This window comes from Ornithorhynchus anatinus, chromosome 10, assembly GCF_004115215.2.
Source record: "Ornithorhynchus anatinus isolate Pmale09 chromosome 10, mOrnAna1.pri.v4, whole genome shotgun sequence".
Taxonomy (NCBI): Eukaryota; Metazoa; Chordata; class Mammalia; order Monotremata; family Ornithorhynchidae; genus Ornithorhynchus; species Ornithorhynchus anatinus.
In genome coordinates, this window is record NC_041737.1 from 31,774,038 (window position 1) to 32,019,764 (window position 245,727).

Here is a 245,727-nt window from a genome sequence, read left to right on the forward strand (position 1 = left end):
GCCCTCCAGACTCCTCCAGGCACCCCCAGGCTCTCCTAGGCCCCTCGCTGGCTTCCCCAACCTCCCGTAGGCCCCTCACTGACTCCCCCAGCCTTCCCCAGGCCTCTCACTGGCTTCCTCAAGATCTCCAGGCTCTCCAAGGCTCCACAGCCTGGCTTCAGCCCTGGTCCGCAAGAGAGGCCCCTACCACTGCTTCTTAGCCCCGGTGGGCCCTTCAGGGTGCATCTCAAGGAATGCTCTTCAGGATCCCAAGCTCTGGTTGGAAGTCACAGCGCTAAGAGGAATACGGAATCCTGCCCAGGCTGGCAGAAGCCCCCAGGCCCCGGGGCCCCAGCAGAGGTCCCAGCCCTCTGACCCCCTGGCCCATTCAGCCTCATTTGGACTGGCTGAATCTCTCCGGACATCTGTATGAGAATTGTGTCTTTTGTCTTGTCTCCCTTCTGAAACTATCAGACCCTGCTAGACTGAGAGTTCCAGCCATGAGGGATTGTGTCTACCTACTCTTAGATTGTGAGCCCCAGCCCCGAGGAGCAGGGACTGGGTCCGATTCCCACCCATGTATTCTCTTCCAGTGTTCAGTAAAGTGTTCTACACACAGTAAGCACTTAATCAGTATGATCACCGCTATTCTCTAAACTGTAAGCTTCTTGTCGGGTGGGAACGTATCTGCCAACTCTGTCTTACTCTGTCTTAGTAGAATGCACCACACACAATAAATACTCAAAAAATATGACTGAGTGAATAAATACGATTGATTGCTTGAAGGTCTGTTCCTTTAATAATGGTACTTGTTAAGTGCTTACTATGTGCCAAGGTTCTGTACTAAGCTCTGGGGTAAATACAAGATCATCAGCTTGGACAAAATCCCTGTCCACGTGGGGCTCCCAGTCTAAGTAGAAGGGAGAACTGGTATTTTTCATATGGGGAAACTGAGGCTCAGAGAAGTTAAATGACTTGCCCAGGGTCACATAGTAGTCAAGTGACAGAACCAGGAGTAGAACCCTGTTCCTCTGACTCCCAGGTCCATGCTCTTTTCACCACGCACTGCTTCTCTGCTCTTGGAGCCTAGTGCAGTGGTCTGCCCTTTGGGGGAGCTCAGTGGCTACCGAACTCAGGGTGGACTGGGACTTTCACGTCTAGGGGTGGACCCTTGGCCAGACAGAACAGTCTGTGTGGTGTTCTGTAATGAGAGCAGAGAGAAGGCCGGTCCCAGACAAACTGACCAGGAAGGAGCAGGAAAGACCTTGCTGAGGATCAATTCCATAAACACCTGGCAGTGTACTGAACACCCTGGGCTTGGACGATTGACCAGAGGAGCTCCCCAGAGGAGGTTCTGGATCACAGGTCTCAAACAGTTTTCCCCAAGCCCGGGAAGGAGGAGAGATGGACAAGCCTCTAGGAAAGCCCCAGGCTTGGGTCTCTCAGCAGTTCCCCAAAAGACCCTATTGTCCCCCACCTAGCTGCTACTGGTGGTCTCTCCTCCACCCCCCCCACCCCAACAAGAGTGTGGGAGTCAAGAGAAAGTTGCTAATAAAATGTAAGTTCCTTGAGGGCAGGGACTAATGGCTTCTAGTTTTATTAAATGGTCTCAAATGCCAGGTACAGCACTCTGAAGATGTTGGAGCTTAGGATGGCACCCTACGTGCAGAAGACATTCAATACAGTGTCAATACAACACACAATACAATATACACATGCAGTACATTCAATACAGTGTCAATACGGTCATTCGATACATTACATCCAAGACATTCAAGACATCCCAATGTAGTGCTCTGCACGCAGCAGACGCCCAATCAATCAGTCGGTCAGTGATATTGTATTAAGTGCTTGCTATGTACAGAACACTGTACTAAGCGCTTGGGAGAGTACACTTCAACAGAGTTGGCAGACGTGTTCCCTCCCATGATGAGCTCAGAGTCTTGACACCCAGTACAGTGCTCTGCCCACAGGAGACACCCAGTACAGTGTTCCGCCCACACCAGGGACTCGATAGAGCGGCCACTCAGTCCCATGCTCTGGGCAAGGAAGGGGTTCAGTCAATACTGTTGAATTGAATGGGGGAGGAATCGGGGCTTTCCAGGCGGAAGAGCCCCCTGCCCCTTGATGCCAGCCTTAAACAACCACACACATAGTCCGCGAGTCAAAACCTGAGCCTATCTGAACACACGCTCCTCCTCTAAGGAAAACGGGTCTGGACGAGGCAGGCCAACCCACAGCCAAGGTACAGGGAGAAATAGTACCTCTTCTCTCTACCTTCCACCCTGTGGTGGTTGAGTGTGCGTCTCTTCAACGCCCTCTTCCTTTTGTTTAGAAGTTGCTTTTTCAGATTAACTGTAACCCCTTGAAAAGGGAAGTGGTAAGAAATATGCGGCTGATAATATGCGACAGTAGATTCCGTCTGTTACGGCACAGACTGGACCACTGTAGCAATCGCTCAACGAGACGCCTTATCAGAAGGAGAAGAAAACGCTGTTCTATATTTGGTTCCGGTTTACACGCCGGTCACCGAATTTCCTCTCCTCGACACAAGTGCTGAGTAACGCCCCATTCATACCTCGGAGTGAAGACAACTGACAGATGCCTGACATCTCACGTTAAATTGTAAGGTCCCTAAGGGCAACGACTGGGTTTTTTCGTTTTACTAGTCCGCAGCAGATGTCTGAGGCCGTGCTTTGTAAGCAGCAGGTGTCCAGTACAGTGGTCTGCACACAGCAGTCACTCAAGACTGTGCTGTGCACACCTCAGGTGTCCGGTACAGATACCCCAGACAGTGCTCTGCACACAGCGGACTCCCAAGATGGTGCTCTGCACGCAGCAGGGGCTCAACACAGGGCCCTGCACACACCAGACACCCAAGACTGTGCTCTGCACACAGCGGCGGGCCTTGTACAGTGCTCTGCACACAGCGGATGGCCAGGACCATGCTCTGCGTGCAGTAGGTGCTCAATAAATAGTGATGTTGATGATTCCTACATCTGAGGGATTTCTGGGCACAATCCACATTTAGAGAGGTCAGATGTCTTTAGAGGACCATCTGTTAAGAATATAGGAGGAGGGAGGTTAGACACAGCAGCAGGGAATCCAGGCTCTGCCTGTGGGAGCCTCAAAAGTCCTCGGAGTCGTTCATTCAATTGTATCCTAAGGGTACGATAACGGCAACCCAGCCAGGGAGGGTAACATCAGGCAGAGAAGAGATTGCCTTGGGTCCAGTACATTCTGGGTTTCTTCCCCGCCCCCGCTTCAGTGGTTGCCTTCTCTAGTATCCCATGGGGCTTGAGGGTACCAGAATTAAACGGTCACAATGAAGGTGCACCAAAGAGCAAGGAAGTGGCCAGGGCTGTTGACTTCTAACCTTAATGATAAAACACTTATTATGTGCCAAGCCTAGATACAAGGTAATCCAGCCCCACATACCACTTACAGTCTGAGTAGGAGGGAGAACAGGGATTTTACAGATGAGGTAACTGAGGCACACAGAATAATAATAGTAATAGTAACTTTATTTGTTAAAGCGCTTACTATATGTGCCAGACACAGAATTAAGCTCTGGGGTGGATATAAGAAAATTGGGTTGGGCACAGTCTCTGTTCCGCATGGTGTTCACAGTCTTAATCCCCATTTTACAGCTGAGGTAACTGAGGCCCAGAGAATTGAAGTGGTATGCCCAAGGTCACACAGCAGACAAGAGGCAGAGCTGGGACTGGGACCTAGGTCCTCCTGACTCCCAGGCCCATGTTCTGCTTTGACGGGACTTCCAAACTCACACAGCTGATAAGTGGTGGAGCCAAGATTAGAACCCAGGTCCTCTGACTCCCAGCCGGTGCTCTTTCCACTAGACCATCCTGAATCCCTCACCTCTCTGACCCGTTTACCAAGCTCCAGAGGGTGACAAGACCTCGGAATATTCTGTGGTAGGCTTTGAGGCCAATTCCTCAAATTCCTTTGACACCGTGTTCTCTGGCTCCCGGCAGTGCATCAGTACATCTTGGAGCCGTTGTTCCCCACGCTGGGAGAGTCGGCCCTGGATACTCCACAGCACTGGCATGGCCGAGGCCGTGCCTTCCCCGCCCAAGGGGCAGAAGAGCAGGAGGGAGACCGCTACTGGGCTCAGCCGAAGACAAGCAAGGAAGGAGAGGTACGATGAGGACAGAGGGGTTCAGCTCAGCCCAGCAAAGCTGCCCTTGGAGGCTGTGTCAGTGGATGCTGAGAACCCATTCTGTGTGAGTTCTGTGCCAGGCAGAAGGCCATGCCGTGTGACCCGGGACAGGGGACATGTGGGAAGGGGGTCGGGGAGGGAGATGGGATTAGAGCAGAGGGGACGAGGCTGATTTCAGAAACGGTAATCTCAAATTAGGTCTTGAAGGAAGGGATGTAACTCTGATAGAGGGCTACTGCTTCGTGCTGCATCCGGCTGAGAGCGTCTCCATTTGCCTTCTTGGATCGCAGGCCCCCGAAGGTGGACATGGACGCGGACACGGCTCCCTAGAAGGGCTGTCCCAGAAGCTGCTTCTTTGTCCAGTCAGGGGGCCGGCCGCTCTGACACCCTCCATGGAATCTCCCCAGGCAGCCAGATGGGAAGAGGGAGCTGCTTCAAACTCTCTCTGATCTACATGACCCCCATTTCTGGGGAGTCACTAGGGGGAAGGCTGAGGGCGGTGGGGTGTGGGTGTTCCCAAGATTGGGCCTGACTCAGGAGTGGGTGGGGAGGCCAAGGTCCCCGAGCCTGACTCGGGGGCCAGAGGCTTGGGATCTGACCTGAGGATGTGATGGAAGCCAGGGGTTTGAGACCTGCCTTGGGAGTGGGGGTGGCCAGTGGCTGGTGGCCGGACTCGAGGGTACGTGGGGAGGCCAGAGCCTGTGGCCAAACTCAAAAATATGAGAGAAGGCCAGGGGATCAGAGCCTGACTTGGGATGTGAGGGAGGACAGGGGCCCAAGGCCTGACCCACGGGTGTGCGGGGAGCCTAGGGGCTCAGGGCCATGTGGGCACAGTGTTTTGGGTCTTCAAGGGAGGGCACCATGAGTGGAGCAGAGCAGCAGACTGAGAAAAGTCCAGCCGGCTTTGCGCGCAACGGGACAGACGGGTTCCAGGTCCAGAGCTGGACCGAGCCCAGAGTGGACAGGGAGGCCTGCCTGGGCTGGAAGGGGTCCGTCTAGGGGACGGGAGGCCGGAGCAGGAGCTTCCACCTTCGCGCCCTGTTAGGTGTGAAATTAGAACCCAGGCACCCTGACTCTCGGAGCCCGAACCAGCTTCCTCCACCCTCCTCCCAGTTCAATCCCCTGCCGGGTCCTGTCCTTCTCGGGCCAGGCCACTCCTTCTCCATCCCCTTTCCTCCCCAGCCTTGTCGGCAGCTCGGGGAATGGAACCGTAACCTCCTTGTGGGCAGGGAATGTTTCTAGCAACTCTGTTATATTGTACTTTCCCAACCGCTTAGTACAGTGCTCTGCACATAGTAGGCAATCCAGAGATACCATTGATTGACTGATTGCTTCTGTTAACATTGGAAAACTTAGGTTAGGATGGACCAGGGTGGGGGATCCCTGAGCACTGTGCTAACTGTTTGGGCAAGTGCCATATACGTTTAGGAGACACAATCTCTGCCCTCAGGGAACCGACAAGCCAGATGGGGAGGAAGATTCAAGATCATTTGCTGATTCCAGGGAGAAGTGCATAAATTGAGAAACAGAGTGGTCTAATGGATAGAGCCTGGGCCTGGGACTCAGAAGGAACTGGGTTCTAATCCTGACTCTGCCACTTGCCTGCTGTGTGACCATGGGAAGGCACTTAACTTCTCTGTGCCTCAGTTACCTCATCTATAAAATGTGGGACATGGTCTGTATCCAACTTGATTACCTGGTATCTACCCAGCTCTATAGAACAGTGCCTGGCACATAGTAAGTGCTTAACAGGTACCATTAAAAAAAATAGTATCCTACTTGGACTGTGAATCCCACCTGGGAAAGAATCTGTGTCTACGCTGATTAACTCATATCTACTCCCAGCGCTTAGAACAGTTCTTATCACATAGAAAGTGCATATCAAATACCATAATGATAATAGTAGTAACATCAAAATGTACAAAAGTGCACAGTGACAAGGTGGGCTCGGGAAAAATGGAGCAAGCTACATGGGGAAAAGAGAGTGGATTGGTAAAGGGGAGTGTACTGATGGAGTGCCTTCAACCCAATGGTCAGGTGCTGCTGTTTCAATCAATCATATTTATTGAGTGCTTACTTTGTGCCGAGCAATCAATCAATCATGTACTTATGTAGCACCTATTACACACAGAGCACTTGGGAAAATACAATGGAGTAAGTGGATACGATTCCTCAAGGAGATTTCAATCTAGTGGGGGAGACGGACATTAACAGAAATGGCAGGTAGGGGAAGCGACTGAGTCCTAGCTACGTATTTAAGGGCAGTGAGGGTGGGGTGAATATCTAAGTGCTTTGGGGGTATAAATCTAAGTGCATAGGCGATGTAGTAGGGAGGGAAAATAGGGTGGAAAGGAGAGAGATTAATCATGGTAGGTTTCCTGGAGGAGATGTGATTTCATTAGGGTAATGAAGATGGGGAAAGCGATGGTCTGTCGGATATGAAGGGGAGGGAGTGCAAGGAAGGATTTGGGCAAGAGGTCACTGGTGAGAGAGGCAATATTGAGGTAATAATAATTGTGGTATTTGTTAAGTGCTTAGTGTGTGCCAGGCACTGTATTAAGCACTGGGGAAGATTCAAGGTAATCAGGTTAGACACAGTCCCTGTCCCATATGGTGCTGAAAGTCTTAATCCCCATTTTATAGATGAGGTAACTCAGGCACAGAGAAGTTAACTGACTTGCCAAAGTCACACAGCAGATGAGTGTGGAGTCGGGATTAGAACCCAGTTCCTTGTAACTCCTAAGCCCACGCTCTCTCGGTGAGTAGGTCGGCATTAGAAGACTGAACCGTGCGGGTTGGCTTGTAGTGGGAGAGGAGGGAGGCTAGGTAGAGGGGAGGGGAGAAAAATCAATCAATCAGCCGTATTTATTGAGCACTTACTATATGCAGAGCACTGTACTAAGCGTTTGGGAGAGTACAGTACCAGAGAATTAGCGGTCACGTTCCCTGACCAAAACGAGCTTATAGTCTAGAGGGGGAGAATGACATTAATATAAATAAATGATTTATAATATATAATTTAAAAAGATATCTACATAAGTGCTGTGGGGGTGGGGGTGGGATGTATATCAAGTGTCCAAAGGTCACAGATAGAAGTGCATAGACAACATAGAAGGGAGAGTGAGCTGGAGAAAAAAAGCCTTAATTGTGGAAGGACTCTTGGAGATGTGACTTTAATAATGCTTTGAAGGTTGGGAGAATGGTGGTCTGGCGTTGAGGGAGTTCCAGGCTAAGGCAAGGACACGGGAAAGGGGCCGGCAGTGAGACAGATGAGAATGGGGCACAGCTGGCCCTGGAGGAGCAGAGTGTGCGGCCTCGGCTGTAGTAGGTTAGTGAGGTGAGGTAGGATGGAATGAGCTGATTGAGCACTTTAAAGCTAATGGTAAGGAAATTCTGTTCGATGCAGAGGTGGATGGGCAAACACTGGAGGTTCTTGAGGAGTGGGGAGATGTGGACTGAACGTTTTTGTTGATAAATGATCCGTGCAGCAGAGTGAAGTATGGATTGGAGTGGGGAAAGACAAGAGGCCGGGAGGTCAGCGAGGAGGCAGAGTCAATCGTATTTATTGAGCGCTTACTGTGTGCAGAATACTGAAGTAAGTACATGGAAAATACAATACAGCGATCAAGAGAGACAGTGCAGAGAGAGAGAGAGAGATGGAGATAGTCAAGACAGGATAGGATAAGTGCTTGAATCATCATGGTAGCTGTTTAGACGGAGAGGAGAGGCCGGATTTCAGCAAAGTCGTGAAGGTCAAACCGACGGGATTTAGTGATGGTTTGAATAGGTGAGTGGAATGAGAGAGATGAGTCAAGGACAAGGACAAGATTACTGGCTTGTGAGGAAAGGGGGATAGTGGTGTTGTCTACTGTGTCAAATAAGCAACCACTGAAGGGAGGAGAGACTTCTACAGAACGTTTTAGAATGGAATCAGAGGGGCAGACCGACATATAGATTGGAGAGGGGTGGGAATGAAGACTGGAGGGACACCTGCAAGGTGTCGAGATGAATGCCTGGGCCGTTGTTCAAGTCGTTGACCTTACCCCTGATCTTTCTCCCCTGCAATGATGGGCAAAGGCCACAGGGTGGGCAGGGGACCCGGCAGCCCAGTCCTCAGCCCAGAGAATGGCCGGAGTATCAGGCTTGGCACACAACAGGACCTGGGAGGGGCAATAGAGTCTATTTACTTCAAGAATGGGCACATGCCTTTTCTTAATGCCCTGCCCCATGACCCTCTCCCACCCCCCCAGAATAGCTTCATTGGACTGAAACCCTAGGTACCCGTGCATTTGGCAAGCAAATTACACACACACACCACACACACACACACAAATACGCACAGACAAGGAGTCAATAGCACACCGACAGTGAAATGCACACCATGTACCCATTGAGAATTAAACAGACTCATAAACACGCCCAGAGACAATGAAATAGACACACACAAATCCAAATATCTAGAAAGATAGTAAATTTCCATGGCTTTTGGAATCTCTAAATGAATCCCCAAAATAGCATACACTCATATGGACAGTCGAAGGAATAACTGGAACTGTATTCACACATACACACACACACGCACACATTCTTAACCGCTCCTGTCCTGAGAGAGAATTACATCTACCGTACACATGCTTTTTATATCCTGCGCGAGCTGTGTTTTATTTTTATATATATATACACACTCGGGGCAGAGAGGGACTGCGCCAGAAATAGAGAGAAGTAAATAGACATTCCCCCAGGGGTGCGAAGCCCTTAGAACTTCAATCCCATTCACTGCACATGGGAGCTCGTATGTGTTTTGTACCCGTGTGTGTCTGCATTCAAGCTGCTGTGTGTTTGCAGGTGCACAAAAGTGAGCTGAGGTGTGTTTCCATGAGTCTGCTCACATAGCAGCTTCGCTCAGTGGAAAGAGCCCGGGCTTGGGAGTCAGAGGTCGTGGGTTCTAATCCCACCTCGGCCATTTGTCAGCTGTGTGACTTTGGGCAAGTCACTCGTTCTCTGTGCCTCAGTTTCCTCATCTGTAAAATGGGGATGGAGACTGTGAGCCCCACGTGGGACGACCTGATCACCTTGTATCCCCCCCAGCGCTTAGAACAGCGCTTTGCACATAGTCAACGCTTAACAAATGCCATCGTTATAGGTGCCCGGGAGCTTAGGTGCAAAGTGATAACTGTCTTCTGGCCGGGGGTGTCTGCCTTGGGCCACTGTGTGTGGGCATATGTGGGGAGGGGGGAAGGAGGGTCGGCAGCCTCACTCTAGGCTTCAAGGCTCTCCATCACCTCGCCCCTTCCTACCTCTCCTCCCTTCTCTCTTTCCACCGCCCACCCCGCACGCTCCGCTCCTCCGCCGCCCACCTCCTCACCGTCCCTCGGTCTCGCCTATCCCGCCGTCGACCCCCGGGCCACGTCCTCCCGCGGTCCCGGAACGCCCTCCCTCCTCACCTCCGCCAAACTGATTCTCTTCCCCTCTTCAAAACCCTACTTAAAACTCACCTCCTCCAAGAGGCCTTCCCAGACTGAGCCCCCCTTCTTCCTCTACTCCCTCTACCGCCCCCCCCTTCCACCTCTCCGCAGCTTAACCCTCTTTTCCCCTCATCTCCCTCTGCTCCTCCCCCTCTCCCTTCCCATCCCCTCGGCACTGTACTCGTCCGCTCAACTGTATATATTTACATTACCCAATTTGTTTTGTTAATGAAATGCACATCGCCTCGATTCTATTTAGTCGCCATCGGTTTTTACGAGATGTTCTTCCCCTTGACTCTATTTATCGCCATCGTTCTTGTCTGTCCGTCTCCCCCGCAAAGGGCAGGGACTGTCTCTATCTGTTGCCGACTTGTTCGTTCCAAGGGCTTAGTACAGTGCTCTGCACATAGTAAGCGCTCAATAAATACTACTGAATTGAATTTGCCCCCGAAGGAAACCCCGCCAAGTCAGCTCCTGCCCCGTGGGGGATTTCTGAGGTTGCATTCCCGAGTTGGAGGGGTTGAAAGCTTCCAGTGGCGAGGTGTGTGGGCAGCCGCTAGGCGGCGCTCTGCCCCCAGCCTTGCCTCCGACCCCGTTGCCACCTGCCTGCCAATCTGCCAGCCTGCCAACCTGCCAACATGCCAACCCGCCGCCCCTCCTCCCCCTCCTAGTCCACAGAGGCGCCTCTCCCGGCCTGGGGCCTCCCCAGTCCGACCCGGGCATCGTGGCATCCTCCAGGGCCACTCCAGGAGGCCCTGGCATCGTGGCATCCCCAGAGGCCTCCCCAGCCCCAGTCGTGGCATCCTCCGGGGAACGGCGGCGTAGGGCAGCCGGGAGCACCCACACTTCCGACTGGTCCACGGCTCGTGGGGTGAAGGGATGGTACCCGTATCCCGGACCTTGAGGCTTGGGTGCAGGGTATTTCCTCTCTCCCGCCAACCTCTCCCTGCTCGCAGCTGGCCCTCCGGGTCTGCTTTCTTGGGCCCCGGCAAATATTTCGAGCAGTGGAAGCTGAGGGAATGAGCGCGGCAGGGAAATCGCATTGCGGGCGAGGGTGGAGAGGAAATCACCTCCACGTATGCCCCGTCGCCCAGGCAGGAACGCGGGCTGGGTCTAGCTTGAGGCTTCCTCCTGAGAGGAAGAGGAATAATAATAATAAATGTGGTATTTGTTAAGTGCTTACTATGTGTCAAGCACTGAAGTAAGCCCTGGGGTAGGTACAAGGTAATCAGGTCCCCTATAGGCCTCACAATCTTTGTGGGAGGGAGAACAGGGATTCAGTCCCCATTTTTGCAGATGAGGGAACTGAGGCACAGAGAACTTAAGCGACTTGCCCCTGGTCACACAGCAGGTGCATGGCTGAGCCGGGATTAGAACCCGGGTCCTCTGACTCGCAGGCCCATGCTCTTGGTGGCCTGGGAGTCAGAAGAACCTGGGATTCTAATCCCAGCTCTACTTGTCAGTCATCCGGCCTTGGGCAAGTCAGTTCATTTCTTCGTGCTTCAGTTACCCCAGCTATAAAATGGGGATTAAGATTGCGAGTCCCATGTGGGGCAGAGACTGTGAGCAATGCGATTCGCTTGTATCCACCCCAGCGCTTAGAACAGTGCCTGGCACAGAGTAAGAGCTTAACAAATGCCACAGTCATCATCATCATTATAATTATTACTAATAGATCCCACTACTTCCCTGCAGAGGAGCGAAGTAAACCCTCCTGTTGCTCTCAGTCAGTTGAGCCATTTCCTTTCTTCTCTTAGCCCCATCCATGCCTTTCCCTCCTCCTCCCGCCTCCTGGCACTCAACCGCTCGCCGAAGTTGGGGGAGCACGAGCCTCTAGGGCACGAAGCCTGGAGCAGTTGCCTCAATCATCTTCCTGTCTTTCTCATCACTGTGGACACCACCACCATCCTCCCAGGCTCACAGCCCGTAACCTTGACATTATCTTCGATAGCTCTGTCATTCCACCCACAAATTCAATTGTCACCAGATCTTGTCAGTTCTGCCTTCACAACACCGCTAAAATGTGCCCTTCCTCTCCATCCAAACTGTTACTATGCTGAACCAAGCACTTATCCTCTCCCATCTTGACTACATAAGCCTTCTTGCTGATCTCCCTGCCTCCTGTCTCTCCCCACTCCAATCCGTAATTCCTGCCCAGATCATTTTTCAAAAAAATTTCAGTCTACTTCTCCACAGTCCTCAAGAACCTCAGTGGTTGCCCATCCACCTCTGCATCAAACAGCAACTCCTGACCATTGGCTTCAAGACACTCAATCAGTTCTTCCCCTCCTTCCTTACCCCACTGATTCCTTACTACAGCCCAGGCCACACACTCTGCTCCTCTAATGCCAACCTGGTCTCTGTATCTCAGTCTCACCTATCATATCACCAGCATCTTGCCCATGTCTTCTCTCTGGCCTGGACCTCCCTTTCCCTTCATATCCAACAGACTTCCACTCTCCCCAACTTCAAAACCTTCATAATAATAATAATGGTATTTGTTAAGTGCTTACTATGTGCCAAACACTCTTCTAAGCGCTGGAGTAAATATGAGGTAATCAGGTCGGACTCAGCCCCTATCCCGCATGGGACTCACAGTCTCCATTCCCATTTTACAGATGAGCTAACTGAGGCACTGAAAAGTGAAGTGACTTGGCCAAGGTCACACAGCAGACAATGGCAGAGCCGGGATTAGAGCTCAGATCCTTCTGACTCCCACGCCGGGGCTCTTTCCATTTGACCATGCCGTCTTTCCACATTAACTCCTCCAAGAGGCCTTTCCCCACTAAACCCTCATTTTCCCTATGCTCCCTCTCCCTTCTGCAGTACTTATGTGCTTGGAGCTGTACTTTTCAAGCACTCAATATTCACCCCACCCTCAGCCCCAAAGCACTTAAGTGCAAATCCTTAATTTATTTTATGTCTGTCTATCCCTCTCTACTGTGAGCTTCCTGTGGGCAGGGATTATGTCTGCTAACTCTTGGTTTTATACTCTCCCAAGTGCTTAATCAAGTGCTCTGACCATGGTAAGCACTCAGTAAGTACCATCGATTCATCGATCGGTCTTGCAAGGTGACCTGTTTCAGGGCCTCAGTTTTACCATCTGTATAATGAGGATAATGATCCCTGTCTCTTCCCACTTCAGAGAAATACCATGAGAATGAAATGGGATGTCTGGTTGGAAAGCACTTTGGCGTAAATCGAGCAGAACCTGTCACAGCATCTACCCTGGGTGGTCACCCGCAGTGTGCACCCATGCACATCATACGTAACAGCATGTTCCTGGGTCCATGGATGTTCTGCATGAAACTCTGTACATGTGGGGACATATGTGTGTGACATGAGGGGGACAACCCGGACAGCTGAGCAGTTGTTAGAATGGCCATAACTACGATATTTTAGCACCCAAAGGGGCTTTCACCCTTATACCGAGGCTTCATTGGCTATGAAAGAGAAGTCAGGGCTCAAGGGATTGTGTCATTTTACATTTATGATTACAAGTTTCCAGCGGTACCATGGCCAACATCACCAGCAATAACGACACTTCAACGATCATACTCATAACAAATTTATTTGAAGGAGTGGCCATCCTGAGTAGCCCGCTCTTTACAAATCTACAGTACGGCAGTGATGTTAAATAACCTTCCCAAGGTCACCCACCAAGTCATTAGCACAGTCAAGATTACAACCCAAGTGTCCAGACTCCCCATCCTGTGCTGTCTTTTTTGTTGTCGGGGTTGCAGTTGTTGTGTTTGTTGTTGTTGCTTGTTTGTTTGTTTCTTCGGGTATTTGTTAAGCACTTACTATGTACCAGGCACTGTACTAAGCGCTGGGGTAGATACAAGATAAGTTGGACACAATCCCTGTCCCACATGGGGTTTAAAGTCTTAACAAAAGAGGTAATTGAGGCACAGAGAAGTGAAGTGACTTGCCCAAGGTCACAAAGCAGACAGGCTGGGGCACTGAGGTTAGGGCGCAGGTCCTCTGGTGCCCAGGCCCAGGCTTGTTCCACGAGGCCACATTGCTTCTTGTCCCTTAAAGCCTCCCCCACCACACACACACACACACAACATGCACACACACACAGAGATTTATGGTGGGTTCATCAAGTGCCAGTCTAGAAGTGGGCAAAGGAGGTGGCAAATCCCCTGTGCCAGCTCCACGATCCCCCCCCACCAGGCACCGCGGTCGGGTGGCCGTCGGGGGCGGGGGGCAGTCAGGGGGCCGGGGGTACGGGGAAGGCGACCAGGGGTGAGCTTGCCTGCAGGCTCCCCGCCCAGGCACCTTCCCGGCCCACACGGGCGGGCGCATCACCAGCCCCGGCGGCAGGGGAGGTCGAAAGGAGGATATTGATTACCAAGAGACTGCGACGGCCTCGCGCTGACTAATTCTGAGAGCTCTGAACGATCCAGGAAACCTAGAAGTGGGACGGCAAGAGACGAACAAGAAGCAGAACAGTCAGATCGGGTCGGAAGCGTGGGGCGGAAGGAAGCGTCCCCGTTCATGAAAACAATAATAGCAATAATAACAAAAATACTGCAGCTTCCGGCAACCCTTCGCCACCGACGCCCCCAGGATCGCCGCCCGCGAGAGAGGGTTTCTCTCCCCATTTTGCACCCGGGCAAGCCAAGGGCAAGCTGAAGGCGACCGGGGCTGGGCCTCCATCTCGGGGCACTGAGAGGAGTTGGGGAGTCTTGAGGGGTGGACGGGGCCCAGATCCAAGGGCCCCAAGACCAGAGGCCTCAGGCCCAGCCTGTGTGGGAAGCAAGCCCGGCCCTGGGCCCCAGTTGAGCTGGTTCCCGCTCCTGCGGCGGCTCGAGAGCGGTTCTGAGCCTACCCACGAGAGGGCGCCGTGGGCTAGGAATCCTTCAGTGGGCTAGTGGGCTAGTTCATTCATTCAATATTATTTATTGAGCGCTTACTATATGCAGAGCACTGTACTAAGCGCTTGGGATGAACAAGTCGGCAACAGATAGAGACAGTCCCTGCCGTTTGACGGGCTTACAGTCTAATCGGGGGAGACGGACAGACAAGAACGATGGCACTAAACAGCGTCGAGGGGAAGAACATCTCATAAAAACCGATGGCAACTAAATAGAATCGAGGCGATGTACAATTCATTAACAAAATAAATAGGGTAACGAAAATATAGACAGTTGAGCGGACGGGTACGGTGCTGTGGGGATGGGAAGGGAGAGGTGGAGGAGCAGAGGGAAAAGGGGAAAATGAGGCTTTAGCTGCGGAGAGGTAAAGGGGGGATGGCAGAGGGAGTAGGGGGGAAGAGGAGCTCAGTCTGGGAAGGCCTCTTGGAGGAGGTGATTTTTAAGTAAGGTTTTGAAGAGGGAAAGAGAATCAGTTTGGCGGAGGTGAGGAGGAAGGGCGTTCCGGGACCGCGGGAGGACGTGACCCGGGGGTCGACGGCGGGATGGGCGAGACCGAGGGACGGCGAGGAGGTGGGCGGCAGAGGAGCGGAGCGTGCGGGGTGGGCGGTAGAAAGAGAGAAGGGAGGAGAGGTAGGAAGGGGCAAGGTGATGGAGAGCCTTGAAGCCAAGAGTGAGGAGTTTTTGTTTGGAGCGGAGGTCGATAGGCAACCACTGGAGTTGTTTAAGAAGGGGAGTGACATGCCCGGATCGTTTCTGCGGGAAGATGAGCCGGGCAGCGGAGTGAAGAATAGACCGGAGCGGGGCGAGAGAGGAGGAAGGGAGGTCAGAGAGAAGGCTGACGCGGTAGTCTAGCCGGGATATAACGAGAGCCCGTAATAGTAAGGTAGCCGTTTGGGTGGAGAGGAGAGGGCGGATCTTGGCGATATTGTAGAGGTGAAACGGGCAGGTCTCGGTAACGGATAGGATGTGTGGGGTGAACGAGAGGGACGAGTCAAGGATGACACCGAGATTGCGGGCCTGCGGGACGGGAAGGACGGTCGTGCCATCCACGGTGATGGAGAAGTCTGGGAGTGGACCGGGCTTGGGAGGGAAGATGAGGAGCTCAGTCTCGCTCATGTTGAGTTTTAGGTGGCGGGCCGACATCCAGGTGGAGACGTCCCGGAGGCGGGAGGAGATGCGAGCCTGAAGGGAGGGGGAGAGGACAGGGGCGGAGATGTAGATCTGCGTGTCATCTGCGTAGAGATGGTAGTCAAAGCCGTGAGAGCGGATGAGTTCACCGAGGGAGTGAGTGTAAATGGAGAACGGAAGAGGGCCGAGAACTGACCCTTGAGGAACTCCAACAGTTAAAGGATGGGAGGGGGAGGAGGCTCCGGCGTAGGAGACCGAGAATGATCGGCCAGAGAGGTGAGAGGAGAACCGGGAGAGGACAGAGTCCGTGAAGCCGAGGTGAGATAAGGTATGGAGGAGGAGGGGATGGTCGACAGTGTCAAAGGCAGCAGAGAGGTCAAGGAGGATCAGAATGGAGTAGGAGCCATTGGATTTGGCAAGAAGGAGGTCACGGGTGACCTTAGAGAGAGCAGTCTCGGTAGAGTGGAGGGGACGGAAGCCAGATTGGAGGGGGTCTAGGAGAGAATGGGAGTTAAGGAATTCTAGGCATCGATTGTAGACGACTCGTTCTAGGATTTTGGAAAGGAAGGGTAGTAGGGAGATAGGACGATAACTGGAGGGGGAAGTGGGGTCAAGAGCGGGTTTTTTTAGGATGGGGGAGACGTGGGCGTGTTTGAAGGCAGAGGGGAAGGAGCCCTTGGAGATTGAGTGGTTAAAATAGAAGTTAAGGAAGGGAGGAGGGCAGGGGCAATGGTTTTAAGAAGGTGAGAGGGAATGGGGTCCGAGGCGCAGGTGGAGGGGGTGGCACTTGCGAGGAGGGAGGAGATCTCCTCTGAGGATACTGCAGGGAAGGATGGGAAAGTAGGGGAGGGGGTTGTTGGGGGGGAGGGGAGAGGCGGAGGGGTGACTTTGGGGAGCTCAGACCTGATCGTGTTGATTTTCGTGAGGAAATAGGTGGCCAGATCATTAGGGGTGAGAGATGGGGGAGGGGGAGGAACAGGGGGCCTAAGGAGAGAGTTAAAGGTCCGGAACAATCGGCGGGGGTGACGGGCATGGGTGTCGATGAGGGAGGAGAAGAAGCTTTGCCTGGCGGAGGAGAGGGCAGAGTTAAGGCAGGAAAGGATAAATTTGAAGTGTGTGAGGTCGGCTTGGTGCTTGGACTTTCGCCAGCAGCGCTCAGCAGCTCGAGCATAGGAGCGTAGGAGGCGGACGGAGGAGGTGATCCGGGGCTGTGGGTTAGTGGCGCGAGAGCGGCGGAGGGAAAGGGGGGCGAGAGAGTCGAGATGAGTAGAGAGGGTGGAGTTGAGAGCGGAGACCTGATCGTCGAGAGTGGGAAGAGAGGACAGGGCGGCAAGGTGAGGCGAGATGCTATTGGAAAGACGGATGGGATCGAGAGAGCGGAGGTCTCTGTGGGGCAGTAGCGAAGATTTGCAGGGGGAGGGAGTGTGAGAGATGAGGCAGGTGAGAAGGTTATGGTCCGAGAGAGGGATTTCAGAGTCGGTGAGGGAGGAGATAGTGCAGCGGTAGGAGATGACGAGATCGAGGGTGTGACCGAGTCGGTGAGTGGGCGCGGTATGGTGGAGGAGGAGGTCGGCAGAGTCGAGGAGGGATAGCGGGCGGGCGGCAGAGGAGTCGTCGGGTACGTCCGTATGGATGTTGAAGTCTCCGAGGATCAGAGTGGGCAGAGAGAAGGAGAGGAGGAAGGTGAGAAAGGGGTCAAGGTGGTTGAAGAAGTCGGAGGTGGGACCGGGAGGGCGGTAGACGACGGCGACAAGTAACTGGACTGGGTGGTAGAGGCGAATGATATGGGCTTCGAAGGAGGGGAAGGAGAGGGAGGGGGGAGGAGGGATAGTGCGGAAGCGGCATCGGGGCGAGAGGAGGAAGCCGACGCCTCCTCCCTTACCGGTGAGTCTGGGGGAGTGGGAGAAGGAGAGGCCTCCGCCGGAGAGAGCGGCGGCGGAGACCGTGTCTTCGGGAGAGAGCCACGTTTCCGAAAGGGCGAGGAGGAGGAGAGAGCGGGAGAGGAAAAGGTCATGGATGAAAGGTAGCTTGCCTGTAATAGAGCGGGGGTTCCAGAGGCCACACTTGAAAGTAGCTGTGGGTGCAAGGGGAGGAGGGGGGGAAGGGCGGGGGGAGGGGAGGGTTTGGATGGGAAGGAGGTGGCGGGGCCCTGGACGAGGAGAGGGGGATGAGGGGTGGCGGTGGGACAAGAGGACTGGGATGGGGCATGGGTGGGGAAGAGAGAAGGGGGGAGGGGGTGAAGAGGGGGTTTGGTGGGGGGAAGAGTAGGGGGAGGGGGAAGAGGGGTAGCGCTGGTAAAGTGGGGTTCTAGGGCGGGAGAGGGGAGGGGGGGAGGAGACAGAGGAGAGAGCGGGAAAGAGCTGAGCGAGAGAGGGGAAGGGGAAGGGGAAGGGGAGGATAGGAAGGGGCGGGAGGGGGGAGGGGGAGAGGAGGGACATGGCGAGGCCAGAGAGGTGGGTGGCAGCACTGACAACAATAAACAGTAATAAATGAAATCGGTAATATAGCAACATGATACAATATGATACAATACAGTGGTGCTAATATAGCAACATGATACAGTATGATACAATATAGTCGTGTTAATAAAAGGGGTGATGACCAGGTCGGGGGTAGACTCGATTAAGGGGCGACCTGATCAAATTCAAAATCTGACGACAATAAACAATAAAAAGCGAGATCGCAAATATAGCAACATGCTACAGTAAGGCACACTACAATAGTGTTAATAAGCAGGCGATGACCAGGGTCGGGGGACGAGCCGACCCTACCCAATCAGACTCAAAGTCGAGCGGCCAGCGGCCGAGAGAGTCCCAGAGCTCATGACCAGATAACCCTGTGGCGGCGGGGGGGCCCTGAGGTTGTCCAGGGTGGGTGGCGGCCGTAGGCGGCGGCTAAGGTAAGGTAACATGGTGAGAACAAGGACGTCGTCGCCCGGGGCGGGGGCGGGAGGGATGAATCACCTCAAGAGGGAAGAGGGAGTGAGGCCTTCCCAAAATGGCCGCCTCAGGCAGAGTGGGGGAGCGGTTGGGGAGCACAATGTCCCCGGGCCCGAGCAGGGGGACACAATGTCCCCCGAGGACACAATGTCCTTGGGGCCGAGAAGGGGAGCACAATGTCCCCAGGATCGAGAAGGGGAGCGCAATGTTCCCGGGCCCGAGCGGCGGGGGGGGGGCGGGTGGACTGGAAGCTGGTGGCTGGGGGTCTGTGGGGGCGAAGATCCGTAGCGTCGGAGTTCCCGAGCGGGGGTGCGGAGATCCAGGTTGTGAAAGGCTGAGGCGGGCGTGGGTCCGGACGGTCCGAGGCTCAGCTCCCCGGTGGAGGCGGAGGAAGCGCAGATGAGTCAGCGAGCGGTAGGCGAAGGGGGGCTTGTCGGGGATCGGGGCAGGGGCCGGGTGGGCCGAGGTTGCGCCTCAGGGGAGCAGAGATCCCGGGCCCACGAGGTAATGGCTCCAAGGGTCCGGGCGATGACAAGGCTCAGCTTCCCGGGAGAGGGGGGTGGTCTCGGCGTGGATGAGTCGGCGGTCGGCGGCCAAAAAGCCGCTAAAGTCGGCGGTCGGTGGCCAAAAGGCTGCTAAAGAGCTAGGCTGGAAACGGGGGGCAGGCAGCCCAAGGAACCACCGCCTGGGAGGAGAGCTCCAGCGTCCATGTGGTGGTCGATTCAGCCCCAGGGGAGCAGAGATCCCGGGCCCATGCGGTAATGGCTCCAAGGCTCCGGGCGATGACAAGGCTCAGCTTCCCGGGAGAGGGGGGTGGTCTCGGCGTGGATGAGTCGGCGGTCGGCGGCCAAAAAGCCGCTAAAGTCGGCGGTCGGTGGCCAAAAGGCTGCTAAAGAGCTAGGCTGGAAACGGGGGGGGCAGGCAGCCCAAGGAACCACCGCCTGGGAGGAGAGCTCCCGAGTCCATGTGGTGGTCGATTCAGCCCCAGGGGAGCAGAGATCCCGGGCTAGTGAGAGGGCGCCTAGTCGGTCACGCTGGGGCAGGGGCCACGTGGCCCCAAACTTGCCATTTCTAGGCCCCAAACTTGCCCTTCTCCGGAAGTCACTTTCGCCTGGGCATGCTGACGTCTGGGGGCATTGTGTGGGGGACCCCCAGGGAGCCAACCCCTGAAGGTGGTCTGGGCGTGAACCAACCCCAAAGGGGCCTGCCAACGACCCAGTCTGAATCTCAGGGTGGGATTACGCACCCAAAAGCAGCCCCTGCGGACCCCCTCCCCCCCCCACAGACTCCCAGGCCCAGGTTAATAATGTTGGTATTTGTTAAGCGCTTACTATGTGCAGAGCACTGTTCTAAGCGCTGGGGTAGACACAGGGGAATCAGGTCGTCCCACGTGGGGCTCACAGTCTTAATCCCCATTTTACAGATGAGGGAACTGAGGCACAGAGAAGTTAAGTGACTCGCCCACAGTCACACAGCCGACAAGTGGCAGAGCTGGGATTCGAACTCATGAGCCCTGACTCCAAAGCCCGTGCTCTTTCCACTGAGCCACGCTGCTTCCCATGGGTACGAAGACGGAGGGACTTAGAAACGGCATCCATCAGAGCAGTGAGCCCGTCCGAACAAGTTAGGACTTTGTTTCCCTGGCCGTTCCGCCGCGATCAGGCTGGCTCAAGAAGGGCCCTGGCCAGGACCATCACCTCTCCGTTGGTACTTAGTAATCATAATAATAATTATGGTATTTGTTAAGCACTTACTATGTGCCAGGCACTGTACTAAGTGCTGGGGTGGATACAAGCAAACAGGGTTGAACACAGTCCCTTTTCCACTTGGGGCTCACAGCCTTAATCTTTTTCTAGATGAGATAACTGAGGCCCAGGAAAGTGAAGTGACCTGCCCAAGACCACCCAGCAGGCAAGTGGCAGAGCTCGGATTAGAACCCATGACCTTCTGACTCCCAGACCCGTCCTCTATCCACTACGGCATGCTGCTTCCCAATGACAGTCATGGTGTTCAATGGTTTATTACATGCCTAGCACTGTGCTAAGTACGGGGGTGAGTTCGGTGCAATCAGGTAAGACCCAATCTGCCCCAGAGTCTTAGAGGAAAGAGTACGGGTGTCTTATTCCCATTTTTACAGATGAGGTCCAGAGAAGTTAAGTGACCTGTCTGAGCCCAAAGTAACGGGCAAGTGGCAGTCAGGATTAGAGCCCAAGCCCATGCTCTTTCCACTAGGTGAGGCGGACTTCATTTTATCTTCCTGAAAAGAGCGTTTGCGGGGAGGGTTTCAGGAAAATTGGATGACTGGGAGGAAGTTGTAAGGGGTGAGGGAGGAGGCGGGGGAGGCAAGAAGACAGGAGGATGTGAGGTGGAAGAGGGGAAGAAAGGAGGTTGTGAGGAGATAGGAGGGGGGGAGGAGGAGGAAAGATGGGAGGAGGGAGAGCAAGAGGGTGTGAGGAGGCTGGTTGGGAAGGAGGAGGGATTGTATGGAGGGAGGAAGGAAGGTATGTAAAGGATGGAGAGGGAGGAGAAGGGAGGGTGGGAGGAAGGAGGGAGGATGGGAAGGAGGTGGAGGGAGGAGGGGTGGAAGGAAGGAATGGAAAAGGGAGGGGGTGAAGAAGGCAGGAGGAGAGTAGGAGGGGCAGAAAGAAGGAACCACTCTGGCAGTGCTTCCCAGTTTCCCAGAAATGGTGAATTGGGAAGAAATGGGGAGCAGAGGGAAGAGGAAGCAGGGCAGGCACACTCAAGCAAAGAAACCTCCTGACAAAGAGCCAGGGCCTACAGGACCGTGCTGGTGCCGGGACCGGGCTGGTGCTCGGCCCCCTGCCCTGCCCTCCTCCACACATGCACCCAGGCTTGCACCCTCCCCCGCCCCCGCCCCGCCACTCACACCGTCCCTGCAGTGCCAGTCTACCACAGTGAGGAAAGTCCCGCCTTGCCTCCTCCTTTCCCTAAACCCCCCACCCCCTTCCCTATGCCTCTCTCTGTCCCAAACCCCTTCTTCTTCCCGTTTTCTTCTTTCTTTCTCTTTCCAGCCCCATCTCCCTCTCAGTCCTTCCCCCACTCCAGCGGGGTCTCCCTCCCTCTCCCTTCCTCTTGGGCCCAGCTGCTGCTCAGAGACACTGCTTCCTGGCTCCAGGCAGTCGCGTGGAGAGGGGAGTGGGGCTGATCCATGAGGAGAGGAGCCCAGACTAGCCCAGGGAAGAGATTTAAACAAAATGGGGATTAAGGCTGGGGCATGGGGAAGGGGAGTCGTGGAGTTGGACTCATTCATTCATTCAATAGTATTTATTGAGCGCTTACTATGTGCAGAGCACTGTACTAAGCGCTTGGAATGGACAAATGGGTAACAGATAGAGACAGTCCCCGCCCTTTGACGGGCGCACAGTCTAATCGGGGGAGACGGGCAGACAAGAGCAATAGCAATAAATAGAATCAAGGGGATGAACATCTCATTAAAACAATAGCAATAAATAGAATCGAGGCGATGTACATTTCATTAACAAAATAAACAAGGTAATGAAAATATATACAGTTGAGCGGACGAGCACGGTGCAGAGGGGAGGGGAAGGGAGAGGGGGAGGAGCAGAGGGAAATGGGGGGAAAAGAGGGTTTAGCTGCGGAGAGGTGAAGGGGGGGTAGAGGGAGCAGAGGGAAAGGGGGAGCTCAGTCGGGGAAGGCCTCTTGGAGGAGGTGAGCTTTAAGTAGGGTTTTGAAGAGGGGAAGAGATTTAGTTTGGCGGAGGTGAGGAGGGAGGGCATTCCAGGGCCGCGGGAGGGTGTGGCCCGGGGGTCGACGGCGGGATAGGTGAGAACCGGGGACGGTGAGGAGGTGGGCGGCAGAGGAATGGAGCGTGCGGGGTGGGCAGTGGAAAGAAATAGGAGAGGTAGGAGGGGGCAAGGTGATGGAGAGCCTCGAAGCCTAGAGTGAGAAGTTTTTGCTTCGTGCGGAGGTCGATAGGCAACCACTGGAGGTTGTTAAGAAGGGGAGTGACAGGCCCAGAGCGTTTCTGCAGGAAGATGAGCCGGGCGGCGGAGTGAAGAATAGACTGGAGCGGGAGAGACAGGGGGAAGGGAGATCAGAGAGCAGGCTGACACAGTAATCTAGCCGGGATATTATGAGGGAATGCTCTTAGCTCATCGTGGGCAGGGAATGTTTTTATTTATTTTTATGTTGTACTCTCCCAAATGCTAATACAGTGCTTAGCACACAATAAGCACTCAGTAAATATGATTAAATGAATGAATGAATGATTCCTCACTACTGTTCCCCCCAACCCCCCACTCCCAGCTGGCCCACAGCCCCTTCCATCCCTTCTTCCCCTTCCTCCCCCATGTCCATTCAACTCCCCACTCCCTTGCAGGACCCGAAGTATTTTTCTGTTCCACTCTCCACTGTCCTCCTGGAACACCCCCTGGGAAGGCTGGAGAAGCAGCGTGGCTCAGTGGAAAGAGCATGGGCTTTGGAGTCAGGGCTCATGAGTTCGAATCCCAGCTCTGCCACTTGTCGGCCGTGTGACCGTGGGCAATTCACTTAACTTCTCTATGCCTCAGTTCCCTCATCTGTAAAATGGGGATTAAGACTGTGAGCCCCACGTGGGACAACCTGATTCCCCTATGTCTACCCCAGCGCTTAGAACAGTGCTCGGCACATAGTAAGCGCTTAACAAATACCAACATTATTATTATTAAGGCTCCGCATCTTCTCCGGCCTCTCAGGCTGCCCCCTTCCAGGACTGCTGCTGCTGCTCTGCTGGGGAGATGTCACTCTCTGCTACACCCTCCTCCCAGGGCAGCCATATTTAGCCAGCTACCTTTGCTTAGAGTGCTCTGCTCTCCTACACTCTCCCTGTTAATAATAATAATAATAATGGTACTTGTTGAGCTCTTAGTATGTGCCTAGCTCTATTCTAAGTGCTGTGATAGATACAAGTTAATCGAGTTGGACACAGACCCTGTTCCACATGGGTCTCACACTCTGATCTCCATTTTACAGGTGAGATAACTGAGGCCCAGAGAAGTTAAGTGACTTGCCCAAAGTCACACAGCAGATTTATGGTGGAACAGGATTAGAACCCGGGTCCTTCTGACTCCTTGGTCCATGCTCTATCCACTAAGCCATGCTGCTTCTTGCGCCCAGTCAGTACTTAGCAGGGGCCACCGCCCGGCCCCTCCGGGCTTGCAGCAGCCAAGCTACGGAGCAGCCCTCTGGCCCCTGGAGACACCCTGGGATTGCAGAGGACATTCTGTGACCTGGCTATCAATCAACTGATTGATCGATCAATCGCATTTATTACTTGCTTGCTGTGTGCAGAGCGCTGTACTGAGCGCTTGGGAGAGTAAATGATAACAGGGTTGGCAGACACTTTCCCTGCCCACAATGAGTTTACAAATTAGAGGGAATGTGGCCCAGATGATTTGTGACCCAGTGGTGGTCCACACTGGCAAGGCAGCACCCAGAAAAAGCCTGGCTATCTCAGGTATCTATCTTCATTAGTCTGCTGAGGATTTTGGGGGTATCCGGAGCCGGGCACGCTGCCCGGGGGCCTGCCCACCTGTCAGCCCTATCGGGACTGATTGGTGCCTGGATATTCTCCCTCAGAGCTTCGGGCCTCCACCTGCAGGGGCCTGAAATGGTAACGCAGTTCTGCTGGGCTGCAACAGCACTAGGGAGGAAGGTGAGGTATCCCCCTCACAGAGACTGCAGGACAGGTTGCAGGGGTGCCCTGAACCGCAGGAAGCAGAGAATGCTTCATGGACCCGTGGAAGCACTCGAAGCAACACAACACAGCCACCGACTGTTGGGAGCAAGAGGCACAAAGGCTCAACTCGGCAGGTACGCTCGCTTGTAATAACAACAAAATCATCCTTACTTCACTCTGTTGCCCAGATCATTTTTCTAAAAAAGGTTCTCCCCACTCTTCAAGAACCTCCAGGGGTTGCCCATTCTCCTCCTCATCAAACAGAAACTCCTCACCTTCAGCTTTAAAGCATTCATTCACCTTGCCCCCTTCTACCTTACCTCACTGATTTGCTACTAAAACGCAACCAACACACCTCACTCTTCTAACGCCAGCCTCTCACTGTACCTCAGTCTCTCCTATTTCATCACCAACTCCTTGCCCAAATCCTCCTTCTGGCCTGGAACACTCTCCCCCTTCACATACAACAGGCCATCATTCTCCCCACCTTCAAAACCCTCCTAAAAATCACATCACCTCCAAAAGACCTTCCCTGACTAAGCCCTCTTTTCCCACTACTCCCTCTCTCTACTGCAGATATGCACTTAGGTACATATCAGTAATTCATTTAAATGCCTTCCTACTCCTCTAGTCTTTAAACTCCTTGTGGTTAGAGAATTTTTTTTTTACCAACTCTCTTGTATTGTACTCTCCCAAGTGCTTAGAACGGTGCTCTGCAAACATTAAGCACTCAATAAACACCAATGTTTGATTTTTTTTTAATGTCATTTGTTAAGCACTTACTATGTGCCAGGCATTATACTAAGAATTGAAATAGATACAAGCCAATCAGATTGGAAACTATCCATGTCCCACATGAGGCTCACAGTCTTTAATCCCCATTTTACAGAAAGGGAGCTGTTCCCTCAGGCACAGAGAAGTTAAAAGTAACTTGCCCAAGGTCATGCAGCAGACAAGTGATGGAGTCACTTGAGCGCCTGCTCTCTGCCAAGCACTTTACTGAGCATTGAGGTATATATGGTATTATGCAGATGAGACGTAGTCCCTGTCCCAGATGGGCTCGCCGTCTAAGTCAGAGGGAGAACAAGTATTGAATCCCTTTTTTACAGATGAGGAAACCGAGGCCCGGAGAAGTGCTTTCCCCCAGATCACCCAGCAGTCAAGTGGTAGAGCCAGGATTAGAACCCCGGTCCTCTGACATATGGCCTGGATTCTTTCCATCAGACCATGCTGTTTCCCCGTACATTCATTCATTCAGTAGTATTTATTGAGCGCTTAGTACGTGCAGAGCACTGTACTAAGCGCTTGGAATGGACAAATCGGTAACAGATAGAGACAGTCCCTGCCCTTTGATGGGCTTACAGTCTAATCGGGGGAGACAGACAGACGAGAACAATGACAATAAATAGAATCGAGCTGAAGAACATCTCATTAAAACAATAGCAAATAAATAGAATCAGGGTGATGTTCATCTTATTAATAAAATAAATAGGGTAATGAAGATATATACAGTTGAGCGGATGAGTACACTGCTGAGGGGATGGGACGGGAGGTGGGGAGGAGCAGAGGGAAAGGGGGGAGAAGAGGGTTTAGCTGCGGAGAGGTGAAGGGGGCATGGAGGGAGCAGAGGGAAAAGGGGAGCTCAGTCGGGGAAGGCCTCTTGGAGGAGGTGAGCTTTAAGTAGGGATTTGAAGAGGGGAAGAGAATTAGATTGTTGGAGGTGAGGAGGGAGGGCATTCCAGGACCACGGGAGGACGTGGCCCAGGGGTCGACGGCGGGATAGGCGAGAACGGGGGAAGGTGAGGAGTTGGGCGGCGGAGGAGCAGAGCGTGCGGGGTGGGCAGTAGAAAGAGAGAAAGGAGGAGAGGTAGGAGGGAGCAAGGTGATGGAGAGCCTCGAAGCCTAGAGTGAGAAGTTTTTGTTTTGTGCGGAGGTCGATAGGCAACCACTAGAGGTTTTTAAGAAGGGGAGTGACAGGACCAGAGCGTGTCTGCAGGAAGATGAGCTGGGCAGCGGAGTGAAGAATAGACTGGAGCGGGGCGAGAGAGGAGGAAGGGAGATCAGAGAGAAGGCAGACACAGTAGTCTAGCCGGGATATTACGAGAGCCCGTAGCAGTAAGGTAGCCGTTTGGGTGGAGAGGAAAGGGCGGATCTTGGCGATATTATAAAGGTGAGACTGGCAGGTTTTGGCAACAGATCAGATGTGTGGGGTGAACGAGAGAGCCGAGTCAAAGACGACACCGAGGTTGCGGGCCTGAGAGACGGGAAGGATGGTCGTACCATCACGAGAAGCAGCGTGGCTCAGTGGAAAGAGCCCAGGCTTGGGAGTCAGAGGTCATGGGTTCTAGTCCCAGCTCTGCCGCTTGCCAGCTGTGTGACCTTGGGCAAGTCATTTAACTTCTCTGTGCCTGAGTTCCCTCATCTGTAAAATGGGGATTAAAACTGTGAGCCCCACGTGGGACAATCTGATCACCTTGTTTCCCCCAGCGCTTAGAACAGTGCTTTGCACATAGTAAGCGCTTAATAAATACCACCATTATTATTATCCACGGTGATAGGCAAGTCAGGGAGAGGACTGGGCTTGGGAGGGAAGATGAGGAGCTCAGTCTTGCTCATGTTGAGTTTTAGGTGGTGGGCCGACATCCAGGTGGAGACTGGATTGTACTACTTGAGCACTTACTGTGTGCAGAGCACTGTACTAAGCACTTGGAAAACGCAGTTCAGCAGTAGAGGCAATCCCTTCCCAACAATGGGCCCACAGTCTAGAAGGGGGAGACGACAACAAAACAAAACAAGTGAACAGGCATCAATAGCATCAATAAAAACAAATAGAATTATAGATATATGCACATCATTAATAAAATAAATAGAATAATATGTATATATGTACACCACAGTTATTATTATTCCCTGCCCACAGTGAGCTCACAGTCTAGTCTCCACGTCACTGAATTTTCAGAACAAGGCGAAACCAGACTCTGGCTCTGCCCTTCACTGAGAAGGCTCCGGCCCAGGCCCACGGCTCCAGCCGAGAGGTCCTCACCACTGCTCCCAGCATGGGCTCTGTGCTGCTCCCCATCACTCCTATCCGGGCTCTGGCTCTGCCCCTCACGGAGAATGTTCCAGCACCCCAAGTGACCTCCAGACTTCCATCGCCCCTGTGACCTCAGACTTTCATCCCTTCAGTGACCTCCAGGCATCCAGTCCCCCAGTGACCCCTAGGCATCCAACCTTCCCAGAGGACCCCAGGCATCCACCCCCTCCCTCCCAGTGACCACTAGGCATCCAGCCCTCCAGTGACCCTCAGGCATTCAGCCTTCCAATGACCTTCTAGGAGTCCAGCCCCCTAGGGCCCTGCTCAGGAATCCAGCCCCACTGGGGCTTTCCCTAGAGGAGTAGGGTCCCCTCAGGGATGAGCCCTGGAGGTCCCAACAGCCCCCCACAGGCAACAAGGGGCGATTCAGGGCTCCAGGGTGGGAGGAGTTGGCCCGTTCCCGCTGGTCGGGCTTGTCGCGTCAACCAGAGGACCACGTGTGAGGTCTGTGCAGGGGTCTGCAGCTGACACGTGGGTTTTAGCGCTCACACACCGAACCACAGGAAGCGACGCCCTCAGAAGCCACATTTCTAACTGCACCTGGTGGCTGACAAGGAGGTAGTAGGCCTCAGGGAGGAGGTGGCAGGTGCGGGCGGGGAGGTGGCAGATAGGAGTGGGGAGATGGCAGAGCCGAAGGGGGAAAGCGGCAGGGCTGGAGGGCGGTAGCGGAGCCGAAGGGAGAGGTGGTGAGGCGGAGGGGAGGTGGTGGGGCTGAGTAGGAGAGGGCAGGTGGGAGTGGGAAAATAGCTGGGCTTAATGGGAGGTGCCAGGTTGGGGGCGAGGCCGATGGTCTGAAGGAGATTATTATTATTAATAATAACAATAATAAGGTATTCATTAAATGCTTTCTGGGTGCCGGGCACTGGGGTGGACACAAGAAAATCAGGTTGGACACAGTCCCTGTGCTGGACAAGGCTCACAGTCTTAATCCCCATTTTACAGATGAGGTAACTGAGACCCAGAGAAGTGAAATGACTTGCCGAAGGCAACACAGCAGACGAGTGGTGGAACTTTGATTAGAACCTTCTGACTCTCAGGCCCGTGCTCTCTGCTCATGGGGCTGTAGGAGGAGGAGGCCGGAATGAGTTGGGAGGCAGTGTGGCTCATGGGGAGGCGGCGCAGCTGAAGGGTGGTGGGGTGGGGGTGGCTGGACTGAGCGGGAGTGGCAGGGCTGAGGGCGGAGGCGGTGAGGCTAAGGGGGAGGCCACGGGGCTGAAAGGGATGGGGAGAGGCTGAAGGGGAGGTGGCAGGTGGGAGGTTGAAGCGGAGGAGCCGAAGTGGCGAGGTGGCGGGGATGAGGATGGAGGTGGAGGAGCTGGAACAGGGAGAGCTGTTGCCAGGACTCTGTCCTTTTAATCCCCATTCCTGGGAACATTGCATGCTAACCCGCTCTGACCTGGTGTTTGTATCCTATTCTCCTCGGTTTGTGTTCCCCCTCCATGGAAACCATGAGCCTCCGTGGGCTGGGGCTGGGCCGGGCAGGCTGGGCAGAGCAGAGTTTGGGCAGGACAGGTTAGGGCAGAACAACGCAGAGCAGGGCTCTATAGGACAGGGCAGGCCAACGCAAGGATGATGTAGCGTGGCCTCATGGAAAGAACACAGGCCTATGAAGGACCTGAGTTTTGATCCCAGCTCTGCTATTTGTCTGCTGTGTGAGAAGTCACTTAACTTTTCTGTGCCTCAGTTACCTCATCTGTAAAATGGGCATTGAGACTGTGATCGCCACATGGGACAGGGACTGTGTCCAACCTGATTTGCCTGTATCCATCCCAGCGATTAGTAGAGTGCCTGGCACATAGGAAGTGCTTAATAAATACCATCTTTTTATAATTATTATTATTATTAGAGTTCAGAGAAGGGCAAGGTAGGGTAGAAGAGGGCAAGGTGGGGCAAGGCAGAGTAAGGCTGGGCAAGGCAGAGTCCAGGCTAAACTAGGTAGGACAGGACAGGGCCAAGTTGGGCAGTGCAGAACTCAGAGCAGAGCTGAGCTGGACAGGGCAGGGCAGAGCCAAGCTCAGGGCAAGAGATGACAGGAAGGAGCTGGGATGGGCAGGGAGGAACTCAGGGTAGAACCGAGCTGGACTGGGTAGGCAGGGCAGGGTAGAGCTCCAGGCAGGATGGGACAGGACATGTGTCTGTTATATCGTACTCTCCCGAGTGCTTAGTTCAGTGCTCTGCACACACTGAGTGCTTGAGAAATATCACTGACTGCTTAACAAAGCTGGAATGGGCAGGGCAGAGCTCATGGAAGAACCAAGCTGGACTGGGCTGGAGAGGGCAGGTGGAGCAGGGCAGCAGAGGCTCAGGGCAGGACAGGACCGGACAGGACAGGGCCGTGCTGGGTCGGACATCACAGGGCGCGTCGGGGAGGTAGTGACTGACTCTGCTGATAGGGGCCCAGCACTCCAGCCCGTCCATGGAGCAAGAGGAACAGGGATTGGAGGAGGACCCGTTATCTGCCTATGTCCACCCACAGCCCAGCCCGTTCCTAGACCAGTGGATGGGGCTTCCAGGGACGGGGCCTTCCAGGGATGGTGCTGCCCCTGGTGCTGAGGACATGGCAGAGGGCTGTGATCGTTCGTTCAGGGTAGGTTGGGATCTGAGATTTCCCATGCCTGGGCCCCGGGGGAAAGAACAGGGGCCACAGCTTAATCCCCAGTCTGCCAGGGAAATGCAGGCTCCGCTTGTCCTCCAAGGAATCGATCCATCAATGACATTTACTGAGTGCCAATTGTTTGCCAAACACTGAATTAAGCACTTGAGAGAGGACAGTCCAGCGGAGTCGGTAATTAATGATGGTATTTGTTAAGCACTTACTATGTGCCAGGAACTGTACTAAGTGCTGGGATGGGTACCAGTAAATCAGGTTGGAAACAGTCCCTGTTCTGCGTGGAGCTCACAGTCGCGACCTCCATTTTACAGGTGAGGTGACTGACGCACAGTGAAGTGATTTGCCCAAGGTCACACAACAGACAAGTGGTGGAGCCAGCAACAGAATCCATGACCTTCTGACTCTCAGGCCTTTGCTCTATCCACTACACCATGCTGTTATAAATAAATAATTTGCAATATGTATCATTTGTAGATACCTGCTTAAACACTGTGGGGCAAATACCAAATGCCCAAAGATTACAGTTCCAAGTGAGTAGATGACACCAGAGAGAGAGGAAATGGAGGAAAAGTGGGCTTAATCAGGGAAGGCCCCTTGGAGGCGATGTGACCTTAATAAGCCTTTGAAGTTGGGAAGAGTGGTGGCCTAGTGTATGGGGGTCGTGGAAGAGCTCCAAGCTCCAGGCTAGAAGTCAGAGAGAAGGCGGAAAGAGCCCAGGGAGGGGTGGTGAAGAGTTGGGGGTGGGAAACGTGAGGATGATTTTGGGGCTGTGGTAGCTGAAGGAGAAGGGAAATCCTTCCTCCGCTGTTGTTTACTTTCACTTTGGGACAGGTGAAATCTGGGTCAGGAACCCCTGAAGGTATTCACAGTCCAAGGGCTGAAACCAGCAGGCACATGGCCAGAAATTGGGCAGAGTACTCTGGGGTTCAAAGATCCAAAATTTCCCCATTGGCTGGTGCCCTGGGAGGATGCTGTGCCCCTCCTGGCTCCAGGCCCCCGGGGAACTGCCTCGGGGAGTGGTTGTGCAGGGGAGAGGCTGGCTGAGCCTCCCCACCCCTCCGCCTGCCTCACAGCCATATAGAACTCTGCTTTCAGGGGGCAGGGGTTCCGGGAGGCCCTAGGGTGGGGGTGGGCCCTGGCCTGGAATAGTCAGAGATAGGGGACCGAGCCGGGGCAGCCTATGCTCTTTCCTCTCCTGGGTGTCTTTCCTCCAGCAGATCAGTCTCATCTGGATGATCCCGGGAAGGAGTCTCTGGCAGGAGTCAGCCCAGCCCCCAAATCACCCAAACCCGAAGGTCCATTCTCATCTGCCCCGCCGTCGACTCCTGGCCCACGTCCTACCTCTGGCCTGGAATGCCCTCCCTCCTCACACCCGCCAAACCAGCACACTTCCCCCCTTCAAAGCCCTACTGAAATCTAGCTCACCTCCTCCAAGCGGTCTTCCCAAACTGAGCCCCCACTTCCTCGGCTCCTCCTCCCCTCCCTATCACCCCGACTCCCTCCCTCGGCTCTACCCCCTTCTCTGCCCCACAGAACTTATGTACATATATACAAATTTATTATTCTATTAATTTTATTAATGATGTGCATATATCTATAATTCTATTTGTTTTTATTGATGCTATTGATGCCTGTTCACTTGTTTTGTTTTGTTGTCGCCTCCCCCTTCTAGACTGTGGGCCCACTGTTGGGAAGGGATTGCCTCTACTGCTGAACTGTATTTTCCAAGTGCTTAGTACAGTGCTCTGCACACAGTAAGCGCTCAAGTAGTACAATTGAATGAATGAATGAGTGAATGACCGGAAACCCAAGCGTTGGAACCAGGAAGGGCCAGCAGAGAGAGCAGCTCCAGGGGCTGGGCAGCAGGGAAGGGGCAGCCGCGGCTGGGGGTAGGGTGGAATGGGTAGGTTTGCAGGGAAGAGGTGGTAGGGGCCGGGAAGCGGGGCCCTGATGGCAGGGGCTGGGCTGCTGGGGCTGGGCAGCAGGGGCAGAGTGGCAGCAGGGGATGTCCCTTAGGGGAAGAGGGGCATCGGCAGGGTGGTGGGTCCGGGACAGGAGGAGTGGAATGGCAGCGGGGGCTATGCGGCAGGGCAGTGAGTCAGGGATGGGGCAGCAGAGGTAGAGGGAGGGGCAGTGGGGGTGGAGCGGCAAGGGGGCCGTGCGGTGGCAGGGGCGTGGCAGCGGGGATGGAGACGCAGGGACTGGATTTCTGGGGCCAGGTAGCAGCGATGGAGCGGCAGGGCCAGGTGGCCTCTAGCAGTATCAACTGGTCCCCCAGTTAGCCCCACGCAGCTCTAAGCAGGGGGCAGAAGGTGTGGGGTTGCCTTTGGTGGGGCCAGGGCAGAAACCAACTGCTCTCTGGCCGCTCTGTCCGCTCTCCCCTTGGACCGGGAGTCAGAGGATGTGGGTTCTAATCCCTGCTCTGCTGTGTGACCTTGGGCAACTCACTTCACTTCTCTGGGCCTGTTACCTCATCTGTAAAATGAGGGTGAAGACCGCGAGCCTCTTGTGGGACAGGGACTGTGTCCAACCTGATTGCCTTGTATCTTCCCCAGTGCTTAGAACAGTGCTTGGCACACTGTACCTGCTTAACAAATACCACAATTATTATTATTACTATTATTACTTCCCATGACCATCTGTAGACTACAGAGCAGGCTGCAGCAGCTCTCATTCACCTCCTCCACACTCTGCCCACCTACCTGCCGCTGAAGTTCTGAATGGCCCCTGCACCTTTATCTTACCCCCTCCGTCCCCCACCTCCTTCTCTCCCCCACCTCCTTCTCCTCACCCTCCACCCCCACTTGGCCATTCCAGTGAAAGGCATTTTGTCCCTGCACCTTTGGCTAGAATACAAAATCCCTGCCCTCAACCAGTTTACCATCAAGCGGGGGAGACATACACAAAACATATCTGTTCCCCACCATAGACTGTAAGTTCCTTGTGGGCAGGGATCATATCTCCCAATTCTACTGTCCTGAACCTCCTTCACACAGTAAGCGCTCAATACATACCATCGATTGACTGATTGGTGGATGGGAAGGTGGAGGAGTAAGGGTGATCAAGTCTTTATGGACAGGAGGGCCCCAGGAGGCTGTGAGAATTTAACTGCAGAGGTGGCACAGGGATGGGGCACCAGAGATAGTGGGAGGGGCACTGGGGGTGGAACGGTAACAAGGCCGTGCAGCAGGGGTATTGGAAAATTGTCGGGCCAGCAGGGGCAGGACAGCAGGATGGAGAAGTGGAGCACAGGGCTGAAAGCAACTTAGAATAATAATAATAATGATGGTATTTGATAAGCGCTTACTATATGCCAAGCACTGTTCTAATTCCTGGGGTAGATACCAGATAATCAGGTGGTCCCACGTGGGGCTCACAGTCTTAATCCCCATTTTACAGATGAAGTAACTGAGACACAGAGAAGTGAAGTGACTTGCCCAAGGTCACGCAGCAGACAAGCGGCAGAGGCTGGATTAGAACCCACATCCTCTGACTCCCAAAGCCATGCTCTCACCACTAGACCATGCTGCTTCTCAAGAAGAGAAGCCGAAGAAGTCGAGGAGGATTAGGATAGATTCGAGCCCATTAGATATGGCAAGAAGGAATTCAGTGGTGACCTTGGGAGAGAGCAATGTCGGTGGAATGAAGTGGGTGGAAACCAGAATGTAGTAGGTCAAGAAGGGAGTTGAGGGGTAGAAAAGTGGACTCGGCTGATGATTACAGCCCGTTCAAGTACTGTCCAAAGCAACAGAGAGTTTAAGGAGTGTTCAAACAGACCCTGTTAGATTGGTCAAGGAGGTCATTGGTGACCCTGGAGACTGGAGGGAAATAGAGACTAGAGTAGGAATAACAATAGAAGTAATAATATTTATTAAGCACTAGCACCATGAAAAGCACTGGGAAAAAATTCAAAGTTGATAATTCATTCATTCAATCAATCGTATTTAATGAGCACTTACTATGTGCAGAGCACTGTACTAAGCACTTGGGAGAGTACAGTTGAACAATAAAACAGACACATTCCCTGCCCACAATGAGCTTACAGTCTTCAGAGAGGGAGACAGACAACAATATAAATCAGTAAATTACAGATATGTAGATATGTACATAAGTGCTGTGGGGCTGGAAGGGGGGAAGAACCAAGGGAGCAAGTCAGGGCAATGCAAAAGGGAGTGGGAGAAGAGGAAAGGGGGGCTTAGGAAAGGCCTGTTAGAAGAGATGCGCCTTCAATAAGGCTTCGAAGCAGGGGAGAGTTATTGCCGGATTTGAGGAGGGAGGGTGTTCCAGTCCAGAGGTAGGACTGGAGATTAAGATGAGATTAGATGAGATTAAGGCACAGTGAGAAGGTTAGCATTAGCCAAGTGAAGTGTGAGGACTGGGTTGAAGTAGAAGAGTAGTGAGGTAAGGTAGTGGGGAGTAAGGTGAGGAGTTTTTGTTTGATGCAGAGGTGGATGGGCAACCAGTGGAGTTTTTTAAGGAGTGGGGAAACATGTCCTGAACGTTTTTGTAGAAAAATGATCTGGGCAGCAAAGTGAAATATGGACAGGAGTGAGGAGAGACAGGAGTTAGGGAGATCAGCAAGGAGGCTGTCGCGGTAATCCAGGCGGGATCGGATGAGTGACTGTAGAGAAGCAGCGTGCCTCAGTGGAAAGAGCACGGGCTTGGGAGTCAGAGGTCATGGGTTCGAATCCCAGCTCTGCCACTTGTCGGCTGTGTGACTGTGGGCAAGTCACTTAACTTCTTTGTGCCTCAGTTACCTCATCTGTAAAATGGGGATTAAGACTATGAGCCCCACATGGGACAACCTGATTACCTTGTATCTACCCCAGCGCTTAGAACAGTGCTCTGCACATAGTAAGCACTTAACAAATACCAACATTATTATGGTAGCAGTTTGGATGGAGAGGAAAAGGTGGATTGAGATTGGGTGTCTCTGGCACCCGAGGTTCTAACAGTCTAAGAATAAGGTGGGGACAGCTGGCAACAGAAACAAAAGGAAAGATGAAATGATAGAACACAAACCAAATATTAAAGGAATGGATATAGATGAAGGCACTGTGAATGATAGTAAACTGTAGTTAGAGAGGAAGCGTCTCAGGCTTCCCAGAGTTCTAAAGTTCGTGGAGGCCGTGGGCCGTGGCTGTTAAATTTTTCCGGGCCTCGCTGACTCCGGACAGGTCAGGGGAGGACCCAGGAAGGTGAGTTGGGAAGGTGGCAGGGAGATCCCACCGGCGTTGGTTGGCGGTTTGGCGGGGTGAGACGATCCACAAGTTGGAAAGGGCTCAGGCACTGCTGCGTCCTTTCATGTGCCTCTCCTCCCTGCTCCTTCTTCATATTTCACCCAGTAACTTTCTCTTTCTAAAGTGCTCCCTCCCCCCAATCATAATGACACCCCATTGCGGGACAACACCCCACGTGAACACACCCAACACAGAAAACACACCCACAGACCAGTATCAAACACACTTTCCCCCTTTCTCTTCCCTATCAGCTAAAGGCCCTGAGCCAACCAAGGAATAATCAAGCCTTCTCCAGGAGCCGGCTAGCTGGAAACACCGTAGCCTAGCAGAAGCGGACACCTGGGATTAGCCCCTTCTTGTCCAAATCACTCAATAAATACCATAGGTGCTGGTTGGGCAGGAAGGGAACTGGAGGAGAGGAAGTTGTAGCAGCAGGCGAATATACCCCATTTGAAGGGGAATGGAAGCAGGGAGGTGGGACGATAGCCAGAGGGTGCAGGGAGATGTAGAGAAGCCTTTCTTAGACTGTGTGGGACATCTAGTCTATCATACATCTAAAAGCCCCTTGGCAGCGAGCACAGTGGCGGGACAGTAGGTGCCCACCTCTGGATTAGGGCAAGCGGACCTTGGGCTTCCCGCTTAAAGCATTCGATCTCATCCCTGCACAGAGGTCCCTGGGGGCTGTGTGAGTGGCTGCTGGGAGAGGGGGTGTTTGTGGGTACCTGGGCTTCAGGGGTCTCAGATGTAAGTCTGATCCCTTGGAGACTCAGGCAATCAGCAGCTTTCCGATCCATCCGTCAGGGACGCAAGATAGACGTCCCACATAGTCTAAAAAAGCCTTCTCTGCATCCGGTCAATTGTATTTATTGAGCATTTTACTGTGTGCCGAGCACTGTACTGAGCCCTTGGGAGACTACACTATAACAATAAACAGACACATTCCCTACCCACAATAACCTTACAGTCTCCCCCTGCACCCACTGACTATTGCCCCTTCTCCCCGCTTCCACCCCTCTGCCTCTACAAACCTACCTCTGTTGCAGAAGTAAAGCCACAAACAGGGCATTTGACTCTCCCCAACCCCCGTGGGGCAGGAAGAAGGGTTGGGAGGGTGATTTCTGACAGGCAGAGCCCCCGACCCTGCCGTCCCTGCACACAAGAGGACAATGGCTCCCACTTAGCCATCCGCTCAGCTGGGCACCACTGGAGCTGGGCCCCCCCGATGGGCCTGAAAGAGGAATGGCGTCAGCGGGGACTACGTCACTGAGTCGGGGAAGGGGGGGTTGGATGACAGCTGCCAGAGACAGAACAGCACCCCCGCACCCCACACCCCCCAGCCCCTTCCTCCTTCCCTCCCCCCATTCTCCTCTCTTCTCCTCTCAGGGGACTGGGGCAGGAAGGAGAGCACGGGACTGGGAAAAAGAACGGGAAATCCCCTAGATGCTGCCTCTTGTGACACTGTCTCTCTAATTATTAACTGGTAATTTGAACCAGGGCTTTAAAACATGCTGCGAACCTTTCGGTGCTATGGAAACCTGTTCAGCGGCCGCAGCAGAGGTACCAGGGGCAGCACAGCAGCGGACGTCGCCCCTCCTCAGCAGAGTCAAAGAGCAGAGCGCGTCGACTGCACTTTTCTGGAAGATGCTGAACGCTATTTGGTGCTGGGTTCGCGGTAAGGAGTCAGAGATGCTTTTTTGGAGATTTCCTTCTCAGAAAGCTCTGTGGAGCCCCAGGTCTGGGCTCTGACCAGGGTCAGTGTTGGGAAGGGTAGAGGGTCGGTGGGAGTGAACTGGGGCAGAGGAGAGATAAGAGCTAGAAGAGCTAACCGGACACTTCTCCAGAGGGACTCAGGGAAAAAGGGCTTGAGGCCTGGGGTAAAGGAGGCATTTCCCTCTTATTGATGCCCTGTGAGTGCCTACTGAGGAAGAGCCCTGTACCAAGTGCTTGCAAGAGCGCGTCCGAAGCAAAATTCTTGCTCCCTGCCCTTAAGGAGTTTCCCATCTAATGGAGGAGCAGTGACCACCGGCAAAAAGTTTTGAATCCATCAGCCAATCAACAGTATTTCTTGAGGGCCCAGTGTGTGCAGAACACTCAGGAGTCGCAATCCTTACCCTCGAGGAGCTAACGATCCACCAGTAATGGGAACAGGAGGAGGAGCGAGGATATTTCAGGTAGTGGGATGAATAAATGAGGTGACCAGATGACGTCATTGAATTTACGTGTATACATGTGTGCCGAGGTCCACCTCAGAGCCCCGTGGGTTTAGGTGAGGAAGCCATCTGCGGACCCGTTGGTCCGAGACAGGTTGTTCTTAACTTCACTGGTGTCTGACGCATGAACGGGACTGAATATCCGGTCGGGACCAGGGCCTACCCAAAAGTCTGGTTAACAAAGACTGCTTACCTCCCTTCGGCCGTCCACCTACATGGGCAGCAGCCAGTGGCTAGCAACAATTCAAGATGGCGATGGACTTCCTGGTCTAGGATAGTAAGCTTCTCCAAAAAGATGAGTTTTGTTCCTCCAAAACGTGGGTTACGTTTTCCCATGGATTTACAGGCAATTCTTTGGGTTCCATTTCCGAACCAGCCCCGTCGTGATGGCTAAAGGTAAGTTCAGGTAAATTTCTCTCCAGGCAAATTCAAATGGCACCGTAACTCTTTTTCCACTCTGATCCTCTTGTTCTTTCCTTCCCTCGTTTCTAGGGGCTTCCCTGCTCCCTACCATTACCCTGAACTCCGACTCTCCCCCTCCGTCTCTCCACCCTACCCCGCTTCCCATGCCCCAGTAGTTTTGATTTTATTTTATTTCTAGCCATAACTGCTGCTGCCATCGGGGAGGCCAGCTGCATCACATCGCTGCCCGCCCATCTCTCCCACCCCCTTCCCCGCCCGAGCTTAGGTTAAAACACGGGAAGGGCAAGGGCTCCCCAGACTGAGCACCTCCCCTTCCCTCTCCTTCCCCTCCCCCGCGACCCTCGGCTCTTCCCCCTTCCCCTCTCCTCAGCACTGTGCTAATTTGTATATATTATTTATTCCCCTATTTATTTTGTTAATGAGATGTACATCCCCTTGATTCTATTTATCTTGATGATGTTGTCTTGTTTTTGTTTTGTTCTGTTTTGCTTTGCTTTGCTGTCTCCCCCGTTAAGACTGTGAGCCCATCATTGGGCATGGATTGTCTCTAACTGTTGTCGAATTGTACATTCCAAGCGCTTAGTACAGTGCTCTGCACATAGTAAACGCTCAATGAATACTATTGAATGAATGAATGAAAGGGGTGGGGCGGACCGCTGCTTCACCACCCCCACCCCCACAAACTGGTCTGGCCCGTTCAGTCTCCATCTTCCCCAGTCTGGTCCACTCTGCCCCGATCTGGCCCAGTCTGGCCCGTTCAAACCCAGTATGCCCTGGTCTGGCCAGGTCTGGCCCTGCCTGGTGGTGGAGCTGAGTGGAGAAGGGGGTCTGCCAGCAAGGCCCAGCTGAGGGGAGCGAGGGCTGGTGCTTTAGCTGCCTGGCACAAAGGAGGGGGAAGCGGCTCGATCCAGCTGGGCTTCTGGGCAGCGGCAGCACGTGCCTCGTGGTGGCTCCTGGTGATGGGGGAGACAGCGTAGGCTTGTGAATTACGTCAGGCGGCACACGCTTTGCAGTGACTTGAGGAAGAACCTGCACTCTGCTGTAACTTGGGGTGGGTGGCGTGCAGTTGCGGTGGCTTGCCCCTTGCAATGAGGGCATACGCTTTGCAGTGACTTGGGGTAGGTGGCCCGTGCTTTCCAGTGGGTGGCTTGCACTTCGCAGTGGCTTGTAAATGGGCATGCCCTGTGCCGTGACTCGGGGTGGGTAGAACATGCTTTTCGGTGGCTTGCAGCAGATGGCGTACACCTTGCGGTGGGGACACGTGTTTTGCAATGACTTGCAGTGGAGGTGGTGAACTGGAGTACTGTGGAGGAGCCGCCCCCTTTACAGCTTTGGGCGGCAGTGACACACACTTTACCCTGGTTTTGGCAGCACCAGGGGTATCATGTGCTTGACAGTGGCACATGCTTCGTAGTGGCTTTGGATGGCGGGAACATGGGCTTTGGTGGGGAAAGTGAAGGCGGGCACAGCAGTGACTTGCAGTGACGAGGACAGCTTAAGAAGGTTCACTGCTTGCAGTGTGGCATACAAGGTCAAAGGTGGCTTGCAGCAGCAGCTAAGTGCACGACACTGGTAACAAAAACCCTGGAAGTGGGGGAGGGTCAGAAAAAGTAGCACTGTGCTGTTCTGGGGATCCAGGAAAACTGCTCAGCACAGGGAAGGATGGGAGAGGGGAGGGAATTGATTTACCAAGCAGCGATTGGATGTAATGATGTAATGTCCGGGGATGGAGTTTATGGATTCTGGGAAACATAAGCAATTAGTGTAACAGGTATCTCTGGGTCGCACATATACCCTCTGTACCTTCTGCCTGCCCCCGCCACACATAAATGCAGACACACAGGCACACACGCACTCGCAAAACATTAGCCAGTAACCATCTCTGCTAGAATGGTGTTCATACCTACACCCATGGGAACAGTAACCCTCTGTGCTAGGCAGGAAGAAAGGCTACAGATTTTCCCATTCTCTTTTTTTCACACTGGAGTGTTCCTACAGGGTGAGGAAGGGGTGGGTGTGTTCCCCATTGTCTGGGGAACTCCTTTTGTTTGGAGGTGGGGGAACTTTAGGGTTTTCAGTTCAAGGCTGCTGAGCTTTGTGCTGAGTGCTATCAAGGAAAGGGTCTAGGCTTCCCCCTCATCTTCTGGAGGGCTGTGTGGACAGGGAGTGTGAGTGGTTGGGGGGCGAGGGTGAGAGGGGCATGGGCATCTCTCTCAAAAAGGAACCTTGTATCTACCCCAGTGTTTAGAAGAGTGCACATAGTAAGCACTTAACAAATACCATTATTATTATTATCATCATCATCATGATTGTGGTATTTGCTAAGCACTTACCATGTGCCAGGCACTCTACTAACTGCCGGGATGGATACAAGAAAACTGGGTTGGACACAGTCCCTGTCCCACATGGGGCTCGCAGTCTTAATCCCCATTTTACAGGTGAGGTAACTGAGGCACAGACAAGTGAAGTGATTTGGCCAAGATCACACAGTAGACAAGTGGCAGAGCCGGGATTAAAACCCAGGTCTTTCTGAGTCCTAGGCCCGTACTCTATCCACTGGGCCATGCTGCTTCCCCCCAGGACACTGAGTGTAAAATAATATGCCCCACAGAGAGGGCAGGGAAACCTATGATCCATGCTATAGAATCCCAACAGGCCACAGTATCTTCCCCTTTCCCCCTTTTTCTTGTGTTCCCCCTCATTTTCAGGCTGTAACCATGCCCGGGGCATCTGGAATGTGGGAATATTATTCAGTCATTCTAAAATGCCTTTATCTAGTTCCCTTCTTGCCCGCGTAGGAAGTGTTCAGTACCCAGCAGGTGCCCAGTACAGTGTTCTACCTTCAGTAGGCATCTAATGCAATTCTTTGCCCTCAGTAATAATAATAATTGTTATTAGAGAGGTTAAGTGACTTGCTTAAGGTCACACAGCAGGCACAGTAGGGAGCCAGTATACAGTGCTCTGCACACACTAGCACTCACGACAGTACTCTGCACACTATAGACATTCAGTGAGGGTCAGAAGGTGTCCAGTCCAGTACTCTGCAACTGTAGGTGTTCAGTTCAGTGCTCTGTACACAATAAGTATTAATAAATGCTGAGTGTGATAGACCAGCTCACATGGCCATTGTTAGTTCTTCCAGGAATTTCCTACAAAAATAATGAATCATTTGTCCCTGTGCCAGTCACTGAGTTTCCCATTAACATTCCCCTGTGTACTCCTGAGTGAGTGGATGGGGGAGTGTCTGGGAGATAGTGTGGTCTCTTCTCCCCTAGGCTGGGACTGAGGAGTTTTGGTTTCTATTCTCGCTGTTTGCCAGGGGCCATCGTACCCTCACAGGGACCAAGTCTATCGATTTCATTATTAATCAGAGCCAGTACCGGACAGCATGCCTTCAGGGGTTGGGGAAAGTCACAGATGGGGAGGGGAGGGAGAGGGTGCAGGGAGCATAGGGGAGGGGAGGGAATGGTCCCTGCCTCAGGAGTCAGAGTCGCCTGCAGTCCCTTCCTTGTTGGCCAGGGACCCACACTGGAATGGGGAAGTTCAAGCCAGGAGACTAGAGGGCAGGTGGTGTGTGTGTGTGTATGTGTTGGGTGGGGGCGGGGGTTGGGAGAGGGAGTGCTCAGCCAGGGCAGGGGCCTGGACTGTCGCAGGTGTGGAGGACGGAGGGGGCAGGGAATAGATTGCTGTTGGGATGGCAGTTGGGTTGTGGGGGGAAGACTATCTGGTCGACTCATCTCGTCCGCCCTCGCCATGGTCGCTGTGGAAGCCAGTGGCCCTACCATCCGCCCGGGGCCATGAGCCATAAATCGCAGCCTCCCACTTTCCCGTCCAGCTTCCTTGGATGACTGGTGCCTCCCCTCTGTCACCTGGCACTACTTGTCAGGACACCCAGGACGCAGGTTTTGACATGAGAGACAAACAGTCACTCAGTCAATCGTATTTATCGAGCACTTACTGTGTGCAGATCACTAGACTAAGTGTTTGGGAGAGTACAGTACAACAGAAGAACAGAATATTCCCTGCCCACAGTCTAGAAGGGGAGAAAGACATCAGTGTAAGTAAAATACAAGTATAAATTCTATTTATAGAAATTAAATAATGTAAGCACAGTGGGGTTCTTCTTGGAATAATAATGATGGTTCTTGTTAAGCACTTACTATGTGCCAAGCACCAGAAGGTTAGGAGGTTTTGAATCCATTGTAGTCCCAATTTTGACTGAGAACCTGCTATGTGCTGAGCACTGAAATAGAAAGCTGACTCTGGGCAGAAGCTAAATTTGGTGCCTCCTAATTAGCCCAGAGCTCTGCACACAGTGCCAACTTCAGAAATCCTATCCTATCCTCCTCTAGACTGTAAGCTCATTGCGGGAAGGGAATGTGTCTGTCTCTTGTTGTATTGTACTCTCCCAAGCGCTTAGTACAGTGCTCTGCACACAGTAAGCGCTCAATAAATAAGATTGAATGAATGAATAAACACCAGTGATTGATTGATTCATCCATTCAATCGTATTTATTGAGCGCTTACTGTGTGCAGAGCACTGTGCTAAGCACTGGGAAAGTACAATTCAACAACAAATAGAGATAATTGCTGCCCAGGGTCACAGTCTAGAAGGGAGAAGACAGACATCAAAACAAGTGAACAGGCATCAATAGCATCAATATAAATAAATAGAATTATGGATACATATGCATCATTAATATAAGTAAATAGAATTAGAAATATGTACATTCAATAGTACTTATTGAGCGCTTTCTTTGTGCAGAGCACATAGTACATATATACACAAGGGCTCTGGGGAAGGGAGGTGGGTAGAGCAAAGGGAGTCAGTGAGAAGAGGAGGGGGAGGGAGCAGAGGAAAAGAGGGGCTTAGTCTGGGAAGGTCTCCTGGAGGAGGTGAGCCTTCGGTAGGGCTTTGGAAGAGGGAAGTGTGTTTAGCGGATTTGAGGAGGGAGGGCATTCCAGGGATCGACAGTGGGACAGGCGAGAACTAGGCACAGCAAGAAGATCAGCACCAGTGGATTGGAGTGTCTGGGCTGGGATGTAGAAAGAGAGAAGGTAGGAGGGGGGTTTTGAAGCCAATAGTGAGGAGTTTTTGCTTGATATGGAGGTTGATGAGGAGCGGGGTGACATGCCCAGAAGGTTTCTGTAGAAAGATAATCCGGCTGCAGATGGGAAATCAGAAAGCATGTTGATGCAGTAATGGAGTAATCCATTCGGGATTGTATTACCGTGGTAGCGGTTCGGATGGAGAGGAAAGGCCAGATCTCGGCAATGTTGTGAAGGGGAGACCGGCAGGTTTTGGTGACAGACTGGATATGTGGGGTAAATGAGAGAGCGGAGTCAAGGATGACACCAAGGTTGTGGACTTGCAGATCAGTGATAGAGTGCTCGCTGAGAGCTAGACTCTTGGTTAAGCACTTGGGAGATTATGACACTAGCAAGATACATATTCTCTGACCTCAAGAAGTGTGCAGTTTAATGGGTAAAACAGGCAAAACTAGTTTACAGTTAATGAAAGCCAGTAGAAGAGCAAGTATCAATCCGTCGTACTGATTGAGTACTTACGGGGTGTGGAGCACTGGACCAAGCACTTGGGAAAGTACGATATGAAAGAGTTTATAGACATGTTCCCTGCCCACGAAGAGCTTGTTATTTAGAGGGAGAGACAGACATTAAAATAAATTATGACAATGAATTGCATTTATTGAGCACTTTGTGCAGAGCACACAGTGCTAAATGCTTTGGACAGTACCTTATAACAGAGTCCGTAGTCACTTTCTCTGCCCACAGTGAGCTTAAGTCTAGAGGAGGAGACAGATATTAATACGAAAAAATAAACTAAATTACGGATATCTACATAAGTCCTATAGGGCTGAGGAAGGAGTGAATAAAAGGACCAAATCCTAGTGCAAGTGTGACACAGAAAGGAGTGAGATTGGAGGAAATGAGGGCTTAGTCAGGGAAGGCCTCTTGGAGAAGATGTGATTTTGATAAAGCCTTGAAGGGGGGGGGAGTGATTATCAGACATGAAGTCAAAGGGAGTTCCAGGCCATAGGCAGGACGTGGACAAGAAGTTGGTGGGGAGATAGATGAGATAGAAGTACAGTAAGTAGGTTGCCGTTAGAGGAGCAAAATGAGTGTTCTGATTTGCAACAGGAATTCAATGAGGTAACATACAAGCAGGCAAGGTGCTTTAAAGCCAATGGTATGGAATTTCTGTTTCATGTGGAAGCAGATGGGCAACCACTGGAGGTTCTTAAGGAGCGCGGAGATGTTGTCTGAAGGTTTTTTTTAGAAAAATGGTCTGGGCCACAGAATGAAGTATCGACTGGAGTGGGGAGAAAGAGAAGGCAGGGAGGTCAATGAGGAGGTTGATACAGTAGTAAAGGCAGGATCAATCAGTTGTATTTATTGAGCACTTACTGTGAACAGAGCTCCATACTAAACACTTGGAAGAGAACAGTATAACTGAGTTGACAGACACGTTTCCTGCCCGCAACAAGGTTAAAATCTAGACGGGGAGACAGACATTTATACAAATAAATTATGGATATCTACATAAGTGCTGAAAGGGCCGAGGGAGGTCTGAATGAAGAGTGCAAATCCAAGAGCAGGGATTATTCAGAAAGAAGTGGGAGTAGAGAAAATTAGGGCTTAGTCAGGGAAGGCTTCTTGGAGGAGATATGCTCTTTATAAGGTTCTAAAAGTAGGGAGAGTGATCATCTGATGGGCATGAAGAGGGAGGGTGTTCCAGAGATAGGACATGGGTGGTGAGAGAGATGAGCTCAAGGTAGAATGAATAGGTTGGCATTAGAGGAGTGAAGTTTGCGGGCTGGGTTGTAGTAGGAAAGCAGCAAGATAAGGTAGGAGGGGCAAGATGATTGAGTGCTTTAAAGCCGACGGTGAGGAGTGTCTGTTTAATGAGGAGGTGGATCAGCTACCACCAGAGGTTCTTGAAGAGTGGGGAAACATGAACCAATCAATCGATCATACTAAGCACTCGAGTGAGTACGGTATAACAGTACGACAGACACATTCCCTGCCTACAGTAAGCTGTTGAACATTCTTGTGGAAAACTGACCCAAGCAGGACTGTGAAGTATGGACTCTTGTGGGGAGAGACAGGAGACAGGGAGATCCGCAAGGAGGCTGATGTAGTAAAAAAATGTTGGTATTTGTTAAGGGCTTACTATGTACAAAGCACTGTTCTAAGCGCTAGGGGGAGGATACAAGGTGATCAGGTTGTCCCACGTGGGGCTCACAGTCTTCATCCCCATTTTACAGATGAGGTAACTGAGGCCCAGAGAAGTTAAGCTGACAAGCGGCAGAGCCGGGATTAGTACCCATGACCTCTGACTCCCAAGCCCGTGGCTAGGATGTGTGTGGATTCACGTGGTAGCAGTATGGATGAGAAGGCAGGGTGGATTTTAGCAGTGTCGTGAAGGCTAAACCCACAGGATTTGGTGACAGGTTGAATACGTGGATTGAATGACAGCGATGACTCAAAGATGACACCAAGTTTATGGGCTTGTGATATTGCAAAAAAGACTGAGAAAGAGGTATAGGAGATATATATCCTGAGATATAGGAGGAGAACCAGGAGAGGACAGTGTCAGTGAAGCCAAGGTAAGATACCGTTTCCAGGAGAAAGAGGTGGTCCACAGTGTCGAAAGCAGCTGAGAGGTTGAAGAGGATTAGATGGAGTAGAGGGTGTTCATTCATTCATTCATTCAATTGTATTTATTGAGCACTTACCTTGTGCAGAGCATTGTACTAAGGGCTTGGGAGAGTGCAGTACAACAATAAGCAGTCACATTTTCTGCCCACAATGAGCTTCTAGAGACGGGGAGACAGACATCAATACGTCATCATCGAATTTGGCAAGAAGCAGATCACTGGTGACCTACGAGAAGGCTGTTTTGGTTTAGTGAAGGGAGCGGAAGCTAATTGGAGGGGGTCAAGGAGAGAATTGGCGAAGAAGAAGTAGAGGCAGCCACTGTAGAAAACTCTGTCAAGGAGTTTAGAGAGGAATGGTAGGAAGGAGATGGGGGCAATAACTGCAGGAAGCTGTGAGATCTGGGGAGGATGAACCACAACAAACAAATCAGGACCAAATGACTGAACAAACTGTTAGGTGTACAGGTAAATATGTCATATATAAATGAATAAAAATGGACACTTGTCCACCATTGCTGGAGAAAGTATTGAAGTACACAAGTGCCGAAGATGGGATTGGAGTATTGAATAGAGAAGGTTTCCTGTAGGGTGCTGAACGGGATGCCTAATGTGGACAGAGCACTGTCCTGGGCCTCATGTGACTCAGGTAGAGCATGGTATTGGACCCAATGTGGCTCAGACAGAGTACTGAACTGGACGCTTTATGTGCACAGGGTACTGTTGCTGTCCTGGACTCCATGCGACTCAGAGAGCTGGACTGGAGAGACAGAGTCAGTCAGTCATATTTACTGAGCACTGTACTTTGTGCTTGGAGAGTCCTATAGAACCATATAACAGACACATTCCCTGCCCACAGTGAACTTACAGTCTGGAGGGGTCAGATGTGTGTAGGGCACTGTACAGGTCCCATGTGGCTCAGGCAGAATGCTGCACTGGATGCCTGATGTGCACAGGGCACTGTACTGGCCCCCATGTGACTCAGGCCACACTGTGGGCAGGGGACTGTCCTAGGCTCTTGGAATATGCAGTGGAACTAGAAGACATAGCTCTGGCCCTCTAGGACCTGGCAGCCTAATGCAGGAAACGGGTAGACACAAATTGAAAATAGTTAATAGGAGTAAGAGCAAGAGCACAGATCTAACTGATAAAAAAAGTAAGCAAGCCACTAAGTGAAATGACACAGAGCATAAAGTCGTGCTAAGCACGTTTGTTAGGAGAGAAGGAGCAGAAAGATAGTTAACAGCGAAGCCCCTTGTGGGAGACGGGGCCTTTTAGGAGATGTTGAAGGTCAGACAGATGGTGTGGTGGAAGGGTGGGGAGCAATGGGGCTTCAGGAATTCAACACGTGAAGGGGCCAGACTTGCTTGGTGCTGAAAGTACCAGGTCCAGTCTGAGAATTCAGGCTCTTCCTGCCTATCCCAGTAAGGCAGAATCTGAAGGCAGAGTCAGAAGGGTAGTGTCTGAGGGCAGAGTCCGAGGGCAGTCTGAAGGCAGTGTCTGAGGGCAAAGTCTGAGGGCAGTGTGTGAGGATGGTGACTGAGGATGGTGATCGAGGGCAGTGTCTGAGGCCAGTATCTGAGGACCAAGTCTCAGGATAGCGATTGAGGGCAGAATCTGAGGATAAAGATGGAGTGCGGTGACTGAGAGCAGAATATGAAGGTAGTGACTTAGGGAAGAGTCCGAGTGCAGAGGGGGACGGCAGAGTCTGAGGGCAGTGTGTAAGGGCAGAATCTGAAGACAGAGTGTGAGGGCAGAATCTGAGGGGAGAAACTGAGGGTAAAGACTGAGGGCAGAGACTGGGGACAGTGACTGAGGGTAGTAACTGACAGCAGTGACTGAAGCAGCATTGTGTAGCGAAAAAAGCATGGCCCTGGGAATCAGAAGACTTGAGTTCTAATCCCGGCTTATGACCCTGGGCCAATGACTTAATTTCTCTGTGCCTCGGTTACCTCATCTGTAAAATGGGGATTAAGACTGTATCTACCCCAGGGCTTAACACAGTGCCTGGCACACGGTCAGTACTTAGTAAATACCATTACAAAAAAAAAGGCAGAGTGTGAGAGCAGTAATTGAGGGCAGAGTCTGAGGGCAGTGACTCAGGGTAGTGACTGAGGAAGTGTCTTCTGAGTGCCATAGGCAGTGACTAAGCTTCCCACTGTAAGCCATTCCCTCTTCCATGCCTGCTTCCCTTCCCGCTTCGTGTCCCGTGCTATGCCCTGGCGAGGAATTGGGCTACCCCCGGATCTCTCCCAGGCAGGGTACCCATTGCCCTGAACACTGAAGATTCTCTCCTCTGACTTCATGTTGGAAACTCAATACAGTTTTGTAAATGGGTCCTCATGAGTCAGCACCTGAGGAAATTTCTGAAACCCTCCCTCCTCGTCAGTTGGGCAGAGTGGGAATTCCCCTGTCACCTGACCACTCCTGCCCTCCTCCACCCTACCCCTGCACCTCCCTCCTCCAGGTTCTATAAGCCTGCAGGCCTCCCATGGGGCATCTCGCTCTCACCATCGCGGCCACCCAAGTGCACGAGGCCGATGTTTCCTGCATCTCTGCCCTCTGAGCTCCAAGGACCTCTCCAAGGAAGTGTAGGAGGTTCTCCCATGACTTCCAGGAATCCTGGCAGGAAGGCAGAAGGTAGGAAGAATTCGATCTATTATTTGGCAGGCTCAGAAAATTACCGGCCAACATCTCGCCACTGGGGAACAGGGATCCGGTCCAAATTGATTTTGTTCGCTTTACCGCAGTGCTGAGGTCAGTCTTGGTCCCTTGAGAGTGCCGAATCGTAATGGTTAGTGTTTGTCACTTGCTTCAAGAGCAGTGTGCTCTGCTCCCTCTGGGTTCAGTTGTGGGCCCAGCCTGGGAGGCCGGATGGAAGGAAAGGAGGCACTGGGGAAGATGGGCATAACAAAGGGGGAGTGGAGGCCAGTTGAGTCTAGGTACAACTCTGGCACTTCCTTTAGGCCTGTAAGATAGCCCAGGCTTTATCTAAGACAGGGCCAAGGGGACAGAGGGCAGGGGGAAGGAAGGAAAGAGAAAAGTGGTGATTAGTTAAGTGTTTCATTTTGGTCCCATAATCTAACACTTGTTTCTAAATGACACTCTCATCGTCAGTTCTGTCCAAATTTCTCTCGGGTACTCATATATGGTAAAGGGACAGGATCCGATCCGATTATCCTTCCTCTATATGGGTGCTTAGGACAGTGTTAAGAGTCTGCACCTGTTCCTGGTCCCCACTCCTGGCTCCAGCCCTGACTCTTTCTGTGACTTTTAGCCGGAAAGTCTGAAAGCACCCTGAAGGACTGAAGAGAAAACAGCTACCATGGCAGCTACTGGGGATAGCAGGGAGAAGCGTGGCCTAGTGGATAGAGCATGGACCCGAGTGTCAGAAGGACCTGGGTTCTAACTCCGGCTCCACTACTTGTCTGCTGCGTGGCCTAGGGCAAGTCACTTAACTTCTCTGTGCCTCACTTCTCTCATCTGTAAAATGGGGGTTAAGACTGTGAGCCCCATGTGGCACACAGATTGTGTCCGAACTGATTACTTTTTATCCACCCCAGTGCTTAGAACAGTACCTGGTACATAGTAGGCGCTTAACAAATACCACAAAAAAAGGAAGGGAGCTGTCTGGGGGACTCGGCAGGAAGTAGCAGCAGCAGCCAGCGGAGCAGGACAGAAGAGGTGTAAGAAAGCACCTTGGTTAGTATCCCAGACTCTGAGAAGTAAGCACTCAGTAAATGTGTTGGAATAAATGAATGAATTATGGACTGGTTTCCTTCCGTGCTGGATGCAGCTGCTGCTACTTTCCGCTGTACGAGACACAGCCTGAGCAAAGGTTGGGGCCCGGGAGGGAAGCGGAGCAGGGTCAGGGAAGGAGGACAGGGAGTGGTTGAGGGGGCAGAAAGGGTGCTGGATAGGAGGGCATTTAGGAAGTGACCTTGAGGTCCAGGGGTCAGTTTGGAAAGAGGTTGACATCCTTGACATCCTCTGGCTGGATTGGGTGGGGCGGGAGGGGGGGACCCCAGGACCTCAGGGCCTGTCTTTTTCTCCTGAGAACAGCAGCAGGACGGGCAGGAGGGGACCCCAGGGCCTCAGGAACTGTCTGTCCTTCCTGAGAGAAGCAGTGGGGCAGGCAGGGGTGACCCCAGGACCTCAGGGGGTGTCTATTCTTCCTGAGAGCAACAGTGAGGCAGGCAAGCAGGGAATCCAGGGCTTCAGGGACTGTCTGTTCCTGCTAGGAGCAGCAGCAGGGCAGGCAGGTGGGGATCCCGGGGTCTCGGGAACTGTCTGTCATTCCAGAGAACAGCAGCAGGGTGGCGGAGCCTCGGAGGCTGCCTGACCTTCCTGAGAGCAGCAACTGGGCTGGCAGGGGGGACACCAGGGCCTCCGAGGCTGCCTACCACCCCGACCCGAGAGCAGCAGTGGGAAAGACAGTTGGGGACCGCAGAGCCTTGGAGCTGACTGTCCCTCCTGGGACCGGCAGTGGGGCAAGCAGGGGGAAACCCAAGCTCTGCCCACCAGTCCTGCAGCTCAAATGATAGGGCCAGAGGGAGGGATAGATGTGGCTCAGAGGGAGAGACCAAACCAGGAGAGACTGTAAGCCAGGAAGCTGGATTGGCCGGAACCTGGCTGGGAGGAGAGCACAGGGAGCACCAGACCTGCTCCCCTCCTTCCCTCCTTCCCCTCCTATCCTAACCTGGATAACCTGTCCGCTCATTCTGCCGCCCAAGCAGAAATAATCTTTGGGAGTCAGTGGACCTAGGTTCTAGTCCCAGCTCTGCCACACATCTGTTCTGTGATCCTGAGCCTACTTCTCTGGGCCTCAATTTCCCCCTCATGAAATGGGGATTCAGTACCAGCTTTTCCTCCTACTTAGCCTGTAAACCCCATGCGGGACAGGGACTGTGTCTGACCAAATTTACTTGTGCCTACCATAGCACTTAGAACAGTGTTTGACACATAATAAACACTTAACAAATAACATAAAAAATTTTTTTTTTTAATTTTTTAAGACCACAGTTGTGATTATAAGAAGTCTCCCTTTCTACAGCCCCCCCTCTGAGGTGGTCTTTCCCATCCCAGGGAGATGGAGGTTGGAGACAGGAAAGACTGAACCTCGGTGTTCCGCGGTAGCTGTAAAGGGAGGGCAGGGCCAGTGGGGGATGGGAAGGGAGGAGTGGGCTGGGCTCCAGAGGGATTTTCCTGTCTTGCCTCCCAAGTGGCGAGTCCCTTTCGGGGCTACAAACCATGTTGACCCTTCCCTGCCCCTCACCAGCCTGCTCTCAACTCTCACGGCCAAGAATTGGTTCTCAGGGTTGCCAGTGACTAAGCGCAGAGCAGTTAATTACACATTCCAAGGAGCAAGGGACTCAGGAGCACAGAGGAAACCCCAGGCAGATGGCTCTTGGCCCTTTGACGTCCTTCCTTGTTCTGGAGCCTGGGCCTCCTCCTCCCTTCTTCCTCCTCCCTTGCTAGCCTGGGCCCGAAGGCAATCCATCCATCAATCAGTGGTGTTTACTGAGCGCTCACCGTCTGCAGAGAACTAGTCTAAGCACTTGGGAGAGCATGAAAGATCAAGTAGACCGAATCCCTGCTCCCAAGGGCAGCAGATCACTATCCCCAGGAAGGGGGCTGGGGGCAGCATTCTGTCTGGGGTTTATCAGTACAAGGGGTTAGGAAAGCGCTAAGTCCCTTTAGCAGAGGGAGGAAGGCTCCAACTCCAGCACACCCGGGATCTCCCTAACTGAGCCGGAGTCGGGGTCGGGCCATGGATCAGCCTGCTCCAGTTTGGCCCCCGCTCTGCCGGCCACTCCTTGCAGCAGGACGATCTAGGATTAAATTAGTAGTAGCTCAGAGGGCGGGGTAAGAGTGTTGAGTCAGTCAAGTGCCTGTCCCTCCGGGGGCTTCCCCTCTGACAGAGACAGGGCCCCGACACCCAAAGAAGGAAGTGTCTAGGCTGAGGGTGCCCGGAGGATCTAGGGCTCTGGACATATGGGAGTGAGGGGAGGGGGCAATCACACCCTCATGCCAAGCCCCATCAAGGCTCAGGAGTTTATAATAATAATGGTACTTGTGGTGTGACCCCTCTCCTGCCCGCTCACAGAGCGGGGTTCTGTCCTCTGAGGCCCTGTTGTTGTAGGGCTCAGGGCAGCATCTGTCGTGCTGGAGGGAGGGAACAGTCCTCCAGCCAGCACCAGCAGGACCTCAGGGGGCAGAACCCCTCTCTGCCCTGGCAGGGGTGGGCAGGGGAGAGGATGCCCCCCTAAACTGCTGGCTGTACACCAGCAGCACCTCAGGGGTCACAACCCCACTCTGTGAGCAGGCAGGAGAGGGGCCACCCCACAAACTCCTGAACCCTACCCCAGCAGGATCTCAGGGGGCACAACCCCACTTTCCCCTTGCAGGAGTGGACAGCGGAAGGGCCGGCCTCAAACTCCTGCACTCTATACCAGCTAGACCTCAGGGGGTACAACTCCTCTCCGCCCTGGAGGGGTTGGGCAAGGGAGGGGCTGCCCCCCGAACTCCTGAGCCCCACAACAAAAGGGCCTCGGAGGACAGAACCCCACTCTGTGAGCGGGCAGGGGAAGGGTCACACCACACGTACCATTATTATTAAAAACTCCTGAGCCTTGATGGGGCTTGGCATGAGAGTGTGATTGCCCCCTCCCCTAACTACCATATGTCCAGAGCCCTAGATCCGCCTGCCACCTTGCCCCAGGGACCAGCTGTGGGAGGGGAGGGATGGGATAGGGCAGGCTTCATCTCCTCCTCCTCCTCCTCCCAGCAGGGAGCACTTGGCATTAACCCTGCTGCTCTACTCAACCTTTGGAAAACCAGTGGGATTTATCTAGTGTTGACCGTGTGCAGAATGCTGTGCTAAGCACTTAGGTAACTACAATACAATAGAGTTGATAAAAGGGATCTCTGTCCACAGAGAGCTTACAGTCCGGGGGTGTCGGGGGGAAGGTGAGGCAGACATTAAAATAAATTGCAAGTTGGGGGAAGCCACAGAGCATAAATGCTATAGGTTGGGGGCAAATATCGAAGTGTAGAGGGTCCGGACCCAAGTCCACACATGATGCAATTAGGGAGGGAGGACAGGGTGAAGAGATGAGGGGTTAGACAGGGAAGGCGTCCTGAAGGGGACGTGATTTTAGTAGAAGCAGCTTGGCCTGGAGAGAGCACGGGTCTGGGAGTCAGAGGACCTGGGTTCTAATCCTGATTTCCTCCACTTTTTTATGGCATTTGCTAAGCGCTTACTATGTGTCAGGCACTATACAGGCTCTGGGCTAGGTAACTTGTCCGCTGTTTGACCTTGGGTAAGTCACTTCACTTGTTGGTGGCTCCGTTTCCTCATCTGTAAAAGAAAATGCAATATCTGTTTTTCCCAGTTAGACCGTGAACCCCATGTGGAACAGAGACTGTGACCAACCTGATTAACTCGTATCTACCTCAGTGCTTAGTACAGTGCTTGACACATAGTAAGCACTGAACAAATACCGTCAATATTATTAGCAGTATTAATAGGGCTTTGAAGAGGGGAGGGGGAGTCTGTCGGATATGAAGAAAGAGGGAGTTTCAGGCAGGAGAGAGGACGTGAGCAAGGGGTCAACACTGAGACAAACAAGGTTGAGATACAGCGGTTAGGTTGGCGTTATTTATCATTAGTATTATTATTACTAGTCATTCATTCATTCGATTGCATGTACTGAGTGCTTACTCTTTGAAAAGCACTGTATTAAGCGCTTGGGAGAGTAGAAGAATTACTACTTTTACAGCATTCGTTAAGCACTATGTGTCCGGTACGTTTTAAGAGCTGGGATAGACACAAGGTAATCAGGTTGTACACGGCCCCCGTCCCACGTGGGGCTTCCAGTCTAAGTGGGAGGGAGACAGGTATTAGAGGAGTGAAGTGTGGGGGCTGGATTTCAGTGGGAGATGAGTGAGGTTAGGAAGGAGGGGCAGAGTTGATTGAATGCCTTATAGCCAAGGGACAAAGGATTCTGTTTGAGGAGATGTTGGATGGTCAAACAGTGTAGGGTTTTGAGAAGTGGGGAGATGTGTTTGCTCCTCACGCTGAACTAGGGAACCCGGGGGAACCGGCCCCACCGAAAAGCTGAAGGACCCTCAGAAATGGAGACCCAAGGAACAGTTCTGAGGGAAGCCCATGTTGGCCCACGATCCGTGTCGGAGCAAAGAACTCACGGGTCATGACAGGAATTACCGCGGGGACTTGAAACAGTTACTTCTGGAGTTTTAGCCGAAGCAGAAGTTACTGCTGCCAAGACAGGATTTATTTTAGAAGTTATGGAGGACGTTACTGTAGGTTTTGCGGCACGCATCGCGGCATGAGTTTTACCGCCGGCAATGTGGCAGTATTAGTTGCATGGGCTGCGGCAGGAGGTACCGTATGAGTTTCTGCCTGTTTTGCCACAGGCCTCATGGCAGGAGTTACCACTGGAATTAGGGCAGGGGTTACTGCAGGACTCACTCCCTGTGTCACAGGCGGAGTTACAGCTGCATGCTTCACGGCCGGAGCTACTGCAGGTGTACAGAGGGGAAGACCCGCTAAGCAAGGACTGTTGGGTTCCTTTTGCAGGCGGCAACGCCCCCCGTAGGACCGAATCCCTCTCCTTCCACCCACACGCCAAGGGCTCCCAGATCCGTCTAGACGAGCTCCACTGCACGGCCTGGAGGGCCGCCACCTTCCACGACGGCATCGTCTTCACGAACCGGCCCGTGCGCCCCAAGGAGAGTGTGGCGCTGCAGCTGCTCATGCTGGAAGAGGGCTGGCATGGGGGGCTGCGGGTGGGCTTCACGCGACTGGACCCCTCCGCTATCTGCCCCGGGAGCCTGCCCCCCTACGTCTGCCCCGACCTGGTGGAGAAACATCCCGTCTGGGCGGCCGTCCTGCCGGACTGGGGCGAGAATTCAGGAGACGTTGTCAGCTTCTGGGTGGACCGCCGGGGCCGCCTCTTCTGGACCAGCAACGGGGGCGAGCCGAGGTTGCTACTGTGGGGGGTACCGACCTCCTCCCCTCTCTGGGCTGTGGTGGACATCTACGGGAGGGCCAAGGCAGTGAGGCTACTTGGTGAGTGAGCACTGCACCCCACGCCTGGGGCCTAAGGGGGCCGAGGGAGGGGAGGGTTGAAGTCCCCGGTAGATGGAGGGGCCCCAGGAGAGGGAGTGTTGGAAAGGTGGTCACTCTTTGCTGGATCCCACTCTGGTCTGCTGGGGTGCGGGCTTCCACTCTCAGTTGCAAGCCCGGGGGGGCCTGGGGGAGGGTTGGGGTCCCGGGGAGACAGAGAGGGCTCCTGGGAGCACGGGTGCTGTGGTCACTCTTTGCTGGATCCCACTCTGGTCTACTGGTGGGTTAGAAGGGTTCTACCGGTGGGTTCTCCTCCTCTGGGAGCCTGGGGTTGGGGAAAGTTGGGGTACCAGGCAAGCAGAGGGGCCCCCTGAGGGTCTGGAGGGAGGGAACTGTTAATTGGACCCCACTCTGGTTTCAGGGATGGGGGCTCCCTCTCTGAGGTCCTGGAAAAGGGGAGAGGCAGTCATTCCAGTGGCTTCATGGGAACTCCACGCATGTCACTGTTCCACTTCAAGGCCCCTGGCTTTCCGGGCGATGCTCTCTTCAGAGGGGCGGGATGGAGGGAGGGAGGTGGGCTCTGTCCAAGGTCTGTCTGCCTTAACCTCCCCACTTCTGCCCTGTCTAGATCCGGCAGTGGCCTGGCCCAGCCCCAGTTCTAGCTCCAGCTCCAGCTCCAGCCCCAGTCCCAGCCTTAGCCTCAGCCCCTTGCCATGGAGTCCAGCTGGGAGTGGTGGTAAGTTTCTGCTCTGGGGGCTCCGATGAGGACTCAGACTCGGTGGGGGAGTGGGATGGCAGAGATGGGGGTGTTGTTGGGTTTGTAGTAGACTGGGGAAGGGGGAAGAGGCAGTGGGTTACGCATGAGGCTGGGAATCGGGACCCCAGGTCCTATCCTGGATGTCCCCCCAACTTGCTGTGTGAGTAGAAATGGGGGTTGAGTCCCAACCTTCCTGGAGAGCAGCAGGGGCCACCGGGAGGATGGGGGTGGCTAATGAGTAGAGTTGCTGCAGTGGCTAGTAGCTCCTCTCTTTCTAGTGATCCTTCACCCACCCTCGGGTGAGGCCAGAGGAATGCGTGTTTGCCCAGGGCCACTAAGATACCAGTGCAGCTTCGACCCCTTAGCTCGCCAGCTCCGTCTTTGCTCTCTCTGAGGGGCAAAAGCCCAGCCGCAAGAGAAGCCCAGGTCCAAGGGCCCGAGAGCTGCCATGTAGCAATCAGGCCGTGCTTCGAGGACCTCAGATGACAGAGCTGCTGAGAACCAAGTCTCGGATCAAACACCCCACCCACCTGCCCTGGGCCTCTGCCGCTCCCCGGGCCCTGCCCTGGTGTGGGCTCTGTCCCCGCCCCCGGAGCTGGGGGAAGAAGAGGACGAAGTGGAGGGGCTCCTGACAGCTGACAGGGAGGGGACAGCTTGCGGGATGCACAGCCATGGGGACCTGGAGGGGGAGGGGTTGCATCAGGGCCCCGTGACCCAGAAGATGGAGAAAAGCATTTTCAGGGCTGGGTCACTCCTGCCGCTTCCCCGCCTTGACCAAGGGGCGAGTCCGGGGGCTAGGGGAGAGGGCGGGAGAGATCCGTCTTCCATCCATGACCCCACCTGTCCGGCTGCCAGGGCTCTGCTCCTGCCACCCAGCCCAAAAATCAGAGGAAGAGTGCGCCATCTGCTACCAGCACACCGGGGACACCCGCCTCCTCCCTTGCGGGCACTCGCACATCTGCTCCTGCTGCGCCCTGCGGATCTTCAGAGACAGCGGCACCTGCCCCATGTGCCGTGGCCTGGTCCAGACCCTCGTCCGCACCCTGCGGGCGCCGGGGGTGACCGGCTAGCCGGGGGCTGGGAGCCGGCCAGCTCGGACCAAGTTCTCCTGGCCTCCTTTCCAACCCGGCCGGTTGCACCAGCTCCCCTGTCTGGACCACTGGAGCCGTAACGTCGCCCATGAACCCGGTGGTCAGCGCAGAGCCCAGACCGGGGAGTAAGAAGAACCTGGGTTCTTAGCCCGGCTCTGCCACCTGTCTGCTGCTGTGCGACCCTGGGTAAGTCACTTCACTTCTCTGTGCCTCAGTTACCTCATCTGTAAAATGGGGATGAAGACCGTGAGGCCCATATAGGACATAGACTGTGCCTAACCTGGTTACTTTGTAATCTACCCCAGCGCTTAGAACAGTGCCTGGTACATAGTAAGCGCTTTACACATGCAATTAAAAACAAAAAAGCAAACAAAAAAAACCTGGCTACTGCTGAGAAGACCATCAGGAGGGAAGGAGGGTGAAGGTGGCCGGGCAGGTGGGGATACGGTGCCAGCAGAAGTCAGCCCTCGGCCTGACGCTAGCCGAGCGGGAGGCCACCAAGGAGGAGGAAGACTGGCTGGCAGGGCTGGGGCAACCACCACCATCCGTTTATACTCTGAGCGGGGTGGGCCGGCACCCGCCGCATCCCACCTTCTCCTCCCTTCCACATCCCTTGGCAAGAATCTGAAAGGTGATCAGATTGTCACTTTTTACTGCTGTACTGTACTTTCCCAAGTGCTTAATACGGTGCTCTGCACACAGTAAGTGCTTAATAAATACGATTGATTAATGAATGAATGAATGAATCGGATGGGTCTCTGCCTCTCCTGACCCCGACCTCCTGGTCCTCCTATTCCTCCTTGAAGGCTGGGTTCCAGGACCCCTGGAGAGCGGAGGTGGTTCTCGTGGCTCTGCTGGGCTGCAGTCGAGGGAAGGAGGAAGAGATGGATGCGGAGCAGCAGAAGGAAAAGAGGAAGAAGGATGATGGAAGGGTGGGACATTAGGAGGAGAGGGAAGGAGTTGGGGAAGCACGAGGCAGTGAGAGGGTTGTCCCAGCCTCCCCTACCCCCACCCCCACCCCCCGTCCCATGTTTCCCAGAGCTCAGCTGCCCACTTCAGTTAAGTGCAGCGGCGGCAGGACTGGTCCCAAAGGCCGAGCCCCATCTTAGCCCCAGCTGCTTGTCCTGAGCCCCGCCTGTTGGGTCCGGCAGCCCCGAGGAGACGCACCCACAGGGACTGCCTACACTGGCCTGGCCTCCCCCACTGGGGCCTCCATGGCCTGGCCGCCCCTGTCTTGGCCATGGAGACCCAGCTACCCCGGCACAAGCCTCGCTATCTAAACACGTTAGAGTGGAGTTGGGGCGGGCCTGAGTTTGTTGGGTCAGTTTCATTTTCCTAGAAACTTGCAATCCTGGCCCCTGTTGACCTTGGAGTTAATCCCTGATGGGGAATGATTCCTTCTAACCCTTCCAGGAACCCCTGCTGCCTGGAAGAAGGGAAAGTGAAAGAACTTTCTGCTCGCTAATCTCCAGCCAGGTGTGTATTTCATCACCCCTCTGTAAGCAAATGCTCCAGTGCAAAAACCCCGTGGGCACACCTGCCTTCTGCCCGGCAAAGCAAGCTCTTTCTACCCTCTGGCTTTCCCAGCCTGAACTGTTGCTGGCCCAGCTGGAGCGTTGCTGTTCCAGCTAGAGTACTGCTAGCTTTGTTGGAGTTTTGCTTGCCCAACTGCAGTGTCGCTAACCTGATTGTTGGCTTGTGTGTCGGCTTGTTTTAACAGCAGTGGCACTGGGCCACCAAACGTTTTTCAGACTACAAAAAACGAGGTGGGAAGATAATCCCAAAACATAATTTTACCCATTAGTTTTGACCCCTCGCCCCTGACCCCTGCCTCTGGCCTGGAACGTACTCCCTCCTCAGATCCGACAATTATTCTCTCCCGGTTTCAAAGCTTTTTTGAAGGCACAGCTCCTCCAAGGGCCTTCCCAGACTAAGCCCCCCTTCCCTCTTCTCCCACTCCCTTCTTTGCCGACCTAACTTCCTTCCTTTATTCTTCCCCCCTCCCAGGCCCACAGCACTTATGTACATACCTGTAAATGTATTTATTTATATTAATGTCTGTCTCCTCTGCCCCTACAGACTGGAAACTCATTGTGGCCAGGGAATGTGTGTGTTTATTGCTGTATTGTACCCTCCCATTTGCACACAGCGAGTGCTCAATAAATACCACTGATTGAATGAATAACCTCCTTTCCCATCATTTATGTATTATATTAGAAATTATGTATATATTAATGTCTATATTCCCCTCGAGACTGTAGGCTCATTTAGACCTATCATTTTTAAGCACTTCCTCCGTGTGGACCATTGTACTAACCACTGGGATAGATACAAGATAAAGGTTATAGTGGTATTTGTTAAGCACTTACTATAAGCTCTGGCTCATAGCTATAAGACACAAGACTCTAGGACTGCAGGCTCGTTATGGGCAAGGAATGTCTCTGTTTATTATTATATTGTACTCTCCCAAGGGTTTAGTACAGTGCTGGGCACACAGTAAGCTCAGTAAATACGATTGAAAGAAAAACACACCTTCCCTGTCCCACGTGAGCCTCGCAGTCTTACTAGGAGAGAGAACAGGCATTGAAATCCTATTTGACAGATGAGGAAACTCAGGCACAGAGACTGACTTGTCAAAGGTCACACAGGAGGCAAAAGGCGGAGGCTGGATTAGAATCCAGATCTTCTGACTCCCAAGCCTGTGCTCTTTCCATGAGGCCAGGCGGCTTTTCAGTTGGACTGTCAGCTCTGACCCAGTCTCTGTCCCCCATGGGACTTCTGTTCCATCTACCTAGCCCACAGCTGCACGCAACATTCCTAATAATAGCAACAATAATAATTGTGGTATTTATTAACTGCTTACTCTGTGCCAAGCACTGTACTAAACTCTGGGGTAGAGACGGAATAATCAGGTCCCACTTGGGGCTCACAATCTAAGCAGGAGGACGAAGAGGAATTGAATCCCCATTTTGCATATGAGGGAACTGAGATAGAGGAAGTGAAATGACTTGCCCAAGGTCACACGACAGGTAATCAGCAGAGCCTGGATTAGAACCCTGATCCTAGGACTCCCCGGTCTGTGCTCTTTCCACCAGGCCATGCCACTCTTCTGAAACGTCAGTCAGTACACATGGCTTCCCTCCCTTCTTCCCTCCCTCCCAGGCTACAAAGGCTCCTCGCTGTTTCTCCCAGATATCAGGAACAACGGGCCCCGCGCTTCCAGCCTGCTTTCCCACAAGCCGGCACTTACCGACCCGCTCTCTATCCCACCACACCCCGTCTTGCGCTCTTCATTCCTCCCAGGTTATCTCCTTTCTAAGGGTCCCTTCTTTCCAACAATCCCTTCCCCACCCACCTTCTGCTCGGAACTCTCTCCCAGCTCAGATCCCCCAAACCTCATCTTCTCCCCATCTTCAAAGCCCAGTAAAAAAAAAAAAAAATCACCTAATCTCAGCTCCGCCCCTGGCCTGCTGGGTGACTTTGAGTAAGTCACTTACCCTCTCTGTGTCTCAGTTTCCTCATCTTTAAAGTGGGTATGATGATATCTGTCCTTTCCTACCTCACAGGGCAGATATTGCATTAGTGGGGGGCAGTATTAGAGTTTTTTGTATGCACAGACATCAAGTACAGTGCTCTGCACTTGCTAGACACTTTGCAGAAGACGTCTCTCCCATTTGATGCCCAGCGCTGTTGATTCTGACAATGATGAATCTAATCTGGGCCCAGCGCTGGGGAGAACCCACGGTTGCTTTTCAAGGACACCAGCCATCTTCCCTGCTGTCTGCTTCTTCATCTGGTACTTATCCTTGGGGTCCCCCAACCTCTGAGTGGCTTTCCCGGAAGCCCCTCAATCCCCTGGCCTGGGAGAACCCCGCAGCCACTGGGAGAGAAGCAGCATGGCCTAGTGGAAAGAGAGCGGGCCTGGGAGTCAGAGGACCTGGGTTCTAATCCTGCGCTGCCAATTCCTTGATGTGTGACCCTGGGCAAGTCACTTCACTTCTCTGTGTCTCCGTTTCCTCAACTATAAAATGGGTATTCAAAACCTGTTCTCCCACCTACTTAGTCAATTGTATTTATTGAGAACTTACTTTGTGCAGAACATTGAACTAAGTGCTTGGGAGAGTATGGTATAACCATATAACAGACGCATTCCCTGCCCACAGTGAGCTTACAGATTAGAGCTACAGTCTTGGACGGTGACCCTACGCGGGACAAGCACTGTGTCCAACCTGATTAACTTGCATTCATCCCAGCACTCAATACAGTGCTTGTCACATAATAAGCACTTCGTTCTGGCAGGGAATGTGTCTGTTTATTGTTATAGTGTCCTCTCCCAAGTGTTTAGTACAGTGCTCTGCACACAGTAAGCGCTCAATAGATACAATTGAATGACTGAACACTAAACAGCTATAACAATACCTATAATAATAATCATAATTAGCATCATCAGGGTGGCTGTAGGGTTGGGAGTTGGATGGCCAGACCCCAAAGTGGCCCTCTGTCCAGTCCCCTGGTCATTCATTCATTCAATCATATTTACCGAGACCTTACCGTGTGCCGAGCACTGTGAAGAGCACTTGGAAAGTACAATTCAGCAACAAAGAGAGACGATCCCTGCACACAACACGCTTACGGTCGAGAAGGGGGAAGACAGACATCAGAACAAGTAAACTGGCATTAATATAGATAGAATTATAGATATGTACATATATACACAAGTGCTGTGGGGCGGGAAGGGAGGTAGAGCAGATGAAGCGAGTCGGGGCAATGCGGGCGGGGAGGGGGAGCTGAGGAAAAGGGGGGCTCAGTCTGGGATGGCCTCCTGCAGGAGGTGAGCCTTCAGTAGGGCTTTGAAGGGGGGAAGTGTGCTAGTTTGGCAGATGTGAGGAGGGAGGGCATTCCGGGCCAGAGGTAGGATGTGGTCCGGGGATCGACGGCAGGACGGGTGAGAACGAGGCACAGTGAAGGGGTTAGTGGCGGCAGAGGAGCGGGGTGTGTGGGATGGGCTGTAGAAGGAGAGAAGAGAGGAGAAGTGGGAGGGGGCAAGGTGATGGAGAGCTTTGAAGTCAATAGTGAGGAGTTTTTGCTTGATATGGAGGTTGATAGGCAACCGCTGGAGATTTTTGAGGAGGGGTGTGACATGCCCAGAACGTTTCTGTAGAAAGATAATCCGAGCAGCAGAGTGAAGTGTAGACTGAAGTGGGGAGAGACAAGAGGTTGGGAGATTAGAAGGGATCCTGATCCAGTAATACAGGCAGGATAGGATGAGTGATTATACTAACATGGTAAGGGATAACGTGGTCCAGACAGTAGTCTAGGATCTGGTTTTCCCCCAGTGCCCCCCTGCCCAGTTAATGATTCACTTGGGCCACGGTTCAACAGTGTCGTAGCTGAGCAGCTGGAAGCTGGTGGAATTTTCCTGGGGAAGCCCCTGATTCTTACGACAGTGTCAGGCTTTCCTGGGCAGTCCAGCAGGAAGCCGCTCTTACCGCCACCACCGCCGCCATTGTGGGGGTGGGGGCGGAGGGACAAGTGACAGGGAAGGTGGAGGGAGTGGGGGGAGAGGGGGAGGGGCAGGTCACAGGGCACTGAACTGGCAGGAATCCCCCCCGGGAAACGGCCTGACTGGCACGACGACCTCTACCCTCTTCCTTCTTCCCTCCTGCCTCTCTGGCTTCAGGCCTTCTTCCTTCCCCTACTTTCCTAGTCCCCCCTCCCCTGCACCCCTACCCAAGACTTCCCTTAGGCCACCCAACCCACGCTCCGGCTGGGCCCTCATATACCCCACACAGTGAGCACAAAGGAAACGAGACTTCAGAGTTCCAGAAGCCGCTGCAAGCGCGCCCGCCAAGCCCTCGCCGCAAAAATACACAGCCAGCACCCACAAACACCAAAAACACCACTAACCCAAGGCCTTTTGTGACTTGGCCCAGTAGTGTCTCCACCCTCACCAGCCTTTCCCCCAAAGCTCAGCCTCCTCTGATCAGCAGTGCTTCCCCGTAACCCCGAGCCCAAACAGTGCTCTTCAGCATCTTTCTGCAACTCTCTACTCATCTGCGACTTCCCCGGCTGCCCAGCTGAAGGGTGCAGTTTGCATCTTGTTTAAACAGCTTGCCAAGTGAAGAGGTGCGGTTTGCAGTTTGTTAAACAATTAGATAGGATGTCCTTCGGTGTAAATCACTTCCTGTTATCAACCAGCCTGAGCCAAGACCACTCTGAATAACCAAAGACCACTCTGAATAACTACTGACACGGCTACTGGGGCCCCAGGTGAGACCATTTAACAACAGAACACAAAGGAACCGTGGTTGATAGATTAGGGCAAGAAAGCAGAAGCAGCTCAGTGTGCCGCTCAACAAGTATAGTAAAAAGACTTAGGAAAACTCCTGTCGATGCAGCTCTCTGTTATCCGAAGCGTAGGCAGAGACAGCCCAGGCTGGAGACTTTTTAACCGGCGACACCCATGCTGCTCTCGGTCCATACTCAAACTGAATACTGATCATCTCATGGAAGGAGAAATCTCATCACCCCTGGGTTGAGAATTTAACAGTGTCTGAAATCTTGTGGCTCCCGGGTTGGAAGGCTTAATGGTGTCTAGAATCTCGTCGCTCCCGTGTTGGAGGGCTTAATGGAAGCAGGATCCTTCATGATTTATGATTTCTGCATGCTAATAAATGTATGCTAATAAATGTTTTCTTACTACAATACTGAACACTGTGGTTTGTTCCGTCGGTAAAGCTGAGTCACAAACTCCCTCATCCATAATTGGCCTTGTCAGGACATAACACCAGCTCACCCGGGGCCCTCAGGAGCGCTCAGCCAGGGCCTTCGACAGAGCTCAGCTAGGGTCCACAGCAGTGCTAAGCCATGTCGCCAAATTGTGCTCAACACTGCACAGCCAGGGCTCTCAGCAGTGCTTAGCCAAGTCCCTCAGGAGTGCTCAGCCAGGGCCCTCAACAGTGCTCAGCCTGGGTCAGTCAGTCATTCATATTTATTGAGCACTTACTCTGTGTAGAGCACTGTATTAAGCACTTGGGAGAGTACGATATAACAGACACATTCCCTACCCACATTGAACATACAGTCTAGAGGGGGGAAAAAGAAATTAATATAAATAAAAATACAGATATTGCCAGGGCGATAGGAGGAGAACCAGGAGAGGACAGTATCAGTGAAGCTGAGGTTGGATAAAGTTTCCAGGAGAAGGGGGTAGCTGACAGTGTCAAAGGCAGCTGAGAGGTCAGTGAGAATTAAGATGGAGTAGAGGCCATTGGATTTGGCAAGAGTGAGATCTTCGGTGACCTTTGAGAGGGCAGTTTCTGTGGAATGAAGGGGATGGAAGCCAGATTGGAAGGGGTCGAGGAAGGAATCGGAGAGGAACTTGAGACAGCGGATGTAGACAACTCGCTCAAGGAGTTGGGAGAGGAATGGTAGGGGGGAGATGGGGAGATAATTGGAGGAAGCCGTGGGGTCAAGGAAGGGTTTTCTCAGGATGGGGTGACCTGGGCATGTTTGAAAGCAGTGGGGAAGAAGCCAATGGAGACCAAACAGTTGAGGATGGCGGTTAGGGAAGGAGCAAATGTTTTGATAAGGTGTAAAGGAATGAGATCAGGTGCGCAGGTGGAGGGAGTGGATTTTGAGAGAAGTCAGGAGATCTTCTTTAGCGATAACGATGGGAGCACTGAAGAAGGGGCAAGAGTGGGGAAGGCCAGGGGAGATTTTAGACAGCTCACGTCCAGTAGTTTGAATTTCAATAAAGTAGGAAGTCAGGTAATTAAGGGCAAGAGATTGAGGGAGCAGTGGAACGGGAGTTTGAGGAGGGAGTTAAATGTCTGGAACAACTGGCGAGGAAAATGATCATCATAAGTACTCAGCCAGGATCCTCAGTAATGCTCAGTGAGGGCCATCAGAAGTGCTTAGCCAGGATGCTCAGCAGTGCTCAGGCAGGGCTCTCGACAGGGCTCAGCCAGGATCCTGGGTAATACTCAACCGGAGCCATCAGCAGTGCTCAGTGAGGGCCCTCAGCGGGGCCCACCAGCCAGTCCCCAGACAGCAGCAGCAGTCAGCATTTCCCAGCATTTAGCCCTTGGAACGGAGGTTGGGAATCACCCAGATTCCTTCCCACATCCTGGGTTTGCAGAGTGTCCTGGGCGTCCAGCTGTGTCCGGCTGTGTCTGGCTGTGTCCAGCCATCCCCCTCCCCTGCGTGGATCCAAACCCGCCCCCCGTGACTCCAAACCCGCCGGAGTGGTGATTGCTGAGCCCACGGAGCTGGGTTACGGCCGGGGACCTGTGCTCCAAGCTTGAGGTACTGGCTAGGGGCCGGGGGATGGGAGTTGAGGGTGGGGAGACTGGGAACTGGGGCCCAGGGGCTGGGGCTGGGGGCTGGGAGCTGAGATCCAGGAGCCTGGCATCTGGAGCCAGAGGATGGGGGCCGGGGGCCAGGAGCTAGGGGCTGGGGTCCGGGGGCTGGGGTCCAGGGCCAGGAGCCAGCCCGTGAGGATCAGTGCCCCTCCTCCAGCACCTCATGCTATAAAGGCCATTCTCATCTGCTCCAGGGAGCCTTCCCAGACTAACCTCTCACCTCGTCACCCTATTTTCCTTCTCTAAACCACTGATTGATTGATTCTGCCTCACTTAGGCATTTGGGTTCCCTCTCCCGAAGCATTAGGATAGTACCCTGCCCCAGCTCCACAGCACTTAAAGCAGGATGGGCTAGTGGAAAGAGCATGGACCTGGGAGTCAGAGGACCTGGGTTCCAACCCCTGGTCTGCCACATGTCTGCTGTGTGACCTTGGGCAAGTCACTTCACTTCTCTGTGCCTCAGTTACCTATCTGTGAAATGGGGGTGAAGACTGGGAGCCCCAAGTAGGACAGGGGCGGTGTCCAACCCCATTATTCTGTATCTACCCCAGTGCTTAGAACAGTGTTTGGCACAGGGTAAGTGCTTAACAAATACCACAATTATTATTATTATTTTTATTACTTATATATCCTTTCCCCTAGCTGGGTTTGATTTTCATATGTGTCTCCCTCACTGGGATGTAAGCGCCTCTTTTTAAATGGCATTTAAGCGCTTACTATGTGCTAGTCATTGTACTAAATACTGTACACAGTGCTCTGGGGAACAGTAAGTGCTCATGCTCAATAAATATAATCGATTGATACAAGCTGATTAGTTTGGACACAGCCTATGACCCACATGGGGCTCACAGTCTTAATCCCCATTTTACAGATGAGGTGATTGAGGCACAGGGAAGTTATGTAACTCACCCTAGATTACACAGCAGATGAGTGGCAGAGCTGGGATTAGCACCCAGGTCCTTCTAACCCCCAGGCTTGTGCTCTTTCCACTAGGGCACACTCTTTCCTTGAGGGCAGTGATAGTGTCCCAGTTCTGTTGCTATGCACTCTCCCATGCGCTTAGCCCAGTGCTCTGCACCCGGTAAGCTTTGCTCAGTAAATACCGGTGATTGGTTGGCTGAGGGAGGTGAACGGTGTCTGTGGTGCAGGAAGGGAAGGGCAGCACCGGGTCTGGGATATGAGCAGGACCTGAAGCAGGCTCAAGCAGGCTGACATCCACTGTCCCCTCTCCTCAGAGATCAGACCCCTGGATCTACCCCACTGTGTCTGATTAGATATGTAACGAACCTAGGGCTTAGCATGGTGCTAGGAAGCTAGTGAGCCCTTAACAGATGCCTTGACTGTTAATATGGTTATTAGTCGGCCCTGGCATCCTGGTGTCCTCAGACTTACCACAGCCAGACAGAAGATAGAAAGCAAAGTGGAAGTGGAAAGCGTGGGGCTCTGACAGTCATCTCAAGATGTCAGCCTCCTCGTTGACCTCCTGGCCTCCTCTCTCTCTCCACTCCAGTCCATATTTCACTCTGCTGCCTTGATCATTTTTCTTCAGAAATGTACAGTCGGTGTTTCCCACTCCTCAGGGACCTCCAAGGGTTACCTATCCACCTCCACATCAAACAAAAACTCTTTACCATCGTCTTTAAAGCACTCAATCACCTTGCCTCCTCTTACCTCAGCTCGCTACTCTCCTACTACAACCCAGCCCGCACACTTCACTCCTCTAATGCCAACCTACTCACTGTACCTCAATCTCATCTATCTCATCACCGACCCCTTGCCCACCTCATGCCTCTGGCCTGGAATACCCTCCCTCTTCATGTCTAGCAATTAGTCTCCCCACCTTCAAAGACTTTTTGAAGGCACATCTCTTCCAAGAGGCCTTCCCTGATTAAGTCCTCATTTTTTCTTCTCCCACACCCTTCTGTGTCACTCTGATTTGCTCCCTTTATTCACCCCCACCTCAGCCCCACAGCACTTATGTACACATCTGCTATTTAAGCTAATGTCCGTCTCCCCTTCTAGACTGTAAGCTTGTTGTGAGCAGGGACTCTGTAATATTGTTATATTGTATTCTCCCAAGTGCTTAGCACAGTGCTCTACATACAGTAAGTGTTCAATAACTACAATCAATTGATTGATTAATGACATTCTAAGTAAGCACAGCCATGAGAACAGGTCCACATGGGCATAGGGAGAAGAGCCCCTTTTTCCATGATACTGGAAGCTCTTCTGACCAGGCCCCTGGAACTTTCCATGCTACGGTAAGTTCCTCTTGATTAGGCACCTGGAACTTTCCATGATACAGGAAGCTCCTTGGACCAGGTGTCTGGAATTTTCCATGATATAGGAAGCTCCTCTGACCAGGTGCCCCAAACTTTTTGTGTTACAGGAAGCTTCTCTGAGCAGTTGCCTAGAATTTTCCATGATACAGGAAGCTTCCCTGTCTAGGTGTTCCAAACTTTCTGTGGTACAGGTAGCTCCTCTGCCAGGCACCCAGAAATTACCATGATACAGGAAATTCCTCTCACCAGGCACCTGGAACTGTCTATGATAAAGGAAGCTTCTCTAACCAGGTACCGAGAACTTTCAGGGATACCAGGAAGCTCCTCTGACTAGGTACCCAGAAATTTCCATGATACAGGAAGCTCCTCTAACCAGGCGCCTGGAATTTGTTCATTGGAACTGTCTGGGTTGGAGCCCTGATGCCCTCCAATGGATCTTCCCCCAAGCCATGCTCCAGCTCAGATAAGTCAGTTGCTCCCTTTCCCCTCACCTCCTCCTCCTCCCACCATCTTCTCCCCCATTCTCCTTTTCCTTCTCTTCCTTTCCCTCCTCTCCCCCCATCCCCTCCTCCTCTCTCTCCCTCTCCCCAACTCCCTTCACCCTCCAGACCTGTGGGTAGGGTTATGTCTACCAACTCTGTTCTATTGTACTCCCCCAAGGGCTACACCTCAGATCGTGTGCTTTGCTCCTTCCTCTAAACTGTACCTTGGCCTTGACTGTCCTGTCTCCAGTTGATGGCTCACACTCTTCCCCATACCTGGACTCCCTGAGATGCTCCCCACTCAAATCCACTGTAACAGGTCACACCTTCAAAGCCTACCAAAACTCTGTTTCCTCGAGGAGGTACTTCCTGATTGATCATCCCCCTCCTCAGCTGGGTCAGCTATTCTTGCCTGCCACCACTGAGGCAGGTAGAAACCTTCATTCATAAATTAATACGGTTAATAAATCATATTTATTGAGCGCTTACAGTGTGCAGGGCATTGTACTAAGTGCTTGGGAGAGTACAAAATCATAGATTCCCTGCCCAAATCGAGCTTAAGGTCTAGAGGGGTAGACAGACCATATGCATAAACAAAGTACAGATATGTACATAAGTGCTGTGGGTCTGGGAGGGAGGAAGAATAAAGGAATGCAGGAGGGAATGGGAGAAAAGAAAGGAGAGCTTAGTCAGGGAAGGCCTCTTGGAGTGGTTTGAAGTGGGGGAGAGTAATTGTCGGGCCCTCCAGGCCAGAGGCAGGATGTGGTCCAGGGGTCCGCGGTGAGATAGATGAGAACATCTGACTGAAGAGCTGCATTGGGGTCCTAGGCAACAGAGAGCTAACAGTATTTCTGCCACATTTCTCCATTTGGGACTGAAAAAGACAATTCTCTGAAGAAACTGCCCCCCGCCGGATGATCCAACTCTTACTTTTACCCCTGATGCAGCCAATCAATCGACCAATAGTATGTACTTGGGGCTTACTGTGTGCAGATCACTGTTCTATGAATTTAGAAGGGTACAATAGAATTAGAAGTGTGATGCCTGACTTCAGTCAAGCAGTCAGTCAACCAGTGGTATTTATAGAGTACTTATTGCATGCAAGAACGCTGTATTAAGTGGTTGGGAGTGTACAGTACAACAGAGTGGGTAGGTGTGATCCCTTCCTACAAGGAGTTTACGGTCCATGGGGGGGACAGACATTGAAATAAAACAGATAAGAGAAATAGAAGAGTAGGAGAGTATGTACTTAAGTGCTGTGGCGCTGAGATTTGTATAAAAATGCTTAAGGGGGACACAGCCAAATGCATAATCAATGCCAAGGGATGGGCAGAGAGGGGAAATAAAGGAGCTTACAGTGTAGTTAGGGAGATAGACACCAAAATAAATTGTAGACAGGAGGAAAAAAACAGATTGTTGCAAGGAATGATGAGAAAGTGCTGAAGTGGCAGCTGGGGGATTACAGGGTTAGCGGATAAGACATTAATCAGGAAAAGCTTCTTGAAGATGTGATTTCAGAAGGGCTCTGAAAAGTGGGAGAAAAATGATGCCAGTTGTGTAGAGAGAGAGCGCGTTCCTGGCAAAGGAGAGTCAAAGGAAGTCGTCAGCAGTAGTTAAGACAACAACAGCGCTTAAAACCGTGTTTGACACAGTTAATGCTTAACAAATATTAAAAAAAACAAAAACAAGGCAGAGCAAGTAGGTAAACTTGAAAGAAGAGGGTAAACTTGAAAGAAGAGTGTAAACTGAGATAAAGTGGGAGTAAAGACTGACTAGATAGGAGGGGAAGAGCAGATTAAGTGCCTTAAAGTCAGTTAATGTAGAGAAGAAAGGTGATTTTTGAGGAATGGGGAGGCAGGTGTAGAAAAACAATTTCTAAACAAATGATTCGGGCAGCAGAGTCAAGTTTGAATCAGAGAGGGGAGAGACAGAAGAGAGATCTGTGAGGAGACTGATGCAAGCAGTCAAGCCGGGTAAGCTCATCGTGGGCAGGGAACGCGTCTACCGACTCCACTGTATTGTGCTCTCCCAAGCACTTAGTACAGTAAGCGCTCCATAAATACCATTGATTGGTTGATATTGATTTACAAGCAGTGGAACGAGAAAAAAGAAAATTGTTCAACTGATGGAAAATTTCTGGGGGTGGAGAGAACTAAACTAATTCACAAGGGCAGAAAAGGTCTGAGGGCTTTTGAGATTCAGAGGAATCTCACTGAGGAAGAGTCTCTGGAGAAGGAGACCTTTCAGGAGGGCTTCAAAGTTGGGGAGTGCAAGGATCTGGCCAATCTGGGGAGGAGATGAGTCTCAGGTTCTGGGGGGCGGTGTGAATAAGGGTTCAGTGGGGGGCTTTGGGAAGGTTTGCTGCAGTCATGTAACAGCAGCCGCCTCCCCAGCTCCAAGCCTGCGTTCTGCAAAAACAGCCCCAGCAGCGTTATGGAAAGGGTCGAGCGCATGATTGGAGAGAGGAGGGCAGGGAGTCCCCGGCCCAGGACTCGGCCCAGATGGACTCTAGTTTGCTGGTAGCACCTAAATAAATCAGATGTTTCCATTTCCGGAGCCCCAGTCTTTCCCCCTTCTTCCAGATGGGGAGCAGAGCAGCACCCCCCTCCTTTTCTGAGCGGGGATATTCTGCTACTGATAACAATGATGCTTTGAATATATGAAGCCCTTTCATTTCCCCCCACTGCTTTCTCGTCAGAAAGCTGAGAGGCACAGTGAGGTTAAATTACTTGTCTCAGGTCACCCGGCAGGGCAGTGGCAGAGCTAGAGAAGCAGTGTGGCTCAATGGATTGAGCGCGGGCCCGGAGTCAGAAGGACTTGAGTTCTAAATCTGGCTCGACCATATGTCTGCTGGGTGACCTTACGCTAGTCACTTAACTTCTCTGTGCTTCAATTCCCTCATCTGTAAAATGGGGATTAAAACTTTGAGCCCCATGTGGGACGGGGACTGTGTCCAACCTCATTAATTTAAGCACTCTAGTGCTTAGAACAGTTCTTGACACATAGCAAGTGCTTAATAAGTACCATAATTATAAAGTATTATTATTAGCTGGGACTAAAACGTGGAAGCAGCGTGACCTAGTAGATAAAGCACAGGCCTGGGAGGCAGAGGGCCTGCGTTCTAATCCAGACTCCGCCACTTGTCTGCTTTGTGACCTTGGGCAAGTCACGTCACTTCTCTGTGCCTCACTTCCCTCATCTGTAAAATGGAGATTGACTGTGATTCCCAAGAAGGATATGGACTGTGTCCAACCTGACCAGCTTGTATCCACCCCAGCGCTTAGAACAGTGCCTGGCACACAGTAAGCACTTAGCAAATACTGTAGAGAAAATCCCAGTATCTCCTTGAGGGGCGGCCCCCTCCTCAACTCCACCCTGCCTCCCTGGAACGCTGGCTGCACCCAGGGGAGAGAACACTTCTGCCTTTGCCAACTCCTGACAGCCAAATGACATCCTTGTTGGGCCCCCCCACCGAAAACCCTCCCCCCCCCCCGCGACCCAGGGCCCAGAGGAGTCCCCACCAGCGCCTAGGATCGGATTCAGCAGCGGGCAAAGCCTCAGAATGGCAGAAGGCATCACTCTGTCCTCACAGCTCGATCAGCCAGCAAAGGGCGCTGAGCGCCTACGGTCACTTGGTTGCAGGGAGGTCTCTTCCAGCTGTGGCCTCGGATTCCTGGGTCCCTTCCCCCCATGCTATTGTGTCACTACTAATGAGGGAACCTGCCCCTTTCCTGTCCCCAGAGAGCTTTCAAATTTGCCAGCAATCCAGCTTTCCTAGCTCTCAGCCCAGCGCCTGATCTTCAGAGGGCTTGTCATAAATTTTCAATCAGTGGCAGTTATCGGCACCCACTGTGTGCAGAGCACCGTACTAAGCACTCTTGAGAGGAAAACAGAGTTGGGAGATGATCCCAAGGAGCTTACAGTGTACAGATAAAAGAGAAATAATAATTACCATTATTAAGGTGGTATTTACTTACTAAGTAACTAGGGTAGGAAAGCATAGGCAGATCAGACACAATCCCTGTCCCACAAGGGGCTCACAGTCCAAGTAGGAGGAAGACCAGACACTGAATCCCCATTTTACAGATGAGGAAACTAAGGCCCAAAGAAGTGACTTGCGCAAGGTCATACAGAAGAGCTGGGATTAAAACTCAGATCCTCTGCCTCCTCGGCCTCTGCTCTCTCCATTAGGCCATGCTGCTTATCAGAAAGGAGAAGAAAATGGAGAAAGGGAAAATGGATGAGTAGTTGAGTAGGTGCTTGAATAGCGAGGCCTGGTGGAAAAAGCACAGGGCTGGGAGGCGGAGGACCTGGGTTCTAATTTCGGCTCCACCACTCACCTGCTGTGTGACCTAAGGAGAGTAACTTCACTTCTCTGGACCTCAGTTTCCTCCTTTGAAAAATGGGGATTTAATGCCTGTTCTCCCTCCCTGTTAGATTGTGAGCACTGTGTGGGACAGGAAATGTGTCCCACCTGATTAGCAGGTCGTGGGGATTCAGGGAGTTGATTCAGCTCAGTACTGGCAACCAGCCAGCTTTGAGGCCAAACTAGCTCGTAGCTTTTACCCTCAGTCCAGAGCATCCGCTGGTGTAGCTGTCTGCAAACATGCCTCTCTGTGTCTGTCTCATCTCTCTCTGTCTCGTGCTCGATTCCTCTCTTCAATGGCCGAGTACCAGCTCTCGGCTCGCCCTTTTATCTCCAGGCTGTTTCCGGCCCTGAGAGAGACGAGCGAGAGGAAACGCTGGTGTTTGAGACCTGCTCGAGAAAACCCATCTCACATCTCCTCTCCCCGCGCCCCGGCTTGTGCTCTGCCGGGGCCCTGGAGGGCTGGGACGGGCAAGAAGGACTGGTCGGGGAGGCTCCGGGGATGGGGCCCCCCTGACCCCGGCCCTGAGGCGGCCCACCCGCCCCCAAGGCCCTCGCCACACTTAGGCCCAGCTGGACTATCGACAGAGAAACGCCAATCGCTCTATACATTCTTCCCGCCAGGCTTGTCCTGGAGGCCTCCCCAGGACCCTGCAGGGATGGGGCAGTGACTGGGACTGACACTCCACGGCCCCAGGCCGGGACCGGGCCCCGGGACCACCCGGCCACCACCCCGCTGTGGGCTCGGGAGCGACCATGGCCTTCCTGCTGCGGCTGTTCCGGGCCGGGGCAGAGAAGAGGCGGGTGAAGCTCTACAGGAACGTGAGACGGGACGTGAACCCCGCCGACGCCTGGACCCTGGTCGGAGAGTTGGGGGACGGGGCTTTCGGGAAAGTGTTTAAGGTAAGAGAGACCGCTGGGAAGGACCGAGTGCCGGGGTCTCCGGCATGGAAACTGAGCCGCTCTGGACGCAGAGAGAGGGGCCCTGGACCCAGAGGGGCTCCGGAGACGGATGGGAGGGAGGGGCTGGGTGGGGACCTCCCCTGGATGCTCCCCTGAAGCCGGGATCTGGAGTGACCCAAGAGGAGAATGGATGTCCAGCCTCCCGGACCTCTCCAGACCCGCCTCCTCTGTCCCGGCCATACCGCACCTCTCCACAACCTGCAGCCCCTAAAATTCAGGCTGCAGGGAGACCCTGCTCCTGCCCTCCCCCAGAAGTCCAGGCAGCGCTCCATCTCAGTCTGGGGGGGAGTGGGGCCGCTCTGGACCCCATGTGAGCCCCGGGCCCCCTCCCCTAACGCCGGGAGGGAGGCCAGCAGTGTCCAGCCGCAGCTGCCAGTTGGCCCCCGGGTCCCCACGGAGAGGTCGGGTGCTGCGCCTGGGGACCATGGGGTGGGTGTGGACACCTAGTGGGCCGGGGTCCCTCTTTCCGGCTCAGTAGCATCCTACCCCTCCACACTCCAGAGCCCTGCTCTCCACGCCTGCGCCACTCTGCTCTGAATCTAAGACTCTCACTCCCACTGTCTCGGATTACACGGTGCTTAGCAGAGAGTAAACACTTAACAAACATCGCGGTTATGCAGGGCTGAACTGCAAAGATCCCAGTGGCACCCTTCTGGCGGCCCAGAAGGACTTAACCCTTCCATCGCCGGGACAGGCCGTGGGGGACGGGGGCGGGGGGCAGGACGCACCAGGTGCTTCCTTAGAACTGACCCATCATCCCCTAGAGACGGCAAAACCGAGCCCACCCGCTGAGGCTCTGTGGCTGCCTGGCCTGCAGGCCCCTTCCCTGCTGGGTGATCTTGGGGGGGGGTCACTTAACTTCCTTGTGCCTCAGTTTCCCCACCGGTAAAATGGGGGTTCTCCCTCCTCCCTAGTCTGTGAGCCCCCTGTGGGTCAGGGACGGGGTCCGACTCGATTGACCTGTAGCTAACCCAGCAGTCTGCACAGTGCTTGGTACCTAGTAAGCACTCAAAAAATACCACAACTATTATTATTTTTACCGTTATTATTAGGGACAAGACTGCCGGCCCCAGTGAGAGACAGGTGCCCAGAGAGGGGAAGGGGCTTTCTCAAATGGCAGGCGATTAACCGGTGGCAATAGGAGGGAGGTCGGGTTCTGAGGCGGCCCAGTCAGCAGGTTGGCAAGAGGGCACCCTCTTGCCCAGGTTGCCATTGCCAGAGCACACCGCGCAAATGGCCGAAGTCTACTTGTCGGCCGGAAGGAGAACCCTCCCACTGACTCTTGGGATGCACGAACTCAGCGATTTCCCAAGGGTCTTATTCCCTGGGGGCTTTCCAGCCATGCCCTGACCCCTGGCGACCACTTCCCCATCTCTAAATCCTCTTCCCCACGATAATAATATCCATAATGATGTTGGATATGACATTCGTTGAGTGCTTACTATGTGCTGAGCACAGTACTGAGCGCTGGGGGAGACACGGCATAATCAGGTAGGACACAATCCCTGTTCGTCAAAGGTGGAGGAAGAACGGGTACGGAATCGCCATTTTACAGATGAGGAAATCGAGGCCCAGAGATGTGAAGTAACTTGCCCGAGGTCAGGCAAGAGGCAGGTTTGGCAGAGCCAGGATTAGAACCCAGCAGGTCCTCTGACCACCCACCTCCCCTCCCAGGCCTCTCAGTGCTCTTTCCACTAGGCCATGCTGTTTCTCCGCCCCATAGTCAAGTGGGAGCGCTTTCCACTCCATCCAAACTGCTACCGTGTTGATAATAATCACCTATCCTTTCCTGCCTTGATTACCGTATCATCCTCTCCCAGCGTCCTGTACTCTATTGACCTCTTTGCTGACTTCCCTGCCTCCTGTCTTTCCCCACTCCAGTCCATATTTCACGCTGCCTCCTGGATCATTTTTCTACAAAAACGTTCAGGCCATGTTTCCCCACTCCCCAAGAAACTCCGGGGGTTGCCCATCCATCTCCACATGAAACAAAAACTCCTCACCACTGGCTTTAAAGCACCCAATCACCTTACCCCCTCCTACCTCAGCTTGCTGCTCTCCTACTACAACGCAGCTCGTGCATTTTGCTCCTCTAATGCTAACCTTCTCAATCTGACATTATCTCGTCTTTCACACCACTGACCCCTCGCCCACGTCCTGCCTCTGGCCTGGAACACCCTTCCTCCTCCCGTTCAACAGACAGTGACTCTCTCCCACTTCAAAGCCTTATTGAAGACACATCTCCTCCAGGAGGCCTTGCTTGACTAAGCCCTCTTTTTCTCTTCTCCCACTTCTGCGTTGCCTTGACTCGCTCCCTTTATTTATCCCCCCTCCCAGCCTCACAGCACTCGAGTGCAAATCTGTAATTTATTTGCACTGATGTCTGTCTATACCTCTCTAGATAGTGAGCTCTCTGTGGGCAGGGAACGTCTGTTCATTGTTACACTGTTCTCCCCCAAGCGCTTAGTACAGTTCTCTGTACACATTAAGTGCTCAATAAATATGATTGGATGAATGAAGGAGCATCTCCCAGAGAAAGACCCTCCCTGAACCAGGACCTAGAGCTATGGGAAGACTTTTCTCCATTCTGACCTTCCTGCTCCTCTCCGTCTCCTGCTGGCTTTAAAGGGAAGGGGGCAACCTTCCTCCTCCCCGCTCGCCCCCGACCCAAGACCAAAAACCCAAGCAGCCCCTGCTCTGCTTCATCTTGCCTGTGCTTTGCAATGTGGTTTCATTGAAAAATCATCTAAGCTGTAAACAGGAAGTTGAATGTGAGCATGGCATCGTCCTCGATAACGAACACTGGTCTGCCCCGTGCCCCGCTCCTGAGCTAATCCTTCTTAATCCTGAATGGAGCACTGGATGAGCACTGCTCTCCCCCCCTTCAAAGCCTTGTTGAAGGCACATCTCCTCTATGAGGCCTTCTCTCACTGAGCCCTCTTTTCCTTTTCTTCAACTCCCTTCTACGTTGCCCTGACTTGCCCCCTTTATTCATCCCCCCTCCCAGCCCCAGAACACTTATGTACATATCTGTTATTTATTTATATTAGTGTCCGTCTCCCCGTCTAGACTGTTAGCTCACCGTGGGCTTACAACAGAATGTGTCTGTTCTATTGTTATATTGTACTCCCCCAAGCGCTTAGTACAGTGCTCTGCACACGATAAAGTCCTCAACAAATGCAACTGACTGACGGTATAGTGAGTTGTGAAATTAGCAGTAGTGAGTAATAGAGCGAGCAGCAGAGTGCAGAAAAGAGAGCATCGGAGTGAAGAGTAAAGCGAGCACTAGGTTGAGCAAGAGATGGGGACGATCGACGACAGTCCTCGGAACAAATAACCGAGCGGGGAGAAGTGGGTCGGGGGCTGGGCCGGAGGGTCGGAGAACTGGTGGGAAGAGCAGCGTGGTCTAGTGGAAGGAGCACAGGCGTGGGAGTCAGAGGACTTGTATTCTAATCCTGGCTCTGCCACTTTCCTGCTGTGTGATCTCAGGGAAGTCACTTAACTTCTCTGGGCCTCAGTTCCCCCTCTACAAAGTGGGGATTCAATCCCATTCTCCTTCCTACTTAGACTAGAAGCCTCATGGGTGACCTGATTATCTTCTATCTACCCCAGGTCTTAGTACAGTGCCTGACACATAGTAAGCACTTAACAAATATCACAATCATCCTTATTATCATTATTAGCATTAACCAAGGGAGGCTTCCCGGAGGAGGGTGGAAGGAGGAAGTGGGTTGGATTGGACGAGGCAGGTGGGGGGAAAAAGAATGGGTCAGGGTCGGCTTGGGGACAGGCTGTGCAGTGGAGAGGGTGGATTGAGTGTGTGGAGTGAGAGAGTAGGGTGGACTCTCCCAGTTAAAGCTGATTGATCCCACTGATTTGCACATCTGGATCTCCTTTAGAAAGTTTATAGGCAGGAGCCACATGTCCCCACACCCTCCCCAAGGAGCTCCCGGTGCTCAGAGACTGGCAGTGCAGTGCCCAGAACAGATTTCACCGATTCATTCATTCACTCAAGCTTGAGGTGGGCAGGAAACGTGTTTACCAGCTCTGTTGTACTTTCCCAAGTGCTTAGTACAGTGCTCGGTAAATACCAAGGATTGATCGATTCATTCACCGGCTCTTACCGAGAGCCTAGTTTGGGCAGCCGCTGTCTCGAGCCACGAGAGTTCTCTGAGTCATTCGGGGTGACTCTCTACGGCTGCCCAGGACTTTGACCTCGTCCCGGGCCCGTCCCCCATGCGCAGCCCCTTTACGGAGCAGACGTAAAGGCTCTCGCTCAGAAAGTATCTGGGTGCTGGGGTCGGTCACGACTTAGAAATGGGGAGATTCTCCACTCATCAAGAGAGGGGAGCCTTCGGGAGAGGAAGCAGAGGCAGCCCGCGCTGGATGGACCCTTCCCCCTACTTATCGGTCTCCCCGTCTACCATCAGCAAACTCCTTGGCAGGATACATGTCTAATGACTCAATTACATTCTCCCAAACACTTAGTTCAGTGCTCTGCACCCAGTAAACATGCAGTAAATAATAATGTTGATATTCGTTAAGCGCTTACTATGCGCAGAGCACTGTTCTAAGCGCTGGGGTAGACACAGGGGAATCAGGTCGTCCCACGTGGGGCTCACAGTCTTAATCCCCATTTTACAGATGAGGTAACTGAGGCCCAGAGAAGTGAAGTGACTCACCCACAGTCACACAGCTGACAAGTGGCAGATGCGGGATTCGAACTCATGACCTCTGACTCCAAAGCCCGTGCTCTTTCCACTGAGCCACGCTGCTTCTGAGCCACACCGACTGATTGATTAATTCTGTTATCGCGTATTCTCAATCATCCGACTCAGGACTCTGAACCCACCAGACATCCAGTAGGCATCCAGTATAATAAATCCATCAGTGGAGTTCGCTGAGTCCTCACTGTTTGCCGAGCACCGTACTAAGCGATCGGAAATGTGCAGTAAAGTGACGTGATCCCCGCCTTCGAAGAGCGGAGCAGACCACAGGTTCGAGTGATGCGGGGTGGCCCCTGGCGCTACGAGACCTAGGATACACCCGCTCGGGGGCCGTCACCCCCGGGGAGCCTCTTCTCCCCCCCCCCCCCCGAGCGAGGGGATAGTGTGGTGCGGTGAGGGAAGGGAAGTGTGAACGTCGAGTAGCAGCGCTTCCTGTAAGCCGCCCCCTCCGGGGATACACAGAGGAGAGTCAGAAGCCACAGCGACTTCCGCTGGGCGGCGTGGGGCCCTAGGAGCCCCTCGCTGTGTGCGTGGAGCCAAACCCACGGAGCAGGACGGAGGGGTGATCTCCCTGGGGGAAGGGGTTGGGAATGGAGGAGAAGCTGTGGTGGGGGTGGGCCCTGACCCGAGCTGACCCGGCCTGTGTCAGAGGAGGAAATGTAAGGCATCTGATCAGGTGATTCTAAGCACGGGAGGAGACCAGGAGCTTTACCTGTTGACTAAATTGGCCCTCGCCCAAGGCTTCTGGAAACGGAAGCTTCTGGAAACAGTGAGCTCGAGGCTACCGCAGGGGCTCCGCACTGTGAGAGGGAATAATAATAGTAATCATTATTACCGTGGCATTGGTTAAGCAGTTTCTATGTGCCGGGCACTGTACTAAGTGCTGAGGTGGATACAAGTGGATGCGAGCCCCCCTTTTCCTCAGCTCCCCCTCCCCATCACCCTGACTTGCCCCCTCTGCTCTACCCCCCTTCCCGCCCCACAGCACTTGTGTATATAGGTACATAGCTATAATTCTATTTATATTAATACCTGTTTACTTGTTTTGATGTGTTTATATAATTCTATTTATTTCTATTGATGCTATTGATGCCTGTTAACTTGTTTTGATGTCTGTCTCCCCCGTTCTAGACTGTGAGCCCGTTGTGGGCAGGGATTGTCTCTCTCTCTGTTGTTGAATTGTGTACTTTCCAAGAGCTCTGTACCGTGCTCTGCGCACAGTAAGCACTCAGTAAGTACAATTGAATGAATGAATGACTACAAGAGTATCTTATCACCAGGTCGTGTCTGGAAGGGGAAAGCAAAATGTACTGCCAAGTTTTGCCCAGCCTTGCAGTTGCATTAACTGCAAGTGAATTGGTGGGAGAAGTTGAAACAGTGGGGTCTAATCGATTACTTTACCGTATTTATTGAGCGCTTATTGGGTGCAGAGTGTTCCAAGTGCTTGGGAGAGGACAATCGTGTAGGTAGACACAATCCTTGCCCTCAAGGAGCTTACAATCTAGTGAAAAGAGCACAGGACTGGCAGTCCTGAGATCTGGGTTCTAATCTTGACTCCACCATTTATCTGCTGTGTGGCTTTGGGTAAATCACTTGTTTTGTCTGGGCCTCAATTTCCTGTAAAATGGGGATTAAACACTGCCTCCCTGTAGCTCACGAGCCACACGTGGAACTGGGACTGTGTCTGATCAGATTATCTAGGATCTACCCCACAGCTTAACACAGTGCTTGGCACACAGTAGGCACTTGACAGATATCACAACTATTAAAAGACCCGATTCCTCTTCTCTTTACCTCAGATGTTGCACTTATTCAGTGAAGGTGTGGGTTTTTAACATATTGCAAGATGGTGGTTAAGTAGCTAAGAAGACTTCTGGCAGGAAGCAATCTGAACTCATGACTTAAACCTGGGCCTATGATTTGGGGTCACTGAAAGGAGCAACGTTTTTCTTGCCTAATTTAAAATGGTTACCCAAGCTCTACATTCGAAACCAGTGTATCCATCGACATCTCCTAGTCCCTTAAGCTATATTATACACAAACGATGTCCCCTATACACACACTCCCTTTGTTTAAATAGTGCTAAGGATCTAATGCCAAAAGCCAGGAAATTCCAAGCCAAGGCTGACGCCCTGAGTAACTCATTCCCTTAAAAAAAAAAATGCCTAGGATGGAGCAAGGTGCCCCTGGAGATGCGCCACGGAGGCAGGGAAGCACGGGCTGGACAATCACCTTGGAGACTCTCTGGGTACCTGCACCCGGGACTCGCTATGACCCTAAATTCATGGGTTCGAATCCCGACTCTGCCACTTGTCAGCTGTGTGACTGTGGGCAAGTCACTTAACTTCTCTGTGCCTCAGTTACCTCATCGGTAAAATGGGGATTAACTATGAGTCTCACGTGGGACAATCTGATTACCCTCTATCCCAGCGCTTAGAACAGTGCTCTGCACATAGTAAGCGCTTAACAAATACCAACATTATTATTATTATTATTAAATTGGCCCTGGCGGCTGAGGGAAGATGATGGGGAGAGGGCAGTAGTAATGATGATGACGGTGCTGACGCTATTCGTTTAGTGTTTACTGTGTGCCAAGCACTGTTCTAAGTGTTGGGGTAGATAGCAGCTAATCAGGTTGGACACAATCCTAGTCCTACGTGGGGCTCACACTCTTAATCCCCATTTTACAGATGAGGTAACTGAGGCCCGGAAGAGGGAAGGGACTTGTCCAAGATCACACAGCATATAAGTGGCGGAGACTGGATTAGAACCCAGGTCCCTCTGACTCCCAGACCTATGCTCTGTCCACCGGGCCACACTGCACACTCCTTCCCAGGAACACTGTCCTGTTACATGTAAAATGGAGTCTCCCAGGACCCATCACCATCACTATTACTGATTGAGCACCTATTGTGGGCTGAGCACTGTATTGGGCTTTTACCGGGTAAAGAATGCTACTGTTCTGGGCCCACTATTGTGCACAGAACACGGTCCTGAATAACCACTGGCTAGAAAGCACTGTACTAATTACCTACTTCATGTAGAATGCCATTCTCGGTGCTTATTCTGCTCAGAGCACTATTCTGTTACCCTACTGTGCACTGAGCTCTGTCCTGGACCCTTTCTCAGTATAGAGCACTGTCTTGGGTGCCTACTCTGTTTGGAGGGCTGTATTGGGTGCCCAGTGTGGTGGAGGTGGTGACCCCCTCAGGGTTTCAGAGATGGTATGGCTGTGTTAAACCCTGTGGTGACCCCTTGGGGTGGCTGTATTGACCCCTCAAGGTGGTCATGGCGTTTCCTCTGGATGGCTCTCATGGGTCCTCAGGACAGCCACGGTTGCCCCTCATCTGGCCACGGTGGACTCCTCAAGGAGTCCATGGTGAGCCTCTGAGCGGCCACAGTGTGTTCTAGGGACTTGGTGTGTGTGTGTGGTGAGACTACATCAGCTGAGGAGGGCCCGTACCTCCTCGCCTGACTTCTTAAATAGGTGGCAGGAACCCATCCTGCCCCACATCTCTACAGGGCCAGGTTAGAGGCTCTTGATGTGGTCCAGGCAGTAGAAGTTCAGGGAGCATCCATCTTCCACAAGCTAAAGGTTACCCTTCCTGTTCACTCTGGAGCGCATGGTGTTTCCCCAGTCTGCTTCAGCTCTGAGCCGAGGCTGTGGACGATCTGGCTGAGTGGCTACGGTGACCCCCGAGGGGCGTCGTGGGGCCCCTCGGAGGGCCGGAGTGACTCCTTGGTTTGGCTATAATGAGCCCTCAGGATGGCTGTAGTGACCTCTCAGGGAGGTGGTGACCCCCTCAGGGTTTCAGTGGTGGCATGGCTGTGTTAAACCCCGTGGTGACCCCTTGGGGTGGCTGTATTGACCCCTCAAAGTGGTCATGGCGGTTCCTCTGGATGGCTCTCGTGGGTCCTCAGGACAGCCATGGTTGCCCCTCATCTGGCCACGGTGGACTCTTCAGGGAGTCCATGGTGAGCCTCTGAGCGGCCACAGTGTGTGAGCCTCAGAGTGGTTAGGATGAGCTCTCAGGGAGACTGTGGTGGCCCCTTAAGTCTCCTGTGGAGGCCCCTCAAGGAGGCTGTGATGAATACGGAGGGAAGCTGTTGTGGCCCCTCAGGGAGACTGGTGTTGTCCCTCAACATGGCTGTGGTGGCCCCTCAGAGCGGCGGATCCCTCAGGGTGGTGGGTCAGAAGTGATGCCCTCTTTTCCCAATTGCTTCAGCCACCCTCCCACTCCAGAAGGGCCCTGAAGCAGATCTCATCCACCAGGCCGACCCTCCCCACAGTGGGGTCATGGCCTCGCCGGAACTGAGACACCGGGCCTCCGTGAGCCCAGCGGTGAGCGGCGAGGAGACCGGGTCCCAAAGCCCAGGGATGGGCTGAAGGGCCATCCGTTGGGCAGGGCGGGGGGAGGGCGGAGAAACTCAGGATCTGCCCTTCTGTCCCTTCCAGGCTCAGCACAAGGAGACGGGAGTCCTGGCCGCTGCCAAGGTGATCCAGACACAGAACGAGGAGGAACTAGAGGACTATGTGGTGGAGATAGATATCCTGGCCAGCTGTGAACACCCACACATCGTCCAGCTGCTGGAGGCCCTCTATTGGGAAGGGGAACTCTGGGTGAGGACCTGGGTGGCTTGGGGGGCGAGGAGCAGGAGGAGGGGGGCTGCAGGGGGCATGGGGGGGCTCGGAGGAAGAGGGAGGCTGCAGGACGCATACGGGAGCTAGGAGGAGGAGGGCGGCTGCAGGGTGTGTGTGGAGGGCTGCAGCAGCCGGAGAATGAAGAGAAGGAGGAGGTGGAGAGGGAAGAAGAGGAAGAGGAGGAGTGAGCCCCACCTGAGCATCACCTCCGGTTGCTGGAACGCCTGCACCATTGATCCATTGAGCTGAGCCTGGCCAAGCCTATTTGAATTCCCGCCGAGCGGGGCCGGGGGTTCCAGGCCCCAGGCTCCCAGCAGGACGGGGTTCCGTGCGTGTAGGGTCCTGGCCCAGTCTGGCCTCTGACATGAGGCCGAGAGAGTTCGGGGTGCCTCCTGAGCTGGGTTGGGGAGGCTTGGGGGGACAGTGGTGAGGCCAGAGGGAGAACCCTGAAGGGAAAGGTCAGGGCCCCACCGATAGTGGGGATGGGGAAATGGAGGTAGTGGGGAGGTAAAGACCCCAGGCTGTGGAGCGGGAGGTGATCCATGTAGAGATCGGGTTCTAGGTGTGTAGGATGGGTTACAGGTATTTAGGGTGGGTTATAAGTGTGTGATGTTGGTTACAAGTACGTAGAATGGGTTAGAGGAGTGTAAGGGGGCGTTACAGGTATGTAAAGGCGGGTAACAGTTATGAAGGATAGACTACGGGTGTGTAGGGCTGGTTCCAGTCATGTCAGGTGGGTTACAGATGCATACGGTGGCCTACAGTTGTGTAGAGTGGGCTAAAGGAGTTAAAGTAGTCTCCTTTCATAAACCACGGAAGGGCGGCAATCCAGTGTCAGAGCTCTGTGGGGTGAAATCCTTTGAGAAGGGACTGGTCCCTGTGAGCAGGGAATGAGGAGCAGCGCGGCCTGGGAGCACGGGCCCGGGAGTCGGAAGGTCATCGGTTCTAATCCCAGCTCTGCCACTTGTCTGCGGTGTGACTCCGGGCAAGTCACTTCACTTCTCTGAGCCTCAGTCACCTCATGGGTAAAATGGGGATGAAGAATGTGAGCCCCATGTGTCCAACCCAATTACCTTGAGAGGACATGGCCCGCGTGTGCCCCGAGGAAAGGGCTGTGCTCCTGCCCACCTCCTGGATCGTTGTACCCTGGGCCTCGGAGGGCAGCTGCCCGGCACAGACCTCTAGCCCTGGGATCCAGAGTTCCATGCACCTGCGTGTAGCTGCTTCCTCGGGCCCGAGGCTTGTCCGTCATTCCTGCCAGGCGTCTTCACCTCCTCCGTGGCAGCATACAGGGCACAGACCAGTGCCCTAGGCGCGAAGAGCCCATGTCACGCGAAGACCACCACAGTGGCTCCAGGCTGGGTCATCTGGGTTTTCATTATTAATAAGAATAATGGTAATAATATTGTGATATTTGTTAAGTGCTTACTATGTGCTAGACACTGTTCTAAGTGCTGGGATAGATACAAGGTAATCGGGTTGGTCAAAGTGCCTGTCTTGCAGAGGCCTCACAGTCTTAATCTCCATTTTACGGATGAGGGTACTGAGGAACAGAGAAGTGAGGTGACTGGCCCAAGGTCACATAGCAGACAATTTGGAGTCAGAGGTCATGAGTTCGAATGCCGGCTCTGCCACTTGTCAGCTGTGTGACTGTGGGCAGGTCACTTAACTTCTCTGGGCCTCAGTTACCTCATCTGTAAAATGGAGATTAAGACTGTGAGCCCCACGTGGGACAACCTGATTCCCCTATGTCTACCTCAGCGCTTAGAACAGTGCTCTGCACATAGTAAGCGCTTAACAAATACCAACATTATTATTATTATTATTATTATTATTATTAAGTGGTGGAGCTGGGATTAGAACACAGGTCCTTCGACTCCCAGACCCGGGTTCTATCCACTAGGCCATGCTGCTCCTGTGTCCGCCTCTTGCCCACAGTCAACCTGTCTCCCCTGCCAGATTGTGAACTCCCGGAGGGCAGGGAACAAGGGTTTAGGACAAGGCTCTGTGTATGGTAGCTTCTCGATAAATACCACTGATCGATGGGAGGATCGACTGACGAGGAATCAGAGGCCTGCTTGCCCGTGAAGCCGCAGTTCTCCTCTGACACCTCTTTCGGTTTCTAGATCCTCATCGAGTTTTGCCCCGGCGGGGCCGTGGACGCCATTATGCTAGGTAAGGAAAATGGCAGCCTCGGTGACTTGTACCCCCATCGGATGCATCCTCGTCCCTGCTCCCTGTTGGATTTTTCTTCCCCCTGGCACTTTCCTTCAGAGTTTCCTTCAGGTCTTCCCCTCCCCTCCCCCGTTACACAGATGAGCAAACCAAGGCCCAGGAAGTGCCTTTCCCTGAGCCAGTGGCGAGGCTTCAGGCAGCCTGGGCCCTCTGAGAGGCCTCGGAGCCAGACCCCCTCCTCTCGGTCCCACCCCCATCTCGCAGAGGGGTCGGACCGAGGGCCCTTGGGTAATTTCAGAGCTGGAGAAAGGGCTGACGGAGCCCCAGATCCGGGTGGTCTGCAAGCAGCTGCTCCGGGCCCTGGCCTACCTGCACTCCTCCAAGGTCATCCACCGAGACCTCAAGGCTGGGAACGTCTTGCTGTCCGCCGCCGGGGACGTCAAGCTGGGTGAGACACTCGTGGGGGGCAGGCAGGGCCAGGCAGGGGAGGGGTCACGGCTCCTGGCAGCCAGAGTGGGGGGCCGCAAGGGGTAACAGAGGGCTCGGGGGGTGGGGCGAGGGGCAGAGAAGCCTTCTTCATTCCTTTCCCTCAGCCTCAGGTTTCTTTCATGCACTTCCACCTCCTCATCCCAGTTCAGCCCTCCAAGCCCTCCCTTCCCTTCTGCTGCTACCTTCAGGAGGGCTCCTGCGGCCCCCAGGGATAATCCAACCCCTGGTCTGCCTCCCTGTTCCTTCCCTACCTTCCCACCCAGCTGCCAGACCTCTTCTCCCAGCCTTATTTTTTTCCTAATGTTATTTGTTAAGCACTTATTATATCAAGCACTGTTCTAAGTGCTGGGGTGGTGTCACACAGTCCCTATCCCTCATGGGGCTCGTAGTCTAAATGGGAGGGAGAACAGGTTTAGAATCCCCACTTGACAGATGAGGAAACTGAGGCCCAGAGAGGTTAAATGACTTACCCAAGGTCAAGCAGTTGGCAGAGGTGGCATTAGAACCCGGGTCCTCTGTCTCGCACGCCTGTACTCTTTCCACTGGACCATGCCGCTTTCAGCTGTGACCAGTCTGCCCCAAGCCGGGCCCCTTGGAGATCCCGGTTTCCTGCCCCCTCCAGGGTTGACGTTCTCCCAGTCAGGAGTATCTCATTCTCTCACTCTCTGTCTCTCTCCCTCCCCCTCTCTTCCGTCTTCCCCGTTCCCGTGTCTCAGCCGACTTTGGTGTGTCTGCCAGGAACACCCGGACCCTGCAGCGCCGAGCATCCTTCATCGGCACCCCGTACTGGTGCGTGGGGTCGGAGTCGGGCTGGGCGGGAGAGTGGCTGGCGTCTGCTCTGGGGCTGTGTCCCAGGGAACAGATAGGTGCAGGGCCAGTTGGAGGATGAGCTAAACTTAGCATGTCCAAAGCAGGACTTCTCATCTCACGCAAACTCTGTCCTCCCGCTCTTTCCCTCACTGTAGCCAACACCCCTCTCCTCCAAATCTTACAAGTCCGTAACCTTGGCGTTGCCCTCGATTCATCTCTCTCATTCCAGTCCAATCTGACACCAAATCCCATCTTTTTGTTTTTCTACCTTTACAACATTTCTAAAATCCACCCTTTCCTCTCCAGCCAAACTGCTACCATGCTGATCTAGGCACTTATCCTAATCTGCCCTGACAACCGTAACTGCCTCTTCGCTGACCTCCCGGCCTCCCAACTCTCACCACTCCGATCCAAATTTCACCCTGCTTCATGGATCATTTAGCTACAGAAATGTTCAGTCTATGTCTCCCCACTCCTCAGGAACCTCCAATGGCTGCCCATCCATCTCCACATCAGATAGAAACTCCTTACCACTGACTTTAAAGCATTCAATCAGCTCTCCCCATCCTACCTCACCACTGATCTCCTACTACTGCCCAGCCCCCTCACACTGCTCCTCTACCTCTAGCTTACTCACTGTGCCCCTAACTATTCTATCTAGCCCTCATCCTCCTCCTAGCATGCAACTCCCTCCCTTTCCATAGTCATTCATTCATTCATTCGATTGTATGTATTAAGCACTTACTGTGTGCAGAGCACTGTACTAAGCTCTTGGGAAAGAACAGTACAACGATAAGTGAAAATCCCTGCTCACAAAGAGTTCACAGTCTAGAGAGGGGGAGATAGAGATCAGTACAAATAAATAAAATTGCAGATATATACATAACTGTAGTGGGGCTGGGAGATGGGGGAAAAGCAAAAGGAGCAAGTCAGGGTGACACATAAGGGAGAAGGAGATGAGGAAAAGTGGGACATAGCCTGGGAAGGCCTTCTGAAGTTTATGTGCCTTCACTAAGTCTTTGAAGGTGGGGAGAGTAACTGGCAGATTTGAGGAAGGAGGGCATTCCAGGCCAGAAGTAGGACATGATCCAGGGGCTGGTGGCGAGACAGGTGAGATTGAGTCACGGTGAGAAGATTAGCACCAGAGGAGTGAACTATGTGGACTGGGTTGTAGAAGGACAGAAGCGAGGTGAGGCAGGAGGAGGCAAGGTGATGGAGTGCTTTAAAGCCAACGATGAGGAGTTTTAGTTTGATATGGAGATTTTTGAGGAGCGGGGTGACGTCTTGATTGTTTCTGTAGAAAGATGATCCGGGCAGTGGAGTGAAGTAAGTATGGACTGGAGTGGGGAGAGGCAGAAGGTTGGGAGGTCAGCAAGAAGGCCGACGCAGTAATTTAGGTCGGATAAGATGAGAGACTGTAGTAAGTGGTAGCGGTTGGATGGAGAGGAACGGGAAGATTTTAGTGATGTTGTGAAGGTGAGACCGACAGGACTTGGTGACGGATTGAATATGTGGGTTGACCGAGAGAGAGGAGCCAAGGCTAACGCCAAGGTTACGGGCTTGTGAGACGGGAAGGATGGAAGTGCCGTCTACAGTGAGGACAGGGGAAGGTCAGAGTTTGGGTGGGAAGATAAGGAGCTCTGTTTGGGACATGTTTGAGGTGACGGGAGGACATCCAAGTAGAGATGTCTTGAAGGTAGTAGGAGATGCGAGCCTGGAGAGAGGGAGCGAGACAGGGGAGGAGATGTAGATTTGGGTGTCATCTACGTAGTGATGGTAGTTGAAGCCATGGGAGTGAATGACTTTTCCAAAGGAATGAGTATAGATGGAGAATAGAAGGGGACCGAGAACTGAATCTTGAGGTACCCCCCCCAGTTAGGGGGTGGGAGGCAGAGGAGGAGCCTGTGAAGGGGACTGAGAATGAATGGCCAGAAAGATGAGAGGAGAACCAGGAGGGGACAGACTCAGTGAAGCCAAGGTTGGATAACGTTTCCAGGAGAAGGGGGTGGTTCACAATGTGAAAGGCAGCTGAGCAGCCGAGGTGGATTAGGATGGAGTAGAGGCTTTTGGATTTTGCAAGAAGGAGATCACTGGTGACTTTTGAGAGGGCATTTTCAGTGGAGTGAAGGGGATGGAAACTAGATTGGATGGGGTTGGGCAGAGAATTGGAGGAGAGGAATTTGAGACAGTGGGCGTAGACCACTCACTCGAGGAAGCTGGAGAGGAATGGTAGGAAGGAGATGGGGTGATAACTGGAGAGAGCTGTGGGGTCAAGAGATGGATTTTTTTAGGATGGGGGAGACATGGGCAGGTTTGAAGGGAGGGGGGAAGAAGCCATTGGAAAGCGAATGGTTGAAGATGGATGTTAGGGAGGGAAGGAAGGAGGAGGAGAGTTTTTCTAAGGTGCAAAGGAACGGGGTCCGATGCACGTGTGGAAGGGGTGGCATTTGAGAGGAGGCGGGAGATCTCCTCTGGAGACGCTGCTGGGAAGGATGGGAAAGTTGAAGAGGGGGGCGGGAGGGGAGGGAACGAGGAGGGGAAGGAGCGATTTTAGGGAGCTCACACCTGAGGGTGTTAATTTTCTTAATAAAGTGGATGGCCAGTTCACTGTGGGCAAGCGACGAGGGAGGCCGGGGGGGACAGGAGGCCTGAAGAGGGAGTTTAATGCCTGGAACAACTGGCGAGGGCAAAGAGCATGGGTGTCAATAAGGGGAGAGAAATAGTTTTGCCAGGCAGAGGAGAGGGCAGAGTGAAAGCAAGCAAGTATAAACTTGAAGTGGACAGATTCCACCTGATATTTAGATTTCTGCCAGCAGCTCTCCGCGGCTCAAGCGCAAGAGCGAAGGAGGCGGACTCTGCAGTCGATCCAGGGCTGTGGGTTAGTGGTACGAGAGTGACGAAGGGATAGGGGAGCAAGTGAGTTGAGTTCAGTAGAGAGGGTGGTGCTGAGAACATTTATTTGGTCATCAAGAGTGGGTAGATTGGGTATGGAGGCTAAGTGGGGCGTAACGAGCTGAGAGAGTTGGTTGGGGTCGAGGGATCGGAGGTCTCTGTGGGGGAATAGCAGTTTTACTGGGAGGAGGAGTGTGGGAGAGGAGGCAGATGAGAAGGCTGTGGTGAGAGAGAGGGATTTCAGAGTCGGTTAGTGTAGAGATTGTGCAGTGGTTAGAGATGATGAGATCAAAGGTGTGTCCAAGTTGGGGAGTAGGGGAGGTGGAGTGGAGCAGGAGGTCGCCGGAGTTGATGAGTGATAGAAGGTGGGAAGCAGAGGGGTCAGAGGGCATATCTATGTGGATATTGAAGTCCTCAGGGATTAAAGTGGGCTTGGAGAGAGAAGGAAGGTGAGAAAGGGATCAAAATAGTCCCTTTACACCATTTATATCGGACCACTACTCCTTCCACCTCCAAAGCGTTATTAAGGTCACATCTCCTCCAAGAAGCCTTCCCCGATTGAGCCCTCTTTCCTCGGCTCTTTCCCTTCTGCACTGCCTATGTAACTGGATCGGTGACCTCTGGACATTTGATATTTACCGTACCCCCAACCCCATGACACTTACGTACATATCTTTAAATTATATATTATGTTACTTATATTAACGCCTGTCTCCCCCTCTGGAATGCTGGCTCATAATAGGCAGAGAAAATGTCTGCTAATTCCATTGTATTCTACTCTCCCAGTGCTCTGCACATAGTAAGCGCTCAATAAATACCATTGATTGATTGAGCAACCACCTAGTACACTGCTCTACACAAAGAAGGCTCCCAGTACAGTGCCCTGCAAAGACTAGGCACTCAGTACACTGCTCTACACACTGTATGTATCCAGTACACTGCTCTGCACATAGAAAGCACTTGGGATGGTGCTCAACACCCAGTAGGCCCCCAGTACAGTGAGCTCTGCACCCAGAAATCATCCAGTACACTGCTCTGCAACCAGTAGGTGACTAGTAGAGTGCTCCGCTCACAAGAAGAACTCAAATGTGATTCTGGCGGTGGTGGTGGGTGATGATCAGAGGTTTAGGTGTCAGTTCTTTCACAAACCAGATGAGGCCATTCTTCGTAGCTGCGTAAATTTAGTCTCTCCCAGTCTTGAATCTCTTCGAACGGCTGCTGCCTCCCCCCCGACGATCCCCCTAGATAAATGAAGCCCCCTCTTCTGTCCCTCCCCAAAATACTCACAAGATTGTACATCAACCTGACCCTTGTCAAGGGGGCTGCCCAATCATTCAGTCAATCAATCATTGGTATTTACTGAGCATTTACTGTGTGCAGAGCACTGTACTGAGTGCTTGGGACTGTTGGTAGACACGGTCCCTGCTCACAAGAGCTTACAGTTGAGTGCTCCAGCCAGGAGACTCTCTGCTTCCTCGCTCTCTCATGACCCGGGGGGCTCGGTACCAGCTGTCTCGGGCTGGGGGCGGTTGGGCGGGGGGCTGCCTGGGGCCAGGGCATGACTAACTGGTCTTTGGCGTGCAGGATGGCACCAGAGGTGGTTCAGTGTGAGACTTCCAAGGAAGCACCCTACGACTCTAAGGCTGACATCTGGTCGCTGGGCATCACCCTGATCGAGATGGCGGAGATGGAGCCCCCGCACCACGAGCTCAACCCCATGAGGGTTCTCCTGAAGATCTCCAAGGCCCAGCCGCCTACCCTGCACTCCCCGACACGGTGGTGAGGCCCTCATCCGAGACCCCCGGGGTCCCATCTTCCTGCGCTCCGCAGTACTCAGCCTGCAGACAAGTGGCAGGGCCCACTGGACAGCACTCGGGCCTGGCTGTCAGGGGACCTGCATTCCCACTCTGGCTCCACCGCTTGTCTGCTGGGGTACCTTGGCCAAATCTCTTCACTTCTCAGGGCCTCAGTTTCCTCATCTGGAAAATGGGGATTCAGCAACTCTTCTTCCAACCCCCTTAGGCTGTGACTAATCTGCTTGTAGCCTATATACCCCAGTGCTTGGCACATCGTGTGCAGTTAATAAATGCCACAATTATCCTTCTCCTTATTATAAGAGTATTAAAGTCCCTGTGCCTCTATCGGTAGACTCCTGGTTGCAGCAAACCAGTGCTCTTCTGGGAGGGAGGGAGGGATGCTTGGGATTGGGCTGAGCCTCGCCCATTGCTCCGGGGCAGCTGTGTGGCCACGGGCTGGGTATCCGTATCGTTTTTGTGACCGTTATAACTATTACTATTAACAATATTAGTATCTGTTAAGTTCTTTCTATGTGCCAAGCACTGGTGTGGCTACAAAATGATCAGGTCCCACATGGAGGTCACAGTCTAAGAAGGAGAGAGCACAGGTATCGGTTCCCCATTTTGCAGATGGGGGAACTGAGGCCCGGAGAAGTGAAGTCACTTGCCCAAGGTCACACAGCAGACAGGTTGGGGAGCCGGGATTAGAACCCAGCTCCTCTGATTCTCAGAACTGCGCTCTTTCCACTAAGTCACACTGCATCTCTGATTTTGCCAGGTTCCCCAGATTGGTCCCAGGAGACCCGTCTGTCCCCATAATCTCCACGTGCAAGCAGTTATTCTTCGCTCTAGCCCCGGGGTCAGTTTACCCACTCTTTGCTCTGGCCCAGTTTCAGTCCTGGCTTGTGGTTGGTTGTCACCGGTCAGTCCTTCAGTCAATTGTATTTATTAAATCTTTCTGTTTGCGTAAGCACTGCACTAAAGCACTTGCGAGAGTAAAATATAACAATAAACAGATACATTGCCTGTCCTCAATGAGCTTACAGCCTAGAGGGGAAAATAGACATTAATATAAATAAATGATAGAGATGTATATAATTGCTGTAGGGCTGGGAGGGAGGATGAATAAAGGGAGCGAGTCAGGGCGACACAGAAGGGAGTTGACGGAGAGGAAAAGAGGGCTTAGTCAAGGAAGCCATCCTGGAGGAGATGCGTCTTCAATAAGGCTTTGAAGTGGGGGAGAGTAATTGTCCGTCAGATATGAGGAGGGGGAGTGTGCCAGGCCAGAGGCAGGATGTGGGCAAGAGGTTGGTGACAAGTTAGATGAGGCCGAGGTCCAGTGAGAAGGTTAGCATTAGAGAAGCAGAGTGTGCAGGCTAGATTGAAGTAGGAGAGTAGCGAGGTAAGGACGGAGGGGCCGAGGTGATTGACTGCTCTAAAGCCAGTGGTGAGGAGTTTCTTTCTGATGCCGAGGTGGATGGGCAACCGCTAGGATTCCTTGAGGAGTGGGGAGACAAGGCCTGAACGCTTTTATAGACAAATGATCCGGGCAGCAGAGTGAAGCACGGACTGGAGAGAGACTGGAAGGAGGAGGTGAGGTCGGCAGTATCAAGTCACATATGATCCCTCTCTGGGCCTCAGTTTCTCCATCTGTGAAATGGGGGTTAATGGCCTCAGCCGCTCGCTCCTTGCCCCTTCCTTCCCCACTCTTGTAGGGAGGGCGGGTAGGCTCTGGTGGCAGAGGGGTCTTGTCTCAATGGACTATGGGCTTTCCAAGGAAGGTGTCAGGCCTCAGGGGATTTAAATGGTGTGGAAAATATTTCCCCTTCTCAAACTTAGAATGACACGAGCTTGGCTAAGACAAGAGAACAGCACTGATGGGAAACGAATTTTTGTAACTGAAAGAATAATAATAATAATGATGTTGGTATTTAAGCGCTTACTATGTGCAGAGTACTGTTCTAAGCACTGGGGTAGATACAGAGTAATCAGGTTGTCCCACGTGAGGCTCACAGTTAATCCCCATTTGACAGATGAGGTAACTGAGGCCCAGAGAAGTTAAGTGACCTGCCCACAGTCACACAGCTGACAAGCGGCAGAGCCGCCATTCGAACCCATGACCTCTGACTCCCAAGTCCGGGCTTTTTCCACTGAGCCACGCTGAGGTCAGGGGTCAAGGGAAGTACGTCTAGAAAGCAAAGTCCTAACCCCAGGATCCCCGTGAAGGACAGGAACTGTGTCTGATCAGATTATCTGTATCTACCCCAGTGGTCCCCTCTCAGGATGGCACCTGGAGAGTTTCCAGTACTCTACCAATCTCAACTACGGGAGGGAGAGTCAAGCAGGGGCCTACCCATTCCATCTCCAGCTTGGGCAGTGGCTCGCAAGTGTAAGGCCATCTGCCACACGTCAAAACTCACCTGTCCTGGGCAACCGCGGCACGGGAGAGAGTCGAGGGAGGAAACGCAAGTTTACTGCGTGGAAGGCGGCCACTTCCATGTTTTTACCAAGAAAACTCTATGGATACACTACCAGAACAGTTGCAGAAGGAGAGTGGGGCATTCTGAGAGAGACGTGTCCACGATGTCGCTATGGGTCGGAAACGACTCGACGGCCTAAAACCAGACAAGACCCCGGTGCTTGGTATTTAGTGTTCCACAGGTACAACCATGATGATTCATGATTACTATTATTATTATTACTATCGTTATAATCATTAGTAAAAAACAATGATGATAATAATGAAGTCTGAATCTGTCTCCTTAGGGAAATCTCCCTTGGGCAGGGATCGTGTTTGCCAATTCTGTCGTATCGTACTTTCCCAAGTGCTCAGTAAAGTGCTCTGCACACAGTAAGTGCTCAATAAATTGAGAGTGACACATCTGTCACCTGAGTGTTAGCTCCTTGAGGGTGGAGAGGGGAAATGTGGGGACTGAGGAAGGGAGGGGCGAGCGAGCCCAGGAAGCCCACCAGTCAAGGAGGGAAGGGGACAACATGTTTGTAATGGGCCTTGCAGGTCTGAAGACTTTAAGGACTTCCTGCGCAGATCCTTGGCTCGGGACCCAGACAGCCGGTGGTCAGCTAGTCAGCTTCTGCAGGTGAGTGGCCAGCCCTGAGGCAGGAGGCAGAGGGTCCAGAAACCCTGGGCCTGAGCCCTCATGACTCCCACCTCCGTTGCTCCCCCCTTCAGCCCGCTGTTTCCCCGCCCCTACAGTATCTCTCACAGTTTCATCACCTCGTGTGAGTCCATCCGGGGCAAGTTCCTCTGGCCCACTCTCAGGCAGAGACCACAGCCCCAGCACAGGACAAGCAGAGGAACCTGTTCCCCGGAATGGATGTGTATGAATGTGTGTGTATGCACGTGTGCTTATGCAGATCTGTGTGTACACGAGTGAGTCTGTGTGTTCTCGTGTGTGTCTGTATCAGTGAGGGCATCTGTATATGAGCTTGAATGGGTCTCCGTGTGTGCAAGTTTGTGCTAACGTGTGTCTGTGTGTGTGCGCCTGTGTATATGAGTATGTCCGGAGCACGTTATTGATCAAGCTGACCTCAGCAGAGGACCCAGCAATTCTGTGACCCTGGAAGAGAGTTTTGTGATGATGTGACCACAAAGCCAACTATTGTGTGTGTTCAGCAGTGTCTCTCAGTCCCTTTCCCTCCTCTGTGCGTCCCTGCCTGCCTGCCTGTCCTTCTCTCCTTCTCCTTGGCCGCTTTCCCTTCCTCTCCCTGAGTGTAAGCACCACTCCTTCTGCTTAATGTACGCATCATCGCTTGTGGTTTTGGGGCCTTCCTCCTTCCTAATGGAAATCCCAATCCTGGGAAGGAAGGAAGGAAGACAGGCCCAGGCCCCACTGACATCTCTGGCCTCCTGGCTCCTGACCTTCCTGATCTTCTGACCCCTCTGATCCTCCTTCTAAGCCCCTCACCCCTCTGAGCCCTCGGACCCCCTGATCTTTCTGACCCCCAGCCCCTCTGACCCACAGTCCTCTGACTTTGTGAACCCTCCTACCTCAGGCCCCTCCGAGCCCTGAATCCTCTGTCCTTCTGACCCCTCTGTCCTCTTACCCATCTGACTCCCTGACTCCTCTGAGATCTCTGATCGCCTTTCTTACCCAGCGTCTTTCCCTCTGCCCCTCCCTTCTCAGCACCCTTTCGTGTTGGAGGTAGAAGACAACCGGCCACTGAGGGAGCTCATTGCTGAGGCCAAAGCAGAGGTGCTGGAGGAGTTTGAAGAGGAGGAGGAGCAGGAGGAAGAAGAGAAGGAGAAGGAGGCAGGCAAGGAGGAGGAGGTGCAAGTCATTCTGGTAAGCAGTTCCCGGGCCTTGTAGTCCCACTTCCTTTGATGCCGCTGAGGGCCACGGGAATCCGAGGGGTCCCAGGCCTGCGATTATTTGGAGGAGACACTGGGAGGTGCCCCCCACCTCCATCCCCTCGCAGCTAGGAACTTTAGCTTCTTGAAAAGGAACTTGAGGCTCCCTTCCCCTCCCCTTCCACCCCTGCATCCCCCTGTTCCACCCAGCCCCTGCAACATACCCATTGGGAAGACAGCTGCTGTCAGTCTACAGAAGGAGGGGAGAGCAAGAAAGCAGTTTGGTTGTTTAAACAATTTTTTTTTTGAGGATTTTATCATGGTAAACTCCTCATAAGCAAGGCCTGACTCCAAGTCAGGTTTGTTGGTATGTTCCCAAGCACCTGATACAGTGTCAGTCGGTCATCAGTGGTATTTTTTGAATGCCTTCCGTACTAAGCGCTTGGGAGGGAAGAGTAGATTAGAGTTGGTACACACAGTCCAGTCTAGAAGGGGAGAGCGATACTGAAATAAATTGCAGATGGATATGGACATAAGTGCTGTGAGGTGGGGTGAAAATCAAAATGCTGATGGGGAACAACCCCAAGTATAGAGGTGGCACAGAAAGGAAAACAAATATAGGAAGCAGTAAGGCCTAGTGGAAAGAGCACGGGTTTGGAAACTAGAAGACCTAGGTTCTAAACCTGTCTCTGCCATGTGTCTGCTGTGTGACCTCGGGCAAGTCACTTAACTTCTCTGGGCTTTAGTTACCTTAACTCAGTAAACCTTACTTCTCTGGGGATTCAATCCTACTCCCTCCTACGTAGCCTGTGAGCTCCATGTAGGATAGGGGCTGTGTCCAACCTGATTAACTTGCATCTACCTCTTAGAACAGTGCTTGGCACATAGAACATACCATAAAAAATTAAAATGAGGGCTTAGTCAGGTAAGAGCTTTTGGAATAGACGTGATTTTAATAAGGCTTTGAAGATAGGAGAGCGGTGGTCTGTCTTATACGAAGGGGAAGGGCGTTCAGGCCAGAGTCAGGATGTGGGTGAGGGGTCAGCAGTGAGATAGATGAGACGGAGGTACAGTGAGTAAGTTTAGCATTAGAGGAACGAAATGTGCCGGCTGAGTTGTAGTGGGAAATCAGAAAGGTAAGGTAGGAGCAGGGGAGCTGATTGAATGCTTTAAGGCCAGTGGTAAGGAGTTTCCCTTTCCTCTCCATCCAAACTGCGATTATGCTCATCCAAACACTTATCCTCTCCCATCTTGATTACTGCATCAGCTTCCTTGCTTATCTCTCTGCCTCCTGTCCCTCTCCACTCCAGTCCATACTTCACTCTGCTGCCTGGATCATTTTTCTAAAAAAGTTCAGACTATATTTCCCCACTCCTCAAGAACCTCCAGTGGTTGTCCATCCACCTCTGCCTCTAAAAGAAATGCCTTACCATCGGTTTTAAAGTGCTTAATCAGCTCTCTCCCTCCTACGTTACTTCACTGTTATCCTACTACGGCCCAGTACTCACACTCTGCTCCACTAGCACCAGCTTACTGTGCCCTGGTCTCCTATCTCACCTCCGGTCTCCTTTCCTACGTCCTTTCCCAAGCCTGGAACTTCCTCCCCCTCCATATACACCAGGCCACCACTCTCCCCACCTTCAAAGTATTATTGAGGTCACATCTCCTCCAAGAGGCCTTCCCCATTTAAACTCTCTCTTTCCCAACTCTCTCTCCCTTCTACATTGTCTCTGCATTTGGATCTGTGTCATTTGGGCATATGTGAGCTCCACGGCACTTGTGCACATATCCATAATTTATTTATTTTATATTAATGTCTGTCTCCCCATCTACGGTAAGCTCGCTGTGGGCAATCTATCAACTTTTTTAAATTAAAAGGGTAAAGAGAATGGAAAGTTGGATATGTGGACGAGTCAAGTGCTTTAGTAGTACAGAATGTAAGTCAATAAGTTTCGAAATGTTACAGGTAACTGTGAGGGCATAAGATCTGTTGGCATGGAAGTAGGGAGTGGAGAGAAGAAAAATGAATCAGACGAGGCCAATTAGGAGGTGGGATTTCAAAGGGCTTTGAAGATGGGGAGAGTTGTGTGATCTGGTGGATTCGAACTGGGAGGGAGTTCCAGGTAGGCAGAATGGCATGAGCAAGGGGTTAGAGGTGGGAGAGGCAAGAAGGGGGCTCAGTGTGTAGGTTAGTTGGAGAGAGGAGTGAAGAGTAAAAGTTTGGGTGCGGTGAGAGAGAGCTGTTGATTGAGTTTTCTCATCTGTAATGGGCGTAAGATACCTGCTTTCCCTAGCTCCTTAGATTTTGAACTCCGTGTAGGAGAGGGATTGTTTTATCTGACTGAGCTGTTTTCCACCCCAGGCCTGGCACTTAGTATGGGCTTAATAATTACCAGAAGCAGCGTGACATCACGGGAAAAGCACGGCCTGGGAGTCAGAGGACCTGGATTTTTGTTTTTTCGTTTTCGTTTTCGTGGTATTTATTAAGTGCTCACTATGTAATTGGGTTGGACGCAGTTCCTGTCCCACATGGGGTTTAAAGTCTTAACAAAAGAGGTAATTGAGGCACAGAGAAGTGAAGTGACTTGCCCAAGGTCACACAGCAGGCAAGTGCTAGGATTAGAACCCAGGACCTTTTGTCTCCCGGGCCTGTGCTCTATCCACTGGGCCCCACGGTTACTCACTTAGGGTCTCAGTTTCCTCATCTGTAAAACTGGGATTTAATACCTACTCTCCCTCCCAGTTAGACTGTGAGCCCCACGAGGGACAGGGTCTGTGTCCGACCTGATTTTCTTGAATATACCCCAGGGCTTGGCATACCCTGAGTGCCTAACAAATGTCCCAAATATTATTACCGTTGCCATCGTTACTCTAGTGCTCTGCACATAGTAAGCGCTTAACAAATACCAACATCATCATTATTATTATTACTATAATTTAACTCTTCCAGAAGGCATCAGTGAGTCCCTGCCTTTCTTTCCTTCTTGCCCTCTCTCTTCCAGCCCCACCAGGAGCACAAGAGGGCCCTGCCCAACATGGGCGGCCACGGCTCGGAGCCAGAGAGGACCCCTGCGTCCAGGAGGTCTTCCCTGGGGGAGCCGCTGGGGAACGGTCCTCTCAGCAAGGAGGACCGGTCTCGCCCGCCGACGTGGAAGGTTCATCCCGAGACCCAGCAAGCCACCGGAGCTGTCCTGCCCCCAGCAGACACCCAGGAGCTTCCTCGGGAAAGCCGCCCGGCAGCCCGGCCAGAGGGCCGCCCCTCCGGCCAATCCCCCGGCCCTCAGGGGGCCGCCGACGACGAGAAGCTGGCCGCTACCCTCCAAGACCCCCCTAGGCTGAGGGCCAAAAGGGCGCCTGACTACCCGAAGCAGGCCAGGCGCAAGTCGGCTCCGACGCTCGAGGGGCAGAGGGCCTGGCCGGGGTCGATGAGGCTGCCCGGCAAGAAGCCAGCGGACTTCCTGAAGCTTATAAGACGACGGTCATTCTTCGGAGGAGGGAGGCCCCAGGACCCGGTCAAGGACGACGGGCTGGGGGCCACCCGGGGCGGGCGGGGGGACCCAGAAGTCCTTCCTGGACCTCAGAAGCCTCCGCCTCTTCCAGCTGAGCATGATGGAACTCCGAGGGGGACGCTTGCAGAGACTCCCACCCCCGAGGCCAGGGGAGGGACAGAATTCACCGAGCCTCATGGGGCAATGCTTAGCCCCTCAGAGAAGCAGGCCTGGGCAGAGGCGGGGTCTCCGGGGAGGCGAGCTTCCGTGGACTTAGAGAGGGGAGGAAGTGGGGCTGACCAGAACCTGGGAGCCGAAACCCACCAGGCCACTGACCCGCATAACAGAGAGAGAGCCTCTCCAGCTCCAGTCCCCCGCCCCCGGCTGGGAGGTCCTCAGGAGGCCCAGGAGGGCCCCGTTCAGAACACGGGTACGGCCGGCTTGGGTGGGACAGAAGGGAGCCGGGACCCCGTGGGCCCCGAGGAAAGGCTGTCGTACCCGGACGGAGGGCCGCCAGCGGTGCCTGGACGGCCGGATGAGAGGCTGCCCCGCGGGCCGGCACCGAGCGAGACACGGGCAGCCCTGGGGACGTCCCGACCTCCAAATTCTGAGCAGGCGGAGGCGGGGGGTGAGAACCGGGAGAGAAGGCTAGGAGTAGCCAAAACCCAATCCCTGGATCTCACTCCTGTCTGCAGCCCTCGTGGAAAGGCCCCAGAGTCACCAGGAGAGTACCTGCTGGCTGCACTCGATCTCTGCCAGGCGATCACTGAGGTTCCGGGCCTCCGGGGCCCGGCCAGACTCTCGGGACCCAGAGCCCCCGGAGGCACGATGGTGGCCCCGAGCTGGGCTGCGGAACCTCTGGTTCGGGCCGGGGTTCAGAGAGGAAGGTCGAGTCACGGGGGATCCCCTTCTCTTGATGCCCAAGCCAGGGTCCAGATGGGACACCGTTTCACACGGTCAGAGCCATCTGAAGAGAAGGTGCAGCTGAGAGACACCGGGGCCCGGGACCCCCGAGCAGAGGATGAGCCGGAGCGCGCGAGGCCCAACCAGGCGGGCGAGCGGAAACCACCGCCCAGAGAGGAGGTGCCCTTTTCGGGAAAGGGAGACCTGGGCAGGACCACTGATTTTGAACAGGAAGGTCCGAGAGGGGCAAGGGGGGATTCCTCCCCCGGAGAGATCCCAGCCCACGGCAAGCTGGAAGGGCCCGGGGCTGCTGTAGCCGCGAAGACTCTCACGACCCCCGAGGAGGAAGCCGAACCCCGGGACCCAGAGAGTGACCAGGGTCAGGAAGCCGGTAAAGGTGAAGATGACTTTCGGAATTCTACCCTGACGTTTTCCGGGCCAGCAGCTGGCGTAGCAAGAGAGGCAGAGACTCTGGCCGGTTCAGCAAAGGCGGGACCCCAAGAGCCTCTGACAGAGAAGAAGACGGTGAGCTTCTCCCAAGAGCCTCCTGGGTCTCTCGGAACGGCAAAACCCATGAGCAACGGACAAATGCTTAGAGAAGGTGCAACTTCTGGGAGAGACGCAGGATCTTCAAACTCCCGGGAAGGTGAACCGCTGGAAAGAAAGGAAGAACTGGCCGCTGGTTCTGGAGAGCTCCCTGCTGCCCTTCACTTCCAAACTCCAAGGATGCTGGCTGCAGGCAGCCTGACTCAGGTAAGTTGGAGGAGACGGAGTGATGGGGGATCGCAGGACCACCGGGAGCCCCGACTCTTGCCCAGGGACGTATCTGGTTGCCCTTTGTATTTGAAGAAGACCTGGTATGGACCTATTTTCTTAATGGCATTTGTGAAGTGCAATCTCTGAGCCAGACACTGCACTGAGTACCGGGATAGATCAAATCTGATCGCGTTGGACACAGTCCGCGTCCCACAAGGGGCTCACAGTCTTAATCCTCATTTTACAGATGAGGTAACTGAAGCACTTTGAAGTGATGTGATTTGCCCAAGGTCATACAGCAGACTAAGGGTGGAGCCAAGATTAGAACCCAGGTCCTTCTGACTCCTAGGCCTGTGCTCTATCCACTACATATTTATCTCATTTAGCATTTACTGAGTGCAGAGCACTGTCCTAAGCATTTGGGAGAGTACAGTACAACAGAGTTGGTAGACATAACCACTGCCGACAAGGAGCTTACAGCCTAGATGGGCGGGGGGCGGCAGACATAAATCACAGATAATAATAATAACAATAATAATTACGGTATTTAGTAAGCACTTACTATGTGCCAAGCACTGTACTAACCCCTGGGGTGGATTCAAGCAAATCGGGTTGGACACGGTCCCCGTCCCACGTGGGGCTCGCGGTCTCGATCCCCATTTTACAGGTGAGATAACTGAGGCCCAGAGAAGTGAAGTGACTTGCCCGAGGTCACACAGCAGACAAGTGGCAGAGCCGGGATTAGAACCGATGACCTTCTGACTCCCAGGCCACGCCGCTTCTCGCTACGGACGGACGTCCTGCGGGGCTGAGGGTTTGGAAGACTCTGTGACTCGAAACCATTGTTTTTGGCCCCAGGACACCACCTTGCTCCGGAAAACGGTGAAGAAAACCCGCAGGTTTGTGGTGGACGGCAAGGAGGTCAGTGTGACGACCTCCAGGCCCGTGGGTGAGGCGGACCACAGCAGCGAGAAACGGCGCTCTGCTCGGTGAGAGGTTCGGGGGTCTCTGGTGGGAGGGTCAACCGCGCGGCCCCCTTGAGAGGCAGGGTCAGGGCCTGCCAGTGTCTCCTAATCAACCGATGGTATTTATTAAGCATCACTGTGTGCAGGGCACCGTACTGAACGTTTTAGAGAGTACGATACAACAGAGTTCATTCATTCAAGCAAGTTTACTGCGTGCCAAGCACTGTACTGAGCGCTTGGACGGACACATTCCTGCCCGTAAGGATCTCACAGTCTAGAGGGAGATCACGGTCTACTACAAGTTCTAGACGCAGGCTGATTGGAGTGAAAAGGGATTTAATGATCTCCCGGCATTATTATTTGGTGGTAATAATAATAAAAAGAAGCAGCGTGGCTCAGTGGAAAGAGCACGGGCTTGGGAGTCAGAGGTCATGAGTTCGAGCCCCGGCTCTGCCACTTGTCAGCTGCGTGGCTGTGGGCGAGTCACTTAACTTCTCTGTGCCTCAGTTACCTCATCTGTCAACTGTGAGCCTCACGTGGGACAACCTCATTACCCCAGCGCTTAGAACAGTGCTCGGCACATAGTGAGTGCTTAACGAATACCAACATTATCATAAAAGAACTGTGGTATTTGTCAAGCGCACACTCGGTTCTGAACACTGTACTAAGAGTTGATAGACATGTCTCCTGCCCACATTGAGCTTAGAGTCTGGAAACCAGGAGGCGTTTCCAGCAGGGATGGGGAATCCGGGGCAGACCGTGGGTTAGAAATAAACAGGGAACCTGAAAGTCTCAACAAGGCCGGGCAAGAGATTAAATGGTGCGTTCATAATTAGCATGGTGGCATTTGCTAAGCATTCACTATGGGCCAAGCACTGGGCTCACAGTCCAAATAGGAGGGAGAACAGGTATTGAATCTCCATTTCACAGAGGCAGAAACTGAGGCACAGCGAAGTTAAGCGACTTAACCCCAGGTCACAGAGCAGGCAAGTGGGGGAGCGGGTGAGAAACCAGGTCCTCTGACACCCAGGCCTATGCTCTTTCCAACAGGCCACGCTGCTTCTCATTTAACTGGTCTATCATTCGGCGGCAATTTTAGTAAGCACCTCCTGCGTGTGAAGGGCTGTAGCTGACTCTTACTGACCAGTGCGCGTTTGGGATAACGAAACTGAAGTAGAGGATACGGTGCCTGCCCTCAGAGGAACTTGCAATTTCCTGAGGAAAGCAGACAGACACAGGCAATATAAATACAATGAGAGCAGAGGGGAAACCGCAGCTACAACGGGTAACAATGAAAGTAAGCCAAAGGCAATCAATCCGTGGTATTTACCGAGCGCTTACTGTGTGCAGAACACAGTACTAAGCGCTTGGGAGAGTACAACACTCAGTAGACATGTCTCCTGCCCACGGGGAGCTTACGGCTGAGGGAAGCTGATGGAACGACACGATCAGGGAATTGGGGATCAATCAGGAAAAAACTCCTGGAGGCTACTCCAGAGCTTAGCACAGTGCTTGCAGCTGCCGGCCAAAGTGGCAGAGGATGCAGCGATAAAATAGATTCCGGGGAATAGAAGCAGGGAGAGGGGGTCAGGGAGAGAGGAAAGGCCCCCCCTCAGCCCTGCCCAAGGGCTCCCCTGAGGGAAAGTTTCCTCATCTGGAGAATGGGGGTTTGAACCACCCTTTCTCTCGGGTCAGTCAATGCCTCGGGAGCTCTCCGAGATCCTCACAGGGCTGGGAAAGCAACCCCCAACTGTGGTCGTTTTAGACGCCAGGAACTGCACGAACTCCGGCTCCTTCAGAAGGAAGAGCAGCGAGCCCAGAGCCAGCTGGACCAGAGGCACCATCAGCAGCGGGAGCAGCTGTTCCGTCACATTGAGCAGGAGATGACGGTAAGAGTCGGGGACGCGGGGGTCCTCTCTCTGCCGCTCTCGGCTTGGGCACAGCCGGGTGATAGGGCGCTGGTGGGGGAGGCGGAGGTCTGAAGCGACTCGGGCTGGGGGCTTCTCTGGTCACCTGAGTGACCCTTTCCCTTCAGCCCGCCCTCCCAGGGGCGTGGGCATGTCTTGCCGCCGGCCTTTCTGGGAGAACGTCTGGGGCATGAATAATCTGATGTTTGGAAGGTGGGTGAACTCTTCGTGGCCTCCCCTGGGTAGAGCACAGTTCATCAGTCCTCTGCTCAGGAGTATTCATCCTCTGCTCAACAGTATTCATTGAGTGCCTACTTTGTGCAGGGGACTGTACTAAGCGCTTGGGAGAGTACCGTAGATTTTGGAGATCCCTGCCCTCAGGGAGCTGACGGTCTGGCCGAGGAGTAGTCGCTCAAAGAAACTACACCCCAGAGTTTAAAGACACGGACGGGGAGACGGGGGGTGAGCACTTGGGTGATGCAGAAGGGCAGTAGGAGGGAAAGAGGTTGGGGAGAGGAGCGACGAATCAGGGAAGGCTTCCTGGAGGAGATGGGCTTTGACAAGGCCTTTGAAGATGGGCAGGGGCTGTCGGACGCGAGGGGCACTCCAGGCGGGAGCGAGGCGTGGGGAGAGACAAGGACAGGGTCCGGTAAATAAGTTGGCTAGAGGAGTGAAGACTGAGAGCTGGGGTGCAGTGGGAGAAGGGAGTGGGTGGGGGGGGGGGGGGTGAATGTTGATTGAGGTCTTGCGGACACCACTCCTTCTGTGATGGCGTAAACGATCCGTTCTGTGGAAAGAGAAGCGGCGTGTCCTAGTGGAAAGATCAGGGGCCTGGGAGTCAGAGGACCCGGATTCTAATCCCGGCTCCACCACTTGTTTGCCGGGTGACCTTGGGCAAGTCACTTCACTTCTCAGTGCCTCAGTTCTCACTATAGAATGGGGATTAAGACTGTGAACCCTATGGGGGACAGTGACTGTGCCCGACCCGATTATCTTGCATCTACCCCAGCCCTCAGAACAGTGCCTGCCAGAGTAAGTGCTTAAGAAATGCCATTAAAAAAAAAAGTATCACGAGCGCCCCTGGGCAGAGGCTGAGATGTCGGCCGTGTTCGTGCACAGGGCAAGAAGCAACACTACGATCGGGAAATAGAGGCCCTGGAGCGGCACTACCAGTTGACCTCAGAGAGGTTGGAGGCCGAGCACAACCAGCGGGTGCGGAACGAGGTCAGGCGTCTGAAATCCCAGCAGCAGAAGGACTTGGCCAGGCTGCTGCCCGCTCCGAAGGAGAACCGGAAGGTAGCGAGTGAACCCGGGGACGACCCTCGCTGGTCGGAGGTGGGGACGAAAGCGTAGAGGTGGGGGGGGCTAGGCCGGGGGCGGGAGGCTGAGGGGCCCCTGGAATGTGTCCCGGTGTCGGGGGGCGGGTGGCAACCGGTGGCTGGGATACTATTTACGGGGAATTGGGAATTAGGGTCTGATTCTCATGTTGTTGTTTTTAAATGGAATCTGTTAAGCGTTTACTACGTGCCACGCACTGTACTAAGCACTGGGGGCAGATACCAGCTAATCGGGTCGGACACAGTCCCTGTTCCACATGGGGCTCACGGTCTTAATCCCCATTTTTCAAATGAGGTAACTGAGGTACAGAGATGTGAAGTGACTTGCCCGAGGTCACACATCAGAGAAAAGGTGGGCCGGGATGAGGACCCAGGTTTTTCTGACTCCCAAGCCCATGCTCCTGCTGATTCCCAAACTCCCCATGAGCAGGGATGACCGAGGCGCAGGAAACCCACTTAAAGCTCTTGGCCAAAATGGCTTTAGGAGAGTCTCCCTAAATTCCTGCGAAAGGCTTTAGCCTAGACTGTTTCAGCTGCAGAGGCAACATTTTAGAGCCAATAAGCTGCTTGGCTCTAAGTAGTCGGAATCCAAACCCAAAGCAGGCAGGTACCTGATGAGAGGTTGAGATCCTAAGGTAGCCGACCAAGCTCCTTCTGTCCGCTCCTCCCTCCCCCTCAGGAGCTAGGGCTCATCCAACAGCAGCAGCAGGAGCAGCTGAACCAGGTCCTGCAGAAGCTGGCCCAGGAACACAAGAAGAAAATGACTTCCATTGAGTGGGAATGCACCAGCAAGTTGCACAGCCTCAAAAGAGGTAGGAACGCGGCAGCCCGAAATCGAGGGCCTTCTGGGGCGGGAAGCGAACGTAGGGCGGCCGAGCTCGGTTCCGAGCCGGACCGCCACTCTGAAAGCCCCTCCCTGACATTGAGAGCCCATGGAAAAGGGCATCTCAAAGAGAGGATGCTTTCTGTCCTCAAATCCCCCCCACCTCCCGGTCCCCTAGATTGGGTGGGGGTCTGACAAATGAGAGTGGGGAGCCAATCTTGGCAAGCAGCACGGCCTAGTGGAAAGAAGCATAGGTCCGGGAGTCAGGGGAGCTGGGTTCTAAACTGGGCTTCTCCACCTGTCTGCTGTGTGAACTTGGACAAGTCACTTCACTTCTCTTTGCCTCAGTTACCTCATCTGTAAAATGGGGAGTAAGACTGTGAGACCCACGTGGGATAGGGACTGTGACCAAACCAGTTGGTTTGCATCTACTCCCAGAGCTTAGGACAGCGCCTGGCACACAGTAAGCACTTAACAAATACCAATAAGAACAAAATCAAAAAACCTCCCATTGGTAATCAACTAGAGATGATTATTGAGCAACTACTGGTTACAGAGCACGAAGCTAAGCGCTTGGGAGAGTACAATAGAGTTAGTAGCAATATTAACTGTGGTATTTAAGTGCTTACTGTGTGCCAGGCACTGTAATGATAGATATGATACGTAGATATTTCAGGAGATACGATTCCTGCCTTCAAGGAGGTAACAGTATACTAGAGGAGACAGACAATCAAATAAATTTCAGGGTGGGGAGACTCCAGAGTATAAGTCTATCTGAATAAAAGCCCAGTGTGAGGAGGATGAATACTTAAATTCATAGAGGGTGAGGACTCCAGTACATGGGGAATGAAGAAGCGAGGGAGAATAGAGTGGGGAGATGAGGGGTTAATCAGTGAGGACTTCCCAGAGGAGCTGTGATTTAGTGAGGCTGGGAAGATGGGGATAGTAGGGGTCTGACGGTTATGTAGGGGGACGGAGTTTCAGGCAGGAGGGAGAATGTGCGCAGGGAGCCTTCAGGGAGTAGTTAATGTTAGAGTGAAGCGTGTGGGATACGTTGTGGTGGGAGAGGAGCCAGGGTAGGCTGTAAGGGAAGAGTTGATGGAGTAATTGCCTTACAGCTGGCATCTTGATGTGGAGATGACTGGGCAGCCACTGCGGAGGAGACGTGCATACAGTGCCTGGATTTATAGCCAGGAAGACAGGGCAAAAGTAACTCTTTCCATTAACGAAAGATGAGCAGTCTTTCTTCAGAGCCAAGAGTCCTCCTCTGGGGAACCTCAACCCTTCGTATGGGTCTCCTTCAGGTGAACCCCGGGGCTAGAACTTGCTGGGTAAGTTCCCACAGGGGTCATTATCCACAAGGCCTTCTCCCCATCACAGACACGTGTGTATGCAGTCGATCAGTCCATCAGTGGTGTTTATTGAGCACAGACTGTGAGCACGGGACTAGGAGCTTCAGAGAGTTCAATGCTAGCAAGCTGGGTCACACGATCCCTGCACACAAGGAGCTTACAGTCTACAGAGGGAGATAGAAATAAATTTCAGGTGGGTATGTACATAGACTGTGAGCCCGTTATTGGGCAGGGATTGTCTCTGTTGCCGAATTGTACATTCCAAGTGCTAAGTACAGTGCTCTGCACATAGTAAGCGCTCAAATACTATTGAATGAATAATCAATCGATCATTTATTGAACATTTACTGTGTGCAAAGCGCTGTATTTATTGAGTGTTTACTATATGCATTGTACTAAGTGTTTGGGAGAGTACAGTACATCAGAATTAACAGAGACAATCCCTGTCCTTACCAAGCTGACAGTCTAGAGGGGGAAGATAGACATTAATATGAATAAATAATTTATACTATATAATTTAAAGATACGAATGTAGTTCTGTTGTGTTTAGGGTGGGGCGATATCAAATGTCCAAAGGTCACAGATCGAAGAGCGCAGACTTACTAAGCATTTGGGAGATTAGAATACAGCAGTTGGTAGACACATTCCCTGCCCACAAGGAGCTGACGGTCTTCCAGACAGAGGAGACAGACATTAAAATGAATTACGGTTACGTATGTACGTAAGTGGTGTGGGGCTGAGGATGGGGTGAATAAGGGGTGCAAATCCAAGTGACACAGAAGGGAGACGGAGTCAGGGAATGAGGATTTAGTCGGGGAAGGCCTCTTGGAGAAGTACTTTTAATAAAGCTTTGAAGGTGGAGAGACTGCTGGTAGGATACGAAGGGGAGGGAATTCCAGCCTAGAAGCATGCAATGGCCGAGAGGTTGGCGGTGAGATAGATGAGATTGAGGTACAGTGAGTAGGTTGGTATTAGAGGAGTGAAGTGAGAGGGTTGGGTTGTAGTAAGAAATCAGGGAGGTAAAGGTAGAAGGGGGCAAAGTGGATGAGTACGTTAAAGCCAAAAATTCTGTTTGATGTGGATGTGAACTGGGGGTTCTTGAGAAGGGTGGAAACATGGACTGAACGGTTTTGTAGAAAAGTGATCTGGGCAGAAGAGTGAAATGGACTGGAGTGGGGAGAGACAGGAGGCAGGGGGTCAATGAGGATGCTTATGCAGTGGTCAAGATTGGATAGGATACGTGCTTGGATCAGTATAGTAGCAGTTTGGATGGAGAGAAATGGGCAGATTTTAGGGGTTATGAAGGTTGAACCAACAAGATTTTGTGATAGATCGAATATCGAAGATAATGTCTAAATTATGGACTTGTGAGATAGGGAGGACAGTAGTGCCGTCTACAGTGACAGGAAAGTCAAGGTGGGAAGATGTGGGGTTCTGTTTCGGACATGTTAAGTTTGAGCTGATTGTGAGACATTCAAGTAGAGATGTCCTGAAGGTAGGAGGAAATATGAGGCTGCAGGGAAGGAGAGAGATCAGGGCCGGAGATGTAGATTTGGGAATCATCTGCACAGAGATGGTAGTTGAAGTCGTGGGAGTGAATGAGTTCTCCAAGGGAATGGGTGTAGATGGAGAATAGAAGGGGGCCCAGAACTGAGCCTTGAGGGACCCCCACAGTTAGGGACTGGAAGGCAGAGGAGGTGCCACCGCGAGAGACTGAGAGGGAGCAACCAGAGAGATTGGAGACGTAAGTGCTGTGGGGCTAAGGGAGGGGTGGATATTAAAGTGTTTAAGGCGAGCACACACACAAACGTGCACATGCACACACGGGTGCCTGCATGCTTTCAGAGCCAGAGGATCAGGGGAGATTAAGCTCTGGGTTCCGTGCTAGGAAAGGGCCTTCCAGACGCACCTCAACCCTCTTCCCTGGGAGAGGGATGAAGAGTCTCCCCCCGGGGCCTCGAAGCCTCCTGCCCAAGCAGGGGAAGGCAGGAAGACCAAGCCTCGGCCAACCCCGGCCGAGGCCCAGCCAGAGCTCTGCCGGGGACGTTTTCCTCTGCGAGCTACTCTGGGCTGGTTGAGGCCTTCTTGGATGGTAGGAAGAAGGGCTTGGAGGAAGAGGAGGAGCACGAAGAGGAGTCGGAGGAGAAGGAGAAGATGTTCTGGCACCAGGTGGTATTTTCCCTCTAGATTGGACTGAGTGGTGGCTCTACCATTGTGAGCTCTTTGTGGGCAGGGAACATGTCTCTCCCAAGCACTTAGTACAGCGCTCAATAAATACGACTGACTGACTGGCTCTCCCAAGCCCGGGAATCGATCATCTGGAAGCTGGAGCAGTCCCACCTGCAGGACAAGTATCAGCTGTTCAAGCAGCAGGTCAAGGAGCAGTACAACTTGCAGGGACAGCAGCTGATAAAGCGCCAGGAGAAGGTGAGGTGATCTCCACCATCCGGGCCTCCCCCCCATCCCCCACCGGCCCCTCTGGAGAAGTGACCCCTGGGTGCTTCTCACTGCGGGGGCGGGAGAAAGCCGCTGGGCTTGGGAACTCCGGGCCTTTGTGCCTGGGAATTCGGGCACATCCCTCTGAGCCAGTCGTGGGGCGGGTCTAGGACGTGATCGCTTTCGATCCCTTCCAGTCGCTCTACCCCTTCAGAATGGCTTCAGGCCTTCTGGATCTGCCCCCCTCTCCCGACCCTGGCTTATGCAGAGGGGTTGTCCTCCAAATACCATCATTAAACTAGAAATGAGAGGCGGCGGGGTCTAGAGGGAAGAGCGCGGGTCCAGGAGCTAGAAGCCCTGGGTTTTGGACTCTGGGACTGCTGCTAGCTGCCGTGTGGCAAGTCACCTAAGGTCTCTGGGGCTCCGTGTCCTCATCGGCCTGCCAAGGCTGTGGTGAGGATGAAATGAGAAGATGAATGTGTGAAGTGCTTTGAGGAAATGAAAGCTCCAGGCCAGTTCCAGGTGGACTGACTGCAGTTTTTAAGGGGGAGCCATGTAGGTGTGGATGTATTCGAGGAAGCTGTAAAACCGGCTCCTGGGGAACCCCCTTCCTGCGGAGTGACCGGATCAGACTTTGCCTAACCGCCACTTTGGCCCAGACAAAGGAAACGAGCTGGAGCTGGGTCCCCTTTTCCCCTCACTTCCCTTTTCCCACAAAATCCCCGTCAGGGCTGCTAGGTCACCGGGGCCCTGTACTTATCAGGAGAAGGAGCGAATGCACAGCTTCCACCACCTCCTCCGGGACGACCTAAGGAACAGGCAGACCCAAGAAAGAAGCCAGCAGCAAAAGACTGGTCGCCTCCAAGCCAAGGAGCGCCTGACCCAGTTCAAGGAGAGCCTGAAGAGCCAGGAAATGAGCGGCTCGGAGCACAGAGAACACATAAAACAGGTAGCGACGCCCTCGATGGCCAGAGGCCCCGAAGTTTTCTCCAGGGGCTGCAGGCTAGGCATGAAGGTGGCTTTTAGCCACGCTTTCGGTCCCTGCTCCGGGGAGCACAGGGTGTGTCTGAGTTGGTAAAAGAGATGGGCACCCTCTATTGCAAACTCCGCTCCCGGCAGCCTCCTGGCACTCCTCACTGCCTCGTTCAATCGGGTACAATTACCGAAGGTGAGAGAGACACCTCCCTGACTCCCCCGAGTCAACCGCCCCTAGCCCGGCATCGGGCACCGAGCCGGCAGGGAGGCCGCCTGAGTTCCTGCTGATGCCCGCCTCTGGAGGGGCTGGGGAAGCTTCGGCCATTAGCCCCCTCCCTCAGGACGACCCTGCCCCTTCCCCTCCTAGTTTCTGCAACAAGAGGACGTGCGCCAGAAAGCCGAAGCTGAGGAGCAGGTGAAGCAGCACCAGGAGCAGTTGCAGGAGCTGCAGCGGCAGCTGGAGGTCAACGAGGATGAGATGGGGCAGATGCAGGTGAGTGCGGGACCCTGACCTACTTACGATAGTATGTTAAGCACTTTGTGCCAAGCACCGTTCTAAGCACTGGAGTAGCTACAGATTACTCAGGTTGACGCGGTCCCTGTCACGTATGGGGCAAGGAGGTCTGCAAGAAGGCTGATTGCGGCGGTTGAGCCGAGATACGTCAGGTGTTCGGACCAGCATGGTAGCGGTTTGGATGGCGAGGCCAAGGGTAGATTTTCTAGAGATTTTAAGGAGGAAAATCCAACGGGATTTGGCAACAGGATGAAAGGGAGGGAAGTGTCCAGGATAACGTCAGACTTACCAGGCTTCAGAGGTGGGAGGATGGTGGTGGTGACGACTGTGATGGGAAAATTAGGTGGAAGAGGGATTTTGGAGGGGAGGTTTTGGAAAGGTTGAGCTTGAGGTGTCAGAGGTGGCCTAGAGGCACCTCTGGACCAGGAGGAAATGCTCGAGCACAGAGAGAGAGCGGTCAGGGCTGGTGAGGTCGATTCGGGTGGTATGGTGGTAGTTGATGCCCCAGGCGTGGATGAGATCCCCAGTGGATCAGCGTAAAGAGAGAAGAGAAGGGCATCTAGAGCAGAGCCCTGAGAGACGGCCTCCGTTAGCGGGTGAGAGACAGGGGAAGAGCCGGGGAAAGAGCACAGGCCTGGGAGGGAGAGGACTCGGGTTCTAATCCCAGCTCTGCCACTTGCCTGCTGTGTGACCCCGGGCAAGTCACTTAACCTCTCTGTGTTTCAACTTCCTCACCTGTAAAATGGGGATTTAATACATATGTTCCCCCTCCCACCTAGACTGTAAGCCCATCAAAGGGTAGGGACTGTATCTGCTACCGATTTGTACATTCCAAGCGCTTAGTACGGTGCTCTGCACATAGTAAGCGCTCAATAAATACTATTGAATGAATGAATAGAAGCCAGAGAAACAGACACGCTATTCTTTCCTAGGGGCTTTGCAAGTTAATGCCTTTTTCTCTGCTCTTTAGGCTGAAAAAGTCCACCTTCTGAAAGAACAGGAAAACAAAAAACTAACAGGGCTGGACGACGAACACACCATGGAACTGAGCGAATGGCGAGAGAGACTAGTTACCCGCAAAGAGGTGAAGCTTGGGACGGTGAGGCCAGGGAGGACGGGAAGGTGGTGGCCGGGGCCGGACGGGGCGTGGTCATCGGTCTGGAGCCGGGGACCCGGCTGGAATGGCTGGACCGGCACCTCTCGGGCACAGGATGGGAAATACGGGACCGGGGTCTCAGGCCCCTAGAAGCTACTAGGGAAGATGGAGTGGAAAAGAACAGGCAGGCTGGGGAGGCGGGCGGGATGGAGTGTGGGGCCTCCTAAGGCAGGAGGGAAGCAGCGAGCCGTGCTCAAAGGGAACGAGCCTTGGGGGATGGGAAAAGGCCAAGAGATGATTGGAGAGTAGCTGCTCCCACACAGGATACCTTGGCCTTTCCTTTCTCCGCAGCTGCCTCAGGGGAGGTGCAGAAAATGCTCGGCAGAAGGCGGGTATGAACCACGGCTTCCTTTTTCCTCCTCTACAGATGCTGGAGGACAAACTGTCTAGCAGACTCCTACTTCGTGCCCCAGAGTCGCAGCGAGGCAGTGAAAGCAGCTGGAAGCTGTCCCGCTTCTTCTCCATGCTCCACTAACCTCCTGGTCAGTGTCTGTGGTGAAGATTGGACTCTCAATCCAGCCAAGGCATTTACTGAGTGCTCACTGCTGAGCACTGTACTAAGCACTTGGGAGAGTACAATACTATGGTGTTGGTAGAGATGATCCCTGCCCTCGAGGAACTTAGTCTATAGTGGGATATAGATAATACGCATCTATTAGATATATATATATATATATCTTTTAGATATAGATTAATATAGATGTAAAAAAATAAGGGAAGCAGCAGAGTAGAAGGATATGTACAGAAGTGCCAGGCGGGGCGGGGGTGGAGTAAGTACTGAGTGCATACACGATACAGAACAGTAATAATAATAATAAACGTGGTATTTGTTAAGCGCTTCCTACGTGCCGAGCACTGTTCTAAGCACTGGAGTAGATATACAGGGTAATCGGGCTGTCCCACGTGGGGCTCAGTTTGAATCCCCATTTTACAGATGAGGTAACTGAGAAGTAAAGCGGCTCGCCCAAGGTCACGCAGCAGACGAGTAGCGGAGCCGGGTTTAGAACCCGTGTCCCTTGACTCCCAAGCCCACGCTCATTCCCACTAAGCCACGCTGCTTCCCAAGGCGAGGAGATGAGAGGTTAGTCAGACAAGGCCTCTTGGAGGAGAGATGATTTTTGGAGGGCTTTGGAGATGGGGAGAGAAGTGGTCAGTCGGATACGAAGGCGGGGGAATTCCAGTCAGGAGGAGGCCGTGGGTAAGGGACTGACAGTGAGAGAGACAAGACCGAGGTTCAGGAAGGAGAAGCAGCGTAGCCTAGCGGAAAGAGCATGGGCCTGGAGGTCAGAGGACCTGGGTTCTAATTTCCGCTCCGCCATTTGCTGTATGACCCCGGGCAAGTCACTTCACCTCTTTGTGCTTCAGCTACATTATCTGTAAAATGGGGATTGAGACTGTGAACTCCAAGTTGGAACCTGTCGGCGGCGGGAAATGCATCTGTTAATTGTTACATTGTAATAATAATAATAATAATAATGTTGGTATTTGTTAAGCACTTACTATGTGCAGAGCACTGTTCTAAGCACTGGGGGAGATACAGGGTAATCAGGTTGTCCCACGTGAGACTCATAGTTAATCTCCATTTTACAGATGAGGTAACTGAGGCACAGAGAAGTTAAGCGACTTGCCCACAGTCACACAGCTGACAAGTGGCAGAGCCGGAATTCGAACTCATGACCTGCGACTCCCAAGCCCGGGCATTTTCCACTGAGCCATGTTGTACTCTCCCAAGTGCTTAGTACAGTGCTTTGCACACAGTAAGCACTCAACAAATACAATTGAATGACTGCAACTGAATGAACGTGAACTGTGTGCAAGTGGATGGTACAGCGCTTGGCACAGTAAGCGCTTAATAAATGCCATAAAAAAGGTTGGTTGGTATTAGAACAGCGAAGTGTGCAGGCTGGGGTGTAGTGGGAGAGAAACAAGGATAGAGCTGATGGAGCGCCTTAAACGCCTTTTGAGTGCCTCTCCCCAGAGTTTAGAATGGAGCTCCACACAGAGTAAGCCCTCAACAAATACCATCGATTGACGCCCCACTCCAGCGCTATTCACGAATAGTCCCGCTCCATCGAGTCCCCCAGCAGCTACTCACGTAGGAATTACCTTCAAGTTAGGAACAAAAACCCCAAGCTCCAGATGTACACCTGTGGTTTAGAGGACAGATAATTTTAAAACAAATACAATTCCTACACACCCAGTTCCGCTAAAACACATATTCACCTCACCATTCAGATAGAACGCCACGGAGACCGTTCTAAAGTCTTCCATCGTTTTAAATCCGAAACCAGAGCACGGTTGTCCTCATGTGGCCCAATCTGCCGGTGAGCGAAGAGTGAAGGAGCGAGCTGTTTTGTTTGGGGGGTGCCCACGCAGACCTGATGCCAGCCCCAGCCTCGACCTTCCTCCGCTGTTCACAACCTTGTCCGTCTCCGAGTCTTTGCAACTTCCCCTTATTTGACGGAATAAAATCGAAATGAGTGGCAAGAATTACGGTGGACATAACAGTTTATACGGAAAATAGGCAGTCACTGTGGTAGCTCTGAACCATCTACCCCGGTCCTTCATTAAATCAATTCTTACTGATTCAACAAGAGTTGAATGTGATCTCCCTTTAAAACAAGGCTCTTTGAGAATAATAATAATAATTTTGGTATTTGTAAGCGCTTACTAGGTGCCAAGCACTGTTCTAAGCGCTGGGTAGATACAAGGTAATCAGGTTGTCCCACGTGGGGCTCACAGTCTTAATCCCCATTTTCCAGATGAGGTAACGGAGGCACAGAGGAGTTAAGTGACTTACCCACAGCTGATCCGTGGATTAGAACCCATGACCTCTGACTCCCAAGCTCGTGCCCTTTCCACCGAGCCACGCTGCTTGTCACGGGCAGGCTTCGAGGGCAACATTCCACTCCATCATCATCACATTATTATTTCTTACATATAGTCCTCATTCTGTGCTGTTCCGGGGATGGCAAAGCTAGAATTATGCTTCCTTCCTTGTTCCTTCGCACATGGTACCCCTGTGAGCCGGGGACGTGGAATGCTGTCCCCCTCTGCAGGTAGCACAGTGGAAGACCAGCAAAATCCAAAGCCCAAGTGTCGGGGGAAGGATGCGTGGTTCTTTAAATCCGTCAGTGATATTTACTGAGCGCTTACAATGTGGAGAGCACCCTACTGAGGACCTGAGAGAGTACAACAGAGTCGGTAGACATGTTCCCTGCCCACGGTGAGCTTACAGTTTAGACGCAACTCACTGCTCAGTAGTGAAACAGACATCTCTCCAAAACAGGTGTTATCTTGAGCGGAAAATCAATGATATTTGAGTGCTTAATGTGTGCAGAGCACTGTACTAAGCGCTTGGGAGAGTGGCAGATACGTCCCCGGCCCACATGGCGCTTACAGTCCGACACCGGCTTTCCCCGTGGTTTCTACCAAGGATTACTTTTATCAGAGGGCCTCTTTAACAGGTGGCTAATTGGGGGGAGTTTTTTACCCACTGTCTTCATTTCACACTTTATGAAACTCCCCTCACAACAATTTTCAAGTTGCTGCTCTTCTCTCAACCCCTCTCCATTCACTTTGAGACGTTTCTACACCCACACATACACACATTCAAGAGTCTAAATTTTGGGAAACGTGGCTCCAAGTACGTTCAGCGTTTCCTGGGAGAAGTCTCGTTTTAGCAGTGGGAGGATTCCCATTTTTTCAAACGTTTAGCAGGGGAATTTCTTTAGAGGGATGCGCCCGAGAAACGTCTGAGCGACTGGTGCCAGTCAACCGTTAGTTCTACCGCCCTCCTATCTCACTATGCTCCAGGAATGTATCCCAACTGCCCGGGACGGAAGGGAAGAAGACAGCATCGCAGGCTGGCTCTTTCTGCCCTCTAAGTCTCAGCCTAAGCAGAAAGATGTGGAGGCTCATTAAACTCTCACTCCTAAATCTCCAGGCCTGGTAAGATTTCCTTCCCTTGGAAGCATAGAAAGACTACACAGAGGAAGTTCGTTTGCACGACAAATGCCATACCCTTCGCCCTCTAAGAAGTCAAGGGAAGCCAGAATCGTCATTAAGGCAACTTGGAAAGAAGTAGTTTAGTGGCTGTGTTTCTGCCTGGACCAAACAGGAGGCCTTTCAGTCCCGAATGAATTGCGTATTGTCACGTTCCCTCATTTAGAGAAAGACAGACATAGGCATTTTCAAGGGCTCATGTCCCGCGAGGCCTGAAGACAAACACCCTGCTGTCATGGTCAGTGGCTATTTCGGACGTCCAAGTGCTTACCGCTATGGCACTCCTCATATGGGCCTGACATCCACTGAAACTCAGGGACTGTCACCATCTCTGTTTCCTGCTGGAAAACGCAGCAAAACCCCTGAAGACAGAAAACCGAACCAGGGATAATTTACACGCAGCGCTTAGGCCCGGTTTGGACTGGCGACAAGCAAGAAGTTTGTGGCAGACACTTGACTCCTCTGGATCTGAATATTTCCTCTTTTAAATCACTCAGTGGCATTTTTTGAGTGCTTACTGTGTGCAGAGCCCCGTACAGAGCACTTGGGAGGGTACCATGCAACAGATTTGATAGACATAAATTATGCATTATAAAATATTTACATTAATGCATCTCCCAATCTAGACCGCAAGCTCATTATGGGCAGGGGACATGACCGCTAATTCTGTTGTATTCTCCCAAGCGCTTAGTACAGTGTTCTGCAAATAGTAAGCACTCAATAAATACCGCTAATCGATTGATAAATAGGAGCCAACGATCCTACTCTCTTCTGAAGAGTTAGGAAAATAAACTTTCTAATAAAATTAGAAATAATAGTGATTCTCTAATAAATAAGTAGGTGTGCAAATAGACTTTTGCTCCTTGAATTAAAAAGAGTATGTGACTCCTCAAGAGATTAGTAGTGAGTCGGTATCAGGAGAATCAATTCCCAGGTATGACCCTCAGCCGGGATAGCGACTATTCTCATCAAAGATCCATCTTCATTCTCCGGAAGAGGGGATCCCGCCCTCTCCCAGATATTTGATGAATTAATGGTATTTCCTGAGCACTGAATGTGTGCAGAACCCTGTACTAAGTGCTTGGGAGAGTACAAGTTCCTCTAGTGCCAGCTTATTCACTGTGCCCAGATCTCATCTGCCTCGCCGCTGACCCCTTTCCCATATCCTCTCCCTTGCCTGAAACTCCCTCCCTCTCCATATATGCCAGACCACCACTCTCTTCACCTTCAAAGTATTATTAAGGTCCCATCTCCTCCAAGCGTTCCCGATGAAACATTTTCCCTGGCTCGTTCTCCCTTCTGGGTCATCTATGCACTTCCATCTGTGACCTTTGGACATTTGCAACCCCAACCCCACTGCACTTATCTACATATCTTTAAATTATATATTATAAATTATTTATCCATATTAATGTCTGTCTCCCCCTCCACACCGTAAACTCATTGTGGGCAGGGAACATGTCTGCTAATTCTGCTACATAGTATTCTCCCAAATGCTAGTACAGTGCCCTGCATATAGTAAGCACTCAATAAATACCATTGATTGATGGATTACGCTGTACCGGAGTTAATAGACGTGTTCTCTGCCCCCAGTGAAATTCACTAGATTAGTCACATCTCAATCCAAGTTCTCCCCTCAGCCACAGGTGGGGATTGAAGAGGGCTTTCTGGCCCGATTCGTGCATTCTTCGGAAAAGACACATCGGATCTAAAACTAAAAGCGCCTTGTGGGCAGGGAACATGTCTACCAACTCTGTTACACTGCACTCTCCCAGATGCTTAGTACAGTGTTCTGCACATAGTAAGCACTCGACAAATACCGCTGACTGATTGATTGATCAAGAAGATCTGGATCTAAAATACCCAAAGTACTGAGCAATCAAAGGCAACCCAGAATGCAAATACAAATCTCACCACTGACACCAGAATTTTCTTTTCCCAGAGTCCTTTTTCCCCTACAGAATTCCCAGTTTATCCGAGGCAACCCCACACTAGCTGCTCGGTGGTGGGCGGGGGTTGTCACCCTCAGTCTACAGAAAGATCAAGCGACTGACCCGAGCTCACACAAATGGGGCTCATAGTCTAAGGAGGGGGCATAACAGCTAAAGAATCCCCATTTTGCAGTGAGGAAACTGAGGCCCAGAGGGGTTAAGTAACTCGCCCAGGGTTACCCTACAGGCAAGTGGTGGACCCAGGATTAGAATCCAGGGCCTTGGCTCTCAGGCTCGTGCTTTATCCACTAGGCCATGCTGCTTCTCACATTGTTCAAGCCTGCAGCTTGAACAAAGCGACGCGTTGGACAGCACATTCCTCAACCCCTATTTATACAAAGCTGGGTGGGACCGGCATGCATAGCAAATACCAAAATTAAAATATAAACACTGGGGCTCACTTTAATGTCCACTAACATGGGAACGAAATTTCCAATGAGCTAATTTGCAGTTTTCATATCAATGTATTCCTTCTGGCGCTCAACAGAAATTCACCTATCATGACACTAATATGACCCTCCCCCCGCCCCGGTTCAAATTCCTGAAGTTTTTTTCCTGGTAGCTTGGGAAATGAGGTTCTTTCAGCTTCTGAACAAAAAAACTCAGAGTCTAATCCAATTCTTTGGCCAGAGTACAAATGCCCGTGCACTTGAATTAATTTGGTCCTTTTCTGCAGTCAGTCCCAGGGGCAAGAGACACCAACGGGCTTTTGAATTACACCGCTGAGATAAAGCCTTTCAGAGATCGCAAATAGGAGACTAGCCCTCTTGAAGATTTCGCAGCCCGATACTTCCAATAGAGCTCACAACCTACAAACTCATGACTTGAACTCCGGCCAAGGGAGGCTTCTAAGGGCAAAGAACCTTTTCTAGAAAAATGGTCATTAATCCCACAACATTACTGTTCAGATTCAGGAAACGTTTTACCATCAGATCACATTAAATTGTTGTATTGTACTTTCCCCAGAGCTTAGTAGAGTGCTCTGGTAAGTGCCCTGACCTGTCTAAACTAGGCTTACAAGCCAAAGAGGGGGCATCAGCCGTGCGACGCTCCAGCTGCTCCAACGCTGGAACGGCGTGGCTGCTCCGCCAAAGGATGGCTGCCCATCCCTCATGGCATCCAGGGCTCCTGACGGGTGAACATGCCAGCAGCATGAGGCTCCAGCCACTCCTGAAACATCCCTGAACCACTACACAGGAAAGACCACCCACTCCCCATAGCATCCTGAGCTCCCAGCAGGTCCTGCTCCACTGGGGCCGGGCAAAGTCACGAAAGCGGCAGCAACTTTAGGAACGTTGGCCCGCAGTTCCGGGTTCTGCCGCAACCTCCCCGGGCCCAGACCTACCTTTCCCAGCACCGCAGGACTCCACGGGACACCACAAGATAGCACAGGACACCACAGGATATCACAGGATACCACAGGAAAACACAGGTTACCTCAGGACACCACAGGATACTACAGGACATCTTGCTCTGGAAGCTCCGCTCCCTGTGGAGGCAGGAGGTGGACTGGGCTTGAGTCACACCTGGCTCAGGTCCCCTTTCCACCTGGGCTTGGGGTCTGTCACTGCCTCCCTGTGATGGGACCTGCCTCCCCAGCACCCCAGGACCCCACGTGCCAGCAACCTACCTTGCAGACCCGGGGCGGCTGGTGCGGCGCAGGGTGATGGAGAGGGGTGGTAGGATTGGAAGTGAGCAGACAAGGTCTGTTCACTTACTCTCCTTGACAGTATTGCACCGTTAGAAGACTGCCACTGGTTAGCAACCCAGTGTCAGCGTTTCTCCATCGAAACCCTACCTAGATTGTGAGCCCCCAGTGGGACGGGCACTGTCCTGTCATATTTTAACTATTCCAGTGCTTAGCACACAGTGAAGGCATCATAAACAGCCCAACTGCTGGATCGACGCCCTGCTGTTGGTCCAGCGGAAAAAGCCCGGCCCCGGGAACCAGGAGACCTAGGTCTGGGCCTAGCTCTGCTCATGGGGAGACGCGTGCTGGGAGCAGGCCATCGGAGGCGAAGGATCCCGACGGAAGAACCACCTTGGGCGGTCATCGGGGACGGGCCAGGGGAATCCGGACCCGTAACGGGCTGACGAGGGTGGCCGAAACGCTGGCCGCGCGGCTCCCGAGGCTAAGCCCGCCGGGTTCTGGCGCTGCGGCTCAGCATCGCGAGTGGGCTGCTGTCGCTTCGGCCAGAAATGGATCCTGAAGGTGAAAAGTTTCTGAGGGGCCCTTTGCGATGCGCTGCACCCCTGCCGGCCGACTCGCCGCCTGAACTTCGCGGGTCAGAAGGCCAGAGCTGGCCCTGGACCATCCCGGACGTGATTCATTCTCCTCGGCCCAGGAGCCGGCTCTATGAGCGCACTCGGCTCCGTGAGGGCAACTCCGTGACATTCTTCCACGCAGAGTCCTGGGCGGGGGAGAGCTCGCCTTTCCACCCCTCTGAGCCGGAGAGGGCCTGAGGGCAAGTCAAGATGGTGGCCCTTCCTTGGCCCGCGCTGGCAGGATGGGGTTTGGCCTGGGGAACGGCGTGGTCCCCGCAGCTCTCACTGAATGGCAGAGCAAGCTGGAGTTGCTCCGGCCCTCCCCGCAGCTCCTAGGAGCCTGGGTAGGCAGCGGCAGCACCAGGGCGTGTTAATAGTGGGCAAGGACAGCCCCACGCTGGGCCCCGCGTGCTCCCCGAACGTGCCGATGGAAAACACTCCCCCCTAACGCGAGCCAGGTTACAGAAGAGGGTGGAAGAGGGCAGGGGAGAGGGTGAGTGAGAAGCAACAACAGCAGGCCCGATGATCTGCCGCTCTGGCGCCTCCCGCCCCGCATCCCAGATGGACCAGGACTGAGTTTGCCCTCTGTCTCTTTCCATCCCAACTCGTCCCCTCTCTCCCGACTCACGTTTAAATTGTACTTTTGGCTCTTTGCACACCAACATCTCAAAGGTGCATGAAGCCCGGCTCTCTTCTGCACGAAAAGGTTGCGGGCCCACCCGATCGGCAGGGACCAGAGAGCGGATCGGAGCCACACAAACCGCTATCACTGCATTCAGTTCCTCCACGCAGATTCCCAATCCCAACTGCGACTCGTCCGTTGTCCTTGCCCGGAGCCTCCGCCTCTGCCTCCACCACCACCGCCAGCATCGGACTAACAGAGCCAAGATCTGCCCTCTTGGCGATTCCCTGCATTTATAAAATCCTAAACTGGATGTCTTATTTTCCTTTTATCCGCCAGTCCTCCCCAGAACCTCTGCACTGGGGTTGATAATACCACCACTTTACAGCTAAAAAAAATGGGAGATGTAGTGGAGAAAATGGCTTGTTTCAAGAGCCACAGAGAGAGTTAAAACACAACGCTGGTGTGAGGAATCAGAGCACTGACCTCTCTGCCAGGGTCACTCAGCACCCAGCCCTGCGCTGACCCTGAGGCAGAATACAGATCCGGGTTTTGAGGGGTTCTTCCACAGCCCAGTCAGAATCAATACACTAGAATTCGGGGATGTCGCTTCCATAAAAATGGCAACCAGCTGACATGACTTCTCAGCTTCCACTCCTCATCCTTAACCTTAGCTGGAGAACTATTCAGATGCAAGATGCTGTTCCGTTCTAGTCAAACACAGCTGCTTAGATGAAGCTCTCCGAAGAATAGTTTTAATGGGTCATTTTTCTATAAAGTCATATGTAAAGTGAAAAGCGAAAGACTTTAAAACCGGGAGATTTTATGTACAGAAATGGGTCACTGTTTAAAAACAAAAATAATCAGAGTCAAACCAAAAATTATTTTCTACAGGAGAGGAGAGTCATCGGGGCAACAGTAGCTTCCCTACTGCTTTATCTGCTGCCATCTTCCTGAGGTCCGGGATTAATGGAGTCCAGTTACTCTTCATTGTTCTCCCCATAGCATTCCGCGGTTATCTCAAAGCAGAGAGAGAGGTTGCATTCAAGCAGGACGCCAAACTCGCCCTTGAATCACTTGTGGAGAAGCTGTAGCAAAGAGAAGACAGACCATGGCAGGCCTCTCAAATTTCCCCAAGGGAGAAATGTCCTACTTGATCTAGGCGGGCAGTTAGGTATCCCTTGCTGACGCCTTAGTGGTGGAGGCTCAATCCCCTTGCATCACGCGAACGTCAGACAGGTCCTCTACTCCCTCCAGCTTCAAATTCTGAGAAGGAAATTCAAACACAAAACAGTCATCAGCTAATCGTGACCCCACGACAAGAGCACGCACAACCCGGACTGTAATCAACGGAAAGGAGGCACTTTGGTTCCAGTAGGAGAGAGTGCAGGCCTGGGAAAGAGAAGGACCTGGGTTCTAGTCCCGCCACTTGTGACCTTGGACAAATCATTTCGCTTCTCTAGGCATCGGTACCTTCACCTGCAAAATGGGGATTCAATGCCTGTTCTCCCTCTTCCTCAGACTGTGAGCCCCATGGGAGAACTGATGATAGTTTATCTACCCCAGCACTTAGTATAATGCTTGGCACATTTTAAGCACTTAACAAATACCACTGGTATTATTATTACTATTATTATGAGAGAGGTGGGTACCGCTTGTGGTTAAACCTCACGAGTATAAAACGGAATGACAGCGATACGTTTCCATATATTATCCGTCTAAGGGTGACAGGGAAGGACACCTGACTACTAAGAAAAATAACCTTGGATGCCAACTCAAAGTGATGTTTAACAAAGTCAGTCCCGGCAAATCAGCCAAAGACAGGAGAACAAAGGTGGGACGATATTTTTGATGGTCCCAATTCTTCTAGCAGTTTAAAAAACAATTCGGCAATTGATTTGGTTTTAAAGTGGCTAGCTGGCATACTCTCCCGCCAATTAAATTATTTTAAACTGGATGGGTTCCCATTTTCTCCTGATTTTAGAAAGGAGCAGAGTATTTAATCTGTTACCACTTATTTGTCACCAAAGTTTTCACTTCCTTCTCCAGCACTTCCCTGAGAAAGGCATCCTAACAGCAAGATCAGAAACGGAAGCCTTCTGCAGCCTTAGAAATTACAGCCAACGGAATTCTCAGCCAAAAGCACCCAGCCCTTGGAGAGAGAGAAGGTTAAGAGAGGATGATCTTAAGGGATAAAGTTCATTAGGGAGGACAAGTAGATTTCCACGGGTTCTGTGCTCTCGAGACCGTTTCAGGTAAATTACAGCAAAATCCCAGAGCAAACTTTATGACCCCAAAACCCCTCTGGCTATGCCGAACGCTAAACTTTGACAAAAGCTTCACTGCTCTACCCGGGCTGGTTAGCGTGCAACTTTTCTCTCCCTTCTGTCAAATGCTGACTTTTCTCTGGGCCTATTTACCAGAGACAGCTGTATAGTCAGGTACTCTTACATGACAGGCTGGAACAATTTGGCAGGCAGACAGTGTCTCCGCTCAGTCCAAACTTGTTATCACGTATTTTATGGTATCGTCACCCTCCTAGTGAAATTATTTCTTGTCAAACCACAGAGCCCCATAACGCTATGAGATTGCTACTTCCTTTCGGTGAAGCAGGGTTGGTTGTGTTCCAGGTGAGAGGTCTGAAAGACCTCCAGGAGAAGATTAACACTTCCACTTCAAGGGCAGCAACCTGGACAACTTGAATGATAATGTCCCAAACGTTGTTATTTCAATGGCAGTTAATTCAATCGATGGCACTTTTCCACTTTAGCCTGCTAAAGCCAGGATACAGGCATTATGTTGAGGAGCAGAAGCCACGGTGGCGGTCCAGTGCATTTTCTCCTCTGATGTGCTACTTTCAAAAGATAATTTGCACGATTCCCAAAATATCACTCCACACTCTCTTTTTATTAAAGGATGGGAGGCGTCCAAGCATTTTCAGGGTATGCAATCGCCATAATAAACTGCCCAATACTGCTTAAATTGAAGTAAAGTGCATAAGTATAGGGATTTGTTCTTCCTTCTGAGACTGTGAGCCTTGTGTGGGACAGGGACTCATCTCAACTAATAATAATGTTGGTATTTAAGTGCTTACTATGTGCAGAGCACTGTTCTAAGCGCTGGGGTAGATATAGGGTAATCAGGTTGTCCCACGTGAGGCTCACAGTCTTCACCCCCATTTTACAGATGAGGTCACTGAGGCACAGAGAAGTGACCTGCCCAAAGTCACACAGCTGACAAGTGGCGGAGCTGGGATTCGAACCCATGGCCTCTGACTCCCAAGCCCGGGCTCTTTCCACCGAGCCACGCTGCTTCTCTAATGAACTTGAAGCTACCCCAGTGCTCAGTACCCTGCTTGACACGTGATAAGTGCTTAGAAAACACCACTGTTGTCATCATCATTCTTCCAACACACGTGGAATAATCCTAGAATTCGCGATTTCTGCCTTACATACCTTTTCGTTTGCCAAATGCAAGAGACAGGCAAATGCCAGAGGTACGGAGAGGTTCTGAGCCATCATGGAAGGCAGGCTGCAAAATGAGAGCAAATTCAGTACCCGAATAACAAGCCCTAAGGAGATGAGAAGTTTTTGTGTATATGGTATGCTTAAGTCCATAAACAAAGGCTGAATTTGTGGTAAGCTTGCAGAGACATTTCAGATGTTTGTCACAAGCAGGTTTTTCCTGTTTCTTACAATGGAATCCCAAGTCCTTTATGTCAGTTGATATGCTTAGGGGGAGGGAGGGAAACAGAGAGAGACAGAGACAGAGAAAGAGAGTGTGTGTGTTTTGGTTGGGGGGAGGGGGCAGTAAATAATGGTGCCCTGGAAACATAAAACAGATGGCCCAGATGAACAGGGCAGGAAAGAAAGGCTCTCAAAGCAGCCCATCACTCTAACGGTTCAAGGACTAGCTATGTGGACAAGCAGGAGCAGTTTTGAGCTGGACTGAGAAAAGGGTTTAAGGAGAGGACGGAGAAGTAATGAATCTGTCTGTGCATGTGCCGGAACACAATACTGTAGTTGTCACATCACGCAGCCAATCGACTGGGGCTCCGTGAACATTTTGACTTACTTGTGAATCAGGTCCTTTGTAATGTCGCTGAATACCTTCTCTCCTGCAACTGCCAATTTCTCTTCTTTTTCAATTCCTTCATTCTAGTTTAGGAAAAGAAAGAGATAGTTAAAGATCAAGGCCAGGGCCAAGTTAGTCTTGGAGGAGCTCTCCTGATTATGCCCGCAAGACACCTCGCTGGACCTCCTAGCTGATTTTCTAACTGCACTACGCAAACAAGCCCTTCGGTTCTGGAATTTGGAATTTGCATCTCCACAGCAAAAAAGGTCAGGGTGGTGACCACGTAAGCTTTTATTTCCGAGGCGCCAACAAACAGGATCGGCGCTGTGAAGAGGAGAGTCGGAGTCGGTGATTTTGGAAAACGTAATGGCTTCCTTGGAGAAGCAGCCCAGCTCCTCCACCCAAAACAGGCTGACAGCTCTGTCTCCACTGGGTTTTCTGGCTAAGAACAGTTTAGGCTTAAATCAGATGCTCTTACTTTAAGCTGGGCTTAGCACGGGGCATATCCACACTGCAACGTCCTCCCTCAGTAAAATTGTTGGTCCTCTGTAGGTTTAATGCAAAGCATCTATTTGGAAGGAGAGCTAAAAGGAGGGAGCGAGCGCGGATCGGAGTGAGGGTAGGAAGGGCCGGAGAGCAGCAAGCCAATAAGTTCCATAACAAAATTTCCACCTTATCAGGAGGAGGACTAAGACGCAGCATGAGGCTTCACTGCTCCCTCCACACTGGGGCCCCAAGGCTCCCGGCCAGAGTGAGCCCACCCAGTCCCTCTTATCCAGGCTTCCAGAAGCCTCTCCTCCATTGCAGAGGAGGGAGGACCAGGCAACGGTGGAGAACACTGGGGAGCCCGGGGCTGAGGCGCACGAGTCAGTCAAGGCAGTCAGTCAATCATATTTAGTGAGTGCTTACTGTGAGCAGAGCACTGTACTAGATGCTTGGGAGAGTACAATGTAACGATAAACAAACGCATCCTCTTCCCACAATGAGCTCGCAGTCTAGAGAGGGAGACAGATACTACTATAAATAAATAAATTACAGAGATGTACACAAGTGCTGTGGGGCTGGGAGGGGGCATGAATAAAGGGAGCGAATCAGGATGACGCAGAGGGAGAGGGAGACGAGGAAAGGAGGGCTTAGTCAGGGAAGGCCTCTCGGACGAGATGTGCTTTCAGTAAGGCTTTGGGGGGGGGGGGGGGGGAAGTCATTATCTGTCGGATATGAGGGAGGGCGTTCCAGGTCAGAGGCAGGATGTGAAAGGTCGGCGGCAAGATAGAAGATCAAGGTACGGTGAGAAGGTGAGCATTAAAGAAGGGAAGTGTGCGGGCTTGGTTGTAGTAGGAGAAGAGCGAGTTGAGGTAGGAAGGAGCAGGCAAGGTGACTGAGTGCTTTAAAGCCAATGGTGAGGAGTTACTGTTTGATGCGGAGGTGGGTGGGCAATCCCTGGAGTAGGGAAACTCCTACTTTCCTACTAGAGCCCTTTTAAGGCTGGGCTCAGGGTCTGCAGCTGCTGCCTAAACCGGCCTCCCCCCCAGGGCAAAGGACACCCCGGGGCGGAAGTCAACCTCTACAATTTTAAAATCCTGGGAAGGCTGTGATCCTTGCTCTGGAACAGTTTCCCTGGGGCTGTATGGGGGGGGGGGGGGGAAGGAGGGGTGTCAGAGGACTCCCACGTCCACGCTCCATTCTTTTCTTCCTCCTGACATACCGCTTGATACCGAAGTTAGGAAGGTGACGGCTTTGTTCTGTTTGTAGCTCCGCTCAGGGCTTGGCCCAAAGTCAGCACTAAATAAATACCATCGCTAACTCACAGAAGCATGCTTGGATTAAGAAGCGTGGCAATCCAGAGCAGAGCATATTCATTCAGGGAATTAGGCAACCTAGTCTTGAGTGAAATCACATACCTCTTTATCAGCTGAGCTCTTCTGGGTTTCGGTCAGCAGACTCCACATGCTCTGCTTTAATCTCTTCATATCCATCTTTTTGGCAGTCTTGGCGTAATGAATCTCAATTTTATTTACCTGTGACATCGGAGGAGGACACGGGAGGGGGTGGAGCCGGGCCAAGGTAGAAATGAATGCCCATCAGAATGAAGAAATCTATTTACTCTAAACCACTGAGTCGACTGCATCCTGCTAGACAACCTATTCATTGCAGTGGTCCCTAGTTACAAACCCATCTTTCACGGCCTTGTCCAGTCCACAGCAGCCCAAAGGTCCGAGAAGAAGCAGGCCTCATCAGCCAGATCTGTTCCATGGGATGAAAGGGCTAAATGCAGAAGAACTTTCAGGACTTATCCCCGGGCAGTGAATGGTAAGGCCCCCTGGCTTTCCTTTGACCACCACGTATACTAAAATTCAATTCATTCATTCAGTCGTATTTATTAACAACAATAATAATAACAATAGTATTTGTTAATATTACTATGTGCCAGACACTGTTCTCAGTGCTTGGGTAGATACAAGGTAATTGGGTTGGACACAGTCCCTGTCCCACAGTGGCCTCACAGTCTTAATCTCCATTTTACAGATGAGGGCACTGGGGAATAGAGAAGCGAAGTGAAATGGTGGAGCCAGGATTAGAACCCAGGTCCTTCTGACTCCCAGGGCCGTGCTCTAGCCACTGGGCCATGCTGTTTCCACTACTGTGTGCACAGCACTGTACTAAACACTTGGGAGAGAACAATACAACAATAAACAGACACATTCCCTGCCCACAGTGAGCTTACAGTCTAGAAGGGACTAATTACTACTACTAATAATAACATCGGCATTTGGTAAGCGCTTACTAGGTGTAGAGCACTTTACGAAGCACTGGGCTAGAAACAAGTTAACCAAGTCCCGTCCCACAGGGGACTCACGTTCTAAATAAGAGGGAAAACAGGTATTGAATCCCCGTTTTACAGGTGAGGAGACTAAGGTCCAGAGAAATGAAGTGGCTTGTCCAAGGCCACAGAGCAGGCAAGCGGCAAAGCCAGAATTAGAACCCAGGTGCTCTGACTCCAAGACCTGTGCTCTTTCCACTAGGCCACGTTGTTGTAGGGGGATAAGGACCTCCTTTAAACTCAGTCTCAATCTCTTTCTCCTTCCTTTACTCCCTTCCTTCCTCCCTCTCTCTTCCCCTTCCACCGACCCATCTACTTGGACTGTGGACCTCAGCTCTGAGCCCAGGCCAGGAGATACAACTTATTCCCTATCCCCTGCTAGAAGCTAGCGGAGGCCAGGCCCCTGATTTGCAATCTGGGGCAAAAGAGGGAGATTCGAGGGGGCGAGGGAGGGGAGCGGGAGAGAGGTGAGAAGCAGTGAGGAGGAGGAGGAGGCTGTAACTGGCGCTCAAATCCATCCACAGAGAGGGAGCCCAGCAAGCAAGTGTGGGCAAAGGCAAGGCAGCTGGCTCGGGGGCAAGGAAGTCCGGCTAGCTTAAAGGGGGAGATGGGGCAAAACCGAAATGGCAGATGCTGAAGCCCAAACTGGGATTTGACCTTATAGTGGGGAGGTCTAGTAAGGCCCCGTGAGCGCATTGGTGGGAGCAAGATCACAAAGCCGGGGTTGAACCTGGCCGGAACCTTTGGTCGTTAACTATCTGCGGTAGATCCTGTTCTTAATTGATGGGAACAAAAGCAGCAGCTAAAGGTTGACCCAAAGGAGTCCTGGCTTTTCTATGTGTTGTAAAAATACTCCAGTACAGTAAAGAATTACTGCTCTAGTCAAATTTGAACAGTTCTGCCCCAAATCTGCTGCTTCAGTGGCACGGGTTTTTTTTTTTTTTTTAGGTATTTGTTAAGCACTTACTATGAGGCAGGAACTGTACTACGTGCTGGGGCAGATGCCAGCTAACCAGGTTGGACACGGTCCTCGTCCCACATGGGACGCACAGCCTTAATTCCCGTTTTTCAGATGTGGTAACTAGGGCGCAGACAATTGAAGTGACTCGTCCAAGGCCACACAGAGGACAAGTGGCGGAGCCGGAATGAAAACCCAGGGCCTTCTGACTCCCAGGCCCGTGTTCTACCCATTAGGCTGACCTTCTTACCATCTGGTATCATGCCCCAGACTCATCAAAGCAGCAGGCGAGGAGAGAGCACGGCAAAATTTGGTCTCTAGCTTATCGCTCCCCGCAGTGAACGAGATCCCCCTCTCAGCTGTTTCTTACCTTCTGCGGCTCAGCTACTAGATTCAGCTCCCCGTACGTCGTGATGTCCACTCCGCTGCCGTTAGTGTGCACTCCATTCTCTTGTCCATTCTCCTGTCCACCATTGGGATGAGCTGTACGGTCCAAGGGCCCGCCGGGCTCCGCATATCCATCGGGGTCATCGTTCTCACTGTCAGCAGCCTGAGTAAAGAGACAGCTGGATCGGCCCAGGGCCTCAGACCTGCTGACAGAACAGCCAAAGCGCTGAGAATCGGGCAAGAGGGTGTGATCAACAATTTCTCCCTCTCTCACCTGTAACGCAGGGCAGAAGTTAGAGGTGTCGTTAGGGTTGTCATAATCGTAGTCTCCGACGTCCTCCTCTTCGTGTTCCGAGGAGGCGCTCTGCATAACCATCTTCCTCAGCTACGACGGAGAAGGTTAGAAAGTCAGAAAACACTTTCTAGATCTGTTTCTAGGAACTATTAGTTCCACATCTCCCCACGCCTCAAGAAGCTCCAGGGGTTGCCCATCCACCTCCACATCAAACAGTCTTTACCATTTCCTATAAAGCGCTCAATCAGATCACCCCCTCCCACCTCACCTCAGTGAACTCCCACTACAGCCCAGCCCGCACATTCCACTCCACTCTAGCGCCAGCTGGCTCACTCGACCCCTACCGCGTCTATCTCGCCGCCGACCCCTTTCTCACGTCCTCCTCTGGCCTGGAACTCCCTCGCCCCCCACCTGCACCAGACCCGCATTCTCCCCACCTTCAAAGCCTTATTGAGGTCACAGCTCCTCCAGGACGTCGTCCCCGATTAAGCCCGCTTTTCCTTGACTCCTCCCTTCCGCATCAATCGTGCACTTGGATCTGTATCCTCTGGGCATTTGGCATTCACCCGCCCCTTCAGCCCCACAGCACTTACGGACACAGTCACAACTTGTTCATTTCTTTTAATGTCTGCCTCCCCGTCTAGACTGTAAGCTTACTGTGGGCAGAGAAGGTGTCTACTAATTCTGTTGTACCATACTCTCCCAAGCGCTTAGTACCGTTCTCTGCACACAGTAAATACTCAATAAATACTATTGATCGGTTAAAAAAAACGACTACAACTCTCAGTCAGAGAGAAAAACCTCGTTCTCCAGGATCACTACCATCATCACTTAATGAGTGCTATTTATTGAGCACTGCCTCTGTTTAGAGTACTGTATTATGTGCTGCACTTTATCTGCGGTTTCAAATGAATACACATGTCAACTCCTGAAAATCCTCCTTCCCTTCCTCACAGGCCCTAGCTGACTAGAAACACCATCCAGTAGAGGGTCCTTCATAAAACTGGATCATTTCTTCTGGAACTTCCCGAATTTCATCACCCTCACGGCAAGGCTCGGTCCTGAGCCAGGAAAGAACCGACTACAGTGAAGGCGACTTTTACGGTGCCGACCACGGGCCCGGGAGTCAGGGGTCTCATCCAGACTCTGTCATTTATCTGCTGTGTGACCTTGGGCAAGGCACTTCACTTCTCTGGGCTTCAGTTACCTCATCTGAAAAACGGGGATTAAGATTGGGAGCCTCTTGAGGGACAGGGACTGTGACCAACATGATTAGCTTGTGTCGACCCCACCGCTTACTCCCGGAAGGCACGTAGGAAGCGCTTAACAAGTACCATAAATTTTAAAAAAAACAATAATCCTGCCCCAAAGCAACATAGTAACAACCTTACCCTGCTGCCTGGTTTGAGGTTCAGTTGAATTATGTTATCTGGCTCATAGTGAAAATTTGCCGGGAGAGTGGTGGCTTTCCGATTTTGATTCTCCAGGGTTCCTCTGGAGAGAGTGGTAGCAGTCTGTGGAAAAGAAGTAACAGAAGTAAGATTGCAGACCCTTAACAAGAGCTGAGAGAAAGTTTATTATTTGGCGAGAGTGAAGAGTTTAAAGTCAAGCAGCACGGTGCCTATGCCTGCCATCGAAGAAGATGCAATTCAACTCATTAGGAATTAATTGCCCGGGTAAAAAGAGGGCCTCATTTCTGAGATAATGACATTTATACAGGGAAAGAAAGATATAAAAATACAATATATATATATCTATTGCCGAATTGTACATTCCAACCGCTCTGCACATAGTAAGTGCTCAATAAATACTGTTGAATGAATGAATATATAAAATTCAGCATAAACCTTGGTTTTTCGGAAATACACATCAAAGCCAATATCATCTTCAAAGTTGATTTCAAATATTTTCTTCGTGCTCTTCTTCTTATTTTCTCGGGCATTTTGTTCCGCTGTAGAGAAAAACCACAGTGAATATTCTGCATTTTTGTGGACAGAAGTTGTTTATTCTTCAGATGGGATTTTTTAACTCTGCTGACATCACGGAATCACTTGCTTTCAAAATATTCTGGAGGAATTAGGAAGGTGAGCCCGGCCTACCCACAGACTGTCCCGGTAGCCATCGCGACTGGATGACTGCGTCAGCCTCCGTTCTGATCTCCCAACCTTCTGCCTCTCCTCACTTCGGTCTATACTTCACTCTGCTGCCCGGATTATCTTTCTACAGAAACGTTCTGGGCATGTCACCCCCCTCCTCAAAAATCTCCAGGGGTTGCCTATCAACGTCCGTAACGAGCAAAAACTCCTCACTCTTGGCTTCAAAGCTCTCCATCACTTGGCCCCTCCTACCTCACCTCCCTTCTCGCCTTCTACAGCCCAGCCCGCAAGCTCCGCTCCTCTGGTGCTAACCTTCTCACCGTGCCTCGTTCTCTCCTGTCCCGCCTTCGACCCCCGGCCCACGTCCGACCTCTGGCCTGGAATGACTTCCCTCCTCACATCCGCCAAACTAGCACACTTCCCCCTTTCGAAGCCCTACTGAGAGCTCACCTCCTCCAGGAGGCCTTCCCGGACTAAGCCCCCCCTTTTCCTCTGCTCCCCCTCCCCCCCAATCTCTCCCTCTGCTCAACCCCCCTCCCCTCCCCACAGCACTCGTGGGTATATATGTACATATTTATAGTTATTTTTATTAATGATGTGTATGTATCCATAATTCTCTTTATTTATACTGATGCTACTGATGCCTGTTTACTTGTTTTGATGTCTGTCTCCCCCCTCCTAGTCTGTGAGCCCGCTGTGGGCAGGGATTGTCTCTACTGGTTCCTGAATTGTACTTTCCAAGCGCTCAGTGCAGTGCTCTGCACACAGTAAGCGCTCAATAAATATGACTGAATGAATGTGAAAGGGCAGTTCGTCTTGCTGCCCAAATTCACACTAAATACAGGCATTTCCCTTGCTTTTCAGGAAGACGGAATAAAAACAGAAAGGGAGGTTTAGACTCCAAACTACCCTCCATTCAAGATTCAAGTCGACGCTCGGTCCGAGGACGGATCCAGTTCCGGCTAGAGCTGTTCCTCTCCAACACACACAGGCACTCACGCACACTCTCTCCCTTAAAATGCTCCCTGGCCGGACCGCCTAGCTAACGAGAAGTGTCGGTCGCGCCTTCTTCCCCCTTAAAGCCACCATCTATAAATACATACGTTTGTGGCGGGGTTTAAAGCGCCAGTGATCTGGGCCAGCCCACATTGACATGATCCGAGGACTGAAGTAGGAATATTCTCCGGGCTTTAGGGAAAGATGGAGGCACATGGTTCCGATGTCTCCGTCACCAAGGGCTATCACGTCTTTCCTGTAACACACAGAAAAGGTTTCCATCTTATATGATACGACGGAACAGGGCTCCAGGACTCTGAATTCAGTAAGCGCTTGATTAATAAACCAAATCATTTGGGCAGGGACTCAAGGCCGGGCTAGGGTGGTAGGGGGAAAGAGCCGAAGCCGGAGGATATGCTCACACTTATACTCGGGCTGTGGCCGAATACCTCTAATTGCAACATTGTGCTAAAATGAGTGTTCATCATGTGGTTTGGCTAGGAAACTAGGGACGCGTTAGGAAATGTTCTTCCCTCGATACAAGCCTGTTCTGGGAACAGCCCCATTCACAAGTTGGAGCAAGTAGGTTGGGGTAAGGGAGCAGCGGTTATGCACACGAGGGTGGGATTGGAGTGTTCGATAGCAATACTTTGTGGTGACGGGCAGGGAACGTGTCTACCGACTCCGCTGTACTGTCATAATCGTGCTATCCGTTAAGCACTTACTGTGCGTCAAGGACTGTATTAAGCGCTGGGGAAGATGCAGGGTCGGACACAGTCCCCATCCCACAGAGGGCTCACGGTCTAAGTAGGAGGGAGAAGGGAATCCCCATTTTACCGCTGAGGAAACCGAGACACAGACAAGTGAAGTGACTCACGAGCCCCACGTGGGCCAGAGACCGTGTCCAACTCAATTTGCTCGGGTCGTTCCCCAACGCTCAGAACGTTGCCTGGCGTATAGTAAGCACACAATCTCAATTTGACAGAGGAGGGGACTGAGGCCCAGAGAAGAGAAGTGACCCGTCCAAGGTCACCTAGCAGACAAGTGGGGGAGCCAGGAATAGAACCCGTGACCTTCTGACTCCCAGGCGGTTAAGCGATGTGCTTTAAAAATCTCCCAAAGGCTGGCAGGAAAACTGCAAAGGGAAGGACAAAAACCACACCCCCCAGGAAGCAAAGGGGGTGGGTTTGCCTCTGTTTCCCAGGGGCCAACTTTCAGCACCGTGCCTAGCTCTAACGGCCCTCCCCGTCAACCCCCTGCTCCTGCCCTCCCCCGCTGCCTGGAACGCCGTTCCCCGGCCTTTCCCCTCCCTATCCGACAGAGCTTCTTCCCTCTCCCCATCTTCGAAGCCCTCCTAAAATCCCATCTCCTGCAGGAAGCCTTCCCTGCCGAATCCCTCACATCTCCCCACGCTTGTTCCCTCTGAAGAGCTCTGCCTACGCTGGCCCGACCCAGCGTACTCCTCCCCACCCATTCCAGGGACTCGGCAAAAGTGTCCCATTGTAAGTGAAACTCGGGTGGAGAAACTCCGCCCGTCCCAAAGATAACATGCCACCGCTACCTACTCACAGTTCCTGCTCACAGCTATGAATCATCTTAGAGCTGATAGAGATCGGGGTTTTTCCCATATGGCAGGCTGAGACAGACCAAAGACGGAAAGAGACGACTCGCCACTTACGACGCCGAAAACGCCGAGATCAGATCCATCAAAACACTTGGAAAATCTGGTCTCCGAGCTCTTGAGAGAATTAACCGAACGGCAGAAATGAGATAGACCGTGGCAGAGACCCGTGGCAGATGAGCAAAGCTCCTCTGGGTAGCGGGAGGACTGAGGGTCTCTCACTGACATTACCACTTCATCCGAGGTAGAAGAGGAGGGAAAAATTCCAGAACAAATATGGCCCAAGGGAATAATCATGCCCGTCTCCACCCAAGGGGAGGAATTCCCTCTGAGAATCCCTCAGAGGGCCAAGCGAGGAACTCAGCAAATCCGTAGTCAGGACAATAGGGAGAGAAAGGGGAGAGGCACCACCCAGCTCCAACCTCTGCACTGGAACCAGATTCTGGGCCTTCTGGGGGGCAGTGAAACCTAGCACAAGGAGTCTGGCACTGGGAGGCCAGAGATCAGGGTTCTAGTCCCTGCTCCACCTCTTCCCTGCTGGGTGACCCTTAAAGTCCCTTAACCTCTCTGGGCCTTCGTTTCCTCATCTGGAAAATGAGGATAAAATTCCTGTTCTCTCTTTCTCAGACTGTGAGCTGCCCTGTCCAGGACAGGGGCTGCGTCCGGGGTGCGATCACCTCGTACCAACCCCACTGCACATCTTGGCCTCTGGCATACAGTACGCATTTAATAATCGAATTTGTTGAAGTGTACTCTCCAAGCACCGAGTACAGTGCTCTGCACAGGGTGAGCGCTCAGTAAATACCACTGACTGCTTGATAAATACCATCATTATCATCGATGCCCCCGAATTCCAAAGACTTCCACATCACGGCCCAAGAGATAGGAACCTATCAGCACAATAGAGGGGGGGACAGCTGGAACATCAGTCTTAAGTGATAATTCTCCGGAGTCCCGTTCGTTGAACGGAAACATGGCCTAGTGGAAAGAGCATGGGGCAGGGAGTCAGCAGGTCCTGGGTTCTAATCCCAGCTCTACCACTAGTCTGCTGAGTGACCTTAGGCCAGTCACTTCACTTCTCTGTGCCTGAGTTATCTCGTCTGTAAGACCCACGTGGGACATGGACTGTTCCCAACTTGATTAGCTGGTATCTACACATTTAACAAATACCGTAAGAAAAAAAGCACAGGTAGCAGAAGCAACAGAGTGTAGGTGCTGTTGGGGGGGAGTGAGTACCTAAATGTCTAGAGGGTGCATGGATGAGAAATCAGGGACGGAAAAAAGGAGGGTGGGGATGGGAGCTTAGTCAGGAAAGGCTTCCTGGAGGAGATGTGATTAAAGTCCGTGGCTCAGCGGAAAGAGCCCGGGCTTGGGAGTCAGAGGTCATGGGTTCAAATCCCAGCTCTGCCACTTGTCAGCTGTGTGGCTGTGGGCAAGTCACTTAACTTCTCTGTGCCTCACTGACCTCATCCCCTCATGGGGATTAACTGTGAGCCTCACGTGGGACAACCTGATTCCCCTGTATCTCCCCCAGCGCTTAGAACAGTGCCCTGCACAGAGTAAGCGCTTAACAAATACCATCAATATTATTAAGTAGGACTTTGAAGGAGGGGAGAGTGGCCATCTTTAGAATATGTGGGGAGAAAGAATATCAGGCAGGAGAAAGGGCATGAGCATGGGGCCAAGGGAAGGTTAGGGGAGAGCCAGGGGCGGTGAGTAGGTTGCTGTAAGGGGAGTGAAGAGTGTAGACCGGATCTTAGTGAGAGAGAAGCAAGGATAAGTAAGGGGAAGAGAATTAACCGGTTGCCTTGAGGAGCAGTGAGGCCTAGTGGCAAGAGCACGGGTCTGGGATTCAGAGGACCTGAGTCCTAATTCCGACTCTGCCACTTACCAGCTGTGTAACCTGGGTAAGTCACTTCTCGGTGCCTCAGTTTCCTCATCTGTACAATGGGGAATCCAATACCTGTTCTCCCATCCTGCCTCTGGCCTGGACTCCCTTCTCCTTCATACCCGACCGGTCATCCCTCTCCCCACCTTCAAAGCCTTATTAAAATCACACCTCCTTCAAGAGGTCTTCCCCAACTAAGCCCTCATCTCCCCCGCTCCCTCTCCCCTCTGGGTCGCCTATTCACTTGGATCTGTATCCTTTACGTACTTGACACTCATCCCACAGCATTCTGTACATATGTGTCGTATATTTCAACGTCTATCTCTCTCTGTAGACTGCAAACTCCTCAAAGCCAGGGAACGGGTCTACCGAGTCTGTTGAATTGTACTCTCCCAAGTGCTTGCTCTGCACGCACGGTACAGTATTCAATAAATGCCACTGATTGAGTGACTGCGGGAGACAGGATCAATATGAGTTACGGACTGACTGAATCCGTGAGTTGAAGGAGAGAGATCGAGGGAGAGAGGAGAGTTGAGGGTGCAGGCTTGCGAGACAGGAAGGACAGGGTGTTGTCAACAGTGATGGGAAAGGTGGGGGAGGAAAGAATGTAGGAGGGAAGATGAGGAGTTCAGTTTTGCTCATGTGGACGGCGGTCACGGGGGAAAGCTTTTAGAAATGGGTGGCTTTGTACGGAGGAGGGGACTCTATGTAGCGGGGGGAAAATAACACAAAGACCAGACGAGTCTCTTCGATTTGGATTAGTCATTCAGCTTGTTACAGAGGACACCAATTGAGATGTCACAATTGACAAACGTATCTGGATCGAGAAGGAGATTTGACTTCATGTATCCGAGAATAGTCCGTGGACCCTGGCTACAGCCCTCCGGACTGTAAGCTTGTCGTGGGCGGGGAACGCACCTACCGATTCCGTTGCATCATACTCTCCCAAGCCCTTAATACAGTAATCCGCTTTTGTCTTCTTAATGGTACTCGTTAAGCACTTAGCGGGCACTGTTCTAAGTGCCGGGGTAAATATAAAGAAATCAGGTTGCACACGGTCCATGTCCTACGTCGGGTTCAGTCTTAATCCCCATTTGACAGATAGGGTAACTGAGATACAGATAAGTGAAGTAATTTGCCCAAGGTCACCCCGCAGACAAGTGGCAGAGCCGGGATTAGAACCCAGGTCCTGCCGACTCCCAAGCCGATGCTCGATCCACTAGGCCAGGCTGCTTCTTCCTTCTTCTGCTGCTCTGCCCACATCAAGCACTCAGTGAGGACCACAGATCGACTGTTCAGGCCACGGACATCGGCCAGTCAGTGACTACCCCGTGTCACGCTCAGCCCAGTAGCCGGTGTTAAACACAGTAGCAATGAGCCTGAAACATGTTGGGATTTGGATTCTAAGGGTTTGGGCTCAGGTTCCCAACAGAGAACAGGGGAGGAGGGGAGGAACCCAATCCCGGTTTTCTCCCTACTGGTCAGACAAGAGTCTCCCGCTAGACTGGAAGTTCGCCGTGGGGAGGGAACACGTCTCGGAAGCAGCGTGGCTTAGCGGAAAGAGCACGGATTTGGGGTTCTAATCCCGATCTGATCACCTCCTACGTACCCCAGCACTTAGAACAGCGTTTGACACATAGTAAGCGCTTTACAGATACCATCATCATATTGCATTGCACTCTCCCAAGTGCTCAGTCCGGTGCTCTGTACGCGGTAAGCACTCAATAAATGCAATTTATTGATCGACCGATTGGAAAATCTTTGGATTCGAGCTTCCCGGCAGGAGTCTGTTTACCAAATGGTTGTCTCCGGTGAGGGTTAAGACGCATCCGAAGGGTGCAGAGGGGGACAGTCCGACGGTGGACATCCTCATCGAGTTAATCTTACCCCTATTCTTTTAGTAACCCTGTCTACTCGGGAGGCCTTGCCAGAGCCTTCCCCCGTTACAGAAGAAAGAGCTGGCCCTCGCTCTGCCGTAGCTGACCGGTGAACGGGTGGGATGTGGGTGGCGGGGACAACCCTCCAGATGTGGAAGGGAGTCCCCACCAAAGACCGTGCTGGCCAGGGACAGCGGGAGCCTCCGTTAACCAGATCTCCTGGATGACTCTGGAGAGCCAAGAGAAGAAGCGTGGCAGTAAGGGTAGAGATGGGCAGGTAGAGGGGGGCCCGTTAATTCAATCCAGGTGGGGAGCGTTAGGCGGCAGGGTCCCTGCCGCGGCACTGTGCTCTAAAACCCCCCAGGACGGCCTGGTGGAGAGCTGGCAAGGGAAGTGCGGTGACAGACCGGTCAAAAACTACACGGCCCTGAGAATAAAGGGGCTGGTTTGCCGCCATTTCCCAGACGTCACTGGGAAAGTCTGGGAGGGATTTGCCTTCTGGGCCAGAGGTTGAGGGGTTGGGAGGCAGCACGGCCCGGTGGCGAGAGCCCGGGCTTGGGAGTCAGAGGTGGTGCGTTCTAATCCCCTCTCCGCCACTTGTCTGCTGTGTGACCTTGAGCAAGTCACTTAACTTTGCTGCGCCTCAGTTACCTCATCTGTAAAACGGGGATTAAGAGTGTGAGCCTCTCGTGGGACAGGGACTCTGTCCAACCTGATTACCTTCTATCGAACCCAGAGCTTAGAACAGTGCTTGGCACATAGTAAGCACTGAAACACCGTAACTATTAGTATAACACTGCCACAGTCAACCATTCAACAGCATTTACTGAGCACTTACTGCGTGCAGAACCACGTAGTAAGCGCTTGGGAGAGCACAATACAAAGGAGTAGGTCTAGACAATCTCTGTCCACAAGGACAGCGGGGGAGATGGACGTTAAAACAGATTACAGATAGATAAGTGCTGTGGGGTGACTATCGAAGCACTCAAGGAGAACAGTTTCGAGCGCATAGGTGACGCAGCACAGAGGGCTTAGTCCTGCCTTCTGGACGGGGCTTAGTGTCCATAAGGGATTGTCCCAGGGGAAAAGCCTTCTTGCTTAGCTATGCCCTCATCTAGGCCAGCCTTGGATCCTGCCAGAAGATGATTTCCATGCGGTGAGAGATCTCTCTCGCACGCGCTCTCCCCGACCACTCTCTCCCCGTACCTGTGGTCAAAAGGGTGAGGGTGATCTAATTTGGCGTTATTTCAGTTTTAAACCATTTCCGTTCCCTCCCCACAAGGAGAAACCTTCGAGGAAGGGTGGCAGTGTGCCCTGAAATTTGGTCCCAAGCGCACACTCAAACGCTTTCTGTACCTCTTCATTAATCCCTGGGATTACAGCTTTACGTCTCAGCCTTTGAACTCTCTGTTCTTTCCAATCAGAAGATCGATTAGAACATCCATTTGGCCATGATTCAGTTTGGAAGCCTAGTTCAGCCATGAATCCACACACAGCGCTCTTCTAACACCAACCAACTCTTTGAACCCCGATCTCGTCTATCCCTCGTTCACGTTCTTCCCTTTCACATCCAACAGCCCACCCCTCTCCCCACCTTCCAAACCCTGGCTCGATTCGCAACTCCTCCAAGAGGCCTTCGCTGACCGAGTCCCCGTTTCCCCCGTCTGGTCTCCCCTGGGCACCGACTACGTACTTGACGCTTCGATACTCACCCCAGCCCACAACACTTTCGTACACAACCTCACACTCTACTATTTCCCCCGTCTGTAATTGATTTTCCCTCGGAGACTGTAAACTCACTGCGGACAGGAACTGGGTCTATCAACTCCATCGTATTGTACTCTCCCGAGCGCTCAGCCCAGTGGTCTCTGCACGTAAGCTCTCGATAAACATCGACGATTGAGCCCTGAGGCTTTTGTTGACCTTGTCTGGCCTCTGTAGACCCTGTATCCCTCTGAGGTACGCCGAACACGAGGGCGCACTTCGATTTTAACCCTTGTTACGTGCTGTGCGGTAAGGGGGCCGGCATCTTCTGGATCAGGTGCTTCTGAGTCTACTACTTTCATATTACTCTTCTCGTTTTTTTTCTCTGCGCTGGACGCCTAGGGATTGTTATTTTTCCCATTATACAGATGAGGAAACAAAGGCACCGTTTAAGCGGTTGGTCCAAGTTAACAGGAGGCCAGAAGCAGGGCTGGGACTAGAACCCAGGCCCTCCGATCCGTCCTCTTTCCACTAGGCTGGGTGTTTTCTTTCCTGGGGCGGTGGCAAAAAATGAACGTGCTAGAAACGTGCTGCTATTCCAACGTCCAAATGTTCCAAAGAATTAGAGAACTGAAAACGGCAATAGTCCTGAGAGTGATTATAATTAGAGTACTGTTAAATGAGATCTTCAATGTTTACATTTGAAGTTTCCCTATGCTCGAACTTTTCATTTCCTTCGTAAATAGCATTCCCTGTTTAGCAGTTTTATTGAGCAAATGATTCTTTGAAAACCGTCTTCAGAGAGGCTTCCTGGCTTTATTTACAGAACTTCAGAGGAGCAGAAGAATCCTGGCCATTTAAACGGAGTCCAAGATCAACCCAATTGGCTTGAGCCCAGTTTACCCACTCATTCAGACTTTTTGCCAGTCATCCCAAATTCCCTCAGATTACATCGGCTGTTGGGATATTGACAGTGGAGACGGAGCCGAGAGATACCATCCGCTGCCCCCCGTGCTGATCTGATCTCCGGGAACCCCCCCCCCCCCGACTCCAACATTTAGTGCAGTGTCTGGCGTATCGGCAACACACGAGAAATGGCAAAGCAACGTCTTCTATTTATCCATCCAAGGAGATCGACGCACGGTGACAGGGCAGGTGGGAGGGTGTTTTACCACTGCGTTGGGTAGCCTCTTTCCTGAGGAGAATTTCCGGGGCCAATATAGCGATCGGGATCAGTAGAGGAAGCAGGCCTCCCTCTCCGCATTCATTGCCGGGGAGAAGGGTCAGTCTTGGCGCAGGCCAGAGCTGCTCTAGCAGTGCCGGGGGGGAGGCTGACCCTCAACATCCCACTACTTGAGGGACTGCCGTGAAGGCTCTAGGAATCATCCAAAGGACAGGAAACTCTGCTCGGCCTTTCTCCCTGTCGTCAACTGCTCGTCTCACTCGCCCGAGGGCAAGTATACGCGTGCGTGTACGCGAGCGCGCGGGCGTGCCCGGAGCACGTAGGTGAGCCAGGATGTCCGAGCCTGCTTCACAATGACACAACACGAGATGGGCGAGGCCAAAGACAATCTCGCTAAATGGCCGGAAAAGGAGGGAAACTTGCAGGCTCCATCGCCACAAAATAAACACAGTCGCCACTTCCTCTAGTGGCCAAGTGGGACCGTGTTAACCCAGAACAGCGAGCGTGGAGAAGCCCTTCAGGGGGTCAAAACGAGTCTGCCGTGCCTCGGTGTACCTGGGGCTCCGGTAGACGCAGGGCTCCTGACTTCCGAAGGCCCCGTGATCCCCTGCGATGGTCTGGTCGGCCGCATCCGCGTCAAAGTCATCCTCCCCCGGGGCATCCGCGTAGTCCTCGTGATCGCTGTTGTCCACCTCCGCGTTAACGTCAAAAACCTGGTCGCTCTTCTTAAACTTGTCCAACAGAGCTGACACAGACTGAGGAGAACAAAGGGAAGTTAGGCCCCCGGCGAGGGCTCGCTCAAGGAACCGATCCTTGACATCAGAGTCTCGAGATCCGGGTCTCCCCAACCGCACGGTCTTATAGGTCAGGCCTTTCTGTCGGCACATCTCGTTTCAAATCTCTGCTCCAGGTTCTGTGCCCCGTACCGCCGTTCCTCATCCCTCTCCCTCCCCCTAAGCGATCGCTCAATAAACAGAGCTGAGGAAATCAAGTTCGTAACGGTCCCGGACAGGATGAGGCTGGATTGCGGCCAGGCACATACTGTAGCCCGTGAAACAGGAATCTGAATCCATTAGCTACATGTTTAGAGGAAACAATTTTCCATGGAAACCACGCTTAATGAGTAGGCTAAAGGCCCCAGGCTAAAAATATACAGACGCGAGCTTTACACATTGCCATTTCTCAGGAAACTCAGTACCAGGGGACACAACCTCAAAAAGCAGGAAATTCCTCAAGCCTTAGAGCAGCTGAGCCGACAGAGGCCATTGCAATCACCACTGTCCAGGAGTTCATCTCATTAAGTTTAACCCCAGATGGCCAGGCTCCTGAAGTCCAGTACGGAGGAGAGGAGCGAGATGTGTCTTCTAGCGGGGCAGAGCCCTGCTCCGGGAAACGGGAGGCCTGGGTTCTAATCCTCGTTCTGCCAGCCGCCGGATAACGTGGGTGAAGGCCGGCCCGGCGCCTTGTGCCGACACCCCTCTCCCACCTGCTCTCTCCTTCGCTCGGGGCCCCAGGTGGCGGGGAAGAGAGAGAGCGCCGGCGTCCTGCACAAGCCGCTCACTAGCCCTGTGACAGTCCCGATACCCGCGGACCAAGGCTCCTCCATCTTTCCCGACAGGACACTCCGTCGTCATCCTCGCGGCCACGCCGTGAGGGCCTTTTGGGGTTAAACTCCCAGTTCTAACGCTCAGAAACGTGCCAGAGAAAATATTCCTCTTCCTAGCTGATGAATAGGATTAACCGTCGAGCCGCAGATCACAGCTCCAATCGGTGAGGAATCGTGGCCAAAGAGGGCTGGACAGATTCCAGGTGAGAGTCGACCGAAACCAAATCTATCGAAACCACTCGTCCGCAAACTCGGATTTCACCTCCGTTTTCGACTCACCCTGTCGGTCCTACTACAGTAGAGGCACTGCTCTGTCTCAAAGAGGAAAGGGTGAAACGGCACCGGAAGCAATACCGAGCAAACACGCCAACTCAACAGCGGACGGCCATTTTGAGGAGAAGGCGCGGTCGGCCTCTTCGGTCACGCGCAGACCCCCACGTCAAATTCCCTTGCAGTGGCATCAGATCTGAATGGGAAGGTGACTCCGTTCAGTGCAACCGGAGAAGCGGCCTGACCTAGTGAGAAGTAGCCCGGCCTAGTGGAAAGAGCACGGGCCCGGGAGTCAGAGGATCTGGGTTTTTATTCCAGCTCTGCCGCCTGCTTGCTGTATGACCTTGGGCGAGGGCCTTCACTTCTCAGTGCCCAGGTTTCACCTATCAAATGGGGATTCAATACCCGTCCTCCCTCTTCCTTAGATTGTGAGCCCCATGTGGGACAGGGACTGGGGCCAACCTGATTAACTTGTATCTAACCCAGTGCTCGGAACACCGCTTGACACACCGTTAAACGATGCCGTTATCGTTAACCGTAAAATGCGTTCCCATCTCAGGTTCTGACAAACTCTGATAGGGCCTCGGGGAACGTTTGTCCGACGCCGCGAGAGTCTCGTTGGGTAAAGAGCGGCGGGACGATGCTTTCTGCACAGGTGTGTGGCGTCAGACACAGCGAGTGCCACAACGTAACTTCTTGCAAGAACTCTCTTTCCCCATTATAAGAAAACTGGGAGCGAGGCTGAACATGGAGTCGACCCACCACGCTGACGACCCGGGTCCACCTCATTAGAAAAATCTCCTCTATTGTCTTTTTGATCACTCTGTCAATTCTACTTCCAAGACGAGGTTTTCTCCTCTTCTACCAAAGCTCTAGAGCTCTTAGATTTAGGTCACAAAGCAATGGCGGCAAGCTTGCCGTGGGCAGGGAGTGCGTCCGCTTACTGTCGTACGCTCCCAAGCGCCTAGTACAGCGATCCGCTCACAGTAAACGCTCAATACACCCGACTGAACGAATGAACGGCGGGAGCGTACTCAGAGACCTGACCCCTCAACTGCTGTAATGTTTGTTTCAAAATGCATCCCTTGTTTCAGTTTTCCCTCCCTTCCTTATAAGTTTGGTTCTGCCAGAATACCTGTTTTCTCGTGTTCCTGCTTTCACGTGTTTTGGCGAGAACGGGATTAGGGAACAGCCATCCCACACTCCCAGCCGGGAGCACCATCGGAAATAAAGCCCGGGTGCCCGCACGGGGCATCCGGACAGGTGCCAACTACATCGTGGTTTCCCAAAAACACGGCCTTCATCCCCTAGGCGAGCCGAGGGGATTTACCAACAGCCGCCTCTTAGCCAGGGACTACTTAACCCACACCCGTCCTCTCCTCCTTTAACTTCTTCGACTCTCGAACCCCGCACGAGAGGCCTGGGCCGAATCTGACGGAGGCTAGGCCATCGGGTCTGTCGCCTCCCACGTCTTCCGGGAATGATCACCGGCAAGGTCGGACTCCCTCTCTGAAGGTCGCCGGGGATCGTGCTACTGGCTGGGTGGGCTGGACGGGGTTGGGGCCCGGGATACGTGCATATGTGCCCTAGGACACAGCCTGGGTCCGACAGTCAGAAAGTCCCGGGTTCTAATCCTGGTTCCGCCACTTGTCTGCCGGGAGACCTTGGGTAAGTCACTTCACTGCTCTGTTCCTCAGTTACCTCATCCGTACAGTGGGGATTGAAACTGAGGCCCCCCCCCCCCCCCCCCCCGTGGAACCGGGACTGGGTCCAGCCCCATTAACCTGCATTCACCCCGGCGCTTAGTACAGTGCTTGGCCCATAGTAAGCGCTTCACAGGTACCGTAATTATTATAATTATTAGGGAACCAACCTTGTGCTTCCGTGGTACTCCCAGGCACCTAGCAGTGTGCACTGCATCCGATAGGCCCGCAAGAAATACCCCTACTCTTTCTAGTTTTGCCAAAACAGGGCTCACGATTTCAATTTTGATACGACTTCTTAAAAAGAGTCTGGTCCTCCTAACCGGATTTCTCTGAAGCAAAAGAACGGTCCGAGACACGCCCGAGGCCCCAAAAGAGGGGAGCAGAAGGGAACCTTACCTCGTTGTGGGTTTCACTGTCCCACTTGGTAAACTGGAACCCGGCCAGCGACGGGCAAATCTGGCTCCTGTTGGCACAGTGCAGCAAGGCGGCTGGAGGGCGGGGAGCATTCCCCAAGAGGGATAACGGATCAATTGCCTTGCAGTGACAGCTATCACAATCATGGGCATTTCCCTCTCTCTTCCCCTCCCCCCTAAGAGGAACGGGAGGAGAGGGAAGGAATAGAGAGATGGAAAAAGGTGGAGGAAGGGAGGGAAAGAAGAGTCCTGCGCATTTCCCCGATTCAGCTCAGCTGCCTTTTTAAATGAGCCGCATCCTAAGCAAACAAGCCCTTAACTCGGGGCGCTCTCCTCGCAGCGGGCTTGTCGTGGAACGGATCGGAAGGTCCAGAAACGCCCCCGAGAGAGGCCGGACTGGGGTCCACCCTTCCGTCTCCCCGGCGGGTACCTCCACGGCTCTGCTCTTTCCCTCCTCCCGCCTACCCCAAACCCTGTCTGAGCCCACCCGGACCCCGTTTAAAACCCGGGGAGACGGGAAAGAGATCCGGGAACCGCGCTCTTGGGTGATCAACGAGGCAACGATTTCGCTTCGCTACCGATTCCGCTAGGGAACCTCAGGCCGAAACTGTTTTTCCCAGACGATAAATATGGACCGCAAGTCCATCTGACCTCGGTACCCTACTTCACATTGCGCGCCGGCCTTCCAATTGAGTTTGTTAGGGAGAAGATGCCCATCTAGAGAAGAAGTGAGCTTCCACAGAGGAATGAGACGGTCAGGGGCACATTCCCAGATTCTGCATGACCACAATACAGCGCAAAAGGGCTGTCTGAAGTCTCCAAACTAGTGAGGTGGGGAAACGAGAACGTTCAGGGAAGCTTTCTAGCAACTTAGAGACAGCAGTAGCATTACTCGAACTTACTCCTTATATCTGCCACTTCCACAGAACCGGAGTCCGGCACCTCGAGGGGATCTGAGGCGGAGAGAGGCCGGACATCTGAATCAAAGAGGAGTTCGCTCCCGTAGTCGTGGCAGTGGAGGGTGGACAGGAAAACCCCCGCGGTGCTGCATTCATCGAAGGAAGCTGCCATCTTCTGGAACATGGGATCAATCTGCACACAGGTACGATAAGGGTCCATCGGTAATAATCAATAAGGATCGACGCTATTTATCGAGCGCTTACTGGGTGCAGAGCACTGCCCAAGTTGTTGGGAGAGTACAACACAACAGAAGCGGTAGAACCAATTCCAGCCCGCAAAGAGTTTACAGCCTGGGGCTAGGCCCAAGAGCAGTGAGGTTTACGACGGAGGGCGATTTCAAGGCCCCGACAACACTCACACATCTTCGCCGTACACCTTTGGTTAATGCGTTTATAATAACAGCAGTATTGATAATTGTGATATTTGTTAAGCGCTTATTACGTGTCAAACACTATACTGAGCCCTGGGGCAGATAGAAGACAATCAGATCGGAGTCCCTGTTCCACACCGGGGTTCACAGGGTGGCTTAGTGGAAAGAACACGGGCTCGGGAGTCGGAGGTCATGGGCTCTAATCCCGCTCCGCCACTTGTCAGCTGGGTGACTTTGGGCAGGTCACTTAATAATAATAATGATAACGTTGGTATCTGTTAAGCGCGCACTATGTACAGAGCACTGTTCTAAGCGCCGGGGTAGAGTCAGGGTAATCAGGTTGTCCCGCGTGAGGCTCACAGTCTTCATCCCCATTTTACAGATGAGGTAACTGAGGCACAGAGAAGTTAAGTGACTTGCCCACAGTCACACAGCTGACGAGTGGCAGAGCCGGGATTCGAACCCGTGACTGAACTTCTCTGTGCCTCGGTTACCTCATCTGCAAAACGGCGATTAAGACTGTGAGCCCCACACGGGACAAGCTGATCACCCTGTATCTACCCCAGTGCTTAGAACAGTGCTTGGCACATAGTAAGCGCTTAACAAATATTATCATTATTATCGTTACTATTCACAGTCTGAGGAAGCGGGGAAGCGAGAGAAGTATGGAATCCCCATTTTATGAATGAGGAAACTAAGGCCCAGAGAAGTGAAGTGACTTGTCCAACGTCACATAGCAGACAAGCAGCAGAGCGGGGTGAGAATCCAGGCTCTCAACTACGCCACACCGCTTCTCAAACAGAGGACAATAATAAAAGTAATAATAATAACAGTAATATTTCAGTGCTTACGAGGCATGCGTCCAGCCCTGTTCCAAGTGCTGGGGTAGATACGGGATGATCAGAGCAGACACAGCCCCCGTCCCACAATCTAAGTAGGAGGGAAGCGCAGATATTGAATCCCCATTTTACAGAAGAGGTAGCGCCGAGAAGGGACATGATTAACCCAAGGTCGCATGGCAGAGCCAAGGATTAGAACCTAAGTCCTCTGATTCCCAGGCCCATGCATTTTCCACAAGGCCACGCTGTCCCTCACACCGTCTCCGGTTGATGGGATGTCACGAGACCCGGGCAACTGCCTGGAAACCTTCAGACGAGGCCGGTGAGCGAGGGGTCACCAGGCGCCTCACGGAACCGCTACGTGAAGTTCAAGAACGGGGCAGACACCGGCTAAGCAGACAAGAGGTCTGACCGGCAATGGGGAGAGACGGACATCCTCCGGGGCACCGGGTGGTCCATCGCTTCCTCACCTCGCACTTGCGATCTGCCTCTGAGAGATTCAGGTTATTTAGATTCTGTTCTATGGTTTTGTAGGAATGCTTCTTTTTTGGCTTCTGCACTTTTTTTGCAGTTCCAGATTCTACCGGAGTTCCATCTAGGGAGAAGAAGGAGAGAAAACAATGGCCGTAGGTCACGGCGGTTGAATCATCCTAAAAATATTTCAGGAGACCAGAGAGAATTCAGACACCAGAGAGAATTCAAGGCCCAAGCTCCCTCCCCTTCAAAACTCCACAACTCCTAGTTCTCCTTCGAGTAGGTGAACTGGTCTAAAAGCCAGGGGCTCAAATACTCTGCGGTTTGCTCTCTGGTGATGCAGAAGAAGAAGAAAGCTGCTGAAGTAACTGGATATAGAGGGAATATCCCTTCCCAGGAAGTTTGCAGTTGGCATCCCGGAGCCCGAGATAGGTGGCTTTGCACACCACGATGCCTCTCCAAACCACAGTCTGGATAATCCGACCTTCACCGCCATGGCCGACTGTTCCCTGGAATCCTCGGGCAGCCTCTTATGGGTACGTAACAGGATAGAGAAAGAATCTTGTGGTCGCTCATTCATAACCGTAATAGCATAAAGCCCTCCTACCCATTACTTCCCTACTTTTCCATATTTAATAACTAGAATGTGAACGTTTTCCTCCTGGGAAAAACTTAATACTTCTGAATTCATTAAAGCTGGCTCCACTTTTTGCAAAGTGGTTTTAAATGCCTCGGACGAAATTTCGCCCAGCTCCGCACCAAAGAACCCCAGCCCCCAGAAACCAGTGGTATTTATTGAGCGCTTACTACATGCAGAGTACTGGAGTAAGCACTCGGGAGAGTACAACAGATTTGGTAGACGTGACCCCTGCCGAAAGGATACTGTAGCCTAGGGGGGGAGGAGGACATTCAAATAAATTAGAGAGGGAGGAAACAGCAGAGTTTAAGGGTATGAATATGAGGGCTCTGGAGTTGGGGTGAGGTGAGTATCAAAGCGGTTAAGGGGGACAGAGCCAAGTGCAGAGGTGACCAGCAAGGGAGGGACAATGTGGGGGGGGGGGGGGAAGGAGAGGTAGTCAAGAAAGGCTTCCGAGGAGACACGATTTTAGGAGGGTTTTGAAGGTGCGAAGAGCGGTGGTCTGTCAGACGTGAAAGCAGGTCGAGGTACTTCCAAGCCAGAGAGAGGATGCGGGCGTCGGCTGCGAGACAGATGAGTTCGAGTTAGTCTGGCATTGCAGGAGCCGAGTGTGAGGGCTGGGCTTGTAGTACGGGATCGGCGGGGTAAGGTAATAATAATAATTATAATAGCGGTATCTGTTAAGCACCTACTATGTGCCAGGCGCTGTACTAAGCGCCGGAGTGGATACGAGCAAATCAGAATAGACCCAGTCCCTGTCCCACGCGGGGCTCACGGTCTCAATCCCCATTTTACAGGTGAGGCAACTGAGGTACGGAGAAGCGAAGTGACTCGCCCAAGGTCACGCGACAGAGACAAGTGGCAGAGCCGGATGGAGAGCCTTAGAGCCAGCGACGAAGACTCTCTGTTCAATGTGGAGGTGGACGGGCAGCCGCCGGAGGGTCTCGGGGAGTGGGGAGACACGGACTGAACGCCTCCTGGAGAAAAATCACCCGGGCAGCCGAGCCAAGCGAGGACCGGAGAGGGGAGAGGCAGGAGGCCGACGAGGAGGCTGAAGACGTAGCACGACGAAGAGCCGTCCCCACGTACCTGCCCCGGGGCTGCCTGCCGCCTCCGCGGCGGGGGCGTCTCGGCCCAGCCCTCCGAGGACCCGGTACACGTCGGCGTGCACGGCATCCACCCTGACCGCGTAGATCTTCGTGCTGGCGTCCAGGGTGCCGGCTGCCACCTGGTCAAACCAACACAACGGCGTCGGTAAAACGCGAGGAGGAAGACCGTTCCTCTGACGGTGGGCAAGCGGCCAAACTTTCAATCTCTCAACCAACCACCCGACCAAGCAGTGAGCCCTTACTGTGTCTACCGGGAGCCAGGGACAGTACAAGGAGGTTCCAGTCTGAATATGAGTTGCTACCAGGTTTGTCAGTCCTGTCCCTGTCACCCCCAGGCCACGCTTTCTGCCGATTTCCCAGACGGACGATCAACGTGGCCTCCTTAGTTCAGCCACAGAAACTGCAAAAAGCCAATAGGGAATGGGACTCTTCCTCACCTTGAAGTTGGTCAATTCAGAATCTTTCTGTTTTAGGATCTCAGTCATATAATCAATCAAGTGCAGGCCAAAAGCGTTCTTGGTGGTGATTTTCTGAAAACAGAAAAGTGGAGAAGGGCATTTATTCTAAGCAACCGGGTTCCTCAGCAGAAAAAGTACCCTTCGGAGGGCTTGTTCGGTGCCACCGAGTCACAGCATCGCCAAAGAACGCGTTTACCGACGGGCTCACTTTCCCGAGTTTGGCCGGGATAGCCCAAGCACAGAGACTCCTTCCTTCCCTCCCCATCCCCAGCATCTGATCACATTTGCTGCGTAAGGATGACCAACAGTCAGAAACGGGCAGAGGCCGCGACGGGAACTCTTCCCACTCTGCAAAAATCCGAGGCAGGAGAAGAGAGTCTCGTGACCCAAGCGTGTGCTTTTCTCATAGGGAGCCGAAAGGGCTTCAGAGACAGCATCTCACCCCAAGTGGGGTGGGAAACTGAGACCCGGAGGACGACGGCGTCGAAGCCGGATCAGAGCCCCAGAGGCCAGAACCCCCAGAGTCCAGGACTCACGTTTTCCGTTGACAGCTTGATGCAGGTGGAATAGTGCTCTGAAATCTGTGTATTTGTGAGTTTGGGGACCATAGACGTGGGAGTTTCCGCTCGCCTGCGGGGACAAAACCGTTTAGAGAGCGCCGTGCGTACGCTCCCCGAACCTCCACCTGCAAAGCCGGGCCGGAGCAGCCGGCCGCCGCCCCCCCCCGGGCCCGCCGCCCTTCGGCCCGCACACGCGTCCCCGGCGGGGACGGCCCTGACCCAAGGCCCCCTGACCTGCGCGCCGGGGAGGTCGAGGAGCAGGGGGACTCGGTGCCGCTGAGCTGCAGGTCCACCACCCTGGAGCGCCGCCGCTGCTTCCTCTCTTGCTCGTCATCGTTCTGGAGGAAGCTCTGGAGGTCCGGGGTGCTGGAAACGCTGAGAGGGGGGTGCCTGATCCTGGGAGACACAAACGTACCGTCCGGAGGGGTGGCGCCGCGGGAGCCGCCGGAAGTCCACGGGGATGGGGTGCTCAGCGCGACTGAGGAAAGAAAAACGAATCTTAGTATTCGCTCTGAAAACATCAAACGGGCTAAACAGCCTCCGGGGTAGAGTATGGTGCTTGGCACAGAGGAAGCACTTAACACATACCAATTCAATATATTAATTATACTACAGGTAAAATATATATATATATACACACACACACACACACACACACATATAAAATAACCTTGTCAAAATCTAACTTATACAGCACATTTAAAAAGACACGTATTCAGCATCATGATCAGACTATTACAGTTAGCAAACAGAACGGGTGCAAAATAATCATAATGATCTACATTAAAACACTTGTTGGGAGGCTTTTACACTAAAAGCCTAAATAGAATAGAATAGAAGCAAAAATAGCCCATTATACAATTCTTTTCAAACACGGTCCTCGTGGTTATCATCATTATTAAGGGGGGGAGACGGACGCGAAAATAATTTTCCAGACAATTTTCCAAGCAGCATGGCCAAGTGGAAAGAGCACGGATCTGGGAATCTGGAGACCTGAGTTAAAATCCCGGTTCCGTCCCCGGCCTACAGTGTGACGATCTCTCCGGGCCTCGGTTTCCTCACCTGCAAAATGGGAATTAGATAGAATGCGAGCTCCATGTGGAATAGGGTCTGTGCCTAAACTCAACTTTCTATCAACCCCAGGGTTTAGCACATTGTAAACACTTGCTAAATGGAGAATCACAATTAGGAGAAAAAAGGGGATGTGTACAGGAATTAGCACTCACAGAAAATAGATAAAATTGAATGTAAATTAGAATCATAAGGACCACGGGTGGTAAGTGCCCAGGTTCAGTCATTCAGTCGTATTTACTGAGCGCTTACTGTGTGCAAAGCATTGTACTAAGCACTTGGGAGAATACAATACAACAACAGACACATTCCCTGCCCACAACAAGCTCACAGTCTGGGGGGGGGGGGACAGATATTAATATACTTAAATAAATTGCAGATACATATGTGTGGTGGGGTTGGGAGAGAGGATGAAGGAAGGAAGCAAGTCAGGGCAACGTAGATGGGAGTGGGAGAAGAGGGGAGGAGGGAAGTCAAGGAAGACTTCTTGGAGGAGATGATTCAATAAGGCTACGAAGTGGGACAGACGTATCAGCATCCCTGTCTGATATGAAGAGGGAGGACGTTCCAGGCCAGAGGTAGGATGGGAGTGAGGGGTCGGTGGTGGGATAGATGAGATCGAGGGACAGTGAGGTTAGTATCAGAAGAACGAAGTGTGCAGGCTGGGTTGTGGTAAGAGAGTAAGTAGCGGGGTGAGGTAGGAGGGGGCAAGGTGATTGAGTACACGAAAGCCAACGGTGAGGAGTTTTTGGGTGATGCGGAGGTGGATGGGCAACCACTGGAGTTTCTTGAGGAGTGGGGAAACATGGCCTGAACAACATTTTTGAAGGAAAATGATCCAGGCAACAGAGTACGGACTGAAGTGGGGAGAGACAGGAGGCAGGGAGGTCAGCAAGGAGGCTGATACAATAATCCAGGTGGGATGGGATAAATGCTTGGATTCACGTGGACGGAGAGGACGGGGCAGATTTTAGCGATACCGTGAAGGTAGACCTGACAGGATTTACCGACGGCTCGAACGTGTAGGATGAGTGAGAGAGGGGCACGGAAGTACTGAACGACAGTTCAGCGGGATGGCCGTAACCCGCGTCGATGAGAGGTTAGTCAGGGAAGGCCTCCTGAAGGAGATGAGATTCCCCCGACGGCCAGAGGAGACGGGGAGACCCGCATCGGTCACTTTTGAAGTCGGCAGAAAGACGTGAGCAAGAGGTCAGCGGGGCTAGAGGAGAGCTAGACACAGTAGTAAACTACCTTAAAACAATCAACTCAGTACTTAGCACTTACAAGTGTCCTACTTATTAATATCGTTTGTATTACTGTTGTTATTCAGCCTACTGGAAAGGAAGATAAAGGGGTTACTAAAAGTTACTCATACTAGGAGAATAATGGCCAAATGTTATGTTTCCAGTGACGAGAGAGAAGAAGAAACGGATTGAAATTGCAGCGGGAAGTTTTTAAGAAAGACGGGATTAGGAGCTTCCTAAATGTAGACAGACAGTGTGGCCTAGTGGAAAGAGCCCAAGGCTGAGAGTCACGAGCCCCAAGTTCAGGTCCCAGGCCACCACCGGCCCCGCTGGGTGACCTTGAGCAAGTCACAGACTTGGGAATGAGACAAACTGTGAGCCCCCTGTGGTCACCTGGTATCCACCATAGCGCTCAGTACAGTGCTTACCGTTAGGTAGTGCTCAATAAATGCCATCAAAGAGTGAGGAAGAACGGGTTCACAACGGGGTGAAACAAGTGGAAACGCAGAAGGGGGATAGAAAGTAAACGGTCAGGAGTCTCTGCTTGAGGAGAAAGGGGGTGGGTTACCATTGGAAGATCTGAAGGGTGGAGAGAAGTGTGCAGAATGTTGTTTGAGAAAATGATTCGGGCAGCGAAGTAAAGGCCGGTCCGGAGAGGTGAGAGATTGGAGGCAGGAAGACAAATTTACACTCACTCCCTTGGGAAGCTCATCTACTCCCAGGGTTTCAACTATGACCTCTGTGCGGATGACTCCCAAACTTTTGCACGTATCCATGAGAGACTGTAAGCCCGCTGTGGAGCTTACACCAACTCTATTGTATTGTACTCCCAAGTGCCTAATACAGTGCTCTGCACACAGTAAGTGCTCAATAAATGCCACTGATTGATTGATTTCTCCACAGCATTCCCAGAATCTATCCCTTCCTCACCAACTACCTGGCCACCAGTCTAGGCTCTTGTCCCCTAGACCAGCTTGATTCCCCTCTAAGCTCCTCTAAACTCCTCGTGAGCAGGGACGGATTGTCTAGACCTACTCTTCTGTACTGTACTCGCCCCCAAACGATTAGTACAGTGCTCTGCGCACGGTAAGCACTCAATAAACATAGCTGATTTACCGATTAGCTCATTAGCCACCTGGCTGAGCTCCCTGCCTCCGACAGTTCCCTGTGCAGACCACCCAGACTTTGCTGTCTGTACTGTTTTTCCTAAAGCCAGGCCTAGCGGATAGAACATGGGCCTGGGAGTCAGAAGGACGTGAGTTCTAATTCTAGCTCTGCCAGTTGTCTGCTGTGTGACTTGGAGTAAATCACTTCATTTCACTGTGCCTCCGTTACTCCTCTGTAAAATGGGGATTAAGATTGTGAGCGGCATTTAGGACGGGGCCTGTGTCCGGCCCGATTACCTTGTATTCATTCATCCGTATTTATTAAGCGCTTACTGTGCGCAGAGCACTGTACTAAGCACTTGGGAAAGTAGAATACCGCAATAAAGAGTGATAATCCCTGCCCACAACGAGCTGCCCACCACGACGTCAATACAAATAAGCAGACATCAATAGAAGTAAATAAAATTACAGATATATGCATGAGTACTGAGGAGCAGGGAGGGACGAAAGAGCAAAGGGAGCAAGTCAGGATGAAGCAGCAGGGAGTGGGAGATGAGGAAAAGTGGGGCATAGTCAGGGAAGGTCTCTTGGAGGAGATGTGCCTTCAGTAAGGCTTTGAAGGGCAACCACTAAAGATTTTTGAGGCATTTTCCGTGGAAAGATGAAGCGGGTAGCAGAACGAAGTGTGGACTGGAGGGGGGAGAGGCAGGAGGTTCGGAGGTCAACAAGGAGAGGCTGATAGAGTAATCTAGGAGGGATAGGACGAGTGATTTTATTAACAAAATAGCAGTCTGGCTGGAGAGGAAAGGGTAGAATTTAGCGATATTGGGAAGGTGGGACCGACAGGATTTGGTGATGGATTGAAAGAGAGAGAGGAGTCTAAGTTAACGCCAAGGTTACAGGCTTGTGAGACGGGAAGGACGGTGGCGCCGTCTGTTTGTTTTCACCCGGGTGCTCAGTAGAGTATAATGTTGGTATTTGTTACTATGTGCTTACTATGTGCAGGGCACTGTTCTAAGCGCTGGGGCAGATACAGGGTAATCAGGTTGTCCCACGTGAGGCTCACGGTTAATCCCCATTTTACAGACCCTTGACAAATACAGTTGTTGTTTATTATTATTACTGTGCTATGCCTCAACGTTCTCCACCGGCTGCCCATTTCTCTCCACATCAAGCAGAAATTCTGGACCATTGGCTTTAAAGCTCTCTCCCTCCTGCTTATCCGCTCGCCATCCCTGGGCTCATAACCTTCGTTCCTCTCAAGCTAACCTACCCCTTGGGCTTCGTCCTCCTCTCCCCCTCCCACTTCTCCGTCGACTGTATTTACCGACTCTCTACCGTGTGCAGTTCACTGTACTAAATGCTTGGGAGAGAACTACATAACGATAAAACAAACACGTTCCCTGCCCACAACGAGCTTACAGTCTAGAGGGGGAGACAGACATTAATATAAATGCAATTTCAGATGAGAACATAGGTTCGGTGGGGCTGGGACAGGGGATGAATAAAGGGAGCAAGTTGGAGCGACACAGAAGGGAGTGGGAGGAGAGGAAAGGTCAGAGAAGACGTGCCTTCGATAAGGATTCGAAGGTGGGGAGGGTAATTGTCTCATCCGGCTGAAGAGGGAGGGTGTTCCATCCTCCCGCTCCATATCCGGCAGACCACAGCTCTCCCCAACTTCAAACCCCTTCTAAGATCACATTATTATCATCATCATTATCACTGGTAAGTCATGATTTTGTTTGATCCTCAGTTTGGGTTTAGAAAGGGAACGTCTCCACTTTAGTGGGAAAACTGAAAAACGGACAATTGAAGAAAACCAATAACTAGCCAACAGAATCACGGCAGTGGGGCACAAGCAGGCAAGAGCAGTCGGTTGAGGGGGTGGTGCCACACTATCGGACCTCCAGCTCCACGCAGAATTACCGGCCTGATCCCAGAGGTCGCCCGACGACAAAACTGCCCTCCCCAGCCCCGGCAACCACCTCTGTTCACGGTTGTTAGTCACACCTGAAAATGAGAAAGACGCCACCGATAGCGAAACTGACCTAGTCAATGCGAGCTCGAAAAGACTGTTAAGAAGGGAGCCCCAGTTCCAGCCACATGGTGCGCACAAACGTATAGTACTGGGGGGTAAGATGTCTGCAGGGCCTGTGGATGTTTTCATTTTCGCTTTCTCGTCCTGTTTAAAACTCGTGCTCATTTCCTGATTGCCGGCCTGTCTGTGGCAACCGACGCTGGCCGCTGAGGCACCGTCAAAGGCCCGGTTTCTGAAATCGTTTCTTGTCCTCTTCGTTTTCGGTGTCCCAATTTCGTAAAGCATGGCCATAAAGCAGCTGCTTGGGTCTCCTGCTCCAGTCCATTCTCCTCACTCGTCTCACCCAACACAGCCGTGTTGAGGCGAGGCTACCGTCAAAGCTAGGCGACCGACTTTGCTCTAGAACTTGGCTGTCGAGGATCCCGTCTTGCCGTCTGAAGGCGAGAGTAGCCCAGAAATGACTCCGATGGAACCGATCAAGGAATCGAACATGGCGCGCGCAGGGAGCCTGGGTCTCCCGGGGGCAGGGAAGAGCGGTGGGAAGCACTACGCTCTGGAGACCTTGAGTTTGGTAGGGAATCTATCAAACGCCGCTGACACACACTGAGTCTCCCAGAGTCTCCCTGGTCGATCATCACGTCGTCAGCCAGCGCGCGGCCTAGGAAACGGAATCGAACAGCAGCAGTTAGCTCCGTGCGGTCGCTTCATGTTTTTGGTTGGGTACACGCCTTCCCCGGGGCAGGTTTTCTTTAGATTTAGCAGTCCTTAATGTCGGCCAATTCAGCAAGGCAGTTTAGAATCATGTGTATGTCTTCTTAGGACGCAGCCTTACTCGTACAGCAAATTCTCTGAGCCTCTGGTGGGTGCTCAAAGCCCGCTGCGTTGGAAGAGAGTTCCAGAGAAGCGGACGTGTGTCGTGACTCCTGCTCCCAAGCATCTCGTCACCTCTTCCAGGAGGAAGACCCACTCCACATCCCTGATTTACTCCACTGGGAACGGGGAAGGGATTGAGCAGGGCAAGCCCGGCTCTTTCCAGGCTAGTTCTCCTGTCATAAAATAGCCTCAGAATGCTAAGAAACTTTTCAGGGCAGCCAAATTTGCTAAGAGATTCTCAGAGTCCACCTCTTGTAGTAGTAATAACACTAATAAATTGTGGTATTGGTTACTCGCTTTCTAGGTGCTAAGCACTGTACTAAGTGTTGGAGTGGGCGCAAGCAGATCGGGTTAACCTTCATCTTATCTTAATGCCTGTGTCCCTCTCTAATCTCTAAGCTCCTTCTGGGCAGGGAACGCGTCTGTCAATCCCGTTGGGTCGTACTCTCCGAACTGCTTAGCCCGGCGCTCCGCCCATAGTAAGCAGCCACTGAATACAACTGCTGGATTCTGCCGGGCGTCAGACGCTTCCCCGAGGTCTCGGGGTGGTCCCCTGAACTTTTCTGCACCGGGCAGAACCCCGTGTGATCCGATCCCCAGCGTTCATTAACTTGATTTGCGCGGCGCAACGCAGGTTTCTAAAGCTCTTGTCGGTTGCCCAGGCTGCTGCTGGTAGAGCAGATGTTTGGCTGAAAGTCGCCTTTCAGCTCCGAGTCATCAGACCAACCTTGCTGACATCACTTGGCCGCGCCCAATCTCCCGCCATCGCCTGGAACGCAGCATCCAGGAGAAATGCCCATTCATCGGCTGGTTGGGAACCGTGGTTCGCCCTTCCCGTTCCAACAGGACTGTTGCGATACGCCTGTGAGGTTCCTGGCGGATGCCTTCCTTCTCCGAGAGCTGAACATTGAGCCGCTTTGCTGGTCTGGAGACCCCTTTCGACGTTGGATCCGAAAACGGGGCGGAGGGCTTGGAGCGTAGGAGATGACGGTCCTTCCAGTCCTCCGTTTCACGCATGGCTACTGTGTGGCGTTCCGCTGCCATATTGAGATGTAGTGGGCAAGATGCCACTGTATATGGCGGGGATACATTCACCATATTTTTTTTTTTTAGTCTCTGTAAGCTCCTTGTGGGCAGGGAACGGGTCTACCGACACGGGTTGTAACGTTCTGTCCCAAGCGCTGAATAGAGCACTCTGCACAGAGTAAGCGCTTGGTAAATACCACTGACTGATTGATCCTTTCATCCAATCGTATCTTTGAGGGCTTACGGTGTGCAGAGCACTGTCCTAAGCGCTTGGCAAAGCACAATACAACAACAAACAGTGACATTCCCTGCCTACAACGAGCTTGACGTGAAGTGAGGTGAGGAGGGGGCAAGGTGATGGGGTGCTTTAAAGCCAATGGTGAGGAGTGCTTGTTTGATACAGAGGTGGATGGGCAACCACTAGAGTTTTTTGAGGAGGGCGGGGGGATGACATGTCCCGAACGTTTCTGTAGCAAAATGATCCAGGCAACAGAGTGAATTATGGACTGGAGTGGGGAGAGACAGCAGGCTGGGAGGTGAGCGAGGCAGGATAGGATGAGCGATTGTATTAACGTGGCAGCATTTTGAGTGGAGAGGAAAGGGAGGATTTTAGTGATGTTGTGAAGATGGGACCGACAGGATTTGGTGACGGATTGAACATGTGGGTTGAATGCGAGAGAAGGATCAAGGATGACGCCAAGGTTACGGGCTTGTGAGACGGGAAAGATGGAGGTGCCGTCTACAGCGAGGACAGGGAGAGGACGGGGTTTGGGTGGGAAGATGAGGAGCTCTGCTTGGGACACGTTAAGTTCGAGGTGACGGAAGGACAACCAAGTAGAGATGTCCCGAAGGCAGAGGAGATGTGACACTGGAGAGAGGAAGAGAGATCAGGGCTGGAGATGTAGATTTGGGTATCGTCCGCATAGAGGCGGTAGTCGAAGCCATGGGAGCGATCGAGTTCTACAAGGGAGTGGGCGTAGATGGAGAATAGAAGGGGAGCCAGGCTGAAACTTGAGGGACCTCCACAGTTCGGGGGTGGGAGGCAGAGCCCACGAAGGAGACCGAGAACGAACGGCCAGAGAGGTAAGAAGAGAACCAGGAGAGGACGGAGTCAGTGAAGCCGATAACGTTTCCAGGAGAAGGGGGTGGTCCACAGTGTTAGAGGCAGCTGAGAGGTCGAGGGGGATTAGGATGGAGTAGAGGCCATTGGATCTGGCAAGATCATCGGTGACCTTTGAGAGGGAGGTTTCTGTGAAGTGAAGGGGACAGAAGCCAGATTGGAGGGGGTCTAGGGGAGAATCGGAGGAGAGGAATTTGAGACAGCCGGTGTAGACGGCTTGCTCAAGGAGTTTGGAGAGGAATGATAAGAGGCAGATGGGGTGGTAACTGGAGGGAGCCGGGAGGTCAAGGGAGGGTTTTTTAAGGATAGAGAATACATGGGCATGTTTGAAAACAGTGAGCAGGAAGCCACTGTTTCCAGCGAACGGCTGAAGATGGCCGTTAGGGAGGGAAGAAGGGATGGGGCGAGAGTTTTGAGAAGGTGCGAAGGAATGGGGTCCGATGAGCATGTGGAGGGAGTGGCTTTTGAGAAGAGCAGGAGGTCTCCTCTAGAGATACTGCTGGGAAACATGGGAGAGTTGAAAGGGGACCGGAAGGGGGAGGGACTGAGTGGCGGGGGTGATTTTAGGGAGCTCACACCTGATGATGCCAATTTTCTTAATAAAGGAGGTGGCCAGGTCACTGGGGTCAAGGGATAGGGGGCCTGAAGAGGGAGTTAAGTGTCCGGAACAACTGGTGAGGGCGACGGGCACGGGTGTCAGTTAAGGGTAGTGAAATAGTTTTGCCGGGAAGAGGAGAGGGCAGAGTTAAAGCACGCGAGGATAAACTTCAAGTGGACAAAGTCGGCCTGATATTTAGATCTCCACCAGCAGCGTTCCTGTGCCTCGAGCACAAGAGCGATGGAGGTGGACTGTGCAGGAGATCCAGGGCTGGGAGTTAGTGGTACGAGATCTACAGAGGGTTAGAGGGGAGCGAGTGAGTTGAGTTCAGTAGAGAGGGTGGTGTTGAGAACGGCTACGTGGTCATCACCGGTGGGTAGTTTGGGTACGAAGACTAAGTGGAGCATGAGGAGTTGAGAAAATCGGATGGGGTTCGGGGATCGGAGGTCTCTGGGGGAACAGTACAGATCTACGGGGAGGAGCGTGTGGAGGAGGAGACGAGTGAGGAGGCCGCGGTCAGATAGAAGGTCTTCCGAATTGGTGAGGGTAGAGTCCGGGCAGGGGTTAAAGATGATGAGATCGAGCGCGTGACCAAGTTGGCGACTGCCCGAGGTGGGGGGGAATAGGGGGTCGGCAGAGTTGAGGGGTGATAGAAGGCGGGCAGCAGAAGGGTCATCAGGAACATCTGTGAGGCTATTGAAGTCCCCAAGGATCAAAATGGGCACGGAGAAAGAGAGAGGGAATGTGAGGAAGGGGTCAAAATGGTTAAATAATAATAATGTTGGTATTCGTTAAGCCCTTACTATGCGCAGAGCACTGTTCTAAGCGCTGGGGTAGACACAGGGTAATCAGGTTGTCCCACGTGAGGCTCACAGTCTTAATCCCCACTTTACAGATGAGGTCACTGAGGCACAGAGAAGTCAAGTGACTTGCCCACAGTCCCACAGCTGACGAGCGGCAGAGCCGGGATTCGAACCCACGACCTCTGACTCCCAAGCCCCTCTACCCCAGCGGCGAGCTTACAGGCTAGAGGGGGAGACAGATATTAAAATGAGCTGTGAATCCGTACACAAGTGCACCTAAATGCTGCGGGGCCGAGGCGGGCTGAATAAAGGGTAGAAATCCAAGTGCAAGGACGACGCAGAAGGGAGGAGGAGTACGAGAAATGAGGACTTGGTCAGGGTAGATCTTGGAGAAGGTGGGATTTTAATAAGGCTTTGAAGGTAGGGAGAGCAATCAATTATCGGATATGAAGGGGGGAGAAAGTTCCGGGCCGGAGGCGGGACGCGGGCAAGAGTTCCGCGGCGACGTAGACGAGATCGAGGTAGAGCGAGGAGGTTGGCATTGGAGGAGCAGAGTGAGCGGGCTGGGTATAGATGGAAACCAGCGAGGTAAGACAGGAGGGAGCAGGGCGATTGAGTGCTTCAAAGCCAACGGGAAGGCGTTCATATCTGATGTGGAGGTGGGTGGAGGAGAAGTGGGGAAACGTGGAAACAGACATGGTCTTTGTAGAAAAATGATCCGGGCAGCAGAGGGAAGTATGGACTGGAGGGGCAGAGGCAGGAGGCCAGCAAGGAGGCTGATGCAGTGATCAAGACAAGAAAGGACAAGAGGTTGGATCGCCGTGGGTAAGAGTCTGGATGGAGGAGGACGGATTTTAGCGACGTTGTGAAGGGAGAACCGCCAACATGGGGTGACGGATTGAATGTGTGGATTGAGTGAGAGAGATGAGTCAAGACAATAATAATAATTATGATATTTGCTAAGTGCTTACTAGGTGCCAGGCACTGTTCTAAGTGTTGAAGTGCCAAGGCTAATACCCAGATAATGCCAAGAAGCCTCCTGCAAACCTTCCCTAATTAACTCATTCATCCATTCAATAGTACTTATTGAGCGCTTACTATGTGCAGAGCACTGTACTAAGCGCTTGGAATGGGCAAATCGAGACCTCCCGAAACACATCACACAAACCGGTCACTCCAGCGCTTACATATTTATTTAAATCCAGCCTCACATTTATGTTTATACGCATAACCGACTGTCCAGTCGCATTTATTCGGATCATTCTAACTTGTTCATATCTTTACGCGCATCTCCCCCCATTAGACTCTAAGCAACTTGTGGGTAGAGGACGGTCGCGTGTTTTCGTGATACTTTCCCCCGCCCTCCATAGAGCACTCGATGAAAACTCACTATCAACCTGTTGTATTTAATGAGTGCTTACTACGTGCAGAGCACCGTACTAAGCGTTTCTATATATTTGTACGTATTTATCGGTCTACTTATTTTAATAGTCGACTTATTTAATAGTCGAAACTCAACAGAATCAGCAGACATGTTCCCCGCCCCTAAGGAATTTAGAGCCTGGACGGGGAGACAGACATTAACAGGTAGAGCAGTACCTAGTTTCTTTACGACCGAGACAGCGTTTTCTCTCTCCATCACCCAAGCCCTTAGGACGGGGCTCCGTGGTGGGCACGGAGGTATCTCCCCCATTAAAATGTGAGTTCCTTGTAGGCAGGAAACACTGACTTGATTATTCTGTTCTTCCCAAGCACCTTGTAGAGTTCACTGAGCATGTTACTGCTATTATTCCTACCAACACAACGATAAAGGCTGTTGATGCTTGCTGGTGCTGATGGATCATTTTCAGGAGCGGCTCTTCGCTACTACGGTAGGAGCCAGGGAGACGGGGTTGGGGGGGTCGTTGGCTGGGCAAAGAGAGACCGAAGGGACGGTTTGCTATTTTATTTTACGGTATCTATTAAGTGCTTACTGTGTGTCAGGGCCTGTACCGGCGCTGGGGCGGACGCCGTCTAAGCAGGTCGGACAAAAATCGAAGTCCCACACGGGCCTCACATCTTAATGCCCACGTTACTCTTCATCTCCGTATTTCCCCACTCCTCAGGAACCTGCCCATCCACCACATACGTCTCGCCATCGGCTTTAAAGGACTCAGTCACCTCTCCCTCCCTCCCATTTCACCTCGCTACTCTCCCACAAGTAGGATTCCTACTACAACCCAGCCTGCACACTTCACTCCTCTAAAGTCAACCTTTTCACCGTACCTCGGTGTCGCCTATCTCGCCACCGACCTCTCGCCCGCGTCCTGCCTCCTGCCAGAAACGCCCTCCCTCCTCAGATCCAACAGACGATTACTTTCCCCGTCTTCAGAGCCTTACTGAAGACACATCTCCTCCAAGAGCCTTCCCCAAGCCCTCATTTCCTCTTTCCCCACTCCCTTCCGTGTTGCCCTGACTTGCTCCCTTTAGTCGCCGTCCCCGGTCCCACGCCATTATGTTCGTATCCGTAATTTATTTATTTTTATTAGTGTCTGTCTCCTCCTCTAGACCGTCAGCTCGACCTGGGCGGGGAATGTGTTATATAGTTGTTTTATACTCTCCCAAGAGCTCGGTGGAGTGCTCTGCACGTAGTAAGCGCTCAACGAATCCGACTGACGGAGGTCACGGACGACGCGACAGGCACAGAGGAGTGAACCCGAGCCCCCCGCTTCCCCCGTCTCCCGCCCTCTGCTCTTCCCCCTTCCCCTCAGCACTGCGCATATTTGTATATATTATTTATGACCCTATTTATTTTGTTAATGGTGTGTATATCTCCATGATTCCATTTATCTTGACCACGCTGCGTTGTTTCGTTCTGTTCCGCTCTGCTGTCTGTCTCCCCCGCTTAGACCGTGAGCCCCTTATCGGGCAGGGATGGTCTCTACCTGTTGCCGAGTTCTCCATTCCAGGCGCTTAGTCCAGTGCTCTGCCCATAGCGAGCGCTCAATAAATACTACTGAATGAACCAACGAGTGAAGCGACTTGCCCAAGGTCACACAGCAGACCAGGAGTGGAGCGGGAATTAGAGCCCAAGTCCTCCAACCCCCAGGCCCGGGCTCTCTCCTCTTTAGGCCGCTTCTGACGGGAGCAAAACCCCTCACCGTCGGCTTCGAAGCCGTCCATCCCCCGGCCCCCTCCTACCTCACCTCCCTTCTCTCACACCCCGCACGCTCCGCTCCTCTGCCTCTTACCTCCTCACCGTCCCACCGTTCGCGCCCGTCCCGCCGTCGACCCCCGGGCCCGCGTCCTCCCGCGGTCCCGGAACGCCCTCCCTCCTCACCTCCGCCAAACTGACTCTCTTCCCCTCTTCCAAGCCCTCCTGAGAGCTCCCCTCCTCCAGGAGGCCTTCCCAGACCGAGCCCTCCCTTTCCCTCTGCTCCTCCTCCCCATCGCCCCGACTCCCTCCCTCTGCTCTCCCCCCCTCCCCTCAACACTTGTGTAGATCTGTCCACATTTCTTACTTTATTTTCTTAATGATGTGCATCTGTCTACGATGCTTTTTCTCGATTTTGACGGTAGTGATGCCCGTCTACTTGCTTCGTTTCACTGTCTCCCCCTTTTAATAATAATAACGTTGGCATTTGTTAAGCGCTACGTGCAGAGCGCTGTTCTAAGCGCTGGGGGAGATACAGGCACGTGAAGCTCACAGTTAATCCCCATTTTACAGATGAGGCCGGAGAAGTGAAGTGACTCGGCCACAGTCACACCGCTGAGAAGGGGCAGAGCCGGGATTCGAACCCATGACCTCTGACTCCCAAGCCCGAGCTCTTTCCACTGAGCCACGCCGCTTCTCTAGGTACCTGGGAGCCCGTGGTGGGGCAGGGATTGTCTCTCTCTGTGGCCGAATTGTCCATTCCAAGCGCTCAGTCCAGTGCTCTGCTCATAGTAAGCGCTCAATAAATGCTATTGAATGAATGAACGACCCTGGGTAAGTCACTTCGCTTCTCGGGGCCTCGATTAACCTCAGCTGTAAAATGGGGGTTAAGAACGGGAGCCCCAGGTGGGGCAGGGACCGCGTCCACCTGGATCGCTCGTACCTGCCCCGGCGATTTGGAACAGCGCTGGGCACGGAGTGAGCGCTTAACAAGCGTGGCTCAGTGGAAAGAGCCCGGGCTTGGGAGTCGGAGCTCATGGGTTCGAATCCCGGCTCTGCCACGCGTCAGCTGTGTGACTGTGGGCAAGTCACTTCACTGGGCCTCGGTGACCTCATCTGTCAAATGGGGATCAAGACTGTGAGCCTCACGTGGGACAATCCGATATACTCTGTCTCTCCCCCCAGCGCTTAGAACGGTGCGCGGCACATAGTAAGCGCTTAACAAATGCCGACATTATTACTCTCTGGGCCTCAGTTCCCTCATCTGTAAAATGGGGCTTAAGACTGTGAGCCAAGCGGGTCAACCTGATGACCCTGTATCTCCCCCAGCGCTTAGAACGGTGCTCGGCACACAGTAAGCGCTCAACAAATACCGACATTATTCTTCTCTGGGCCTCAGTGACCTCATCCGCAAAATGGGGATGAAGACCGGGAGCCTCACGTGCGACCACCTGATATACTCTGTATCTCCCCCAGCGCTTAGAAGAGTGCTCTGCACATAGTAAGCGCTTAAATACCGCCATTATCATCAAGTACAATAATTATGTACGCTAATTATTACATAATCAGTAATTACGACGAGGAATTGAGGAGAGGTAGTAAGGGCGTAGTACGGTTGCGGGCGGGGGACGTACCCGGCTCAGTGGAAAGAGCACAGGCTTGGGAGTCAGAGGTCGTGGGTTCGAATCCCGCCTCTGCCACGTGTCCGCTGCGTGACTGTGGACAAGTCCCTTCACTTCTCTGTGCCTCAGGGGAGACGGACGGACAAGGACGATGGCAATAAATAGAATCATAGGGGAAGAACATCTCATGAAAACAATAGCAAATGAATAGAATCAAGGGGAAGAACATCTCATGAAAACAATAGCAAATGAATAGAATCAAGGTGATGTACATCTCATTACAACAAATAGGGTAATGAAGATATAACCCTGTATCTCCTCCAGCGCTTAGAACGGTGCTCGGCACAGAGTAAGCGCTTAACAAATAATAATAATGTTGGTATTTACTGAGCGCTTACTGTGTGCCGAGCACCGCTCTAAGCGCTGGAGGAGATAGCGGGTCGTCCCACGTGAGGCTCACAGTGAATCCCCATTTTCCCGATGAGGGCACTGAGGCCCAGAGACGTGAAGTGACTCGCCCCCAGCCACACAGCCGACCAGGGGCAGAGGCGGGATTCGAACCCATGACCTCTGACGCCCAAGCCTGCGCTCTTTCCAGGGAGCCACGCCGCTTCCAATCACGTCGGTGTGTGTTAAGCGCTTACTATGTGCAGAGCGCTGCGCCAAGCGCTGGGGGAGCTGCGGGGGGGATGAGGTTGTCCCACGTGAGGCCCACAGTCTTCACCCCCATTTTACAGGTGAGGAAACCGAGGCCCAGGGAAGTGTCCCTATCTGTCGCCGATCTGTCCATTCCAAGCGCTTAAGGCCAGTGCTCGGCCCAGAGCAAGCGCTCGATAAATACGATTGAAGTGACCGGCCCACCGTCCCACAGCTGACAAGGGGCGGAGATGGGATTCGAACCCGTGACCCCCGGCTCCCAAGCCCGGGCTCTTTCCACCGAGCCCCGCTGCTTCTCGACGACCAACGCTGTTACTTTTCCCCGACGGTCCGCGCCTCGTTAGCGCTCCCTCAAGCCGAGCGCTGATTGGTGGAAAGGCGGAGGGGGGAGGCGGACGGCGGCCCCTGATTGGCTGAGGGAGGCGCCCCCCGCCTCCCTCCCTCCCTCCCCCGCTCCGCGGCGCGTCCCCACCTTGCCCTACACGATCTGCCCTGCCCGATCCGGCCGGCCGCTCACTCACCGGGCCGCGGGGGTCCCATCTTGTCGGCGGGGCCGGTGGCGCGGTGGGGGGGGGGTGGGAGGGGACCGGGGGGGGGGGGCGGGCGCGCGCGCCGGGGCTTTCGCTCCCCGACCAATAGTTCAAATCTCGCGCGCGCGCGTGACGTCCTAAGGCCCGGCAACGGCTCCGGCGGGGCGCGTGCGCGAGCGCGCGAAGGGCGGGGGGGGGGGGGCTTCCCGCCGGCGGCAGGGGCGGGCGCGAGGGGCGGGCGCGAGGGGCGGGCGCGAGGGGCGGGCGCGAGGGGCGGGCGCGAGGGGCGGGCGCGAGGGGCGGGCGCGAGGGGCGGGCGCGAGGGGCGGGCGCGAGGGGCGGGCGCGAGGCCCCTCCCCCCGCCCCTCTGAGGGACGGCATCCGCCCGTCTGTTAAGCGCCCTGGTTGGGCCGCACACTGCCCCATCCCCGTTTGAGAACGGTGCCTCGGCCCAGAGTTAAGCGCTTAACCGATGCCAACACTCTTTTGCGGATTCGTAATGATAATAATAATGTTGGCATCGGTTAAGCGCTTTACTCTGGGCCGAGGCACCGTTCTAAGCGCCGGGGTGGACGCAGGGGAATCAGGTGGCCCCACCTGGGGCTCACGGTCTTCATCCCCCTTTGACAGATGAGGGAACTGAGGCCCAGAGCAGTGAAGTGACTCGCCCACAGTCCCACAGCTGACAAGTGGCCGAGCCGGGATTCGAACTCATGACCTCGCACTCCAAAGCCCTTGCTCTTTCCACTGAGCCACGCTGCTTCTCTTAATAATAATAATAATAATAACGTTGGTAGTTGCTAAGCGCTTACTATGTGCAAAGCACTGTCCTAAGAGACACAGGGGAATCAGGTTGTCCCACCATGGGGCTCACGGTCTTCATCCCCCTTTTGCAGATGAGGGAACTGAGGCCCAGAGAAGTGAAGTGACTCGCCCACAGTCACACAGCTGACAAGTGGCAGAGCTGGGATTCGAACTCACGACCTCTGACTCCAGAGCCCCGGCTCTTTCCAGTGAGCCGCGCTGCTTCTCTGTATCATATTTGTGTTCGCCCGTACGCACGGCTATTTATTTTGATACCCGTCATCCCCGTTCGAGGGTGGGCTCCTTGTGCCATTTCTTTATTTTGTATTTCCCAAACCCAGGCTCCTCCCTGGGGATTCAGTAAAGTACTGATAACTGATCCCTCTATCTAGTCCGGCCCTCCCGGAGAAGCAGCGCGGCTCAGTGGAAAGAGGTCATGGGTTCGAATCCCGGCTCCGCCCCTTGGCAGCCGGGTGACTGAGGGCGAGTCACTTCGCTTCTCCGGGCCTCAGTGCCCTCATCTGGAAAATGGGGACTAGGACTGTGAGCCCCACGTGGGACGACCTGATTCGCCGGGGTCCGCCCCAGCGCTCGGAACGGCGCTCCGCACAGAGTAAGCGCTTAACGAATACCAACATTATTATTATCACTGTGCACCCAGCGCACACTGAGTTGAGGGCTCTGCACGCAGCAGGCAACCCCACACTCCACAAAATCGCAAAATCCTCTAGACCGCGAGCTCCTTGTCGGCAGGAAATGTGTCTCACCAACTCCGTTATACTGTAGCGATAATACTAATGATAATAACTGTGGCATTTGTGGAACGCTTCCTACACGCCGGGCGCGGTACTAGGCACTGGGGCGGCTACAAGCGAATCAGGTTGGACCCAGTCCCTGTCCCACACGGGGCTCGCAGTTTCGATTCCCATTTTAAAGATGAGGCAACTGAGGCACGGAGAAGTGAAGCGACGTGCCCGGGCCGTGCAGCAGACGGGTGGCGGAGCCGGCGTTGGAACTGTAAGCCCGTCAAAGGGCAGGGACTGTTTCTGTGTTATCAATGTGTCCATTCCGAGCGCGTAGTACGGTGCTCGGCACACAGTGAGCGCTCAGTAAATACTACCGAATCGAAGGAACCCATGACCTGATTCCCAGGCCCGTGCTCTACTTTCCCAAACGCTTAGTGCCCACCCGCCGCCGCACCAGGCACAGCACGTCCCCCCGGCGCCTTCCGGCGCTCGCACGGGCACTCGGGGCCCACGGCGATCCGGCCGGAGCGCGGCCGGGCCGGCGGCGGGGGCGGCGGCTCCGGGAGGAAGGCCTCGCCCCGCGGGGGCGGCACGGGCACCAGGACCCGCAGCTCCGGGGGGGTCCCGCGGCGGGCCCCGCCGCTCGAAGGCCGGCCCCAGCCCCAGGCAGTCCTCCAGCCGCAGGAGCTCCCGCCGGCGGCTCAGGGCCCGGCAGCTCTCCAGCAGGTCGTCCACGAAGCTCTCCGCGAACTCGCAGGTGGCGGGCCCTACCCGGGGGGAGGCCTCGAGGCAGCGCTCCAGGAAGCCGTCGTCCGGGGCCCCCGGCCCCTCCTCCTCCTCCTCCTCCGTCTCCCCCCCCCCGGGGCCGCCGCCTCGGCCTCCCCTCCCCGGCCGTCGTCCTCCCGGTCGTCCTCGTCGCCGCTGCCGGGGTCGGAGGAGGCTCCGTGCCGCAGGTTCTGCCGCAGGACTTCGAAGAGGAGGAAGAGGCCCAGGACGCCCAGGTTCGCCAGGTTGCTGAGGATCCAGCCGGAGACCCTCCCGCCGCCCCCCTTCCCGGGCGGCCCCGCGGCGGGCGGGGCCGGCCCCCGCCGCTCCTCGTCCCGGCGTCGCTCCTCGAACTCCCGCTCCAGCCGCCTCATCTCCCGGTGGCCCAGCTTCTTTCATTCATTCATTCATTCAATAGTATTTATCGAGCGCTTACTATGTGCAGAGCACTGTACTAAGCGCTTGGGATGAACAAGTCGGCAACAGATAGAGACGGTCCCTGCCGTTCGACGGGCTTACGGTCTAATCGGGGGAGACGGACGGACGAGAACGATGGCACTAAACAGCGTCGAGGGGAAGAACATCTCGTAAAAACCGACGGCGACTAAATAGATTCGAGGCGATGTACAATTCATTAACAAAATAAATAGGGTAACGAAAATATAGACAGTTGAGCGGACGAGTACGGTGCCGTGGGGATGGGAAGGGAGAGGGGGAGGAGCAGAGGGAAAAGGGGAAAATGAGGCTTTAGCTGCGGAGAGGTAAAGGGGGGATGGCAGAGGGAGTAGAGGGGGAAGAGGAGCTCAGTCTGGGAAGGCCTCTTGGAGGAGGTGATTTTTAAGTAAGGTTTTGAAGAGGGAAAGAGAATCAGTTTGGCGGAGGTGAGGAGGGAGGGCGTTCCGGGACCGCGGGAGGACGCGACCCGGGGGTCGACGGCGGGATGGGCGAGACCGAGGGACGGCGAGGAGGTGGGCGGCGGAGGAGCAGAGCGTGCGGGGTGGGCGGTAGAAAGAGAGAAGGGAGGAGAGGTAGGAAGGGGCGAGGTGATGGAGAGCCTTGAAGCCTAGAGTGAGGAGTTTTTGTTTGGAGCGGAGGTCGATAGGCAACCACTGGAGTTGTTTAAGAAGGGGAGTGACATGCCCAGATCGTTTCTGCGGGAAGATGAGCCGGGCAGCGGAGTGAAGAATAGACCGGAGTGGGGCGAGAGAGGAGGAAGGGAGGTCAGAGAGAAGGCTGACACGGTAGTCTAGCCGGGATATAACGAGAGCCCGTAACAGTAAGGTAGCCGTCTGGGTGGAGAGGAAAGGGCGGATCTCGGCGATATCGTAGAGGTGAAACCGGCAGGTCTCGGTAACGGATAGGATGTGTGGGGTGAACGAGAGGGACGAGTCAAGGATGACACCGAGATTGCGGGCCCGCGGGACGGGAAGGACGGTCGTGCCATCCACGGTGATAGAGAAGTCTGGGAGAGGACCGGGTCTGGGAGGGAAGATGAGGAGCTCAGTCTCGCTCACGTTGAGTTTTAGGTGGCGGGCCGACATCCAGGTGGAGACGTCCCGGAGGCGGGAGGAGATGCGAGCCCGAAGGGAGGGGGAGAGGACAGGGGCGGAGATGTAGATCTGCGTGTCATCTGCGTAGAGATGGTAGTCGAAGCCGTGAGAGCGGATGAGTTCACCGAGGGAGTGTAAATGGAGAACAGAAGAGGGCCGAGAACTGACCCTTGAGGAACTCCAACAGTTAAAGGATGGGAGGGGGAGGACGCTCCGGCGTAGGAGACCGAGAATGACCGGCCAGAGAGGTGAGAGGAGAACCGGGAGAGGACGGAGTCCGTGAAGCCGAGGTGAGATGAGGTATGGAGGAGGAGGGGATGGTCGACAGTGTCAAAGGCAGCAGAGAGGTCGAGGAGGATCAGAATGGAGTAGGAGCCATCGGATTTGGCAAGAAGGAGGTCACGGGTGACCTTAGAGAGAGCTTCTCCAGCCGGCGGCTCCGGGCCAGGGTGGCCGGGTCCGTCCGGTCGCTGACCATCAGGGGACGTTGGACGACGGACATCACGGCCAGGAACAGGAGGCCCGACAGAGCCACGGAGGTCGCCTGCATCTGCGGCGGCGGCAGAGGGGGGGCGGGGGCGGCGGTCGGGGCGGCGCCGACCCCGGGGGGCCCCCGCGGCCCTCCCCCCCGACCGGGCGGGCCGGGGGCCCGACGTGCGAGGCGGGGAGGGCCGGCGGGGAGCCGGGGCGGGGCGGGCCGCCGATCCCCCACCCCGGCGTTTCCCCGCGACGGCCCGGACCGGGCGGCGCGGCCCGGCTCCTCCGCCTCCGGCCCGCCGGGCGACCCGGGGCGACCGGGACGGGGGCCGAGGGGACCGGCGGGTCGAAAGGAGACGGGGGGGGACGGGGGCATCGGGGAAGAACGGCGGGACGCGAGGGCCGGGCCCACCGAAAGGACGACGCCTTCCGCCTTCCGGGCGGTCGGCCGCCTCTGAGCGCCGAAGGCCCGCCCGAGTCCCGGGGTCGCCGACCGAGGCGCCCGGGGTGGGGGGGGACCGGCCCCGGCGGGGGAGGGCGAGGAGGGTGGGGGGAAGGGACTCGACTCGACGGGCCGGTCCTCTCCCGCGGGCCTGGGGCTCCCCCGTGTCCCCGTCCCCCGCCCGCACTGTGACCTCACCAGGGCCCTCCGACCCCACCCGGGCCACCGGGCCCCCGGGACGACGGCGGGGCCGTTCCTCCGATCGTATCCTCCGAGCGCTTACTGGGCGCGGGGCGCCGGACCGAGCGCTCGGAAGGGACAGTCCGGTAACGGGGACCGTCCCGGCCCCGTGTCCGTCTCCCCCGATTAGACCGGCGGGGTCCGTCTCTCTCGGTTGCCGATCCGTCCCTTCCGAGCGCTCGGTCCGGCGCTCTGCACGGGGTAAGCGCTCAAAAAGTACTGGTGAATGAATGAATGAATGAATCCATTCATTCGCTCACTCCTTCCCAAGCGCCTCCTCGATTCCATTTATCGCTACCGGTTTTTCTGTCCGTCCGTCTCCCCCGATGGGACCGCGAGCCCGTCAGCGGGCGGGGACGGTCCCTATCCGTTGCCGATTTGTCCGTTCCGAGCGCTTAGTACGTAGCAAGCGCTCAAGGGAAGCGGAAAGAGCCCGGGCTCGGGAGTCGGAGGTCGTGGGTTCGACTCCCGGCTCCGCCACTCGTCAGCTGTGGGGCGGTGGGCGAGTCCCTTCACTACTCTGGGCCTCGGTGACCTCATCTGGAAAATGGGGATGAAGCCTGTGAGCCCCACGTGGGACCGCCTGAGGCCCCCGGATCTCCCCCAGCGCTTGGAGCGGCGCTGGGCACAGAGTAAGCGCTTAACAAATACCACCATTATTATTATTATTATTATTATTATTATTGTTAATAAATGCTATGGAACGAATGAATGATCCGTGGCCCCGAGCGCCTGGCCCGGCGGTCCGCCCGCCGCGAGCGCCGGAGCAACGGCACGGAGGGCAGGAGGCAGGCAAAGCCTCCCGCCGGTGGGGGGCTCCGCCGCCCCCGGGCCGTCGGGGGTGTCTCACCGTCCGGGCTTCGGGGCTGGGGGCTCCCGTCCGACCGCAGCCTCCGGCCCGTCTCGGAACACCTGGCCCTTCCAGCTCGGGGCCCCCGAGCCCCGGCCGCCCCGGCCCCGCCCCACACGGCCTCTGATAGGCTGCCGGGCCCCAAGCCCCGCCCCACCCGACTCTGATTGGTCGCCGTCCCAACCAGCCCCGCCCGCCCCTCGCTTTCCCTAAGCCCCACCCACCCCTTCCCTAAGCCCCGCCCACCTCGGGCAGGCGACCGGCCTTTCCGGCCCCGCCCACCCGCCTCTGATTGGCCTCCACCCGAACCAGGCCCGCCCATCTCCTTCCCTAACCCCGCCCACACCCTAACCAGCCCCGCCCCTTCTCTAAGACCCGCCCACACGCCTCTGATTGGTCGCCCCCTAGCCAGCCCCGCCCACCCCTTCCCTTCCCCCTTTCAAGAGCCCCGCCCACCGTCCCTGATTGGCCCCAACCAGCCCCTCCCCCTTCCCTAAGCCCCGCCCATCGGCGACGGGCCTTCCACGCCCCGCCCTCCCTCCTCTGATTGGCCGCCCCTAACCAGCCCCGCCCACCCGCCTCCGATTGGTCTCCATCCCAACAAGCCCCGCCCACATCCCCAAGCCCCGCCCGCCCGGATGCAAAGGAGACCGTGAGGTCGGCGGGGCCCCGGGCCCCGATAATAATAATAATATTCATTCATTCATTCCTTCCTTCCTTCATTCATTCAATAGTATTTATGGAGCGCTTACTCTGTGCCGAGCACTGGACTAAGCGCTTGGAATGGACAATTCGGCAACAGAGAGAGACAGATTGCCATTGTTCTCGTCTGTCCGTCTCCCCCGATTGGACTGTGCGCCCGTCAAAAGGCAGGGACTGTCTCTCTCTGTTGCCGAATTGTCCATTCCAAGCGCTTCCAAGCGCTTAGTCCAGTGCCCGGCACAGAGTAAGCGCTCCATAAATACTATTGAATGGATGAATGACAGTCCCTGCCCTTTGACGGGCGCACAGTCTAATCGGGGGAGACGGACAGACGAGAACGATAGCAATGAATAGAATCGAGATGTTGGTATTTGGTAAGCGCTTACTCTGTGCCGAGCACCGTTCTAAGCGCTGGGGGAGATAGAGGGTTGTTAAAAACAGCATTCTGAGCATAGCAGCTCTTGATCTAAATGACTCTGTTTTTGTCTCGGGAAGTCCCCCATCTCTGGTGGGATGTATATCACATCTGCAAATTCCAAATTCCGGGGGACGGGAGATTGCTTCTTACCCAAAACAGATAAGGCCTGCTTGAAGAGTCTCTCTTGTCACTGAAGAGAACACACCTGTCCGAGTTCTTTTGTGATTGGCTACTTCTCCTATACGTTGCAAATAAAGGCACAGCCAAACAGGAGAGGGGGGGGGCCGTTGTGTCGCTCGTACCTCTCCGGAGGTGAACGGGCACTCGGTCACCTTCCTCCCTTTTCTGATCTGTCCAACACTGTCTTGGATCACCACCTTGCGTCACCACCTTGGGTTCGAATCCTCACTGCCTTTTAGTTCCATTCCCTTTTCCGGTACAGGGTCGTCAGGTTGTCCCACGTGAGGCTCACAGTCTTCATCCCCCTTTTACAGATGAGGTACCTGAGGCCCAGAGAGGTGAAGAATAATGTTGGTACTTGTTAAGAACTTACTGTGTGCAGAGCACTGTTCTAAGCGCTCGGGGGAGAGACCGGGTCATCGGGTCGTCCCGCGTGGGGCTCACAGTTAATCCCCATTTTCCAGATGAGGGAACTGAGGCCCAGAGAAGTGAAGTGACTCGCCCACGGTCACACAGCTGCCAAGGGGCAGAGCCGGGATCCGAGGGGAACTAAAGACTAACCGCTGCGGCTGCACCGTAGTGGCCACTGGCCCCTTGATAGACGCAGGCCCGGGGGCCCGGTGGGGCCCAGCCCGGCCACTAGGGGCCGCTGCGGGGCCGAGGCCCCCCCATTCATTCATTCATTCATTCATTCATTCGTATTTATTGAGCGCTTACTATGTGCAGAGCACTGGACTAAGCGCTCGGAACGGACGATTCGGCAACAGATAGAGACCGTCCCTGCCCAGTGACGGGCTCACAGTCGAATCGGGGGAGACAGACAAAAACGGTAGCAATAAATAGAATCAAGAGGACGGACATGTCATTAACAAAATAAATAGGGTGATAAGAATATATACAAATGAGCAGATGAGCGCCGTGCTGAAGGGAGGGAGGAGCAGAGGGAAAGAGGGGAAAAGGGGGCTTAACTGAGGGGAGGTGAAGGGGGGTAGAGGGGGAGCAGAGGGAGCAGAGGGAAAAGGGGAAGCTCAGTCGGGGAAGGCCTCTCGGAGGAGGTGAGCTCTCAGTAGGGTTTTGAAGAGGGGAAGAGAATCAGTCTGGCGGAGGTGAGGAGGGAGGGCGTTCCGGGACCGCGGGAGGACGTGGCCCCGGGGGTCGACGGCGGGATGGGCGAGAACGGGGGACGGTGAGGAGGCGGGCGGCGGAGGAGCGGAGCGCGCGGGGTGGGCTGCAGAAGGAGAGAAGGGAGGTGAGGTAGGAGGGGGCGAGGTGATGGAGAGACTCGAAGCCTAGAGTGAGAAGCTTTTGTTTCGTGCGGAGGTGGACGGGCAACCACTGGAGGTGTTTAAGAAGGGGAGTGACGGGCCCAGAGCGCTTCTGCAGGAAGATGAGCCGGGCGGCGCGGTGAAGAATAGACCGGAGCGGGGCGAGAGAGGAGGAAGGGAGATCGGAGAGAAGGCTGACACAGTAATCTAGCCGGGATATCACGAGAGCCCGTAGCAGTAAGGTAGCCGTTGGGGTGGAGGGGAAAGGGCGGATCTTGGCGACACTGTAAAGGTGAGACCGGCAGGTCTTGGTGACGGATCGGATGTGTGGGGTGAATGAGAGAGCATATAATAACGTTGGTGTTTGTTAAGCGCTTACTGTGTGCCGAGCACCGCTCTAAGCGCTGGGGGAGATGCAGGGTGATCGGGTCGTCCCACGTGAGGCTCACAGCATATAGGCAATCCAGTAGCCGGGAGCTCCTAGGGGAAGTGAGGGCTTAATCAGGGAAGGCCTCTTGAAGGAGTTGTGATTTTAGGAGGGCTTGGAAGGGGAGGACAGTTGAAAACAGCAGCATCCTCCCCACCTCTGAAACTGGAAATCAGTTTCCCGTCCCAGTCGATGACATTACTAACCTCCCCGTCCCTGAAGCCCGCAACCTGTTCTCCCTGATGCCTCTCCGTCTTCCGACACTCACATTTGGTCCGTTGGTACCTCTTGCTTTTTCTTTCACGGCATTTCCAGGATCTGCGCCTTCTCCTCCAGGTACACGGTCACCAACTCCGGTCCAGGCGCCGGACACCAGCCTCCTCACCGGTCTTCCCGCCTCCGGTCTCTTCCCTCCCCAGTCCAGGCTCCACTCTTCTTGCCAGGGTCGTTTTTCTCGGACGTCGTTCGGCGCGTGTCTCCCGATTCGCAAAACCCTCCAGAGGCTGCCCATTCCTCTGCACATCAAGAAGAAACACGACACCGATTGCTCGGATTTAATCGATCGCTTTTCTCCCCGTTATTTATCCCCCTTTCTCCAGGTTCGGTTCTGGGTCCCCTTCTGTTCTCCATCTACACCCGCTCCCTTGGAGAACTCGTTCACTCCCGTGGCTTCAACTACCATCTTCGATCATTCAATCGATGGTATTTATTGAGTGCTCCCTGCGTGAAGAGCACCGTACTGAGCGGTTGGGAGAATACAAGATAACAGAGTCGGTAGACATGTTCCCTGCCCAGCATGAGCTTACAGTCCAGAGGGGCAGACCAGCATTAATATAAATAAATCACAGATATGTACCCAAGTGCCGTGGGGCCGGAGTGGGGGTGAATAAGGGGAGCCAAATCAGGGCGACGCAGAAGGCCGGGGGAGAAAAGGAAATAAGGGCTCCTCGGGGAGTCGCGTGCTCTGCGCCCAGTAAGCGCTCAATAAACACGATCGAATGAATGGATGGATGAACGAATGACTGAAGAATTATCTTTCCCCGGCCGCATCTCCATCTCCAGCCCTGACCTCTCTCCTTCTCTGCGGTCTCACGAAGCTTCTTACCTTCGGGACGTCTCTACCTGGACGTCCTGCCGACACCTCGCCCTTAAGATGTCTAAAACAGAACGCCTTCTCTTCCCACCAAACCCTGTCCTCCTTGCCACTTTCCCATCCCCGTAGACAATGCCTCTATCCTCCCGACCTTCCAAGGTAACCTCGACATTATCCTTAATTCACATTTCTCTCTTACAACCCACATATTCAATCCGTCACCCTGTCCCGTTGGTTCTACCCCCATGACGTAACTAAGATCTGCCATTTCCTCTCCATCCAAACTGCCTCCCATCCTGCCTTGACTACTGCATCAGCCTCCTCGCTGACCTCCCTTCCTCCTGTTTCTCCCAACTTGGGTCCACGCTTCACTCTACTGTTCGGGTCATTATTATAAAAACATTTTCAGTCCACATCTCCCCAGTCCGCAAAACCCTTCAGAGGTTGCCTATCCACCCCCACGTCAAACAGATACTCTTTACCAGAGGCTATGCACCACTTGTACTCGTCCTATCCCGACCGGATTACCGCATCAGCCTCCTTTCTGATCTCCCAGCCTCCCGTCTCTCCCCGCTTCGGTCTATACTTCACTCCGCTGCCCGGATTATCTTTCTACAGAAACACTCTGGGCATGTCACCCCCTTCTCAACAATCTCCGCTGGTTGCCTATCAACCTTCGAATGGGCAAAAACTCCTCACTGTTGGCTTCAAAGCTCCCCATCCCCTGGCCCCCTCCTACCTCACCTCCCTTCTCTCCTTCTCCGGCCCAGCCGGCACGCTCCGCTCCTCTGCCGCTCACCTCCTCAGGGGTCGTCGACTCCTGGCCCACGTCGTCCCGCTGTCCTGGAATGCCCTCCCTCCTCACAGCTGCCAAACTAGCACGCTTCCCCCTTTCAAAGCCCTACTGAGAAATCACCTCCTCCAGGAGGCCTTCCCAGACTGAGCCCTCCCTTTCCCTCCGCTCCTCCTCCCCTCCCCATGGCCCCGTCTCCTCCCTCCGCTCTACCCCCCCCCTTCCCCTCCCCACAGCACTTGTGTATATACGTACACATTTATTATTCCGCTTATTTTATCGATATATCTATAATTTACTTAAGTATATTGAGGCTATTGATGCCTGTCTAGTTGTTTTGTTTTGTTGTCTGTCTCCCCCCTTCTAGACTGTGAGCCCGTTGTTGGGTAGGGACTTTTTCTGTTGCCCAACTGTGCTCTCCAAGCGCTTAGTACAGTGCCGTGCACACAATAAGCGCTCGATAATTACGATTGAATGAATGAACGAATGATTTCCTATTACTTCACTTCTCTGACACTATGGGCCTGGGTGTCAGAGGATCCTGCATGTATATCTCTATTTGTCATAATAAAATAAAAATGAGTTAAAATGTTAAAATATTAATGAAGGACTCAATATATGGTGTTTTTTTTTCATTGAAAGCACATCTAAAATCCCCTGTCTGCTAACAAGGTGTTAGGGGAGGACCCCAGGATTTTGACAGCTCTGAAGCAACATTGCCTAGTAATAATAATAATACTACTATCTGTTAAGCGCTTATTATGCGCCAGACACTCTTCATAGCGCTGGGGTGGAGACAAGCAAATCATGTGGGACACGGTCCCCGTCCCACGTGCTCTGTGTGACCTTGGGCAAGTCACTTAACTTCTCTGTACTCAGTTACCTCACCTGTAAAATGAGGATGAAGACCGTGAGCCCCATGAGGAACAGGGACTGTGTCTAACCTGATTAGCTTGTATCCACCCCAGTGCTCATCACAGTGTTCGATACGTAGTAGGCACTCAACATGGAGTAGCAGAAGGGGCGTGGGCCCGGGAGTCAGAAGGTCACGGGTTCTAACGCCAGCTCCGGCCCCCGCCTGCTGTGTGGACTTGGGCGAGTCGCTTCACTTACCTGTGCCTCAGTTCCCTCATCTGCCAAATGGGGATCGAGACCGTGGGACGGTGTTCAACCCGATTAACCTGTACCCACCCCAGCGTTTAGAACAGCGCTTGGCACATAGTGAGCACTCAAGTCCTGTCCTGTCTTACGCCGTCGAGTCATCCCCGACCCATAGCGACGCCAGGGACGCGTATCTCCCGGAGCGCCCCGTCTCCATCCGCGACAGCGTAGCCATCGAGTTGTCTTGGTAAAAACACAGACACGGTTTACCACTGCCATCTTCCGCGCGGGAAACTCAAGTCTCCGCCCTCGCCCCTCTCCCACGCCGCTGCTGGCCAGCACAGGTGAGTTTTGGCTTGTAGCCCATTGCCTTCCGCTCGCTAGCCACCGCCCGAGCTAGGAACGGACGGGGCAGGTTCTGCTTGACTCTCCCTGCCGTAGTCAAGACTGGTAGACGACTGGAAACTCTCCGGGTGCGACGCTGAGAGGAGCACTCACCAAATATCGTCATTATGACTCTCTCTCACGGCTTCACTACCATCTCTACCGCCATGATTCGCGATCCTGCCTCTCCAGCCGTGACCTCTCTCCTTCTCTGCAGTCTTGCGCCTCCTCCTGCCTTCGGGACAGCTCTACTTATTACTCTTAGTAAATAATAATGCTCTTAATTATAATGCTCTTAATAACATTACTCATAATAATAATTATAATAATAATAACAGTGCAGAGCACTGTTCTAAGCGCTGGGGCAGATACAGGGTAATCGGGTTGTCCCACGGAGGCTCGCAGTTAATCCCCATTTGACAGATGAGGTCACTGAGGCCCAGAGAAGTGAAGTGACTTGCCCGTAGTCACACAGCTGACAAGCGGCAGAGCCGGGATTCGAACCCATGACCTCTGACTCCCAAGTCCGGGCGCCTTCCACTGAGCCACGCTGCTTCTAGTATTACTATTCACAAATACAACGATTATTTCTGCATCTCCGACCTTTGGGCTTTAGGCACCTGCCCCCCCTCAACGCTACAGTACGTGACTATAAATTATATACCGAAAATGACTTATTTATATTAATCGGTCTCTCCCATTAGACTACATGGAACACGTCCAACCAACTCTGTCGTCTCGTCCTCTCCCCGGCGCTTGGTACGGTTCTCGGTACCCAGTAATTGTTCAGTGAATACCGGCGATCGATCGATCGATCGATCGAACGAGAGGATCGACGGCAAAAGACCGGGGAACAGCAGAGGCGTGGAACAAGGCCTGGCTCAGACCCGAACTTCCTTAGAACTAGAACTTCTCCTGGTCGGTGAGCCCGTTGTGGGGCAGGGATGGTCTCTCTCTGTTGCCGAGTTGCACTTTCCAAGCGCTCAGTCCAGGGCTCTGCACATAGTAAGCGCTCAGTAAATACGAGTCGTGGGTTCTAATCCCACGAAGCAGCGGGGCTCAGTGGAAAGAGCCCCGGCTTAGGCGTCAGGGGTCACGGGTTCTAATCTCAGCTCCGCCACCTGTCAGCTGTGTGACTTGGGGCAGGCCACTTGACTTCTCGGGGCCTCAGTGACCTCATCTGGAAAATGGGGATGAAAAGTGGGGGCCTCACCTGGGATAACCTGATGACCCTGTATCTCCCCCAGCGCTTAGAAGAGTGCTCGGCACATAGTGAGCGCTTAACAAATGCCAACGTTATTATGATTATCTCGGCTCTGTCACTCGTCTGCTGGGTGGCCTTGGGCGAGTCACCTGACTTCTCTAGGCCTCAGTTCCCTCATCTCTAAAATGGGGCGACGGTGAGGGCCCACGTGGGGCAACCCGGTGACCCTGTCCCTATCCCAGCGCTTAGAAGAGTGCTTGGCACCTCGTCGGCGCTTCACAAACGCCATCATCATCATGACCGACTGACTGACTGACTGACTGAATGACTGAATGATTGAATGAATGAACGAACTGGAGGAGGGAGGGCGAGCGCGCGGGCCGCGCATGCGCCGTCTCCCTCCCCGGGCGCGCGCGGGCCGCGCACGCGCCGTCTCCCTCCCCGGGCCAGCGCGCGCGGGCCGCGCACGCGCAACCTCCCTCCCCGGGCCAGCGCGCGCGCGCCGGCCGCGCATGCGCAGCCTCCCCTCCCCCGGCGGCACAGGGTGGGGGGGTCACGACTTCCGTCCGGGGGCGGTGCCCTTTGACCCGGAAGCGGAAACGCCGTCTTTTCCCCGTTAGGCCGCGGCGCGGCGGCTCGGGAGCGGCGGGAAGGGGAGCGGAGAGACCGGGGGAGCCGCAGCCATGGCGGATGTCACCGCTCGCAGCCTCCAATATGAGTACAAGGCGGTCAGTGCCGGCACCGGGGGGGGGGTGGGGGTGGGGGAGGGGGACACCCCCGCCTTTCCCGCCCCCTGCCCCTCCTCCACCCAGCGGGGCTCACTGGCAAGACCCCGGGTTTGGGCAGTCCGAGGTCACGGGTTCGAATCCCGACTCCGCCCCGTGTCAGCCGCGGGACCGTGGGCCAGTCACTGCACCGAGCCTCAGTTCCCTCATCTGCAAAATGGGGATGAAAAGTGGGAGCCCCACGTGGGTCGATCTGATAACCCCCGCATCCCCCCCCCCCCCCGGCGCTTAGAACGGTGCTCGGCACAGAATAAGCGCTCAAATACGGGAATTCTTCGTAGAGAAGCAGCGTGGCTCAGTGGAAAGAGCCCGGGCTTGGGAGTCCGAGGTCACGGGTTCGAATCCCGACTCCGCCCCGGGTCAGCCGCGGGACCGTGGGCCAGTCACTTCACCGGGCCTCAGTTCCCTCATCTGCAGAATGGGGATGAAAAGTGGGAGCCCCACGTGGGACGATCTGATAACCCCGTAGCCCCCCCCCCCCCCCCGGCGCTTAGAACAGTGCTCTGCACATAGTAAGCGCTTAACAATTACCCACGTTATTATTGTTGGCCAGAATCGTGGTTGGGTAGTGCTGTCGCAGGCTCCCCTGAGCGCTCGGTGCAGCGTTGCGCGCCCGGGCGGCCCTCGGTTAAAACGCCCGCGTGGGTGACGTTGAGTGAGTGTATTGTTGCCGAATTGGCCATTCCGGGCGCTTAGTACAGTGCTCCGCCCATAGTAAGTGCTCAATAAATCCCGTTGGATGAATGAAAGGACGGCCCCGCAGCCTCTCCCCGTCGGGGCTAAAGGGGAACGGGCTGGGGGCGTCCCCCCCCGCCCCCCCCGGGCCCCCCGAAAGCACGCCCGCCCCGGCCCTGAGCCCGTCGGTGCCCCCTTTCCAGAACTCGAACCTGGTCCTCCAAGCGGACCGCTCCCTCATCGACCGGACCCGCCGGGACGAGCCGACGGGAGAGGTGCTGTCCCTGGTGGGGAAGCTGGAGGGGACCCGCATGGGCGACAAGGCCCAGAGGACCAAGCCGCAGATGCAGGAGGAGAGACGCGCCAAGTGAGTGGAGCCGCCGGCGGGGTCCCCCTCTGGGCGAGGGACGCCCCGAGTCCCGGGTCGCCGGGGCCGAGCGACCCGCCCGAGGAAGGCGGGGCGGGAGAGACGACGGGGCCTCGCTTCTAACGCGCCTTCCTCCCCGCCCGTGCCCGGCACCCGGCTCTTTCCATCCGCCCCGGGTCCTCCTCTCTCTTCAGACGCCGTCCCCCCCCGGGTCCCAATCCGTGCCCTTGGATTGTCCGCCCCGTCAGAGAAATCAAGCCCCCCTCCCAAGCGAAATCACCAGCCCAGACCCGGTTCCCCGTTCCTCTTCGAGCGGGATCTTCCGGTCCCGAGAACCTCCGTGCGAGGGGACCCGCCCGGGGAACGCCGTCCGGCGACTAGACCGTCGGAACGGCGCGTCACGGAACTTGCGCTCCTGGGTCCGCGGCTCCGCCCCGGACTTGGCGCGTGAGCCCGGGCTGTTCACCGGTTGCCTCCGGGACCCGGTTTCGGTTAGCGGGTCGATGGCGCTTTTGAGCTGCTTCGGTTTAGAGCATCAAGGGGGGGGTCGCTGCCATCTTACCCCAGAGAGGGGAAAGGGTCTGGAACGAAGTCAGACGACGCCGTTTTATTCCGCCGAGGGCGTGTCGCCGGAGCGGGGAGAAGAGCGCGGAGAGCCCCGGGGGGGCCGGCCGGGGGGGGGGGGGAAACGCCTAAATCGTCCGGCTCCGTTTCCTTCTTCACTCAGACGGAGAAAGCGTGACGAGGACAGGCACGACATCAACAAGATGAAAGGCTATACCCTGTTGTCGGAAGGAATCGACGAGATGGTGGGCATCATTTACAAGCCAAAAACCAAGGAGACGCGTGAGACCTACGAGGTGCTGCTCAGCTTCATCCAGGCCGCCTTGGGGGACCAGGTGAGTAGGACTAGCGTCAGAGAAGCGTCGTGGCCCAGCGGAGAGACCACGGGACCGGGAGTCAGGAGACTGGGCTTCCGATCACGCCTTCACCTGCCTGCCCGCTGCGGGGCCTCGGTCGGGCCGTATTTTCTGTGCCGCAGCTCCCTTTCTGTAAAATAGGAATCGAATAGTTGTTCTCCTTCCCCCTCAGAGTGCACGTGGCACAGGAACCGTCCGATCCGATTACAGTATAGCCGCCCCAGCGTTTCCCAGAGCAGTCAGGAACACAGTAAGAGCTTAAGAAATGCCACAGTTATCGTTTATTGAGCACCCACTCGGTGTGGTGCACTGTATTGGGGACTCGAGAGGTGTAGAAAAGAGTGGCACGTTCCCTGCCCTCGAGGAGAGACACGGGAGAGACGAGCGTAAAGATATTTATAACCTGAGAGGTCGGAATCTCACACGCGTAAACCCGTGTGCCACAGGAAGGTGCGGGGAAGGTCATAAGGGCCAGAGTTGGCCGCGGCCGCGAGGTGGCTCACAGGGCTGGGAAATCGATGGGGGAAGGCCGGTCGGAGGAGGCGAGTTGCGCGGCGGGCTTCGAACGTGGGGAGGGAAGGAGCTCTCGGCCCCGGAAACGGCAGGAGGGAGGGGACGGCGGTCAGAGTCGAGGATGAGGATCGGACAGAAGGTCGGCCTGGGAGGAACGAGGCCAGCGAGCTGGGGAGGGTAGGTGAGGCGGGGCCGGGTCGGGGAGAGCGGTGAAGCGGATGACGAGGAGTGTTGGTTTGCTGCAAGGAGACACGGGCAGGCAGCGGACGGTTTTCAGGGGAGGGGTAGGTGCGGGCCGAGCGGTGCTTCGTGTAGGGGGCCCGGGCAGCAGCGGGGAGGGGCCGGGGACCCGTCAAGAGCCAATCTGTTGATGCGGCGTCCGCCTTGGCGCTCGATACAGCGCCTGCCACACAGTCGGCCCTTAACGGATGCCACTGTCGTCGCGATCGGCGTTAGCTAGCTAGCTGTGGCGAGATCAGAGCTTGTCCACGGTGGGAGAAGCCTGTGCGGAGAGGAAGGGGCGGGTCGCGGGACCTGCCCGCCAACTCCGTTATATCGTATCCTCCCAAGGACTTAGTGCTGAGCGTTCGGTACATACCGTTGTTCGATCTGGGAGACGTGCTGCGGGAAGCGGAGTTTTTCAGGATCGGCGGTATCAATTGAGCGCTTGCCGTGTGCAGAGCACTAGGTGAAAACACCCGGGAGAGTACAGTAAGGCAGAGTTAGCAGACACGTTCCCGGCCCACAGCGACCTTACAGGGTAGAGAGCTGAGTGATGGGGAAGAGTCCGGGATGCCCGAGGAGGTTGGTGGGATGGGGAAAGCGGAGGGGAGGAGGAGGGATTTGGATTTTCGTCGTATCGAGTTGGACGGCCCGGGGGCAAGAAGACACGGGAGACCGGAGGGCAGGTGAGAGGTCGGGGCTGGGGCGAGCGATCCGGGGGTCGTCTTGATTACCGGGGTGGGGGGGTGCGGCTGAAGTCACGTGAGCGGGTCAGCTCCCTCAGAGAGCCAGGGCGGAGGATTGAGAACAGAGCCGGGGGAGACTCCCGGGGCCGAGAGGCCAGAGAGGGAGGAGGGAAAGGAGGAGGACACGAGCCGGCCGGCCAGCTGATGGGTAGGCAGCCCTGAGCTTCGTTGTCTTGACCTGGCCGTGACTTCCGTCTGAAGTGAACTCAAGTGTTTAGCCCAGGTCCCGTGACGGGTGCGGAGAAGGACGGTCGGTGTTCCGGCTCGTGGAGCCTGGGAGCCTCTTCCCCTTACGGAGGAGACGGAGAATCCCCCGGGGAGGACGGTGGACCGGGGCCCTCGACTTGCCGAAGGCGCCAGCCTCGGCCCCCCCCCCCCACCAGAGTGGTTCGGACTCACCTCCCCGCCCCCCCCCCCCGCCCAGCCCCGAGACATCCTCTGCGGAGCCGCCGACGAGGTCCTGGCCGTCCTAAAGAACGAGAAGCTGCGGGACAAGGAGAGACGCAAGGAGATCGACCTGCTCCTGGGCCAGACCGATGACACCCGCTACCATGTGCTCGTGAACCTGGGCAAAAAGATCACGGACTACGGCGGAGACAAGGAGATCCAGAACATGGGTACGGGCCGCCCCGGGCTCTGGGGCGTGAGGCCTGGCCGGTGGCCTCGGGGACCTCATTCACGGCCCCGGCGGCCTCGGGGAGTCCCTGGCGGAACGCTGGGCTGGGGGGAGGACCTTAGATGGGACTCGTGAGGAATCGCGTAGCGAGTCACGGCGTCCCCGGCGCCTTCTGACGCAGATGGGTCCTAGCGGCTCGGCAGAGCGCGTGGAGTACGGGCCCGGGAGTCGGAAGGTCCTGCGTTCTAATCCCGGCCCCTCCACTTGTCTGCTGTGCGGCCTCGGGCCAGTCACTTCACCTCTCTGGGCCTCGGTCGCCACGTGTGTAAAATGGGCCAGGGACCGCGTCCACCCCGATTCGTTTTTATCCACCCCGGCGCTTCCTGACACGCGGTAGTCCCTTAACGGATACCCCAGTCGTTCTGGTTATTGTCTGGGGTTGGGCCGTGTGGCTGAACCTGTGGCCCTTTCTGCCGCTGACATTTCAGTCAAAGAAAGCCGGAGGTCCTAGGACCCTGGGCCCAGGGAAAAGGCTGGCCCGTCGGAGGGCCAGGCCCGTAACCGTCACCCCCATCCTTCCTCGCGCCGGCCCTGCCTTTCTTTTTCCGATCTCGGCCCCGTCCTCCTTTGCAGATGACAACATCGACGAGACCTACGGTGTGAATGTCCAGTTTGAGTCTGACGAGGAGGTGAGTGGCCGGTTTGGAGTAAGGCCAGAGCCCCGCTTTTTCCCGCGCGGTAGGGAGGGACTTCCGCACGTCCTTCCACCCGGGTGAGCCTTCGGGCTGGAGTCGGATGACGGGGGCGGTCGTGGGAATCCCCGGGACGAGTGAAGGTAACCGCCAGTAGATCTTCGAGACACGTTCCTGCGCAGGCCCAGTTGACTCTTCCCGTTCCCACGATTCCCAATCCGCCCCCGTCTCGCTCTGGAAGCTTAGGACTCGGAAACCTAGGTTTCAGGAGGAGGAGGAGGAGGAAAGGGAGAGGGGAAGCCAACTCTCGGCCCCGGGATGTCCCGTTTGCTCCCCGACTTGGGCCGACCGCCCGCGGTCCCGAGAGATTCCGGGTCGGGGCTCCCGCTCGCGGCCGTTGAGCGCGGCCGGGCTCGTTCCCACAGGAAGGAGACGAGGACGTGTACGGAGAAGTGCGCGACGAGGCGTCCGACGACGACATGGAGGGCGACGAGGCTGTGGTGCGCTGCACCCTCTCCGCCAACGTGAGTAACTCCCGGACGGGGGGACAGACGTACGCGCCCCGGGGCGTGGTACGGTGCTCGGCGCGGGGTCGGGGCCCAGCGTGCGCCATCGGGACTCCAGTGTGGCTCTGGGGCCCGGCCCGGCCCGGCTGTCCTCTGCCGTGACGGGAAGGAGACCGTCGCCGCCGCCGGGCTAGCGGGCGAGGTCCCGTGCGGTCCCCGGGAGCCCCCGGGACGGCCATCTCCCGGCCCGGCGGGCTCTGGGAGCCCGAAGGAGCCTGGGGCCGGGCGAGCGGGCGCCGCGCACGGCGCTCCGCGTAAAGCCAGTGCTCGTTAAGCACCGTCGGCCCACTGCCCGAGACCCCCATCCGCGGCGGGGAGCCGAGTCGGCTCTCGGGGGGGGCGAGAGAAGTGAGCTCCCCGCGGGCAGGGAAGCCGCCTACCAACCCGGCTGCGCCGGACTCTCCCGAATGCCGGGTCCGGTGCTCCGCGCCCGGAAGATTCCACCGATCGATGGGTCGAGAGAGAGGAGGCGGCGGCGGCGGGTGAGTGACGGTGCTGTCTCTGCAGCTGGTGGCCTCGGGGGAGCTGATGAGTTCCAAGAAGAAGGACCTGCACCCCCGGGACATCGACGCCTTCTGGCTCCAGAGGCAGCTGAGCCGCTTCTACGACGACGCCATCGTGTCCCAGAAGAAGGCCGACGAGGTGCTGGAGATTTTAAAGGTAGGCCGCCGGGGCGTCTCGGGACGCGGGAGGGGCCGGAGCTCCCGGGACCGAGAGCGTCTCTGCCCGGGGTCTCCCCGGAGGGGCGGTGCCGGGGAAGCGCGGTCGGGGCTCGTGTCCGCAAGCGGCCCGCGTCTCCCCGCAGACGGCCGGCGACGACAGGGAGTGTGAGAACCAACTGGTCCTGCTCCTCGGCTTCAACACCTTCGATTTTATCAAAGTTCTGCGGCAGCAGAGGATGATGAGTGAGTACCCGGCGCCCGTGGGGCCGGCCCGCTGGTCGCCCGCCCGTCCGTCCCAAGCGCTCGAGCACAGTGCCCTGCCCGCGGCGAGCGCTCGGTGGAGCCCGTGGGTGGATCGACCGTTGGCGCGGGCGGTTGCGATCTCGTGCGTCCTCGCCTCCTTTCCCTTTGCCGCTCCTCCCCGGCCCCAGCTCACCCTTTCCCCTTCTCTTCCCGCCTACAGTCCTGTACTGTACCCTCTTGGCTAGTGCCCAGAGCGAAGCCGAGAAGGAGAGGATCATGGGGAAGATGGAGTCCGATCCCGAGTTATCCAAATTCCTCTACCAGCTCCACGAGACGGAGAAGGAGGATCTGATCCGGGTGAGGATGGGCCCTCTCCCCGGGGATCGCCTAACTTGGAGGATTCGCCCCGGCGAAGGAGCAGCCGGGGCGCGAGGCGGGCTCCCCGGGGAGCGGGGAGGTGGAAGGAATGGGACGCCGCGGAGAGCCGGGCCCCAGAACGGAGCCGGAGGGGTCACGTCGGAGGAAGGCGCCGGGCCGGAAGCCGATCGACGGGCTGTCGGCCGTTGGTTTCTTACCGGTGGCTCACGGCGCCGTCCCGTCGGGTCCCTTGTCCCGGCCGGGAAGCTGAAGGTCGGGGTGGCGGGGGGGGGGGGGGGTCGCATCTGTCTGTCGGGGACTGTGGCCCGTTGACGCGTAAGCCGTCTCCGTCGAGCTCACCCGAACGTTTTTAGACTCCTTCCCAACGGCGAAGCTCAGGGGCGTTTCGGTGGAGGCCGGCCAGATCTCCGAGGGGGCCTTCCAAGAGTCCATCTTCGACCCTTTCTCCCTCGCTCATCCGCCCGTCTCTCGACTCCGGCGTTCCCGTCGACACGCCGAGGGGAGCGGCCCGCTGCCGGACCGCGCCCCTCCGCTCCGGACGCCGCGACGCGCCCGAGCCCGGGGAGCCGCCGCCCCCTTCGGGGCGGAGAGATGTCGGTCGGAGGAGGTCTCTGACCCACCGTCTCCGTCCGCCGTAGGAGGAACGTTCCCGGAGGGAGCGCGTACGCCAGTCCCGGATGGATACGGATCTGGAAACGATGGATATGGACCAGGGGGGAGAGGTGAGCTTAGGGCGTGGGGCGACGCCCGGGAGGGCCGCGCCAGAGGGGAAGGCAGGGAGGCGAACTCGGCCGTGCGTCCCCCGTCGGTCTAGGTGCTGGCCCCACGGCAGGTTCTGGACCTGGAGGATTTGGTCTTCACCCAAGGGAGTCACTTCATGGCCAACAAGCGCTGCCAGCTCCCCGACGGATCCTTCCGCCGCCAGCGCAAGGGATACGAAGAGGTGCACGTGCCCGCTCTGAAACCGAAACCCTTCGGTTCCGAAGAGGTAAGCGAGCCCTCCGCGCTCCTCCCCGCCCCCGCGGAGCCGCTCGGCCGGCCGTCGGGGCGGAGCGAAGGCTTAGGTGCGGCCCCGTCCCATCCGCCTCCCGGCTGGTTTTCGGCGCGACGTTGCAGCCCCGGGAATCCCGCGGGGGTTCCCGTCGGTTGGGTCGCGTGGGGGTCGGCCGGCCCTCCTCGGCCCGAATGGATCTCCTTGGCGTCGTCCTCTGCAGCAACTGGTTCCGGTGGAGAAGCTGCCCAAATACGCCCAGGCCGGTTTCGAAGGCTTTAAAACCCTGAATCGCATCCAGAGCAAGCTCCACCGGGCGGCCCTCGAAACCGACGAGAACCTCCTCCTCTGCGCCCCCACGGTAAGAGACGGCTCCTCCTCGGGGCCGGCCGCGGGGCCGCCGCGCCGCGGGGCCGGGGGGGGGGGGGGGGGCGGGTGGACGCCCGGGTCCGGGGCGGGGAGCGGAGCCGCTCAGCCGGGCTCCGTCCGGCGTCCCAGGGGGCCGGCAAGACCAACGTGGCGCTCATGTGCATGCTGCGCGAGATCGGCAAACACATCAACATGGACGGCACCATCAACGTCGATGACTTCAAGATCATCTACATCGCTCCCATGCGCTCCCTCGTGCAGGAGATGGTGGGCAGCTTCGGGAAGGTGAGCGGCCCGCCGTGGCTCTCCGGGGGCGCGGCGTTCCTGCGGGCCGAGGGTTTCCCGGTAGGACAAGTCCACCCGCTAACCCCGAGCGGCGGCTTCGGGGTGAGTCCCGTCGAGGCAGCGCCGGCCGGCGCGTAGAGCACGGGCCCGCAAGTCGGAAGGACGGGCTTTCTGAGCCCGACTCCCACCCCTCGTCTGCTGCGTCACCTCGGGCGAGTCGGTTCACCTTCGCCGTGCCTCGGTCACCCCGCCTGTACGGTGGGGATGGAGACTGAGCCCCAGGCGGAACGGGAACCGTTCGTGATTCGCCCGCATCCACCCCGGCGCCTAGGACGGTGCCTGGCGCCCGGTAAGGGCCTGCCAGATAGCGCCGTCGTCATCATCGTCGTAAATTTTCTCCGGCTGGGGATGCAGACCAGCCGGGGTTGGTTTGCAGCTGGCCCGCAGCCTCCCGACGTCCTCTGGCCCCTGTTTCTGCCGGCGGACTCGGCGCCGCTAGTCGGTTCGACCTCTTCCCTCCGGTCCGCAAGAGGGCATCGGGTCAGGGTACCCGCGGCCCGGCCGGCACCGGGACGCGGGCGGGTTAAAGCAGAACCGGCTCGGCGGTAAGGACTCGCCCGCGGGCGGGTCAGAACGACCCTCTCTTTCCCCGGGGGACGCGAGTCCTCACGGTAGCTAGAAAATCGCCCTCGTCTCAGAGTCGGGCTTCGGGGCGGGGCGGGATCGCTCCCCTGCCCGGATTCCTCCCCCGTGACGTCCCCCGTCGGTCGGGGCTCCCGCCTTTCAGCGTCTGGCCACGTACGGCATCAACGTGGCCGAGCTGACGGGGGACCACCAGCTGTGCAAGGAGGAGATCAACGCCACCCAGATCATCGTCTGCACGCCCGAGAAGTGGGACATCATCACCCGCAAGGGCGGGGAGCGGACTTACACCCAGCTGGTGCGGCTCATCATCCTGGTGAGCGCGGCGGTCGGCCGGGCTCCGGTTCTGGGGAGGGTTAACGGGAGGGGAGTGTTCTCCTGCGATTGGGGGGGGGGGGGGGGCCTCGGTTCCCTTCGCCAGAGGACTCGGATTCCTAGTTGGCGGAAAGGCCCACGGAGCATCTGAGGGGAGGAGATTCGGCCGCCGGGGAGGCGAGGAGAGAACCCGGGGAGCGTGGGCCCTCGGGCGGCTTCGGCTCGGCTTCTTCCGAAGCTGGGAAGTCGCGGGGTGTATGGGCGAGGGAGGCGTGGCGACCGCTGGGGGAGATGGGCTCTCCCCCTTGGCTACCCCCCACCGGCCCGTCTCCCCCACCCCCTCCCCCCCGCCGTGGGGGCCCGTCCTCGGCTCAGAGCGCGGAGGACGGCCGGTGCGATTCGAAGCCCACCGTTGCCGCGGTTGTCGCCGTCATCATCACGAGGCCCTTAGGGCCGACCGCGCGCCCCGTGCGGGTCAGGGCCGCGTCTGACCTGATCAACGTGAGAAACGGCGTGGCGGGAAGGGCGTGGGCCCGGGAGTCACGGGACTTGGGTTCCGATGCCCCCCGCCCGCCGCGTGACCTCGGGCAAGTCACGTAACTCCTCCGGGGCTCGGTCACCTCACCCGTAAAATGGGAATTAAGACCGCGAGGCCCGCGGGCTTCGACCCTCTCGGTAGCGTCGCCGGGAGCTTCGGAGATGCGAGCGAACGCGGCGGGAGACTGCGGGGCGATCCGGGGCGCCGGGCCCATCTCCTGGGGCCCGGCGTTCTTTCACTAAAACTGAAACGGCTCTCTCCGAGACGACGACCACCGGGGTCGCATCTACCCGGCCCTTAGAACGGCGTAGGAGCTTAACGGGTACGATTTTAAAAGGAACAGGGTCGCTTCCTCAGCCTGCGGTCTGACGGAGATGATCGGGAACGAACGTGGCGTCGGTCTAGTAGTGAAGCTCCCCGAAAAGAAATGGGATCTCGGGGCAGCCCCCAGAGAGGGCGGCTCCGATTTCCGCCACGGAAGCGATCCCTCTCGGGACGAGAGAAATCTCGTTTCATCTTGTTTCTCTGCCCCGGAGATGGTGGTTTCCCCTGGGGTTTGCCGCCCTGGGCGAGGGAGTGACCGTCACCGCGAGGGTAGCCGTTCGGCACTCGCTCTATCCTGAGCGCCAGGATGCTTCCAGGGTTATCGTTGTGGGGCTTCCGGCGAACGGGACCCTTTTCTCCCCGTTCCCCCGGGCGTCCCGGGGAGGTTCCGCTGTAGTCCCAAGCAGGACCCCGCCCCGGCCGTTCGTTCGTCTCATCGTCGTGTTTACGGAGGTAGGGAGGGTAACCTGTCGGATTCGGGGAGGGAGGGCGTTCCGGGCCAGAGGTGGCACGTGGGCCGGGGGGAACGGCGAGGAGGTCGGCGCTACGGGAGCGAAGCGTCGCGCCGGGTAGGAGCAGGAGAGAAGCGAGGCGAGGTAGGAGGAGGCAGCGTGATCGAGCGCCGTAAAGCCAGCGGTGAGGAGCTTTCGCTTGATGCGGAGGCGGATGGGCGACCGCTGGAGTCTTCTGAGGAGCGGGGAGACGGGTCCCGAACGTTCGCGGAGGGGAAACGAAGCCGCGGCGTCGAGCGTGGTCTGGGGCGGGGGAGCCTGGCGGGTCAGCGGAGGGGCTGTCGCGGGCGGGACAGGGCGAGCGGTTTGGACGGAGAGGAGGGGCCGGGCTTTAGCGAGGCGGTTGGTGGGACAGACGGGATCCGGCGGCGGATCGAATGTCCGGGTTGGACGAGAGAGGGGAGTCGAGGACGGTGCCGCCGCGGTCGGCAGCAGCCCGGCGAGCGGGGAGAGCGGGGCCGGCGCCGGGGTCAACGTGGCGCCGCGTGTCTCCCCCCCCGGGCCTCAGGATGAGATCCATCTCCTCCACGATGACCGAGGGCCCGTCCTGGAAGCGCTGGTGGCCCGGGCCATCCGCAACATCGAGATGACCCAGGAGGACGTGCGGCTCATCGGCCTCAGCGCCACCCTGCCCAACTACGAGGACGTGGCCACCTTCCTGCGCGTGGACCCCGCCAAGGGCCTCTTCTACTTCGACAACAGGTGCTGGGGGGGTTGGGAGGGCGAGGCGGGGGTGGGGCGGGAGCGACACGGCGCGGGGGCGCCGGCAGAGGGGGAACCCGCCCCTGGAGGTGACGGAGATCCACGCCGGGCCCACCGTTTCTCTCGGGAAGCAACGTGGTCTGGTAGAAGGAACCCCGGGCCTGGGAGTCCGAGGACCTGGGTGCCAATTCTGGCACCTCCCCTCGTCTGCCGGGTGGCCTCGGGAGGGCCCTCTGGGCCTCGGTTTCTTTATCGCTCAGAGGGGGATTCGTTACCCGTTCACCCTCTTGCTTAGACCGCGATCCCTAGGGGGGGTCAGGGACGGCATTCGACTCGTCTCCCCCGCATCCGTCCCGGCGCTCGGAACGCCGCTCGACGCCTCCGGCTGTCGTCCCCGTCGTCGGTTTTGCGGGCAGCCGCCCGTTAGGGTTTTCGTGGAGGACGAGAAGATAATCTGGTCCACGAATTGTTCCCCGAATCCAAAGCCGCGGCCGTGGGGCCGAGCCAGAGCCGGCTCGGCGGCACTGGGAGATCAGGGTGCCTCTTCGTTCGCCGTTTATACCGAGGACGCCGGGGCGCCGGCGAGGGTGAAGTCGCGGCTCACCGCGTCCTCGGGCCCGTGTCACTGTGTCGGAGACTTCCCGCCTCACCCCGTCCTTTCCTTGGGGTGTGATTGCTGCAGTTTCCGCCCGGTCCCCCTGGAGCAGACCTACGTGGGCATCACGGAAAAGAAAGCTATCAAGCGTTTTCAGATCATGAACGAGATCGTCTACGAGAAGATCATGGAACACGCGGGCAAGAATCAGGTTCGTCTCCCGCCCCCGGGCCGGTTCCGCCTTCCGCCGCGGCCCCGACCCGGAGGGGTTGGACGCGGTCCGGCCCCCTGGTCCGTAGCGGGCCCGGGTCCGGAGGTGGCTGCCGTCCACGCGCTCCGGGTCTTCTCGCGAGGGCGTAGACCGCCGGTGCCAATCCCACGGGCCCCGGGGCCCTGGAGAAAAACGTCGGCCGGAACCCGCCCGCTTTCCCCCTCAGGTCCTGGTGTTTGTCCATTCCCGGAAGGAGACGGGGAAGACGGCCAGGGCCATCCGTGATATGTGCCTGGAGAAGGACACGCTGGGCCTGTTCCTGAGAGAGGGCTCCGCCTCCACCGAAGTGCTGCGCACGGAAGCCGAGCAGTGCAAGGTGACGGAGGGCCGGGCGGCCCGGGCCGGGGCTCCCGTCCAGCGGACGGCCGGGGGGGGGGGGCGGGGGCCGCGGGATCCGTCCGCGTTCGCCGCGGAGGGGCGGCCGTGGGGCGAGAGGCGGCGAACGGGCGGCCGAGCCCGAGGGAAGAACCCATCTGAGCGGGGTGGGGAGCCCTTGCCGGGCGCGTTCCCTGCCCGGATCCCGTCGGCCAGTCGGCGACGTTTGCGGAGCGCCGGACCCAGCGCCGAGCACGGACCGGGAGCACCGTGCGTCGGAGTGGGTAGACGCGGAGCCGAGGTGGGAAGGCAGGGCCTGCCTGACGAGCTGTAACCCTTCTGTGCGGCAGAACCTGGAGCTGAAGGACCTCCTCCCTTACGGCTTCGCCATTCACCACGCCGGGATGACCAGAGTCGACCGGACGCTCGTGGAGGATCTCTTCGCCGACAAGCACATTCAGGTGAGGCGGGCGGAGAGCGGAGGCGGCGGTGGCCCGCGGAAGCCCCGGGAGGTCGTCGCCTCGCTCCGGGCCGCGTGGGGCCTGTGTTCTCAAGCGACCTCGTTGCCCGGTTCCCTCCTGTAGTCCCTCGATCCGTGGCTGGTATTTGTCGAGCGCGGACCCGGGTGCCGAGCGCCGTACTGAGTTAAGGGCTTATTACGTGCCGGGCACCGTCCCGAGCACTGGTGTAGCGAACAGGGCGTGGGCCCGGGGGTCAGAAGGTCCCGGGTTCTAACCCCAGCTCCGCCGCGCGTCCGCCCTGTGAACTTGGGCGCTTCTCTGCTGCGCCTCAGTCGCCTCATCTGTAAAAACAGAGACCGAGGCGCTCAGCGCCTGCCCCCCCCCCCGGGACGGGGACTCTGCCCAACCCGGTCGCCCGATTCCGGTGTCCGACGCGTAGCGAGCGCTTAACAAATACCATAGATCTCATTACGAGGTAATCGGGTCGGACTCGGTCCCCGTCCCAAACAGCGCTCAGAGCGGTAACGACACCGAGGCGCGGAGAGGTCACGCGCGGAAGCCGAGCAGCGGAGCCGGGATTGGAACAACCCGGGTCCTCTGACTGCCAGGCCCCGGGCTCGTTCCACCGGGCCACGCTGCTTCTCAAGGGAAGCGCGCTGCTCGGCCGAGGACAGGGTGGGTAGACACGATCCCGACCCACAGGGAGCCGGATCTTTTAGCATCCCGAGGATCGGGCGGGATTCTGGCCCTGAGGGCTGAGCGGGGGCGAGAGGGGACACCGGGAGGGAGGGCCGGCTCCTCCCCGCGTCTCTGCAGGGAAAGAATCCTTCGCTCTGCGGAGACCGCGTCTCCCGGGGAGGTGTGAGTGCCAGATTTCCCCGGCGGTCAGGAAGTCGGAGATGGCCTCCCGGGTTGCGTCCCGTCTCCCCGGGCCTCCGCGGCCCCAAATCGTCCGGTCTCGGCCCCGCAGGTTCTGGTCTCCACGGCAACTCTGGCCTGGGGCGTGAACCTCCCCGCGCACACCGTCATCATCAAGGGCACGCAGGTGTACAGTCCGGAGAAGGGGCGCTGGACAGAGCTGGGGGCCCTGGACATCCTGCAGGTACCGGCCTCCCAACCGCCGGCGGCCAGGGCCGGGGACCCTCAGGGAGGCCCGAGGCGGGCGGGCGGAAGGGATGCGCGCTCGGTTTCGGGCCGAGCTCGACCCGTCGTCTCCGGGTGCAGATGCTGGGCCGGGCAGGGCGACCGCAGTACGACACCAAAGGCGAGGGCATTCTCATCACCTCGCACGGAGAGCTCCAGTACTACTTGTCGCTGCTCAATCAGCAGCTGCCCATCGAGAGCCAGATGGTCTCCAAGCTCCCCGACATGCTCAACGCGGAGATCGTGCTGGGGAACGTCCAGAACGCCAAGGTGGGCGCCCGGCTCCCCCGGCCCCCTTCCCCCAGCCCGGGGAGACGTCCGGAGGAGCGGGCGAGGGCGGACTCGGCCGTCGCCCGCAGGTGGAGCGGGCGGTCGCTCGGCGGTCTTTACCGAGCGCGCGCCGTGGGCACGGCCCTGCGCTGAGCCGTCGGGACCGGCCGGTCCGGTCGAGGTGGGAGACGCGAACCCCGCCCTCGAGGGACCTAGGGGGCCCCGGATCGCCAGAGCCCCCGAGGATCCCTCTCCCCCGGGGTCGGGGGGGCCGGGGTCGGGCCCGCGGGGTCCTCCGGTTCCCGGGGAGCGGTTTGAACCCGTCGGGGACCCCCCCCCCCCCCCCCCCGGTAGCCCGGCGGGGGCGCCGAGGGGAGGGGAGCGCGCTCCAGGTCCTCAGAGCGGGCTCTTCTCCGGGCAGGATGCCGTCAACTGGCTGGGCTACGCCTACCTGTACATCCGCATGCTGCGCTCCCCGAACCTGTACGGCATCTCCCACGATGACCTGAAGGGAGACCCCCTGCTGGACCAGCGCCGGCTGGACCTCGTGCACACGGCCGCCTTGATGCTGGACAAGAACAACCTGGTCAAGTACGACAAGAAGACGGGCAACTTCCAAGTGAGTGGGCCGGGAAGCCGTTCCGGAGGGATGAATCTCGTAGATGGGGACCGGCCGCTCGTCCGCGTCCCGGAAGTAGAATCTCCGTGGGCCCGTGGGGCTCCGGGGCTCCCCGGTCTCTGGAGGCCGTCCGGTTTTCTCTCCTCGCTTGGGTCGGTCGGTCAGTTGTATCGATTTTGGGCTCTTACTGTGTGCGCAGCCCTGGGCTGCACGCTGGGGAGAGTACGCGCTGTAACAGACCCGTCCCCTGCCCGCACCGAACGCGTTCCCTAGCTTACGGTCTAGACGGGGAGACGGGCGTTAGTATTAATGAAATAAACCGCAGGTACGTACGTACGTACGTACGTCTCTGCGGGGCTGGGAGGGAGGGGCGAATGCAGGGGATGTCCTGGAGAGGGAACGGAGTGGTAATGGAAATAATAACAATAAGCGTATTAGGTGTTTACCGTGTGGCCGGCCCCGTCCTGAGCGCTGGGATAGGTTGGACGCGGTCCCTGTCCCACGTCGGACTCGCAGTCTCGACCCCCGTTTTACAGAGGAGGGCACTGAGGCGCGGGGAAGCCGAGTGACTTGCCCGAGGTCACGCGGCAGACCAAAAGGGCGGAGCTGGGATCGGAACCCGGGTCCTTCCGATCCCCGGACCCGCGCCGCGGCCCCGCCAGCTCCTCGGCCCGGCGTCCCTCCCGGGCTTGGCCCGGCCCGGCGGGTCGGCGCCCCGGCTGCCGGATCTGGGGGATCTACCTCGGCCCCGCTTCCGGCCCGCGGGGAGAGCTTTCGGCCCAGTGGCGTCTGGCTGAGCTTCCCTCCCCTCCGCGCAGGTGACGGAGCTGGGCCGCATCGCCAGTCACTACTACATCACCAACGACACCATGCAGACCTACAATCAGCTGCTGAAGCCCACCCTCAGTGAGATCGAGCTCTTCAGGGTCTTCTCGCTGTCCTCCGAGTTCAAGAACATTACCGTGAGGGAGGTACGGTGGGGCCGCGGACCCCGGGCGGGGGGGTTCCGGGACGGTGGCGCTGGGCGGCTCCCCGCCCGAGCCCCTGCCTTGCCCTGAATCCCTGTCGCCTTCCGTTTCGGGGGGCAGGAAGAGAAGCTGGAGTTGCAGAAGCTGTTGGAGCGGGTCCCCATCCCAGTCAAGGAGAGCATCGAGGAGCCCAGCGCAAAGGTGAGCTTGTTCCCCCCGCTTCTCTCGGCGAAGGGGGACGCCCAGCCCAAGGAGGGGGTTCCCCGTCCCCTCCACCGTGTCGTGCAACCGCCCGTTTTTCGGTTCGTGGGTGTTTTTTGGGGGTTTCCTTTCCCCCCCCCCCCGCCAGGGCGGTCGTTAAACGCTCACTATGTGCCGGGCACCACGCCGATAGGCGCCAGGGCAGATTAGGTTGGATACATTCTGTCCCTGTCCCGCCCGGGGCTCCCGGGCTTCGTTCCCCATTCTACCGACGAGGTCACCGACGAGGCACAGAGAAGTGAAGCGACTCGCCCAGGGTCCCACAGCGGACGGGAGGCGGAGCTGGGACTAGAACCCAGGTCCTCTGACCTCCAGGCCCACCTTCCCCCCGCTGGGCCGCATCGCCCGTCCCGGGGCTCCCGCTCCCTCCCCGCCACCGGTCCTCGGCGGCGGGGGTGAGGCAGAGAGGTCCCGAGAGGACCGTGGCTCTAACCCGTCCCCCAACAGCTAGCGTGAGCTCGGTAGCCGGGGCCCATCTCACCCGACCCCTCTTTCTCCAGATCAACGTGCTCCTCCAGGCTTTCATCTCCCAGTTGAAGCTCGAGGGCTTCGCGCTGATGGCCGACATGGTGTACGTCACGCAGGTGAGTCGGCGGCCTGGCCGCGCGGGGCTCGGACGACAGCCCCGACTGCCGCGGGCTCCGCCGGCCCGCGTTTCCCCGAGGCCTCCGCCGTCCACGTCCCTTTGGTCGCTGGTTCCCCCGGCCCCGCTTTACTCCCCCACTCCAGACGTCCCTGACCTCCCGGCTGGCGCGCACGCCCTCCCGCTCCCCTGCCGGTCAGTCTGCCGACGGGTGGTATCTTTGAGCGCTTACCGCGAGCCCGGACTACGGTGATTGATCCCTTGCGAGAGCCCAGTACGGTAGAGTTGATAGACGGGCTCGCCGCCCGCCGGGAGCCTACGGTCTACGGGGGGCGGTGGAAGCTGAAATGAAAGAGTGGAGCGGGAGGGGTACCCGGGCACCTCCCCGACGGCCTCCCGGGCTCGGCCTCCGTGGCCGGCTCCTTTGGGGCCGAGGGGCCCGGAAGCCAGACGGCCGTTGGGGAAGGAAGCCCAGAGGAGCTTGAACTGTTGTCCGGGGTCAAGGCGGAAGGGGCCGGTCGGGTGGCGGTGTGGGCTTCCGGCGGGGTCGTCGCCGGACCCCGCCGCCCTCACACGTCGGATCGCCCCCGCCCCTCCCGTGGCGCCTCCCCGCGGCCGCCGTGGAGCGTGGCGAGTGCCGGGGAGGGACCTGCCGTTTTCAGACAGATCCCCGCCTCCGGCCCCTGGGCGGTCCCCGCCTGGACCTTCCGACTCCGGGGGCCGGAACGCCCGTCCTCTAGAGAAGGTCGGGCGGGCCCGTTCCTCAAGGCTCCCCGCCCCGGCGACCCCGGGGACTCCGTGGGGAGGCGAGGAAGGAGCGGGCTCCGATCCGAACGGGGCAGGGGAGGCCGCCGGGCCGACCGCGCACGGGGATGCCGTTGTCTCGGTTCCTCCCAGTCTGCCGGACGGCTGATGCGGGCCATCTTCGAAATCGTCCTGAACCGAGGGTGGGCGCAGCTCACGGACAAAACCCTAAACCTCTGCAAGATGATCGACAAGCGCATGTGAGGAATCGAGGGGCGAGGAGTGGGCCGGGGAGTCGGGACCGGGGACCCGAGCGTGGGAGGCCGGGGCCGGGTCGAGTCAGCGCTGCCTCGCCCCCGGCCCCGGGGCCGGGGGTCCCACCGCGGTCCGCGCGCGCAGGTTGGCGAGGGAAAGGGAGAGGAGGAAGCGGGGCACTCAGTAATTGCTCCCTCGGTTGCGGCCGTCGGCCACTCGTCCCGGGCGCCGCCCGCCGGGGCCGTGCGGGAAGCCGGGCCCCCGGCTCGGACCTCTGCCGTCGGAGAGGGGGGGGCGTCCCCCTGAGGCCTCGGCTCCACCCGAGAGGGCCTTCCGGAGTCCGGGAGGGTCGGACCCCGGATCGCCCGGAGCCGCTCGGGCGCGGGCCGGATCGGGGCTCGGCGGCGGGAGCCCGGAGCGGCCCGGTCCGGCCTCCCCGGCTCCCTCGGGAGCACCCGGCCCGGCTTCGGCGGGTTTGGGTTCCGTTGCCCGTCCCCTCCTAGCTCCCCAAGCGGCAGCGCCGCCGCGGGCCCCGCCGGTCCCGCCGGGGCGAGGCGCCTCGGAAGCCGGAGGGGCTCCGACACGGAAACGTTCTCCCGGGGCAGGTGGCAGTCCATGTGCCCCCTGCGCCAGTTCCGGAAGCTCCCGGAGGAAGTAGTGAAGAAGATCGAGAAGAAGAACTTCCCCTTCGAGCGGCTGTACGACCTGAACCACAACGAGATAGGTACGAGGGAGGCGGAGGGAGGCGGGCCGCCCGACCCCTGCCGTTCCCCCGTCCGGGGTGCGGCCTTAGAGCCGAGCGGCGGGGGGCGGGCGGCCGCAAGCCGACGGCTCCCTCCCGGCGGTGCCGCCCGGCCGGGCGTGGGGCGGAAGGGAAAGAGCGGCCGGGCCCTCGGCCCCGGTGTTCTCTTCCCCCCAGGGGAGCTGATCCGCATGCCCAAGATGGGGAAGACCATCCACAAGTACGTCCATCTGTTTCCCAAACTGGAGTTGTCCGTGCACCTGCAGCCCATCACCCGCTCCACCCTGAAGGTGGAGCTGACCGTCACCCCTGACTTCCAGTGGGACGAGAAGGTGAGGAGGGGGCGCCCCCGGGGGGGCCGAGGCGGCGGTCGCGGGGACCGGCGGCGGGACCCCGGGCCCACGCGCGTCTCCCGGGCCCAGGTCCACGGCTCCTCCGAGGCCTTCTGGATCCTGGTGGAGGATGTGGATAGCGAGGTGATTCTGCACCACGAGTACTTCCTGCTCAAGGCCAAGTACGCCCAAGACGAGCACCTCATCACCTTCTTCGTGCCCGTCTTCGAGCCGCTCCCGCCGCAGTACTTCATCCGCGTGGTGTCCGACCGCTGGCTGTGTGAGCGTCCGCCCCGCCGGGGGAGGGGGCGCGGGGAGGCGGGGGCGTCCCCCCTCGGCCGCCGGAGCCCGGCCGCCCCGGGCGGGCCCCGGGGGTTTTCGGGCTCGGTCCGGGATTCTCTCGCACGTCCCTCAGACGTGCCGCCGGGTCGGACGCGGTCCCCGCCCCCGACGCCCGAGGGGCCCCGGGGGGGGGGGGGGGGGGGGGGGGGGGGGGAGGGAGAGGAAAAGAACGAAATGACGGAAAGCAGGAAGCGGTAGAGCGTAACGACGGGGACGTGAGCGCTCGGGCGGGCCGGTCCCCGAGTACGTCGGGGACCCGCGAGTCGCGAGACGGCCGTAGGCGGAGGCGCTGGACGGCTGTCGCTCGTCACCCGGCAGCCTGCGAGACCCAGCTGCCCGTCTCCTTCCGTCACCTGATCCTGCCGGAGAAGTACCCGCCTCCTACGGAACTCCTGGACCTGCAGCCGCTGCCCGTGTCCGCTCTGCGCAACGGCGCCTTCGAGAGCCTCTACCAGGACAAGTTCCCCTTCTTCAACCCCATCCAGACTCAAGGTCGAGCGGGCCTCCCCCGGGGAGGGACGGGGGCGGGCGGGCGGCCGACGTCGGCCCGAAGGATCCCGCCCCCCTCGGTGCTCTTCCCCCCGGGGCTGGAGTGCGTCCGGGGGGGGGGGGGGGGGGGGGGCGCCGCAGCCCGTCGGGTGAAGGAACGGGATCCCCCCCTGGGGGCCGGGAGGAAGACCCCCCCCCGCCCCCCCGACCGACCCCCGGGGTGGGGGGGATCTCCGGGGCCGGGACGAGGCGCCGCCCGCCCGGGGAGGGAGATGACCCTACGACCCACCCCCGGCCCCGGTCGGCTTGCAGTGTTCAACACCGTGTACAACAGCGATGACAATGTCTTCGTGGGAGCCCCGACGGGCAGCGGGAAGACCATCTGTGCCGAGTTCGCCATCCTGAGGATGCTGCTGCAGAACTCGGAAGGCCGCTGTGTCTACATCACGCCCATGGAGGCCCTGGCGGAGCAGGTGACGGGACCCGCTTCCGGCCGGGACCCTCTCTGGGCCCATCGGGGGGGGGCCGCCGAGGGGAGCCCCCCGGACCCCTCTGTGAGCCCGGGCAGGTGGCCGATTCTCCCCCTGTGGGGCGGGGCCCACCCGGGCTAGAGCTCGGATCCGTCTCGGTGGGAAAGACGATAGCGACAGTACTCGGTTCAGCGCCCACGGTGTGCCAGGCGCCGGCGGAGATACGGGTCCATCGGGTTGGAAACGGTCCCTGTCCCCCGGGGGGGGGCTCACGCTCTTAACCCCCATTTTACAGATGAGGTAACCGAGGCCCAGAGACGTCGGGCAGGTGGCGGAGCTGGGATTGGAACCCGGGTCCCCTTTGCTCCGTCCACTGAGCCGCACTGCTGGGTCCGGCCCGGCAGTGGGAACACGGCCATTTTTGGCGCCCCTCGGCCCGGTTGCTTTTGTGTAATGACCCCCGCGGCGAGGACGCTCTCACCCGGCCTCCCCGCCCTCCCCTTCTAAAAGCGCCCACGCGTGTCCGCCTCGAGATGTTCCTCTCTCTCGGTTCCGTCGGAGAGCGGGCCTTCCCAGAGCGGATCACGGTCCGCCGGGGACCCCGCCGCCGAGCCGAAAAGCGCCGACTTCGGCTCCGGGGCGGGCGGGGGAGAAACGCCGCCGGTCCCTCCCTCGCCCGGAGTCGCTCTGATCTCGCGGGCCTCCGGCCGCCTCTCGCCGCCAGGTGTTCATGGACTGGTACGAGAAGTTCCAGGAGCGGCTCAACAAGAAAGTGGTGCTGCTGACGGGGGAGACCAGCACGGACCTGAAGCTGCTGGGCAAGGGCAACATCATCATCAGCACCCCCGAGAAGTGGGACATCCTCTCCCGCCGCTGGAAGCAGCGCAAGAACGTCCAGAACGTCAACCTCTTCGTGGTGGACGAGGTGCACCTCATCGGGGGCGAGAACGGGGTAAGGCGCTCCCCCCCCCAGGCCGCCCTCGGCGGGGCCCCCCCGAGCCGCCGACCGGTCGGCTCCCTCTCGGTCCTGGGTCGGTTCCGCCGCGGGCGAAGATGGAGGGACGGGAGGGAGAGTATCCCCCGGGATTCCCTCCCCCGATCCCCTCTCCCGCCGGGGGAGGGAGGGAGGGGAGAGGAAGAGCGGGGGAGGTGGCGCCTGGGCAACGGTCGAGGTGTCCCGGGTCGTTCGTATCGGTGCCCGTCTGCGCCGTCAGCTTGTCGCGGGCGGGGAGCCCGTCTGCCGACCCCGTTAGAGCGCGCTCTCCCAAGTGCTCGGCGCAGGGTTCCGCACACGGCGAGCGCTCGGTAGATACCGCTCACCGATCCCCGTTGGCCAGCGGGAGGGAGGGAGAGAGAGAGAGAGAGAGAGAGGGAGGAGTCCGCCGGGCCTCCCGTCGGCCCGCGCTCACGCCCCCTGCCCGTCCTCTCTCCCTCCCTCGTCCCCCGGCAGCCGGTCCTGGAGGTGATCTGCTCCCGAATGCGCTACATCTCATCCCAGATCGAGCGGCCCATCCGCATCGTGGCCCTCAGCTCCTCCCTCTCCAACGCGAAGGATGTGGCCCACTGGCTGGGCTGCAGCGCCACCTCCACCTTCAACTTCCACCCCAACGTGCGCCCCGTGCCCCTGGAGCTCCACATCCAGGTGCGGGGGGCGGGCGCGGGGGGGGGGGGGGGGGGGGGGCGGGGGGGCCGGCCCCGGGGTCGCGGCCGGAGCCCCGCGTCCCGTTCCCGAGGCTCTCCTGCCTTCTCGCCCCTCAGGGCTTCAACATCAGCCACACCCAGACCCGCCTGCTGTCCATGGCCAAGCCCGTGTACCACGCCATCACGAAGCACTCCCCCAAGAAGCCCGTCATCGTCTTCGTCCCGTCCCGCAAGCAGACCCGCCTGACCGCCATCGACATCCTCACCACCTGCGCCGCCGACATCCAGCGGCAGAGGTGCGTTGGGCCGGGCGGGAGGGCGGGCGGCGGGGGCCTCGCCGCCAGACCGCCGCTCACGTCCCAGATCCCCGGGCCCGCTTGGCGGCCGGGACGGATGGGAGGCGACGGGTCGCCCTTCCTCCCGCCCCGTCCCGCCCCCGTCCCCACCCGTCCGCCCGCCCTCGCCCGCCCAGGTTCCTGCACTGCACCGAGAAAGACCTGATCCCCTACCTGGAGAAACTGAGCGACGGCACCCTCAAGGAGACCCTGTTGAACGGGGTGGGCTACCTGCACGAAGGGCTCAGCCCCCTGGAGCGGCGCATGGTGGAGCAGCTCTTCGGCTCAGGTACCCGGCCGGTTCGGGGGGCGCTCGGGCGGGCAGCGGGGGTTGGGGCGAGTCGTCGGTCAGCCGGATCGAGCCCCGCCAGCCCGCCGGGTATCCGGTCGGCGCCTGCTGTAGTCGAAGCACTGTTCCGAGCGCCGGGGGAGACACGGGGTGACCGAGGCCCAGAGAAAGCCAAGTGACTCGCCCGGAGTCACCCGGCCGACAGGTCGGCGGGGTGGGGATCGGGACCCACGACCTCTGACTGCCAGGCCCGGGCTCCTTCCGCTAGGCCACGCCGCCCCTCGCCTGTCCGCCCCGTGACCCCGGGCGAGTCGCCTCACCCTCCGGGCCTCGGTCGCCTCGTCGGAGGACGGGATCCGGACCGAGCGCCCCGGGCGCGACGGGGACTGTGTCTAACCCGATGAACCTGTGTCTGCCCCGGCGCTCAGCACAGTGCCTGGCGGGTAGCGAGGACTCAGATACCGCAGTCGTTATTAGTTATTACCGCTCCCAAACGGGGGGGTCGCAGGCAGAGCGCGGGGAAGCGGAATAATGGGGGGCGATTCTCACTAAGCCCCCTGAACCCGTCTCCTTGCGGTGCTGATTGTTAAGCGCTTCCCGTGCGCCCAGCACCGTACGAAGCGCCGCGGTAAACGCGAGCTGATCAGGTTGGACACGGTCCCCGTCCTTCGGGGCTCACGGTCTCGACCTCCGGCTTACAGACGAGGTAAGGGAGGGCCGGAGAAGTGAAGCGCCCGGCCCGAGGTCACACGGCAGGCAGGTGGCGGAGCCGGAATCAGAACCCGGGTCCTCCTGACCCGCGGGCCCCGTGCCCCGGCCGCCGGGCCGTGGCCCTTCTCGCTCCGTGGCTGGGTTTGACCCTGAGGAACCAGTCGGGGACGGGGCGTCGGGAAGGTGGGCTTCTCGGAGGGCCGTGGACCCGGACGGAGCCGGGATGCGCAGGCGAGGAGAGCGGCCCGGGCAAGGGGACGGAGAGGGCCGGGGGCCGTCGCCGCCGGCGACCGGCGCGGTTTCCCCCTCAGACCCCGATCCCGTTGGCGCCGCGCCCGCCCCGCCGGCTTCCCCGCCGCCCGCTCCGGGCGGCCGCCGAGCCGCGCGGCGCTCCCGGGCCCGCCGGCCCGCGGACCGGCAGAGGCGGGACGGATCTCCCACCCTTCGCCTATCCCGGAGAAGCCGCCGGAAGGAGGCGCCGGGCTGCGCCCCGTCCCGCTCGGAGGTAGCCCGGGAGTCCACCTCTCCCTGAGCCGAGACCCCGGGGCCGTAGCCGGGTCCGCCCCCGACGGCCGGAGGTACGGGCCGGGGTCCGGCCGGCCTCCGGGCGGTCCGGAGCTCTGAGGGCGGACGGCCCCGCGCGCGGAGCCTCGGTCGAGAGGCCCGAGCTCACTCCTCCCGCCCCGCCCTCAGGAGCCATCCAGGTGGTGGTCGCCTCGCGGAGCCTGTGCTGGGGCATGAACGTGGCCGCCCACCTGGTGATCATCATGGATACGCAGTACTACAACGGCAAGATCCACGCGTGAGTTGACCCCGGCGGGGGCGGCGGAGACGGGCCCCCCTCCCCGCGGGGCCTCGGGGCTCACCCCCCCCCCCCCCCCCGGGCCTCTCCCCGTCCCCCAGGTACGTGGACTACCCCATCTACGACGTGCTGCAGATGGTCGGGCACGCCAACCGCCCGCTGCAGGACGACGAGGGCCGCTGCGTCATCATGTGCCAGGGCTCCAAAAAGGTGCGTGGCCGGAGGCGAGGCCGCCCGTCCCCGGCCTGGGGAGCGACGGACCGGAGGCCGTGGGGAGCCGCGGCGGGGGGGGGGGGGGGGGGGAACGGGGACGGACGGACGGACGGGACCCAGGGGCCGGCGCGGGCGGAAGAGGAGGGGGCGGGCCGGGGGGAGGTCGGGGCGGCCCCGGAGAGCGGGGCGGAGGGGTCAGACGGCGGACCGGAGCGGGGCGAGCTTTCCAGGCCGGGGCACCCGTCCTCCGTAAAGGCGGCGGCCGGGGGAGCTCCCCGGGGCGCGGCGCGGCGGCCGACTCGTAGGGCGGCCCTCCCTCCCCCGCCCGGACCTCTCTCTCGCCCATTCCTTCCCCGTCGTACGCCTCCGGCGCCCGTGGCCTCCCGCGGAGTCGCCTAGAGCGCGGGGCCGGGGGCGCCTCGACCCCAGGGACCCGGCCCGGGATCCGGGGTCTCGGCCCGGCCGGTCCGCTCCCGGTCGGGAACCGTGCCTTCCCCGGGGGTGCCCGGGCCCCGGGACGGGGCCGGCGGCCGGCCGAAGCTCTCCCCTCCTCCTCCCCCCGCCCCTAGGATTTCTTCAAGAAGTTCCTTTACGAGCCGCTGCCGGTGGAGTCTCACCTGGATCACTGCATGCACGACCACTTCAACGCCGAGATCGTCACCAAGACCATCGAGAACAAGCAGGACGCCGTGGACTACCTCACCTGGACCTTCCTCTACCGCCGCATGACCCAGAACCCCAACTACTACAACCTGCAGGGTGAGGGGCGGGGGTCGAGCGGCCCGCGGGGCGGCCGGCCCGGCCCGGCGCGGGGGCGGGGGGCCGCCCGGCGGCGGCCCGGCCCCCCGGGACACCCCTCCCGCGTCTCCCAGGCATCTCCCACCGGCACCTGTCGGACCACCTGTCGGAGTTGGTGGAGCAGACCCTCAGCGACCTGGAGCAGTCCAAGTGCATCAGCGTCGAGGACGAGATGGACGTGGCGCCCCTCAACCTGGGCATGATCGCGGCCTACTACTACATCAACTACACGACCATCGGTGAGGCGGCGGGGGCGGCGGGGCCGGGGCGGGCCCCCCCGGGGGGACGGCCCCGGGCGACCTCCCCGCCTCTGCCCGCCTCCTTCCGCCAGAGCTCTTCAGCATGTCCCTGAACGCCAAGACCAAGGTGCGCGGCCTCATCGAGATCATCTCCAACGCGGCCGAGTACGAGAACATCCCCATCCGGCATCACGAGGACAACCTGCTGCGGCAGGTGAGGGGCGTCCGGGGGGCGGGGCGGGGACGGGACGGGACGGCGGCCGGAGGGGGGGCCGGCGGGGGTCGGGGGCCCGGCCCTCACCCGCCCGCGGCTCGCGCTTCCCAGCTGGCTCAGAAGGTGCCCCACAAGCTGAACAATCCCAAGTTCAACGACCCTCACGTCAAGACCAACCTGCTGCTGCAGGCCCACCTGTCCCGCATGCAGCTGAGCGCGGAGCTGCAGTCCGACACCGAGGAGATCCTGGGCAAGGTGCGGGGCGGGGGAGGGCGGGGCGGGGCGGGGGAGGGCGGGGCGGGGCGGGGGAGGGCGGGGGGCGGACGGGGAGAGGCAGCCCACGCCCTTGTCCCGCGCAGGCCATCCGGCTGATCCAGGCCTGCGTGGACGTCCTGTCCAGCAACGGCTGGCTCAGCCCGGCCCTGGCCGCCATGGAGCTGGCCCAGATGGTGACGCAGGCCATGTGGTCCAAGGACTCCTACCTGAAGCAGCTGCCGCACTTCACCTCCGAGCACATCAAGCGGTGCACGGACAAGGCGAGCCCCGGGGGCCGGGGGGGGCCGGGGCGCGGGGAGGATCCCTGGGGAGCGCCGGCCCTCGGGGCCGGGCCGGGTTTGGGCCGGGCCGGGGGGCGGGGGGGGGGACCCGAGCCCTCCCCGCCTCGCTGAGCCCCCGCCGTCTCCCGGCAGGGCGTGGAGAGCGTCTTCGACATCATGGAGATGGAGGACGAGGACCGCAACGCGCTGCTGCAGCTCTCGGACGGCCAGATAGCGGACGTGGCCCGCTTCTGCAACCGCTACCCCAACATCGAGCTGTCCTACGAAGTGGCGGAGAGGGAGAGCGTCCGCAGGTGGGCGGGCGGGGGCGGCGGCGGGGGCGGGCCGGGCCCTCGGCCCCCTCCCCCCCCCCCGGGGGCTGACCGGAGGGCTCCTGTCTCCCGCAGCGGGGGGCCCGTCGTGGTGCTGGTGCAGCTGGAGCGAGAGGAGGAGGTCACGGGCCCCGTCATCGCTCCCCTCTTCCCCCAGGTGCGTGGGGCCGCTCGCTGGGCCGAGGGCCGCGGGGAGGGTCCCCTGCCCCGGCGGGTCGTCCCCGCCGGGAGCCGGGGGGGCTTCCACCGGGGGAGGTGGGGCGGCCGCGGCCCGGGCACGCTTCCCGCCGGGCGACTCCTGGCCCGTGGCCCGGGTCACCCTCGGTTGACCGTATTTTAAGATCACCCGCCGGATTGGCCGCCTCGACGCTCGCAAGGAGAGAAACGGAGAAGTCCCACCCCCTCCTTCCGTCCGCGGCCGGAACACCCCCCCCCCCCCCCCCCCCCGGCCGGCTTTGGTCCGTTTCCCACCCCTACGTCCCGAAAGGGGTCTCCGGAGAGGAACGTCGTGAAGCGAAGGCCCCTCTGCCCTTCTCGTTCTTGCCTTCCCAGAAACGCGAGGAGGGCTGGTGGGTGGTGATCGGAGACTCCAAATCCAACAGCCTCATCTCCATCAAGAGACTGACGCTGCAGCAGAAGGCCAAGGTGAGCGGGCGGCGGCGGGACCGACACCGTGAGCCCCCCCCCCCCCCCCCCCCGTCCGGCCCGATCAGCTCCATCTCCCCCAGCGCTTAGTACAGCGGGCGCTTAGGAAGCGCTTAACAAGCGCCATAACCCCCCCCCCCCCCCCCACCAAACCTACCTGCGCGACATCCCTAGAATCCACCTTCTCCTCTCCGTCCCCGCCGATCCGGTCACTCGTCCCGCCTTGGTCGGCCTCCCCGCGTCTCCCCACCCCAGTGCGTACTCTTTTTCTTAGAAAATCCCGTGCGGCAGAATAAAGCGTTCCGCCCACCCCTCCCCGCCCAGCCTGCTCACCCACGGCCCCTCGCTCGCATCCTCCCTCGCGTGCGGCAGCCCCCCCCCCGTCCTTCCCCACCTCCAAAGCCTTCTCAGAAATGACGCCTCCTCCGAGGAGTCTCCCCCACCCGATCTCCTCCGTCGCCCGCGCGCTCGGACCCGTACCCTTCGAGCGCTCGATATCCCCCCCTCCCTCGGTACGTCTTGATTTCTTCTGACGTCCCCCCTCCAGACCGCAAACGCCTCGCGGGCAGGCAACGCGTCTGCCGACCGGCGTCGCGCCCGCCGCGCTTCACGCCCTCGCCTCCGCTTCCCCCCAGGTGAAACTGGACTTCGTGGCTCCCGCCACCGGCGCCCACAACTACACCCTGTACTTCATGAGCGACGCCTACATGGGCTGTGACCAGGAGTACAAATTCAGCGTGGACGTGAAGGAGGCGGAGAGCGACAGCGACTCCGACTGAGCCCCGAGGCGACCGGGCCGAGCTCCGAGGACCGTCTCCGGCCTCTCGCCGCGCGGAGCTCGTCCGGTGTTCTCTCGCGCGCGTTTTTCTAGCTGTCCTCCCAAGTTCCCGACGCCCCAATAAATTCCTTTGGGGAGGTGTCTCGGCCCGCCTTCCGCTCTACCGCCCGCCCCGAGGAGAGGTCGACGTCCGCCCGGCGCCGTTCTCACGCCGAACCCGGTCCCCCTATCGACCCCCGGGGCTCGGAACGGTGCTCGGCCCGCGGAGGGGGGCGCGGTGACGAGCACCGATTCCGGTCTTCCGGCCGGGGGGCGGCAGGCGGAGGACGGGAAGCGCCGCGGCCTAGAGGTCGGGGCACGAGTCGCTCGACCTCTCCCCCTTCGGTTCCCCCGTCCGCAGAAGGGGGACCCGATCGCCTTACGTCCAGCCCCGCGCTCAGTACGGTGCTCGACAGATACCTCGAGCACGACGTTGGCGGAGGAGGGAGAAAGGCATCGCTCTCTCCCACCCGGCCCTCGTACCCCGAACGCGAGCCGTCCTCACGACCCTTGAAGCGAGAGGAGGTTCTCGTTAGACGTTTATTATACGCGGCTCCTCCCGGCCTCAGGCCGAGGAAAGGGGGGCCGGGCCGCGTCGGCCCCCCACCGAGGGTCAGGAGAACCTGGATGCTTCTCCAAGAGGCCCGGTCTCGTGTTCGGGGCGGGCCCAGCTCACAGTCCTTCGGGCCTCTGATACTTCCAAAAGGCCATCTCCCCGTCGTCGCTACAGGAGGCCAGGAGGCCGGGCTCCTTGGGGTTCCAGGCCACGCAGTTGACGTCTTGGGAGTGGGCCCGGGGCAGGTGGGCCGTCATGGAGAAGGTGGGCTGGTGGGGGTCGCAGCCGGGATCCTCCTCGAACACCCGGACGGCGTCGTCGCCGCAGGCCGTGGCCAGGGCCCCCGTCAGGTGACACCTGTAGGGGAGACACACAGACGCGTCCAAAGTCACGGCGCTCCCGGACGGCTCTCGCGGCAGATGGGGCCCCGGCCCGGGGGGGGGCGGGGGCGGTCAGAAGGACGGGGATCCCGGCTCTGCCCCCCCCCCCCCCCCCCCCCCAGCCGCCGTGTGGCTTGGGGCAAGTCGCCCCGCTTCCCCGTGCCTCGGTGACCTCATCTGCAAAACGGGGATTGAGACCGTGAGCCCCACGGGGGCCGCGTCCAACCGGTGCTCGGGTACGGCGCCTGGCATATGGTAAACACCCGATCACCGTCCCGCCACCCCCACGGAGGGGGGGCGGGGCGAGAAGGTGCGTGCGCGCCTGAGCCACCGTCCCTCGACCTGTTTCCGCTCCCTCCAGGACCAACGGTCTCTTCCTAATCCGTGTCCCGGAGCGACGGTGCCGCCTCCTCCGAGAGGCCTGCCCACCGCCCCGACGAGGGCCGCGCGACTCCGACTTCCTTCCGAGCTGCTCCGGTCTGGGGCTGGCGCCCGAGGGAGCCCGGCGCTCGCTGACGGGCTCCCGACTCGGCCCGCCGAGATCTCCACGGGAAGCCACGCGAGGGCCGAGCCGTGAGGTCGCCCCCCCGGGGTGAGCTAAGCGCGCACGCCCCGTCGATGGGTTTCCCCCGCGGAATTTATCAGCGTCTTTTTCTCCTTCACGGCGAAGACATCGGGGACCCTGAGTTGTAGAAAGGCAGGAGGACGCCAGGCCGCGCCGCCCGGGCTGGCGCGCGGCGGCTTTGGCTGCTCCGAGCGTCAACTGAGGTTCACTCTCTCCCACGCCGTCCCGAGCGTGGAGAGCCAGGGCTCAGAGCGGGATCGCGGGAGCGGAAGAAGGCATCAAAAAAGAGCGGGCTCGGTCTCAGGTGATGCTTCCTTCCCTCAATTTCCAGACCAAAGGCCTTATTCAGGGAGAGGGAGCGGGAGCCGGAAGTGGTTTCACCTCAAACGGTTCTTTGGGAACGCGGCTCGGACTCGGCAGACGGTCCGGAACCGAGAAGAGGCCCCCGGGTTTTCCCCGGAAGCCACTTCGGGGGGGGGGGGGGGGTCTCTCGGGGCAGCTGGGAGGAAGCGGGGTGGCGGACGTCGCTCCAGGGTGGGCGGACTCTGCCTCGGTCCAACACACCCGCGGCCAGGCAGGCCCCTACCCATCCATCCATCCCTCCACGGGACTCGCAAAGCCAGAGGGATGGCGCATCTAGAGAAGTAAAACCCGTCCCCGCTGCAAAAATATCGCCTTTCGCGTCTGCAACCGCGGGCAGACTCTGTTCGCGTTTACACGCGGGTCGTGTCCGAGCCGCGATGACCACGGCACCGATTATCCACGTACCAAGGACGAGCGCTGGGAGTGACGTGAGATAAGCGGATGGAACACGGTACGGTTCCCGTGCCTCTTGCGGCTCACGGTCTCGAAGGGGAAGACCGTTTCACAGATGAGGAAAGAGGCCCCGATAGGTGACCCGCCCGGAGGCCACACGGAAAGCGAGCGGCAAAGCCCCGGGACTCGAACCCTGGACCCCTGCCTCCCACAGCCACGTCCTTTAAGTCCCCCCACTAGATTGTACACTCTTGGAGAGCAAGTCCCACGTCCTTTACTTCCGTCTCCCAGGGCCGAGTCCTGTAAAGATGGGGATTAAGAGCGTGAGCCCCGTGTGGGATGGGGACTGGGTCCAACCTGATTGACTCGTATCCACCCCAGAGCTCAGAATAGTGCTCGGCCCACAGTAAGCGCTTAACGTGTACGATGATAACTCTTATTAACCGAACCCCGTAACCTCTGTCCCGGCACCGTGTTTGCTGATGATATAACGAGGGGAGCCAAGAGGCGGGACGTGGCCTGTCACTGAAGTCGGCTCGGGGGAGGCCTGGGCCGAGGAGACCCCTTCGGGAACGCTCCCCCGCTTGCCCCGGGGGTACAGAGGTCGCGGGCGGGGATCCGAGTCCCGCCCGGTTGCGCGGCCGCCCCCGTCCCGTTCCGCCTGGGTCGTTCTTCTACAAAAACCCTCGGGACGTGTCTCCCCTCAAGAAACTCCGGCGGTTGCCCGTCCACGTCGGCATCAAACTGGGACGACTCACCACCGGCTTGAAATCGCTCCATCGCCGTGCCGCCTCCTACCGCACCTCTCCTACTCGAACCAGCCCGCGCACCTGGCTCCTCTAATGCTAACCTCCCTCTCGTCTAGCTCACCGCCGACCCCTCGCCCACGTCCCGCTTCTGGCCCGGAACGCCCTCCCTCCTCAAATCTTCCCCGCTTCCAGGCCTTATCCAAGGCACATCTCCTCCGAAGGGCCTTCCCACACTAAGCCCCCCTTTCCTCTTCTCCACTCCCTTCGTGCGTCGCCCTGACTTGCCCCCTTTGCCCAGGCCCACGGCACCTACGCACCTATCTGTAATTTACTGATTTCCATTAAGGTCCGTCTTCCCCCCTCTAGAGCGTAAGCTCGTTGGGGGCAGGGAACGCGTCCATTTACCGTCGTCTAGCGCTCTGCGCCCAGCAGGCACTCGACCGATACGATTCAACGGACGAGCGAGGGACCGGAGAGAGGGACGGGCCGTTCGGCCGGGGGGACTCACCAGGCCACGTCGTAGATGGTCCGGGAATGGCAACCGGACAAGGTGCAGATGCACTTCCAGGTGGGGTCGGAGCCGCCGCACGCCACTCCTGTCGGGGACGAGCGGCCAACTCAGGGGCCGGCCCCGGGGTCGGCGGCCCGCCGGCCGGGGGGGGGAGACCGGGTGCCCGCGGCCGCTCACCTTGCTCGTTGCCCGGCAGGTACTGGCGCCAGATGCGCACGGTACGGTCGTCGCTGCAGGTGGCCAGGCGCTGGCCGGTGGGGTCGAAGGCCAGGCTCCACACCGTGGATTTGTGGCCCTCCAGGGTGGCACAGCACACCCAGTCGTCCTCTTCCTCCCGGTACAGCTTCACCGTGTCGTCGTAGCTGGCCGACGCTAAAAGCTGGGAGGGGACGGACCCGTCGCTCACCGGGCCCGCCCGGGCGCTCCCGCGCGCGCGGCGCTCTACTGAGGGCTCGGGAGAGCGCGACGCGGGCGAGCGGGCAGGCGCGGTGCCCGCTCACGGGGGCGGGGACGGTCTAGAGGCTCGGGGAGGCGCAGCGCCGATTAAGCGTCCAGGGCGCGCGGAGCACCACGCGGCGGGGGAGAATCCGCAAGTGGGAATCAGACGGGGTCCCCGCCCCTCCGGGGCCTAACCACCCGGGAGCGGGGGGCGGGGACGGGCCCCCTCCGCCGATCAATCCTTGGCCGCGAGGAGACTCGCGGGGCCCCGACACCGGGAAACGACCGATCCGTCGCTCCAGGTGGGGAGGGGACGCATTTGGAGGGCGAGGAGGGGGGCGGATTCGGGCCCGTACCTCCTGCGTGGGCTGCCAGGCCACGTGCTTCACGTCCTGCGTGTGTGAGTTGAGGACGCTGACGCACTCGTACTCGTCCTCTTCGTCCACTGGGGGAGAGGGGGATGAGGCCGGCGGCCGCGCCCGGGGAGGCCGGCGCCCCCCGCCCCTCCGGCGGCCGGGCCCGACTCACCTTCCCACACCCAGACGCTCTTGTCTCGGCTGCACGTGGCCAGGAGGTTGCCCGAAGGGGCCCAGGCCACTGACTTCACCTCGTTCTCGTGGCCCTCGAGGGTGGCGACACACTGTGGGAGGAAGAGGTGCCGGGGGGGGGAGGTTCCTGAAGCCTCACAGGAGCAAAGCCTAGTCTAAAAATGGAGAGGGGAGGGGGCGGGAGCCCAGGGCGCCCCTCATCCCACCCCCCGCCCCCCCCCGGTCGCCCGCTCTCCCGCCCCGTCACCTCAAAGTCATCCTGGTTCTTCTTCCAGATGCAGGTGGTGGCGTCGAAGCTGGCGGAGGCCAGGTAGCTCCCACAGGGGGACCAGGTCACCTTCCGCACCGTGCGCTGGTGCCCCTCCGACAGGACCGACTTACACACCCAGCCGTCCCCTGGGGGCAGAGGCAATTTGAGGGATGAGCTCCGTTCCCTCCCTCCCTCTGCCGAGCCCCAGGGTGTAGGCGGGGATGACGAGGCCCTCGTCCGAGAATAAGGAGGGCGGGCTCCCGACGGTCGACGGTCGGGGAGGAGGAACACGTGAGGAGAAGCGGGGGGGGGAGGCCGCGTCCCTCCCGTCGTCCCTCTCCCAACCCCGCCTCAACTTCCCCTCCTCCGACCGACCCCTCGACCCCCGGCAATCCGGCTTCCGCCGCCTCCGCGGAGACAGCCCTCTCTAAGGTCTCCGGGGACGACCTGGTTCTTGTCGAATCCAGAGCCTTCTACTCCATCCCAATCCTCCTCGACCGCTCGGCGGCCTCGACGCTGTGGACAGGCCCCGTTCTCGATCAACGAATCCATCCTATTTTCTGGGTGCTTCCCGCGTGCGGAGCGCGCGCTAGAACGCTCTGTCGTTGCCGACGGTGTAGCGTTGCCGAATTGTACGTTCCGAGCGCTTGGCACGTAGCGAGCGCTCGATACTATTGAATGAACGAACACAACGTGCACTCGGGAGAGTACAACGTAACAGAGTCGACAGACACGTCCCCTGGCCACCAGGAGCAAAGTTTAAACGGGGAGGCGGACATTAACGTACATAATTAATTTACGGGTACGGTTCGTAAGCGCTGTGGGATGGAGGGGCGGGTGAATAAGAGGTGCAAATCCAACGCGTAAGAGCAAATGTTTCTCCTGGAAACATCCAACTTCCGCTTCTCTGACACCGTCCTCCCCCGGTTCTTCCCCCGTCCCTCTGGCCGCTCACCCTCAGCCTCTTTCGCGGGCTCCTCCTCCGCCTCCCGCCCCGGACCTGCGGGAGGCCCTCGCGGCTCGGATCGGGGTCCCCTTCCATTCTCCACCTGCGCCCGCTCCCTTTGAGACGTCTCCGGCCCCGATGGCTCTCCCTCCTTTTCGGCGATCTCGCATCTTCTCCCGCCTTCGGGATGTCTCCCGCCGGCACCTCCAACGCGACGGGTCCCAAACTCCCCATCTTCCCGCCCGAACCCGTCGGCCCCACGACTTTCCCACTACTCTAGACGACACCGCTAACCTCCCTATCTCACAAGCCCATAACCTTTGCTGTTTCCCAGCCTCATCTTCACTCAACCCACAGGCTCGAATCTGCCGCCAGATCCCTCCCACCTTCGCAACCTCGCTACGACCTGCCCTTTCCTCACAACAGGGCTGAAATCTGCCCTTCCCTCTCCGCCCAAACTACCGCACCGATCTAAACTCTCGTCACATCCTGCCTTGCCTCTCCCATCTGCCTCCTCGCCGACCTCCCTGCCTCCCGTTACTCTCCGCTCCCGTTCGCGCCCCTCTCTCGCTGCGGGAGTCGTTCTTCTAAAAAACCGTGCCCACCACATCACCCCACGCCTCAGGAGCCTCCAACCGTCGCCCGTCCGCCTCCGCATCCAACAGAAACTCCTCACCGGTGGCTTCGAAGCGCTCGGATCGGCTCCCTCCCCTCTACCTCACCTCGCTGCTCTCCTGCCACGACCCGGTCCACGCGGTTCACTCCTCAGATGCCAACCCGCTCACCGTCCCTCGGCCTCGTCTACCTCCCCGCCGAGCCCTCGCCCGCCTCCGGCCCGAGACTCCGTCCCCGTTCGTACCCGCCGGCCCATCTCCACCCACCTTCAAACCCTCATCGAAGTCACATCTTCTCCAAGAGATCGCGCCCTCGTCTCCCCCATTCCCTCTCCCGTCTGCGTCGCCCGTGCATTTAGATCTGCCCCTTGGAGCACTTGCTACTTACCCCGCCCTCAGCCCCACAGCCCTTCGGTCAATCCTACGTACTGAGCGCTCACCGTGTGCAGGGCGCCGTGCTGAGCCCTTGGGAGAGTACGATATAACAACAGAACAGACGCCTTCTCGGCCCACAACAAGCACCCACATCAATATAAATAAATTACGGATACGTACGTGGGCGCTGTGGGGCTGGGAGCAGGGGATGAATAAAGGGAGCGAGTCAGGGCGATGCAGGAGGGAGTGGAAGAAAAGGAAAAGAGGGCTCAGCCGGGGAAGCCCTCCTGGAGGGGACGTGTCCTCGATAAGGCCCTGAAGGCGGGATACGAAGAGGAAAGGCGGCACGCGGGCAAGAGGTCGGAGGCGAGACGGAAGAGGCCGAGGTACGGTGAGCGGGTCGGCATCGGGGGAGCCAAACGTGCGGGCCGGGCTGTCGCAGGGGAGTGAGCGAGCCGAGGTAGGAGGGGACCGGGTGACTGAACGCTTTAAAGCCGACGGTAAGGAGTTTAACGGAAACTGAGGTGGAGGGGGATGGGCAACCGCTCTACGCCCTTGAGGAGCGGGGAAGCAGGGACTGAACGTCTTCTGTAGAAGAGCGACGCGGGAGGCAGAGCGAAATACGGACCGGCGCGGGGAGGAGAGGCGGGGGGGGCGGGGAACGTCGGCAAGGAGGCCGGCGGGGGGGCTGCGGTGACGGGAGAGTCAAGAGGAGGACAGGGTTTGAGTAGGAAGATGGATTAGACTGTGAGCCCGTCAGAGGGCGGGGACCGTCTCTGTTACCTATTTGTCCGTTCCAAGCGCTTAGTACAGTGCTCTGCTCACAGTAAGCGCTCAATAAATACTGTTGAATGAACGAAGACCGTACAGCCCGTACGTACCCACCCATAATTTAGTCACGTTAACGCCCGCCTCCCCCTCTAGACCGTAAGCTCGTCGTAGGCGGGCAGAGTGTCGACCGACTCTGCCACGCCGTCCTCTCCCGAACTCTCGACGCGGTGCTCCGCGCACACGGAGGGCCCAACCAACACCGCCGGCGGGCGGATTGACCGGGAGGCCGGGGCGGGGGAGAGGTTCGGCTCGCGTCCCCCCGCGCATCGGGGCCTCCGCTCCCCAGACGCTGCGCCCGAGGAGAGGCTGGAAGCCCGGGGGCCGACGCGGGACAGGCTCCGGAGGCAGGGGGAGGGCTGGGCTCGGTCCGGACACTGAAAGGTGATGCTTCTGCGTCCGCCTCCGGCCCGGGGAAAGAGAGAGAGAGAGATCGTCGGCGTGGCGAAGCCCGGGCCTGGGAGTCGGAAGGTCACGGGTTCCAATCCCGGCTCCCCCACTCTCCCGCTGCACGACCTCGGGCGGGTCGCTTCCCTTCCCCTTCCCCTCATCTGTAAAACGAGGACCGAGACCGTGAGCCCCACGCGGGACAGGGACCGTGGCCGACTCGATTTGCTCGCACCCACCCCCGGCGCTCAGTACAGTGCCTGGCACGGAGGAGGCGCTTGACGACGACCCATCGTCACGATCGTGACTGTCGTCTTCCGCCCACCCACGTTCCGTGGATGTTCCCGGGCACCTGGGCAGGATCTGGCAGAGAGCAGACCGCTCAACAGATGACGCTCCCTCCCGCTGAGGCGGGGGACCGGGACCGGGCCCCGCCGGATCCATTCGCTCATTCGTTCGATCGTATTTATCGAGCGCTTACTACGTGCCGAGCGCTGGGAATGGACGATCCCTGCCCCACGGCGGCTTCACCGGCTAAAAGGGGGAGGCGGGCGGCAAAACCCAAGGCGCCGTCCAGGCGTCGACGCCGTCGAAACGGATGGGCGGCTAGAGAAGCCGCGGGGCTCGGCGGAAAGAGCCCGGGCTGGGGAGTCAGGGGTCGTGGGTTCGAATCCCGGCTCTGCCACTCGTCAGCTGTGTGACCGTGGGGATGAAGACCGGGAGCCTCTCGTGGAACCACACGATGACCCTGTATCTACCCCAGCGTAAAACGGGGATGAAGAACGTGAGCCTCGCGTGGGACCGCCTGACGCCCCTGGATCTCCCCCAGCGCTTAGAACAGCGCTCTGCACAAAGTAAGCGCTTAACAAACACCAACATGATTAGCATCATCATAGTGAGCCCTTAACAAGCACAGCATCGTCATTACGATTACGGGTAGGATCGCAGAGACGCGGACTATTAGACTGTGAGCCCGTCAGTGGGCAGGGACTGTCTCTATCTGTTACCGATCTGTTCATTCAACAGTATTTAACGAGCGCTTACTATGTGCAGAGCGCTGGGCTGAGCGCTTGGAATGGACAAATCGGTAACAGATAGAGACGGTCCGGGGCAGTCGGATTTCATTCAGTCATTCAATCGTATTTACTGAGCGCTTGCTATGTGCCGAGCACCGGACTAAGCGCTTGAAATGGACAAATGGGCAACAGATAGAGCCAGTCCCTGCCCTTCGACGGGCTCCCAGCCTAATCGGGGGCGACGGACAGACAAGAACGATAGCCATAAATAGAATCCATTCCAAGCGCTCAGCCCAGCGCTCCGCACATAGTAAGCGCTCAATAAGTACTAATGAATGTGCAAATGGGCAACAGATAGAGACAGTCCCGGCCCTTTGACGGGCTCACAGTCTAATCGGGCCACACGGACAGACAAGAACGAGAGCAATAAATTGAATCCATTCCAAGCGCTCAGTCCAGCGCTCTGCGCCTAGTAAGCGCTCAATCAATACTATCGAATGAATACTAAGCGCTCAGTCTGGCGCTCTGCGCCTAGTAAGCGCTCAATAAATATTACTGAATGGATACTAGGCGCTCAGTCCGGTGCTCGGCGCCTAGTAAGCGCTCAATCAATACTACTGAATGCCTACTAAGCGCTTAGAACAGTGCTCTGCGCCTAGTAAGCGCTCAATAAGTCCTACCGAATGACTACTAAGCACTCAGTCCAGTCTCTGCGCCTAGTAAGCGCTCAATCGATACTACCGAATGGATACGAAGCGCTTAGAACGGTGCTCGGCGCCTAGTAAGCGCTCAGTCAACGGTCTTGAACGAAGGAACGAACGAGAGGCCGGAGGTCGCCGGGGTGGGGGTGGTGGCGGCGGCGGCGGCGGCGGCGGCGGCGGCGGCGGCGGCTCACCCTGCGGGGCCCAGAGGCGGACGGCGCGGTCTCCGCCGCAGGAGGCGAGCAGGGCGCCGGCGGGCTCCCAGGCCAGGTACCAGCAGCGGGAGTCGGGGTGGGCCGGGACCCGGGACAGCAGCGTCAGCGACCCCTTCATGGCGCCCAGGCACCGGACAGGGAAGGACGGGAAGGAAGGACGGAAGCCCCCCGGACCGGACCGAACCGGGCCGGTCCCGGCCCGCCGCCGCCGCCGCCGCCTCCACCAACTCCTCCGCCGCCTGAGGCCTCCTCCGCCGCCCAGCGCGCAGGCGCGGCGCGCGGGCCCCTGGGAGTTGTAGTCCTCGGCCTCCCCGCCGCCGGGCCCGCCCTCCCCCGCCCGGAACTCCAAGTCCCAGGAGCCCCCGCGCGCGCCGCCCGCCCGTCCCCCCTCCCCGTCCGTCCCCCCTCCCCCCTCTCTCTCTCGGCCGGCGGCCGCAGGCTTCGCGGGGAGGAAGGCGGAAGCGGGGCCCGGGCTCGGGAGAGCGGGGCGCTCGGAGGACAGGACCGGACCGGACCGGACCGGATCGGACCGGACCGGACCGGACCGCGCCGCAACCCCCACACCTCCACCGGTGAGAAGCGACCAGCCCTAAGACGCCGCCCTCCCCTCCCCCCCGCCCAGGGCCGCCACCGACCTCCAACGCCCAACGCAGGCGTATACGGACGGAGCGCTCTCGCTGAGGGGGGGCGGCCGGGGGGGTTATATGTCTGTGTGTGTATGTATGTGTACGTATGTGTAGATGTATGTGTGTAGATCTATGCTGTGTATGTGTACGTATGTGTAGATGTATGTGTATAGATGTAGATGTGTGTGTGTATGTGTATAGATGTAGATGTTTGTATGTGTATGTGTGTGTATAGATGTACATGTATGTTTGTGTGTACACACATGTGTATGTATGTGTCTGTACACGTGTGTGCGCGTGTACAGATGCATGTGTACGTATGTGTATATGTGTGTGTATGTGTACACATGTGTGTATGTGTATAGATGTTGATGTGGTGTGTATACGTGTGTGCATGTATGTGTGTGCGGGTGTACATGTGTGTACATGTGTGTGTGCGTGTATACGTATGTGTGTATCTGTATGTGTGTGTTTATATAGGATCGATAGCTAGCCCGGTCCCCCTGCCCCATCTGTCGCCGTCTGTAGCCCCGCCAGTGCCCCCCTCCCCCCAGCGGCCCGTCCCTCCCTGCCCCCCCCCCCCGCACTGCGCCCTGTCACCCTCCTCCTCCTCCTCCTCCCAGTAGCCCCCCCTACACACAAACACACACACACACAGAGTCAGAAACCCACAGCTCCCTGTCCTGTCCACATCATGTGGGGCCTCTCTCCTTCCCCGACAGCACCCTGGCCCTCTCCTCCTCCTTCCCCCAATATTCCCCTTTCCCCCCATAACATACTACCTGGCCCCTTTCCTTCCCCCACTGCACCCTGACCCTCTCCTCCTCCCTCCCCCAGCCACCTCCCCACCACCCCCATACACACACACACACACACACACACACACAAACATAAACAAATAGCTTCCTGTCCGTCTCCTCCTCCGTAATTCCCGGCCTCTCCCCTGCCCGGACTCTGCCCTGTCACTCTCCTCCTCCCCCCCCACCCCGCCACCACCATACACGCATCCACCCACACATAAACGTCTAGCTCCGCGGCCCTCTCCTCCCCCGTAACGCCTGGTCTCTCCCCTTCCCCCACCGCGCCCACTCATTCTCCTTCTCCCCCCCACATAGACACAAGCACACAGGCGCTTAGTCCTCTCTTCCCCCGTAGCACCCGGCGTCTCCCCTTGCCCCGCTTACGCGCCCAGTGCCCAGCCTCCCCGTTTCCCCTCTGCCCCTCTGTAGACCGAATCCCGCCCCGTACCGCCAATCCGGCCTTCGTCTTCGGTGCTCTCCCTCCCCCCGCTCCGGCTCCTGACTTCCCCCGCTTTGCCCAACTGGAGCCGCCGTCTCCGTTAAGGGCCCCCGACCACTTGCTGGTTTTTTTTTTAATCGTACTCGTGCTCCCTCTGCTCCTCTAGTGCCAGCTTTCGGACTGAACCTCGAGCTCGTCCGCCTCCCCTCTGACCCGTCACCGCATCCTGCCTCTAGCCTGGAACCTCCCTCCCGCCTCCTACCCCCCAGACGCTCCTCACCTTCAAAGCCTCATTAAAATCACATCTCCTCCGAGAGGCCTTCCCCAACCAAGCCCTCGTTTCCCCGGCTCCCCTCTCCCACCCCCATCGCCCTTGCGCTTGAATGGGCACCCTTTAGGCACTTGATAATCATTCCACCCTCAGCCCCACGGCACTTATGTGCAGATGGGGAATTGATTTTCGTGGCTGTCTTCCTCTTTTAACTGAGAGTTCCTAGTGGGCAGAGGACGTCTCTACCGACTCTGTGGTATCGTACTTCCTGAGGGCTCGGTACGCTGCTTAGCGCGCAGGAAGCGCCCGATAAGTACAGTCGATTGGCGGCATCCCCCGGTGGCGAGAAAGGCCCTGCCTCATGCCTAGTTTCCACCCTGCCCCAGCCGGCCCCCCGGTCGCTGGGCTCCACGGCAGCAGCCCCGCCTTCCGACGCTCTTCTCTCTCCCTCCTCCCCAGCTCTCCCTCCGGACCCTGCGTTTAAACCCCCTCCCTGATCAGTCTGTTCGAGCCCTTCTCGGCCCTGTTGATATCTTCTGCCAGCACGACCTGTTGGGGTGACGGATTTCTACGCGGGCTGCGTTCCTTGACGGCGGCGTGCCGTAGGGCGACCAACGCGGGCCGGGGAGCCAGAGGACCTCGATTCCGGTCCTGGCTCTCTGCCGCCTGCCTGCTCTGCCACCTTGGCAAAGTCACTCGGCTTCTCTGGGAAGCCTCGTGGCTCAGCGGCAGGAGCCCGGGCTCGGGAGTCGGAGGACGGGGGGTTCTAAACCCGGCTCCGCCACTCGTCTGCCGTGTGACCTTGGGCCAGTCGCTTCGCTTCTCTGGGCCTCAGTTACCTCATCTGGAAAATGGGGATTAGGAGCGTGAGCCCCACGTGGGACGACCTCATTACCTTCCATCTACTACCCCGGTGCTTGGCACATAATCAGCACTTAAATACCATCATCATCATTATTATTATTATGCTCTGTGCCTCAGGTTTCTTTGTCTCTAATTTGGGGATTCGGTCCCAGTTCTCCCTCCTCCTCAGAATGAGCCCGATTGCCTTGTATTGATATTAATAATAATCGTGGTATTTGTTGGGCACTCAGAGCGTGCCGGGCCCCGTACTAAGCACGGGGGTGGATACAAGGAAACCGGGTTGGACACAACCCCCGTCCCACACACGGGGCTGGGTCTAAATCCCCAGTTTGCAGATAAGGTAACTGAGGCCCGGAGAAGCGAAGTGACCTGCCCGGGGTCGCCCAGCAGACGGATGGCAGAGCCGGGATTAGAATCCGTGACCCTCTGACTCCTGGGCCCCCGCTCCATCCACCGCTCCGTGTGGGTCCCCTAGCGCCTAGTACGGCGTTCGGCCCCGTAAGCGCCGACCAGCGCCATTATTTTTATTCTTCCCGGCTCCCCAGGCCGCCTTGGGCACGGCCGGCCCCTCTTCCTCCCGACGGACCCGGGAAGGCCGTGCCGCTCCGGACCCGGACAGCTTCCTCCGTTCTCTCCACCCGGAGCCGGCTCCCGGTCGTGGGCGACGGCCGCGGCGGGCGGCTAGGACCCAGCCCCGTCGACCCTCCGTCCCCGCCGCGGGCTCCCGGACGAGCGACCGTCCGGCATGTACGCCCCGGGGGGAGCGGGGCTGCCCGGCGGGCGCCGACGGAGAGGCCAGGGAGGCGGCGCCCTGCCCAAGCAGCCCGAGCGCAGCCTGGCGTCGGCCCTGCCGGGAGCGCTGTCCATCACGGCCCTCTGCACCGCCCTGGCCGAGCCCGCCTGGCTGCACATCCACGGGGGCACCTGCTCCCGCCAGGAGCTGGGAGTGGCCGACGTGCTGGGATACGTAGACCCGGAGCTGCTCAAAGGTGAGACGCGGGCAGCGGCTCTTCGGTCCTCCGGGACGGGGGGGGGGGAGGGGGGGGATTTGCGGGAGGAGAGGCGGCCCGAGAGGGGGCCGACTGGGGGACGGAGCGCCTCCGGCCGCTGAGAGCATTTGACTGTTGTTTGTTCACTCGGACTACGCTGGGTTTTTACCAAGCGCGCCGCTGCGCTCCCTACTGGGGCGAACCCCGAAACGAACCCAGTCGATCGATCCACCGGTGGTATTTCTTGAGCGATCACTCCGTGCAGAACACTGTAACGCGTGCTGGGGAGGGCGCAGCGGGGTTGGTAGACACGTTCCCCGCCCCCGCAAGGAGCAGCGCGGCCTAGAGGATCGAGCACGGGCCCGGGAATCACGAGGACCCGGGTTCTAATCCCGCCTCTGCCCCTCATCTGCCATGTGTCTTGGAACAAGTCACTCCATTTCTCTGTGCCCCGGTTGCCTCATCTGTAAAATGGGGATCGAGACCGCGAGCCCCACGTGGGACGTGGACTGCGTCCAACCTGACTAGGTTGAATCTACGCCAGCGTTTAGTTCGGTGCCTGGCATTCATTCATTCGGTTGTATTTACGGAGCGCTTACTGTGTGCAGAGCACTGTACTAAGCACTTGGGAGAGTTCAGTACAGCAGTAAACAGTCACATTCCCAGCCCACCACGGGCTTACAGTCTAGAGTCGGGGAGGCGGGCGTCAATCCAGATAAATAGAATTACGGCGGTGTACCTAAGTGCTGTGGGGCCGGGGAGGGGCGGGGGGAGGAGCAGGGCGACGCAGAGGGGAGTGGGAGATGAGGAAAAGTGGGGCTTAGTCTGGGAAGGCTTCTTGGCGGAGGTGAGCCTTCGGTAAGGCTCTGAAGGGGAGGAAAGTAATCATCCGTTATTCTCTATCTGTCAAGGGAAGGCCCTCCAGGCCGGAGGCGGGACAGCGGCTGGGGGTCGAGGGCAAGAGAGGCAAGATTGAGACGCAGTGAGAAGGTTAGCGCTAGAGGAGCAAAGTGTGCGGGTTGGGTTGTTGTAGGAGCGTAGCGAGGTGAGGGCAGAGCGGATTGAGTGCTTTAAAGCCGATGGTAAGGAGTTCCGGTGACCCGCCTCGGTGGATCGGCCACCACCGGAGGTCCTTGAGGAGCGGGGAAACGCGGACTGAACGTTTTTGTAGAAGAACGATCCGGGCAGCAGAGTGAAGTATGGACCGTCATGGGGAGCGACACAGGAGGCTGGGAGGTCAACGGGGAGGCCGACGGAGCCGTCAAGGCGGGTGAGGATAAATGCTCGGATGAAGGTGGTAACGGTTTGGATGGAGAGGAAAGGATGGATTTTAGCGATGTTGTGGAGGCTGAACCCCCACAGGATTTGGTGATCGATTGACTAGGTGGGTCAGATTCACGCATTCGATCGTATTTATTGAGCGCTTACTGTGTGCAGAGCACTGGACAGTCCGGCAACACACAGAGACAATCCCCACCCAACAACGGGCTCCCGGTCTAGAGGACGGGAGAGGAGTAAAGGATATTGTCAAGGTTGTGGCCTCGGGAGACCCGAAAGGTGGTGGTGCAGTCTTCGGCGATGGGAAAGTCAGGGAAGGGCAGGGTTTGAGTGGGAAGATAAGGAGTTCCGTGTTCGACGTTTTCGGTTTGAGGAGGTGATATGCAAGTAGAGTTGTCTCGAAAGCAGGAGGAAATGCGAGACTGCAGAGAGGGAGAGCGATCGGGGCTGGAGATGGAGATTTGGGCGTCATCCACGGAGAGGTAGCCGTTGAGGCCCTGTGAGCGCCTGAGCGCCCCCAAGGGTGGGAGTGGATGTAGATGGAGAATGGGAGGGGACAGTTTCGGGGTGGGAGACAGAGGAGGAGCCCGCGAAAGAGACTGAGAACGAGCTGGCCGGAGAGATAGGAGCGGCGTGGCCTAGCGGAGTGAGCCCAGGCCTGGGACACAGCCAGTTGTTTGCTCTGTGACCTTCTCCGTGCCTCAGTTTCCCTCTCTGTAAAATGGTGATTCAACGCCTGTTCTCCTTCCTCCTTAAACCGTGAGCCCCATGGGGGACCCGGTTCTTCTTCTGAAGCGGCGTGGCCCAGTGGGTAGGGCAGGGGCCTGGGAGTCGAAGGACCTGGGTTCCGATCCCGGCGCCGCCACTTGTCTGCTGTCTGACCTTGGGCAAGCTACTTGACTCTTCTGTGCCGCGGTCACCTCATCTGTAAAATGGGGGTTAAGACTCTGAACCCCCCTGTGGGACCTGGACTGGGTCCAAGCTGATTATCCTGTATCTACCCCAGCGGTTAGTTCAGTGCCTGGCACGTGGCAAAGCATTTAACAGATGCCGTTTGGAGAACCAGCAGAGGACAGTGTCAGCGAGCCGAGGTTGGATAGCGTTTCCAGGTGAAAGGGTCGGTCGGCGGTGTCGAAGGCAGCCGAGAGGCCGAGGAGGATCGGGATGGAGTAGAGGCCGTTGGATTTGGCAAGGAGATGATGATGATGATAATAATAATGGTGTTTGTTAAGCCTCTAGTCTGTGCCGAGCACTCTGCTTAAGCGCCGGGGTGGATGCAAGCCAATCGGGTTGGACACGGCCCCCGTCCCACGAGGGGCTCACGGTCTCAATCCCCATTTTACAGAGGCGGTAACGGAGACCCAGAGGAGCGGAGTGACTTGCCCGAGATCACACGGCAGACGGGTGGCGGAGGCGGGATTAGAACCCGCGACCTGCCGACTCCCCAATCCGCTACGCCACGCTGCCTCATCTGTAACCTTTGAGGAGGCGGTTTCCGTGGAGCGAAGGGGACGGAAGCCAGTTTGGAGGGGGTCGAGGAGCGGGAGAAGAGGAGTGGGCGTAGACAACTCGTTCAAGAGGTTCCAGGTTAGAGAGAAGATACGGGCGAGGGGTCGGCAGCGAGATAGACGAGATCGAGGTTCACCGAGTAGCCCTGGGGCAGGGACCAAGGCGAAGGACAATAAAGCACCCAACCGGTCCCTCCGATACCCGCCTCTGCTCCAGATTTCCCCCCAGAGCTCCACAGAGCCCACCCAGGGCCTGATGTTGCCCCCCCCCCCCAATAGAGCTCCAGGGGGTTCTGGGTTCCGGAATGGCTTCCTAGCTGGAACTTGCCAGAGGGAGGAGTGAAGTTTCAGAATTTCCGATCCCGCTTTAAAGAAAATAGCGCCTCTGAACTGTCAAGGAATGGCCGCTTCTAGGATCTTAAAGATCGTCTGGGGACTTTTCTCTTCATAGGGCTCCTTTGAGCCTCAGGGAGTCTGGGCGGGAAATTTGTCCCCGAGGGGTAGTTGTCCAGGGACGCGTTCAGTCGAATTCCCAGCCTCCTGAAACGAAGACGGAGGAGAGGTGTGGCTGGTTCTGGGGTGGAGCCAGAGGAAGAGTTTGGCTGTTGCACCTCCCAGTTTAGCGTCAAGAACCAAAACACTGACTGATTCACCACCGGCTTCAGCCTGGCTTTTCAGGTTGGCCCGCTGACCCCGCGCCGCCCCGGCCCTTCCGCCTCCGTGGTCGTTGGGAATGGGGTCATGCCAGAGAGCCCGGTGAGCGGAGCTGGCACAGACGCTGCCAGTCGGTTATGCTGGAGAAGCAGAGGCCCGCGAGTCAGTGGGTCGTCGGTTCTAATCCCGGCCCCGCCACCCGTCTGCTGTATGACCTTGGGCTAGTCCCTTAACTCCTCTGTGCCTCAGTCACCTCATCGATAACGTGGGGATTAAGACTGCGAGCCCCGTGCGTGTCCAACCTAATTAGGCTTTTGTCTACCCCGGTGCTTAGTACGGTGCCTGGCATAAGGTAAGCACTTAACGGGTGTCGTATAAAAAACGAAGACTAGAGTTAAGGAGGGTGGGGAGAGGTCCTGCGGGAAGGTGGTTCGTTGAGATTCAGCCTGACCGAGTTCGCCATCTGTTAACAAAAGTCCATTTTTCATCTCAACTAAAGCTCTTCATCTGGGGTCTTCCCAAGGCATCTGTCTCCTCAGAACAGCGTAGCAGCGGATCAGTGGAGCTCTAGAGAATTGTAAGTCAGCCCCAATCTACCCCAGAGGCCCCTCCCAGAGAAAAGCTCCTTCCCCAAACCGTTCCCTTCACCCTAGATCCCGGGTTCCCCGGAACCTTAACGGGGCCAGGATGATGGCCGTTCCCGGCTGCGGACACGGCCGCGCCGTCGGCCCCGAGGGACTGGTGTAAGGCCCCCACGCTTAGTGAGCCGGGATCGTCCTTCTCTCGGAGGCATTCAAGCGAAAGGCCAGGGTGTGTCTTTTCAGTGTTTGTTGCTCGTATGAAGCAGCCACCCTACGTGGAATCCAATACTAGCTGCTCGCAGGTGTAGAGAGGAGGCCCGAATCGAAGACAGAGGAGTTGGTGGAAAAGAAGAGCGGGAGGCCGGTGCCGTTGGCGAGGCTGGGGGCCGCCGGGGAGGGCTCGGGCGGCCAGGCTCGGGGACGGTGACGGCGGGGCTGCCCCTCGGGGCCCGCTGGCACCGGTGGTGGCAACAGATCCCAGCGTGGGGGAATTTGCCCCGGAGTGAGACGGGAGAGAACGCCCGATGCTTGGAGACGCTGGGAAGGGGTAGATGAGGCCGGGAATGAGCCTGACGAGGACTGCTGGGAGAGGAGAGTCCGGATCTTGGCACTCACACGGGCTTCCTAGAGTGTCTCGTGAAGCGGCTCTCCTTTTTCAGCCGTCTCCTCGAAGGACGGGCGGCGGCCACCGCTGACCGAGCAGCTGGATGGGGCACCGGAGTCCGTCCGGCGGCAGCCGGGCAGCACGCGTGATATCCTCCGCTCTGCCCCGGGCCCGTTCGCCAGGAACCAGTTGGTCCAGCGGCCCTGGTGGCCCTGCCGCCAGCCGGCGTAGCCTAGTGCGATGCCCTTCCACCTGGATCCGGACCCTCTGAGCACTTGCCACCCACCCTCGGCCCCGCGGCGCTTCTGTACGTACTCGCAATTTATTTATATTGATGTCCGACTTCCCCTCTAGACTGTGAGGGCCTCGGGGGCGGGGAACGCGTCTACCAACTCTCTCGCGTCGGACTCTCCCGAGCGATTAGGTCAGGGCTCCGAACGCCGACCGATCGACTGACTGGTAGATAGCGTTCTGCGGCAGGAATTGCCGTCTCCCTCAGAGAAGAGCAAGGAAATGCCGTGTTTGCGGTTGAGACTTCGGAATTCCGAGAATTCTGCCGGGTGGCAGTCGCGGCGGCGGCCTGCCCCGAGTTCGGCGTTGCCGCTTCCCCGGCCAGAGCCTTCCCGGGGCAGCGCGGGCCGACCTCGAGGGCGGTCGCCGTCCCGAGGGTCCCGCCGTGGAGGGAGAGAGGGCCCGGGTCCCTGTGGCTCGCTGGTTACCATGGTGACAGCGCGGTCCGGGCCCCCGTGCGGTCCGAGTCCTGGAATTAGGCCAGGAATATTAAGGCCCCATCCCTGGCCTGCCGACCGCTGAGAGTGATTTTCACCTACTGGAGGAAAAAAACGGACCGACTTCTGAACTTGGGACTGACGTCATTCATTTTTTCTACCGTGAAACGGCCCCTGGGCCCAGCCGTCCCCGCAGGCCGGACAGATTCGGGCCCTGAGAGAGAGCGACAGGGAGGTTTCGGGGCGGGGGGGTGGCTTGAAATCGTCTCAGAACCCCATTTCCTCCCCGCTTGCCACCGAGCACCCCGGGCCAACTGGCCCCGGGGCCAGGAGGTGACGATCTGGTGGAGGCGAGAGGCGGGGAGGAAGGAAGGAAGTGGGCGGGGGCGAGGAGGGAGGAGAGGTGCCTTCTGCGGTCAGGCACACGGCTCCGAGGGCATCATTTGACGAGCGCGGTGGGGAGGGAGAGCCGAGACCCCACAGTGGGGGAGGGACGGCCCGGGGCGCGGGCAGGAAGAGCGGGGGGAGGAGGCCGCAGACGGCTCACCAGACCCTGACGTGGCCGCCGCGACGGCCGCGTTGCTCTCTTCCCGGCCGGGGGCCGGGGGCCGGCGCTCCGGGGCCGGCCGACCGCCCCGGTCGGGCACGGCGCCCTCTCCCACCCTGCCGGAAACAGAGGCGTCAGCTTTCTGTGGAAGCCCCGGGCACCCTCTCTCCCCTCCCCCTCCTTCCCTCCTCGCCCCCTAACCCCCCCCTCCACGGCCCCTCCACAACCGGCAGAGAGCTCGGCCCAGAGAAGCCGCCGAGCCGTGGTGCGGAACAAGTGGGGTTCCGTGTTTCCGGCAGCTGTCGAAATCTTCTTCCGGCCTTTCCGGACGCGGCCCGCTTCACGTCGTCTCTGGGGGCTGTCCGGATCTATGGGCGGTCGATGACTCTGCTCTGGGTCCGGCTCGGTGGCCGTGCGACCCGGAAGGTTCATTCGTTCGTGTTTATTGAGCACTCGCCGTGTGCAGAGCACTGTTCGAAGCGCTTGGGAGAGTGCAGCACGACAAAGAACAGGCACGTTCCATGCCCGCGACGAGCTCACGGTCTAGAGGGATGATTGGGGTTGGGGGGGGGGGATGTGTGCTAGCGGTGAGAGAGATCCAGTGCCGTCAGAGACGGGTCGCCGCGTACTCTGGGGTTTGGGCCAAAAGAGGAAGAGAGCCGGGAGGAAGTGGAGATAAACACCATCTTGTCTGCGGAATGCCCGTGGTATGCCTGTCTGAGTCAGGCCAAGGTTGGAGCACTGGGGCGTGAGGCAGGGAGAGCCGGGGCCCTCCCGACCGGTCCGGGCTCCTGACTCACCGGTCACCTCGACCCGGAGCCTTCCTCGCGCTCCCGGGCCGCAAACCTCCCTGCCGGGCCGCGGGAGACGGCCTCGGTTGTGCTCTCCAAATGAACCACGCTCCCTCTAGAGACCGTCTACCTTTGCAAGGAGACAGGTGCACTACGCAGGTATCGTCCTCACAGGAGGGGGAGGCGGAGAGGATTCGCCAGAGAGGGAAACCGGGGCGTGAAGCGGTTCGGGGATTTACCCACCGCGGCCGAGGAAACCGGTGAGGGAGCCCAAGAAGGAACCCCGAGTCTCGACGCGAAGTCTCCCTTCTCCAAGAGACTGACCCCCCCAAATAATTTTAGCTCTGGGTCTGAGTAAAGCAAGGGAGGGGAAGAGTTTGTGACACTCTTCTCCTTCCCGTCCCCCTGTCCCTCAAGGCGTGCGGGCTGTGGGCCCCTTGGGTGAGTGGGCCGCCATAAGCCGTGGCCACGGTCCCCGCCCCTGCCCGGCTTCCTCAGAGAGAAGCGTGGCTCCGCCTTCGGTGCCGAGGTGGGTTTCCCTCGGAATCTAGAAGAGCGGCCAGACCGAAAGGGCTGCCGGTTTCTCGGCTCCGGAGTGAGTGCTTTTGTGCCTTTCCCAGGAACCGCGTCCCGGAAGCACCTTGGTTCAGGCCTCCCTCCCTTCCTCTCCCTCGGCGGGCGGCCCAGGACCAGATGGGCCTGGCCCCGCTCGTTGGAGGAAATGAGCTCTCCGCGGAGCTTGGCTTGATCTCACTGGGCTACGGTGGCCGGTTACCGCAGTGCCTCCGGTTTAGTTCAACAGGGATGATGACAGTAATAACTGTGGCATCGTTGAGCGTTCACTATGTGTCGGGTACTCTACTGAGCGCCGGGCTGGATACAAGCAAATGGGGTCGGACACGGCGGTCCCGGTCCCACGTGGAGCTCACAGTCTTAATCCCCGCTTTACAGCTGAGGTAACTGAGGCCCCGAGAAGCGAAGTGACTCGCCCGGGGTCACGCAGCGGACGAATGGCAGAGCTGGGATTAGAACCCAGCTCCCTCTGACCCCCCGGGCAGGTGTCCCCGTCCACTGGGCCACGGATCCGGAAGAGACTCAGGCTCCTGGAGTCGAACCGGCAGGGCTGACTCGGTGGAACACCAGAACCAACCGGTGCCTAATTTTTGAGGCCGCCGTTGATCTGCCTGGTAAAGCGGTTCACCGTCAGTGGTATTTATGGAGTGTGCCAAGCACTGGATTAAATGCTTGGGGGGCAGTACACTCTAATGCTTAGAATTCAGCGCTCAGAACGGTGCTCGGCACGTAGTAAGCGCCTAACAAATGCCGTAATTATAATGGAGTTGGGAGACACGATCCCTGCCATCAAGGAGCTTGCCGCCTACAGTCGATTGTATCTGAGCGCTTCCTACGTGCAGAGCACTGTACTAAATGCTTGAGAGAGTACAGTCCAACGATACAGCAGACGCATTCCCTGTCCACAAAAGGCTTACGTTCCACGGGGGAGACGGACAATATAAATAAATTGTGGATAGGTACATGAGCGCCGTGAGGCCGGAGTGGGGTGTGGCGAATAAAGGGAGCAAATCAGGGCGATGCAGAAGGGAGTGGGAAAAAAGGAATAGAGGGCGTAGTCAGGGAAGGCCTCTTGGAGGAGACGTACCTTCAATAAGGCTTTGAAGAGGGGGAGGGTAATTGTCTGTCGGATATGAGGAGGGAGGGCGTTCCAGGCCAACGGCAGGACGTGGGTGAGAGATCGGTGGCGAGATAGATGAGATTGAGGAACTGTGAGGAGGTTGACGTTAGAGGAACGAAGTGTGCGGGCCGGGTTGCAGTAGGAGAGTAGTGAGGTGAGGTAGGAGCAGAAAAGGTGATTGACTGCTTTAAAGGTGACGGTAAGGGGTTTCTGTGTGATGCGGAGGTGGATGGGCAGCAACCGGAGGTTCTTGAGGAATGCGGAGGCGTGGACCGGACGTTGCCGCAGAGAGATGATCCAGGCAGCAGAGTGAATTGTGGACTGGAGCGGGGAGAGACAGGAGGCAGGGAGGTCAGGAAGGAGGCTGATGGAATAATCAAGGCAGGATAGGGTAACGTGATAGCAGTTTGGAGAGGAGAGGGTGGATTTTAGCCTTGCGAAGGTTGACGAGACAGGATTTAGTGATATTGAGTGTTCAGTATGTGCAGAGCACTGTAGTAAGCACTGAGAAGAGAACAGTACAGCAAAATCAGCAGATATGCTTCCTGCCCATGATGCGCTTTCAGTCTAGACGGGGAGGTGGCATGAAAATCTGTGACAGGTAGGGGAAGCTCCTCCGGGCTGCCTTCCCTGACTGTTCCCCTTCCTTTGGAGGTCATGCCACCCCGGCCAGCCCTTCCTTAACAAATAATAATAATAATAATAATGGTATTTGTTAAGCACTTACTCTGTGCCAGGCACTGTCCTAAGCACTGGATTACCTGGATAAATCTTGGGTTTCGTTGCGGGGGCGGTGCGGGGAGGTTGTTTGGTTTTTAGTGGCATTGGTTAAGCTCTTACTATGTGCCAGACACTGTACTAAGCCCTGGGCAAGTTACAAGATGATCCAGGACATCTCTGCTTGGATGTCCTCCCTCACATGTCCAAGACAGAGCTCCTCATCTTCCCTCCCAAGCCCTGTCCTCTCCCTGACTTTGCCGTCACCGTGGACGGCGCAGTCATCCTTCCCGTCTCACAGGCCCGCAACCTTGGGGTCATCCTTGACTCCGCTCTTTCGTTCACCCCACACATCCAGTCTGACACCAAAGCCTGCCGGTCTCACCTCCACGTCGCCAAGATCGGCCCTTTCCTCTCCGTCCAAGCCGCTACCATGTTAGTACACTCATCCTATTCCGACTGCATCAGCCTCCTCTCTGATCTCCCAACCTCCTGTCTCTCCCCGCTCAAGTCCATACTTCCCTCTGCTGCCCGGCTTATCTTTCTACAGAAACGTTCTGGGCATGTCACCCCCCTCCTCAAAAATCTCCAGCGATTCCCCATCCACCTGCGTATCAAACAAAAACTCCTCACTCTTGGCTTCAGAGCTCTCCGTCACGTCGGCCCTTTCTTATCTCACCTCTCTTCCTCTCCTTCTACATCCCAGCCCGCACACTCCGCTCCTCTGCCGCTATCCTCCTCACTGCTCCTCTTTCTCGCCTGTCCCGCCGTCGACCCCTGGCCCACATCCAACCTCTGGCCCGGAAAGCCCTCCCTCCTCAAATCCACCGAACAATCACACTTCCCCCCTTCAGAGCCCTACTGAAGGCTCACTTCCTCCAGGAGGCCATCCCAGACCAAGCCCCCCTTCTCTTCACCTCCCACTCCCCTCCACGTCTCCCCCCATTCGCTCCCTTCGCTCTACCCCCCTCTCCCCTCCCCACAGCCCTTGTGTATATGCGTACGTATCTGTAATTCCATTTATTCATGTTGACGCCTGTTTACTTGTTTTGATGTCTGTCTCCCCCCTTCTATTCATTCCTCGATTCAATCGTGTTTATTGAGCGCTCACTGTGTGCAGAGCACTGTACTAAGCACTTGGAAAGTATAAGCCCGGTGTGGGCAAGGATTGTCTGTCCTTATTGCTGAACTGTATCTTCCCGGCGCTTAGTACAGTGCTCTGCGCACAGTAAGCACTCAGTAAATACGATTGAGTGAATGAGGTTGGACACAGTCCCTGTCTCATGGAGGGCTCACAGCCTAGCGAATCTCCTTTACTGATGAGGTAGCTTTGGCACAGAGAAGTTTGAGTGCCTTTTTTTTTATGGTATCTGCTAAATGCTTACTACGTGTCAGACACCGTGCTAAGTGCTGGGGTAGAAAAAAGGTGGTTAGGTTGGACCCAGTCCTTTTCCTACATGGGGCTCTCGGTTTTAATCTTCACTGTACAGATGAGGCAGCTGAGACCCGGTGAAGTGACTCGCCCGAGGTCACAGAGCAGACAGGTGGCAGAGCCGGGATTAGAACCCGCGGACTCGGGGTCTCTCTGACTCCCATTCGGCCACGCCGCTCCTCCTCCTGTTGTTTCTGACGCCTCCTCGGGCATCCGCCTCCCCACTCTTATATCGGGAGCCCCCTCCGGGTGGAAGCCTGGCATCCAGCTCCCGCCCGGGGACGCTCCCCAGCGCCGGACCCTCAGCCTGCCCGCGGTCACCCGGTGACCGGCTGGGGGTGGGCTGAGGGAGAGCGGGGCTTGACTGGCCCGAGCTCCCCCGGCAGACGAGTGGCGGAGCTGGGTTTAGAACCCTGTTTGTTACCCGTCGCTCACTTTCCAAAAATGGGTACGTGTACACATCCGTACGTCAGTGGTGTTCAGCGATGCGTACTCTGCGCGTGCAGAGCGTGATACTGAGGGGGCCAGGGAGAGTTCGACCGAATAAGTAGACCCGGTCCCTGCCCCCATTAAGTGGTTTTAACTGTCTAACCATTGAGGCCTCCCCGTGTGGAAGATCACAGGCTTCAGGGTGAACCTCATCAGAAGGTCTGTGTTGACTTCACGAGGGCAGTTCTGACCCTGCGTCGGTAGGCCCCTCGCCCTTTATTGGATCCCAGATCGCCAGAGATTGACTAACCGGGCCACTGACTAGGAGGTTATAAAGTACTGGGTTTGAGCGGACCGTATTAAAAGACCTTAACCAGGCTCTCTAGGCATTTGCAGTCTCAGGCGGGCCTGCGGGATCCTAGGCCTTCGAGGCCGAGAAAATCGTTTTCTAGCCACGGTAAATCTTCCCGGCCCCAGCCCTTCCCCGGGCAAGGCGGCGACTGATGGTTCTGACGACCGAAAGCAAACGACAGGCCCAACGACTGGAGTGTCACTCTACGGAAAGTGGAGGTTTAGGGTTAGGGAGAGAGGGAAAGAGAGAGATCTTATATTTTGATTGCTAAAATACTCATCCACAACCTGATTTCTTTTATAGTGGCTCAGCCTCTTCAAAGTGTCCTGCCTTTTGTCCAGGCTGCCTTGTATGGCAGTCTGAGGAAATTTCACACTCTGGTGGACAAATTTTTCTCTATTTTCCATTTAAAAAAGTGACAGATAACTTGAGTGGACAGAAATGCTTGATGTTTGGGTTAAATGGTAAAGCACTTTGGGACCCTGAAATAAAAGGCCTGCAGAAAGGCCAGGTAACAGGAATCAGTCGATCGGTGCTATTTATTAAGCGCTCACCGTGTGCAGAGCACTGTACAGACGCTTGGGAAAATACAATGGAGATGGTAGATGATGCGATCCCAGCCCACAAGGAGCTTACGGTCACAACGGGAGACGGACATTAAAATACATTGTGGATTGGGTAAATAGGGCAAAAGGATGTGTTCATAAGCACTGGGGGTTGGGATGAGTACCAAAGGGCTAAAAGGATACACCACCAGGGCAGGTAGGAGAAATAAGTCGGTCAGTCGTCAGTATTTATGGAGCGCTTACCGTGTGCGGAGCACTGAACTAAACCCTTGGGCGAGTGCACTATAATAATACAACAGACACATTCCCTGCCCACCGCGAGCTTACAGTCTAGAGGGGAAGACAGACGTTAATGTAGATAAGGGCGCAGTCGGGGAACGCCCCTTGGAGATGTGGTTTGAGAAGGGTTTTGGACTGTCGGAGGTGGAGGAGGAGGGCAGGTGGGATAGACAAGATCGAGATACGTATAGCGAAGAGGTGGACGTAGAGGAGCAGAGAGTGTGGATCGGGCCGTAGTAGGGGATCGGCGAGTCGTCGACTGAACGGTTTTTCAGAAAAATGATCCTGGCTGAGGGGAGTGTGCACCGGAGAGGGGAGAGGCAGGAGGCGGAGAGGTCAGCAGGAAGGCTGATGTAGTGATCAGGGCGGGGATACAAGAGCTTGGATCAGCGTGGATGAAGAGGAAGGAACAGATTCTAAAGCTCCTGTGAACTGGCAGGGTTTCGTTCCCGATTATGCGGTTTGAATGAGAGATGAGAATGATGCCAAGGTTGTGAGCTTGTGAGAAAGGGATTAATAACGATTGTGGTGTTCGTTAAGCTCTTACTTTGTGCCAGGCACTGTACTGAGCCGTGGGGCGCGTACAAGCAAATCAGGTCGGACGCAGACCCCGTCCCATGTGGGGCTCCCGCTCTCAGTCCCCGTTTTACACGTGAGGTAACTGAGGCCCAGAGAAGTGAAGTGACTTGCCCGAGGTCACGCGGCAGGCGAGTGGCGGAGCTGGGATTAGAACCCAAGATGTTTATTGAGTGCTTACTGCGCGCAGGGCGGTACAATATAGCGATAAAGAGATCGGGGAAGATGGGGAAGGAGACGGGGGAAGAGTCGGTCTGACTCTGGCTTCTTTGGCTTCAGATGGGAAGTTGGATTTCATCTTGCCTGGAGTGGGTCTGAGACAAAGCGGAAGGGGGAGGAAGGGAGGCGAAGGGAGGGGAGGAGAGAGAAATCTTCTGTACCTTCGGTTAGTCGTTGGCGTGTAATGGGATCAGAGCAGGGGATAGGTAACTAACACTACATTTGATTGGTGGTGTGTGCTCTGCCTCAGTTTCCTCACAGCTGTGTGCTGAGCCCTGAACTGGGTGGTTGGGAATATGCCTCAGATATCCAAGACCCGGTCCCTGGCCTTGAGGCAGTCTAATGTAGGAAACGCTGGAACGTCATTGCCGACCGTACGGCGGGTCAGAGCGTAGGAGCAATTATCTAGACAGACGTACCCGTGAGTACTACAGGTCACAGATGGGGTCACCTCGGCAGGAAGGCGGCCATCAACCCAGGCAGGCCTCGAGGAGGAGGTGAGTTTCCTTTGAGAGTGATCTGGATGATCGGAAGAGCTCCAGGCAGTGGGAAAGCAAGAGCAGGAGCGTTCAATCAATCAATCGGTGGTATTTATTGAGCTCTTACCGTGTGCAGAGAGCTCAGTGGTAACCGCTAGGAAGAGCACAGTACATCGGGGTCGATAAGACAAGTTACTTGCCCGCCGGGAGGTGACGGCCGAAGGGACTAGTGTAAAGCGTTGAGAGTGAGGTGCAGTTAGGAGGAGGTTACCTTGACAGGAGTGAAGATTGCGAACTAGAATGTAGAAGAAGAGTTAAAGTGAAGAAAGAGGGAATACCCCGGCGGCGGCAGCCACCAACGCTCGGGCGTTCATTCAGTCATATTTACCACGTGCTTACTGTGTTCAGAGGACTGTACTGAGCGCTTGGGCGAGGACAGTATGACAATAAACAGATAGATGCCCTGCCCCCACCGAGAGTTTTGCCCTCGGCATGAAGAATAGAGGCTCCGAAGTGAGGAGTGATGTATTCCAGCAGCTTTTTACAAAGAGGAAGTGTGGAACCAGGTATAGTGAAGACTGCATTTAGCACAGTGCTGGGCACACGGTAAGGGCTCAGTAACTACCGCTGATTGGTTGACTGAAGAGGGGAGACACTCAAAGCAGAGAGGCAGCCTGAATAAGGATGTTAAAGGAATCCAGGCTCACAGGTGGTGTGAGGGGGCTTGGACCAGGCTGATGGTCCAAGAGGTGGAGAGAGGAAGAACTGACAGGACGTCCTAAATAATGATGATGATGATGATGGGGATGATGGCGTTAATTTAGCCGCTTGCTCTGTGCTAAACGCTGGCGAAGATGCCAGGTTATCAGATTGGATTCAGTCCGTCCCACGTCTCCCGGTCAACGAATCCGGGGTATTTTTTTGAGCGTCGACTGCATGCAGAGCACTACTTGAGTGCTAGGGCGAGTCTGATGCAAGACGGTTGGTAGGTACTTTCCCCTTTCAGAAGGTCATGGGTTCTAATCCTGGCGCTGCCACTTGTCTGCTGAATGGCCTTGGGCAAGTCACTCTAGAAAGCGCTCTAGAGAGCTGACGGACGAGGAAACTGAGGCCCTGAGCGGTGAAGGGACTCACCGAGGTCACCTAGCAGGCCGGCGGAACAGCTGGGCCTAGAAGGGGGGGGGTCTCTTGACTCCCAGCCCCGTGCTCTTTCCACTAGGCCACGTCACCCCCCGTCAGGTTGACCTGACGCCCAAGAGGGCAGAGGCTCAGGTTGCTCGTTGCCTCTAAAGCGCTCTGCCTAGGCTCACTGGGAAGCCATGCAGGCTGGACCAGTTTTTTTTTAGGAACTCTCTGCTGTAGCAAAAGTCAGCTGGCCTCGTTCCTCATCACTTCATGCTAGCTCAGCCCCGGGCAGACTTCCCTCAGGAGGAAACGTTTCCTTGAATCATTTGACTCGTCTTTGCAATTGCCAGAGCCTTTTGATTATGTAAGGACAGACCCCATCGATTGAAACTCCGCCTTGCTGTCTGCGGTATTGCAGAAATGATCGTCGGCCTCTTGGCGTACTTCACATTTTTCCTGGGTGGACGGGGGATCTGAACCGAAGGGTCAGAGCGAGGAAGGAAAAACAGGAACCCTGCGTCTCTCCCGCTCCGTTTTACCAATCGATCTTCTCTCAGTCTAACAACGGCCTCCTCCCGTTGCTTCTCGGGGCCAAAGACTAGGCAGGATTATTATTATTATTATTGTATTTGTTAAGCAACTACTTTGTGCAAAGCATCGTACTAATCTCTGGGGTAGAGGCAAGATAAGCAGATGAGACACAGTCCTTGTCCCACGTGGGGTTCATCTTCTAAGTGGGGGAGAATAGATATTTCATCCCCGTTTCACAGGTGAGGTCACTGAGGTAAAGTGACTTGCCCACAGGCACACGGCAGGCAACTCGGAGCGGGAACTAGAACCCAGATCCTCTAACTTCCAGCCCCATGCTCTGTCCGCTAGGCCGTGGTGCTTCTCCAGTTAGCCTGGCTTTGTAAGTCCACTGGGGCGGAGGGGAGGCTAAGGAAAAGTTAGGGAGAAAAATAACAGTCGAGGGGATGTGGTCGGTATCGGGCTACGGGACTCGGATTTCTGGGCCTGGGCCGTCCCTGTGGAAGTGCAGAGAATCAGGAGCCGCCCTCCTCCGAAGAGGGGGCGTCCAGAAAGAACAAGGGAGATGAGGCGGCCGGCTGGGACCGGGCCGGGATCTACCTCCGCACCGGCCTTGAGGGAGCGGGGCGGAGAGGATTTTCCCGAGCAGAAACACGGCCACCGCGACGCGTTTCAAGCGAAGACGCAATAGAAAAGAATGCGAGAGGAAATCCAGAGCTAAGGAACCTCCTAGAAAAGATAAAAGCAGAGAAGAAGAAGGCCCGCCTGGTAGCCCCTTAATCGATCTCTGTGGGAAGGGTTAGTCATGAGCTGTGACTCACCCCGTTCCCCGGGCCAGACACCGAGCAAAGTCCCCGGGATGTTTTTCTAGCGGGGTCAGAGGGCAGGCAGAAGGGCTGTCTCTGTTTGGGCAGCCTCTTTATAAAGACTGGGCTCCACCCGAGAGGTGGGTGGACCGAACTCCTCCCAGCTAGCCCAGGTGGCTGCTGAGAAACACAGAACATCTGCCCCTCTGCCGACCGGGAGGTGTAGTTTCTCCTTCCATTTCCTACCAACTCCCTCACCAACTTCAGTTACCTCATTTGTACAATGCGGAGATGAGCCCGACGTGGGACCCGGGACCGGGTCCAACTCGATTTGCTTTTATCCACCCCAGTGCTCAGCACAGTGCCCGGAACGTAGAAGGCGCTTAACAAATGCCGTCCTCATTAATTGTTAAGGAAGGGTCTGCTAGGCGCCGAACGCAGTTCAGGGAGGAACTCGTTACGGGCGGGTAGGCGAAACCCCTCACGGGATGGCCGCTCTCGTTCCAAGGATGGCTGTGACGGTCGACGTTTTTACATTCGTGTCTGTCTCCCCTTCCAGTCTACAAGCTTGTTGTGGGCAGGGAATATCGTACGCTTCCAAGAACGTACAACAGTGTTCTGCCTGCAGTAAGCGCTCAAAAAGTACGCTCGATCGATCGATTGATAATAAGCCGGGCAGAAATCAGGTAAAGCCCCTAAAATCCAAATCCCGATTCTGATCTCTGTCTTATAGAATTCAGTCGGTGTTCCTATAATGCAGCAGTTCCATTTTTGCCGGTCATTTCTCTGTGCTTCGGTTTCCTCATCTGCTGAGACTGTGAGCCCCATGTGGGACAGGGAGAAGCGAAGCGGCTTGCCCAAGATCACCCGTGAGGAAAGAGGCAGGGTCCCAGGGCCGGGCTCTTGCCACCAGGCCACGCCGGCACCCAGCAGGCGCCCGGCACCGGGGTCGGGGCCCAGTAGGAGCTCAGTAAATGCCGTTGGTGATTATGCTGCGTGCGAGGCAAGGTCCCGGATATCTGCCCGGCCGACTCCGTCTGAGTCGTCTTGCTCAGAGGGTGGGGTGAGTCTCGGGGGTCCGGCTCTCAAGCAGCTTTCTCCCGCCCACAGATTTCTGCATGAACCCCCAGACGGTGCTGCTCCTGCGGGTCATCGCTGCCTTCTGCTTCCTGGGGATCCTGTGCAGCCTCTCCGCCTTCCTCCTGGATGTCTTCGGGCCCAAGCACCCAGCCCTAAAGATCACCCGCCGCTACGCCTTTGCCCACATCCTGACAGGTAACTCGGGCCGGGGAGGCCGGGAGGCCGAAAGCCAGTCGTCGGGCCGTGTGCTCCGGAAACGGGTACGCTCGGCCCTCTTTTGGAGACGGAGCTAGGGGGTCTTAAGGGAAATAAATGGGAGCAAAGGTAAGTAGAACCTCCCAGGGTGGTCCGGACCTCCGAGGGTAAAGGGTCTCTACTTCCCGCGTGCCCGGGCGATGCTTTTCTGACTTTCTCTGCCGGGTGCCCAGCACTGAACCTTGCTGTGTGTCAGTTTCCGGAGCTTTTCCACCTTCCTCTGAATAATCCCATGAGGCTCCTAATAACCCCTTGCTTGGTAGAGATTGAAATATCTAGATGGGAGTTGGAGTGGTTTGGGATCTTCTGTAGATTTTTCCTTCCATTTTTCCTTTTCTGTTTTTGGAACCAAACTAATTTGGTGTATTTGAAGTCAGGCCATGAATCCTGGGCTTCCTGGGGTTCTAGGCCGATGACGTTTCCACTGGGGAAGCCCCGCTGTTTGGAGGGAGAGCGACCATCCCGTGAGGGGTTTCGCCTACCCGCCTGTAACGAGTTCCTCCGCGAATCGCACTCGGCACCTAGCACACCCTTCCTTAGCGATTGATCACGATGGTATCTGCTAAGCACTTACTATGTTCCAGGCACTGTGCTAAGCACCGGGGTGGATAAAAGCAAATCGAGTTGGACCCAGTCCCTGTCCCATGTGGGGCTCGTAGTCTAAATCCCCATTTTACAGATGAGGTAACCGTGGCCCAGAGGAGTGAAGCGACTTGCCCAAGGTCACACAACAGACAGGTGGCGGAGCCGGGATTAGAACCCGGGACCTCCTGACTCCCAGGCCCCGTCCACAACACCGTGCTTACGGTGGGGTGCCGCTGCCTCCCCTCCCCCAGAGCGGAGTTTCCGGGGCGGGAGGATTCGTTGCCATGGCGGTGCCCGGTATCCCGGTGAGGACCGGAGCCCGTTCTCCCGCCTCCTCGCCTCCCGGCCTGCCTCCGCCCGCTCTGGAGGTTGCCGGTGTCGGAATTCCAGGCCCGAAGCCGCCGCCCCCCGCCGCTCATCCCCGGGGGGCACCGCCCTCGGGTCCCCCGGGGTTAGCTGAAAATGGCCCTCGGGGAGGCTTCGGGATGGCGCTTGACGTTCCCTCCTTCCTCCGTTCCCCGGGTGTCTGTCCCCCTGGCAGTCCTGCAGTGCGCTACGGTGATCGGCTTCTGTTACTGGGCCTCCGAGCTGATCCTGGCCCTGCAGCAGCAGCACAAGAAGTACCACGGCTCCCAGGTCTACGTCACCTTCGCCGTCAGCTTCTACCTCGTGGCGGGGGCGGGCGGGGCCTCCATCCTGGCCACGGCGGCCAACCTCCTGCGCCATTATCCCACGGAGGAGGAGGAGCAGGCCCTGGAGCTGCTGTCCGAGATGGAGGAGAACGAGCCCTACCCGGCCGAATACGAGGTCATCAACCAGTTCCAGCCCCCGCCCGCCTACACGCCCTAGCGCCCTCCCCGGGACTCGCTCCCCTCCGCCGCGCCGCTCCGACACTCCGGCCCCCGTGGGAGCGCCGCCGCTTCCTGCGGGCCGCCCTCCGCCCGAGGCGACCCGTCATCCAGCCCTTCTCTTGGAAGGCGAGTCCCGTGTATTTCTCGCGCGTGCCCCTTCCCCAAATCCCTGCCTCCCGGATCCACTCTGGTCTCCGCCGTCCGGGGTCAACCACACCAGCTTCTCCCGTCGGGCGTCCTTCCTGACGGGCTGGGATCTCCCCACGTTGGCTCGCGGGAGTGTAGGCTCCTGCCTGGAGGGGAGCCTCTCCGGGGCCTGGACTGGGGGGCGGGGGGCGGGGAGGGAGGGGTGGAGGAGGAGGAGGAGAGATGCCCAGAAGGCCCCGGACAGAGGGCTTCCTTTCTCTGGAAGGGCGACCTCTCCTCCTCCACCTGGCAGCTGACGGAAGCAGTGGCGGTGTCCACTCTCCCCGCCGCCCCCGCCCCCCAACCTGCCTCGTCTCTCCCCCTCCCCACCCCCCCCCCCACGAGCCGAACCCAGGGCGTCACGCTGCGACAGGAGCGGTTTGCACTTTAACCTCCAGCCGTCCTTGCTCGGCCCGAGTGAGGAGGGGCAGACGCAGGTGGGCGATTGGGCAGTGCCTGTCCCCGCGGCGGCGGGAGAGCCGGCCGGAGCCCTGCCCGGGATGGGCCTCGGGGCGGGCTGCCTCCGCCGCGGAGGATCGGGGCCAGCGGGACCCGGCCCCCTGTACGTTCCGCCTCTTCTACCCCTCACCCCCCAAAACCAGGCTTCCCTTTTCGACTGGGGGCAAAGGTGTTGGAATTTTAAGGATTTTAGCCCCCTCTCTCAACCCTGCTACGTTTTGGCTGTCCCAAGCCTGCCCTGAACTTGGTTTCCTTCCCGCTAACGCCTCACGTCAGAATCCGTCCCGCCAGCCAGCCCGCGAAACCTATTAACCTATTACTGTTGCCCCGCTAGAGGGGACCCAGCGAGAGAGCGGGGGCCGTCCCCTCTCCCCTGGGAGCCGAGGCCATACCGTTCTATCATTCTCCGAACCGACACCTCGGGGGGAGGGAGGGGGCGTCCGGAAAGTCAGAGGGGGCCCGCGGCGCCTTACGGAGCCCCGTGGGGTTCCTCAGAAAACAATCTGGTTGGGGGGGGGGGGGGGGCGGGACGGGCCACCGCTGTCTGTTCCTCTCTTCGCCCCTTCTCGAATGTATCTCTCGTTTCGCCACATACGGCTGGTTCTTCCCCGCTTGGGCTCCGCCCTTGGCCAGCGTGCTGGTCACACGCAGGCCTCGGGCCCGGGCCCAGTCCGGTGCCCGGGCGTCGGGCTGCTGGTGCCGTGAACCCGGGGCCTTCCGGCACCCCGGTCCCCGGCCGGGGAGGCCCCGGTCGGTGACGGTCGTCGGCACGGATGCGGAAGACCGAGCTTCCGTCTTCAGCGCGCGGGCTCCTCCGGGGGAAGCTTGGTATCGCCGAGCTGAGCGTTCTGCGGATTGCAGCCACGTGCCTGACCCCGGAGGGGGGGATAGCTCGAAGACGGGATTCGGGCCCAGACGCGCGGGCGCCGGGTGACCGTGAAGACGGCATCCAGGGCGTCCCCTCCGCCGGGGTCAAACCGAGGAGACCTTGAGCCGAACTCCCGCGTCGGGGACCGGGACCTCCCCCGCCCGGGGACTCTCCGGTTGCCTAGAGATCCCTGCTGTCATCGCCGCGGTGACTCGCACGCCCCTCCGGGTGGGTTCCTCCCCCCCAACGACAAGGGTTTTTTTAAATAGATAACCTGGGCGCCGAGCCCAGGAACTGCATCAAGTATCGTACTTCTGTTAAACCCTTTCATTGTGACTGGCGGATCTCCTGGGGGTGTGGCCGGCTCCCCCCGGGCCTGAGACAGAGACAGACAGACAAAATGACCGGCACAGCATCAGCCCGCCACAGGCGTCCGGCCTGGCCACGAGGAGCCGTGCGGGTGAGCGGGAGGGCACGAGCCCCGTGGACGGCCGGACGGGAGCCGAACTGCACTTTGTTCATTCGACACCCCTCAAACACCCCTAGCCCCGCTGCCGGCCGCCGATGGTCTGTCGTGTAAATTCCCGTCGGTCTTTTTGTTTTCTAGAGAAAAATAAAAATACCGCAACAAAGTCATTAGCCCCCCCCCCCCCCCCCGCCCCGCCCACCCGGCTCTGGCTGTTTATTCTCCAGATTCGGCCGCGGGACCCCCCCCCCCCCCAAGGGAGCTCTAAGAGGCGTCCCCGGGGCCGATGACGACCCGCCCGAGGTCCAGGCCGGAACGGGGACCGGCTTCCCTCTCCGTGGGCCTGGACCGTCTTCTGAGGCGGCGGGTGAGAAGGCGAGAGGGACCTGCAGTCTCGGCACGAGGCCCCGGCCGGGTTGCGCGACTCGCGTCGGTGTGTGTTAAAGCTAGCCATCCGGCCGGCATTGTAAGAGGTCGGGGGCGGGCAGAGCGACCTGCCGCTCTGCCCGGGCATGTCGTTTCTCGCCCGCACCGCAAGTGACGGCGTCACACCGTGAGAGTTTCCGCCGGGCAAGCAGCGGAGGAGCGGTTACGGTCCAGGCCTGGGCGAGGAGGGGCGGTGTTAAGTGTAAACCCCATTTCCTCCAATTTTGGAAATCGTCTGGACTCCAAAGCAGCCTTCTCGTGAGCGCCCCGAGGGCACGGCTTCAGTGAGGGTTCGGAGTCTGGCGCGTTCGTGAAGCAGCGCCGGGGTATCACGCCGCGGGCGGGCGAGCCTCGGCTCCCTCCCGCCACTGAACTGCGAGACGCGAGCTGAGGCCCGGGGTAGCGGCGGGTGCGGTAGGTGACGCAGAGGAGAGGGAGAGGAGAGCGGGAAGATGAGAGGTTCATCGGGGAAGGCTTCTTGGAGGGGACACGATTTTAGTACGGCTTTCTAGAGGGGGAGAGCGGCGATGCGTCGGGCTGCGCAAAGCCACCCGTATCCTCCGCCTTCCCTCCCGTCACCGAGGGCCCTGCTCCCGCCGTGGTCTCGGCGGGTCGAGGCCCAGGGATCGTTTTATGCTGTTGTAGTGTTTTGTTTGGTCACTCCTGACGTGTCTGTTTCCAGTCCCCTCTCCCCCGTGTTTTATTCTCATCTCGAAAGCCCCCCCGAGGGACAGGGACAGTAATCCCCCTCTGTGTACCCTTTCCCAGTGCTTAAAACAGTGATCGGCACCCAGAAAGCACTCAGTACATGCTACGACTGTGTTAAGGGCGAAGGAGTTCCAGGCAGGAGGGAGGAAGTGAACAACTGGTCAACAGTGCAGTAGGCAGGCTGAGTAGGTTGGCGTTAGAAGAACAGAGTGGGCAGGCTGGGCTGTCACGGGAGAGGAGCGGGGGTAGGTAGGTGACGGCGTGCCTTAAATCCGACGGCGAGGAGGTTCCGTCTTGACGCGGAGATGGACGGGCCACCGTTGGCCGGGACCCCACGTGACGACGATCACCGTTCTCCATCCGCAAATGGACGCCGGCGGCAAGCCACGCCTGTTAGGTGAACGGAGCCTGCCCGGGTCCCCCGCGGACCCCTGGCCTCCAGGAGAAACCCCTCTCTGCTAAGAGACGGAGGACCCCAGGGCACCAGATCCCGAGAGCGGGCGCCCACGCCCGAGAGAGGCAGACCCCTGCCCGCGCTCGGATCTCTCGCGGCTCACGTGCCCCTCACAGGGTGCCACTCCGCCGCACTCGCGTGTTACGGACCCCTGTCGTGATCAAGGAGAACAAGTACTTCATCCCCATTTTAGGGTAAGGGCACGCGAGGGACAGGAAGACTCGCCCAAGCACACGCAGCAGGCAGATTCGGGATTAAAACCCGGGGTTGAGAGATCTTTCGAGGGCAGTAATAATAGCGCTGGTGGCATTCACTCAGCACCAACGGGAACGATGGCCCGCGTCGAGCGCTTCCCGGGGGCCGAGACGATCTGATCGGGTTGTCCCAGGCGGGGCTCCCGGTCTCAATCCCCGTTTTCGAGATGAGGTGACGGAGGCCCGGCGAAGTGAAGCGACCCGCCCCAAGTCACACGGCCGCCAAGCGGCGGGGCCGGGACCGGAACCTCCGACTTGCGAGCCCGGGCTCTTTCCGTCTCGGGCAGGGTGGGGAGGTGGCTAACGACCGTGCCCCCCGCCCCCTTTGGACGGCGTTTCGTTAGGCGCTTACCGTGGGCCAAACGTTGGGGTGGGTCCACGTTAGCCTGGGCGGACGCAGCCGCCGTCCCACTCGGCGACGTGGGCCAAGAGGGGCTGGCGGCCCCCCGTTCGGGGAGTGGACGGGGGGCCTCGGCCCCGCGCGGAGGGGCCTCCCGGCACGTGGGTGGCACGGCCATGCGTCCATCCATTCGATCGTATTTACTGAGCGCTCACTACGTGCACAGCGCCGTACTAAGCGCTTGGACTGTGCAATTCGCCGACGGAGGCCATCCCCGCCCAATGGCGGGCTCGCAGTCTAAACGGGGGCGACAGCGAAACAGAAGAAGGGCCGGGGTGGGCACACGATCATCGGGGGTTAATCTCGGTGGAAGGAGCCCGGGCTTGGGAGTCGGGGGTCGTGGGTTCGAATCCCGGCTCTGCCGCTTGCCGGCTGCGTGACCGTGGGCCAGTCACTTCACTTCTCTGGGCCTCAGATACCTCATCTGTAAAATGGGGATTAAAACTGTGAGCCCCATATCTCCTCAGCACTTAGAACACAAGTGACGCACAAGTAAGCGCTTAACAGACACCATCCATTCATTTGATAGTATTTGTTGAGCGCTTACTATGGGCAGAGCTCTGGCCTAAGCGCTTGGAATGGACAAATCGGTAACAGATAGGGACAGTCCCTGCCCTTTGTTGGGCTTACGGTCTAATCGGGGGAGATGGACAGACCAAGAGCAATGGCAATAAACAGAATCAAGGCTGGCTAGATAGATAGATAGATAGATAGATAGATAGATAGATAGATAGATAGATAGATAGATAGATAGATAGATAGATATAGATAGATAGATTCAAGGATAAATAAATGAATAGAATCAAGGATAAATAAATAGAATCAAAGATAAATAGATAAAAAATTAATAAATACAATCAAGGATAAATGAATAAATAGATAAATAGAATCAAGGATAAATAGATAAATAAAATCAAGGATAAATAAATAGATAAATAGAATCAAGGATAAATAAATAAAATCAAGGATAAATAAATAGATAAATAGAATCAAGGATAAATAAATAGAATCAAGGATAGATAAATAGAAAAAATAAATAGAATCAAGGATCAATGAATAAATACATAGAATCAAGGATAAATAGGTAAATACGTAAATAAAATCAAGGATCAATGAATAAATAAGCAGATAAGTAAATAAAATGAATAAACAGAATCAAGGATAAATAATAGATAAATAAATAGAATCAAGGATAAATGAATAGATAAATGAATAGAATCAAGGATAAATGAATAAATAGAGAGGTAGAAAGAGTCAAGGATAAATAGAATCAAGGATAAATAGATAAATAAACGCATAAATAAATAAAATGAAGGATAAATGAATCAATAAGCAGCTAAGTCAATAAAATAAATAGATCAATGAATAAGTAAAATCAGGGATAAGTAATAGATAAATAAATAGAATCAAGGATAAATGAATAGAAAAATAAAAAGAATCAAGGATAAATTAATAGATCACTAGAATCGAGGATCAACGAATAGAGAGAGAGAATCAAGGAGAGAGAAACAGATAGATAAATAGAAGGAAGGGTAGGAGAGATTCCACCGCCGTTCTCGAAGCCGGTCATGGCCATCCCGATCGACGGAGGCGGCGGCGCCGAGCGGGCCCTCGCGTCTAGGGGCCGACATGGCGGCGGGCGAGGCCCCGCTCCCCGCCCTCGACGGGCTCCCCCCGGGCTCCCTCGCCGTGACGGACGGGCGG

At 56.2% G+C, this 245,727-nt stretch overlaps 7 protein-coding genes and 1 non-coding gene across 12 annotated transcripts; 5 read left to right on the plus strand and 3 right to left on the minus strand.

Moving 5' to 3' along the window:
- The first annotated feature begins 36,628 nt into the window (after positions 1–36,628).
- NEURL3 (neuralized E3 ubiquitin protein ligase 3) lies at positions 36,629–56,656 on the plus strand. The gene is made up of 4 exons (XM_029072850.2): positions 36,629–36,889; positions 54,129–54,620; positions 55,246–55,353; positions 56,230–56,656. Exons 1-4 carry the CDS (start codon positions 36,745–36,747, stop codon positions 56,442–56,444), a joined length of 960 nt encoding a protein of 319 aa, XP_028928683.1. The 5' UTR covers positions 36,629–36,744; the 3' UTR covers positions 56,445–56,656.
- A 15,660-nt stretch (positions 56,657–72,316) lies between these two features.
- LOC103168229 (serine/threonine-protein kinase 10-like) lies at positions 72,317–113,016 on the plus strand. 4 transcript variants are annotated; one of them, XM_029073351.2, is made up of 19 exons: positions 72,320–72,861; positions 82,105–82,269; positions 84,417–84,465; positions 84,764–84,913; positions 85,671–85,743; positions 90,241–90,435; positions 93,469–93,550; positions 94,598–94,756; positions 97,764–99,905; positions 100,767–100,897; positions 102,639–102,762; positions 103,900–104,076; positions 104,797–104,929; positions 108,595–108,719; positions 109,492–109,677; positions 110,071–110,196; positions 111,188–111,301; positions 111,741–111,855; positions 112,964–113,016. In XM_029073351.2, the coding sequence occupies exons 1-18, from the start codon at positions 72,715–72,717 to the stop codon at positions 111,846–111,848; spliced, it is 4,386 nt and encodes a 1,461-aa protein (XP_028929184.1). In that variant the 5' UTR covers positions 72,320–72,714; the 3' UTR covers positions 111,849–111,855; positions 112,964–113,016. The 4 variants fall into 4 exon arrangements, with proteins under 4 accessions (XP_028929188.1, XP_028929189.1, XP_028929184.1 ...); XM_029073350.2 differs by lacking the exon at positions 112,964–113,016 and having other exon boundaries at positions 111,741–112,244; XM_029073355.1 differs by lacking the exons at positions 110,071–110,196; positions 111,188–111,301; positions 111,741–111,855; positions 112,964–113,016 and having other exon boundaries at positions 72,317–72,861; positions 109,458–109,549.
- Positions 113,017–120,989: 7,973 nt separating this feature from the next.
- NCAPH (non-SMC condensin I complex subunit H) lies at positions 120,990–165,389 on the minus strand. Of its 2 annotated transcripts, none has more exons than XM_029073357.2 (18): positions 165,371–165,388; positions 149,793–150,036; positions 149,535–149,628; positions 148,978–149,070; positions 148,521–148,659; positions 146,791–146,915; positions 145,054–145,243; positions 144,135–144,226; positions 140,712–140,911; positions 131,991–132,139; positions 130,639–130,742; positions 130,183–130,305; positions 128,771–128,881; positions 128,480–128,659; positions 126,232–126,348; positions 124,331–124,413; positions 123,712–123,787; positions 120,990–121,522 (listed from the first exon to the last, which is right to left on the minus strand). In XM_029073357.2, the coding sequence occupies exons 3-18, from the start codon at positions 149,604–149,606 to the stop codon at positions 121,463–121,465; spliced, it is 1,914 nt and encodes a 637-aa protein (XP_028929190.2). In that variant the 5' UTR covers positions 149,607–149,628; positions 149,793–150,036; positions 165,371–165,388; the 3' UTR covers positions 120,990–121,462. The 2 variants fall into 2 exon arrangements, with proteins under 2 accessions (XP_028929190.2, XP_028929191.1); XM_029073358.2 differs by lacking the exon at positions 120,990–121,522 and adding an exon at positions 122,239–122,408 and having other exon boundaries at positions 165,371–165,389.
- A 1,971-nt stretch (positions 165,390–167,360) lies between these two features.
- On the minus strand, positions 167,361–170,097 carry ITPRIPL1 (ITPRIP like 1). The gene is given in 4 exon segments (XM_029073749.1): positions 167,361–167,549; positions 167,551–167,775; positions 167,850–167,978; positions 169,648–170,097. Coding segments are annotated over 4 exon segments (993 nt in total).
- A 9,330-nt stretch (positions 170,098–179,427) lies between these two features.
- SNRNP200 (small nuclear ribonucleoprotein U5 subunit 200) lies at positions 179,428–207,418 on the plus strand. The gene is made up of 45 exons (XM_029074086.2): positions 179,428–179,548; positions 180,484–180,647; positions 181,375–181,546; positions 183,473–183,665; positions 184,298–184,353; positions 184,782–184,880; positions 185,430–185,582; positions 185,728–185,827; positions 186,048–186,184; positions 186,844–186,927; positions 187,020–187,193; positions 187,420–187,557; positions 187,695–187,850; positions 188,638–188,808; positions 190,690–190,883; positions 191,566–191,689; positions 191,916–192,065; positions 192,415–192,525; positions 193,496–193,627; positions 193,750–193,938; positions 194,360–194,557; positions 195,376–195,528; positions 195,646–195,726; positions 196,287–196,370; positions 197,267–197,373; positions 197,974–198,092; positions 198,288–198,442; positions 198,533–198,722; positions 199,103–199,276; positions 199,586–199,746; positions 200,468–200,695; positions 201,194–201,385; positions 201,502–201,680; positions 201,857–202,008; positions 203,413–203,521; positions 203,623–203,731; positions 204,304–204,493; positions 204,607–204,771; positions 204,864–204,985; positions 205,097–205,240; positions 205,345–205,521; positions 205,675–205,835; positions 205,929–206,010; positions 206,406–206,498; positions 207,134–207,418. The coding sequence occupies exons 1-45, from the start codon at positions 179,504–179,506 to the stop codon at positions 207,275–207,277; spliced, it is 6,411 nt and encodes a 2,136-aa protein (XP_028929919.1). The 5' UTR covers positions 179,428–179,503; the 3' UTR covers positions 207,278–207,418.
- Positions 189,462–189,600, plus strand: LOC114814919. The gene has a single exon (XR_003762714.1). It is a non-coding gene; the product is annotated as a small nucleolar RNA SNORA14 (small nucleolar RNA).
- A 419-nt stretch (positions 207,419–207,837) lies between the features above and the next one.
- On the minus strand, positions 207,838–217,372 carry CIAO1 (cytosolic iron-sulfur assembly component 1). Its single transcript, XM_029074087.1, has 7 exons — positions 217,130–217,372; positions 212,066–212,214; positions 211,799–211,910; positions 211,627–211,715; positions 211,010–211,211; positions 210,830–210,917; positions 207,838–208,228 (listed from the first exon to the last, which is right to left on the minus strand). The coding sequence occupies exons 1-7, from the start codon at positions 217,266–217,268 to the stop codon at positions 207,988–207,990; spliced, it is 1,020 nt and encodes a 339-aa protein (XP_028929920.1). The 5' UTR covers positions 217,269–217,372; the 3' UTR covers positions 207,838–207,987.
- A 188-nt stretch (positions 217,373–217,560) lies between these two features.
- TMEM127 (transmembrane protein 127) lies at positions 217,561–241,951 on the plus strand. The gene is made up of 4 exons (XM_029073746.1): positions 217,561–217,722; positions 220,696–221,139; positions 238,142–238,306; positions 239,493–241,951. Exons 2-4 carry the CDS (start codon positions 220,896–220,898, stop codon positions 239,798–239,800), a joined length of 717 nt encoding a protein of 238 aa, XP_028929579.1. The 5' UTR covers positions 217,561–217,722; positions 220,696–220,895; the 3' UTR covers positions 239,801–241,951.
- Positions 241,952–245,727: the final 3,776 nt, after the last annotated feature.

Coding starts and splice junctions, on each gene's coding strand:
- NEURL3 (XM_029072850.2), top strand. CDS start 36,745: ATGGAAACCTGTTCAGCGGCCGCAGCAGAGGTACCAGGGGCAGCACAG. Junction 54,621..55,245: donor CAAGGCAGTGAGGCTACTTG/GTGAGTGAGCAC, acceptor TGCCCTGTCTAG/ATCCGGCAGTGGCCTGGCCC. Junction 55,354..56,229: donor GAGTCCAGCTGGGAGTGGTG/GTAAGTTTCTGC, acceptor TCCGGCTGCCAG/GGCTCTGCTCCTGCCACCCA.
- LOC103168229 (XM_029073351.2), top strand. CDS start 72,715: ATGGCCTTCCTGCTGCGGCTGTTCCGGGCCGGGGCAGAGAAGAGGCGG. Junction 104,077..104,796: donor CTCCGAAGGAGAACCGGAAG/GTAGCGAGTGAA, acceptor CCTCCCCCTCAG/GAGCTAGGGCTCATCCAACA. Junction 111,302..111,740: donor GACTAGTTACCCGCAAAGAG/GTGAAGCTTGGG, acceptor CCTCCTCTACAG/ATGCTGGAGGACAAACTGTC.
- NCAPH (XM_029073358.2), bottom strand. Junction 140,912..144,134: donor ACAGTGAAACCCACAACGAG/GTAAGGTTCCCT, acceptor TGTTCTCCTCAG/TCTGTGTCAGCTCTGTTGGA. Junction 124,414..126,231: donor AGAGCTCAGCTGATAAAGAG/GTATGTGATTTC, acceptor TTCCTAAACTAG/AATGAAGGAATTGAAAAAGA.
- SNRNP200 (XM_029074086.2), top strand. CDS start 179,504: ATGGCGGATGTCACCGCTCGCAGCCTCCAATATGAGTACAAGGCG. Junction 179,549..180,483: donor TCCAATATGAGTACAAGGCG/GTCAGTGCCGGC, acceptor CCCCCTTTCCAG/AACTCGAACCTGGTCCTCCA. Junction 184,354..184,781: donor AGTTTGAGTCTGACGAGGAG/GTGAGTGGCCGG, acceptor TCGTTCCCACAG/GAAGGAGACGAGGACGTGTA.
- CIAO1 (XM_029074087.1), bottom strand. CDS start 217,268: ATGAAGGGGTCGCTGACGCTGCTGTCCCGGGTCCCGGCCCACCCCGAC. Junction 211,911..212,065: donor AGAACCAGGATGACTTTGAG/GTGACGGGGCGG, acceptor TTCCTCCCACAG/TGTGTCGCCACCCTCGAGGG. Junction 210,918..211,009: donor CCTGCCGGGCAACGAGCAAG/GTGAGCGGCCGC, acceptor CGTCCCCGACAG/GAGTGGCGTGCGGCGGCTCC.
- TMEM127 (XM_029073746.1), top strand. CDS start 220,896: ATGTACGCCCCGGGGGGAGCGGGGCTGCCCGGCGGGCGCCGACGGAGA. Junction 221,140..238,141: donor AGACCCGGAGCTGCTCAAAG/GTGAGACGCGGG, acceptor TCCCGCCCACAG/ATTTCTGCATGAACCCCCAG. Junction 238,307..239,492: donor CTTTGCCCACATCCTGACAG/GTAACTCGGGCC, acceptor TCCCCCTGGCAG/TCCTGCAGTGCGCTACGGTG.